The sequence below is a fragment of the Takifugu flavidus genome, chromosome 14 (assembly GCF_003711565.1).
Source record: "Takifugu flavidus isolate HTHZ2018 chromosome 14, ASM371156v2, whole genome shotgun sequence".
NCBI lineage: Eukaryota > Metazoa > Chordata > Actinopteri > Tetraodontiformes > Tetraodontidae > Takifugu > Takifugu flavidus.
In genome coordinates this window covers 6,592,565-6,867,708 of record NC_079533.1, presented here as the reverse complement: position 1 = coordinate 6,867,708, position 275,144 = coordinate 6,592,565, and the positions used below count along the sequence as shown (strand labels likewise).

General features: G+C 47.9%; 21 protein-coding genes and 4 long non-coding RNA genes across 53 annotated transcripts in view; 10 read left to right on the top strand and 15 right to left on the bottom strand.

Annotated features, from left to right (window-relative positions):
• The window catches only part of mtus2a (microtubule associated tumor suppressor candidate 2a), a 28,295-nt gene extending 1,841 nt beyond the window's left edge, over positions 1-26,454 (top strand). The window contains exons 2-17 of one of the 3 annotated variants that reach the window (XM_057054858.1): positions 5,053-5,100; positions 5,269-7,483; positions 8,022-8,283; positions 10,702-10,953; positions 17,216-17,362; positions 19,380-19,478; positions 20,817-21,010; positions 21,096-21,221; positions 21,973-22,039; positions 22,173-22,387; positions 22,484-22,589; positions 22,684-22,757; positions 22,825-22,923; positions 23,027-23,146; positions 23,256-23,356; positions 23,448-26,454. In XM_057054858.1, coding sequence (XP_056910838.1) covers positions 5,471-7,483; positions 8,022-8,283; positions 10,702-10,953; positions 17,216-17,362; positions 19,380-19,478; positions 20,817-21,010; positions 21,096-21,221; positions 21,973-22,039; positions 22,173-22,387; positions 22,484-22,589; positions 22,684-22,757; positions 22,825-22,923; positions 23,027-23,146; positions 23,256-23,356; positions 23,448-23,865 — 4,293 coding nt within the window. In that variant the 5' untranslated portion in view covers positions 5,053-5,100; positions 5,269-5,470 and the 3' untranslated portion in view covers positions 23,866-26,454. The remainder of the gene's footprint in view (positions 1-5,052; positions 5,101-5,268; positions 7,484-8,021; positions 8,284-10,701; positions 10,954-17,215; positions 17,363-19,379; positions 19,479-20,816; positions 21,011-21,095; positions 21,222-21,972; positions 22,040-22,172; positions 22,388-22,483; positions 22,590-22,683; positions 22,758-22,824; positions 22,924-23,026; positions 23,147-23,255; positions 23,357-23,447) is intronic. The other 2 variants (XM_057054859.1, XM_057054857.1) reach the window with 2 other exon arrangements.
• A 95-nt stretch (positions 26,455-26,549) lies between these two features.
• Positions 26,550-29,169, bottom strand: stoml3b (stomatin (EPB72)-like 3b). Its single transcript, XM_057054887.1, has 7 exons — positions 29,019-29,169; positions 27,936-28,039; positions 27,777-27,849; positions 27,613-27,695; positions 27,329-27,532; positions 27,108-27,242; positions 26,550-27,012 (listed from the first exon to the last, which is right to left on the bottom strand). The coding sequence occupies exons 1-7, from the start codon at positions 29,068-29,070 to the stop codon at positions 26,824-26,826; spliced, it is 840 nt and encodes a 279-aa protein (XP_056910867.1). The 5' UTR covers positions 29,071-29,169; the 3' UTR covers positions 26,550-26,823.
• A 38-nt stretch (positions 29,170-29,207) lies between these two features.
• vps36 (vacuolar protein sorting 36 homolog) lies at positions 29,208-40,713 on the top strand. Of its 2 annotated transcripts, none has more exons than XM_057054886.1 (14): positions 29,208-29,328; positions 37,615-37,683; positions 37,760-37,830; positions 37,942-38,056; positions 38,148-38,237; positions 38,634-38,720; positions 38,813-38,845; positions 38,944-39,021; positions 39,161-39,295; positions 39,419-39,484; positions 39,568-39,632; positions 39,957-40,041; positions 40,136-40,212; positions 40,295-40,713. In XM_057054886.1, exons 1-14 carry the CDS (start codon positions 29,251-29,253, stop codon positions 40,374-40,376), a joined length of 1,131 nt encoding a protein of 376 aa, XP_056910866.1. In that variant the 5' UTR covers positions 29,208-29,250; the 3' UTR covers positions 40,377-40,713. The 2 variants fall into 2 exon arrangements, with proteins under 2 accessions (XP_056910866.1, XP_056910865.1); XM_057054885.1 differs by lacking the exon at positions 29,208-29,328 and adding an exon at positions 37,232-37,405.
• On the bottom strand, positions 29,612-37,063 carry proser1 (proline and serine rich 1). Of its 3 annotated transcripts, XM_057054870.1 has the most exons (13): positions 36,432-37,063; positions 36,283-36,348; positions 35,920-35,988; positions 35,713-35,807; positions 35,362-35,455; positions 35,181-35,291; positions 34,795-34,896; positions 34,436-34,514; positions 34,173-34,265; positions 31,813-32,832; positions 31,494-31,734; positions 30,700-30,844; positions 29,612-30,606 (listed from the first exon to the last, which is right to left on the bottom strand). In XM_057054870.1, the coding sequence occupies exons 1-13, from the start codon at positions 36,474-36,476 to the stop codon at positions 30,487-30,489; spliced, it is 2,280 nt and encodes a 759-aa protein (XP_056910850.1). In that variant the 5' UTR covers positions 36,477-37,063; the 3' UTR covers positions 29,612-30,486. The 3 variants fall into 3 exon arrangements, with proteins under 3 accessions (XP_056910850.1, XP_056910849.1, XP_056910851.1); XM_057054869.1 differs by having other exon boundaries at positions 31,494-32,832; XM_057054871.1 differs by lacking the exon at positions 34,173-34,265 and having other exon boundaries at positions 31,494-32,832.
• A 143-nt stretch (positions 40,714-40,856) lies between the features above and the next one.
• LOC130537814 (thrombospondin type-1 domain-containing protein 1) lies at positions 40,857-45,664 on the top strand. 7 transcript variants are annotated; one of them, XM_057054867.1, is made up of 8 exons: positions 40,857-41,509; positions 41,893-42,002; positions 42,160-42,481; positions 42,574-43,219; positions 43,332-43,493; positions 43,583-43,997; positions 44,072-44,576; positions 44,655-45,664. In XM_057054867.1, the coding sequence occupies exons 3-8, from the start codon at positions 42,212-42,214 to the stop codon at positions 45,243-45,245; spliced, it is 2,589 nt and encodes an 862-aa protein (XP_056910847.1). In that variant the 5' UTR covers positions 40,857-41,509; positions 41,893-42,002; positions 42,160-42,211; the 3' UTR covers positions 45,246-45,664. The 7 variants fall into 7 exon arrangements, with proteins under 7 accessions (XP_056910847.1, XP_056910845.1, XP_056910841.1 ...); XM_057054865.1 differs by having other exon boundaries at positions 42,096-42,481; XM_057054861.1 differs by having other exon boundaries at positions 42,087-42,481.
• Positions 45,665-46,265: 601 nt separating this feature from the next.
• Positions 46,266-50,735, top strand: tpte (transmembrane phosphatase with tensin homology). Of its 5 annotated transcripts, XM_057054882.1 has the most exons (20): positions 46,266-46,520; positions 46,642-46,679; positions 46,765-46,855; positions 46,923-47,003; positions 47,085-47,132; positions 47,207-47,368; positions 47,859-47,978; positions 48,074-48,173; positions 48,252-48,315; positions 48,403-48,467; positions 48,650-48,710; positions 48,783-48,864; positions 48,948-49,036; positions 49,107-49,168; positions 49,236-49,316; positions 49,384-49,489; positions 49,558-49,655; positions 49,737-49,832; positions 49,898-49,968; positions 50,046-50,735. In XM_057054882.1, exons 3-20 carry the CDS (start codon positions 46,809-46,811, stop codon positions 50,146-50,148), a joined length of 1,536 nt encoding a protein of 511 aa, XP_056910862.1. In that variant the 5' UTR covers positions 46,266-46,520; positions 46,642-46,679; positions 46,765-46,808; the 3' UTR covers positions 50,149-50,735. The 5 variants fall into 5 exon arrangements, with proteins under 5 accessions (XP_056910862.1, XP_056910860.1, XP_056910863.1 ...); XM_057054880.1 differs by lacking the exon at positions 46,642-46,679; XM_057054883.1 differs by having other exon boundaries at positions 46,642-46,855.
• smpd1 (sphingomyelin phosphodiesterase 1) lies at positions 50,377-54,600 on the bottom strand. Its single transcript, XM_057054879.1, has 8 exons — positions 54,021-54,600; positions 53,186-53,506; positions 52,803-53,083; positions 52,515-52,688; positions 52,216-52,387; positions 51,994-52,070; positions 51,668-51,813; positions 50,377-51,587 (listed from the first exon to the last, which is right to left on the bottom strand). Exons 1-8 carry the CDS (start codon positions 54,210-54,212, stop codon positions 51,172-51,174), a joined length of 1,779 nt encoding a protein of 592 aa, XP_056910859.1. The 5' UTR covers positions 54,213-54,600; the 3' UTR covers positions 50,377-51,171.
• A 460-nt stretch (positions 54,601-55,060) lies between these two features.
• ilk (integrin-linked kinase) lies at positions 55,061-60,469 on the bottom strand. 2 transcript variants are annotated; one of them, XM_057054214.1, is made up of 13 exons: positions 60,312-60,469; positions 59,753-59,877; positions 57,977-58,142; positions 57,785-57,880; positions 57,574-57,670; positions 57,384-57,467; positions 57,202-57,287; positions 57,000-57,109; positions 56,630-56,757; positions 56,124-56,245; positions 55,940-56,039; positions 55,671-55,801; positions 55,061-55,529 (listed from the first exon to the last, which is right to left on the bottom strand). In XM_057054214.1, the coding sequence occupies exons 2-13, from the start codon at positions 59,839-59,841 to the stop codon at positions 55,380-55,382; spliced, it is 1,359 nt and encodes a 452-aa protein (XP_056910194.1). In that variant the 5' UTR covers positions 59,842-59,877; positions 60,312-60,469; the 3' UTR covers positions 55,061-55,379. The 2 variants fall into 2 exon arrangements, with proteins under 2 accessions (XP_056910194.1, XP_056910195.1); XM_057054215.1 differs by having other exon boundaries at positions 59,753-59,854; positions 60,312-60,445.
• A 777-nt stretch (positions 60,470-61,246) lies between these two features.
• On the bottom strand, positions 61,247-63,023 carry timm10b (translocase of inner mitochondrial membrane 10 homolog B (yeast)). The gene is given in 4 exon segments (XM_057054222.1): positions 61,247-62,067; positions 62,070-62,265; positions 62,502-62,597; positions 62,674-63,023. Coding segments are annotated over 4 exon segments (693 nt in total). The 5' UTR covers positions 62,701-63,023; the 3' UTR covers positions 61,247-61,693.
• A 109-nt stretch (positions 63,024-63,132) lies between these two features.
• LOC130537409 (uncharacterized) lies at positions 63,133-66,920 on the bottom strand. The gene is made up of 6 exons (XM_057054220.1): positions 66,761-66,920; positions 66,199-66,306; positions 66,097-66,124; positions 65,866-65,987; positions 65,494-65,552; positions 63,133-65,125 (listed from the first exon to the last, which is right to left on the bottom strand). The coding sequence occupies exons 1-6, from the start codon at positions 66,765-66,767 to the stop codon at positions 64,715-64,717; spliced, it is 735 nt and encodes a 244-aa protein (XP_056910200.1). The 5' UTR covers positions 66,768-66,920; the 3' UTR covers positions 63,133-64,714.
• Positions 66,921-67,317: 397 nt separating this feature from the next.
• si:ch1073-15f19.2 (mucin-2) lies at positions 67,318-71,192 on the bottom strand. Of its 4 annotated transcripts, none has more exons than XM_057054217.1 (7): positions 70,976-71,189; positions 70,434-70,772; positions 68,970-69,068; positions 68,778-68,915; positions 68,457-68,741; positions 67,869-67,971; positions 67,318-67,655 (listed from the first exon to the last, which is right to left on the bottom strand). In XM_057054217.1, exons 1-7 carry the CDS (start codon positions 71,034-71,036, stop codon positions 67,559-67,561), a joined length of 1,122 nt encoding a protein of 373 aa, XP_056910197.1. In that variant the 5' UTR covers positions 71,037-71,189; the 3' UTR covers positions 67,318-67,558. The 4 variants fall into 4 exon arrangements, with proteins under 4 accessions (XP_056910197.1, XP_056910198.1, XP_056910196.1 ...); XM_057054218.1 differs by having other exon boundaries at positions 68,457-68,723; positions 70,976-71,188; XM_057054216.1 differs by having other exon boundaries at positions 68,457-68,915.
• A 19,462-nt stretch (positions 71,193-90,654) lies between these two features.
• On the bottom strand, positions 90,655-118,039 carry mtnr1bb (melatonin receptor 1Bb). The gene is made up of 5 exons (XM_057054735.1): positions 117,566-118,039; positions 116,859-117,442; positions 96,373-96,491; positions 95,927-96,271; positions 90,655-95,084 (listed from the first exon to the last, which is right to left on the bottom strand). Exons 2-5 carry the CDS (start codon positions 117,139-117,141, stop codon positions 94,638-94,640), a joined length of 1,194 nt encoding a protein of 397 aa, XP_056910715.1. The 5' UTR covers positions 117,142-117,442; positions 117,566-118,039; the 3' UTR covers positions 90,655-94,637.
• Positions 118,040-122,273: 4,234 nt separating this feature from the next.
• Positions 122,274-124,503, bottom strand: LOC130537859 (uncharacterized). The gene is made up of 4 exons (XR_008953713.1): positions 124,169-124,503; positions 122,800-123,154; positions 122,562-122,697; positions 122,274-122,444 (listed from the first exon to the last, which is right to left on the bottom strand). It is a non-coding gene; the product is annotated as an uncharacterized LOC130537859 (long non-coding RNA).
• A 75-nt stretch (positions 124,504-124,578) lies between these two features.
• Positions 124,579-174,210, bottom strand: LOC130537492 (protocadherin Fat 3). Of its 4 annotated transcripts, XM_057054357.1 has the most exons (52): positions 174,068-174,210; positions 170,424-173,401; positions 170,192-170,326; positions 169,893-170,094; positions 165,625-165,743; positions 164,312-164,510; positions 157,856-157,917; positions 156,620-156,934; positions 155,474-155,684; positions 154,521-154,592; positions 152,890-153,026; positions 152,192-152,467; positions 151,800-152,010; positions 151,474-151,688; positions 151,231-151,389; positions 151,011-151,132; positions 150,538-150,720; positions 150,332-150,446; positions 149,975-150,256; positions 149,354-149,704; positions 149,119-149,292; positions 148,495-149,025; positions 147,641-148,005; positions 147,403-147,556; positions 146,799-146,906; positions 146,526-146,709; positions 146,079-146,299; positions 145,470-145,922; positions 145,228-145,362; positions 144,750-145,143; positions 144,338-144,534; positions 143,075-143,228; positions 142,763-142,996; positions 142,469-142,647; positions 141,721-141,934; positions 141,440-141,654; positions 141,223-141,360; positions 140,902-141,045; positions 140,617-140,814; positions 140,208-140,485; positions 139,534-140,099; positions 139,330-139,461; positions 139,098-139,255; positions 138,494-139,019; positions 138,100-138,253; positions 136,826-136,979; positions 135,872-136,288; positions 135,465-135,720; positions 131,410-131,508; positions 130,675-130,734; positions 130,437-130,475; positions 124,579-126,247 (listed from the first exon to the last, which is right to left on the bottom strand). In XM_057054357.1, exons 2-52 carry the CDS (start codon positions 173,382-173,384, stop codon positions 125,487-125,489), a joined length of 14,319 nt encoding a protein of 4,772 aa, XP_056910337.1. In that variant the 5' UTR covers positions 173,385-173,401; positions 174,068-174,210; the 3' UTR covers positions 124,579-125,486. The 4 variants fall into 4 exon arrangements, with proteins under 4 accessions (XP_056910337.1, XP_056910339.1, XP_056910338.1 ...); XM_057054359.1 differs by lacking the exons at positions 124,579-126,247; positions 130,437-130,475; positions 130,675-130,734; positions 131,410-131,508 and adding exons at positions 134,589-135,153; positions 135,271-135,364; XM_057054358.1 differs by lacking the exons at positions 124,579-126,247; positions 130,437-130,475; positions 130,675-130,734; positions 131,410-131,508 and adding exons at positions 134,589-135,153; positions 135,284-135,364.
• LOC130537497 (uncharacterized) lies at positions 133,164-135,272 on the top strand. Its single transcript, XR_008953641.1, has 2 exons — positions 133,164-133,494; positions 135,023-135,272. It is a non-coding gene; the product is annotated as an uncharacterized LOC130537497 (long non-coding RNA).
• Positions 174,211-174,705: 495 nt separating the features above from the next.
• Positions 174,706-179,315, top strand: chordc1b (cysteine and histidine-rich domain (CHORD) containing 1b). Its single transcript, XM_057054362.1, has 11 exons — positions 174,706-174,842; positions 176,236-176,285; positions 176,373-176,429; positions 176,588-176,748; positions 177,037-177,137; positions 177,266-177,324; positions 177,954-178,024; positions 178,178-178,283; positions 178,390-178,509; positions 178,586-178,648; positions 178,748-179,315. The coding sequence occupies exons 1-11, from the start codon at positions 174,779-174,781 to the stop codon at positions 178,916-178,918; spliced, it is 1,023 nt and encodes a 340-aa protein (XP_056910342.1). The 5' UTR covers positions 174,706-174,778; the 3' UTR covers positions 178,919-179,315.
• Positions 179,316-179,622: 307 nt separating this feature from the next.
• LOC130537496 (uncharacterized) lies at positions 179,623-180,764 on the top strand. 2 transcript variants are annotated; one of them, XR_008953640.1, is made up of 3 exons: positions 179,623-180,000; positions 180,092-180,286; positions 180,438-180,764. It is a non-coding gene; the product is annotated as an uncharacterized LOC130537496 (long non-coding RNA). The 2 variants fall into 2 exon arrangements; XR_008953639.1 differs by having other exon boundaries at positions 179,629-180,000; positions 180,128-180,286.
• LOC130537493 (tyrosinase-like) lies at positions 179,989-182,588 on the bottom strand. Its single transcript, XM_057054361.1, has 5 exons — positions 181,697-182,588; positions 181,377-181,593; positions 181,156-181,303; positions 180,781-180,962; positions 179,989-180,689 (listed from the first exon to the last, which is right to left on the bottom strand). The coding sequence occupies exons 1-5, from the start codon at positions 182,516-182,518 to the stop codon at positions 180,448-180,450; spliced, it is 1,611 nt and encodes a 536-aa protein (XP_056910341.1). The 5' UTR covers positions 182,519-182,588; the 3' UTR covers positions 179,989-180,447.
• Positions 181,980-183,663, top strand: LOC130537498 (uncharacterized). Its single transcript, XR_008953642.1, has 2 exons — positions 181,980-182,107; positions 183,110-183,663. It is a non-coding gene; the product is annotated as an uncharacterized LOC130537498 (long non-coding RNA).
• A 1,579-nt stretch (positions 183,664-185,242) lies between these two features.
• On the top strand, positions 185,243-197,765 carry grm5a (glutamate receptor, metabotropic 5a). The gene is made up of 18 exons (XM_057054004.1): positions 185,243-185,424; positions 185,606-185,902; positions 185,977-186,110; positions 186,383-186,644; positions 186,724-186,838; positions 188,398-188,647; positions 190,943-191,178; positions 191,268-191,389; positions 191,467-191,591; positions 191,664-191,832; positions 192,166-192,292; positions 192,866-192,983; positions 193,096-193,282; positions 193,605-193,763; positions 193,829-193,954; positions 194,047-194,229; positions 194,313-194,482; positions 195,268-197,765. The coding sequence occupies exons 2-18, from the start codon at positions 185,684-185,686 to the stop codon at positions 196,145-196,147; spliced, it is 3,582 nt and encodes a 1,193-aa protein (XP_056909984.1). The 5' UTR covers positions 185,243-185,424; positions 185,606-185,683; the 3' UTR covers positions 196,148-197,765.
• A 484-nt stretch (positions 197,766-198,249) lies between these two features.
• rab38b (RAB38b, member of RAS oncogene family) lies at positions 198,250-201,346 on the top strand. The gene is made up of 3 exons (XM_057054006.1): positions 198,250-198,600; positions 199,393-199,670; positions 200,299-201,346. The coding sequence occupies exons 1-3, from the start codon at positions 198,372-198,374 to the stop codon at positions 200,446-200,448; spliced, it is 657 nt and encodes a 218-aa protein (XP_056909986.1). The 5' UTR covers positions 198,250-198,371; the 3' UTR covers positions 200,449-201,346.
• Positions 201,347-202,998: 1,652 nt separating this feature from the next.
• On the bottom strand, positions 202,999-207,265 carry bach1b (BTB and CNC homology 1, basic leucine zipper transcription factor 1 b). Its single transcript, XM_057054005.1, has 5 exons — positions 206,876-207,265; positions 206,520-206,780; positions 205,079-206,302; positions 204,549-204,755; positions 202,999-204,449 (listed from the first exon to the last, which is right to left on the bottom strand). The coding sequence occupies exons 2-5, from the start codon at positions 206,757-206,759 to the stop codon at positions 204,120-204,122; spliced, it is 2,001 nt and encodes a 666-aa protein (XP_056909985.1). The 5' UTR covers positions 206,760-206,780; positions 206,876-207,265; the 3' UTR covers positions 202,999-204,119.
• Positions 207,266-207,517: 252 nt separating this feature from the next.
• On the bottom strand, positions 207,518-213,590 carry map3k7cl (map3k7 C-terminal like). Of its 4 annotated transcripts, none has more exons than XM_057054010.1 (5): positions 213,441-213,590; positions 212,995-213,103; positions 211,086-211,144; positions 210,223-210,338; positions 207,518-208,427 (listed from the first exon to the last, which is right to left on the bottom strand). In XM_057054010.1, the coding sequence occupies exons 2-5, from the start codon at positions 213,068-213,070 to the stop codon at positions 208,247-208,249; spliced, it is 432 nt and encodes a 143-aa protein (XP_056909990.1). In that variant the 5' UTR covers positions 213,071-213,103; positions 213,441-213,590; the 3' UTR covers positions 207,518-208,246. The 4 variants fall into 4 exon arrangements, with proteins under 4 accessions (XP_056909990.1, XP_056909987.1, XP_056909988.1 ...); XM_057054007.1 differs by having other exon boundaries at positions 211,086-211,148; positions 212,996-213,103; XM_057054008.1 differs by having other exon boundaries at positions 211,086-211,148; positions 212,996-213,228; positions 213,441-213,581.
• A 2,257-nt stretch (positions 213,591-215,847) lies between these two features.
• grik1a (glutamate receptor, ionotropic, kainate 1a) lies at positions 215,848-232,030 on the bottom strand. 3 transcript variants are annotated; one of them, XR_008953688.1, is made up of 18 exons: positions 231,635-232,030; positions 228,845-229,012; positions 228,503-228,760; positions 227,930-228,111; positions 227,510-227,563; positions 227,228-227,398; positions 226,984-227,127; positions 225,508-225,615; positions 222,986-223,096; positions 222,702-222,905; positions 222,069-222,292; positions 221,852-221,970; positions 221,054-221,271; positions 220,169-220,394; positions 218,821-219,071; positions 217,925-218,093; positions 217,663-217,773; positions 216,772-217,578 (listed from the first exon to the last, which is right to left on the bottom strand). XR_008953688.1 is itself a non-coding variant. In XM_057054797.1 (17 exons), the coding sequence occupies exons 1-16, from the start codon at positions 231,714-231,716 to the stop codon at positions 217,968-217,970; spliced, it is 2,646 nt and encodes an 881-aa protein (XP_056910777.1). In that variant the 5' UTR covers positions 231,717-232,030; the 3' UTR covers positions 215,848-216,308; positions 217,925-217,967. The 3 variants fall into 3 exon arrangements, 2 of the variants coding, with proteins under 2 accessions (XP_056910777.1, XP_056910776.1); XM_057054797.1 differs by lacking the exons at positions 216,772-217,578; positions 217,663-217,773 and adding an exon at positions 215,848-216,308; XM_057054796.1 differs by lacking the exons at positions 216,772-217,578; positions 217,663-217,773; positions 217,925-218,093 and adding an exon at positions 215,848-216,308 and having other exon boundaries at positions 231,635-232,029.
• Positions 232,031-233,160: 1,130 nt separating this feature from the next.
• Positions 233,161-268,282, bottom strand: tiam1a (TIAM Rac1 associated GEF 1a). Its single transcript, XM_057054091.1, is given in 32 exon segments — positions 233,161-235,090; positions 235,219-235,248; positions 235,251-235,390; positions 235,471-235,558; positions 235,714-235,810; positions 235,956-236,014; positions 236,652-236,760; positions 236,840-236,958; positions 237,051-237,230; positions 237,378-237,486; positions 237,577-237,702; positions 237,788-237,856; positions 237,963-238,187; positions 242,902-243,035; positions 243,604-243,816; positions 245,209-245,295; positions 245,563-245,644; positions 246,211-246,315; positions 247,047-247,217; positions 249,285-249,359; positions 249,459-249,605; positions 251,468-251,653; positions 252,266-252,490; positions 253,180-253,352; positions 253,919-254,135; positions 254,228-254,500; positions 255,275-255,561; positions 255,960-256,637; positions 257,396-257,493; positions 257,609-257,713; positions 266,827-266,920; positions 268,062-268,282. Coding segments are annotated over 28 exon segments (4,923 nt in total). The 5' UTR covers positions 256,606-256,637; positions 257,396-257,493; positions 257,609-257,713; positions 266,827-266,920; positions 268,062-268,282; the 3' UTR covers positions 233,161-234,539.
• Between the last annotated feature and the right edge of the window lie 6,862 nt (positions 268,283-275,144).

Sequence of the window (275,144 nt, the reverse complement as noted above, 5' to 3'; positions counted from 1 at the left end):
CTTAAAAAGTCGCACAAACCTTCGTGGCCTTTTTCATTTCTCATGGCCGACCTCCGAGCTGGACGTCTACTCCACTCGACTCCTCGTCGCACACATCGCCGCCGTCAGCGTCCTCTGCTCCCCGCTAACCTCTTGCTGATTCCTCCCTCCTCTACACGCCCCCCGAGGTGGAGCACGTGCACGCTCAGACGTGCAGGCACAGCCAGACCTCTCCAGCCCTGCTCATCCCGGCCATGTTTCCACCATGTTTCCGTCATCTCGTTTCTGTCTGCTTTACGTCGGAGGGGGAACGTTTACGTCTGCAGCAGCTTTGAATTTCAATTCTTCGCCTCCTCTTTGTCCCCCCCCACCACCACCACCACGTCCCCCAGCCACGCAAGAGTTAACGTTTTTCCCTGCGACAGGCGCGAGGGTGGTGGGTGGGCGGAGGGGCTCTGCTAATAACAATGCAGTGCCGGCAGCCAGCAGTGTGGACAGACGCAGCTTTTCCTCTGCCTTCACGCCGCCCTCCGTCTGCCTCTGTGTGTTTTATCTGCGAGACGCGGAGAATTACCAAAACACATGTCTGGCCTCCTTTTTTTGACGTGTCTCCCACTGATGCTCTTTTTTTCCTAATTATATTAATCTCCCTACCAGTTCCTCACCATTTGTTCATCCCCTTTTTTAATTTCCCACACATTTGTCTCCCATTTCTCTGCGTCAGCCACCCTCACCCCCCCTTTTTCATTTCTGAAGCTGCACGCCGCTGCAGGACCAGGCCGAGGAGAAGGAGCCTGTTAGATTTTCCTGAACTCCATCAGCAGCAAAGCAAAGGATGGTGCGGATCTTGTACACGCTTTTCCTTTTGAACGGTGCAAACATCCAACTCATTTCTTCATTTCACTTCAGCAGATACGTAATCCTCTTACTGGTTTTTGAGGTTTCCCATCTCCTTGGCTGCAGGTAGCAAACGCGGGGCGATTCTTATTAGGGCAGGAATCAGCTTTTATTGTAGATGATCTTATTTTGTCATTTGAGCTATGACCCAAGATCTTTGAGGAATCCTGTTACAGTTCCCCTTCCAATCCAGAATGAGTCCCTCTGGGCTCCCAAAAGAAAGAACTACGGAGGAGAGGGAGACAGAGAAGGGGGGATTGCTTGGCAGATGAAAATGGGATTGATCACATCTCCCCACTCTCATTAACTCCGTATTATCAAGGTAGAAGGAGGGAGGGACAGACGGGGGGTGTAAGTGAAAGGCACAGAAGAGGGGACTGGTGGAGACGACGCCGTATTGAGCATTTCTAGAGGCTATGCATCTGTCAGGGAAGCTTTGTTGCTATGAAGCAGATAAGTTGTGCCGATAGCCGTGAAGCGTGGAACAAAAGGACGTCAACTGTGCAGCACTCGCGCAGTTTAGTCAAATGATGGCGTGGAAATCGCGCCTATTGTGTCTGCTGAAAGAATGGAGCTTTTAGCTGATTCCGTTGCTATTCCTGTCTGTTTTGTTGCTGACAGAGATGGGAGGAGAAGGGCCGGATGAGCGATGCTCAGCTCTGCTCCGAACACCCTTTCACACTAAGCTGCAGCCTGCTGGGTGTTTGTCTCAGAGTGGAAGTGTGAGGGGACGCATATCATTTCAGAGGATGCTGTATCCAACACCTACTTCTTCCTGACTGCAGTTCTGTGGAGGGGAAACGTTCACGCCTTCACACTTCCAGAATTCCTCAACCAACCAGGACAACCCAGCCCTGGGAACGTGCACGAGGATGATGCCATTAGAGCTTAATTACATAGCTGCATTAGAGGACTCGTCTTCTGCTCTGTAGCATTGTAAATCCTGCCCCAAATCTAATTACGTCATGTTCTCCCGTTCTGGAATCATAAATTACAGTTGTGCACATGTCAGCACTCCGTCCATCTGCCCCCCCTCTGTCTCTCTCGCCTCTGTTTCGGTTAGAATTCGTATCTCTGCAGTGGCAAAGAAGAAGGTGCACGTGGAATGTGTGTGTGTGTGTGTGTGTGTGTGTGTGTGTGTGTGTGCGTGCGTGCGTGCGTGCGTGCGTGCGTGCGTGCGTGCGTGTGCGTGTGTGTTGTTGGGGGGGGGGGGGGGGTCCTCCTGGGACTCAAGAGCTATAAAACCTGTCTGCTATCTGGTGGGGGGAGGAGAGGAATAAAGCAAAGTGCCAGAGACAAATGGCTTCTGTAACAGCCACATAGGCCGCCGGAACGACAACAAAGACGGAGAGAAAGTGTGCGTGCACGTCGATAATGCGCGTCTGGGCAGCCTGTGTTGTAATGTGTAGGCGCCGTGTTTGCGTTGTGTTAAGGAGACATGATTTGTCTCCAGTTAGTTAAGCCACAGAAGGAAATTTTGGGAAAAAAAACCTTCATTTTCAAAGAGTCACAATAAGGTTTTCAGGTTTTTGCTCTCCTACGTGAGGCAACGTCGTCTCACCCGCTTTTTTTACCCCCATTCTTAGGTCCCTTAGAATTTATGTCGAATTTTACAGACATTTACAGAGTTTAATCAGACGATGCAGTAAAATCGTCTCTCTTTGGGTCTCCTCGCATCATCTTTTGTTCTCCTCCGTTGCCCAACTATTAACTTTCCTGCGGTTCCTCAGAGAGAAGCAGAGACTCTCTATTCAACCCCCAGGCTAATTATTATGAGATTTTCTATCTTCAGACCTTTGTGGAATGAAAATAGACCGTGTTGCCAGGTTCATTAACGAGAGCAATTAGCGCTCATCTGTTTATAATAAAGCATTTTCTATCTCTATCTCTCTTCGTTCTGCTTCTTTAAGCACAGCAACTATTCAAAGAAGCTGTAAAACTCAGACATTAAAGGTTCAGTTTACATAAACCTGTCCATTTTGTTAGACAACCACAGTTGCATCCTGATCTCAGATCTCCCACCTGCTGTCTGTCTGCGTCTTTCACCCACACAATGAAACAAACCCAAAAGGAAGCAGTGGAATAAGACAGTCGTGTCTCACATCCCATCATCCCGCCCTCACATCCCATCATCCCGCCCTGACCTCACCACGTAGACGTACCACGTATTTGATTACAGAGATATTGTGGGTATTTCGTACATCGGCTGCATTACAGAGTCAATATTGTGGAAACAATTCAGTTTTTTTCTTGCTACCAAGAATCTGAGTGACATTTGTCACAACCTTGCAGCATAATAACCGTTTATTACGTGAAAACAAATGCAAAATCCAAAGTCTTGGGGTGACACCGCGTGAAACCGAATTACATACTATGTAATAGAATATTAATTATCCCTCACTAATGATCCGTGAAGGATACTTAAAAACATCATTACCTCAGCTATCGTTTATCGTGGGGTGTATTAATCCTGCTTATTTATATTTGCATAGAATATCAATATATTGGCAGGGGTGAACTAATTGAATTTTCAGGGCATGCCCCCCCCCCCCCCCCCTTCCTTTTCCATGGCATTGCCATGACAACTGTAGCTGTACCTTTATTCTTGGGTTAGAGGGCCTATTCTCCTCCTTTGTCTCAACCTGTGGGGCCTCCCTGGGAGGCAGCTTAAACCACAAAACAACCATAATTTGATCCAGAATTCCTCTAAATGCATCATGTGACTTCTCCTTTCTGAATTCCCTTAAAACATTAAAACACACAGATCAGCGTATTTTACTCGTCGCGTTTATCAGGTCTCGGCATTGGCACGAAAAAAACTTGGTCCACTATCTGCAGGTGATCAAAGGTTTGTTTTCCACTGGCAGCTGTATAATTCATGTCCCAATCAAAGGAAACATCATATCAGCCTCTTGCTAACATTAGCCGCGTTTCATCCACGCAGTCATGTGATCTTGTTTACCTCCAGCATCTAAGAATATCTCCAGTAGTGGGGGGAATCCGTCAAAATTCCTCAAACGCGGGCGTTCGGGAACATCGGTGGATAGAGCTGCTTTGTAATGCCTTTCATCCTCACTATGGGTTTTTCTTCTTATTCAGCGTCAGACTGGTGTTCTTGTCCTTTGTCTGGTTGTGTTTGGGGGTTCCAGCAGAGCGCGAGGTGTGTGCGGTGATGTGGTCTTATTGTGGTTCAGCCGTCGTGAGTTTAGCGTTGGGCTTCTCAAGCCTGCTGTCTTCAGCTCTGCTGCATCGGTGCCAAAATCAATGTGCCACTCTCCATTTCTCTGTCTCACCTCCCCATCCCTTCGCTCTCCTTCCCTGCCCCCATCAATCCTGCAGACGCACGTCTCTAATTGTAGCGTTAATTAAGGGTAAATATTTGCGGCGTTTGCATGTGAGACACAGCCGGATATTTATCAGATTATCTACCACAATAACTGACATGAAGGTTGCGTAGATTACAGATATGTGCTTGTTCGACATGTTAGTTTTCTGAAAAATCCATGTGCCCGTACGTCTTTCAAGCCCTTCGATGTTCTCGGAACATTTGGTCGGACTTGCCAAAGGCAGCGAGAACTGGCATCCGAACAGATTCACTCTGTTTGCTGATGGAGAAGAGCACCTGCCTCCTCACCATGCACATGCAGTAACGGGGCGTGAGAAGCTCTATTGGAGCTCATGGAACCTGCCGAGGTTTTCAGTGCTGTGCTTTAAAAATACATATTTGATTGGAAGACTAGCATGAACATCTGTACGGAACATGTACCCGACTAGATTATTAATAAAGGGAAATTATTCTAGGTTGAATCTGGTTTAACTGCTTCTGGGCGTGTGTGAGCAAGTCCCACCATTGCTTTAATCAGCCATATGGCCCGGTTCTAGCGGGCCTGTTGAGAGAGCAGTGTTAACCCTCCTGTAGTGTTGAGAGCAGCACTATGGATTTAGCTCCCTCGGTTGGTGTGTTTACACAGCCTGTTACAACATCCATCAATCTTTTCTCAGCCGTTAATGCAACAAAAACACGCATATTGAAAAAAGTGCACACAGAGATGGTGGAGTAACAGAGAAATTGTCTTTTCGCTGTGTGACTCTTGGAGGGTGGAAAAAGGTGTCATTGTCATCTAGTTCTCACCTATTCATCTTTCTCTTTCCTCCCTTTTTGTCACTCATCCCCAGAGCGATTCCTCCAGGCAGCTGTCCTCCGATTTCTCTGGATCCCTTCGAGTAAACACAATTTGACATTTGCAGCTGTTCCTAATTTATGACTGTGTTTACACTCAGTAAAATGGTTTGAGCCATTAAGTTAAAGTTGTGTCGTCGTCGGTTGTTGTGTGGTGGTAAAAAGGGCAGAAGACTGCAGTTACATTTCTCTATGTCCTTCTTGTCTTCTAGGAAAGTCTGCTTGGACAGGTGCCGAGCTGTAGAGAAAAATGTGCCATGAGATAACCTTCCATCGCTCAAACAAATAAGCAGAAGATTGTCGGCGCGCAGAACTTTAGGAGGCCAGACAGAGGAAAAAAAGATACTTGGAAGTCCTTACATGGCCTCAGTACCCTGAAGGGGTTGTCTAGTGCATCAGAGGAATCAGGCCAACATGAGTATCTCAAGTGGTTTCCAGGAATTAAAGATTAGTGTTGAGAAAAGGGGAGAAAAGGTTGTAAACAAAACCCAGATTTGTTTTCCCCAGTCCGGGGATGATAATGCCAATCGACTGTCCTCCATTTCCAACCGAACGGGAAAAGCATTAGTCGAGGACACGGGGTACAACACAAGCTCCATCCCTCCTTTGGTCTCCCAGAGTGAATCCTCTGATAAGTTGTTGTTCTGGGGCTCTGAGCAGCAATGCATGGAGCCTGATGTCAGAGAGTTCAACCTTTTGGAGAGTCAGGAGATACATACATTTCTGAGGAGCGGGAGTCAGGATGGAGAGAATGAGGACGACGATGAAGGTGGGAGTCTAAGGGATGGAAAAGATGAGGGACCCATGTCCATATCCTCTAGCTCAACTGCCAGCTCTGTTTCTGTCGGCGTGAGGAGGAATGACAACGACAGCAACAGCGTGGAGGGCAGAATGGAGAGTAGCAGAGGGGTGCAGAAGAGGGCAGCTTATCGTAGTGCAGAAGATCTGGATACAGAGAGAACGGACACGAGGTCGGGCCGAGAAGGAGAGAGGGAGAAACGGAAGGGGGGATTAAAGGAGTCCAAATCAGAAACAAATGTGTTTGTCTCCAGTCTGTCAGCTGTTTCCCTCAGTGGGAGCCTGGCCAGTGCTCTGGATAATACCGGAGGGACACAGTCAGTCTACCCTGTGTCCAAGATCAAACCTTACGCTCCTACAGGCAGCTATACCTCAGCCCAGACCAGTAGACAGTCTGCCACTGTAGAAGCCACCCAGGGCTCCCCACAACCACTCCCACAGGAGAAACAACCTCAGATCCTTGCTCACACTCAGAGACCAGAGGGAAGTCAAGAAAGAAACAGACCATCTTTTGAAGCAGGACTGGGTCAAAGAAGGAAGACTGGATTTGAGGAGCGCCCTATACCACCAAGGCGGCAACAGCTCGTCAGACCACTCTGTCAGACAGAGATGGGAAGAGCACGGAGCTTGGAAGAGGCCAGTCCTCATCAAGTTGAGACAAGGCAACCCCCTCCCTTCAAATCTGCAGAGTCACACATGAATGGGTCTAACAAAAAAATTATGAAATCATCCTTACGGGAGCCTTCAGATTTGTCTGCCCTCTACCACTTCTCCGGAGTCTCAAAAGCCAGCCAGAAAGAAGTGCCAGCAGCTGAAAAACCACTGGGTCCAGGCCCAAGGTGTAACTCAAGTCCATCTGATCCCTCAGCAGGAGAGAAGAGACCACAAACCCAGTTCACCTACAGAAGGAATTGCTCCAGTCCCAACAGGACAGGCATTGACTCCAGGTGCTCTACTCCTCCGCACTCTCCTCTCAGGACACCCCAGGGTTCGCCACGCCGGCAGCCAACCATGTACCTCGTATCCAGGAATGTCTCTGGAGTGGGTAGACATGTGCCATCAGGTTACAGTCCTGCTGTACCCACATCAGCCCAGGGTAATGGCAACAGTAGCATTAGACCACCACTCAAAACCTGTATAAGCACAAGTGGAATCCCCAAAGCGCCTCCAACTAACCAGCAGAGCTTCACCCACACATCCAGCCCCAAAGAGAGCTCCCCATCCCCTAAACTCAAACCTAAAGGAGTTCGACCTAAAATCATCACTTGTGTCAGAAAGAATCCTCAGTTTACACCCCAGGCTTCCGATGGACCCTATCAGGTATCCTCTCTGCCAACCCGGCTCTCCGCACACGGTCACCAAACAGGAATGTGTCCTAAAGAAAACCCTAAAGAGCCACCCAAGCCTAGCTCCGAAACGAGAGGAACTCCAGTACTCAGTGCCTCCAACCTACTGTATGATAGGTACCGCCACGAGATGCAGGCCAATATTTTACCACCTGGAATCCTGAACAGGACCATCAGACCATCTGGCCACACACACACCGTTCCTCCTGCACACACACACAGCCACACAGCTCCTCCAAAACTGGGCAGCAAGGCAGACACCTTCTATGGAGCACCATCAGAGGTGAGTGTACATATGCATATATTTATATGATTATCTTTTATGATTACCTCAGCAAACAAGTCACTGTTTTTAAACCACTTAGCTGTAAGAAACTTACTTATCACAAAAAAAACAAAGCTCTGATTCGAAAGCTGTGGGGGAAAAAATTGACTTTGTCCCCCATCAGCCACTGAAGATTCTTGAAAAGGGGTTTGAGGACAAGCATTCGCCAAATTTTCCATACTGCTAAAATTAGGTCAATTGTAGTGGTGCCTATTAGAACCAGCATAAGAGAATCTTATTTGTTTCCACGTCACAGCCTCGTATCAATATTCACAATTCAATCATCTGTAATCGATCAGAGCTGTATATTTTGTTCTCTCTCTGCAACATCAGCAGAAAACCCCAGTAGATGGTGATGGATGTTTGATTTCAGGAAAGACTGTGGAGTTTGGAGAAGTTCAGCTTTTCACGCGAAAGAACAGAATAAATATCGTTGTGCACCTGCATGGATTTGTGCCGTAAGCTAACATTCATTAACCACCGTCTCGATTCCTAGGTGGGAAGATCATCCAGTTTCAAAGAGCGCACCAGTGAGGAACCACTGCAGACCCGAGGGGCCGCTCAGGGTGGGGGGAGTGGCAGTCTCCTGCGCTCCGGAAGAGGTCTGCGTCTCGGCCTCGGAGCTGTCACCAGGACAACGTTGGGGTCAGCCAATAAGGGCAGAGGGCCCAGTCAAGGTCTCAAGTCGACAGCGGTCTTTAGCCAGCCGGCCCAACCTGTCAGGCAGGCAACCTGTCAGAAAAACGAAGAGAACACAGGTAAAAGAAAAAGTTCATCATGTCGTCGTCGCCCAGCGCGACTTTTATTAGCATGATGGCGTCATTTCTAGCTGCAGTGTGTGGCTGAATTTGTGCATTTTGCATGTGTAATAGAAAAGAGATGTCTGTGCCCTTGTAGCACCGTCGCAGTGAGATGGAACTGCTCTACCCCGACACACACACACACACACACACACACACACACACACACACACACACACACACTTGGCATGAGATAAAGGCAGCTCATTAAAATGTGGTCTTTGAGATTAATTTTGGCTGATTTTCACTATTCTGATGGGATGCTCGGTGCTCCAGAAGGCTGCTGTCTACAAAACAACATCAATAAATAAAGAAATAAAACCCAACTCTGTCTTTCTCTGCACGCTCCGTGAATTCCTAATTCCGATGATTCAGACCCCATCACAGACAGCTGAGGTTGGGCTTGTGTTGCAGCTCAGATGGAACATTGAAGTATGAAATCCCCCCCCATCAACGCTGCTGGAAGGCTTTGCCGTTTGTCACTTCCATGAATATTTGATCTGTCCTCTCTCTCCCTGGGTGTGATAACCCAGGCCAAAAGAAAGTAAATCAAAAACGCGAGACATGCACATGTGCGCAGTCACATATACAAACTCCCATATTCACACCCCCTCACCGTGTTATGATGGCCAGGCCTCCTTATCATAATCCCTATTAATACATATGTATGCCGTCCCTGTGCCGCTCGGCCCTCTGGGAGCTACGGCCTTTTGAAGTGCTAAGCAATTAACTCTTAAGTGACGGCAGTCTCTTCGTGGTTGTATAGCGCCACACACAAATAAACACCAGTTAGGCTACATGCAGCACTGGTCAGGATTAAGTCTGTTCTGGCGTAATCAGCGCAAATAAAGGATTTCTGCTGTTTTTATTTCAGTCGGAAACACAGTACGAGCCATACATAGCGCTAGCATGACTTATTTTCGAATAATATTAACTTGTCTATCTCCGTTGTGCATATTAAATTAATCCAGCTGTATAGCTATTATTTGAGTTTAAATGTACTCACACACTAATTATGGCTGTGTAGATTTTACACTATCTGTTGTTATGGTAATGAGGAAGATCCACTTAAAGGAGACGACATTGGCATTAAGGCTCCCCTCACAATTAGCGAAGCGTCACTGGTGAACATTTACTCAATGCTCAGACAAGGGACAAAGCCAGGTTGTCTGAATCCACCACATGCTGTGAAATCACTGGGGGGATGGGGGGGGGTTAACATCAAAGACAACATTTCGATCTTATTTTGGTCACTTTCGTTGGGGAGGACAGGTGACCTGTAATCCCACCTCTCGCCCGGTGACTGCCGAGGATGCAGCACAAGTGCCCGTTCAGTCCACTTATCTCCTCCATCGTTCAGAGCACATAAATAGAGGAGAGCGGGCAGGATGGAAATGAGGGCATTTATCTATAATGACCATGACCTTTTGGCTCCAGAGGGGGGACGCTTCAGTGTAATGAACAGGCCACGCGGCATGAGGTGGGCATTGAGAATAGATGATAAGTGATGAGAGGGAATTGCAGGGCTGATGGTGCTTGGAGGGAAGTGGGAGAGGCAATACTCACTTTTGTTTCTCTCTGCCTGAGCTTGTTTTTCTCCTCTGGTAGCTTTGTCTCCAATGGAGGAGACAGCGGTGACAGAAGGGAAAGGCAAAATTAGGCTTCCCGCCTTATCTCTGCAGCCAGCAGGGTATTATTCTCCTCCGCTGCCCAGGGTCCAAACCTTGTGCTGGAAGCAGGAGCAGCAAAGATGGGTCTTCTCTGCAGGGTCTGGGGACTTTCCCATCATTTACTGCACAGATGTGTGTGTGCAGGCTGGGTTCTTCGTGCCTGAACATTTCTGTTTTGCTGTTGGAACCCTCATATCAGGAGGGGGGAGGCTTTGTTCCCCTTGCTAACAGTTGCCTCCAAACAGAACTTTGATTACCACTCTATCCTATCTGGACTCCTTCTCCCCTTCTCAATGAAAAACAGTCCTTTTATTTTGTCATTTTAACCCTTCTAGACTTTGTATTTTGTTCATAATTACAAACATCAGGTCGTGTATTATCCTGGAACACAGTGTTCCGGCATTAGACAAATTGGCAGCCTCGTTTCCAGTCAGCAAACCCGAGTCAAAAGGAGCATCTAGTCATGGTGGTTACATTTCTGGGCCGGACTGCAGTCAAACATGACACATTACACACCAAAAGCTTAAATGATGCAGGAGTTAGAGGGGAAATAACAAAGATCATGAAGCGTGTGGCATTCGGGTGGCGTGTGAGTAAGTTAATGAGTTAACAACAGATGATCTAGGATGTGTCCTGCTGTGGATTCACTGTCAGCTAAAGAAGCTCCAGGTGTACCCACAGTAATGAATAAATCCTCCTCTCACAGATGAGGTCTTCACCCACCATGCTGCTCCGGCTCCAGGGGCAGCAGCACCCACCCAGCCCCAGGTGGCACCTTCCCGGTCTCTGCTTCCCAAAGCTGCCAGCCAGTCGGGCCTGCGTCCTCCGGGCTTCACAAGTCGTGTTGCAGCAGGTCGCCTCGCGGCCTTCGGCTTCGTCCGGAGCTCCAGCGTGTCCTCCGTCACCTCGGCACACTCCGCCGACAGCACCCACAGCGACCCCTGCAGGACGGCCCACCGTGAGTTTCTTAATCTCAACTCTTCCTTTTTTTCGGAAGTGTACTTCAATTTGTTCATCCCAGTGGTGCAATTATCACCAGCACCGGTTTATTAGAAAACCTCTTTCATGAATTCATAATCAACCCCCCCCCTCCCACATTCATTATGGTGCATTCATTGTCTTTTCCTGAGCTCCACCCAGGTTCTTCCCGCTCCAGGTCAACACCAACAACAGGAAATGTGCATAAGGAATGTTTCCAACTCACGAACAATGTGGGTAGTGAAAGGATTCCCAGTGAGTTATGATTCAGGCTCAATTATTCTTTACATCAGTGAACGCGAACATTTAGGAAACATTTAAAAATTACCGATCGGTGTGATGCTAACCTGCACCTCCGGGATGTTCCCAGTCACGGGAAGCTGGAGGTTCACATCAAGTGGCGGATTCACCTTCAGCCGGTTGGGCTGGTTGGTTAGTTAGCTGCATGTGTCTGATGTGACCTACATAAGCAACGCTCGCTCTGCCTCTCCCAGTTACAGCTGACGTAGGCACCTCTGCTTTGGTGCACATCAGACCCCCTGTTATGTCATCGCTCATTCCCTCTTCTCCCCCTTTTACATCCATTTTTCCCATCCCTCCTTTCATTGGTTAAAAAGACGCTATGTAGGGCATCAGGCACCTTTCGGCTGCGGTAGTTTAGGAAAGAAAGCAGAGCGGTTGTTTTCCTGTAAGCTACAGCAGCTGAAAGGTGCTATAATGTTAGAGTTGATGTTAATGGTGTTATCATTTCGGGATTCTTGATTTCACCACTGAAAATGAAGCAGATGATATTTTTTTAATTTCGCTGAGGCCTGAGCGCTCTGCTCTAAATGGTGACTTGAATCTTATGCTAACACACAATCAGTCACATTCCAGCTGAGAATTCTCCTCAGCTAATCCGTTTATTTCCATTCCCAGTGAAAATGACTTCTGTTACACACATCCACAATAGCGTAGCGCTGCAGGACGCCGCCGCCACGAACGTTTTTAAGCCTCTCGGCTACGGTGGCGTTATGATGTCACTTACGTCAGAAAACTCGTGCACGAAATCAAACGGTGAGGAACATCATCAGAAAGTAAAATGCACGTATTTGAAAAGCAGAAGGCTTCCACGGAGAGTTGAAAGGGAATCAGCAATGGCAGACCCAGCGTGTGTGTGTGTGGTGTGTGTGTGTGTGTGTGTGTGTGTGTGTGTGTGTGTGTGTGTGTGTTTACTTCCTTTCTGTTTTGGACTTCTTGTGACCTTTAAGCCATGCTCAAACTGAACTCAACAACAGGAGGTCTTGTCTTCCCTCTCTCTCCCTCCCTCTCTCTTTCTCTCTCTCTCCCACCTCTCTCTCACCCCCTCTCACTCCCTCTCTCCCCCCTCTCCCCCCTCTCCCTCTCTCCCCCTCACTCCCTCCCTCTCCCCCCTCTCCCTCTCTCCCTCCCTCCCTCTCTCTCCCTCCCTCTCTCTTTCTCTCTCTCTCTCTCTCCCTCTCTCCCTCCCTCTCCCCCTCTCTCTCTCCCTCCCTCTCTCTTCTCTCTCTCCCTCCCTCTCTCCCTCTCTCCCCCTCACTCCCTCCCTCTCCCTCTCTCTCCCCCTCTCTCTCCCCCTCTCTCTCCCTCTCTCTCCCCTCTCCCCTCTCTCTCTCTCTCCCTCTCTCCCCCTCTCTCCCTCCCTCTCTCTCTCTCTTCCCCATCCCTCCATCTTCCCCATGTTTCTGACGTTCTTATCTGCCAAACTGACAGACAGAAACTGATTCTTCCTCCTTTCAGAACGTTTATTATTGGGACTTGACCAAAATGGGAAACGTTTTCTGTCTTTAATCTTTAATCTTGACACGAAGGACTTGACTCGTCTACCTTTCGTTGCTCAGCGAGGAACGCCGCCTCCATTAGAGCGCAGGGTGATGCAGACGGGGAATCATTAAGGAATAGAGCAGTGGGAGGAGAGGATTGGTGGGATCCAGTACAGTGGGTTAGAGGTGTGTCCCTGGAGTGTAAACGCCCCCTCTGTCCTACAGCTTGTCAACCAGCTGTGATCAATATGCAGCAATCTGCATGTATATTATGTGGAGGGCGAAGATTGAAGAGGAGGGATTATGGACGGGGGCCCCGGGGGAGCGCGGGGTGATCTGTAAATATCCACACTTGTATTTAGCATCACAGAGGGTCGGGACGGTCAATTTGGAAAAAACTGATGTTGGGATTTTAGAGCCGTGGAATCAATAAAGTGGTTTGTGAAATACTTAATCGGGCAGTTTGTGGCGTCAACAGATGCTGGATGGAGGCTCTACAACGTCTCCGCTTCCTTTCCAACCTTCCTCAAGTACAATTTCAATTGTACGGGCAACCAAGTACCCTCCAACCTACCCCCCTGGTGCAGGTGCTCCACCCACGGCACAGTCGGGAACTCGGGACAGCTACGTATCCCACGATGCATTTCACCTCAGCCAGCAGCAAACGCAGCAATTGCTGGAAGTGCGTACTTCAAAGTGTGCACTGTAGGCTGACAAGTGTGTGTCTGTGGACTGAGATACGGCACCAGTCCTGACATCCAGACGGATGTTTCGGGGACGGTGAATGTGATGGGAGACAGTTTTAAAGAGCGTTTCGAGGAATTTATGCGAAAGTGGCACCTGACAGCATCCAGCACGAAGCATTTGTGAAGCTGCCTTTATTCATCAGGACTCGCCACAACTGACCACAACCTGTCAGAAAGAGTGAGCAGGAATTTAGAACCTGGCCTGGAGTCTAAAGACCTCCAACATCTGCATTAAGACCGTTAAACTTCTGACTCTGCAAAAATACGTCAAGGGTTAAAAGTCCAGTCTCTCAGCTGGATTTAGAAAATCTCTGCATTTATCTGCAGTCTGTTGTCACAGTGTGGTCAGGTTCCACCTGAGGGAGCCACTCGAGTGGAGAACAGGCTCCCACACTGGCTTCTGGACCTCCGAGGACTAAATGGTTGAGGACCAGCACAGATTTCCGTCGTGCTGTTCTGCTCAGAACCTTCCAGACCGCTCAGGTTAGCAGGGACAGGCCTGTTTCCTGTCGTCAGGCTAATGCAGCAACAGACATTGGAGCAAACCCCAAGAGAACGACAATGTTTGGTGATCTTTCTTTCTGTTTTTTGGTCATTCTGAACGTCCTCTGTGAGCTGTGCTGCATTGGCAGGAAACGCAGGGAGGGAAGGAAACGAAGTGTGGCTGCACTGAGGGACCAGTGTGGGGAGGAGAGGGCCGTGGCTCCCACCGGCTCTGTGACTCATGCTAGCTCGCTGCGAGCAGATGGTTTCTATGGTGCATTCACAAGTGCGCACGCGCACAGACACACACAGATACACACACTCGAGCAGCAAATTAGATGGGGCAATTAGATACGGCTTCCGTTCTGTGGCTGAGGAGAGATTAAAAATATACGGCTGGGACTCACCGAGGCAGCAGCATGACGACGGGCTCGGCTACATGAGTGACCGATAAAGTCTAAACGTGCTTCTTGTCTAACATTTATGAGCTTAACTGCTTTATTAAGATCGAAACGCACATCAGCATCTAAAAAAGCTCAGATAAAGGTGTCGGGGACAGCATTAAAAAAGGGTTTTTCCTCACATATATAAATGTAAACATGTTCCATCTGCATGCTCCAGAACCAGGGACAACAGCCAGGGTTTATCCACAGCATATGTCACCCAGTCACACGGCCATTTGACCTCTGATCAGCGGCAGTGGGACGTCACTCAGGCTAAGAGGAGAAGATTCCCCCTGTCGTGTTGTTTGAGCGGAGCTGCACCTGTGATGGGATGTCTGGATCCTGACAGAGGTCAGAAGGCCTCTGCGTGCTGCTGTCAGCCTCTGACTTATCATCCGCGTCGCTCATTCCGCAGCCCCGGTCTTTGAGGGGCCATTATTTTGCACCTTATGTATGCAGCATTAACCTTGACTTTACACACACACACACGCAGACACTGATTTGTGTCGTCAGACCCTTTGGGTGTGAGGAAAGATAATTTATGCGCTCCAACTTCCACAAGGAAAATAATTCTAATTCACTTATTCCTTCATTTGCTGGGAGGAAACTGGTGTCAGCTGAAACCGTAACGTCTCTGGAGAGCGTTGCTGCTAGCTAGCGGAGGCGCACAGTATTCCCAGGACTCACCACCGACCAGCCTGTATACAAGGATGACTGGATACGAATGCAAATGTGTATCGGGTGAGAAAGCAAACTCTGACAAATTCAAAGTTTAAATGCTGCCTGAGACTTTGTCACTGACAGGTGACGAGAGACAGACATAATCCATCTTCAGACAGCTGACAAGACCAATGATACAGGCGCTTAGCCATTCAGACGGCAAGCGTGATTACACAGGCGGTCTTCTGCGGAACGACGCTGACTGAACCTGACGTCCGTCCGTGAGGACTTCCTGTCCAACTGAAAGGGCCTATTACAAGTTCAGTTTGATAAGGTTTACATTTCAACCACATTTGTCACCTAAAAATCCCAACTTAAAGTCTTCCACCTTCATATTTATTAGGATCACTTTTGCTAATCCCTTAGCAGCTACAACATTCAAAGACCAGCTACCTATTTAGGGCATCATTAGGGCTCCGTCCTGATACTTTCTGCCCTTTTCTGATGACCTCTGACCTGCTTCGAGCTTCTTCCTGCGGCTGTTTTTAAACGTTGAGTTCAGAACGTGGCGTATTTCCAAGCCGCTGCGTGTTTGGCCGAGCATTAGCTGGCGAGCTGGGACCGCCCGCCTCGCTCAAGCCCCCGGGGGCAGCAGGAGCGTTTCCTTCAGGTGCTGACAGGCACCGAACGGTTGCTACGGTGGTGCGAGCGACTTGCCATATGCAGACTGTGGAGAAACTGCCCAGCGCTGCTAACACTCCACTTTAAAAATCAGCTCTTTTTTTTTGCAAGCTTCTCCAATAAAATAGGTTCCTGCTGAGGCAGAAAAACCTGCTGTGTCTGGTTCTGAGCTGCTTCTTCTGCACGGTCCCATTTTAATATCGCTGCTATTTTTCCTCCATCATCTGCACGGCCTGAGTCCACGGCAGCCCTGTAATTGAATTCCCAATCTGTTTGCTTCATCGCGGCTCCACGCAGCCAGTCGTCCTGTCTTCCTCCTCTCCAACTGCCGCTCTGTTATCCATCACCGCTGACACTCGGTCAATTAGCGTTGCATTTCAGACCGATGTTGCCGGTAATGAGATTCATCCCTTTCCTCTTTGTCTCATGAGCTGCTGCATCCCTCATTTTTATCATTCCCATCATTCCTCTCTCTACCCAGAGTTGCCATTCACCCCCTCTCTGCGCTGTGCATGCTGGGATTTATTCCTAATTGACCCTTTGCCGCTGAAAACCCCTCTCTGCACTCAAACCCGAGTTGATTCGTGTCAACCTGTACAAGTCAAGCACCATTCCCATGATTTGGGGTTACAAAAGATGATTTAAAAGATAAATAAAAGTGAAAACGCCATCATTTAACCTGTAAACATCGAGTGATTAAGTGTGATTAGCACCTATTTTCCATTCATCGAAATTACCGTCAGACAGCATGTTGACAGCAACAATCTCAGATCATATCAGGATCATGTCAGGATGCAGAGCTCAGGCCCTTGGCTTGGTAACGAGGAGGAAACTCTATTAACAGCCTTGCTAATCAGCTCTGAGATCCATCTGGGATGAGTGAAGCCATGAATCACCAGTATAATAATGGGAAGCTATGAAGGTAAAGAGCTCGTGTTAGGCTCCACCGAATGCACGTCCTCTTGTCTATACTTCTGTGTGTGTGTGTGTGTGTGGTGTGTGTGTGTGTGTGTGTGTGTGTGTGTGCGCGTGCGTGCCAAGGCTCCTCTGAGTCCACACCCCCCCCTTTTTTTATTAACACAAGAAAATTAAGATAAACAAAACGTCTCTTTATCTCGTCACCTTTTCGGGTCTCTGAGGCAAAGACGCCCTGAGGAGCGACGCGTGGCTCAATCATCCGTCTAAGATTGTTTACAAACTTGTCCAAACGAGCAGCCGCAGACGAGCAGCCGCCGGGTCATTATTGATCGGGGTCGCTGCGATGAGCAGGATGTCCGCAGTACTTGAGACTGCGTAAACAGTTGTCGGGTATTGATTTAGCCAGGCTGAAGGACGGTTTGGTTCTGCTGGAGCACGAGGATGCGGACGCAGGAGGACCTGGAGCACGTGTACATTTCAGTCCATCAGATCAGACTGAGCCATAAGCACGATTCCACGCTGTGTTCCAGGTCTGAGCGGGAGCGAAGAGGCCCCACATCACAGAGTGACCACTGGACCACTGACGGACCACCAGAGAGGTCACAGCCTCCAGCCGCCCTCCACTCCAGCGCTGCCCCGGCGTTTCCTGCCTCCCCAGTCCAGAAACTCCCCCGGAGGTCAGTAAGAGTGCACGACATACAAACACAGGTAGGGCAGGATGCACACGTGCAGTCAGCGCTCCACAGCTGAGGATGATGAATCATTCATTCAGAAATGGACCACAAAAGACCCGATGAACGTCGGTGACACCAACTGGAGCACCCGACTGAACCCAGTCTTGGGTTGGGGGTTGTTGAACGGCATTGTGGGAAGTGGGTGTGGCTAGAACGCTGAAACCACGCAGTGCTGCTTTAACTCCTTTGGTGGCAGCGTTTTCTCACCATCACCATCAAACGTGAACGAAGAGCTTTTGAGTTATCGAAGTGGAAGTATGACAAATCCCAAAGCGGCGGTGGGCGTGCTTGCTGCTCCGCTCGGAGAACCGACTCCCGGCTGAGAACGCCTGTGAGGATGAGACGCCAGGAAAGTGTGTTGCGATGGATCTTCACACCAGTGTTTTCACACGTGGAAATTAACACCAGGAGCCTTCCAGCGTCACACAGCACTCGCTCACACTTACTGTACATCCTTGAACTGGCGAGTTATGGAGCAGAAGCACAGCCATCGACTCGCAGTAATTGTGAACCCAGTTTCAGAAATCAAAAGGAAACATTATTAATATTTTCTTCAGCTGAACCTGAACAGAGTGGCGCTGTGAGGAAAGGTTGATTGTAAATCTCGTATAAAACACAGAGGAAAGGAGTGGATTCCAACTTATATCAGTACATCATTTTTTATCTGGGTCATGTATTTCCTGTTGTGATTGTCCACCTGAACACACACACCATCCCCACTCCCCAGAGACCATCAGGAAGCTCGCAGAAGAAGGACCAGACTCTATACATGGTGCTATACATAATGCACGGATAAAGAAAGCTCCAGTTTACTGTCACTGGGGCATGAGTACTAGTAGCGGAAGCTTTGGCTCACTAGATTTAGGTCATGTGTTTTTCTTAAGTGTCAGCTGCAACTAACTTAGAACTGAGTAAACTATCATACAGACAATAGAAGATCTTTGTTTGGAAAGGCGCCCCGGTCACAGTTGCCCCATTCTTGCTTTTTCCAAGTGTTTGTTTTACATTTACCCAGAGAGTGTCCTTCAGGATGACCCTCAGAAGTCTCCTCTTATCCCTCAGACAGGTCATAAAAGGTTTGAGAGCACTATCTGATCCAGGAAGAGTTCTATGAGTCCATATTGAGCCAGTTTATAATGTCTCAGGCTGGAGTCTGTCCCTCAGGAGGGGTTCCCTCTCTGAAACCTCACACCATAAAAAATCACTATTATCTGAGTGACATCAGCACACTGGAGGCAGAATCTGTCCGTGAGAGTGTTAGGGTTAGGGTTAGGGTTAGTAGTCTGTGAGAGATGATTATTGTGCGTCCAAGTATGAAACCACCTCAGTTGACAAGCCGTCCTCCTCCGCATCGCCGTGATGCGACCTGCAACCTGCAACCTTGTCCCCATTGTGAGGGAGATCACGTTCAGGAGCTGCAGACTGGTCGATCCTGCTTATTTTGGTTCCATCGGTTTGGTGGAAGCCAAACAAAGACAGACACACTGTTTCTGCAGGCCTGAAGCGTCTCTCCAAGGTCATTTGGGGGGTTTGTTCAGGAGGCTTTTCTGCCATTACAGGTCAATTCATTTCTTCTCAAGTCCTCGCTGCTCATCTCATCAGTGCTGCTTCTCCGAGTCCACGTTCAGCACGATTATCATCCTGAGAGCCCTGACTGATGTATCTGGTTTTCAGTTCCAAACTTTACTCCCACACACTTCACCAAACTTGGCTCCTAAACGTTGTCTCCTCTGACTGCAAAGCATCTCAGAGAGCAACGTGGTTGTGCTCGTCTCCTGTGGGATACAGTTATGCTGCACAGCAGGGGGGGAGAATAGGCCCAGATGAAAGCAGGAGACTTAAAAAAGTTAAAAGAGGGAGAAATCAGCAATGGAACGGGGGGGGATGACAGAGCAGTTGAATAGCAGAGAATAGCTGCTACGAAGGCTGTGTGTTAGCTTGTGCTTTTGATGATCAACAGTCGGCAGGAAGGAGCTTCAGCGGAGTTCAGAGATCACACGTTCCCTCCCATCCTCCCCAAAAAGGCTGGCGGTGGTTCCACCCAAGCCTCAGTCGCCAGGTGAGTCCACAGAACACCAGCACTTCACACAAATATTGCTGAGTCAGGGTCATTACAGACAAAATGTATTTTCCTGTTAGATTTCAGGGGCCTCCTAATATTTCTCTGTACTCCAGACGTCAATTCTGTTTCCTTTCTCTTATTGCATAGTTGGCTAGACGGGGTGTGTGTGTGTGTGTGTGCACTCACTCTCTGGCCTCCCGGTCTTTATCCCACTACCGTCTGGTTTCTCATCCCTGCTCTCATCATTATTCCGTCTTCATCAGCCTCTGCCGTTATCATCTGCATGCTGCCGTCGCTGTCCGCCTCATCAACCCATTTGGTATTCATTCGCCTCTGCTTAACCTCTCAGGTGTGACCCACAGAGGCGTGTGTGCCTGCAGGAGCGAGACGTAATTAACACAGGGCTTCTCTTCAAACAACAGGGAATCCTGCGATGCCTTTAAGGCAAAGACGATGGAGACGATGCCTGGATTATTAGGAATCTCCATATTTTTGCTAATTCGAGCAATTTCACCATTCACCAGTTTTGTTTGAACACACACAGGCACACACACACACACACAGGCATACACACACACAGGCACACACACACACAGGCACACACACACACAGGCACACACACACACACACACACACAGGCACACACACACAGGCATTCATTCTGAGCCTTTAGCTACCCTTTTATTACTTCCTCCTCTGTGCTAAATTCTTCCATTTGTCTGCGGCTCACAGCACAGCCGTCCTCTCTCCATTTTTCCTCCATCCAACATTCAGCTCATTTCCTGGGACCCTGCACCCCATCCTCACGTCGTCATGGAGACAGCTTCTCATGCTTGAACACGCCTGAATAGGGCAGGTGATGAGGAGCTGCAGCGGCTGTAGATCTTCAGGTTGAGGAGACGGGGCAGATTTAAAGCCCTACCTCAGGCTCCGCCGCCGTGTTTGCCTTTAAACCACATCAGTCAATAACCGGACCCAACGTCAGTCCCAAACACCCGCTGCAGCTCCATCGGGTCTCCATGTTCTGATGGCGTTCATCATGAATTGAGATTATCCATCATCGGGAGCAGACTGGGAAATACCCCAAGGCTTTGGCCAAGGAAAAGATTCAATTAACCTACGATCATTTATCTTGTGAACACAGTCATTAGCAACAGGTCAGGTCAAATCTCATCTGATTTAATTCTCGTGGCTTTTCTTATACAGTAGACAGATCAATGTGGCCCCAGTGGATTTAGGAATCAGTACGTGACAGATTTATGACATACAGGAACTAGTTCTGTCTTTAACATGTTCATTTCCAATGAATTTCCGCTATTTGTCTGGTTTCTACAGTTCAGACTGTGCAGCGGCCTGCAGCTCCAGTGCGAGGGTCGGCTCCTCTGGGGTCCCCCCGCCGCGTGGCCCCCTTTAAGGTGCAGCAGGAGCAGCCGGAGAGCCGGCAGAGGGAGCAAAATAAAGAGGATCAGCAGAAAGAAAGGGAGAGGCAAGCGGAGGAGGAGCGGGAAAAGGAGGCGCACCGGGAAGAGGTGGGCTGCTGGAGGAACCTGGAGTCTTCAACCTTTTCCAGTTTTGATGTTGACGGCGGTGTTTTTACGGTCCTGTTCCGTTTAGATCCGGAGGCTGCAGGGTCGCTGTGAGCAGCAAGAGAGGCAGCTGAGAAGGCTGAGAGAAGAACTGAGGAAGACATCTTTGGGTTTCCAAGCCTTCATTATCACTACTCAGCATTACTGCCTCAAGGTACCCGGCCTGAATATCATAATTAGGTTACACCAACCTGATGCAGGACAACCCCCCACCCCCACCCCTCACCCCCGAAGCATAAGTGTTAAAGCTGCCCCAGATGAGCTTTTTCTGCAAGGTCAGGGACATACAGTATTTAAGACCAGCTCGGTGAATGAGCGGCGCGATGCGCAGCTATATGAGAGGTCTTCCAGAGATCAGTGGGACACTCGACACCGGTCTCCAGTTTCCTCGGCCTGTGTGATGGAGCGGTTCAGCCTGAAAGGTGTCACCGCTGTAATTCTGCTGTCAGGCTGTCTGGCTTCTTTGTGGTCAATGTCTGGGTGCTGCTGTCCTCGAGTCCAAGTGTGGGTGGTTCCACGCAGGGTTGAGCTCCCTCTACTGGAAGTAATGAGAAATGACAACTGTATGCAGGATCACCGATCAGCACCCAGGTTTGCAGACTAGTGAACGCTGACTGGGTCATTATAACAGCACAGCGCCTTTTCCCCCAAAGCTACAACTGTAAGCTAACTCAGCATCAGGACCTTGACCCTGGGCCATTTCAGTCTTTTACTGTAACAATGAGAGCTTTTACTGTCAAGATTTAGTCAAGAAATAAACACCATATGATTTAAGAGTCCCCAGGTTTGTTTGTGGCCATGCTAGCTTGTAGCTTCAACATACGAACGACCATCGATTACAAAAGTTGCTCATTGATCAAGGGCAGAGCTGCTGAAACTAAATGCTAAAATTTATGATTTTGCAGAATAAAACTACAGAAGAAAATGAAAGGAGGTTGTCATCAGAGATGCAAGAGATCAGAGAGGAAATGGGTGAGTGCGACTCTTCCAAAGGTTAAATCAACCTAGAACAAACATTCTTAGCACTGAAATACGTGCATATTCAATTAAAGCCTTCTGATAAAACTCGTCATCACATGTATGTGCACCCTTGTCTCATACTCAGAGTTCAACTCAGCGCGTTGGGACAGACTCGTCCAGGAAAAGGCGGCGCTGGAGGCGGCGTTCGACCACGAGCTCCAGGAGCTGCAGCTGCAGCAGGAGGCGGAGCTTGCAGCTGTGGAGGAGGGGCTCAGGAAGTGTCACCTGGCGGAGACAGAACACCTGAAAGTGGAGCATCGTTCAGAGATGGAGGAACTGAGAACTCATCAGCAGGAGCAGGTCGGAGAAAGGCATCATGGGAGTCACTTGTTTTTAGGATTTGGTGTGAAATCTGACCAGAAACGACAACATTTTCTGTGGTTGTGGACGTGCTAGGTGGAGGAGATGACGGTCCACCACCGGGCAGCCGTTCAGGAACTCAGAGACATGCATAACATCACCATGGCGACGCTGCATGAGGAGCACGCTCGAACCATGAGAGGTCTGATTTCAGATCAGAGTATTATAATGCAACGCTGCCACTAGTGTCGTTATTATGATCATTATTCTTCATGAGGTTGTTGTCCTGTGTTTAGATTTGAGGAAAGCTCACGAACAACAGAAGCTGCTTCTGGAGGAGGATTTTGACAAACTGAGACTCTCTCTGCAGGTATGAATCCGCCAAAGATCCAGTTTTGTCTCTTTGCACCCTTATTGATCTCATCTTGTGTTGACAGGATCAGGTTGATACCCTCACATTTCAGAACCACAGTCTGAGGGATAAAGCCAAACGCTTTGAGGATGCTTTGAGGAGGAGCACAGACGAGCAGATAATTGTGAGTTTCCCTCCAAAACAGCCGCTCCCAGAGGTGGATTTACTGTAGCGAGCGTGCCTCAACCCCAGTCCTTTGCTCCGTTGTCTGTGTGTGACTGTGACAGGAAGCTTTGGCTCCGTACCAGCACATCGAGAAAGACCTGAAGAGCTTGAAGGAGGTCGTGGAGATGAAGAACCAACAGATACACCAGCAAGAGAAGAAGATCTCTGATCTGGAGAAAGTGGTAGGCTCAAACAAGCTGTCCCCACACACACACACACACACACACACACACACAAAGTGAATAAAACAGTGAATAAAATTTTGCGCTGTGGTTGTGTTTTACTTTTGAGCAGGCCCAAAAGAACGTGTTCCTGGAGGAGCGAGTCCAGGTTCTGCAGCAGCAGAACGAAGATCTGTTGGCCCGGATCCAGATTAACCTCTCCATCTCCAGGTACGAAGCACGGCCGACGTGTGTCTTTAGCAACAGTCTGAAGGTCCGATGTCTGAAAGGAACCGTGAACTTGCCCCCCCCCCCCCTGCAGGCAGCTGTCGGAGGAGAACGCTAATCTCCACGAGTCTGTGGAGAAGGAGAGCACCGAGAAGAAGAGGCTGAGCCGCAACAACGAGGAGCTTCTGTGGCGTCTCCAGACCAGCCCGCTCATGTCCCCGGCGTCTTCCCCGCTCCACCGCCCTTTCTCCACCTCCCCCGTCCCCTCGTCCCCTCTGTTCTCGTCCTCACCCGTGGCCGGCTGCGACTCGCCCACTCATTGCCACGGCTGCCCGCAGCAGGCTCAATACTTCTCCCCCACCCACAGACCAACTGCCAATCAAAACCTTTCCCCGGGACCAGCCGCTCAGAGGGCCACAACCAATCAGAATTACTCCCCTGGCCCGGCCACGCCCACTCACAGAGCTAATCGCTGCAATCCTGCGTCCTGTCTGGGCTCTTTGCAGAGATAAACTCTTAAGTTACGTCACCGCCTGCTTTCTTTCTTAACCCGCATGCGCACCGAACACACGAGCGTGTCAGGTGTCCATCACGCCATCGTCACGCACAACACACACAAAGAGCCCAGCTCTGTGCCCTCGCACCACGTTTGCATGTAAACTGAGAACAACTGTACATACTGTACCATAGTCACGACAAAAGATGGTGAAACCCTCACACACGTCCCACCAGAGCACAATAATCTACCGCGCGGCCATGCCCGTTAGAAAATAAGCTATGTTCTCCGTCCCAACACGTCGTCGTTTCAAACCGTCGGCAAAAGCGCCTTATTCTCCATCTGGCCGCTCCCCAGCTGAAGAGCAAGTAACGTGTTGTTTCCCACAGCAATTTGCCTAAAATTCCAATGTAAATCACAAGCAAATCTTATTTTCTTTTAGTTTTTTCCAGCTGTGGAATAAGTCCTGTCATTTGTGGGTCCCTCTCCCAGCCGTTTCAGGGGACTTCAAATTCCAAAGCCTGCAAGGTCTTCCTAGCATGAGCTAATTACTCTCCGCTTTTTACAAGATCCCTCAGGTCAGCTTGCAAGAACCACGTCTGCAGCTTTCTGAATTACCTCAGCGGGAACGTGCTGTCCATCTTCTGAAGCTCCCCCAACAAAAGAACCCGATATGCTAGAAGGGAGCTCAAACTTACCCCCCTACAGGAAGCTTTGTAACGTTTATTCCTTTTACTTATTTCTTACGCGTGTTTTGCTACTAAGCATGTACTGTGAAGGTCTTCCGGTCTTAATGTTAAGCTTATTATTGCTATTATGTGTGTATTTATCAAGCAAGAGTTTAATGAGTGTTTGTAACTTTCAGAGTATCACCTATGGGACACAAGTGGAATATGTGATGAGTAGTGGCGATCATCACACACACGCAGCGTTCAGGGAAGTGCGTTGTCATTTAACACGAGTCAATAAGCTACGTAGGTTTAAAACAAAACCCAATCACACAGGTTAACCCTCTGTTTACCTCTCTGTGAAGCGTCACAAAGGTTGGAATCATCCTGTCCAAAACCTGCTCGGACCTCATCCTGTCCTTCAGCCACTGAGCTCAACCTTGTGCAGAAGCTACACTGTGTTTCTCAGAGCGCAACAATACACAGTTCAGGGACTTGTTTTCTAAATTGACCGCGGTCAAAGTTCTTTCAGCTTTGATCTTTGTACAAATCGTCTTCAGACTGCAGACGTATCCTGGGTTTATTTTCCTTTTTACAGAGACCAGACCCCAACCTTTGGTGTCTACGGTGAAGGGAAATAGCTTAAAGCCTAAAATTGTGATGTAAGCGCCTCTTCTGTGGTAACATGGTGTCCTTTTTTACCCCAGGGTGGTGCCAATATCACAGTGCTTGACCTCAACTATCCTGTTGGATGTGTAATGAGTAAATAACGGAGGCGAGGATCAGGGTGTGTTAACGGGGCTTATGGGCTAATATTGACACTAATATATGTCGTATTCTTAGTTGAGTAGGTGTATTTAAATTCTGTGCCACTCCCCTGCTCACCTTTTTTATCAACACGTTTATTACCTTTTTACCAGCATATATGGGAGGACATTTCTGGCCAACCACTTTTTTCAGTCGATGCTACACTGAGACGACGTACCAGCACTTTTAAAATGTGGAGAAGAAGCCCAATTCATTCACGGACCATATCTTATTTTTGTCTTTGTATGATGCATATACAGGGTTCAACGCTCTCAAAAGAATGTCAAAAGCTTCGGATTTAAGAAACTAATTCTCGTTTTACCGAAGATTTTTTTAGAATGTCACCGCACAACAGTTACTTGTCAGTTGTAGCCAGTGGGGCGCTGTTTTCTAGGCTCTCGGCCCACTGGGTGATTCTTCAGGGTCATTCCAAAGCTGCAAAAACGACAAGGATGCAATGTACAACGCTGTTTACAAATTTCAGACACTTAAATTAATATTCCACCTCCGACTGGACAGTTATTTGACAGTGAACTGCTTCTGCAACGGCCCTTCGATGTGTCCTGTGGACATTTGCGTTTTCTGCTGAATGTTATTTAAAGGAAAACCTTTTATATGTGTGTTTTTTGTCTAACGTGGGACCTCGTTGTCCACTATGTAGCAGCCATTTAATATGTAGCACTTTGTTTCAGCCTCCCCTCGAGACGCGTGGGTAGTTTAACTCATTAGGAATTAAAAACGGCCATATTGATGTGTAAATGCTGTTAAAAATGTTTCCACTGCATGTCGACTCTTAGCACTACTCTTTGTACCCCCCCCCCCCCCCCCCCCATCCCGACCCCCATCGGTTTGCTTGACGGAGAGTTCTGCTGCCGATTGTACATTTGAATGTGAAGACATTTATAACATAAGTAGGATCTTAGTGCATCAGTAAAGAGACACGTGGTTGTTTTTGGTGGTGGGTGTTTCTTCTTCATCGACCTCTCTGCATCTGTGACCGTGGGACGTAGCGCTTAGGAGGCCGGAGGCCGAGGAATGAGGTAGTCGAACCTGTAATGTATACGCGCTACCTGGATGCTTTTGTTTCTACTTTTAATGACGCTATATTAAAAAAATATTCAAGACATTCATCTGGTGTCTGTCTGTTAATTTGCCAGTTCTGGGATAAAATACAACAATATCGTACAATACAAAACTAGATGCTTGACAAAAACAGAAACTTACATCCTTTCGAAAGCTTTATAAATGTTAAGAGATTGAAAAATACATGATATACACTTAATTTTACTTTTATGTATCACAATAGGCAGATATCGGAGTTGTTTAGAAGACCTTCAGTTCTGCAGATTTGGACAGAAAATATGCAGCATTTGGTCCCAGTTACATTCTTAATAAGGATACACGAACCGTCAGAGCAGTCCTGAGACATCCTGGAGGCTCTAGAGAAGGACGATATGGTAACACTGCCCAAAGAGAGGGGGTCAGACGGAGAAGAGGGGTCACTTCCGCATGAAGTGAGAAATGACGTCCATGGGCAGCGGGAAGATGATGGTGGAGTTCTTCTCTGCTGCGATGGTGTTGAGAGTCTGCAGGTAGCGCAGCTGCAGGGCCGACGGGGACTCCGCGATCACCAGGGACGCCTCCTTCAGGGCGCGGGACGCGTTCATCTCGCCCTCGGCTGCGATCACCTGCAAACAGACACGGGGGGCGGACGCGGCTGGTGGGTTACCAGGGGGAACGGCTGCTTCCTGCACGTGCGTGCCTGAGCGGCGTGCGCGCTGACCTTAGCTCTGGCCTCTCGGGAGGCCTCCGCCTCAGCGGCCATGGCTCTCTGGAGCTGATGAGGCAGCTTCACGTCTTTGATCTCCACACGCTCCACCTTGATGCCCCAGTTGTCGGTGGCCTCATCCAGGTTGGTCTGGAAAAGGAAATCAGAGGAAGCGAGTCCATCACGATGAGATCGCCAGCAATCGATGAGATCGCAAGATTCCCCGAAGGGCGTACCTGCATGCTGTGGGCGATGCCCTCGCGGTCCGACAGGAGCTCGGCCAGGTTCTTTGTCCCGAGGACGTTCCTGAGGGTGGTCTGAGCCAGCAGGCGGGTGGAGAAGTCAGCATTGGTCACGTTGGCCACAGAGGCGATGGGGTCACTGACGCGGAAGTACACCACGCCGTCTACGCTGACCGTAACCGAGTCTTTGGTCAGGATCTGGGGGGGCGACAGACCGTGAGCGCACATCAACGGTGACACGTGGCTGCCACAGGATGCCTCTGATGACAGGGTGCTACCTCTTGTGGTGGGATGTCGAAGGAAACTGTTCGCAGATCTACTTTCACGAAGGAATCGGTGCACGGCAGAATGAAGAAGATGCCTGTTACGAACGGGGGAAACAGATGATTTCCAGTCGCTTTGCTTTGCACGGCCGGTAAAGGTTAAAGGTCGACATGTCTACCTGGCCCTTTGGCCTTCCTGTCTGTGATGCGGCCCAGCCTGAAGATGACAGCGCGCTCGTACTCCTGCACGATCTGCAAGAACAGAAGCACAGAACACACTCGCGTCACACGGGCGCGACTGGCGGGGGCTCAGGGACGGTGTGGTGTTGCTCACTCACCTTGAAGCAGAACCAAATCGTGATGGGAAAGAGGACGATGACAAAGATGCTCGACAATATGACCAAGATCCAGCCAATGCACCCCAGAGACCCCGTCCGCTCGGCTGGATGGACGAAAAAACGGAACGATGAGACAAAAGGCTGAATGTGGCGTGAAAGGAAAAATAAGACTTGACGAGGAATTGATGTCAAACTGCTGGCACAATGCTAATTAATATCGCCTTATCGGTCATAACAGAAAGCGATTCGTCTTCATTTGTATTTCACCTTTTGTATTGCTTAGTCAATAAAAAGTCCGTGTAAACACACCTTCACAAGCAGAGCAAACAAGACATGTGTAACGTGATCTTTTGTGCATTGCTGAGGCATTAAAAAGCCGTAAATAAGGGAGGGACCAGTAATGATGTTCAATAATAGCAGCTTTCATCTAGACGGGACGTAAGCATTTCCAGCCTGCTGCAGCTGTGGTCTGCGGGTCCCCTTGTTCAGTTCACATGACTTCTTGTTCAGAGGTCAGACAACAGGAAATAACAGGACAGGAAATTTTCAATGCAAGTTTGCTTGTTGCACCTCACAATTGTTGCCTCAGCTACGTTAAATTTGGCCTTGAGTCGTTCTTAATGTGATCACAAAGGATTGATCACTGTCACACCCCCCCCCCCCCCCTCAAAAAAAGACAACTAAAAACAGAGAAAAGTAAAATGTTGTGTACACTGTCAACCCTGTCAGGCAGGTCGGTTACAGAGTAAACCCGATCAAGTCAAATGACCAAATATGGTCCCGAGCCCAAAGATCAGTTTTCCCCATTTAAAGACATAAACAGCACAGAAATAAAGGAAAACAGGTAGAAGTCAGTCCTGTGCTTTTAAGACTCCTTATCTTAGCGACACGTGATTTCTTTCTCCATGACAACAGGGTTCTGCTTTGCCCAAAGGCTCCACACTGCTCATGTGAGCAGACAGAAACACTCCCTGTTTCACAACAACATTCACCCCGGAGCTCACACAGGCGTTAACCCTGCTTCCTGTGGATAACAGGAGCTAAAAACACGGAGTAAACTGTGGTAGGAAGGTCGTGTCTCACATATGAGGTTGACGTCGGTCTGCCCTCTTCTCTTCTGTTGCTCCATTTCCATATGCTGCTCTGACACCACAGAGGAAGTCGTGTTTCCAATTACTCATGCGAAGGCAGCTGCAGCGGCTTTAAAAGGCGGCGTTGGGAGTGTGGGTGGGGCTCAGAGCCCGAGTTGATCATCAACAAAGTATAGGTGCTTGATGATGAAACACAACTAAAGATATAATAAAGGAAGCAAACAATGACCACCTATGTAGGTCATATACTGTATATAACAGACAATTATGTCTACGACGTGAAGGCAAAACGTACAGCAAAGGTAAATCAGCGTAATCTACCTTTATCTTATATATTTTGCTTGGTAAATAGTTTTCTAGTTTCATAATTTCATTTGAGGTGAAAAGTACAGAACTATTTCACTTCCTACTGGAAAAATGAACAAACTAAAAGCCGCCCTGCTGGTCTGACCTATTTTACTTCTTCAGAACTTGGCTTGAGCGGTTAAAAGTGAAAGACGTGACATTGTTCAGCGTTTCCTGCTAAAATAATGTTGGAGGTTCACCTCACCATTCACCCAAGACTGAGTTTAAAATATGATAGTATTCTGTTTGCTTCAACAACATAATTCCAAATTCCATTTTATTGATGACATTTCCTGATAACTGGCACAGAAAAGCAGCTGCAGTAACAGAAACCAGTAGTTTACTGGGGGAAAAGTACAAATACAAATAGGAAAGAAAAACCGATGAAACCAAACAGAACGCAGTTTAGCAGGTTTTCAGTGTATTAAAAAACAGGCATTCTCCATCTCACATCCACATTTGAAAACATCGTTTGGTCAAATACTGTATGCACAGTAACAGTGAGGTGAAATCGGTTGAAATCACCGCGGTAACCGCACAAGGGTAAACGGCTGACTCTTTGCTGGTTAGCTGAACATCGCACGCGAAGCGTCTCTGCCCGATGCATGTTTTTATTCATGATACAGCCAAGACAGGACAGGATTCAACTTTCTCAAGTGTGTTTGAGAATCCGTCTGTTTACAGCCAATAAAACCCATCAAACATTGCTGAGCTGAAGCCCGTTGATCACAATAATAAGCATGTCCTCAGACATGGAAAAGTGGACATGAAATACTATACAAGGATACTTTCAGGTCTCTTCTTCCTATTTTATTCTATATCACTCTAGAATTCATTTTTCACTAATTAAGCTCGTTTAAAAAGCCCAGGTCAAGCTAACATTAAAACTAGTCACAGTCTACTTGTAAACCCAACTATTCTGAGATGTGATAGTTAAACCTGCTCACTTTAAAGACCTTGAAACACACAACCCCCATTTTTACGGTCTTGATGTGATTGTTAGTGGTGATTCTGGCTGTAACACAAGTACGACAGTAATAGTAACACTATCGTCGCTGCTCCTATCGGCTGTTGACACAGGTTGAGTGTTAAAGGTCAGCAGGGGAGAGTGTATCTCACTGCCACCCAGGATGCAGGCCTGGCTGAAGGGGGAAGGGGTTTCCTGGGCCTGGAGGGTAGTTGGTGAAGCTGTTGGGCTGAGGGGGGAAGCTTTCCAGAGCAGAGGGGGGATGAGCCTGGAAACAAGGAGACAAGGAAGAGTTTTCATGAAGGATCAGATCAGGGAGTTCAGACTCTTAAAGTTCGGACTCTTTAGCCTGTGTGCCTACCTGAAGAAGAGCTGACTGCATGGTCGGGTTGTGGAGGCCACTCAGGGCCGCGGGGGAGGCAGAGGGAGTGAAACCTGGCACCCCAGGGAAGGACAGCAAACCAGGGAAGGCACCACTTCCTGGACCCTGAAGTCCGCCACCGAGCCTGAAGCATGCAGAGCGATTATTGCCAGATGCTGGTAATTTATTAAATAAATGATAACGCACATCCTGATGATACAGTGTAAATGGATGGGAAGTGTATTGCTATTAAGGAGAAAATATTGTTGGCACAAACATCTCACAAGGGCGTAAGTAGGCGTGCACGTGGACTCTGTACTTCAGATGTGATGATTCACGGAATGATAACGACAAGCGTCAGGTGGAAACCGGACGCTTGAGCTCCGTCTTTCCAAAGAACTATCATACCTCACAAAATAGGTCTAAGTATTCACTTAAATGAATAAATAATGGCTGATAAAAACAAACAAACAACAAGGTGATGCACTTAATGCCTTAAAAGCTGCCAATAGTTTAACATGAGGAGAGCTGAGGTGTACAGAGAGCTTTAGCTCGTGGCTAAAAACAGCAGCATGTGGCATTTGTGGGTATTTGGGCAAGAGTGAAAAAGAGAGTTTTAGCCAAAAGAAATAATTCAAAACTGGAGCTTAAAGTGTCATTAAGAACCAAGGTGATTTGCTTGTGTTACTTATTTTGTTTTAAAATGTTAAAATGTGCGGCAAATAGTGGTTGTTGGAGGAATGCTCTTGCTATTCTGTGCACCACCACATCTCTGAAGATTCAAAATGCCCTACCCAGGCTGGAAGTTGGAGCTGAAAGCAGAAGCAAAGCCTGGCAAAACTGGAGATGAGGCCGGGACGCCGGCCACGGCTGCCGCGGCGGCGGCGACGGCCTGCAGCGGTGCCACTGACGCCACTGAAGCTGGAGCGGCACCTGGCAGTCCAATGAAAGATGACAACACCGGACTCCCGGCACCGTGACCTCCTGTCACTCCCAATCCTGGGAAGGCGGCGGGGCTAGGGACAGGCGGGAGGCCTGGGAATATAGATGGGGCAGAGGTGAGGGCCAGCCCAAAAGGTGAGGCTGCGCTGGGGGCAGCGTTGGGAGCCAGACCTTGGTATATGGAGGTGGACGGCGGGTTGGCGATGTTGCTGGTGGTGGGCATCACGGGCATGGATGCGGGGATAGAGGACGGAGGTAAAGAAGAAGACAGAGCTGGTAATGGGGCCAGGCCAGGATAATGAGAGGGCACAGGACTAGATGACAGAGCTTGGAGTCCAGCTATAGCAACTGGGTTTGGAACTTGAGGGGAAGCTGAGGGGTGTGTGAGACCGAAAGAACGCGCCAGGGCAGCCTGAGCAGCCTGAGCAGAACCTGGCACCACCAGGGAACTGACGGACGGCGTGCTCGAGCGAGACGTTCCCTTGAAAGCTGAGGGCACGGGGCTGTTGCTGCCACTATTACTCCCCCCTGTGTGCCTGTTCAGCACTCCAGCTGCAGCCATGGCCGCCTGGACCTGTGAGGGGTGAACTGGGGAGGGCTTGGGACTGACACCCGAACAGCTGGGAATAACTAAATTGGATGATCCGGGGGGGACAGATGGTAGTCCAGAGGGGGTATAACTTCTGATTACTGAAGCAGAGGGGTTACCTGCTTGTTGGTGCATTCCAGGGTGGCTGTGTCCTGACTGGTGGTCTGCACACAATCCCTTCTGTTGAGTGGAGTTTGTCTGAGATAATGGGTCTGGGCCACTCCGGGAGGAAGCTGGGGTGCCTGGCCGGGACACACCGTGAAAGGGGGAAGATGAGAAACTAATGGGACCAGGAGTTCCACAGGGGGTACCCGAAGGGGTGTGGTTTTTGATGACAGAAGAGGGCGTAGGGGTGACGTGGCCACTTGGGGTCAGTCGCCCTGCCTTGATCACAGACGGAGATGGGGCTGGGGAGGGAGAAGGGGCGTTGGGGTTGTGAGAGGGGACCATGCCTGGGAAAACTGGAGTAATGGGGGTTGTGGGCTGGGCCGGAGAGGCCTGGGGTGGGGCGGGGGTGGCAGGAGTAGATCCATGAGGAATAGGCAGAGGTCCGCTGTTAACTCCTGGTGTGGTGTTCTGAGGATTTCCTGGTTTGGCATAACCTGGCGGCAGAACATCAGCAGGGTGGGTGAAAATGGTCATTGGAAAATAAAATCTACCAGATCTGAAGCAGCTCTGCTGATGATTTATTCCTGATTAGTAGTGTTATTGCTTAAAACAATCCAAAACATGTAGGTTAAACCAAACCGACTACTGGTAAAGACGCATTTAATTCACATCTGAAGAGAAGAGCCAAAGCAAGGCGAGAGAGCCAGACGATGTCCCTGCATGCAAGGTCCAGACCTCCTGAACTGGTCTGTGTGGTCTTACCACTGATGAAGGTTTCAATAACTTATGTGGCTTCACTGTCGCCGGCGAGGCTTTAATAACAGATGCTTCACATCCCAAAACTGCATCAGGCATTCGTTATTTGAGTCAAACTCGTGACGTGCGCATGTACACTCACGCAAAGTGATATCGCCAAACAGCTCTAAAATGAATATAGATTTGAGACGTGAAAATTGGCGACAAAAAAAATCCCCCAAAACGTATCAGTCCCTCCAATAATTTGGAATCGCAACAATTTAGGAACGTCAGTCATCCATAAGTTGGGATTTGCCAGTTTCCTTTGATTTCCAGCCATCACTTCTTTACAATAACAGTTTAGCCACCTGCTCAGGGTGCCGACGGGAATGGTGCACGTTTACCCTCTGGTTCACCTTAACGTTACAAAGGCCACACAAAATCCAAAGATTGTTGTGCACATTTTTATTTCAATTAAGCCAATAAGGAATATAATGTTTGAAACTCCTGATTCCAAAAGCTCTTTGGCAGCTTTATCTTTCTTCTCCACTGATTAGTGAGTGGAAAAAAACTATTGTAGAAGGACTGATAAGTTATCTGAAGTGACGTCGTGTATTAAATGCAGGCGTGTGGCACAATTCCAGAAAATAAATAAAAAGTAAAAAATGAATCATCACTCGTAATGGATTCCCAGCCCATCGCTCAATGACTGACCAGAGAACATGAATACAACACCAGCATGTTGCACTGCTGGACAGAAGAAGGGATTTAAGGGATTTTTCCTTTTAGGCGACCTCATCTGCAAGTGGGAAACGAGTATGTACGAATAGGAATATCAAATCCAGGGCAGGTGTGATCGTTTTATAATACCGAATCTAATCCAATCTGAGATGATCCCTCAACACACGTCTTTGGAGTGTGGGTGTGTTCTCTGGTCACTCCGTGTACTCCAGAAAAAGCAGACACATTGTTGTTAACCTAAAAAAGCATTAAGCTTGAGAAGAACGAGTAAGCAGCATGCCAGGACGTTAGGCGGCAAGCTTCAACGGCATGACTAGTTACTGTCATCCACACGCAAACGCTCGGTCTGGAATCATACCTGCAACTTTGTGGGTAGAGTTGTAGGAGGGAGGGGGCCCACAGGCTGTTATAACCCCTCCCACAGAAACAAGGCCTGCGTTGTTGTATGCACCTGAGCAGCAGTTGCAAACATTAACAACGTCCACCCCACATTCACCAATGCAGATCCTAAGAATGGCTCTCAGCTCTCAGTAACGTTCAACCATCACGGGCGATAATGCCCCGTAAGAAAATACAAAGAGTGAGGGAAAAGTGCATGTAGGTGCGTGTGTTCTTTCTTACTTGGTGCAATGGTGGCATGGGGACGACAGGGTGGTATAGGGTAAGGCACAGGCCGATGAGGATTGTAAGTTGAAGGAAACTAGAGAATAGACAGAGAACATTCAGAAAACACTGGTTGACCCCCATCTTGTTCACTACATGTTTCAGATGTTCTGCCTGTATCCACCACTGCACACTGGTTCTGTCACCACTACTACAGGTTGCACAACAAAGCTTGGTGCTATAAGTTGAGGCTCTTATCTTGCACATTGGGTAATAAATCACACAAGTCTTCAGTCATGTGTTTGCAGCTCACAGTCATGTGACTTCTTTAAGACATCATGGAAAAACTGTGTCACCTCAGTTTTATTAGAGCTTACGGGTTTGAAGGGTCCAATGATCCGAGATGCAATTCCTTTCCCCTCCAAGCTGTTGGACGGGTCGTCTTTCTTGTCACCGTCTCTTTTCACAGGAGGAATTCCCTATTATTGTAAAACAAAAGGAAAAATCTGGGATTTTGTCAATGAGCTCAGAAAACATAGTATGAAAAACTAGCCCCTTTTGTGCCTTCTGATTTTTAGCTCAGATATAAAGAAAACTATCAGATCCTTCGATAGTTCAATGTGCATCTTTTATACGTTTAGATGTCAAAACTTTCCACCTCCTTAACTTGTCTTCATATTAAAAAACAGACACTGTAAATTGGAATGAAGATTAAACCACAGTAATCTATGAGGAGGAGGAAAGAAAAGCTGAGCACACTTACAGGGAAGGTGCCAGTGACCAGGCTGGGTCTCCCTTTAGGATATGGATTTCCAGGTATGATACCACAGGAAGAAATCATAGCGACTGGTGCTCTGCAGCCATCCTTACACACCTAATGACATACAAGCTGTAATATTTTGGAACTGCTGCTCATCAGACTAAGTGTATCACTGTGACTTTACCTGTTCTAGTATCCTGCGAGCACGTTTTTTCTCAGACAAATGAATGCGAAATAGATCCTCGATGGGTCGATAGTTTTGAGCATCTGAAATGTTCCTACATACAAACACAAATACCACACGTCATCTGAAATTATAGAATAAAATTACAACACAGCAAACCTCCACAGATCCCTCAATTAGCAATACGTAATATTTACATGGTCAGATATTGGAAATTTCTTTAAAGGTTTCAGCCAAAATGCAACATTGTCTGTAATTAATAAATAACGATGCCAAGGAAGTGGCTGATGGGTAGAACAAACAAATCATGTATTTCTTTTCACATCTAGTCCATAAATAAAATCTACTCACATTGCTAATAGTTCAAGGACAATCAGTCTGTCCTTTGAGAAGGTGAAACAGTTCAGGATATTTGCAACCTTGGTTGTAGGAATGGCGACCATTTTCTGAGGGCAATAAGAACAGCTTATTGTGAAACCAGACTCCAAATAAGAAAAAACAGAACTGAATTCTAATGCGGTTGTAAATTATCAAGACAATCTGCGTCTGCAAACTCACGTGCTGCAAAGCTTTGACGGCTTTGATTTGTGGTTCTGCCCATGAGAAGTACTTCAAAATTTCTGTCACCTGTAGATATAAGACAGTCCCAACTCACTGGTGCAGCACTGGATGTTAATGTCAGAGTTTTAATTAGGACACCCCGAGTTCAATTTGATTGATTTGAAGGTTTTAATAAGCAATGGAAAGATTGGCCAATGCTTTATTCTTCTTCTATAAACAGTCTTAAAGGGGACAAAGTCCATTAACAAACAGATAAATATCGCAGTTAGCCTCAGTGTTGTATCTTGCAATTAATAAAAGTATAAAATAGATTTAAAACGGCTGCTGAGTGTGAATAAACCTGTCTGCAGGTGCGTGTACCTGCTCGCTGGAGAAATATCCGTGCACACGGTCGATGGCTCGGATCCGCTGCTCAGTCAGGACGCACTACATCAGAAAATACAAATTCTCAAATGCTTGATCATCATGGAACAATTTTTATGTTACACAAACAAAAACAAGCTCCTTACCTTCCGTATTTCGTCCAGAACAATATCAAACGATTTCTTATCCATGTTTGCACCCGGATTATTTTGCTGTCTGTTTGTCACCAAATTTACTGTACAATGCAACTGTCTGAACTATATTTTACTTAATCTAGATATAATTCATCGGATAAAAACACTTGAGGGGGTAATAATCAATGTTGCCGATTTCAATTCATAAGGGCAAAAGCACTAAGGGATTGTTTAAAATACTAATTGTACAAAGTGTCGTGTTATTTTCCAAATTAGAATTCATGTTTTTTTCAGTCGAAGAATAACATCAAACTTTCCGCTCGTTAACAATGACTTTTACAAAAGAAAAGCAGCCTCTGCAGTGGAAAACCTGTCTGCACCAGATTCGGCTGCAGCTAACAACAAGCTAGTCAGTCACAGCTACTCTATCTCCAAGCAGAGTCCAAGAAAAATACACAAAATATCGCAAAATAATTTCCCAACCGTTATTTCACGACTTGTTTAGATCCGATATTGACAACAACTCCTGTAGTTTGTGGGAAAATATAAAAACTCAAACAAAAGTAGTACATTTACGCACAGTGAACGCTAGCAGTCTCGCTAGCCTCCACTGACAGTGCTGGTAACGTCAACACAGGCATGCAGCCTGTTGGAAAATATACGATGCAGTAAATTATTTTTAAAAATACTAATTTGTTTTAAATTATGCGCGCATTTACTTAAAATGTATTTATCTATTTATGTATTTTATCTTTTGAATTCAATGTTTTAATATAGTAATTAATTTTTCGGTTTTCTGGGTCAGGCGGATTTTGGACACCATACAGGAAGTAAACATACATCGATCGCAGCAGCAGAATATAAAATAAGTTGCGATTGCATGTTTTAAGATGGATCGTTTTTCGTGGTCAAATGGGCTCTTAGAAATAAATGAAACATTGGTGATCCAGCAGCGAGGTGTCAGGTTGTATGACGGTGACGATAAGGTATAATTTTGTTGACGTATTGGTAAACTTGTCAACTGAAATAACACCTTCGAATAAAGCTGATGTTAAAACTGTGTAAATGACGCTGTGCTGTTTTCTATCCGTGCTGTGTGGACGCTTGAATATCTCTAGATTGGAATGTGTGTTGCAGACACGACAGATTGATGCAAACCAACAACTACGTTATGTTTTTCCTGTCATTGTCCCAGGCCAAGTTGGATGTAGGAGTTGCATTGTTGAGCACCCATCGGTTGATTTGGAGGGACAGTAAAAATCATGTAAGAGCCGTAGACCACACAAAATTGTCTTATTTTGTCTTTTAATTGATTGTCACGTTGACCTTTCTAATTGTAGGATTGCTGCATAGCCATGCCCCTGTTTCAAATTATCTTTTTTGAAGAGCAGGCTGCAGGAATAGGAAAGAGGTGAGTGTCTTTAGAATGGAAAAACAGAAGGGAGTTGTTGGGAGCAGGTTTTTGTGTTGTTTGAATATGATTTTCTGTTTCTCATCATCCTTTCATTGCGGCCTCCTGTAGTGCAAAAATCGTTATTCACCTTCACCCAGTGCCTGCAAACAAGGAGCCTGGTCCCTACCAACACAGCAAGTACTCCTTCATTAGGTTGTCCTTCAAAGAACATGGGCAGATTGAGGTAGTACCATGTACACAACCAGCAACACTTTATAATAAACCATTTTATAACCCGGTTTGGAGAGTCCCAGTTTTCATTTGTTTCCTTGCAGTTTTTCAGGAGGCTGACTGAGGAAATGACTCAAAAGAGATGGGAGAATACACCAGTCTCCCAACCCATCCCAACAGGAACTGGCTCTCAGGTCAGAAACTCATCTGATAACCTAATCTGAATCTCTATTTAAATGAAAGACAGATGCCAATCTGCTATTTATTATTAAACCTTTACTAGTCAACATCCCTAAGCATGGGCACTGTTTCATATTTAAGTTAAAAACCTTGGACTCTAAATGAAAATGTTGTTGTATGCTCAGTGCTCAGTAGTCATTATTCTGAGGGCACTTTAAGCTCTTTTATATGTTGTTCTGTCACCGCCTGAGCAGCTGTTATTGGTGCATATGACCACTGGATGGCAGTATTGTCGCTTAATGTTGCTGCCGACTTCAGACCGTTTGTGTGCAATTTAGTGTCTTCATATCTTTATTTAACTGTCCGTGTTTAAGTCTTCTTGTGTGTTTCTTTTCATCTTGTTCATATAGGCAGGAAGAATCCGAGCAGTGGGGATTGTTGGCATTGAGAGGAAGATAGAGGAAAGGAGGAAAGAAACTGACAAAAACATATCTGAGGTAGTGTTAAAAAACAGCAAATTGGTTTTTATTCATTAATTTAATTCCACAACAAAATTCTTGGCATCTTATTTTCTTTTGGGTTCTATCAGGCATTTGAGGACCTCAGTAAGCTGATGGTTAAGGTAAAGAATTGTTTCTTGCACTCATTTTACCCTGCTCATAGCTCAATTGTGATTATTCGGTATGTGATGCATTTAACGAGCTGCGTGTGTCCTGTTAGGCTAAAGAGATGGTGGAGCTGTCCAGATCTATAGCCAACAAGATTAAAGACAAGCAGGGGGATATAACAGAAGATGAGGTAAGTCACAAACAGGAATATTTGAGAGCACCGGGGTCCATGTTTAACAATACGATGCACTTGTATTGTATAGTCTAATCATACCTTGCTGCTGCCGCCTGCTGGTTTTCAGTCATTAAATTTATGTTTTTCTCTCCAGACAATCCGGTTTAAGTCCTACCTATTGAGCATGGGTATTGCTAACCCTGTTACCAGGGAAACACATGGATCAGGTACACATTACCATTTACAGCTGGCTAAGCAGCTGGGAACCATGCTACAGGCCCCTCTTGAGGTAAGATTATGTGCCATATGTGTCCAGCATCTACGATCCTACCCTGAATTCAACCTTCCTCGTGGTGACGTTTAAGTGTCTTGCTGACTCGGTTTCCCTTCCTGCCTCTCCCTTCTCTCTCAGGAGCGGGGGGGTATGATGGCGCTCACTGAGGTTTACTGTCTCGTCAACCGTGCCAGAGGGATGGAGGTGACGCTTGCATTCACGCTCGCTCCCGTTCGCGCTAATCTGACCTCTGAGCTTTCCTGTATTTTTGCCCTCCCCTTTCGCAGCTTCTGTCTCCAGAAGATTTGGTCAATGCGTGCAAGATGTTCGAGTCACTGAAGCTGCCGTTAAGGTTTGTGTCGTTAATATTTGTGATCAGAGCCAGGCTGCGTGTTTGTTAAAGACATATAGGGCAGGCTTTGTGCCTGCTTCAGAGTCCAGGCTTTTCCTGTCTGACTTCCTGTTGTTGGAAGTAGCGTCCAGCCCACTGAATGTCATTTCCTGTCACTTCCTGGGGTTTGAAAAGAAACAGCGTTCTATTTCCTTACTGCCCCGGTCCTCGTCTCCCCTCATTGATCACTAATGCTTATGCTAACGCACAACTCTGTAAGCCATACGTTCTGATTTAATTCAGCTCTCCGACTCTCACTCTTTCATGCACTGGTCCACTCTGTAGGCTGCGTGTGTTCGACAGTGGTGTGATGGTTGTCCAGCTGCAGTCTCACAGTGAAGAAGAAATGATAGCCTCAGCTCTGGACAGTGTAAGCTTTACCATCATCTAAAACCCGTGTGCATCACAAGATCTACAAATGAATTCCATTTTTCTGTGTCTGTGTCTTCGTGGTGCCTGTGCAGGTGTCAGATAAAGGCTCACTGACAGCAGAGGAGTTTGCGAAGCTCTTGGGTCTCTCTGTGCTTCTGTCTAAAGAGCGGTAAGATGACACAACGGGGCTCCTTCTCTGTCAGCTCTAACATACAGACAACCAACTTCTCTTCTTCTTTCCTCATCTGCAGGCTGCTGCTGGCTGAGAAGATGGGTCATCTGTGTAGAGACGACTCTGTGGAGGGTTTGAGATTTTACCCAAACCTCTTCTGACTGAGCTCCGGTTGCGCTGGAGAAAATCACTTTAAATGTTTGTTCTAAAGGAACTTAAACTGGACGTATATGTCCCAGGTGAAAGACTGGACCCATTACACCTTTGTCATGCTTTGTACTGCGCGCTCTGCTGCTGTAGTATAGATCACCCATCCTGTTTGTTTTGTCAGTATGTAAGTTATGCAACGCTATAGATATTACATGAGACCCTGTACAGATGTTTAAGGTAAAAGAAAAGATGTGCTGGAGACACCAGAACCTGAAATACCAAATACTCATGCACCGAATTATCTCATTTTTACATTTTGTAAAATAAAAGATTCTGGGGGGAAAGAAAGAGATTTTTTAATACAATATCACATTGCACACATATGCATTTTTAAGACCATCTATAAAAATGTACAGCTGCAGTCTGTAGATACTTTTTTTTTTTTTTAAGTTGGTCTGATTTAATTTACAATAGAGAGATTGACTGGTTGTTGGGATGGTGGATCAAGGATTCTTCAGCATTCAGAAAGGCTGAGTTTAGTTTATATTTCTAACTTGTCACTCCTGGCTGCGCAGCTACCCAAATGGCATCATTTTTGAATTTATTTACTAGAGGTATTAAGTAGGAAGATGAGCTGAGTTATGAGGCAACCCCCCACCCACCCCCCACCTCCCCACCTCCCATCCAAGTCATTCAAATTGTCGCCTTACTTTTCGCCTTTTTATCTAGAGGAAGTGGTTTAGGATGTAAAAGTCCTTAAGCTTGGTGACGCAATCCTGCAAAGTGAAACCTAAACTAGTGTCGTGCGTAAAAGTGGACTATTACCCGGAGATGAGTGATGGGATATTTAAATTAATAAATATTTAAATAAATTAGGCACTTGAGGGCTTGCTGTATTTAAATTCTTTTCCGCAACGTCACATTCCGTCTTCCTCGCAGAGTGTTTGAGTTGGTCTGGGGAAACGCGCGCACAGCCAGCGGAGTATCCTCATGCGCTCTGCGTAATTACGCGCACCCTCGCAGAGAGCAGCACGGGGCTGCCACGCGTGTGTACCTGGCACCGTTTATCAGTTCGACAAATGGAGGATCGTTAATTTAGCCTTTGTGTTGGACATTGAGTCACGCGGCGTTGACGAGACAAGACGTGAGTACAGTTTTTATTGTTAAGTGCAACAAAAAGCTCCCCCATCCTCTCTCCCTCCCTGTCTCTCTCTTTCACACACACACACACATACACACATTTTTGCAAGCAACCAGACAACAAAGATCTGGCTGCGCTCCGCTATTTGTGATCCCTCTATCCCCATTGTGAAGATGGAAGGAAGAGGAAGCAGCCAGTGTAAATCCAGAAAACCCAGTGCCGCAGCTTCATGCTCTACCTTCCTGTTTTTCATATCTCTGCTCAGCGCAACACTTCTCTTTCATGACTCCTTTTGTCTGCTGGAACCTCCTAACGGCCCGCTGGAGTTCTTGTGGATTGCTTCGCTGCTGCAGGTTCAGTTTTGGGATTTTTCTCTGACTCTTCAGAGGCCACAGCTGGTGAAAAAAGGACGGACATGAGGCGTGGGCAGAGAAGGTCATGGTAATGCCACAGTCTCTCTCACTTCTGCCCTTTCTCCCGGCATTCCTGGGATACGGTGAGTGTTTCCCAATTTACTCCACGTCATAAGAATCTTTCTGGTTTCTTTAAAAGTTGCATGTAAAATATTTATTTCCTGTAGCTTTTGCAGGGCTCAGTATATGGCCCTCCTTCCACGATGCCCTCAGCAACGTCAGTGTATTTGTGGAATACAGCACAGACTCCCACGGCGGCGTCACCAGCAGCGCAACTCTCTCTTTGGTCAACATGGAAACTAACAACACCGTCCTGACCAGGACTCTTGCCAACAACCAGCGCTCCGGCAGGGTGGAGTTCAACTGCTCCTGCTTCCTGTACGCAGGAACTTTCCGGTTCCTACTGAGACAGACCCGCATCACCCCAGTTTTACGCGCAAGTGGCACGAGGGACAAGCGCACAGTCAGCACCTCCTGGCGGTGGAGCTCTGAACTGCAGGTGCACTGGCCTACCTTCCACATCGCTGTGGAGAGGGCTCGAAATCACCCTGGGTCTTTTCAGGTAAGAAAAACAGCATCTCAGGCTGGACAGACCGAGATTATCGGCTGCAAAGTTCACTTAAATGTTCAAATCTGCATCTGTCCCCTTTCCAGGTTTGGATATTCACTAATGAACACTTTCAGGCATGTTTGGACATTGTGGACTCCCCTCTGTTCTTAGAGGTTAGCTTCTTGGAGCACAACCAGATAGGCATCGACAAGGTCCGGGCCCAGACGAAGCACCCCATCAGACCCCTTCGATCCCAGAGCCTTGAGCTGCCCTGCGCCTTTCCCTTCACAGAGAAAGATTTCATTCGAGTGGCTCTGCGGTCTCCACACACGGAGCAGGATGTGAAAAGCTTTGGAGCATTCTATCTGTCTCGTATTTTCTCCTACAAGCTCCTGGTGGACAACAGCAACTCTTACAGGAGTGGTTGCGAGGGGACCATGACTGTGAAACTGATAGCCCCACCATGTGCCCACATCAGTGGCAAAGTGTTGCTGTACATGGACCCAAGTTCTGGGCAGGGGGTCTCCTCTGGGGTAGGAGCGGGTAGAACAGCCCCACTGGGGTCTGGGCTAGAGGAGCCCGCATCCACCCCACTGGCCTTTAACTGGTTGACCCAGGGAGAGAATGAAACAGAATTCAACTGTTCTGTGTTTTACCCTGGAAGGAACAAATACTGCTTCCACTTTGTGTTTAATTTCAGCCGCTCCCTGAGTCCTGCACAAACCTGTCTGGTGGTTCACAGGAGCACAGGTGAGGCCGAAGGCTCGAGCAAGTTCACAGAGACTGACACAAGTCTGCATTTCTCCTGCTTCCATCGTCAGCCAATACACTGGTAAACCGGCGCTTTGTTGTTTTTTTGCAGAACTGTGGGGTCCATGGCAGCCGTGGAGTTTGTGCAGCGTGAGCTGTGGGGAGGGCGTGAGGGAGCGAGTGCGTGGGTGCCTGCTGCCCTCAGGTGTTGGAGGGGTGCAGTGTACCGGCACAGTGAAGGAACAGTCCAGGTGCTCACTCGAGGACTGTGCGGGTTAGATCCTACCTTTGTCTTTTCTTCTTTCACTCCTTCCCCTCCTTCATATTTAACCTTCAGTGCATCCGTTCTGTTGCGCCCCCCAGTGAGCCTTGCTCCATCTCCCTCCCGAGCCCCTGCTGGGATCACACCCCTCGGCGTTAATATGGTGGTGGTGCTTGGCATCTCTCTCTGCCTGGCGGTGATTCTGTCTACCGTTGTGGTGACCCTGTGGAGGAGGTTTTGCCAGACTCCTCAGTGCAGCTCTGTCCACAGAGGCTCCGTGCACTCCCCCGGAGGGCGCAAGCTCTCTGACGAAGCCTCCATCTGTGGCAACAGTCTCCAACGACCCAGCGTGTCAGACGGCCACGGCACTCTCAGGGATACTGGTGCGAGCATAGCCCAGGAGCCCACTCCCATCCTGGACACTCTGCCTGTGTCACAGAACCTGGTGACACCGGCCTCTCTGGAGCCAGAAAGACTGTCTCCCACAGGTCAGAAGATCTTGCCAACGGTATTTGGGTAAGTTTGAATGCTGAAACCTTCTCTAAATATTGGCTTAAAAGCTGACAAATGCAAATATTATGACTCCCCAGGTATAGACTGGCTCAGCAGCAGCTGAAGGAAATGAAGAAGAGGGGCTTAAAGGAGGCCACGCAGATGTACCACGTCTCTTCAAGCCCTGTAAACGACACCTTGTTAGAAATATCGGCTTCCCCAACAGCCTCTCCTGTCCCAACGCCCACTGGGCTTGTCCACACAGCCCAGCCCCAGGAAGTCAACCCCAATCCTTTCCGGATCACGGCCCTATTTCCTGAGCCCCCAGGTCAGACTTCTTGGGTCAAGCATGATGGACTAAATCCCAAAACAGAGTTGCCTTCGGGTCCTGGCCGAAGTTGGGACAGCACAAGCCGGCACAACCGCACCGCTGACTGGGTGGAGATGGTGGAGAGGAGCGGGTTAACGGGTCCCAGAGGAGGGGATCCAGAGACAAGAAGCTCCTATTACAGGAATCCATATTTCCGTCGCACCTCAAGTTTTAATGACCCCAAACCGCAGCTTCTCTCCTCTGGGAAGTTCCGAGAAAGAAGCATGACCCAGGTCAGCCAGACCGTGTGATTTATGTTTATGCTGAGGGCATGCTTATATGGATCTGTGAAGTAACTATTTACTTTACAGGTTGGATCTCGAACCCTCCCAGATGGAAGTTGTTGGAGCAAAGAGAGATGGGAGAGGCAGCGGTGTCGCCCCTGTGCCATTCCAGAGGACGGAGTATCAGAGTGGACTAAATTCCGACCTTACAAAGACGACCAGGTCAAGTCTTGGACCGGGACACCTTCTCACAGCAGACTCAAGGACACAGGAACCAACACCACCTATCTAAAACACACCCTGTCAGACCTCAGCAAGGAGAAGCAACGGAGCAGTGAGGCTGGAATTGGACAGGGAATCTCGGGAATCGGAGGTCCGTCCACAGCACCTGCCGGCCTGAGCGCGGACGCGGCAGAACGGGCTGAGCAGAACTGGAACCGCCGCGGCCCGTCACCCATCCACAGGAACATCCTGGCTCGCAAGTTAAAGGCAGCTCAGTCCAGCTCTGGGAACAAGGGGCGACAGCGCAGCTCCACCTTCAGCGTCTCTACGGCAGAAGAGAGGAAGAGCCGCTGCCGCTCCCTGCCGATGTCCGGAGACGGCTCCCACTACAGGCTGAGCGAGGCAGAGCAGCGCATGCTAGACTTGGATCTGTCCTCGGCCTTTGACGGAGAGTAGAACCTACAGGTCAGTAGACCAGCACCAGGAAGGATTTGCATCCCCAACCTGCTGGCACACGCGAGGGCGTTGGTTTACATACCGACAGTGGGCACATGTCCTCACAAATGCAGTAATTCTTTAAGTCCAAGAAAGCACTTCTGAAGACACATTGCACAAACGTGCACTCCATCATCCTTAAAGAATACTTTTTATTTAAACATTTTTTACAATTTCTTCATGGTTCTTTTTACGTTTAATTTAAAAAATGATACTATAATAAATCATTTTCGTTTTTTTTTTTACAAGAATGTAGATTTTCACCACTTTATGTAAATTATAATTGTAAAAAAATGCAATCAACCTTTTAACCTGTGGAATATTATGTTCATTTTTAATAGTGCAATAAAAAACAACCTGGTTTTCATGAATACCTCAAACATTGCATGTATTTCTTTGCAGTTTAGTCCAGTTTAGGGGGTGTTACCCTCAGATTGGGCTGGTTCTGCATGGTCGATATAAATTGTGGTAATTAGTTCTAGTTATGTAGTCCACTTGTTCCCGTATGAGCAGCTTATTTAACTGTTTTATCCTGCAATAACCAAGCCTTTTCGTGTCATGATTTTGGGTTCAGTTCCAGTTACAAAGCTTTTAAAAGTGGAGTTTAGTGTTCTGGGTTTCTCTGGAGTCCACAGACAAGTTTATGTGGACCAGCAACCTGTCCTGTAATCACAATTTTAGACATCTATTTTTGATTTGGATTAACTAAAACAACCCCCATAATCATGGAATTAATCTCTAGTTCATCATCCAAAATGGTCACGGTCATATAGCGCCACCTAGCGGTCAGTGTTATAAAATCTCTGTTTAAATGTTTATAAAGTGACTAAATTTTCCTTTACCGTTATTTATGGTGACAATTGTCGTAAAAAAAAGTAAAAATAAGAGTTTCACTACCGTTATTTTTGGACGCTAATGTTGCATTTTTGACAAAAATGCGGGTTGAGTTAATCAAACCCAGATGAGCGAGAACGTGAGAAGATTCGACCCCAAAGTTTCAGGTCGCTGTAAGAGCGTCTGTCGTGGAGGAAGGATGAGTTAAAAAGGAAAGAAGAGAAAAAATCCAGGAAGTGAGAAATACTACGTCTGCAAAAAAGGAAAAAGAAAAAAAGAAAAGAAAGACTGCAAAGGAAAAGTGGACGGAGCGAGAGTTTAACCTTTGAACCGCCTCCCTTTGTGCTCACACGCAGTCACAAGACGCACTCCGGTGTCGCTTCACGGATGAAAGTCGTAACGGTAAGCATGTTCGCTGTGTCTTTATTTGGGGATTGACCCGAGGAGAAAAGCGGACGGTTCCTATCTGTTAAAGTACTCGTTGGTCGTCGGTGGGATTTTCTTTCCTCCTTTTGTTCTGAAGGAACTTCTACACGTTTGCAGTGTAGAGACGGTAGAAAGGTGAATTTATGCAGGACGCTGCTTGTTTCTCCTCCGTCGGTTCGCTTTGTGGAGCGATGGTGTTCATTTTGCTCTCGAAACGCAGAAATTCCCAGTTCAGAGCGAAGTCAGGAGGACCGCAAACGCATCATGTCCTCAGTGTATTTCGATCCAGGCTCGGATTCGGGTGTGAACGGGTGAGGAACGGAAAAGGATGAGGAGTGGAGGTGAACTGTTGCCGCATGAATTCTCTGTGCCTTCTAGGAACGTTGCTAAGATGGAGGATGCTGAAGTAACGATTGATGACGGGAAGGATGACAGCGTGGTCCCGGACACCCTGTACCAGTAAGTTCACAGCAGGGGGCCGCAGACAGAACCCACATCCGCCCCCCCAAGCATCACCGCACTCCTTTCCTCTATTTGCAGCAACGTCCGGAAGAAGGTGAAGCCGGTTGTTACGTCCTTTGGGTTTCGGTGAGTGTGTCCGTGGGAACTTTGGTGCCGTCCCCTGAGCACCGGTCCGATTCCTTTGCACCCTTTTCCCACAGTGTTTTTGGCGTGGTGCTGATCCTGGTGGACTTTGTGCTGGTGGTGGTGGACATCTCCCTCTACGACCGGAGCAGAGAGGTCGGGGACGCCCTGGAGGCCGTCTCCCTCCTCATCTCCTTGTTCTTCCTCGCTGATGTTCTCCTGCGGGTCTTTGTGGAGGGGTGAGTGATGGAGGGGGGGGCGCTCATGCAGCTGTGGCGCCATGGAGACCATTCAGACTGCTGCAGCCCTGGACCTCGGGCTTGTGCTAGTCCGGCGCAATAATAACCGCCTTCAGTCAAGTTTTGTGTCACGTAAAGTTAATAATTAGCAGACGCCCCGTCAGCGTGGCTGTGAGGCGTGATGGTCCTGTGATGAGTGGCCTCCTGCAGTTAAACACAGCTCACGCCCGTCTTCATTTACAGCTGCCTGAGAAATGACTAATGGGAAACGTTCAGAAGGTCCCGTATCAGCAGAATAAACACATGATTAGCCGTTGCTCAGGAAGCTATGAAGCGGAAGCCGGACAGGAAGTGTGGCAAATGTGTGCTGAACTGGAAGCACCAACTAAATCGCTGGTTTAGTGGATTTGCTGAATGTTAAGAAGTCCGTGCAGACGCCGCTGCATGGCGCCTGAGCCGGGATCTGATCCACGTCCGTCTGCGTCTTCAGGTTCCAGGTTTACTTCAGCTCCAGGCTGAACATCGTGGACGCCTGTGTTGTCGCAGTCACGCTAGTGGTCACCATGATTTACACCTTCAGCGACCTGTCGGGAGCCAGTCTCATACCCAGGTGCCTGTTAAACAAGATAATGTTAATTTATTGATTTACAGCACATTGCTTCCATTAATCAGTTCCATTAATCTTTTTTTTTCCCCTTTAACCAGGGCAGTCTCATTTCTTCGCTTCCTGAGGATAATAATCCTGGTGAGGGTTTTCAGGCTGGCATCTCAGAAGAAAGAGCTGGAGAAGGTCACCAGGAGGATGGTAAGGTCACCATGCCCCGTCGGACCCGGAGGATTGTTGAATGCAAAGGAAAGATGTTCTTTGTGTTGTGATCCTCAGGTGTCTGAGAACAAACGGCGCTATCAGAAGGATGGGTTTGACCTTGACCTCACCTATGTCACAGGTAGCTGCCCACTGCTCTGGCCGCTGCTCTGGCCTCTACTATCACTAAAAATACCGGAACTTTAAGCACACACATTTTCTTCTGTAGATCGAGTCATCGCCATGTCTTTCCCATCCTCTGGGAAACAGTCATTCTACAGGAATCCTATCAGGGTTGGTTTTCAGTCCTATTTATGCTCCTTTTATGTCCAAACACAAACACAAGTGTCAGCAGTTTCCTCATACCTCCATCATGACGACTTTTATTGCGGTTGTTAAACACCGCCGCCACTAGAGGGCGCTTCTGACTCAACAAAACTCTAACCCTAACATACTGATAAAGTTTTATTGGACAGGAGGTGGCGAGGTTCCTGGACACTAAACACGAAGGACACTATAAAGTTTACAATCTGTGCAGTAAGTTTTTCTATATTTATAAAGCAATTAAGTCAAATTTTACACCCACTCATAAAAACCTCGTGTTTCTAGGTGAGAAAGGCTACGACCCCCAGTTCTTCCACTACAGGGTTGAACGGGTGTTCGTCGATGACCATAACGTCCCCTCCTTGGAGTGAGCGCCACCCTCTGCTCAGGTGTCTATATTGCATGGGTGTCATACAGAACCTGTAATCTGAAATCTGCTCTCTTTATCAGGGACATGCTGAAATACACGGCGAGCGTGAGGGAGTGGATGTCGGCCGATCCCAAAAACATCATCGCTATACACTGCAAAGGGGGGAAAGGTGCAGAGAATTTCCATTTATTCTATTATTATTTGGCGAGTGCTGTAACGTGCTGTGTCCTCCTCATCAGGACGCACAGGCACCATGATCTGCACCTGGCTGATCGACAGTGACCAGTTTGAGAGTGCTCAGGTACTGGACGCCAGGGTTTCACGTTATTTCAAGCAATAATCTGCAATGATTTCTACTCGTCCCTCAGGACAGCCTGGAGTACTTTGGCGAGAGGAGGACGGACAAGAGCCGCAGCTCCAAGTTTCAGGGAGTGGAGACTCCGTCTCAGGTGAGCGCAGACTGAAAACATCAGAATTTGAGGCCATCACACAGGTGCTAACGTGCGTGAACCCCAGAGTCGCTATGTGGGGTACTACGAGATTATGAAGAACTCCTTCAACAGACAGCTGCCTCCACCGAAAAGACTCGGGATCAAAAGCATCCGGATCCACTCCATAGCAGGTGAATGTCAGTAAACCGGATGAATCCGACTTTATTCTTGGGTTCACCATTTTCCGCTGCTCTCTCAGGTGTGGGCAAAGGCAATGGCAGCGACCTGAAGGTGAAAATCATATTGAAGAAGCAGCTGATATTCCAGGGGGTGTGTGCCAAACAGGAGAACTGCACGGTGAGCCCCTCCCACGTGGCAGCTCGCCCGCTCGCTCCTCTGTGGAGTTGCTGTTTGACTCATTTCCTGCTGGTGTAACAGGTCTTCCCCGATGTGGGCAACAACGCAGCCGTCATCAGCCTGCAGAACGGGCCTGTGGTCGAAGGGGACGTGAAGGTCATGTTTGAATCCAGTGCTGTGAGTGTTTCACCCGAAGCAGCCAGATCTCTAGCGCCTTCGTGTTCTGACACGTCTGTTTCCAGGGTCTGCCGAAGGGCTACGAAGATGTTCCCTTCTACTTCTGGTTCAACACCTCCTTCGTTGAGAATAATAAGTGGGTGTTGGTTCTTTTCAGTGTTTTTTTTATTTTATTTCAAAATTCACATCTAAAGTTATGCCGACTGTATACAGGCTGTTTCTGTCTCGAGAAGAGCTGGACAACCCTCACAAGCCGAAGACCTGGGACCTCTACAAAGAGGACTTTGGCGTCACGCTGTTCTTCTCAGAGCCATAAATGAAGTCTTCCAGGATCGAATGTCCCGTTGCTTTTGTTTGCTTGTACAAACATTTACAGAAAGGAGTTCTTTTAATTGTGTCAATGTCAATGAAGTGAAACATGTAGATGATGTGGAACATGTAAATAATTACCATTATATGGCCTCCAGTGAGTTAAAGTCAAATATGATAATTAGGCTGAACATTCTGAAAATCCCCTTTTTTAGAGAACACAGGACCACAGAGCTGGTCTTGAAGTGGATCTAAGCTTTAATGACACGAGCCAGTTATCTTCCAAATGTGCAAGGAGGCAGATAACCAGATTTTATTCAAAACGTGAACATTCTTTGGTGATGTGTGCTAAAATCAGCAGAGTGGAAAGAGCAATCTCCTGAATCTTCCACACGTCACACTTGAGGTACATCAAACTTGATCTTTGCACGGCAAATAAGTGACGCGCTGACACGTGTAAACCCTCATTGGCAAATACTGTCGATAGGAAGAGGTGGTCAAAAAAAAGTGAACACTACTACAGACCAACCTGAGGAGTGATGCCAAGATCATTACTGACCAATAAAAGGCTTTAAAAGAGTCCAGCCATGAGGAGCATACTTAAAAATCTATTAGACCAGTTTATGCTAGGTGTCAAACCTGATAGAGAGGTGAACCTCTGGGGATTCTCGTAACAGTGAAACCTTCATCACAGCAGTGGGAGTTGACCTGATGAAGCAATATGGACCATAATACTGAGGAAAAACACTGATGAAAGAGAACCTGCGGTAGAAGAGCCGTATAACCGTGTTGGCTGTAAAAATGTTCCTGTTTTCACCCCGACAGGAAGCCCCATAACATAGAAGAACCACCACAGCACCACACAGTTTGAGCACTGCAAAGGGTGCGAAAAGAGCGAGAAATTCACTTCACAACCATTTCTACTGAGCTGCAGCTAACATAAGGCATAACTGAGGACCACAGGGTCCCTCTAATGGCTTCCTGACATTTTGGTCATGCTGCTTTCTGCTAGCCTGAACTTCAATGTAGGTCAACAAACGATCTTCCTGGTGGACCGTATCAATTTCTTTACAAAGCCGTGGTGGCCTGTGCATTTACCCAGATCCTCCTGCAGGCCGCTGCGCAGCAGGCAGATCTCTGTCGTTTTACAGGCGTCCTTGCACGGCTCTGACACGTGCCCCTTGTGTTTAAAGTACCAGAACTTCTGAAAGAAGCGGTCGTCTTTGACGAAGGTCTGTATCAGCGTGTCCAAGTCCGCGGGAAACAGGCTGGGCAGCGCGTAGGCCTCTCTGGCTCGGTATAACAGCTCCCACTTGGGGTCTTGGACAGGTTTGCCACTTCCTGGACTGTGGTTTGCCTCTGTGAGGTTGAGGATGTAGGTCTCGTGGTCCAGAACGAGTCGAGAGCTGCCTTTGTAATTCCCATCCACATAATAGACCCGGTAACCTTCAAGAGACAACGGTGGGATGTTTAAAAAGCCGTCTGCGGATTTGGAACGGCGGAGAGGTCCGTTTGTTTTAACTCACCGGGGTTAAGATCGACATAAGTGGTGATACTGGGAGCAATAAACGCCACTCCGAAAGGACGGGTCTTGTCCGCCTCGTCGAAAAACATTTCAAACTCATCCATGTGAGTGTGGCCAAAAAACTGCCCCGTAACTGTGCTTTCGTATCTGGAAGAGAGCGTCAGCATGTTAGGGGGGAAGATCTGTTTGCTCAGAAGTGGAGCTTGAGCAACTACAGCTCAAAGTTCATGGAAGAATTGGCAGATTCCAGCTAAAATCCACACGAGAGACAGGCAGAGATCAATAGATCAAAAGATCTAAAATATCTCAAATCAATGGTGCAGCTACCTGTTGATAATGTGATAGTAGTTCCAGCTCCAGCTGCTGAGACACAGACCAGGTGGGATGTGACCAATGATGTGCACCTTAACAAGGAGGGAAGGATTATTACACCCGTTAACCTTTAAAGACATTTTGGGACAAAGGCAACGCAGCTAAAGGACATTTAGCCTCTTTAAAGTACATGGAGCAATAAGAAAGTCAAGTGATCTTGTTTACTGCTCGGCGAACCTTCTCTCCCTTGAGCTCACTCTCCTGGAGAACATGGACGAGCCACTGCAGCTGGTCCGCGGGATCGGTGGAATTCACCAGCAGCCAGAAGTTTTCTGGAGCGCAGAAATTCATGTTGAGGGACACCACCCTCAGCCCAGGCTGGATCTCCATCGTGTAGAAGCCTCCGTGCCTGCAATAGAGAATCAAGAAGAGATGCAGCACCAACCCTCCACAATAAACCCGGGACTCCTTGGTTGCTGTTGATGTTTAGTTATCACATCAGATGTTCAGGTGTTTATATCAAACGATAAAATCACCTCAGAGTCGTCACAGCCTGCTCTGATAACCATGGCGACCATTCTTCTGCCATGGTGTTGTAAAGCCAGCTGCTGGACCTGTTGCCGTGGATGAAGGGTGGTGGGAAGCTATTCACCGGCGTGCTCTCGTGGTTCCCTACGGCGGGGTAAACTTTGACCTTTGGCCCCAGGTGTCTGCACAGAGACGGGAAAAGAGGGTCAACGTTGGCGACAAACTCCAAAAAAAGCAGCGACAAGACGCACAGACGGGGCCGATATGAGGCTTAAAGAGAGGGTCGCTCTAATTACTTGTGGATGAGCCTGGAAATAACTGTCAGCTCAGACAGCTGCTGTGTCCTGGTCTGAGACCAAATATTATGGGCTGGTATGTCACCGGTCCAGTACACCCAGTCCCAGGCTCCAGCAGCAGCAACGTTTTCCAGGAGGTTTTCAACTGTCCGCAGAGGCAGGTCACACTTGCCATAGGTTCCCCAGTATCCAGCCTCCCGCCGCCTCCAGCTGGGAAAGCCGGAATCCTTGCGGCAGCACAAAGGCTCCTTACAGTCTGCGGTCGTGCCGGCAGTGTATTCCTGAAGGTCAATAAGGTCAAACGTGTACAACAAGGTTCGTTATGGCGATTATTTGGTTTGAAATAACCAAAAAGCGAACTGGTTGGGTTCGTTTCTGGTTACCTGGTCCCAGTGGATGTCCGTCAGGAACAGGATCCTGCTCTGCGGAGACCCAGGTTTCGGCGGAGAGGGCGGAGTAACGGGAGGCTTGGGGATGCCCGGAAGCGTGACGTTCCAGGGAGCATAAATGTCATATTTACCGCAGGAGGGGCCCACCAGCAGGGCGCACGCTTCCCGGGGCAAAAGCAAGGACCGCTGCAGCGCTCGGATGAAGTCTTCCCGGAACAGCTCGGTGATGGATCGGCACACCCTCTCCTCGGCCAGATGGAGGCGGATGCACACCTCGCCAGCGGTACGGGCCACATGCTCTTCGTTCGTGTCACTCTGGGAAAAGAGTGACCACAAGATTAGAGAAGGAACGCCGGGACAGGGCCTTTTTCTGAGAGCAGACAACTTCCTGAAAAGACAAGTTCCGACTTTTTGGAACGCAAAATTGAAATATTTGCATACTGGCTTGTTTTTCTTCTTTGAGACTGGAATGAGAGCTAAGATTTTCCCATTCACATTTAGGGCACCTCAGCAGCGCCTGAAAGTGTTCGGGCACCTTCCCCTACTATCAGGACCCCCCCCACACACACACACACACACACACACACACATACACACACACACACACACACACACACACACACCACACACACACACACACACACACACACACACACACACACACACACACACACACACACCAACCACAGCAGATTTCCGAAGTTTTTTTGTAATCGTCTGCTTTGCTTGGGTTTACTTTTCTAAACAGTTAGTGAGACAACGTTTACGTTAAGTTTTAATAAGTAACCAAGAGAAATCCGGTTAATCTCAACAGAAAAGTGAACGGTACCAGCAGTGCGATGTCGAGGATGACAAAGAGAGCTTTGCAGGTGGGACAGGTGAGATTTCTCCAGTTGAATTTGAGTCCAGTGTGTCCAAGATGCTCAAAGAACGTCAGCCTGTTCTGTTCTGGATCTGGAGCCGGGGAACAGGAACCGAACACCACAGAGAATGAAACCAGAACCGCCAGAGGAAGCCTCATTGTTCCGACGTTTCCGACTATTATCTGCAGTCAAGGGTCCCCGACGAGCCGCCAGGAAGTAGCACTCAGAGGCGTAACTTAACACTTTAACACTAACTCGATTTTAAAATAAAGCACTCGCAAAAAGAAGAAGAGAACCGAGCAGCTTCGTTGCTGAGAAATTAGCAAGCTATCTCTGCTTTTAGCTTTTTTTTAAAGCGCCGATCGCAAAGGTCGTTGTTGTCTTGTCGGTGCTGAGGTGAGTCACCGGACAGCCACGCTTCCCCGTCCCGGAACGCTTCTGAAACCAGAGCCGAGGTGACGCCGTCCTGGTCGGGCCACAGCAGCGGCAGCGCACCGCCGCGTATTTATGATGCTCCGCTGCTGCCGCAGGCGCGTGACGCTCTTCTCTTCAAAAGCGCCGGGTCAGCTGACTCGTCACGTGCCCAAGTGGTAACGCCCCCCGAAGAGACAAATAAACAATCACAAAAAAGCGACGTAGAAGAACGACACATTAAAAGAAGAGTGTCCGTTTGCACTATTTCTTACTATTTATGTATATATTGTATATATTATTTTATTTATCTTATTCTAGTGTTGTCTTCTTTATGTTGAATGTCGCAGCGTCACACCAAGACAAATTCCTAGCTTGTGGAATACTGTGTATTACATGAACAATGGCAATTCTGATTCTGGGTTTACCTCAGAGCAGTTGCACTTCCTGCATCTATCTATCTATCTATCTATCTATCTATCTATCTATCTATCTATCTATCTATCTATCTATCTATCTATCTATCTAGCTATCTATCTATCTATCTATCTATAAAAAAGCTTCAAGCATCAACTCCACAATAGAGGCAAACATCTATCATAAATATTAAACATTTATTTGCATATGTCATCAATTCATGTGTAGAAAAGGAACCTTCTCATATTTATTTGAATGTGCTTAAACTTGTGACTGCATTTGCTTCAATGTGTTTTTGCCAACATTTTCCATATATTTCCTTAATGATTAAAGAGCTGAAGAACGAGAAAAGCAATATAATACTTTTGAATAATGCAGTAGACGTGGTCTCTGATGTTATTTACAGTGCGATAGCAGATATGTGGTGGAAGCAGCCATAATGAGTGGTCTAAACATTTTCAAAGAAAGCTGTAACAGAGGCGTACAGGATGCTGGATTCACTTGTCTTGCATCTTCTCCAGGATGGGCACAATCATGTCAAACTTGGGTCTTTTGGCTGGGTCTTCGTTCATGCAGAGCCTCATCATCTTGCAGATATGAGGTGAGATTCCAGGTGGAATTGTAGGCCTAAGACCTTCCAGAGCCACCTAAGCAACCAAACAGACTTTAAGATGCCTTATTGATCTGAAATCTACAGACCTTTGGCTATTTGTTTTAGGCCTGTGCAGACATGTACGCTGATGTTGATGCAAAGCATTAGCCCGGGTTCATAAACAGCAGCAACTCACTTTCATGCCTATCTCCATGTGTGATAGGTCAGCAAAGGGAACCTCCCGAGTGACCAACTCCCATAGCAAGACAGCAAAGCTCCACATGTCAGCAGATCTCCTGTTAATGTCTTCAGGCTTTTTCTGCAAGCCTGGAAAAAAGGTGAGCAAAACAGAAACATACTCGCAGTAAGGAATCTAGAATAAAAGCCTGTTTACCACCAAACCGGATTTAAAATAAACACAAATTCTGCTGCTGAATGACTCATATAGGAGGCGGAATACAGTACCTTCAGGGGCCATCCATGCTGGAGAGTACATCCGACCGGGACACTGGAAGGAGAACTTAGCATCTGCCATGCTTATTCTGGCTGTCAGGTCCTCATCGATCTACGTACAGGTCATCATTATTATCGATTGTCATAGTCTCTCGCTCAGCTGTTTAAACGCCAGCAGTCAGAAGAAAGATCTCACCATGATGTGTTTACTGTTGAGGTAGAGGCGCGGAACCATTGGTTCTAAGGTGTGGAGGAACGCCATGCCGCTGGCGATGTCCAGTGCAAACTTCACCGCTTGACTTTGGTCGACGACGAGTGCTAACGATATAAATTTCACTTGACATAAATATGGACAGAGGAGTCTCGATCCACATTACTTCTCTGGAATTATTTGGCCCTTTATCTATCTTCTCTTGTGATGGAAACATTTAGAAAAAAAACCCCATTTGTCACAATCTTAAGCATTGATTTTCAGTGTGTCAAATCCAAAAGGTGTGCCGTTAAAATGCCCAGAATTCCAATGCATTAACTTCAAGTCCGGTCATACAGCGCCCCCTACTGGTAGAATACAATATAGGTCATAATTACTCGTCCATAACGAAACGTTCTGGTTCTACTTTTAAAGAGAGGCACAGGGCAAAACTAAAATGTGAGTATAGTGTGAGGACTGGGTTACTATTACATGAACATGAGTCTACTCACTAGTGCCCTGGTGGAGTATGTTGAAGAGCGATCCGTATGGCATATAGTGAGTAATGATGATAGGGTGGGGCGATGGAGGTGACTGACAGGCTCCAAGAACAGGCAGAATGTTTGGATGAGAAAAAATCCTGTGAAGACAGAGCAAAAATTCCCAGAACATGTGTGAAAGTCCTCATTGGCAGATGAGGGTTGGAGTGTTGCGACATTTCACAGAATTTCCCCTGAGGTGCTTGTGGGCTGCATTTCCTGGTAAAAAGAGAACTCAAACCTGATGCCTTGTGTTCTCAGAGCATCGACGGAGTCTGTCAGCAAGTTTGAAACTATGTACATCCTCAGGAATGTGCCTGGATATGACGTTTGTGAGACATACCTGAGTTTTGGATGCTCCTCGTTGAAGTCCCTGCTCTTCCGAGTTGTCCAGTCTCTCACCTGCAGCACCTTCACTATGATCTCATCTCCTTGCCACCGACCCTGCCACAACTGATCACACGCACATGCACACACACACACATACGCAGAGTTGCAGATTCAACGTGATCCCAATGACCTTGCAGCAGCGGACTCCCACTGACCTCTCCTGACTGGTTCTCATTGATCTTGGCCAGTAGGGAAAGCTGTTTATAATCGATACCAGCCTGCTTATTGAGGGTTCCGTTTCCTGAAAGAGTCGTAAAAATAACCTCCTGTTGGTAATTACAACAACACAAACAAAAGTATTAAATATCATAAATGTTGTCTTTTCCACGTTACTCACGAGGTCGCGTTCTCATGGTGCCCTTCCAGAACGTTTCCTTATAGGGGACTTTGGTCAGACTTTGGCCCAGTTTCTCTGCCTTTTCTATCAAGGATAAGCAAATATGTCCCCATAAATTCCACATGTGGATTCAAGTTGCACAGCAAAAAAATATGCTGTGTTGTTTAGAAGTCCATGAGTGTTTCTCCACCTTGAAGTAGCTGTCTTAAGTGGGGCTTGGCCTTGTCCAGAGGCGTCTGTCCATATCTGTTACATATACACACCTGGGCTCCACTGGCCACCAAGTCCTTTAAAAGAGACACACCAGATGTCAAATACAGAGAAATGCAGTGGCAGCTTCTCCCCAGTAGAGGGAGGTTTAAACCAACAGAAAAGGGGTCTGTGGGTGTATTTTCCTGTACCTCAGCTACTTCATCTTGGCCCCAGAAACAGGCGTAATGGAGAGGCGTGTTTCCATGCTCGTTGGCTGTGTTAGGGTCCGCTTTACACTGAATCAGCTGCCATGGGGGGGGGGGGGGGGGGGTCACAAATGGATGAAGAGAAATGTTAATGCCATGTAAGAGCAGACGGGGGCTGCACACCTGTTTGTTTACCTTAGCGAGGATGTCTCGGTGGCCGTGACTGGCGGCGAGATGCAGCGGGGTGTCATCGCCACGGTTCATGACGTTAATACGCGCGCCGCGCATGATGAGCATGTCCACAACGCCGCTCCTACCCTCCCTGCACGCCCAGTGGAGGGGGCTGAATCCATGGTCGTCACTGAGACAACGTTGAACAAAAACAACGAATCACTGCTGTGGGACAGTTGCGTCGTTCTCGTTCGTGGCGAAGGCACATTTGTCGATGCTGATGAGGAACGCCTCTGCCAACACAACTCCTTTATGCACTGTTTTCATTGAACTGCGGCGCTGTGCAGGTTCTCCAACCGTAGCGGTCTTTATTTAGACCCAAACACATGCTCCCTCGTGCTGCGTGTGGTCCAAACCCCATCTGACAACTGGCCCAGGGATAAAAGGCCTGCGCTCACGGGACTGCCTGATAACACATGCAAAGGTGTGAAGAGGCTAAAGCAGCACCGTCAACAAGGAGCCAAAATGCCACCTATGTGCAACTGCCCCTCCGCCCCAGTGTCTGCAGGCTAAGCCTAAAACTGTGTTTCACAGCGAACCCCAGGGGGGTTAGTGCGACCTACAGGAAATAGCGACCGCATTCTCTTTCAGTTCTGAACCCGCTCAGTGGACGGGCAGTTCACGGCCTGAACAACACTCTGAGCTATAAAAAGCAACCAGGGGAGGAAAAACTACTCAGGAATGACAGGGTGGAAAAATGCAGAGTTGAATTCCCAGCTCCCTCTTCTCCGCGTCGTCCTCTCATCATTCAAACATGTGCAATAGCTCACGGAGGGGAGAGGAAATCATCACATCTATCCACAAATTCTCCCGCCGACACCAGGGATTCTCACAGGACTGGGAAACGCAGCGTGTTCCCACACAGACGGGACAATACCCCCGCCGCCTGCAGCATAATGCCTGCTCCTTCGGATGTTTACGCTGGGCTGCAGCTACAGTCGCCGCCAGAGCAGCTCTGTCAGCAGCCCAGCCAGAGCCTGGCCCTGTATGGAGTTGAGCGGAGGAAATGGCCTTGGCTGCTGCGTGGTTGGCCGGCAGCTCTGCAGCCCTCAACGTCAACAAGCTGCACATATATGGCCTGGCCCAAGAATGAGATAACCACGGTCTTTAGCGATGGGATCCTCAGGCTACTGTCCAGCAAGGAGATTACGTAAACCGGCAGGGCTGGCTCTGACCATACAGTTAAAAAAGCCTTTAATTTTAGCTCGTTGCTATGATCGATTAGAATCTAACAAAACCTACCTTTATTTTTAAATATTACCTTTATTTTTAAATGAAAAACCTGTTGCCACAACCACACGATTGAATATTCAATTTTGATTGTAATTACATGGTAATAATCCGTGTTTTTCCACCCCAGACGACTGTTTAGAAGTGCGGCCGCGTGAGTCACTAAAGTCAAACTTTACGAACTTTACACCCGCTGCTTTTTATAGACACAGTTTTGGAAGGATGACATCATTAGAAGAACATTTCAAGGGGGGGAAAAAGGGGGGAAAAGCAGACTGGAATGACCTAAACTGGGTGATGCTCAGCAGCAGAGAAAAGACAGAATGGAAACTATTTATGTGGAGCCACAGACGCACATAGCAGCAGAAAGTCACCACAACCAACATGTGTGTTTAGTTATCTGTAAATGTAACTCCGGTGTTTACGTGCTCACCACATGTGGACAGAAAGACCCCCCCCCCCACGGTCACTCGGGGCTTTACATGAGTGGCTGCGGCTTTATATGCTCACCCCAAGTTGAGGTCGTTCTCTGTGTTGTCCAGCCACAGACGGACGGCCACAGAGTTCCCCTCTCGACACTGTGTGAAGATGTCATCCATGGCTACCTGCAGACTGGGAGATAAGGAGCATGAAGCCTGCAAGAGAGCATATCACAGGATGATGGAAATGTCCTTCAACTTTGAATAAATTAATCAAAGAGGTCAATTTTGTCATCCAGCTATAGTTCAAGCACTGTGAGAAAAACTATAAAGTTAATAGGTGAGTATCAATGGTGTCTTTCACAATAAAAGCACCGTGTTAAGGTTTTATTTGGTGTCATGACATTATTGTTTCCATCATTTGACCAAAAACGCATCAACAGCTGATTAGAACCCAGTAGAGTCCAGTAACAACCAGCAAAATAGTTCCTCACACCTTCACCTCCTGCGGTATGATCGGGCGGGCCGGCCGGCCTATTGAATCACTTCAAAGCTATTGTTTAAAAGTCCGGTGGTTAAGTTCACATCCTCGATCTAAAAGAAAAACTTCTGCGCGAAAACGATAGTAAAACTATAAAGCGACTCCTTACCGGTTCAGAACGATGGATTCTTTGTCCGATTCTTCCTTTTTTTCCACCCTCGGAAGGTTGCCTTCTCCTCAGATTTAAGAGCGGGGAAGAGTCCACGCCCCGCGCCTCGGAGCTGATGTGGGCTACTGCTGAGGAGCTCCGGCGGCCCCGCTCCCGTCCCGGGGCTCCGCGGAACAGCGACCCCTGCCGGAGGCCGCGCGGCGATGCAACGACCAGCCACAGCACGGCAGGAACCGAAGAGCTTTTGTGGGAGAAAGTGTTCCAATGGCAGATTTAAAGACATTTCATGTATTATTTATTACAAGTGGGACTCAATTCACGTTTTGCTCTTCCTGGTATAGATATATTTGCACTTAAACGACAGGAAGCAGATGACAATTAACACTCAATAACTGTGCTGTTAAAAAAAGGAAAAAAGGTCATTGTGCTGTAAATAAGCTCACAGTATTGATTTTTTTTTTTGGGGGGGGGGGGGGTGTCCCAAAAATAACAGCTTTTATATGCATTTCTGTTGAAGAGATATTACATTTAATAAATGCAAATTCATATATGAACTAAGGGTTGCAATTGTGTCAGGTCTTTTTTATCCTTACATCCTAAAAATTAAGAGATTAGAGATTAAAAACCATTATATTTAAGACAGAAATCACCAATAATATCTATCTAGGAGGTGAGACAGTAGACTACAAAACTTCATCAAATTTTTATAAATTAAAAACAATATATTATTAACTATTAACTAGTTTCTGTTTCCCTGCCTGATAATGTAATTATGCTATATGAAGGATTTATCATTACTGAGTGTATTTATGGTGCCATCTGCCTACTTTTCTCCCCTTATTAATTGGAGTGTGGTCACAACTCCTTTTTCCTCCTTTCATTAAACATAAATTTTAAACAGTAAAACTGTCTCATCCACACACACGCAGGTAAAACTGCTTTACATCTTTTAATACAAATACATTATGAACTTTTCATGTATGCAATAGTTCAATTACAGCCAACCTTTTAAATTGCCTACTGAAGAGTGATGATCTCATACATTTTTACAACATTTCACATTTGGGAAACTTTAGTCGGAGGATCAGAGGATCCTACCCAGCAACGCGATGTACGCTTAAAGAGTTCAGATGTATGTGGCCCTTACATACATCAGGGTCCGACCTGGGGACAGACCCTGATGTCTGTGGCCCTTACATACATCAGGGTCCGACCTGGGGACAGACCCTGATGTATGTGGCCCTTACATACATCAGGGTCCGACCTGGGGACAGACCCTGACGTCTGTGAGGGCCACATACATCAGGGTCCGACCTGGGGACAGACCCTGATGTATGTGAGGGCCACATACATCAGGGTCCGACCTGGGGACAGACCCCGCATCACTGCTGGCCTGAAGAGAGCGGATTCTCTGCGGACTTAGACACAGTCAGTGCATCTGCTGACGAGGATCTTTTCGGAGTTGCCATGACAACAGACGGAGAGCTCTCTAATGTAATCTGGGCATTAGCTATGGGCGGTTGAGGCAAGCTGGCTGCATATGAGGGTCCTTTTCCAGGGTTATTAAGCCATCCTTCTTCAGTCGCAGGTGTGAGTGGAGCAGCAGCTGGTAATTTCCCCTCTGAGGCCGTTGCTGACTGAGACCCAAGACGGTTATTCTCAGTGTCGAAGGCTGGCGGCTTGGCCAGCGAGCCCCGAGCATCATCAGTAACAGAGGCAGTTAACAGAGGGGGTTCCTCGAGAGGGGAGGGCGAGGGGCCGTAGCTCTGGGCCACGGAGAGGCCTGAGCAGAAGATGGAGCTAAAGCCTCTGCTGCCTTGGCATTTTCCGCAGCTTTGCTCTCCATCTCTTCCATCCGGCGCTGCACCATCCGAGGCATCAGCTGCACGTAGGTGCCCATCAGGCGGTGATTGGAGCGGATCAGCTTCCCCGCACAGTTGTCTACACAACGCTCCTGGGGCAAACGGCAGTGAGGAAATTATTAAAGCAGTATGCAAAACTTGCCTTTGAGCTAGAGTAGGATAGGTTTAAATTAGAAACAGAAACATTCATGTGAAACCAACAGAAAAAACCTGCATAGTGTCATCATTGCCCCCCTATTATTAGTAGTAAAGAAAAGACACCCGGACTGTATTAACTGCAGGGAATAATGAGTAACAGATGAACATACAGCTATGACGGTGTTTTTACCTCGTCCATTGTGAGATTTCTGTAGTTAAAGTTGCTGCTGCATCGCTGGAAGCAAATTTCGGTCATGCGGTTGTAAACCAGAAGGAAATCCCGCAGCTGTGATAGGCACGATAGTGCAACATCATTATCAGACCAAGTTGCTGCCAATATTCCAATAAATATTCGAACTTACATTTCTCAGTTGTTGGTCAGGGTCCATCGTGATTCCGTCAAGGAGTCCACTGCTCGTTAGCTAGTGTGCTATCCCTCCGCTAGCTAATTAATGAGTAAAGGTGGCTTTCTAATGCTAAACCTGATTGATTTGAATCCAAGTACAATTGCCCGTTATTCCATTTACCGGTAAGCATGAACGCATGACTATTCGTGCCTAAAAATGACTAAAAGCAGCCAACTGACAAAGTTACATGACATTCATACGGGCGCCGCCATGTTTACGCCAAAGCTCGTTTTGTACAGGAAGATGTCTCACTCTGTGGTTTTAAAAAGGGCCCATTTCCGGTTTGTGGGCCACACGTTCACATCTTGTTCTCATGTTAATTTTATTCACTACTAATCGACCGCTTATTTCAAATGATAATGGTATTATTGGAATACATATACTGATGAAAATGTGGTAATGAAGCAGGCAAGCAAACATCTATATTTTTATTCTCTGCATAAAATAACAAGGAAATGACTTTTACTTAAAAAATAGAAAATATCATCATTTCTGTTAGAGGAAAAACAAAATTTCAACTGGCAGCTGAAATTCACAAAAATAAAAAATCACAAAAATATCAATGTGTTCGTGTTGCCCGAGGGATATTTTTTCCTACATGAAAGTGATTTTATTTCTTTATTTTTTTAACCTGCAATAAAATTTGTGTTTATTGGTTGGTGTGTTGTTTTTGATGGCCGTTGTTTTAATGGGGTTGAAGAACTTTTGACTATCAATAAAATCCTCAGTAGTGCAAATAACAATCAATGTTGGATGTGTCGTACATTATGGGATGTCAAAGTAACTAAACCTTCAATCCACCTTGAGATGAGTCTCTAGCAGCACAATATTTTAAACTAATTGAATTCTTTACATTCTGATTATCAAGCCTAATGAACACCACCAAAAGACAGGCATTAAGTTTAAAGCCTCTTTTGTGTAGACGCTGAAGGATTTGTCAGTTTCTTGCTTCTTTAAAGATACACATGCACCAAACTGGAAGTCAGTAAAGTATTCCCAATGATATTTTCAATAAAATGCCGTTTGAAGACATCAAAGGTCAAGGAGGGTGATAGATCTTTTCATTTATAGCCCCAGTCATCCGTACAGTGCCCCGCCCTTTGGATATCTCGGTGTCTTTGCTATTACTGTAAATCTGCAAAGACTCTCCAAAATGCCCGGGGCAAAAAAACCCTCTAATCCTCAGATGAGGGAAAAATAGGCCACAGTTAACGACTGAAAGAGTGTCAGCAAAGATAGTGGGCAGCTGGGCTTCTGGCAGCTTTCTCCACTTCAGTGCTCCGTCCCTTCAGCAGAAAGCCGAGCAGTAAATCATCGTTCCCCGGCAGAGTGATCAGGGCTGGAAAGTCCCGTTTCAGCAGCTGCGAACACCTTCACAAATGCAGATTAGGGAGCTAATGACCATTATCATAACTTTGATGAGGCAAATCCTCTGTGGGTGATTCTAACATAACAATAAGCTAATAAGGAGGGTGGGGGGGGCGGCTTCGTATCTTTCACCTCTGTACTTTCCATTAATTAGATTTTTATGTTAATTCTGCTCTGAATGCAAACACGTCTGACAAGTCGACTCATGCGCGGCTGATCAAGCGTTTCGTTGAGAGCACGTCGTCTCTGGGGGTTGTCACCTGCAGCGTGGAAAACAACATGTTTTTGATCGTCTCTGCGAGACGTGTGAACATTTGTCATGTACCGTCTCGATCTGGTGCACTTTCCTTGACTTTCCGGACACATTCTGAATTTTCCACGTGGCTGTGGACCGGTAAATGTCACACAGACTTTTGCTTTTGGGCCATTGCACAGAAAAAAAATACACCTTACCCCCCTTTTCTATCTTCTTCAGCTGCCCAAATGTGAAGAGTTCAAAGGGCTCTTTCTTCGTGTCAGAGAGGAAATCTCACAAAGGTTCAAAGTTGTTTTTTTTTCTTCAAATTATAAGAGCTGAGATGTCGAGTGTACCTCTAGAAAGCTGTGAGATTGAAGTCGGCCCGTCTTTTTAGACTCCATTAAAAGCATCTGAGTCCCCGTGACAACGCTCTGCCTCTGCAGCCTCTGTGCAGATGTCCCCATTGCTACAATCCCATCTATTTTTCCTCTCCTCACCGTCACGATCTCTGTTCGTCCGTTTGGAGCCCTCCGCCTCCGTCTTCACGCTCTGTCCTCTCCCCATGTCCTCCGTCTCCTTTGCTATCTGCTGCGCGTTGAGGTAGATGCTACTGTGTGAGAGCAGGGGGCTCGCGTCTCCCGGTGGAAGCTGGGCTTCCACGTCCACGTCCACCTCTAAGAACGAGTTCAGGGGCGTGAGGTGGTTGTTGCATCCCTGGGCCTGTTTGGGGCGACGCTTCTTCTTGGGTTTCTTTGCCTTGCTCAGATCCAGTGACGCATAGTTCACGTCAGGCTCCAAAGCCTGCAAACAATATGCAGCGAAGACAGAGATGGCGTGAGAGATTTGTGCCTTTGCAGGTCTGTTTTGGTACAGCCTGGGTATTTTTAGAACTTCCTGAGCTTATTATGCACATTGGTTGACTGCTTCTTTGACCACAGTGTAGACACCTTTCCGCTTTGAAAGCAATATTGTGTTGGCTTAAACAGCAAGTTAATTTTTACACACAAACGGCCTCGAGGGTCTCAAGATGACGCTTCCCTTTTTGCATGTGCATGTGTGCATTCAGCACGTGATTCAGTGGTTTGAACCTCAACAAGATGCAGCGGATGAAATGTTTTTAATATCAGTTGCCACAGTTGATGCAGGGAAACGTGGCTAAAAGCACTTACCCTGGCCTGGCTTCTGTTGTGCTGTAGTGACATCATCTCATAGCAAATTTCTGCAGATCCTGAACAAGTATAAAGTTTCATTATTATTATTATTGACATTATTATTATTGGTTGATACTGAGGAACTTGGGACAGCCTTGAAAGTCCTTGAATCTCTCTGACTTTTCATGGAATTTGCACTCAAAGCCAGTGAGTTGAAACAATAATGCCGTAATTAGTACAAAACGAAGGCTTTAATTGCAGCGAGACACCCGCACGACTCCCTCAAGAGAAATCGAGATGCAGTGACAGCGAGAGAGAGAGCGAGAGAGCGAGAGACTGCATTTATTCCCCCATTATTGCTTCTGAAAGGGTGACAGAACCCAGGCTCACCTCTCCTGTCTCTGCTCAGGTTGCCGTAGATTGGATTTTCTTGTTCCTCACTGCTGTGGGAATTTTCCTGCTGCTCATCATGATTGGGGTTATGGAAATAACGCCCCTTATCCTGTGACATGCTTCAGAGAGAGAGAGAGAGGAGCGATGTCTACAGCGCCGTCATTTAGAAACTATTAGAACTTAGAGAAAGATTCAAGCCAGATAAGAAAGGAGAAATTAAAAGCGTACTTTTCTCGGTCGTTGAGGCAGCATTTGTCTGCGTGGATAAAAGACAGAGATTTACAGAAACGGTTGAGAGTTCTAAGAACGTCCATCTCTTTAGGGCCGTACCTTGGAAAAAACAGGGTCTTTGCTGGAGGCAAAAAATGATATTCAGGATCATGGAGAGAAACAGGGCCAACAAGATCAGCGCCAGGCAAATCAGCAGAGTTTCACACTCTGAAAGACAAAGACGAGCTGACCGTCAGGACCTCTGACCCCCGAGGGTCACATCAGCGCGTATGGAATGGCGAGCTTCTCCTCATCTCCCGATGACCATCGCCCTCTCCCAGGGGAGAGGAGCCCTCACGTTTGTGATAAATCGCAATGATCACACATAATCTTGAGATTGGGCAGCTGTCACGTTTAACCGGGGGCAGGAGGAGGGTGTTTTAGCAATAAAGAGGGAAAATATGGGCATCGTTTACCAGGAAATATATAATGTGATTAATAAACACCCACAGGAGTGGCTTCATTTTTTTAAAAAGTCAACTAAATGCCCCACTGGCTGCCTTTATTGTTCATTATGTCGTTGCGTTGTTCCCTTTTGTTTCTTGACCCCATACGCTTCGCTGACTTCTCTCCTTTTTCTCTAATTTGCCCCAGAAGCAAGAGTCAGTAAGTGTCGGCCTACCTTTCATAATCCAGCTGTTGCTGAGCAAACTGGCCCCGTGTGGCTGATGTACGGCGGATCACGGCGGTGAACTGGTTTCCAGTTTTGCACTGGGTTCAGTTTTCCTCGCTTGAACGCAGCACTTTGAAAACTGCTCGTCAGTTACAAACAGGAAACCGTAACCTCGTTCTGACGCACGCCTCATAATGAGGTAGAATACCGTACAGCAGAAGGCATGCTGGCAGATTCCCTTTTAATCACGTCTCCTAACACATTTAGAGGAAATGAACTTGGCTTAAAAGTCCATTTTTTTTGTATCTCCTTTTTGTTCTGAGCTTGTAAACGAAACCATGTCATGAAATCCATAAATAGATTTGGGTTACTGCTCTGGTAAATAATCAGGATGTGCCCTGTTTCCCTGTTGCTTGTTCATATGCAGCCATCTTTCTTCATGGTGAAGCTGTTTTATTATGTTCCAAACGACGTCTGAAGGAAAACATGATGGCTTTAGTTGATATGAATGAAACTTTTATTTCTCTCCATAGTTTAAAAGGAAATTAGGCAGTTGAGACTTCAAAGAGAGAGATCATCCTTTAAAGATGGATAGGTTTATTGAAAATGTGGGTGGTTTCATTCTCTCACATGTGACTTTGCACGGATGGAAGAAAGAAAAAACAAACCTTTATTTCCAAATGTACACACATTGGGTTGAAACACCTGAAAAAGTTCATTTCATTTACAGTGGACAAAGGAGGCACCGCATCTCAGGACCATCATGTCCTCACAAGTACTGTACAATGGTTACAGCTTTGACAGATTTTAGCACTGTAACGGCTGTGCTGAGGACTCCTTGTATATGGCAGAAGTATACTTTACAGGAGGAGGAGGAGGCTTGAACGGAGGGGGGCGATCCATCCTATAGAGGGAGGGGGGAGGGAGAGAGAGAGGGAGAGAGAGCAGAGGTATTGATTGGAAGGTTGCAGAGACGGAAGAAAACAGGTGGCTATTATAGGTCATGTTCATCAGTCGAAATCAACGATTTTTGCCTCCTGTCGGGGTCACCCTGTGCATAACCCTGAGTAAGTGTAATCAGCTGTAGAGGATGTTTAAATAGACAGATTGTCTTTACCTATGCTTTATTATCCACTTCCTGCAGAGAACGCCCGCCACGGCCAGAATCACCAGCGGCAAAACGATCATTAAAGCCAGCCTGCGATGATTCTGAGAGCCACCTGGATGTAAAGATATTCAGAGAAGTGTGACAATGTCTCATTTCAGAGGAACGTAATCCCCGACGCTTCTGTGCTGTATCCACCGGCTGGAGCAGGTGGAACCCCCGCAGACGATCACTGATCAGAAATGAACAGAAGTTTGAAAGAGCCTCTCCGCTGGTTGATCTCCACTTGCAGGAGTGGAACTTTTAATAAGATTGCCATGCTGAAGAGGCGTCATGGCCAGAGGCCGAGTAAACTGCAGAGTGTTGAGCCCCCACGTGTGATAAATATGCAGGTGGCGTCAGGCTAATGCTCTATTTGCTCCTTTTAAAGGAAGGGGGGGTCTTGTCTGTTGAGGCTCTGCTTTTCTGCAGCCTTTAAACTGTTTGTTTACCTTCTAGAGCTGCAGTTGCATCACCTCATTAGCCACAATGTGGATCCCACCGCTGGAGCAGAGCTACAGCGCCTCGGAACTGACCAAATACAACCAGATAGAAAGTTACCTTCATTATTGTTGGGTATTCTGTCTCCAGTGCTCAGGGCCGTGGTTGCATGCGTGTTGCCAGGGCGATCTGTAGTCGCTCCCAGGGTGTTGGACTCCTCCAGGCTCGTTGAAGGGTTCGCCTCTGGGTGCACGGTCCACAGCGAGGTGTCATCCCTTGTCCCCCTGGTGGAAAAGGATGCAGAACCTCGGTGGCTTGTGGATGCATCGCTGACAGGTGAATGTGTCTTCATTTCCTGATGATTAGAGGAGCTGGAGGGAGCAGGACCTGTGGTGGGAGCAGGACCTGTGGTGGGGGCTGGACCTGTGGCGGGGGCTGGACCTGTGGCGGGAGCAGGACCTGTGGCGGGGGCTGTCGTGACGCTGCTTTGTGTGTCGTTGGTGTGAGATGTTGCACTTTCACTCGCTGTGACGAAGCCACGGCTGGTATTTGGACCATCTGTTGCATCAGTAGACACATCTGTCTGTGTTGTTGTTGGATGCTGACTGGTCCGTGTTGTTGTTGGATGCTGACTGGTCTGTGTTGTTGTTGGATGCTGACTGGTCAGCGTTGTTGCACGGACGCTGTCCGTAGCCTCAGTAAAGCTCGTCTCCGTGCCAACAACATCTGAAGCTGCGAAACAGAGGCATAAAAAATAAACCCCAGCAGATATCCCAGGAAGCAGAAACATTGCAGCATTGCAAATTGTCCACAACAAAACAGACTTTTGTTGAATTAATTCTTTCCCAGGAACAGCAACTTCTCTGCTATTCAGCTTTCCAATCCAAGTTCCGGGTAATGTGCAGTACTCCCTTCTGTCCAAGAGACGGCGCTCTTTCCCCGTTCCAGTTTCCCCTCCACCACAGCGCCTCGTCTGCCCGTCTTTCAGAATGGAGTGTGGCTTGCATTCTTTCTTTTGTTACTTATTCAAATCGTCACAAGTGAGCATGAGGAATTAGACAGCCGTGGGGGGATTATTTTTCTGCGCCGAAGCACTGCCCACTCACACCTCTGTGCCAGGCTCTGTCACCGGCGGGGGCAGATGACATGCACTGTGCTTGTTTTACATTGTAAAATTAAAAAAAGATACTGTGAAAGGCTGTTTTAGTTCAGCACAGTTTGGTGTAATTCCACGCTGCACTTGATTTGCAGCGAATCAGCGAGAGCTGCGCTGCTCTGCTGTGCACTTCATCGTTTATCACAGCGACCGGCGCCTGTTCGCAGCTGCCTGGGAGCTTTCAAGAAAAACAACAAGCTTTGATTGCATTCTTTCTGCTAATTGAAATGAAAATTGAGTGAGATAAACAATAACAGCAAAAGTCAAGCTCTCTGGCCCAGTTTATGAAGTCCTTCGGTCTCTTGGGCCCAGTCAAACCACCCCGAGGAGACGCTGAAATTGAGCGTGATCGAAAGAAACAGCGAAGAAGACGCAGACTTCTGCTTCCTGTGCTGTCGCTCAGTCACCCCGGCTCTCCGTTCCTGAGCCAGATCAAGACTGCAGCATTCTCTCATCTCCAAAAGACATTTTCTTGCCCCTTATGATGCCGCCCGTCTGCTTCTACCTGCCCCGCGCATTAACAGCGGCCTGCAGCTGAATGGCGACGTTTGCCTCCAGCCTGCGGCGCGACGGGGCCGCCCCACATCACACTTCATCTCAACGTCAACATCTACTGGCGAGATAATGTGAGGTTAATTCAGAGCGGCAGCACCGGAGGTTCCAACACCCGGGCTGGGCGCAACACAACCCGACAACACCTCCTGTGATTGTTACCTGCCTCTGATGTTTAGGAGGCACTGTGGTGAGGGAGGTAGGCAAAGAGGAGGGCAATAACAGCCAAGCTTATAGAGGAGATGCGGTTCCTCTGAAGTAAATAACTAATAACACTGGCGGAGCAGCGGCGCCCTGATGCAATCAGCAGCAACGTGGATCATAAGCAACATTTAGATAGAAGGTTACTGCAGAGCATCTGAACGTTAGTAGGAGTTTGGTCTTCTTACCTGTGACCTTAAGCTCTATTTCTCGTCTGATAGTGCCCAGAGGAAAGGTGCTGAGGCTGCAAATATAGACGTCACTGTCCCACTCTGTCACCCTGGGAAGGTGCAGGCGGGTGGCCATGGTTGTGTTGTCCACCTCCAGGGTGACATTTGGCACCATCAGCTTTGTTCCGAACAGTAGGCTGTAGAGCGCCAGCTTTTTGTTCTCACTTCTGCTCTTGCTCCATTCAATCATGCTAACGTGAATGGAAGAGCTAACTTCTAGGGTGCAGGGTAAGGCAACGTCTCGGCCCGCCAGAGCCTCCACCTTCTCAGAGCGGAACATCTCAGCGTCCTGTCGCCCTGTCAAGCACATCAGATAACGTTGGGAGCGAGACAGACGCACAGACAAGATCACTTACATCTTAAAGTGGATATTGCACGCTGGCCACTGGGACGCAGGCAGATAAACTCGCAACTTTGACACGTTGGAAACCAAAAGCCTTTCCAGACGAGGTGTTTGATGTGAGGTGACGCGAGGATCAGCACGCAGGAGCTGAAATTACCTTCTTCAATGCAGTTGAGGAGAATGAAGGTAAAAAGTGTCGCCAAGGCCCCGTGAGCCATAGCTGTTCTCCCAATACTTGTTATAATCAATCAAAAGAAATCCATGGAGGCAGGCAACAGAACCCAGGAGGGTAGACACACGCGCCGCTCAAGAGAGGAGCCTGCGACAGACAGAACAGGATGACCTAACTTCACAGGAAACCACACTGAGCTAGTTATTTGTGTTTCAGAGCTTTGTGGCGAACAGATCTGCAGCAGATGCAGAAGCTTCGCTCAGTGTTTGGTCGCGACGGTTTCATGCTGCAGAAACGAGGCGACGTCTCCAGGAAGGCGCCGCGCACGGACGCACGCCGCAGCAAGCAAGACCAAACAATTAAAGATTCAAGTTGACTTGATTTTTCTCCTCATTTGCCAGAAGCTCTGGATGCTAACGCTGCTTTTATCCGATTTTCTTTTCTTAAATGTAAATGAAGTATTTCAGAAAAAAGAGAAAATAACGATACTACCAACTGTACGCCACCTTGTTCAGAGGTTTAAGTAGGAGAGCTTTGACACCTCAAGGCTTAGCAAAATAGAACAGATCCTAAAAGCAAACTGGGATCACGTGGGATCTTTGCTCACGTCTCAGGAAAAACAGGCAGCTGATAAAGGTCAAAGGTGAGGACCCCAGATTAACCTGCACTATCACCGCTGATCACAAAGGAAACTGATGTTTGCATCACGACGGAGTCTCGACCAAACAGCCTCAGTTGCTCTTTATCCTTTCATCTGTTACTGTGTGGATGGTTGATCACGTCACACCCCCACGCTACACGTATGACCTCCACAACCTGAATTAAGAGTTCACTGGAAAGACGGCTCTCCGATGTGGATATTTCTTGTTACTATTCTGTCAGTTTTATACAGGAGCACGGCTGCAGTTTAATAAGGGCATCATCGTTACGGTCTTTGGGGGAAGTCGTGGAAGGATTTCTGAGAGCAAAATATACGGCTCATTATTTCAACCTCACTGTGTTCCAGGAAGAAATGTTAGAGGAGCTGATATCATTCACAATTAAATAATAAGGAACAGTAATGATGCTGCTGTTACCAGTGCAATGAAAGGGAAAGAAAAAGGCGCGACCTACTCGTGCACTCCCCACCCCACGAATTATTGGGTCGTAACCAACTCTGAGGGGGTCTCTCGGGGTTCTTTATACCAGTGCAGCCCGCAGAAAATTGCCTCCTCGTGCCAGAAAACTGATTGCCAGCTCAGCACGTGGCGGTTCCATGTGTGTGAGTCTTCCTGGTGCACTGAATAAACAGAACCAGTGTAAGCTGGGACCACCGACCGTGCCTTCCACTTCACACCCCGGCTTCAAAAGATGGTCTTTTGTAGAGGTGAACCCTAATTTTGATGTCAGAGCTGCTCTTATTTGATCCCATTGCCTTTTGGTTGTCGTCACCCCTCTGTAAACTGTAGAACAAATACTAAAAAGTTTCTTCTAACCAGGTTCAATCACCACAAATGGCCTCTGGAGCCTCAGCAGAGATCAATTATCAGAGTTTCTAAGAGAAATTAGCCAAAAGTTCAACGTTTCCCGTGAGCAGGCTTTTGAATGCAGATGATTGTGACACATTTATGGGTAAATCCAGGCCAACATCACATAATAAAACCAGCTCTCAGAACATTGCACTTGCTTTGCTTGGTGTTTGATATTTATTCTGTCTCTTGCTTCATTTGCTATCTGTTTAAACTCGCAGCCCTTCGCTCAGCTCGTGTCAGCGGTTACTTTGTGACGTCCCCAACGATACGGACGAGAACGCACTGAGCTCTGTTGCTCCGCAGCCGACTGCCCTGAGCATGCGTCCCCCTCGGGCCTGCTCGTTAGCAGGGTTAAAGATCACATCCTGCGCCAGGTGAACGGTTTACAAGGGCAGGTCCTAATCAGGCGGTCATTTTTTAAACCCTAGTAGATCCACTGGTTGTGTGGCCCTCCTCAGAGCTCCAGATGGTGTTCCTGTGCAGAGGTGAAGCTCCGAGCACGTCGGCTGTGGTGCAGAACAGATATTAATGCTAATTCCTTAACAATGTGCTGCACCATTTGTGCCCACCCACACACTCCCGGCTGTGTGACAAGTAGCTCTTTTTATTTTGCTTTTCTTTGCTACATTGTTGCACCGAGCCGCACCTTAAAACGCATCTTATTTAACTGGGACACTGCTGAGTCCACAGCAGATTATTCTGGTTACAGAGAACCTCCTTTGCATCTGTACGAGATTTGGAGTAGCATCATTAGCAACACATGCTGGTGCTGCAGCTGGCCAGAGTATTTTGGGGCTGTTATCAGCGGATTGCTGCAAGACGAGTGACTCTCACACACTCATTAACGTGATCAGGAGTGCGGTTTTCACTGGAGAGGCACCTGAATCCGAGCAGACAGCAGACGAGGTCCGTTTTAGTCGGTAAAAGGCCTCCTGCTCCAAATTGAGTTCACTCTGTAATGTCATTACCTGATCTGTGATGCACTCCCTGCCACAGATGTGCACCGCTGGCGCTCCAGCTCTGCCAGTTAAGGTTTCGCTCCCTCTGACGAGTCGGAGGCGTCGCCGGCCCGACTGTCCCATCACGCTGTCTTATTAAGGCTCGCAGGGATTCCCTTCAGACCAGTGTCGGCTCTGACTGAAGGACACAAGGATCACATTTGCTGAGTGCAGGTCAAAGGCCATGGAGATTTCATCCATTCATGTGAATGTGACGTCTCAAGATCTGGAGGTCAGCAGACATCATGAAGATGCCTTAAGTAAACATTCCTATTTTAACTTAAACGTCAGCTTGAATTTAAGGTTGAAATCTCAGTGCCTTTAGCATTTCCCCAGAAAGCTTGTGACTGGACTTTGGGATGAGCTGATTAGACTCCGAAGGTCAAAGGTCACTGCAGAGGGACGTACCTCGAGGTCATAGACGTGTTCTGGAGGTGCGGCTCTTTCGCCTTATTTTGACTTGTTTGCCTGTTGTTGTCTGCATCCTGTCGGGGATGTTCATTGACGTTCCTCCCCCGCCTCTTCGATGACATGGAAGAGATCTCGTGCACGGCCAAGTGTTGCAAACTGGAGAGGCGTCGTTGCTAACAAAAGCAACACGCTCTGCTCCATAAAGCATCGCTAGCAGGCTGCTGGGGGCAGAGCAGTGGAACGCTGCCGCTATCCTTTGGCCCGACAGCACTTCCGGTTCAGGAATGCTACGATGCTACGATGCTACGATGCTACGCCTGTACGGCCTGCTGATGTGATGAATATCAGAAAAATAAAACCGACGCCGTTCATTAAACAGTACGACATGGTGGCTGCTGGTGTAACCCATAACAAGATTGCAGAGCAGTTGTGGAAGCTCAAATAATCAAATTCTTAAACGAATCCCCCTGAAATTGCTTGTGTTCCGCCCCACTGGCAGGCTGACAGGTTTAGTCCTGAATGAAATGCTCAGATAGGTGGAAAAATAAAAAATGTGTGGAAAAAAGGAGAAGCACAACATCTAGACATCTGGAATAAGACTCCAACTAGCTGATCTGGAATAGAACAAAAGTACGAGTGGAGCGCCAGTCCACACCTCTAGAACTCATATTCCAGCCTTGCTTTTAACTCGCCTGCCTTTAAATCACCGCTGCCAGACAGAAAGTCATGGAAATTAGCCCAACATCTGCTCCGGGAATTAGAAGAGAACGACGGAAAATCACAGACTCAACACCTCATTCTCCCTTTCAGGATGATTATTTTGAAGGAAAATAAAGTTTGAATGAAAGAATAAGGATGAAAACTTTCAGTACCTAAAAGGTCTGAGCAACTTTCTCAAAGCACAAAATTATGGAGATTGTCGGGAGTGGGTGAGCGAGACGGGGAGAGACAAACAGAGAGGGGCATTGTGGGGGATAAAAATGAGTTAAATAGCTTGTCAGTGGCGTACACAATGGGCTGCAGAATTATTGGTTTAGGATGGCGAACAATATGCGGGGGTGCGAGCCCGGGGGACGGCAACAACAGAGGCGCAACAAGCTAGTCATTACTCGTCACCTCATCAGCCTTTTAAAAAGCAACAGTAATGCAGAGGACAGCAGATGAATTAATCACCGCCACCGAGAGCACGAGCCTCTCACACTGGTTCACCTGCTTGATGAAGACGCATAATTCACACTAATAAACGTGGCGATGTGGTCTGCTGGCGAGGCCGTCATGGGAGCGGCGCCCTTTTTACGGCCACGACCGTCCGGGACTCTTTTAAAAGCCCAAAACTCCAGTCTGATAATCCCGAATGGTCCAACAGGAAAAACAAAGGACGGCTAATTTGTTGGCAGTGATGGATCGTTTCAGTGTTTTTTTGCTCTTGGGATTGGCACGCCGCCATTTTCCATTTCCTCCATCCTCTGAAACAAAAAAGTCACCTCCAGTTTCTTTTATGCAAAGAGCACTAAATTTCACTCTTCATTTACTCCTTCCTCCTGGTGAGACATGCTTCACTTTGTGCTGTCACATTTGTTTACCCGGATCTCTCTGACGGGACAAATAAAGGGAAAAATGAGCAGAGCTGGTCGGCTGGCAGCGCTCGGGTTTATTGAATTATGCTGCAGTACAGAAGAACTTTGCTCCATTTTCAGGCATCTCGTGAGGACGCGGCTCCTTTGGGGATGGCGGGCTACGACAGAAGACGACCTCGGGCCCCCAGCTCATGTTCAACTACTCGCTTGATGGGGTTCAGCGCCCTCTCTGCCGTCTCTGCCATCACAGTGATCCATCAAGTGGGGTCGGAGGTGCTCTCAGCACAGGAGCTATTGCTTCTTTTACCTGAGCAATCTTCTGGACCCATGGAAGACCTGTTAAAGTGTCTCTGGATCAGCCGTATACCCCCCCCCCACCCATTATTGATACTCTGCTGCATCAAACCATCATTCTACTGGTATTTTGGACTGGTCCCATATTTGGGAAAAGAACAACACAGTTACTTGGTAGGATCAAAAAATGAAAATTTACTGAAATGCAGTTTAGCTTCGCTTATTTGCTGTAAGACAGATACTCTAATTTCCAAAATTCATCTCTTTCTTTAATCAAGGGAGCATAAAATTATCTTAAGTTTAATAACCTGGACGTAAAAAAAAACATGTCTGGAGAAATAAATAAAATCTCTATTTGGGCTTTTTCAAATGAGGGAGGAAAAGTGAGCTAGCTTATTAAATATGCACCAAATTAGGAGAAGACAGCAGGCTAATGTTCCAGAGACTTCCATCCGGACCACTAACAGACCCTGCTTGCCTATGAGAGAACTGGGTCGACGCTTCTTTCCTTTCTGGGTCTTTTCTTTTTTTGACTCCCCGACTTCTGAGGCTTCCCTCTGTCTCCACCTCCGCTCGCTGTCCATGAAAACCGGCGCTTTGCATCCTGGAGCAGGTGGACTGTACCATTTTACATAAATAGAGAGGGGGAGGCGTTGAGGCATTGTTTCCAAGGCAAATATACTTCCTGTTAGCACCAATGCATTGTAAATAAAATCTATTTGTGATTGTACGTTACTGAGTGTCACATCATCAGTAGTATCAGTTTATTAGGGGCCTCTTCGGGCCCCTGTCAATCTCCTTGTTCCTTACTTTTCTGTGCCCCTGGCTGTATGTAATGTGCTGGCATACCAAACAGTAAAAGGTAAATGTGTCTAAGCTGAAGTTGTTCTGCCTGTAAAAAAGAGGTTTTTCACGTATTTGTAGTTATTTTGTCACTATTCTGCTGTTTAAAAGCCATTTTGCCCTGAAATGTGTGTGTTTGGGTCACTATCACCTCACAGCAAGAAGGCCGGGGGTTCAAAAGCAATGAGATGGATGCATTGTGCACCATTCTTGCACTCTGATTTAATCCGAGATTATTTAAAAAAAACACCCATGAGATCGTATTTTGCCATCGGCAGATGAAATACTCTGCACAAAACTGTTATTTGTGACTTTTATTGGTTTTCTGTCTGTAGCCGCAACCATCAGATCCATTTGACCAAAGCAGCCATTTTTTATGGGAGCAGTTCACCAGTAAAAGACTGGAGGAGGGGATTTTAGGGAGATTAGTCCTAATAATTAAAGTTGCATGGTGTCAGCAGCATAGCTTCAATGTGAGAAGGACAAGTCCTTGAGATCAAGGTTGAAATCATATCTGAGGAACTGCAGACGAAGCACGATCAGGGGCCAGGACTGACCGAGCACACAGATGCCAAACTGGGCAGCGCTGTTTTGGGATGGCACAAGGTGCTGCCGCGCGTACCAAAGAGTCACATTGAGGCATGACTCATTAACCTTGTGGCTAATTTCATTTTCCCTGCTTCAGCCATCTCCCGCTATTCCTCTATTCTGATTATTTCCACTTCACCTCTTTCTGATTGATTGAACCGTGCAAAGCTACACCTCGGGTTATTTTCTGTGAGCAGATTTCGAAGCAGCTATTAAAAATGTCCCCATACCAGTGCTGGAAATGATTAGACGAAGGAAAAGCTAAATCTATCTGGGCCCTTTGGACACTAGTTGAGTGGCTGTAAAAAAAAAACATAATTCTGATGATTAAAAACATTGTTGGCTTGCCTACGACTTATTTCCTCTTTAAACTTTTCTTCCCCTGATGCTGCCCAGTTTTCCTCCTGTCCGTAGCTGTGAATTGTTTTCTGCCACCATCTGTCAATGCGAGCAACAAACACTCTTTTTTCCGAGCCTCTGTCAATGTTCCAGCTCCTTATTTGTAAAGTTGGGCCTGAAATTCAAACTGGACCTGACGAGATGCAAAAAGTTGAAATGCTAAACTAAGTTGAAATGCTAAACTAAGTTGAAATGCTAAACTAAGTTGAAATGCCAGCTGCCGCTGAAAGAGTTTTAGCACGACAAACCAAACAGCGTCACGATGCAACCTCTCCCCCAGTGTGTCACTAGCTGACATTTAGCATCGCGTTTGTTTTAGCGCCTCGGTGGCACATGGGATTTCTTCTTGTTCAGGCACTTATGATGCAAATCAAACCGCTGCAAAACTGGAGCAGCAGCGGGGGGGGGGGGTCAAGGGCCCCTGGGGCCCTGCAGGTCATCCTAAACTAACATAAACACAGCGAAACAGCTCCATGGTTATGGATCTACAGGCAGACTCAAAATCTCAGCCTGCTCCTGGCTCATAGGAAAGTCTAAATCAAATGTGAGCATTAATCACCCCCCCCCCCCCCCCCCCCCCGCTGAGCTGATCGGCGTGTTTGTGCTGCAGTTTCCAACATCTGGATCTCTGTTGCTGGAGTGTCCGTAGCGTCACCTTTCCTGCCATGTTGCTTTCCATGCAAGAGGTCATTAAAGGCAATAAAGTCTCCTGCTGGGCGTCATGTCGCCCCCTGGATGTGCTCCTTCAAGCCTTCAGACTCAGACAGCAACATTTCCCTCCCCCTCCCATCAACGTGGAAAAAACAAAGAGCTCAACTGAAGGTCACTGCTGCCGACCACAAGAGGAAATATTATTGGAATCCGCTGCACTGATAATGAGTCCATGTCTGATAATAGCCGGGAAGCTTGTAACTGTGGAGAGCATCGCCCGCACGGTCAATACTCATCCGCATCCCCTCAATCAGCCTCATTCACCACTTCACCAATGGACGTCATGAGGATTACGTAACCTCGCGGGGGGGCATTAAGCAGAAGTGACTTCTCTGACTTGTCAAAGCAGCTTGAGACACTGATGTCAAGGGCAATCACGCATTAGCCGTCTCGGAATCACGGAGCACGATCTGGGTCTGGACTGCTCCGCCAGCGTCAGCGCCGCGCGCGCTGCTCTGGCTGCTGCAAACTGCCAATTAATTAGCTTGTAAAGCACCGCGGCAACAGCAGTTCCAGTAAGTGCGCGCTGGGAAATAGCGCGGTCATGGTATGCGCATCCTGAAGCCCAGCAGATTTACTGGCTTCTTCGTTTGAACTGCGGGCGCCGCGCCAACGCAGCATGCGGTCCGAGGAGCGCGCACGCAGACATTAAAAAGAATGAATGCATGGGGAATGTGCACTGAGAGGGTGATTTAGCGTCGACAATGTCCTCGCATGTCCCTCCTCTCTTGTCTTGATGAAAAACGCATGAATTACCATTTCAAGAAATCCGTCCTGTTGTTTTTCATTATTTCAAAAAAATCCCGCTGATATTCTGCTGACAGTTTAACGTGAACGCCTCAGCAGATGTGCAATTTCCTGAAAGCGTCGCCACGAGGCTGTCGGCTGACAGACGAGTCCCTGAAAGGCCCAAACGCTGGAAAACAGCAACAATGGCACCGTGGCCAACACATATGTGACCGTGCGGCCACAGCAAGGACGGCTTTACATTAGCATCGTCCTCAGCGTCCGGAATGGTCAGTTGTGTTTTGATTGCGTTGCCCCGGGAAGCATCGGGGGACAAGAGTTATAGTGACAGGGGCGTGCTGCTGTGCTGCCATCCCAAGTGCACTCATCCATGCTGCTCCGCCAGGGTATGATCTGGCTGTCCACCCCGATGAAGCAGTGAGCTAACAGCCTCCTAATGAGCTGGAGCTGAGATGATTGCTGATCCGCTTCTCCGCGTTCACTTTGGTCCTCCGAGTTCTCCTGCCAGCCTTGCTGTTTGTGAATGCGCGCGCACGCCACGGTTACCTCTGCTCAGTAAACGAAACACAACGGATACTCCTGTTTTGGATGTATGTGTGCCCACAAACGCACACTCTGACACTGCGGGAGGATGTGGGTCCATAAATCACGTCCGATTTAGTGACTTGAATGCATTTGCCATGTTTGTGTGTTGGTTTAAAGTGACTTGAAAATGGGCAGTTTTGTAGCTGCTGTCTGCCTGAATATAAATATTCAGCTTGATGTTTGTGGTGTAGCTGCTTAATTTCACTTGTGACTCATTCAGACACCCATTCTGTTGTCAGAGCACTACATTTACCCCTCGTTTCGCCTCCTACACGCTCAACATCTGCACACATGTGCATGAGATCCACGCATGTGTCACTCTCTGCACCGGATTTTAGAGTTCCAATCTGCCCAACAGTTTCTCCTGCCTCAAAGTAAAACACGACACAGAAAGGCTTTTTCACTCAGCAAGAAAGACAAGAAAGAGGAGGGAAGCCGGCAGAAAGCTGAACTGCACACACGACTGCACGCGCCTCCTCGTTAGAAACGAGATGATAACCAGGTTGGAGGTTCTTCTGCTCCACGTCGCCCAGAAAGCCACAGGACTTTATTGGAGGCTGATATTCAGCATCACAGTAATCCTGCATTCGATCAGAGGCTGAGCCGCCCTGCAGGCTCGACCACTTGTTTATGGAGACGGCGGCTCGCTTTATCCTGAACCGCAGAGGGGTTTTGCACCGGCACTGGGTTGGCCGCCTAAGGTCCTGGCTCGGAGTTAACGGGCCAGACATGTGGGGAGATGCTTGGGTGCTGGGAATCTGTCCTCTCGCCTTTGTTTTACATTCAGACTCCCCCGTAAATGGAAAAAAAAATTATGTTATGTCTTTTTAAATGCTTATGTAAGCGCGATTATGTCACCGGGTTCGGCTCTGGCATTTCTCAGCCTCGCAGCAGACGCCCGGCTTGTTCTGCTGCAGGCGTGCGCAGGGGTGGACTGGTGACGGACCCATCCTTGCTTTCCCCGCCCAAGGTCGGCCTGCTCGCAGAGGTCAAGGCCGCCGCTCACTTCAGCCCTCCGAACAATGACGCTCCGCCGCTGCGCTCATACTTTTGTCTCTCGGCTGCGTCGAGGGCACCATTGTTGAACCAGAAATCCACAAAGGGCGAAAGTTTTTTTTTGTTTCCGCAGACCGAAGCTGTTTTTATAGCTGGATGGAATCAATTTGCTCTCGTAAGTGGGTTTCTGCTAAAGGAACCTGAACAATCGCTGTTTGTCCTGAAGGGCAATAAGCGAAGGCTCCAGCGATTTAAGAAAAAAGAGAAACTCAATTTAAATTTTCACAGGGGATATTAGAAGACAAATAGGAGTCTTATTACTAGTTTACATATTTTACAGCAGCCTGCTTATGAATTCTGCATTATTGAAGCGGCAAGCTCACAGGGAGTCACACCTAAATGGGTATTCTTCATTTCTGTGGCGTGGAGCCATTTCCATAAACGAGAGGTTCAGGTTAGATTTCAGCTTGACTCTTTAAACCCCACATCAATAACTGAATGCCTATAACATCACTGCAATGCGCCTTGAATAATCCAGTTTGTGGGAATGATGCTACTTTTCATGGCGGGTTCTGGAATTGTGCGCTCTCTCTCACATGCATGCGGTGGTGCACGACAGAAGCCGTGACAGTAGAATGATGTTTTCCTTCCCGCGTTGGGGAGGAATGGTGGTCATATATACATGTCGGACCCTCTCTCACACCGGGGGGGGGGAGCAGCGTGAAGAGCTCCTCCATCGCGCCCTGTGCACACATCATCTTCTCACCTCTGGAAGACAGAGAGTCCACCTGGATTAAATCTGTGTGCTCATGGGCAGGAGGTGCGAACGCTGCGTCTCCAACCTGCTTTCAGCCTTCAGGCATAAAGCAGTTTTGGAAAATAGCTGTAAATATGCAAGTAAATAATGCATGTTATGATCAAAACCCCAATCCCCCCCCAACAACAACAGGACCCCAGCTACTGAAAGAATATTTCAAAGATAAATAGAGCAATTACGCTGACGTGCGTCTTGTATCAGAAAAAAACAAACGAGCTGAAATCTGCGAGATCCAAACTGTTATTTTAGATGTGGCCATGGTTGAGATGCAGAGAAAGTGTTTCTCCGGCTTCCATCAGAGCTGGAGTCGGTTGCCTACGTGCTCGGCAGCTGGAAACTCATCCAAACTATCAAACGTTTCACTTTTGGCCAGAATAAAACATCCCGGGAATGAGTAAAGGGTCCTGGCAACGCCGGAGCTGCGTGAGTGGCTGCACCACACATGCACGTTAACATAAGACCATGTGACGGATGCACGTTATGTGCCTGTTGATCACACCTAGCCCAGCACGCGCTTGGTTACATCTGGATCAGAACATTCAGTACAAGGACACGCAGACAGGTGCAATTTTCCATCATTTGATGTCCGTCGCGGTCTCATCAGAACATTTTCTGGCTGTGACGTCTCTGCGAATTGTTGAGGATTGATCTCAGGCCTCAGGGTGAAAATGATATGTGCGATGTTTGCTGGATGTGGTGAATCGGCCCGACCCAAAGAACATCTGGTGCTTACGGAACTTGACTGAACCAAACCATCTAAATAGGCCACTCGAGAACAACTTGGCCGCGCCCACGCAGACAGACGTGCACACTCTGAACGCCTCTCAGGTCTCCTTATTGGGAAAAGCAACACTCCTCTGTCCGTCTTGCGGACCCTTTGTTCGGCCACAGATGGAGCGCACCGCTCATGGGTTCTGCACAGAAAGGGACGATTACACAGCCGCGTGCTGGCTCATAGCACAACTCTATCTATATTACATTTATGATTTGGTAATCTTGGTACAGTCTTCTGTACAAAACTGAACTTCATTTAGTTTTTAAACCTGTCCCGTCTTATTATTGTTTATATAACATTGAAATGTATTAACATACAGATTTAAGGGAAGGAGCGCAGGGGAGATTTATGTATCTGTGAGGACCTGCAGCTTGGTTTTATTAAGAGTGGGACGAGCAAAGACTCCAGGCAGACTGCTGCTGCAGAATCCTGCTTTTTTATTCATTCTCAAGCTTAACAGGTGATTTATTAATGCACTAGTTTACACACACACACGCACACACACACACACACACACACACACACACTGTTGTCCACCATTACAGCAGATCGCCCACTCAACCTTCACACACGCTGCCCTCCCAACACAAATCCATTGAACTTTTCTCCCATGTTATCGTTAACATAATCCGCCAACACACACTCATGATAAGGGAAAAAAAACACATGAAATCAATAATCGGTTGCTATGTTTTTACCTGTGGTTTTGTTTGATCTTCCATCACTTTAAAGGTTTATTTTTCTCTCCTTCCCATATGTTTTTTTCTGATTGCGCCCTCCCCCACGGTAGAAATGCCACCCTCTGCTGCTCGTGTCTATTTGACACGCTTCTGCCAAACCCCACACTCGATCCGCTCCTTATGGACCCCCTGCTGTCAATTGCTGTGGGTATTTTTCTTTCGTAGGGGGGGTTACATCCTTCTCTGGCATGAGTGAATATATTAGCATATTCACACCTAGAGCAGTTTTTCTGTTTCGCCGAACATCTGGCGGAGAGCTCTTCCAGTTCGGGGCCCTGGAACATTCGGCGTTCTCAATTTGTCCCCTTTTCGTTTGGCGGCCATCTGATGTCGGCATCATTTTCAAATGTCAAAGCGAATTTCCCCTTTTCAAAAGCTGTAATGGACAATAATAAATACAAAATAATTCAGACCGGCCCGGTGGAGCCCAGAAAAGGTTTAAATCACTCATCAGATGTTTTCAGTCCGCAGCCAGAAGTGTGTTCAGCAGCTGTGTCAAAATTACACGTTACTAGGAAACACACAAACATCGCACATACACACACATGAAGAAGACACCTAAAGTGGCATCATTATCCAGGAAATGGTCAACCTAGCGTGCGCGGTTTTGGTTTGTTTGCACGTCGGTTTGAACCAGTGATAAGACATTGATTTGAACTGTCTATTTCAGGGGTGGCAAACCAGTCCGAGCCTAAGAGCCACATTTTTTACTGTGTTACCGCAAAGAGCCACATCACACACATGGACACACATGAACATCACCTCATCCCTTCCTCACACACACACACACACACACACACACAGACCTCTGCTTAGCCAGATTTATTGTAAATGTCACACACCAACATGATAATGACAGAATTTGACTTCTACAGACCACGGGCCAGTCATTTTCAACAATGAACATTGTGTGCACTGCCTCACACACACAAACTCTCAATTCAACTAAGTCCACAAACAAAAATATAATAATTAAAAAAAAAAAAAAATTCTCTTACTATGCATGTTGCTTAGTGGGACTTCTGGCATTCCTTGCTTTGAACAATCCTCTCCAAATCTGGCTTGTATTCAGTTCTTTCACACGGGTGTCAGTCAGAACAGATCGATGCTTTGGTCTCACGTGTTTCAGGGTAGAAAACACAGACTCGAGACGTGTGTTGACCCAAATATTGACAGGATCTTAAGCGCAGCCCGTCTGACATTGAGGTATTTTGGGCTATTTTTCCATTGGCACACTTTTCCAGAACCCAGTGGCCCCTTCCGTTAAAGCAGGTTTCAGTTGGTCCTCCTCACAAAGATCGATCATCAGCTGCAGCCTCACCTGTGACCGGCGGGGCATTAAAACAGTGCGGCTCCACATTAAAAGGGGCAACGAGGAATGCGATCTGTGGCCTTTTCAGTTGTGGATCACGGAACCGGGTCACGAAGCTTTCGTGCAGGTTTTCCTGCCATTTTGAAAGCGAACTTGACACTAATTGTTTCCTCAAAAGATCTCGTCCCTACTGAGAAACTTTGCGGTATTTTCATCTAACGCGCATGCGCCTTTGGCGAAAGTACCGTATTGAACTCAAGCGAAGCGAACACGCACATTAAAAAAACACAAACCCCAACTTCGATATGAACGTTAGAGCCGCATGAAAGCAGGCAAAGAGCCGCATGCGGCTCGGGAGCCGCGGGTTGGACAGGCCTGGTCTATTTGTTCTGTTGTGTTATTTTCAGAGGTAAAACAATTCAATTCAACTTGATTTATAAAATGTTTGTTCCAATCCGGATCGTCTCCGGGAGCTCGACAGAAGCCCAGAGTCTGAACAGTGACTTTGCCTGGTTCCAGAAACAGCCTGTAACAAATGTGCATATCAGTCAGCTCAGCCGGCGTGATGACAGCTTAACACTCGACGTTCACAAGCTGTAATGAAAGACGAAAATGCATTCCAAAGAATTCTGAGGTCATCTGAAAGGCGAGAAAAAGTGCGAGAAGACCCAAAGTCAGCCGATGCTTTTTCTTGTCAAAAGTTTTGGAGTGGCTGATTTTGATGTTCCCAGAAGTGAAAACCATTCTGGCCAGTTATGACCTCATCCTTTCATAATTTTGAAGAACACATATGACAGCAAAAACACCAGGGGAGACTGACAGCGGGGCTTTTGTGGTGCACGCCTCCCGTAGAGCCGCTGTCAGCAGGAATGATGAGATAATAAAACAATAACATTCCACGGAGGCAGAATTCCACTTCATACTGGGGAGATGAAGCATAAAGATTATTTGGTGAAGGCATGGCATTGTGTCTGGCAAACACGGAGATACCGGGGGTACGCGTGTCCACACACATCCGATTAATTAAACTGCTTTATTGGTTAGCCTTTTGTTCCATAGATGAGGCCGGTGTTTGGGAACGTGCGCTCACGAGAACCCAAAAACAGCATCAATCTGCTCCCAGTCACAAAGAGGATGCAATGTAATCCTGTGGGGAAGAGAAATATGGGATGTGACTGGATAAGCCTGTTCAGAACAGCCCCATACAATAAATCATCATTGTTTATGGAATGGATGTGGGTATAAAGAAAGCCGGCACAGGACGGCGGCACTTCCAGACTCATATCTATAGAGATTTCAGAAAACCTCCAGCAAGAGAGGAAACATCCATCAAAAAAAGAGCTTTTCTGACATTTTCATCCACATTTATTTTTATGTGGCTCTCTACCTTTATAATAAGGGGGCATTCATTTTATATACCGTTGCCAGGAGCTACCCAGGTGCATTACCTGCATTATGGGGATCTCCAAGTTAAACTGCTTTCCTCTCTTGCTGACCAGGGAGGCACTCACAACATCACGCTTTCACGCTCTGATATCGCATTATAAGACTGGATTATTAGGAATTAGGAAGTAAACAAGTAATATTCACTGTCATACCGAGCCGGAACATCCTCATACGGGAACTAGCTCCATGGTGAAATCCTTTTTTTAGGAGCCAGTCAACACATAATATCTGCTCATAAATGGTGAGACAGTGTCACGGATCAACAACTTGCAATCGATTGGGCGGCCGGGCAGGATGGCGTCTTAGCATGCACGACACATGTCGACATGGGTATTAGAGCGTACACACGGGCCCGGATCTCTTCTGATGACATCCCAGAAAGGCAAACGTCACCCTCGCTATATAAAAGCCCCACCTCTGAGGACAGTTTTCAGGTGGCGGCAGAGAGCAACGGATGGAGGATCGAGCATGACCAGGGAGACGAAGGGAGAAACTAATGTGCTCGTACATTCGGTTCCTCCGCCTCTTTTCCAGACTCAATGTCTGTCCTTCAGGTGCCGCCTACCCCGACGCAAAGGTTAAAGCAATACTGGCAGTCATGAAACGACATTTCTGGGATTAACTGAGATTACACAGATTGTTTTGACTCTCATTTATTCTGGTTAGGGGTGGAAACATGACCTGCAGTACTGTCGTCTACGGCTCCGACGCAACGCTGGAACACTTTAATCCATCACGTTTCTCAGTAAATAATGGAGCTGATTGTCTATGCAGGACATGGCGGAGAGCTTCCAGCTCGTGTCCCCACACCGGCTGATTGCAGCACGGTTAATAATGCAGCGACTCACACGTCCTCGTGCACACCTGAACGTGGACCTTTTGCCTGACGTAGACCAAGAACAACAAACCCCTCATGAGGTGGCAGAACGCCAACGGAGAGCCGCCTCTCAACGTCAACCTACGGAAGAGATCCGATAAACGCACTAAAGCGGGTAAACCGCTGTCCAGCCGGCGGGCGATCCTCACGTGCACAGATGTTTCCATGCGGCTGGATACTTCTCGCCCAGCCTGCACCACTGCATGTCTCTGGAGCTTCCTTCCTCTTTCCAACCCGCATACACCCACATTTACATTTTATCTGAGGAGCTGTAATGAAGAGATTTTCGATTAGTGTTTGATGTTGTCTTTAATCCTCTCAGTCGGGCAACTAAGACAACCTTCTGGACTGACTGAGCTGAGCAGATTTGGATCAAGAGACCTGGGACCGGCTGCCAATCAGCACAGTCGAGTGTTAAGCACGCCGATGCCGAATCAAATACAGTCAGGAGATCCTATTAACCAAGCCCCATTTATCTGCAAAGCGCCACGAAACCAGGGTTCGCTCCTCTCAGACTCGCCCGACGTTTGCGCGAAATCTGCGAGCGCTGCGGGAGCTCGAGACACGTTTGAAATTGAAATGCATTGTGACTCTCCTAGTTCATCTGTGGCGCAACGGGAGGAGAGAGAGAGGGAAGTCCATTATCTCCTTCAAACGTGGCTTCAAATGCAGGCAGATGTCAGGATTGTGCCTCAGATCTGCGAACAGCCCCACTCTGCAGGAGGAATGAAGCAGCAACGGCACCATAATGGGACTTTGTCGGAGGATCGACCTGAGATGTAGCTCAAAAAGTTTGATAAATTCACATTGCTGTGGCCTTTATTTGGCTGGATAAATTCCCCTATTTGTTAGCTGCAGATGCAAAAAAAGAAGATGGACATGTTCTGTTGAATTAGGATAAACAATATGTGATCACATAGGACAGGACAAGAGCTTTATTGATGCACCCGTCAGAGGTGGAACGCTTTACTTGTTTTCATCCCCTTTCTGAAATCAAGCTGCCTCACTGGCGGAGCAGCGAGTATCCGAGGCCCTTCACGTACCACTGTCGTGGTTCTTTGAAGAAATAAAGCACCTTTGTTCTCAGTCTGAAAAGGCCACAGAGGACGAAAGGGCACCAGCTAAAGTAAAACCCGCCAACCAATTATGGGCTCCCTGCCCGTTCCTGTGCAAGATGAAGTTAATCATCGGCGAAACGCTACTCGTTGAGCTACTTGGTTAAATTCCAGTGCACATTTCATTGTAACCACCTCGAAGAAAAATGAATTAATTTGCATTTCACGGAATTGCAAATGCATTAGAAGTCACCAACCAATTTCTGTGGCAAACTAAATGGCTGCAAGTGCGTACCTAAGCTGTTGTGATATGTTCTGGCTGCCAGAGGCGTGGGGCGGGTGAATAATTGAAAAAGGACATCCAGTGAAATGACACGCAGTTAAAGACAAAAACTTGGTGGAAGACTTCTATCAAAGGCTTGTTTCCAGCTTTCTGCCAACCCAACGAGCACAAGAGACACAATTTCTTTTGAGGCTTTTATCTCCAAGGAAATTGTGAATCAAGAAAGAATAAATTTATTTCGGTGGACAAAAAAAAAAAAAAAATCAGCTGCGAGTACTACAAGTTGACCCAGCGGGGACTGTGAATGCTTTCAATTGGCTTTTCAAATAATTTGTTAAGTGACATAAGTGCGCTTTTATCCCATTGGCGGCGATGTGATTTTTTTTTTTTTTAAAGTGTCAACCAGTTCATTCCACTGAGCCATTTTATTAAAGTGCTGTTCAAGTCATTTGTAATTCATATAAAGAGTAAAGGCACGGACGTGTCCCCGGTGCTAAGGGACATGTGTTTGGATGTTATTTCCATTAATACGTCATGTTATAGCTTCAACAAAACTGTTTCTGTCCACTGATTATGTGTGAAACCACACATATTCATATCTGCTGCTGACCCAGGAGGTTACGCTGATGAGCATTTGGAGCGTTTATTGACAGATCCACATCGCGACGAGTGCCCTCCTCTCTATAATTTGAATATTTTAACAGCCCTGTAATTTCAGCTGCCAAACAGCCGACTCAGGGGGGTCGGGCCGCAAGAGTGAAGCAGCAAGAAAACCAGCCCAGAACTTGAGGATTTGCCTTTTTTCGTTGGCCTGTTCTCTTGGCTGGGCTCCGAAGTGCCTGTTCCCGGTGTCACTGATGCCTCCTTCAGTCCTCAGCAAAGAGCAGGCAGCCAGCACATCTGCACCTGAGCTGCTGCAGGTACAGTAACGGAGTTCCTGAAGAGACGCAGACGTAGCTGCTCTCAGACGACAGGATTCTAGGAGGCACAGCAGCCAGTCAATCATCTTCGCCCCATTGTCGACTGCCTGTAAAGCAAGTCCAGATAAATAGTCCTGTGTAATAGCATGTTTACGATGATTACTGTCATCTTGTGGCGCCCCAGAGACACGTCGCAGTCCAAAACCAGGAAATCGATGCTGTCTTCAACCGCTGGTTTGTCGCTCACTGCTGGGTGTCAACGTGAGCATTAATACTGGGGCCAGAACAGTGCAGAAACATATGGGGGGGGGTTACACATCATGGTCTGTGAAGGGGGGGGGGGGGGTTACACATCATGAGAAATCTTCTGCACACATAATGAGAGAAAGCTGTGGGAGATTAAGCAGCCTTTCATTTTTTAAACAGGGCATTTGCGCCAACACCTGCTGGATTGTGCGCATTCATATAACATATTAGGTTTAAATGTGCACCAAGTATTATTTTATACGAACACTAACAAAAGGATTCCTTTTTAATCTAATTCCTCTCGTTGCGTTCTGCATTTCTGGATTTGAAATTTGCCCTTTTAGCAATTTTCAGAGAAATTCATTCAGCCTTTGAGCACTAAAGAGGCTAACATTGCTTCGGTAAATGGTGCCTTAATGTCAGCATTTAATAGATGTGATATTATTTCGGGTAAAATGAGCGTCGGGATGAATGTGATGTACGGATTACCATTGTGATCCCGGCATTAGAGGCAATATTAAATGCCACTCAGAATTGCTGGAGGCAAACACAATCACTCCATCATTAAGTCTTCACAAGAAACTTTTCTGTGGTTGCTAGGCAACGGGGATATCAAGCACAAATATGAATGTCAACTCTTTCTGATCTTCGAACTTCAAACTTGTAACATTCACTTCCCCAGTAATTACGCACTGGTATTTATGGAGCTTATGAATGGTTAATAAAAAATCCCCAAATCGATTCGCTTTCCTAATCACCTGGATATTAGCCGACCTCGCCCGTGACATCACGGCGCCGCCGTCGGAGAGGAAGCGTTTTAATGAAAAGGACATCAATTTGAAGTACCAGCTTACATCTGGTGAGCATCAATGTCCCTGCGCCACAGAGCGACCCCAAATGATCAAATATCATGTCGGCTACTTTTTCATTTTCTCCCAGAGCCTCATTCCAAATCTCGATTCGCTTGTGGGGTTTTATCGTGCGATGACTCAGGTTCACCATCTGGATATCAGCCCCGGCAATTATTCATCATGACCAGGCCGTGTCTGTGCTTCCTCCTTTCCTGCATCCTCCATCCTTAATCACAATCCTCACCTCTGGTTCCAGCCACTTAAACCTGACCCAACATCATGTCTTCCACGTGCACTCGTGTACTGATGGAAGAAGAATGCAACATGAGGAGCCACAAAGCTCTTTGGAATTCAACTGCCACGTCGGCACCTGTGAAAAAGAGAGGTCGACAACGAGGCATTTCTGTTTAGATGACTGAAATTAATCAGCGAGTTTAATTGGAACTTTAGAAATGTGTTATTCAGGAGCAAAAAATTTAAGTGTGAAAAGTATTTCTTTTCTGGAGGAAAGTGCCTCATTTGCAGGAAGCCTCAATCTGGGGTAAAAGGATTGATGTGTTTTAGGGACGTTGAGCTTTTAGGAAGCCTTTTAACCACTTAATACCACATAAAACTTTCAATAAATGGCTGGAAAGAGGTTTTGTGTTAATGTTGGGCTTCTTTTGCATTAACGAGCAAATCATAAAGCTTGATGTATCATTTTTATTTCCCATAACATCATGTGTCTCTGCAGATCTGTACACACAAAACACACCTTTTTCGCCCTCCTCTTAATCTTTACACACTTGGATTTGACTCAGAGTCGCATCCGTTACATTCCACAGATTTCCCTTTGGCTCATGTCCGGACCGTCTTTTCCAGCCTTGCTGCCTGCACGTTAGCGGAGTCTTTGTAATGATCATCGGTCTAAAAGAACAGAGACGAGCATGCACACAGCTTCAGAACAGAAGACATTTTACAGGAACAAGACACAACAAATTGGCTGAAAACAAAAAAAATCTCACAGACACTGAATTCCAAACAGAAAAGATCTTTTTTGTTTTTTAACGGCCTGAATGTTTTTTACAAGAGTAGAAAATGAACAGAAAAAACAGCATTTTAAACGTGCCCCTGTGGGCAACGAGCTCTGCCTCAGTTAGGAGGCTGCCAGGTGTAAATCTGTCAGGTCAGAAGGGTTTGTGCTTCGCAAGAATGGAACCACAGTTTCAGGTGCTTCCACAGCGACCACAGCAGTGAGAATTCTCATGTTCTGACGCTGCCAGATGCCTTCATTCCCAGGGTTTTCTGCTTCTCATCACTGTCAGCACCTCGTGTGTAGTAACATCAGCGTTGCATCACCCTTTTTCATTTCCCTCATTCAGCTGAGAGCTGATGCTGTTACATAACTCATTAAGGTCCACAAATGACCTGGGATCTGCTTAGCGAGCGCGTCCAAGTGAAAACGCATCACCCGTGCCGTAAAAGGTAGGCGAAGCAGGACACTAATGCAGTGTTTCACTTAGGGCAATCAAGTGCATGAGCTGGTTTTGCTCTCATGTGTTATTACTCTCCTAATTTGCTTGCTTCATAAAGACTGGAATAATATGGACCTATCTTTCTGGATCTACACGCGGCTTCTGCAAACTGAAAATGCTTAATTGAGCCAAATTAACCAGACACCGATTAATGCGGCGACACTAAAATGGTTGAAAGAAAAATGTCTGCTTCATTCAAGGCTATTTTGTTTGTAGCTATAATGCGGTTTAAGACTCACAAATAAAAAGCGAAGGGTTCCGACAGGGCAGGACGTCGGTGCCCTGACCTCCCTCCATGACCTACGCTATTCCTGACGTCTTTCTTATGAAGGCAGTTTTATTTACACCGTTCTCGTGCCCCGTGTGGTCACTAGCTATTCATACTATGTGGTAAAAGTGAACTGGAGGACCTCAGGTGTTGCCCTTCGTTGGGTTTGATAGCTCCTTGACATTAGCCTGCGAGGTGCCTTATTATGTGTGCACGGAGAGAAGCCTAAATTAAGCGTGCAAACAGAGAGCACAGGGAAGGGAAATGAAGATTGTTATATCACATCACTGCAGGACACATAGAAAGAAAGGAGGGAAGAAAAATATTTGTTCTGTTTCGACAAACGAGCGTCCCGCCTGAGGCCTGCATGTGAATGTTTACGCACTGCTGCGGTGAAAATGTTCGGAAAACAAACATCGCGGACGCAACCTGAACAAGGTTCGTTATTTTCTCCCCCAGTATGGCACTCACCACGGAGGACACGGCTGTAATCAGTGTAAGGCAGCACTTTTGAAACCACAAACAGGATGTTAAAGGACCGAAGGTGTTTCAAAAGATTTCCCATAACAAGAACTGTACAAAATGTATGTAAACCGAACCGCCCCCAGTTACGCACGTCTTTGGTTTAAATTGAAGTCTTTGCCTCCCTTTAAGTGCACACTCGAGCGTCAGCGTTCACAGTACAAAATCTGTTTTGGTTTTTTCGGAGGGGTGTGTTGTTATTTTATCGTCTCTGAAGCTGTCCCTTTCCTTCGCACTATGGGTGGAGCCGGCGGCGTGAACGCAGGTGTTTGCATCATATTGACAAAGCGATGAAGAACACAAGAGAAGGGGAACCGATCCAGCAAATGTTTCAGCCCAGATGCTAATGTGAAGCCATTCTAGACGCACTTTACAACCGCAGCGTTTGAGAAACGGGCGTATTCACCTCGAGAGATTCACAAAAACAGCCGAAGCACAATTTCAACATTATACCACAGTTAAAAATGACCGATATTCATTTACAAAATATGCATTTGAAAGGTCTTCACCATCCCTTATTTGGCAGCCAAGAAGCTGCAAATATTTTGGACAACAACGAAATGCTCAGTAGGCACCCTGAGATGAAGATACAGATATGAGCTGTACGTTTATCCCCAAAAACACGATTCACTTAAAATCACAACAGACGTTACCGCTGACAGAATGAACACGGCCAGTCGACGGTACGGTTTGTAAAAGTTCAGCTAATGTGCTCTTTTTGTTGGCATAAACACAGTGAAGTCCTGGAAGTGCGACCCTGTCCGATGCTAGTTCAGCTAGAATTAGAACCATTAAGAAAAATAAAAATGAAATTTGAGATGAACTAAGAATATCAAGAACAGTAATCATATCAGAACATGTAGCAGGTAGATTTTCAAAAATTCTGATGATTTAGTCCATGAAATAAGTATTATTTAAATTTAGATTTATATATTTGTTTTCAAGTACATGTTATTTATGTGTGCAAGTTTTGAAGAAAACCCCAAAATGGTGGTGTGGGTGTTGCGGTTGACCCTTGTTGGTTTTTTAGTAAATAGATTAACAACACACCCATACACAAAAAAGTGTAGATAATAAAGAGATTCCAGCACCAGTAGAGTGGAAGTGTGGAAGTAGTGGAGGTGAACTACAGCAGCAGCAGACGTCGTCTACCTGCAACACGCCGCGCAGCCTTCCTTTACTGGTTTGTTACCAGGTTACCAGGTTACCAGGACAGCCGGCGTTTACGTCTCTGAACAAAAGAACCGTAATAAACACATTTAAATTAAATTGTGGGGAAATTGGGACAATGAGCCAAAGAACAGATGATCACATTTTGGTGATGTTCTGGATTCCGGAAGGACTTTGACCTTTGATCTTCCCAACATCAAAGCCAAGAGGCCGTGATCAGAAAGCGACCTACTGCACGATGTAGTCTTGTATCACTACTGCCTACAGAGTATACTGAATAACTACCCCACAGTTGAACCACCCCAGTAAAAGAAGAACTCGGAGGTCTCTCCCAGTGCCTGCTTGGCAAAGGCCTGTGGTCTCCGAGTGCTTTTTTCTAGTTTAACATGTGGACACAGTTTACTGTTGAATTAAGCTTAAACCGACAGATTCCTGAATTCTCTTAAGAGACTCAACATTACTAAGATGGTGTTAGTTGCTCTTCGCAGTGCAGCAGGGTCGGAGGAGGCTCGTTTAAATCACGAGCGCGGACTCGGCGTCCACGCCGGGCCGATGCTCACGCTCGGACAGAGCGACATTATCGCCCCCTTGTGCTGATTGGGCTTTCAGTTGAGGCGAGCTGAAATATTTGAGGCTTATAAAGTTACTAAGAAAAGGTGTACGTTTACGCCATCTCGGTCAGCGCGACTCTACAGCAGCAAACATTAAAGGATTTCACTTTTTTCGTGAAATAATGATGCAACATTCATTCATTTTTTTGAGAAAATAATAACAAAACCACATTATTTGGTTCAGTTCTCCAGACATATGAGTCCATATGTAAAAGAGTCTAATTCTAGGCTGTATTTTCACTTATTCGAGTGTGTAAATGACTAATCAGAACCAGTCCAGTACTCAAATTTAGGATGGTTATCGTGTCTTTTTATAACCGTCAAGTGATGCTGCACTTGAGGTTCTGGATCTGGACATAGTTTCTAGGTTAATTAGCCATTTACAAAACAGTCAGTAAATATATAGTCAGCGAATGCCAATATTCCCTCTTAAATGCTAACTGAAAAATCAACAGCGTCTTCTTCTTCTTTAGGCAAATGATGTTTAGTAAGGACACATACACCCAGGAATAAATAGAATAATTTAGAATAACAATAAATAATTCATTTGTTCTGTTGAAATGTTTATCTGCATAATCGTTTAGCTGGCGCACGGATCCGCGTTTTGCTCTTTGTTTGTGCGCTCTCGCACCGAGTCGTTGTTGTTGAGCGGCGGCGGTGGCGACTGCTTGCTCCTCAGGCTCCTGCCCTCAGTGGCGGCGCGCGAGGTCTCCGTCACAAAGAGGCGGGTCACCCACACCGAGGTGACGATGCGCTTGTACTCGTTCCTGAAATTCCTGTTGAGCAGGCCATAGATGATGGCGTTCAGACAGCTGTTGAAGTAGGCCATGAAGTAGCTGACGACGAAGAGCCACTCGGGAATACGGGGAGCTACGTGGGACGGATCTATGGCCACCGCCAAGCCGATCAGGTTTAGCGGAGCCCAACAGATGGCGAAGAGCACGAAGACCACAAACATGGTTAAGAAGTTCCGCATGTCGCTCGGTCTGATGCGGGGGCTCTCTTCTGTCTTCACTTTACGTCGGACCTGAAGCGAAAGTGGAAAAGGTCAGGAGGTCAGTGGTTCTGTCTGGAATACCACAATAACCGGAATACACCAAACATGGGCAAGTGTGTCACATTACTCCCATTAATCAATACAGATGATCAATCAGTGATGTGATGTGACCTGAAAGCACCAATCAGATGTTGGGAGGCAAATAGCTAAAGCTTGTTTGGCTGCTAAAAGCTACGACACGCTAAGACGTGATTTCCAGAACATTCTCCTGGGCTTATGAACCAGTCATAGTGGTACTGAGAATTTACATTAACTGGTTAAAGTGGAGCAGAGGTCAGATGGACTGATTACAGTCAGAAAAGAGAGGCCAGTTTGAAGGTGACAAAGGGGCAAATGGACTGGTTATAGTGGGTCTGTAAAGCTAACTGGACTGGTTATAGTGGGTCTGTAAAGCTAACTGGACTGGTTATAGTGGGTCTATAAAGCGAACTGGACTGGTTATAGTGGGTCTGTAAAGCTAACTGGACTGGTTATAGTGGGTCTGTAAAGCTAACTGGACTGGTTATATTGGGTCGGTAAAGCTAACTGGACTGGTTATAGCGGGACAACCGGGCTAATTGGACTTTAGTTACATTTACCTTCTTTGTGGCATGCGGGCTTGTCATGTTTTGATCATGTATTCTGTCTGTATATTGTGACATTTAAAGAAAGCAGGGGCTCAATACTTAAAGGCCAACTGATCAAAAGTTTTGCTGTTTGACTCCAAGGATGTTCGGGAGCTTTACGACTTGATATTGACTTGGCTGTTATTCCGCTGTCCTGCTGCTTGGCTGTAAAGACATTAATAATGTACCCAGAGCTGAAAGACTGACCTGAATCACAAGTACCCAGATGCGCAGGTAACAGAAGGTAACCACGGCGATGGGAACCAGGAAGTGAACCACCACCACCGCTACGGTGTAGGAGCTGCTGACATTCTGGGCAAAGGTGCAGGAGTACACCCGGGGGTCGTAGCGCAGGGAACCGACAAAGAAGTTTGGGATAATGGCCACGACCGTGAGGACCCAGATTAAGGCGACGAAGAGCAGAGTGTTGCGGTAGTTGTACAGCCGGCTGTAGGAGAAGGAGTGGCAGATGTAGCAGTATCTGTTCACCGCGATCCCCGTGATGTTGAAAATGGAACCGATGACACTGAGGCCCATGAGGAAGCCGCTGACCTGAAAATTGAAAAAAAAAAAAGAAAGACATAAAGCGAAGAGAGTCAGAGCGTTGCAGGTGTCAGGTTAACTGCCCAAACCCTCGCCGATGGGACTCTCACCATGCACTGCGTGTTTCCCAGTGCCCATCCATCATGGAAGAGGGCATAGAGGACCAGCGGGTAGGGATAGAAGGCTACCACCAGGTCGGCGAATGCCAGACTCACCACAAACACGTTACCTAAAAAAGAGGAGCGAGAGCATCCATCAAATATATATCTGCCTCCTTTATTTACAGACGCCTCTCTTCTATCTTGCCACGGCGTAATTATCTTGCTCTTTCAACGACGGGGTTCAGCCATTGTCCGCCTTTGTTTGCTCGGACAATCAGGATGAGCACATTCAACCCTAATGGGCCGTTCCCAGCGAGGACCGTGTTATGATTGCTCCGCTCGCATTCATATTCCGGTTCACATCCTGGCCGGGGTGGTGGTGATGTCGCAGTGCCAGATAATCACGTCCTCTTCTCTGCTCCGCTGAAAAATCCCCAAACCTGCTCTGCTGTCGCACGTTGTTTAATTCAATGATTCTCTTATCGCAGAATAACCTGATGTGAGTTTAAATCAGTTGTTTCCCACAAAGCCACCCCAGGGATGGTGCTGGGGATCCTTTTTTTTCCCCACCTGGAGCTACACCGAGAGGAACGAATCAAAGAAGACAGATGCTTTAAACACGAGCACTGTCACAAATTTGTAAGAACTTGTTAGCGCGAGAGCGAAGAGAATAGAGTGGAGTTAACGTGCAGCCGAAAAAGAGCATAAATTCACCGGACTGTGTGGCGGCGTGACATAAACCAAATAAGCCCAGTGATTGTAATAATAGAGCATTAAATTAGTTTTGCCAGGCAATAAAACTACCACTGTTTATTAAAGTCCTGCCCGTTTCCCCGTGAGCCGCTTTCGGACTTAATCAGCGTCATTTCTTTTGTCCTTGGCGTTGGCTCTGTTCTGTACCGGGGGAGGGGGGGCGTTCTTGGAGTGAATCTTCTGACCATAGAGGAGCTGACAGTAATGTGTTTACATTGCACTTTGTCCCGTAATTATTGTCCTAAAGGTGCAAACATCAGTCGCAGCGGGCCTCCAAAGGCGGGTCGCCTGGGCGAGGAGATGGATTGGATACACCAGAGGTGTTTCGCTCCTGCCCCAAGGGCGATTACCTCGCGCCAAGCAGAGTGTAATCAGCAACGACAGAGTGCTGCCATGTGAGGGAGCAGAGGGACAGCTTTGGTGTTTCTCTCACACCCGGGCTTGTTTGTTTTCCCACCTTTTTTTGGAACGCCGCAGTGGATGAGTCCTGATCCAGGCTGGGATCTCTGGTCCGCTCCGGCCGACGCTCTTTGAGGCCTTCAAACCTCCAACCTTGTCTGATGTGCACCATCGAAGCTGCAGCCACCGTCTCCTCCCCAGTTTTGAGTCTTGGTGTCAGTGTTGCTAATTTTAATAATGATTCTAATGTCGACGCGGGCTTTAAACCAAAGGAACACTGACATTATAAACGGGCCTTTGGCCATTTTTAGACGCTATTATATGTCGGATGAGCTTTGACTAATAAACTCTATTATCGTATCTAGGTCTCATTTCATGAACAAATGTGTGCAGAGGTGATTTGAAGAGGCGTCTGAACGCCCTTCAAACAAAAGCAGCCGCTGCCAGAAGACCGTGTTCGTCAGGAGTGACCTGAAGCATTGTGGGGATTTGAAAGCCGGTGTAACGTGGAGAGGAGCAAGGTGTCCCGTGCGTGTGCGTCACGCTCCCTCTCTGCACCCCGTCTGTTGCTTAATCCGTCTGACCGAGCCGTGTCTGAGGTGCACCTGAGCTGTATTTACAGCAGCGTCTCCGACACGTTCCATTCTGGCGCTAAGCTACGTGAACGCGCCGCTTCGCCGTGTAGCTGCCACCCCAGAACTGTCAGCGTGCACGGCCATGCAAGAGAGACAACAACTCAGCGGCACCGGCGGCACATACAGGAGGTGTGGAAACGAGTCTGGACTCAGGCGCCGGCTCTCCAGGGTCCCGACATAGTGCGACTGTAAATTGGAATGTCTCAAGAGTCAGAAACAATGTTTGAGATTATTATTATTCATGTAAGTTAGAGGACATGAAAATGAAAACAAGCTCCAAAACTCACCCTTGCGGACGTGTGTGAGACTGTCTTTGGCAAAGGATTTTATGGATCTATATTGGATATTCTTTTTAAAACACATCTGTGTTTGTGAAGGGAGTTTCTTTATTTGTTCAACATTGTGGGACACGAGGGTGTGAGAGGTGTTATGAAGCCATCAGCAAAGCAGATGTTGGCAATTAGCTGCATAAAATGACAAAAGAAAAGCCGCTGTTTTAAATGCACGAGGCCACGTGTGGAAGGGCTCTGGCACACACCCAAAGGTCCTGCGTGTGCACGTGCGCGCTCTGAATCTTTGTTTGCGCAGGCTTGTAATGACAGCGCAAGTTAGCATCAGAAGTGTTTGTGGACATCGCACCTTGTTCCTGAAGCATCTGTTCACCACAGCCATGAATTACACTAATGATCACATTTCATAATTAGGACTTTATACTGAAGCCTGAGTTTAAATACTCTAATCTTTCCTTCAGGCTTTAGAGAAATAAAAAACGACATCTACGACATGTCGTACAACTTAATTACCCCGAAGTGATGGGGGGGGGTGTAATTTGGACTAGCAAATGTTCAAAGGCTGATTCATTTTCATGCACAACTTAAAACAAAGTACAGATACATCAAATGTGCACTTTTATTGTCATGAACGCGGTTCTGCTCAAACTCGGAGGCATGTGAGCTAACTATGCTAACTCACTGTACATCCTTTCATAAATAAGCCAGGTTATTGAATTTATAATGTAACATTTGTGTCCGGATCCATAAAGTGTCTGACTCTAATAACACTCAAACACACATCCTGTTGCGTGACCTTGAGTTTTAGATATCCTCCTCTATATAATAATATTTGGTTTTCAGATGTTGTTCCTGTGGGAGGAATCGCGAGGTTGCCTTGTTTGCATTTAAATATCTGTTTTGAGAGGCGGGGGGGGGGGGTTCAGGGCATGAAAAAGGCTGCACTTCCATGTGGAAAAGCTGCATTATTGTGTGGAAAGGCCGTACACGATATGACAATTAGCAGTCGACAAAAACGCTGCGGCTATTGATTTTAAGCTAAAAGGGCAAAATAAGAACACGTCTGGTTCAATCTAGAGAGGGAAATGAATTTAGCTGTCAACAGGACATAGAAAATTAGCAGGATGGTGAATAATTAAAGGGGGTTGACGGCGCTGGAATGTCAGAAGCAGGCGAAGAGAGCGGAGGACACGGCCATAATGGAACAATGGGAGTCATTTCTTTCTGTTCTGTTTGGAGGCGAGGTGAAGAAAGTTGTCATCATCACTAAACATCAGCACACCAGTGGCTTCACGGCCCGCTGACCAAAAAACAGAGGCGAAACTGGACCTCCTCATTCTCTCCTCCACCTCTTAACTACTCTTTCCTTTCCTTTTGTATAACAAATCTTGAAATACATGGCTGTATATATTCCTTCGCTTCCATGGTTAAATGTCGCTCGAGACGGAGAGAATTTTTAAGACGATGAGAAGAAAATTACATTAAAAATACATTATATATCTGTCTTTGTGAAAAGTTATGCCAGTAGGAGACATAGCGCCAGAGCAAATGCACTTTTAGAGTGAATAACCTCAGGCATCTTCTGTAAAAGTTAAACCTGAAACTCTCATAACCTTCCACTTTCTGTCAGACCAGTGAAGTCTGCAAATCAGCCACAACAGTTTTTCAGGTCGGAGGCTTGACTTATGGACGCGTTGCATCAGGGCAGCCGAGGCCAGTTGGCTACCTCCCGCAACAGAACATACGGAATATTTAAGTTTTTCTTTATTTATCCCCGTACATCAGCTCAGCGATGAACTGGTGCAACACCAGTCATGTGAGGGAAGCCTCGAGCTTCATAGAACGTCACATTTTGAGTGTCAGAAAGAATAGAAATGTATATAATCCACGCAGCTGGCTGTGGGCGTTTAGCCTGTGTTACACCATAGAAGCTCATCTTAAAGCTCATCTTAGCTAAAATTAGCCAATGTGAAATTGCTTAAGTGTTGTCAATGCGAACCCTTTTCTGAGTTCACCATCAATCCAGCAGAGTTGAGAAAATCTGATTCAAGGAGAAGCTGTCTTTTAAAAATATATATTTATAATACAGATTTTATATATCGATCGTCTTCCTGGCTTTTGGAACACGTTGTACTGAGTTCTCTTTCACTGATATCAAGGTTGAGACATCTGTGAAATAGAAATGTGAGATCGTTCTGAACTAGACAGACTGTAGGATTAGCACATCAGTAATGTAGCCAGTGGGGGGGGTATTGTGAGGAGATAATGGGATTCCTGAGGTTGAGACAGTAAATACAAGCCTGATTGATATTGCCGATGATCAAACGGCACAGGAAACTTTCTTCGTGCTAGAATTAGCGACGGCACGTCTGAGTTGCTGGATTATTCAGAGCGGTGTGACTTTTTATTTGACTACCTGATTGAGACAGTCTGGAGCATCATCGGAAAAGCAAAAGGAAATGTTTTGAATAATTTGCCTTAGTGGAAATAAACAGATGGGAAAGAGGATTAGCCAAAGTATGGAAGTCCCGGGGGTGCGCCACAGGAGACGGAGTCAGTGGGAGAAGAGAATTAAAAAAAACTTTTGATGGAACAGTAAGAACAGCTCCAAACACTAATTAATCCTTTAAAACCTCCTTTCTGCTTCTAAAATGAGTTCATGATTATGATTTGCTTCATTAATAAACACCAATGTTGCCTGAAAAAGGCTCAGCTGGAGGTTTCTGCCTTTAGGGATCCACTTGGGTCATGCTACAAGACTGTCATGGCGGTGGAGCGATAAATGAGGCCAGAATGGTCAGAATGGTCCGTTTCACTCTTTCTATAGGTGTGATTCTGGGTCATCGAGGTCACCTGGACCTCCACGAGGTTTCTGACAGGACCTTGTGAAAGATCTCTGGTAACGAGTCCTAATGCAGCTGTAATTTCTGCCTCCTCCCTGGGGTGCGTCTGCCGTGTTCACCCTCTGCCTTCAGTGATGCTGGTGCAGCTAACGCCGGCCCACTTAGCGTCACCGTTGGTGAGCTACACGTGCCGACCAGCGAGTAGTTTGCTTCTATAGTTGCAGTGACTTTTACAACGTCGCTGTTTTATATGCAAATTGATTCCAGGATGGAAGCCGTTTGACGCCCTGTCGCGCTTTCCCAATTATACTTGCAAGAATTTAAGGTTACCACAACACACCTGCCACCACCCCCCAACGGCACCTCGTGTTGCGCAACCTATGCTAATTAACTAAGAATCAATTAAGGAAGAGCTTTAGGATATGCTTCAACCTTGACTTGAGGGGAACGTGCAAGCTAACTCCTAAATCATGTTTACTCGGGCACTCAATGGAATTAATGACCACAATAAACAGCTCATCAGTCATTTCAACAGAAACCGTCGGCTCTAATAAGCACGGCCTTGTTTGGTGACGGTGTTTCATCTCGGACAGCGTTTGTGACCTTGATGACGAGACCAGAGGTCAGAGAACCTGACCTGGAGCTGTTTCCTGAGCTTTTGCCACAGGTTTCAGCGGGTCCGACACTTCTCCACAGTAATTATAACTAATTATAGCTTCATACCTGCTTTTAAATTCACCTGAACACTTCCTTCGTGTCCATGTCAGCGGGGACTAACTGCTCATGCAAGCAGAAAACGATGCCTGGAAATCTTCGCTGCCGCACTGAAAACGACTGACATTTTCCCGCTGGACTGATTTCCCAGCATCCTCTCTGACATATGGAGCCGGGATCCAGGGATGTGCTTTTGTACGCTACGGGCCTGTGTCCGTGCGCCTGGGCATGGAAGTGCTCCGAGCAGGAAGCGCTGTGTGGAAGAGGAGCGAGCGCCTGGCGTGTTAGTAAAGTAGGAAGAACGGGCGAATTAGGAGGTGCGTCACGGCCGACTTCAATCAGGGCCAATTAAATCGGCTCCTGTCTCTCCGCCTTAAGAATGACAACCGAAGGATAAGCAGACAGATGGGACCAGGAAAAAATGAATGCGGGACAATAACAGGCATCAATTTGTCCCGAGTTCACTCGGCAGAACTGTAGCCAGTCAAAGAACTGATGACGAGGGGTGAAACATACAGGAATATTTATCATAACATGTAACCAGGCGGTTCAACACAACAAACTATTTTTAAAAAGGGGTTCACGGCCACACGCTGGCATGAGGAGGAAATCGTGTGGCCCTATTAGCATCTCCTCAAAGCCCGGCGTCATGAAAGCCAGGCACTGGTTTGAGGGCTGCTCCTCCTGTTTTTTTGCCCAAATCACAACACTTCTCTTCTTAAAAGCACATGAGATTAACTGGGCCACCATCTGAGGGCTCCATGTTCAGAAGCCCAGCGAGGGGAGCGTTTGGCCAGGGCATAATAAGCTCTGCCTGAGGGTCAGCTCGGCCTCCAGCGGCAGCGGGATGCCGACCAGCACCGGTGGAGTCACAATACGCTGTTGTGATGTGCTGAAGAAGAAAGCTTGTGAGAAATGACGACGGGGGGTTAACAGCCAGTTGGTTTATGGTGTGTGGGCATAAGTGAGCACCACGGCCACACTGCACGATGCTGGTGGCTTTAAACAGCACCAGCAACCTCTAATGGGAAGATATTGCTCCTTGGTAAACTTTATTGGGGCACCTCATATCCGAATTACAACGTTTGGCTTCACAGCTATAAAAAGTGTGGCGTCTTTTCTTGATTCCTCTCATGATCCCACTATGAAAGCACAGTCTGGGAGAAACTGGCATGATTAAAGACAAACAAGTGACAGAAAGTGGCAGAGTAGACCCGATTTAGAAACCTGAAATGAAGAGAAAACAAACGCCGGGCTGGATTTGCCCTGGGGAAATCACTTGCTAGAGTTTGGAAAAGGTGAAGACGGTAAGTCTGAAGCATTACAGCAATGATGCTAACAAAACAATTAGCCAGAATAGGAATAAAAAATGATAAGCACGAGCTGCCGAGCCTGATTTATTTTTACTTTTGTGCTTTTCTGCGGTGAAGAACTGCAGGCAAAAGCGCAGCGCTGCTCTGAAAACAGACTCTGATTCTCAAGGTCCGACAGTGGCGGGGAGGAAAACGCGCGGTATTGATCAGCGCGCTCGCTGCAGAAAACACCAAACTTTCAAGGGCTGCTGGAAAGTTCAAGTCCCCTGTGAGTGAGAGACTCAGGCGGGTCTGACACGGCCCCGGTTTGTCTGACTGCTGCGTTGCCGTGCTGCTGTGGCGGTGCCAGGGATGTCAGGTGATAACATCAAAGATCGGAAGATTAAAGAAGCTTTGATGGGAAAAGAGTGGATGGTGCCAGGATGAAGTCACCGAGGGGGGGAGGGCCCTTAAAATGTGACAGTAGATTCAATCCTACTTTCATTTCAAACTTTACGGACTCGAGAACTTGTAAAATTCATGCTTTGACGCACATACGTGAAATCTATTGGATTTTGGGACTGTCCCAAGTCCACAGGCAAGGATGCACATTGGAATGCAGCTAATTCCACAAAAAAGGTTTGTCAGGCCCTCCCATGCTAGTTAGCATGGTCCTAGCTCACGGAATATTTCTGATGAAAGACTTCTGATTAGTGAATGCTATTGAGAATATGGGAATACGTCTCGGTCTCTTCCTGAAATACCAGAACGAAGCAGCTATTTTGGTTTTTAACAAACCTCCACATTCCAGTGCACAATCACATCTGGGCTGAAGCTAAAAGGAAGAAGACGCGTCCACTGTTTTTCTCAAAGCATCGATCATAAATGTGCACTGAAATATCAGGTCAGCTGAAAATAAGTCTTCCATTGATTCAGTATTATTACGGCTTATCTCCTCAGCTAAAGGTCAAAGGTCAGGTTTGAGGCGGGGATGTAAACAAGGGATTGTTGCTACTTATTATTCGGCATTGTTGCGCAATCCCGCATGTTAAACGTGCAACATTGTGACTGTTGCTCCTAAAACATTAAAGAATCAGAATACAATCTCTTATGTGTGAACATGTCATCTACGTTGCCCACATGATCCCGTTGGCGCGTGACATTATATACAGTCTCGTCAGTGTTGCCATAACAACCAGACGCACTGCGATGGAACAGAAATGACCAGTCACTTAAAGAGGCGTGAGGCGAGGAGGGAAAATGGAATCCATGTGCAGGGAAAAGCACCCCCAACCTTTCTGCGGCGTATCTGAGGGGGGGGGGGGGGGGGGGGGGGGCGGTAAGTTGGCGTTTACCTCCTAATGGTGCGGAAACAAAGAAGCGAGTCCTGTTGATCGACGGCTCCTCTTCAGATTCAGAAGGTAATTTCAAAGCTCCTGTCCTGTTGTTACATGTGTCTGCACTCCCCCCCCCCCCCAGTGCTGGTGTAAGCAGGTCCATTCCGGTGAAAAATGATCAAACCGTGCTGAAAGTAACAGCAGAAAAGTGATTGGCTGTAGGTCCGGTTGGCAGAGGCGTGCAGCCGCAGAGCGAATACTGCCAGTCAGCGCTGCCCGTTGCTCCCCGGCAGCTCACTTCATCAACTTGGCTTAAGGTGATGATGGTTCCGCTGCAGGTTTGGCAGCCGCTCCGCAGTCACGCTCGCTGATGCTCTGGCTCCGGAACCACAGGCTGCAACCCACATTTTCCCCCTGCCCGTCCAGCCAGCAGAGCAGCTCATCAGCAGCCTCGACTAAGTTCTGTTCTGTGAGGAGGGAGCAGGAATAATTCTGCTGCGATTGTAAAAAAATAAATAAAAAAACGGTATGCAAATGCGGAACTTCTACGGAACTTTCCGTGCTGGCAGTAATCTCCTTCAGCTATTTTTGTTTCTCCACCATCTCCCGGGGGAAATATTTGCCTATAATTGCTTTATCGGTCACCAGCTCCAACTCCAGCCCAGAGCTGGGTCCATTTGTGAGTTTTTACCAAATCAGAAAGCTTTTATTTTTCTTTTTACAAAGAAGCAGAGGGAATTGATTTCATTTTTTCTCTCTCTCATACTCAGTAGTGGAAATGAAAAATTGCCACCACTTAATCAGGTTCTGCCTGTTGGAGGCGTTGGTTCCATGGACGTTGGGGACGATGGAGGCTTCACGTCTTCCTTTATACACCCCATAATGACAGCTCGGATTCACCATCACGCTCACGTCTTCTGCCTTCTGTCACAAGGAAAAACCTCCTTCAAGCACCAGATTCCTCAAAGGTTTGTGTTATTTCGCTGTTCCGGTCCAACAGATGTAAATCTGTCGTTTCTGATGGCGACTTGGTGTCGTGGCTCCTCCCAGCTCTCCACCATGTGACCCACAAAGCCTCACATGGCGCCTGTCCTGAAACGCCTCTGTGTTGTCTTGTTGTGGATTAAAAATAAATAAATAAAACCCCGAACATGTGAGCTGTAACCCAGTTTCCGCACTGGAGGGTGTTTGGTGACGGGGGGATGAGGGGGGGGGTAGTTTGTTTGTTCTTTTTTCCAGCTGAAGGCTGAATTTGTTCCAATCCAACAACGCTGCGTCGAACTTTGATTGGACCAACTGATGGCTGAAGAGAGCGGGTCAGCGCCAGCATGTCTGGCCTTTTAAAAACAGCTCTTTTTTATGCTCCCTGCTGTCTAGGGGGATATTTACTAAATCGATGCTGTCATTATTCACCGCCATCGTCCTCTTGAGGATATAAAAACCAACAATATTGTCTTGTTTATTGACGGGCGCGTAACTGCGCCGAGTTTGGAGGAGTTCAGCTGGCTCTTGACGCTTTGGCGGGATTAGCATCTGCCTGTTTGCTAAATCACTGAGACTGGGGGGGGCATATATTCTCTCCAACCGCTTATCCTTTCGCCAGAGTGTTCACGCGTCTCGTCGCCAAGCGTTCGTCGAGGAGGGACAAACGCCTGGCGCCGGCGCTCCAGCCGCTGCTGCTCACCTTCTTTTGTTGTGAACTCGGACGGGTGCGATTCCCATTCAAAATGCACTTTGTGGACGTGCCGCCTCGGGCAAACCCAGCTCCCCCCCCCCCCACACACACACACATGGCCAGGAGACACCACAGCAACCAGCCCCCATTTTCCCCTCAATTCCTTCGCATTAAAAGTGCTGTTCTGCTCTGGCAGCGCAAGCAGCCGAGCCTGTGAGGATTTCATGCATCCGTGTGCGATTCAGGAACATTACATATATATTCTGTGTGTGTGTGTGTGTGTGCAGGATACATACTTTCAGTCTATCAGAACATTGAATAAATGTGCTTTTAAAAAATATCACAGCAACCTTGATCTAGTGTTGCTGTGATTTTCTACAGAGTGCAGGAGGCCGACATCAAATCCGGTCTGTCCTAAGAGATTGACCTTTGAAGTCTACGCTGAACTGTAAAGCAAAGCAGATGATTAAATCGGAAAGCTGTCTCAACCCATCATTATTACAGCCAACGTCGGGAAAACACAAGTCAGAATTTAAAATGCACAAAGGCCGAGATAACAACAGACTTTTTTGATTAAAAACACCAACATTCCCATCATGGAATGGTTTTTTACTGGGATACAGAATTACATCCAGTCTCTTTGAAAAAGCCTTTGATTTTTTTAGGCAGAGAAAATGAGGCATTTTTAAAGGACGTCTTGGTGCGTGCCGGGTCGAAATGTGGCTGAAAAGGCGCTGGGATTGAAAGCCACATCACAGGAAATAAACACACTCTTAAGATGTGGGACCCCCCAGCTCTGAAAAAGCCCCACACAAGCCCATTTCACACTGATTAAATACAGATTTGTGGGATTTTTCCAGTAGCTTCGGCGCCTTTTGCTAAATCAATAACTTGTTTTATAAACAGCAGAGCCACAGTTTAAGATACGTTTTTCAAGAATTTATTTTTTTTAATTGGAAAAATCGCCCATTTCCATCTCCAATCTGCAGCTCGTGAGTTTGACAAATCAGGCGTGAGGCGAAATCAATGAGATCTGATGAAGCTTTCTCTGAGGATGTGTTTTAAACGAGCCCACAGGGCCCTGCAGCCCTTCGTTAGAGATGCGTTCAGATTTGGAGTCATCACAACAGTTGTGCCGTAATAACACAGCTTCAGGGCTTCCTAAAAATAGAAAACTGATGAATCACAACATTTGAATGTTTAAGTGGCGCCAGGCTGTGAAATATTCCAGTGATGCTCTGTTCTGGTGCAGCTGGCCGGAAAATCTAACTTTGATTTCTGTAAATGAACCTTTCCTTTGAATGGGGCTTCAGGTTCACAAGAATGAAGTTTGAACCAATCTGGAGTTCCTTTGACTTTAAAAGGGATCCCGAAATGTTCTCCAGCGGTTATAGAAACCTGGAGAGCTCAGCCAAGAATGAAATGTCCTCCGATCCCATTTCAGCTCCCGCGTCTCTGGCAGCACGGCGTTAGCACGTAGCGCTCCTTCTGCTACATGCTCACATTAGTATCCGACCAGGCTGCTTCCTCTTCAACGCACAATTTCCCGCAGCTCGTGGTCCTGGCTGAAATTGCCTCTACTCTTCTCCATCTCAGTAAGAAATACTCAACTCAGAGGACACTTAGTCCAGAGGTTTTAACTCCTGCAGCTACAAGTGGGGGTTCTTCAAGTGGAGTCGTAGCTGTGGTTTTAAAAAGCTTCTGGGACAGTTTGATGGTCTTTGACTGCAGAGGGATTTAGTTAGACGTCCCCTTTGACCCCCCTTCCCTCACCGTGGACCACCTCTAATATCTCAGCCTCTCTCGCCCCCCCCCACTCTTCCTTCTCTTGCAGCAAATCCCCGCCCTCCTTCCACCTCTTCACCCACGGCTGCTTCAGGGTCCCGTTGCGTAACGCGCTGGGAATCATCACAAAGCTCGGATGGCGGATGCGCGGCGACAGCAGCCGTAACGGGGATAATCAGGGACGTATGAATGGAGATGTGACTGAATGGCCATCGCTTGCTTTGCAGATAAAATGGGTCGACGCGCCATTGTTCTGTCAGTCGCCGAAGCGCTCGTGCCCATCAGCATGCCCCCCCCCACCCCTCCCCGTCCCAGCGCTAAAGTACTGGTAACGGGCTGACTGTGATGACACATGACAGTTGTTCTTACATTGTCTCTGCCGTGCCTCTTCCCTTTATAAAACAACATCACTCTCCTCCTCACGGTGGGATTTCAGTCCTTTCCCTCTTTTATCCGAATGCCGGCGTTTTCCATTTCATACTCCTCGTCCTTGTCGTTTTCCCCTGTTTTAGAGCCTCTTCCAAAGTGCTCCTTTCCTTCACAGTCTCCTCCGCTCTGACCTCGCTGGCCCGATTGGTGCAGGTTCTTTTATGCAGCCGTGGCTGTTCGGCAGGGGTCAGAGAGGTCATGTTTGGGGCCCAAACGCTGCAGGACGGTGCGGCGGTAGACTCTCGGAGAACATCGCCAGCACCCACATCAAAATTACACTTCTGCCTAAATATCCAGCAAGTAACACAAAAAAAGCCAAGCCAGATGATGAAAGAATTATATTCCAAAGCCTCGACGCATGCAGAAAATCCCCCCAAAGCCCCGCAGACACTCTTCTCCCATGCATTATAAATCAGTGGCAGCTCTGCTCCCCTATGGATTCTACGTGAAACATGATGTAACTAAAAGGAGTCGCTAATATTTGTCACGATGGGACATATAATAGAATGTCGAATGCAAATTTAACGCATAATTTCAATCACGTCAGTATCGATTAAATGAACTTATTCAAATCCAAAGCAGAATCCCAGCCCCTGCGTCTAATCGCTCCCGTTTATTTTATTTTTTATTTTCATTTCCCGGCTCCAGCTTAACAATTTCTGTTCCTGCTTTGTCATCTTTTCCTCCTGCCTCCTCCTTTCTGTCTCCCCATTACGCACACTGGATGAAACAAGGTTCCAAATGTGTTGCCAGGCAGACGCTGCAAGTGCGGCATCCCTTTTTTTTTTCTTGTGTTTGTTTCTGGGCTGGGAGGGAAAATCGCAATATCTGATCCAGCTGACAACCTCAGCCGGCGAAAAAAAACGCAGTTTTGAGTTTAATGAATTAAAATCAAAACCCTTTGAAAGCCTTGAGTGGAGTCTTACATTATGGAGAGGGGAAAGGAGCCCAGAAGAAAATAAAAAGCAGAAGTGTGTTAAGCAGTTTTCTTTAAGGAGCTGTGTGAGAAAGAAAATGGCAAGTGTTAGACGTGTTAGTAGATAAAGCCTCATCTTTGTGAAAGCAGTCACAAAGTGCCAGATAAATACACAAAAAACCAAAAACCCAAGAAACAACTTTCGGCGGCGTCTCACACCTCATTTTAATGTGATGTGTTTTGGCAGCACATTTGCCTGAGACACGGTCTCAGCAGCAGAAACGGTTGCTGAAGGTGAAGAAAAGCATAAAGTTCTCATCCCTAAAAGGTTTCTTCTTCTATAAGATATCAGCTGAACTACAGCTGATATGTAGAAATGCTGCATCAAGCTGAGCCCTCGCTGGACATGATTAAAAGTAATTACCGTATTTTCACAACCATAAGGCGCGCCGTATTATAGGGCGCACCTTCAATTAACAGCCTATTTTAGAAATATTTTCATACACAGGGCGCACCGTGTTATAAGGCGCATAGCATAGAAACTGCGTAGTGCCTGTGGTTTCATGACGCGTTCACTAGATCGAGCTGCGCTAAAAGGAATGTCAATAAAACAGCCAGATAAGTCAGTCAAACTTTATTAATAGAATACAAACCGTCGTTCTCACAACTCTATTCACTCCCAAAACGAATAAACAGCTGTTTTATTATTTTTCCCGAGTGACGTAGTGTTTTCGCGTAACACAGTTCGTTTAATAACAGCGAGTTATAACAGGCAGTGCAACATTTTTATCACAAGTGGATAGTGGAGTTTAATAAATCTTCGATTTAGTGCAACATTTTTATCACGTAGTGGAAACACGTAAAATAATTAATCTGATACTGTTGCGGTAAATCAAACGTTAGTGCAAACACAATATACGGTAACTCGAACTCTCGAAGTAGTGCAAAGCGATAGCAATATAACAACGTTGTTCAAACGGTAATGTCCATATTCACAGTATGACCAGCCTTGTTAAGTTGTAAACACACAAAAGAAACACGTAAAGCTCACTTTATCAGTTCATTCCTCATCCAGGAATCCCTCGAATTCTTCTTCTTCGGTGTCTGAATTGAACAGTTGTGCGAATACGGCGTCCAACATGGCCGCTCCGTCTCGTCAAAGTCGTCATCAGGGTCGGTGTCGCTGGTGTTGTCTGGCATTTCAGTGACAATCCCTGCCTTCCCGAAAGCTCGGACCACGGTCGATGCCCAGGCATTTACGATCCACTGGCAGATAGTGACGTATGACGCTCGGCGCCGTCTCCCCGTCTTGGTGAACGTGTGTTCGCCGTTCGTCATCCACTGGTCCCACGCAGTTCGCAGTCTAGTTTTGAATGCCCCGTTGACACCAATATCTAGCGGCTGGAGTTCCTTTGTTAATCCACTTCTTGCTTTGTTTCCTCGGAAGCTCCGTTGAGTCTTCTTTACCTGGCGCAGGTCGTCTTGTTGCTTCCTCCACTTCCGCACATTCGTTCACGTTAAATTCTCTTGCCGCTGCTATATTTCCGTGTTCAACTGCGTGACTGATTGCCTTCAGTTTGAACTCTGCGTCAAAAGCGCGTCTCTGCAAGGAGCCATTTTGGGGTCTTTACAGACAGAAATGGTTTGGGACTGAATTTACTGCTGTTACCTCGGCCACGCCTACTGACTACGGTAGCCGCGATTAACCAATATTACCGTAATCCATACAAAAGGCGCTCCGGGTTAAAAGGCGCACCGTAGATTTTTTAGAAAATTCTAGGCTTTTAGGTGCGCCTTATAGTCGTGAAAATACGGTACATCGTAAAATGTTTCATCGATTATTACTGAGAATGGAGAGAAAATTTCACTGACACAGTGAAGCAAGTAACCGCTGACAGAGAGAGTTAAAATGACCCCCTGCTGGTTCACGGAGGCCCTGGAATGATGGCGTTTCATGGGCTGAGGCTTAATTCTGCAATTAATTCCCACCCCTAATCTGTGTTGTCACGGCAATGCGACGGCGTGCGAATTGGAGGCTCTGCCAACAGCCGAGTGCCCTGTCAACATATCCGAGAGGGAGGAACACAAATCCTCCATATTTATTCTGCCAGAGTCTCTCTGGATTAGAGTCTCAACGGGCCTCCGACGGGGTAAAGATGTGGAATAACGACCCAAAAATGGTCCAATACGGACCAAAACGCAGCTAAATCAATTATCTAAGCATCTGATCAGGGAGGTACAAGCTAACTTGTAATCCACTGATTGTTTAATCAGGTTAAGATAACCATAACCTAAAATGTGAAGGGCAAACTCACATCACTGTGGTGTTTCTCCCAGCAAATGCAGAGGAAAGGAGAAAAAAGGAGCCAAGGGTCACATGTTGCATTGTTGCGAAGGCCCGATAATAGGTGTTAATACAGTCTGCTGTGTGTGTTTGTGTGTGTGCGTGTGTGTGTGTGTACACGCATTAAACGGTTTGCATAATAAGTGCCCTGAATGTGTGTGTCTCACTTGTCTCTTCTGGTCACACATTTGTGAAACGCTGTGTATAATGTATCGACTTTCACCCGGGGAGCTAACGCTTAGCATAGCCGCCACGCACCTCCAGTAAATCTATACCAATTTGTGAGTCAGCAAACTTAACCAGGAAAAATTTACTTTCTGTGCTATCAGGAGCAGTTGTCACAAACCAATTACAGTTCTTAACAAGTATAATTGTACCGGATCAAGCATGGGCACTCCTGCTCTCTCCCTCTCTCTCTCTCACTCTCTCATTTATGAATATTTCATTCCACTTTTTCATGTTTTATCAATGTGAGAACAGCCAACTAACACTGAGAGTGCGCAGTGGTAGTATTTGTGGTGGCAGTGGGGTTTTAGAGAGGGCCACAGGAAGAAAGTGGAAGGTCCACGAGAGACAGGCCTTGAAATTTTCAGCACCATGGAGAGAGGCAGACAGAGAAGTTCAATGCATCTTTCATTGCGCCAAACAGGACGGGACGGCTGGAAGCTGTACGAGAAACCCGGAGAAGTTGGCACTTATAACAGACCAGAGAATAAACACAGCGCGCCACTGCAGTCCAAAACAAACTTTAACTGGCATCCACAGCACCTAAAGGAATTATAGAAAGTGCTTCAAATTCTGCCACGAGGCTCATTTTGAAAAAAGGCTGCTCGAGATTTAAAAAAGTCATTATTTTCAATGCAAACATTGTGTTCTCTCGGCAGCGATGCGGCCAAATGGGGGGCTCGTTGCCACATTTTTTTGCGAGCGAAGATTTTATCCGTAAAAGCGCTCTCGACTCTGAAATAATGGGCCTCTAAATTTGACCCATTTTTATTGCGAGAAACCTGACAGAAACGGTATCAACCTGTTCCTCGGGCGAAACACGGGAGGCAACAGCAAACGTTGATTATTGAGCAGCGACACACGTTCACAGCGCCTTCTAACAACATCTGGGAAGACGAGGGAGCGGACTGATAAACCCCCCCGGAGCGTTGCACATCCACCTTCAGCCTGGTGATGCTTTAAAACAACGTCGTGTTTTGGTGGAAGCTGGTAACCGAGGAGAAAAGATGGCATTGTCTCGCTGTCACGCTTGACAGACTGCTGGAGGATATTGCACTTCTGGGGTTCGTATGCAGCAGCTGTACTGTGGCGATACAGTCAGGACAATTAGCAGAGGTGACGGCGTGGCGCCGTGCTGGTTGGGCGTCTTTACTTTCGGTTGTCAAAGAAGTTCGGTGGTTGCCGGCTGGCGACTGATATGCAGAAGAGAGGCGATCATTAGTCAAAAAGTGCTTTGGCACCGCCCGCGCTAGGTGGACTTGACGGGGTTGACTCGGGGAAAACGATGTTTAAAGGCATGCGTTACGGATTTAATTCATTTTCTCTGTTTTTAGAACAAGATCAAAGTTTGTGCTTTGCTAGGATCAAATTTCCAGAGAAACTCAGGCGCCAAACTCCCACTGCAGCGGCGCCACGCGGGACTTTCATCTGATATAGCCACGCCCACTCCAAATGTTGGTTATGGTGTGTCGAGGGTGTGTAATCACCTTAGAAGTCGCCACAAAACCGAAACCTAAATTCTAAACTAAGTGGAAGTTCAGGATAAAAGGATACGGTTTGAGTCCGTAACAGACGAGACATTTTCATGTGGACTTTGAAATAAATGACTGAAGGCAGCCTTATTTGTCTTTATAGGAACTGGGACTCATGTGTGCTACATGTCTGACAGTGTCGAACAGAAAAGAGGGCGGAGGGAACACAGTCAAACGGCAAATGCTGCCGATGAAGAAAAATGGCTGCTGACAGTAACTCAGCATTCACGTATAACAGCGTAGCTGGAAGCAACGCGTTTGGAATGTGGGTTTTTTTTAGAACTGTTTGGGAGACTGATCTTCAGAAATTTTGCTGACAATCAGAGTCGACCTTGAAGACTCTTCAAGCATTCTTGACAAAACAGGCAAGGCGGAAACACTTTCATTCATTAGCTGCTAAGATTTGGAACAGTACTTTGAAGGTGAGTGATGACGTTCAAGCTCGGATAAGAACCCTGACTGATGGAGGCCGCTCCGGCTGGAGGGTTTCAGGACCATGAAGAGACACTGATGGAGAGACTTACTGTAAAAAGTTAGAAAGTATGTTCATATACTTTAAACTGTATCGTCTCCGCTATTTGAGGAAGTCTTTTTTGGGAAGCAGAGACGTGACAGTACTCATATAAATAAAGCAAATGTCTCCCTAATTATTCCACGAACACCTTCAAAGGCAAAATTCAGGAGAAAGGAAATAAAAAAACACCTTCCACAAATGTGCTTATACGAGGCACAAACACGGGAACAGCCACTCTACTGTAGTCTCTTGAATTTCCTATTAAGCAAGTGCACATTAGGCAGTCAAAGCAGTCAAGCCTTGTTTTTCATTCACATTCAACAAACAAACGGCTGTAATTGTGCACGTACGCGCGCGTGCGTGTCACTGGCGCCAGCTTGCTGAACATCAATAGCACATATCAAGAGAAAGGGAGAAAAGGGGGGGCTTTAAATTAAACATTTCGACCGCTGGGGGGGTGAAAGGAAAGAGAAAGGAGAAGTTGAAACGGCAAAAAGGTAATGTGCAATCTCCCTGCAACCCGAGCGCTCCGTGGTTGGACGACCACCGTGCGTCAGACCTCTCATTACTGTGAATCACCCAGATCTGGCTGCCAGTTCGGCGTCGGCATAATAAAGAGTGCTAATGTTTAGTGACGTTTAGAACAATAACGGCGTGAGTTTGCATCCAGTTATCATCCAGCAGCCCACCGAAAACGCCATTGGCCACGCCCTGCATTCAGATGCAGCTGGGCTTCTGGCACACGACACCTGTAGCCTGTGAACGCTAACGCTGCCGCTAGGCTGTTCACCAGGCAGGTGTTTTCCCTCCGAACCGAGTGGGCTGCTGCACTCCACATCGGCCCTCCTTCAGGTTCACGACCGGTTGTGGGTTCAGTGCAGCTTGTGAACTGCTGAGTGGGCTGTTTGCGTTGCGAAAGATCAGCTCCGAGCCAGAAGTGCAAACGTGTGAGTGGGAAACAACACAAATATATAACACTTTGTGTAAAGGTAGGCACGGGGAAACCTAGAAATAGCTGAGGGAAGGACAACTCATGACGCCCAGGAATGCCTCATTTAGGAGTTCAGTGTGTTCCATTAGCCTTATTTCAGGTTTGTGGTCGCATTAATGTATAAATCTCTAATCCTCGGTGTTGAAATCCCATTTGAAATTTGTCCTTGAATGCACCATTTTCTGCTGAGGCTCCTTGGTGCTGTCATGCTCCTGATCCAGGAGAAAGATCTTCAGATCATTTCCTGGCACACATGGATCTTATTCAATATGATGCTTAGCAGAATTTTGGTGTGTATTTATGAGTTTGAGAGCGAAATGGGACCAAAAAGATAAGCGTTGCTATCAGTGGCTCGAACGACTCTTTAGGGTTGTGTATAAAAGGCTCTGCAAAGCATTGTGGGAGTGGAAATAGAGGCTAAATCTGCTCTGGGGTTATTGTTTGTGGAAAGCACAACACCTGCTTCTGTCTTTTAAAGGACTCAATATATTTGGCTGGTTTTGTACAGAAGGTTGTAATGTTGAAACATACTTGACATATCGCTGCTGACATGGATTTTCCCATTACCTTTATTCAACTCCTCAACAATAATCCTGTCCGGCGTGACTCAATAAGTTGAACCCTGCCCACATCTTATCGAACACGGACAGAATAAACTGCCGAAGGTGAGATCGGCTCACAAAAGATGGGATGATTTAAAGCGATAACTGCTCCTGCTCATGTCCTTCTCGGAGAACAGTACGCAAAAATGAAAAATAATGAGATGTCAAAGCTCAAAAAAAGGGTCACGGCTTCCATATGCGGTCGGACGAAAACACACTCAAAACATTTATTTGAATCTATGCGCTGAGGACCGGGAGCAAGAAGGATAGTTCAAGTGTCCTGGGTGGGAACTGGCGGCCGAACATGCAAATAAATGCATTTGCAGGCTCCGCCGTTTGATATTGAAGAGCAGAAGAGAAGAATTGTGTGGCTTCTTTTGCTTTAGCTTTGATAAAATGCACCAAAGAAGAGCCTGGCTCATGGAATACATGAGCTCTTATTTGAGGAGGGACAGGAGATTAACCAACAGGTCATTAGCCAGCATGTGTCACCTCAAGAGAAGTCTTTTGTACCTGTACGGGCGAACGAGTGCATCCCTGCTCTATGATTCAGCGTTATGCGTCTCTGTAGCCTCCTGGGTAATTTCACAGATTCATGTCAGAATGGCTTCGTCGACATCAGCGCTGTCACCTTTTCAAATAGGGACTCACCTGCGCAGCGCTTATCACTGGCAGGTGCAAATCAGGCTGTTTGAACGTTACCAGCTCAAGGGTGAGGAGGCGGAGCAACGCCGACTCCTGGCGCAGAAGTTCTAATGTTGCGGGGAATCAATCATGCTGTCACTGCAGTCTGTAAAGTTCTGAGGACATAACAGGCCAGACAAGGTGCCATTCTCCTCCCTGAATATGGGGGAGATGGATCCGTGAGAGCGCTATCGGTCTGTCCACCAGAAGCTGTTCGAGGAGCTTCCTGTTGTGGAGCCTTTCAGCTCTTTCCAGACAGACCCACTGAGAAAAGCATGAAGCATAAATGGCTTTGACGGTGGGTTCATTGGTCCCCCTGGGGTTTTGAGGGCACCCAAACTAAAGGTTCACCTGGAGGTCTATGGGTCAAAGCATGAAAAGCCACAGAACCGGAGCAGAACGTAGGCAGAGCTGACTGAATGCACAGCGCTCATTATGTAAATGAACACTCTTCTGCTCCATTCATCAGTCTAATTAATGGGTTTCCTCTCTAAATTACTGGGTGAAATGGGGGGTGTGGTGTGTTAAATCTTACCCGCATTCCTCAGCTTGCGGTTCCTGAACACCGAGATGATGACGAGCAGATTGCCCAGCACGTCCACCACGGTGGTGAAGATCAACACGCTGGCGAGGATGCCGATGACCCATGCGGGGCGGGCGCTGCCCTCCGCGGCCACTGCGCGCTCTAGTTGCCCCAGCCGTAGCTCCGTCCGGTTCTTTATTAGAGTGAATGTGTCCGGCATCACTCGCCCCAACAGCCCGATCACGCGTCCCGACTGTGCTTTACGTCCCGCAGGTTCCGCCGCGTCCGGAATCATTCATGGAGCGCACCTGGGCGCCTCATGAGTTGCACAAGAGCGCACCTGGAGTCTGCCGAGAGTTACTTACGTGGCGTAACTTGAAGCTCTGAAGTCACATGGGCTCTTGTATTTTTCTATGGAAAACAAACAACCATCGTCGTGCCACCCGAGGCTGATCGGACACGTGGCCCCGCCACACCTCCTTTTGGAAAAATGTCGATTATTTGCCCCCTTGAAATGACCAGAATTGGTACTCATATTTCAGGTCTCCATCCTCTTGAAGTGTCTCTGGCTCGCTGGTTGGCATCTCTCCCTCCGTCTTCATGCACGCGCGATAGGTAAAAAAAAAAAAGGAGAAGAAGGCTAGTCCCTTCTAAAATATCAACCTCATTTTAATGCGTAATTCTCAATGAAAAAGAAGGGAGACATAGTCAGCACTGACCATTCCTTCGCCGGGAGCTGAACTACACGTCGATCCGTGCAAAGCCCGACGGTTCTGTGGTAAACAGGCGAGAGAAGCCCTCCGTCAGGCAGGCGCACAGCGGGATGGAGAGAATTCCTCACCGCGGGGAAGAACAGACACACGCGGCTCCACGTCCATGCTTGTTACCTCTAATGGCTTTCTGTCTTTGACTTCCCCCCGCCGCCTACCTCCGCCGTCCCGAGGTGTGCGTGCAAAGATTCCCTTCTGCTTCTCCCCCGGTCATTCCCAGCGTGACTTCCCACAAATCTGCCTTTGATATCAACACAATTCCCGGGGTTGCTGTAAGTGCGCGCACAGCGGTGGGTCTGCACGGGAAGTCCAATCAGCACACACTGACAGTGAGAGAGAGAGAGTGCGTGTGTGCGTGCGTGCGTGTCGGGGGGCTCACAGATGAGAAGAAGCCCGGTATTTAATAAAGTGCAACGTTCGACTGCTGCTCTGAAAAATAACATCTGCGCATCGTTTTTGCTTCTGTAAAGAAAAAAAAATCATTCTTTTTTAATATAAACTGGAGGCTTATGGGATGATGGACAGGAACTGGCACCACGGCAACCTCTTAGGCAAGTCTATCACAAACAAAAGGATTCGGATGGAACATTTCGTGCACGTGTTGAGCAGGACATGGATCCTGGAGTTCATCAATCTTTAGATAAACAACAGAACCAGTTCAGGAAGATAAGAACATCCTGGTGAATGGTGAGGAAACCTCCATGTGCTGGAGATTGACTTTTATTTTATTTTACTTTCTGAGGGATTACTGATTTAACCGTATTTCAGAGGTGTTCTGTCCACTTTCATGGTCACTGGCAGACGGATGCTGTAGATCCGCTGATACCTGCGTTGGCGTCGGATGACCTCACCTGGTCTAAAACACGTGCTGGAGTGTCAGATAATGGCCGGCAGCTTGGTCACGTCCTCGTCCCAGTCAGGCTGACCTCTTTAAAAGTAAAGGCAGCAAAATTTACACCATCAAATGACAGAAGCAAAAGGAGGCTCCTGTTTGAAGGTCAGAGGTGAAGGATTTGGTGGCATCTAGTGGTGGAAAAGCACATTTTAAGAATTGGATTCATCAATAAACACTTTTCCCCATTAAAAATCATTACTGGTTAAAGTAAACCATGCACAGTGCAGCTAATCATCCTTATTTAAAGCAGAATGGAGAATGGAAATAGCAGGAAATATTAATTGCTTCACACAGTCAACATAAACTTCACCTCAATTCTGTACGTTTGACTCCTCGTCTGCTCGGAGTGCACGAGGGCGCCCGATCCCCGCCACTCCTCTTAATCTCGGTTCAACAGATGACAAGATCGCGGGCGGACTCTTCAAACAATCCAGAGGTCTGAGATGTCATTAATACCGTGGTGACACATTCAGGTCAACGCCGTCTACTTGTTTAGCTCGCCACCGCCGAACGTATGGCTGGCGAGCACGAGGACAGATTAGACTGTCGACCTGAAGAGATGGGCTGAGAGGCGAGCTCATTGGAGACACACACACACACACACACACACACACACACACACACACACACACTCCAGCCGGTTTTAAGCACCTTTGGCCATCAAACACATTGAAGAAAAAGAAAATACACATCATAAAGTATTGAAATACTTTCACTGATAGTCCCATAACCCTATAGCATATGTTAGCATTTTGCTAACCCCCTGTGAGTGACTAAAGAGACTTGTCTTCACATTGTCCAGGTTGGTTCATTATTATTCACTTTTATTGTTCACCAAACGGCAGAATATCAGAACCTTCAACCAAGTTCAGCACTTTGATTGTTGTGATTTTGTGTTCAATGATTCAGTTTTTCAACTGTTCAAGTTTAAATGTTCATTGATCAGAATGTTGTTAAGCGTAGAAGCAATCATTTGTGCTTCGCTGCTCTCTGGTTGCTGCTTTTGGTTTATAACCCTCGTGGATTCGCACTTTACGATTGCTCTTACAGGAGTTACTACAGAAGTGCCTCACGTTTATACTTCTGCAAGAACCTTATCAGAAAAAGTCATAAAAGCTGCAGCAACTTCAGCAAACCCAGATGATTATTCTGCTGGCGAGCCCGCCGATAGATGATCAAAGCCTGGTGTAAAACACACAACCTTTTCAACGAAAACAGATCTCAGCAAACCTGAGGAAAACAGCACACAGGTCCTGAAGCAGAAACCAGCCGGAACGCCGAGGCCCAAGATCTGAGCGTGCTGTTGCCCCCCTGGAGGCCGTCCACTCCACAAATCAGCGTCTCAGGCATCCAGCAAAGATTTACAGGAAGTAAAACAAACACACCTTTGATGCGAAGGCGTAGATTAGCCCCTCCCTTATGTGGTGTGCAGAAAAATGGCCCATAATTGGAGGCACATGGTGCCAGCTGAGTTAAAGAGATTTACGCACATTCATCCCAAAGATGAATCTAATAAAGGACATGATGTGCGCAGTGGAGCAGTTGACTGTCACACGCAGCTGTTCTCCTGACATATGCCGCAGGATTGTCAGAGTAATAATCTGAAAGAGGAATCGGGGGAGAGAGAGGCACAACACTGCTTCCTTTAGTCTGAGGCGTCTCTCTGAAACGAATTCCTCCTGTCACACACGGGCATGACCCCCGTTGCCTTCCAGTTTCTGCCCACCATTACCTGGTTTCAGCTAATTGGCAGTTGATTATCCCCACGAGATTAAAGCATCGGCGCAGAGAGAGAGTGTGTGGGCGTGTGTTTGTTTCCATATACGCTGCTTATTGAGCAACAAAATATGCAAATTTTACTAGCAAAGTGAGGACCTGTTTGGGGAAGCGAGGACATTTCCTCACAACTTCAAAGGACGGCGGTTGGAAAGGTTGAGTTTAGAATTGGGTTCAGGTTCAGGTTAGCTTAGCTTAAAGAGCAGGAGTGTGTGTCCACACACAGGAAGTGTGTGTGTGGGGGCGGCCTGGTGTCATCAGGAGGCAGATGTTGCCCACACAGATTAGGCCGGGCCGGCGGTTGTAATCCCGGTGTGGCCGAGAGCAGCGCAGCTTTGTAATCATCACCAGAGACCTGGCGGGGGCTTCCTCCTTCTCCCACTCTGCTCGCCTTCCGTGTCTCACAGGCCGTGTCCGTCATTCTGCTCCTCCATTGTAACGCCCTTTCATTCCTGTAGCTTTTCACTCTCTTTTTGCTTCCCTGCTGTGTCCACCTCAATCCGGAGGAATGTCACTATGGAAAAAGGTAAGTGGGGGCCGACTGTGCTGCAAAGGCCAGATGGTCCAATGAAAAGCCAGAGCTGGAGGGACTGGAGAGGCCTCATCAGTTGGCTCTGACACATGATGAATAAACAGCCGCTGTGTTTACTGCCCTGACGCTCTCTCCCATCACACATCCATTTGCCTTTGGTTTGACCTCGTCCGTCACTGACAACCGGCATGTCTGGAATTAATACGCCCAAGATGAATGGTGGTCATCAAACGAGCGTGCACGAAAGAGGGTGCAAGCCGACGTAGCAGGTTGCGTAATCCCCGCCGGAATAATTTAATAAACAGCAACTCTGGGAGAACAGCCCGCCTGTGCTCTTTGCTCCCGCTCTGACCAGACGGCAGAATTATTTTTACCTTTGGAGCGTTGTTTGCATCCTAGTTTATTCAGCGCGCAGCTGAAGGCGGAGGTAACGGTTACGTAAGGGCGGCCGCCAAAGGCAGAGCGGCCGGAGGGGACTGTTCCCGCTCTCCTCTGGGATAAAGGACCCCAAATGAAAACAGGTGCTCCAGCAGAGACACTGGAAAGATTAAAACACACACACACACACAGGCATGTTCAGCGCATTGTGCTAAATTAGAAAAACGTATTTCATTGGAGTTCAGGGGTTTGCCGACACGAGGCTGATTATTTCCAGAATGTTTCTAAATGCAGTTTTCAAACGTCTCAAGAAGTGACGAGTTTAATCAGGTCTTCCGTGAATATTATGTAAAAATGTCTGCTATTTTTCTGGGCTGAGGCAGGAAGCCATCTCTCTCTCTCTGCTCGTCCCTGTACCAGTTTGTGTCTTCTGTGGTTCAGTTCCTACAGGGAGACGAACCAGAACTGGAACGAGCGAGGCAACATTTGACTATGAACTCTTTCCATCTCCTGCACTGACACAAACTGGCATTCGCTAAAAAATATATGAGGTGTTTCCCTCAAAATTCGCGTTAAAAAAATGTTGCCGGTACAAAACTGCCGTTGTGGATGTTCATCCACAAATCCTCATAAATCACGTGAACTTTGACCTCAGCCCGCAAACATGCGCACGTCTCCAGTAACTGCTCTTCCTGTCAAACTCCACATGTGCAATTTGGCCCCAAAAAGTTCCGTGTGACAGGAAAATGAAAGTCAGACAATCAGGGGAATGCCTGGTTGCCAAGGGAACGGTTTCTGGCAGACGTCTGCCCGTCGGTGTTTAAACAAGGAGGGTCGAATGATAACAAGGACAAAGTTTGTGTGGCTGTGAGGGGAAGGAGGGAACACACACACACACACACAGTACATTTCCTTGTTAGTTCCGAGTGAAGTGCGGCGGGAGGAGAAGCCCACCGGCTGCATCACCTACTTCGACCTTTTCTCACCGGTCCAGGTTTAATGACGGGTCAACCTTTGAGGATGTAGATAAATCCATTAAGAAATATCACCTCACTCACTGGTGGCACACTTTGTGACGTCCTTTAATTAAAGCTGCTTAAATATGGATGGCATTCAGAGGTGTGTGTTCTATTAATCAAGCACACACACACACACGGATGTTGCAGATTGGGGTTTTTTTTCATTTTCACCCCTGGACAGTTGAGAAGATGGATTTCTGTTTTCACAGATGTAACAGCGATCGGTGACTGCAGAGGATACACATATTAATCAGGATAGAATCAAGCACAAATCCAAAGCCGGAATGTGACAGCGGTGCTGGGATCTGCTCCAGTCTGTGCACATCCTGAGCCAATCTTACTCACATCCTCATCATCAATGATGCATTCACCAGCAGTCCAAAGCTAAACTGTATTAGCCCAGTTTAAGCATGTAAAGTTTCAGTCTCTCGGGATATCGATGACTTTAAGCTCGGCTTAAATGAATCTGTCAGATTTCAGTCTGGAAGCAAAGAAAAAGAGGCGTTACGAGACTAACTTGATGGGATTAAATATTTTATAGGGGTTATTTATCTTATGTTTCGCACATTGAGAGGACGCTCACCTGCTAGACTTGGGGAATGATGATTTAACTCTGTTTTATTGGCGCAGGCAGTGTCAGATTCAGGTAATTTCCTAAGTTTCAGCACTCCTGACCTGAAATAAATTAAAGTGCACCAGAGGGGTACCTGGGAGCATGATTTAGCTGTAATGGGTGGCAGTCAGATACCAAAACAGCAAAGCCATCCGAGGAGCAGAGAGGATTTTTTCACCTCGCTATATTCCTGGTGGGTTTTTCCTCTATAGTCCACAGCAGGAAGTCGTACGGTGCCCTTGGCAGGTGTGGATGTTTTTCTCCCCTCCCCTGTCAGGTCTCTTTCTCTGCTTGGCAGGACATGTTGGGATCCACTTCAGCAACCCTTAAAGAGCAGATCAGAGCTCGGATGAGTGGCGAGACGAAGACGGCGACAGGATGTCTTTGAGGGAAAAGGATCTCCACCAGGTTTTTGTTATTGTTGTTATCATGTGCAGGCTCTTTCAGGATGGGAGTTCTGGCACCTTTAGGTCAGATCATTTGGCAGTGTTTGCTGCCCCTTTCTGCTCCAAAATTACCTGCGTTAGCTTTAGCACCACTTCCTTCTTTAACGGTTTTACCTAATTGCTTTAGCTGCTACGAGAGTCTGCCGATACTAATTCACTTATGTGAGTGGAGGAGGGGCGAGAAGTTTCAAACTCATCGAGTTTCGGAGACAAACAAACCTGCAGCCAAATCCAATACAACTTAAAGAAGTTGTGTACTGCTTTAAACATACTTCTCCCTACGCTAATTCCATGTGGTCTCGTTTGCTCAGAATTTTGAAAATTGCTGTGTTAAAAAAAAAAGAAAAAATGGGAGGCACGTTCCCAGTAGTAGTGAAGGATTATAATCAGATCAAACAGAGAGCAGGAGGGCAGAGATAAGAGGGAGTTCTGAGGACATGCCGGGAGTTGTGTTAGCTTACAATAACGTGAATATTGAAGGTGTTTCTTTTTTCTTTGAGCGTCAACAGGGAAGCTTTTAATGCATAAACATGGCAGGTCGAACAGTACTGCAGCCCACGCATGCAGAGCAGAATGGATTAGTAGTCCATCACCTTGCAACCACCCGCCGACAAATAGTGCCAGCAAAACCGAGATCAGCGGAATGTTTCTTTCAACATCATACGCCAAAGATGGCAGGAGGAAAGAGTTCAAATGACGGAGCGCTCACTTGGCATGCGAGTGCTCGTGGGATCTTTGGCCGTGAGATTTAATGGGATCATCTCAGGATTCCATTTTTACTTTAGGAGTGGAGTCTATTAGGTGTCAGACGGCGAAATCGAAAGGCCTCAGCTTTCCTGGTTAGCACCAATACTGTCAACTGAAGTCTCAGCATTTCGGAGTCTGGAACCAACCTGTCATGGACTGTTTGGAGAAGCGAAGCCACTCCTTAGATACACTAGATCACCTGTGTGGAAAAGAAAGGTGTTAATATTGACTTTGAATGTAGCATTGTGGTTGATGACCTTGATCTTGGAGTTTTTTTTGGCTGATCCGGAGGGACTTTTCATGCACAAATAACTGCAGGGTTTACAGGAATGTTGCACACAAAAAAAGGGAAAAAGAGTGAGCAACATTCCACAGGGCAAAACTGCTCTGCTGATGTTAAATGTCAGAGAAGGTCTCGACTGGTTGGCAGACAGTCAAAATTCACAGTGGAAATATCTCAACGTTTGATCTTTATACCTCCAACGCCACTTTTGTTGAAAGCAGCAGATTTGTTCAGCACTTTTTCCCTGTTAATGTCCTTCAATAAAGCATGAAGTTGTCCTCTGTGCAACTGTACATTTATTTCCAATTTCAACACAGAAATGTTTCTCACATTTACAAGGGAACATCTGAAAGAGAGGTCAGGGAGAACCATGGGTCAGGCTTGGTCAAACAGTCCTTAAAAACCCCTGCGCTCTGTTCGTCTTTCAGCGTTGTTTAATATTCGACGCGTTTGTGCGGCCCTGTGATCAGGGAAGATTTACGCTGCCTTATAACCAAGCAGCCGTGTGTACATGTCTTGGGTGAATGATTCTGGAGCTCGCTGCTGACTTTCCACACAATTCTCCAAGCCTTTCAGCAAATAAATTCATATCAGACATTAACACCAGGTGAAAGCAAGGATTAATTCTGTCTCAAGAGCTTTAAAAAAAAGCTTTGGAATATATACAGAATGCTAAGTGCACACCAGGATCTGAGAGGGAGGCAGTTCAACGAGACCCGGCGGTAATTAGCATGATTAAGACAAATAAAACAATATGTAGCAATATTTGCTCATTTTCTGTGATCGTTAAAGTACTATTAAATTCCTATTTAAGTCACATAAAACTCTCCTGGTGTCGGTTAGTGGTAATTTCAATCGCTTCGCTAGCATCTGTGTGTGGAGACCAGCACCCTCCAGTGAACGTGGCTCCTTATATTTTGATGTTAAAACGGGCTCCAGTAATTCTTTAAATAACAAATGTAGCAGCAAAGATTTGCAGCCAGTATCAACCAGCTCCGGAGACGCATGTGTCACTTTTCTCTCCTGTTCTTCCTGCAGATGGTAGAATGATTGGCAGTAGATTAGTGTTTGCTTACCCTAGGATTACACTCTATAATAACGATACAGTCCACTCGTTTTCACCTGGTGAACCCACGTTTGGGTGAATAAATCTCTACAGGAATCTTCAGTCTTTTCTCTGCTCAGTTAAATCCGTCCCAGTCTGTCGGGGGTTCCGATCTTGTGGAAGTTCTGTCTATTCTCGTGGCTCTCCTGGCCCTGAGCGACACCAGGTTCAGTAGCCTCTCCAGTTCATCCCCAGAACCTGCTGCGCTGCCGGAGCCGAGTCCTCCACGGTTCTCCTGCGATCCCCGCCACTCCCCCGTCTGTAAGTCCCACGCCCGCAGAGGCGGCTGGAGTTGGGCTGGATGCAGATTAATGCCTGGAGGACCTGGTGGGTATCCTTCGTAGGCCGCCCTGGTTGGGGGGAGAGTGTCGTAAAGGCCCTCCGGTGCTTGAATTTGCTGTGGACTGTTGTCAGACTCCTGGTACTCCTCATAAATAGGAGAGGAGACGTCTTCACAGCTGTCGTGGTCACGCAGCTTCTGCCGGTCTGGGAGTTCCTGGCAGAGCCCCACGTCTCTGCTCCTGGCACATGTGCTCTTCCCTTCCCCACCGTGCCGTCTCTTTTGTTCCCAGTCCAGGACGCACATCCTCTCCCATTTTCCCGACTGGTTCCTCTCCCACTGGAAGGTCCTCCTTTCGGCCTCTTGTCCATCTTCCTGGCATCGGTCTCCGCTGTAGCCAAATATTCTGTAGTCCAGCTGAAGGGAGCGCGTGCTGCCTCCTCGTCTGATGTTCTGCTGGATGTCACTGAAGTCGTAATGAGATCCCACTTCTGAAGCAGACAGACGGGATGGTGACAGCCAGCTCGACGTCTGGCTGGAGGGCTCCCGGCGGTACCCTGAAACAAAACAAATGTATGATTTACACTTGAAAAATACTGAATCCCCACATCAATTACATATCAAAGGCTTAAGTTATCAACTAGTAATAAATGTGCTGTTTTTGCACCCTGAACACTTGTTTCATTGATGCTAAACCTGGTTCTGAATGGTAATCGGCCAGTTATTACATGCGTAGGATTTATAAAAAAGTTTTAAAAGCACTAAGTGAAGCTAGCAAAATAATGAGCATAGTGTGGTGGGATTTAAATTTTTAAAAAAGCTTTTTTTGGTATCACAAAGTAATTTTAGTCAAGGGCTGAACCCCTGAAATTTATGAAATGACTGGGTCCTTTAATGACATGATGGAATTACCCATTAATCATTTAGAAGGGGGAATCCTGCCATAAAGTAGAGCAAGGAGATGAACTGCGTAATGAAGGCATCTGCATTCAGAGCCTAAAGCTTTATTCCCTGGAAAGGCGGCTGCCAAGTCATGTCGTCCTCCCTTTCGGCATGCGTTAACTTTACAAACAAGCCGTTCTCTGTCGCACAGCGTGAGCGGGGAATGAGATTATCTGCCTAATGGGATCAGCCAGCAAAGAGTATCACGTCAATAAATCACCTCTCTGCTGAAACAGCATCCTTCCAATCTTCTCTGGAAGAGGTAACCCCGACCAACACGGTTGCCGGCCACAGCGGCTCGGCTCAATCCCTCCACGTTCTCACTCATACAGAAAATGAGGTTCTGGGATTGATCGCCTACTAAAAGATTTGAACCAAAAATGAGGCGCCGTACTGGGTTGTTGTGTTTGCTCGTGTTGTGCTCCTCCACATTCCTGCTTCTGCTTATTATCTACTCCCTCGATCCCTTTATCTTCACACAAATGGGCTGCGTGTCAGTCGTGCTCGTGATGCCACGGGAGGCCTCCGCCGAACGGCTGCTCCTCGGTGTGCCTGTCATTCTGGGCTTTAACGCCGTGTTTTGCAGGGAGCGCGTGTTTACGCTGTGTCGACGGCTGCGATTCCCATTTACCATTCTCGAGATGTTCAAAATAACACCGTCGGCAACAGTCGACAACTTCCTGCCTGTGAGTTCCCGCTGTTAGAGTGACTGATGCAGAACTCCTGCTTATGCACAACTCCCGATCAGCTGCAGCATGCAGAATCCATAATTTATGGCTGGCTTAATGAGCTGAGGGTGAAGAAAAAGCATCATATTGAGGAAGCGAGAGGAGCCACGGGGGTCATCCTCTGCGTGACACAAAGTAACTTTCATTAGCTGTTGCGATTAAATGCACGGGACGTGTGGACGGTCTAAAAGACCGCGATAACAAACCCTCCTCCCCGTACGCAGTGCAGAAAAATCATTTCTACATGTTTTTTTCTTCCAGATGAAAGGTTTAAAGCGTTAAAAAATAAACCAACGCGCTTAAAAACTGCAGCAAATGTTCATTTTGGCGCCTCGCTGCCAGTGAAGGACGAAACAAAACAATATCTCATGAGAAGAGAAGCCTTTGATGATGAAATGCTCCTCCCGTTGAAACAATTCTGACGGTGAATTATGGCGCGGTGAAGAATGAGCCTGAAGATGACACGCAGGGGCGGGGCGGCCCTGTGGAGCGCCTCATCGCAGCACGCCTCTCTGCACGTTTCCCTGCCACGTCTCTGAGGCCATTTGGGTGCATTTCTTGGCCATCCGGACCATCAAAATGTCTGAAAAAAACCCCCTTCCAAGCTCATTTAACCCACGATAACCATCCCCAAGCTCCGGATGACCTTTTTAAACCGGGGTCAAAGCACCAGAAAGAGCTACGTTTTGCTCTCTGTCATTATCCAACACACTCTCATGTTGTATGGGTGGAAGCCTCAGACAGCCTAAATAAAATCCAGTTCATCTAAATGCTGTTATTTAATGAGATTATACGTACACGTTGTATATCTTTTGATCTACACAAACACACTCAATCCAAAGGCTTGCTTAGAACATGATTTTTTACACTGGCTAATTCCCTCTGTGTGAAATCGTGCGTCAGCCTGGCGGAGGGAGGCTGGAAAATAGTCTTGCTGTGGGTAAAATGCTTTGAGGCCGACGTAAATTAAATGCAACTGAGAACAAACGGACTGCATAACTATGACTAATTAATACTGGTCTTTATGAGACACAAGCTAGTGACAGTAATGAGCAGCAGCAGAGACCCTACAGGTCAGGTGCCAGCGGAGCATGACTGCGCGTGACTGCTGCATGTTTGTGTGGGAGAAACTGGAGCCTGTTTGAAGCTGCTTTGTCTGCTTTTCTATGGAGATGTGAGGTTCGGCTCAAAGGGCCCATTAACTCCTCTGAGACCTTCTCCAAGGCTGCGGAGAGAGATTTGCTTAGAGTGAGACGCACCGTACACAGTTTGACTGAGCTAAGTGTCAGCATAATTCAAATGATCCCGCACCGCGCTTGCATATGCGGCGTGCGCCGGGTACGATTCATTTACCTCCACTGTTGAATCACATTGCATCAGGCTTTGATCCTCACCGAGCCTCCGCTCTTTGTAAAAGACCTAACAAATCAGTAACAGACTCTTAAGTCTGGCGACCACTCAGGCAGGAAATAAGATCTAGAGCTCTTCTGATGCTTCTGTGGATGGATGGATGGATGGATGGATGGATGGATGGATGATGGGTGGATGGATGATGGTAGGTGGATGGATGATGGGTAGATGGATGGATGGATGGATGGATGGATGGATGGGTGGATGATGGATGGATGGGTGGATGGATGGATGGATGGGTAGGTGGATGGATGATGGGTAGGTGGATGGATGATGGATGGATGGATGGATGATGGATGGATGGATGGGGATGGATGGATGGATGGATGGATGGATGGATGGATGGATGGATGGATGATGGATGGATGGAGGGGTGGATGGATGGATGGATGATGGAGGATGGATGGATGGATGGAATGGATGGATGGATGGATGGATGATGGGTGGATGGATGGATGATGGGTGATGGATGGATGGATGATGGAAGGATGGATGGATGGAGGGGTGGATGGATGGATGGATGGATGGATGATGGAAGGATGGATGATGGAAGGATGGATGGGTGGATGGATGGATGGATGGAATGGATGATGGAAGGATGGATTATGGAAGGATGGTGGATGGATGGATGGATGGATGGATGGATGGATGGATGGATGGATGGATGGATGGGTGGATGGATGGATGGATGGATGATGGATGGATGATGGAAGGATGGATGATGGATGGATGGATGATGGATGGATGGATGGATGGATGATGGAAGGATGGATGGATGGATGGATGATGGATGGATGGATGATGGATGATGGATGGATGATGGATGGATGGATGGATGGATGGATGGATGGATGATGGATGATGGATGGAGTCATCCTGATGCGGCGCTCTGACGTCATTGATCGTTAATTCATAAAATGTGATGTTAACTGCGGTTTGGAGTGAATTATTGTGTATTTATTGTGTATTTTTGCAGTGTTGTGCAGTTGTGATGTCCTTCCTGGGGAGTCTGGCCACCTCCTGCTTCACATCTATCAGCATTATCATTTTACAGGTGCTCATTTCTGATTTATTTTAAAGAAAAAAGGAACTATAGTTTAAAAATGGGATATTTTCTCCACTGTGACACACTTCTTTTGTCCTGCTGAGCTTCACTCATCAATACTGATGCTGAGGCCAACTTCTAGAAGACTTCCTATCTTCTCCCGTTAGCTGTGTCAAATGAATACAGAGTGTATCATCTGGGTGTCGGAACATTTGAAAGGATATTGTGAGAAATGAGTTCAATATGGGCTTTGTTGAATAAGCAGAAAGGAATCTATCATAATTGTTCAGCACATTGACCATAATGAGAGTGAATAGACACTGGCCCCTCGGCGACGGAGAGGGAAACAACTCCTGCGTAAACACAGGTGAGAGCGGATAATATACATCAGGCTAGGCCTCTCGTGGACCAAACAATAGAATTTATTAGGTAAAGTTAGAAAAAAATAGCATGGCCAGAAACAAAGAATTGATTTTGAAAACCGAAATGCTGCACAAGGAGTTGATGGAAGCGCTCGGAGAAAATAAGCGCGCGCCGAAGTTGAGGTTTTCTGCTTGGGAAATAAAGCCGAGGGGATGGAAAGTTAATAAGATGTTTCCGGTCTCCCTGAAACTCACTCACCAGGGCTGTTCCGCCGCTGCTCCTTGTCCATGTTCGACACTAAAGAGGGCGAGAGAGACAGAATCAGAACGTAAACCAAAGGGAACAATGAAACACAGATCCAGACTGAGAACTGTGGTAAATGAGTGCCGGACTCATGGAAAGGGGACTGGCGCCGCCGGGGCCCAGTCCCACGCCGCTGCCGCACCGAGGAGGCGGCGCTGAGGTGATGGGAGCGTGAGCAGGAAGCCTCTCATACCTTCGCTTTCAATATCGTCCACGGCATCGTTGACCAGACGTATGACCGTCACGATGGAGGCTGGGAACAAAGGAGAGGAGGGGGCAACAGGAGTTAAGGTGCGAGAGGCTTTAGCTGCTGGACACGTGCACATGTTCAATCCCCCAATTAACCCTTCCTGTTTGTGCACGTGTCGTCCTTTAAAGCAGGCATGAACACTTCCTCCCGCTGCATCTCCAGTAATTGGAGGGGGGGGGGGGCAACAGCCTGGTTCTGCCTCTTCTTTGAAAAACCTCCACACGTGCACTCGTTTGTGCGGTTAACTTCCAACCTCTTAGCAAATGAAAGATCCATGGTATCGAGTTATCCGAGGAAAAAGGGCCACAGTCGGAATTCAGGGAAGGGGTTAATGGCATTGATTTTTCTGGGGGAAAAATTGCTGAGAAGATGTACAAACAAGTCTCACCCCCCCACTGAAGATGGCTGCATTAATGCCCCTTTCATGACACCTCCCCTTTTGTTCTATTTGCTGCCTTTTATCCAGTTTTTCAACATATTAATGGTCTGAAGTGAAAGTGCAGAGCGGACTGGTGCTTTGTTATGTGCAGCACACTCTTTATTTGTGGTGAAACCCTGGATTTTTTGCTTTTCCTTTGAATAATTCTTAAAGGTCTTTGGTTGTAAGTTACTTTAGAGGGAAATAAGACTCGGGGAAAAGCCTTAAAGATCCAGAATTGAGGTGCCAGGACCGCTCACCGTTGTCATCAAACGACTCGGAGGTGTAGGAGTGGAGGGAGTGCTCCTCAGAGGTGGAGTCTGAGAGGCGGCCCAGCTCATCCATCATCTCTGGCACACCTAACGCACAAGCAGAAGAGCAGATGCATCTTCACAAACAAGGTCATTTCAGGAGAGGCCGACCAGATCGCGCCACTCCGCCTGTGGGAAGGCGAGCTGGAGCGTTCCTTCCACATCAACGTGCCTTCGCTTTAAAAGCCGGTGAGGCTGCTGCGCAGTAAAAAAGCTCTGGAGAAATGCAGGGAGGCACGTCTGAACTCACAAATGAAAGCACTAATTGCATACACTAACGGCAACATTAAAGGTTTTTCTAATCATAAGTGAAATGGAAGTACTGTGCAGGTAATGGCTGGTTCAATTCAACCTTCAGTTCAGCTTCAGTGACATCACGTCTGCTACAGTTTAAGCAGAACAGGCCATAGTTGGGGGGGGGGGGGGGGGGGGTTCTGATGACGCCTTAGGCTTTATCCAACAGCTAAAAAAATAGTCTTTAATATTTCACTGTTTAATGCAGATTCGAATTTTCAAGGCTAAGCGCACAGCAACATCCGTCTGGGTACAGATGCCATTGATTACTGCACTACAATCTTCTTTTATACTCTTTTCATCTTCTCTGTGCCTCGGCTACTCTTTCAGAACTCTGCATGAGGTTCCTGATGAAAAGATGGTTTTGTTGCTGATAAAAAGCTGCTAAATGAGATAGACTGACCCGGGGTGTTTAGCAGAGGGGGCCAAGATGCTTTAGAAAATGGTTCGCTTCAGCTGCCTGGGAGTCACTGTTTTACTGTGGTTTTATGGATAATGTCAGCCGAGGGGATGTGCAAAGCTGCAAAATTTGAAGCTGTCACTGTGGAATATGTCGCTCGATCTGACCGCTGGGACAGAATCCAACAACCTGCCCATGTCACACATAAAAAGACAGAACAGAAAATGGATGAATGGCATCAAGAGGGCCTGAGTCCAAGAGACACATTCAGCTGATGAGATCATTCAAGCCATGGAAATCACCTCCAACCAGCACGTTTTATTCAAGGAGCCCAACAGAAGTTGGTCCTTCCAGAGCCAGAGCTCTAAAGGAGACCACTGTGTATGAAGGCCTTAAGAAGCATTTCTTTGAAGGGTTAAAACAGGCTGAAATTGGGGCTCATTCATTTTGTCTGTCTAGAACAGATCCTTACTGGCTCGGCTTCAAGGTAATCTGAGGATTATTCATGCTCTATTCCACAAAATCAAGTGAGTCGGCACCCAATTTGGCTCTGGAACTCATTTTCCAACATCTTCACACGGGAGGGTTATTAAAAGGGAAAATAAGTACAGTGACCATGGGTGCTTTAATGTATGCTGGAGCATTCCGCGGGTTTAATGGCGCCGCCATCGCTGAACCACCTGCTACCTTTCCTCCTCTCCCCACTTCCCTTATTGCAGGGTTCAGAGAGAAAGCCACATAAAGTATTTACACCTGCAGATAATTCTGCTCGCGGCTCGTGGAAAGAACTCTCGCTGTCCCTCAAGGCCGCCTAAATATTTTGTAGAACATCATTTTCGGCGAAGCCCCAGAACGCCGGCTGCAGCTGCAGGTCTGCTCATTTAATGGCATCTGTGCGAGTCATGGCGAGCGGGCCGGCAGGGAGGGAGGGAGGGAGCGCGTGGCGGGTGCGAAGCTCGCCGACGTCTGAGGACAGCAGGCGTGTTGGGAAGAAAACGGCGTACAGCCACAAACCTCACGTCTGTGACAACAGCGGGTGGGCCGGGGGGGGGGGGGGTCCGGGTCTTAACCTGCACCTTCATGGGCAGCATTTCACATGAACCAATCACCAAGATGGTCCGTGTTGGGCTGGAACGTGGCAGCGAGAAGGCGCCACCTGGAATGCATAACTGCTCCAAGCTAAAGCGTCCCCGGCGTGATTAAAAAGATGTCATCTGCAAAAGTGAACATGCTTCACGCTGATATATGGATTCATTTAGGAACCAATCCAAACGTCGGGAAAAGACACCGTTGGACCCGTAATGTCAAAATAGAGACAGTCTGCGGATTTTAACCTACAGGTTTTTAAACGCTCTTTTTGTACTGTATTTTTTTGACACGTTTGATGCGGCCACTTCTCAGAAACGGTGGACAGGACGCCGTGCTGAGCTTGTTCCAAACGCACATCCTGCAGAGCAACGCAGGGATTGAGACAGCAATAATCTCTGGTCTCTTTTGTAGCTTTTTGTGATTGACATGACAATAGGGATTTTCCTCAGTGTACTTTGGACTGATTTCAGTCTCGCTTCTCCTCTAACTGTGGGCACGTCTTTGTGTTTGCGTCCCACATCTTTTGGGATTCTGTTGTCTGGTTTAAAACGAACGCCGGGCAGCCGTCCATCTTTTAACCCAAAATATATTCCGTCCGCCAGGGCCAGAATATCCTGAAATCAACTTGAGCTTGCCAAGCCCGGGCTAGGTGGTCGTGCTTCAATGAGTACTGAACAAGTGAAATGCTCCTGTGGGATTATGGGCAGTAAGGCGGCACCATCAATCAAACTAAATAAGAGAGGCAGCCCTGCCGGCACTAATTCAGCATGCAGCTGGAGGCAGACTCCACTACGCCACGCGTTGTTTTTGGAAAACCTTCCATTTCAGACCCTCGTTCACCACTGTGCCAGTGATTCACCGCCATGCGGCTGCTGGCGTCCGTGCCCGCGGCTGCCCCGTCGGCCTGTCCAGCACTAATCCAAGCACGGGCGCTTGGCCGAAGCACATTCCAGACCTAAATCCTGCCTTTAACCAGTCGCCTCGTGGCCATGACGACACATTCTTTACACTTTCACTGTGGCCAAATCTGCTTTGCCTGTAGATTTCTGACAAATTGGGCCGTTATTTCCAGTCTGAATACAATTAAATCAGTTCATTAAACAACTGTAATTGCCAAAGAGTAATATTATTAAATCTCAACCGTTTACTGGAAACAGGGTGGTGCGACGTTCTGCGTCAATATTTATAGAAATTTTTACACCTAAGTGAAGAAAAACAAAAGAACTGCAACACTAATGCGTATTTGCTATTTAATTTCTGACAACAGATTCTCGTCTACTCCAATTAAAGTCGTAAAAGAACTAATAAATAACATTGGCTGTCATTAAGGCAGCTCTGCGAAACAGCCTTGAGAAAACAATCTTTGCCTTTATTTATTGATGAGCAGCAGGTAATTAACGATAAGGTCTCTCAAATACACACATATATGTGCCATTCTACTCAAATATTTATAACACCAGCGTCCAAAGATAACAATAGAGTCCTTCATCGAGCAATCGGAAAAGGATAATTGGTGTGATTAATTAGCGGACAGTGATGTCACGGACCCAGCCTGTCGCCGCGGTTTTGTTTTCTACTGTTGTGTGCGTGTCTGTGCGTCTGTTCAACATGACAGTTAAAATAAATAATTCAATCCAAATAAATGAACCCATTCCCGCAGGAGGAAATCAATAATTAACAGGCAGGAAGTTCCCGCCCAGGGGCTGTATTATTTAAACAACAGGTCGGACAGAAGCGTAACGTGCGCCGTCTCCCTCTGCACCATTGTTCTGTTTGCAGGCAGCAAACTGTGGGTCCGTGCAGCCGTTGACACCATCTCAGCGATAAACAACAGAGCGGAGTTGGACCGTCTGGAAGGAAGCGCCCAAACTTTGCAGTGGAAAAGGAACAAGAAGGAGCTGCTGATGAAGCTGCACATTTACAGTGGCGAAACAAAAAAGAAACGCATGTTACAGCATTTCCTGCTTCCGGGAAGGCTCTAGTTAAGCTCAAATAAAATGATGAGCAAAATAAAATTGATACTACACCATTCTTGCTTACTCTGGGCCATATTCTTTGATGTGTGATCAAACGGCAGACAGAAAAGTGAAATAAGCCGGCTGAGTCGAGATGATGCTGGGACTGTAACACAATGAGTTCACGGCCTGCTGTACTTGGTCTTTTTGATCAAAACGTGCCCGCACGCGTGCACGTGTGCACGTGTGCGCGCGAGCGCTCTTACCCTGTGGACCGCCGCGTCTCTGTGTCCTCTCCAGCTCAAAAGCTCGCGCCCCCCACTCCTCCTCCCGCTCTCCTCTCACCCGCTCCAGCATGTCTTCCCTGCTTTCCTCGCCCTCCCAAGATACTTTGTGGATCGGGCTGTGCTCGGAGCGGAGGGCCGACGCCGAAGGGGGATTGGGCGCCACGCTGCACACCGCGATCCCCCTCCGGTTGGCCGCACCTCGGATGCTGGACACGTCGGACAGGAAGCTGCTGAACTGCAGAGAAGGAACAGAAGTCCAAAATAGAGGAGGGGAGCTATGGTGATGCGAATATTTGCTCATTCTTGTGGGTTTTATACCTCGATCTAGTTATTTTCAAGGGTTTTTAGCCACAGCTATAACATATAAACCACAGGAGTTTCCACACCTGACTGCCCTCACTGGAAGTGGGCCTGTCACCGTCTCGGCTCCTCATGCCCAGGCTGGTCGCACCTCCTGGTAGGGGAGAGTGGGTTGTCGGCCGCACCAGGACCTGCGGAGGGCCTCCGCCACTGCCTGCCACCTCGCCATACGTGCTCACGGTCCCCGGTGAACTGGACATGCGGACGGCCTTAAACTCGATCCCTTCGGCGCCCGTGCCGGTCTTGCGCAACATGTAGGCCGTCTCCGTGGAGATAGCAGACACGTTCATGACGGGGGCAGAACCCAGGCCCGGGTCCGAGTCCTTCCTGAATTTGATTTTCTTCCTGAAGACCATGACGAGTATGAGGAGGAGAATGAAGACGAAGGTGAGAACTCCGATGCCGATGAGCTCTCCTGGTCCGATGTAACCCAAAGGTTCTGCCTGAGATGCACAGAGGGGACCACGTTAAAAAGGAGGACCTGGATGTCGACAAGCACATGTGTACATCTCACCAAGATACTCGAATTCAGCTTGGCAGCAGTCAACAACCACAAGTGTTCACCTCTAAACGGAGCTTCTATTGATCGTGTACAGGATCTAATGGGCTTTTGTCAAATAGGACGCTACTCTTTCGGAGGGAAACAGGAAAAAAAAAAGAAAAGAAAAGAAGAAGCGGATCAGCTCAGCTCTCAAAGCATTTACTGAGCTTGTGGTGTCGATATAAAGAAATATAGCGCACGATGAAAGTCAAGAGCGTGACAACTTCAAATGGAGACTGTGATTTATCCATTACCACACTTTATTCGTTTAGTACAGAGACAAGCTCACCAAGCCGGTGAATAAATCTTCCCGTGAGGCCAGTGAACACTTAACATTCCAAATAGCTTCACAGAGTTTGCCAAAAACCCATTAGGAGTAAACACCCTGGATTATACCTGAGTATATTCTGCAAGATTTACAACATAAAATCAGGTTTGCCTGCGTGTCATCTCCGGGGTCGGGCGCCTGATCCCTGCAGAACGGACCCTCGGAACCCTCGGAACAGTTGCAGAAGAAAGAGCCGAAGGTGTTGACGCACTGGCCCCCGTTTCCACACTCGGACCGCTCGCACTCGTTCACGTCCTGGTCACATCTGCGGGGGAGAAGACGAGATGGATCGGGATTCGTCGGCGGGTTGGAGTTGGTTGGTATCAAAGCAGAAGAAGAGAACAAAAGATTAAAGCAGGGCAGCGAAGCGAAAAGGAAAGCTGATGAATATTTTAGTGATAATCTTTTTCATTTGGCCTTTATGCTGCTAAATTAAAGGATTATCTTTCAATTATGTATCTCTGTTTTAAGATCTAGATGCAGTAACACAGCTGAGCTCCTAAACTCTCTGTAGGTTAAGATGATTCAAAGGAACATTAAAAATGGGATTTTACTCCTCATTTGTTTGAGCGTGCCATTTGAAACTTGGTACCCCGCTGAAGAGATTATTTTTATTCCTTATACGGTTTTACACCATAAAAGCCTGATGGAGAATAAATAAATCACATCTTTCTCAGTATAATTGAGGCTTCAATTAACCGTTCAATATGTCTGGCGGTGTCATTATGCATGTTGAGCTGATTAACAATGCTCGGCTACGTTGCTCTCTGATACTTACTCATTAGTATTCCACAAAACAAGGCCTTTTGTTTTATTAATGAGATAGATATGAATTATTTCCAAAGCTGCGATCTGGTCTATAGAGTCGCAATTATTTACATTTTAACTTTCATTTTTTTCTTCTCTGATTCAAATGCCAGAGAGGCACTAACTAAAATAATGAAATGTAAAAAATGGTTTTTCCATCGCTGTCAAAGTCATGGAGGAGCAGACGCCGTATTCTACACTGAGGGAAAACTGCTCTCTGGTGGCTCGGCCGAACAGCTGCAGGAGCAGAGAGGGTATTTCAAAGGCGATTACAGCACTGCAATTAAGAGGGAAGCTGGAGGATGATTATAGGCTATTCATCCAAAATTGCGCTGAATTAAATTAGGAGCATTAATTTGTCTCATACAATAACAAGTGAAGCAAGGTAGAAGGTGCTGCGGCGCTAATACGGGCTAATCACAGTCTCTGTGGAGAGAAAAACACGGGTTCATTCAGGTTTGAAACTGTTGGATCAGAGAAATGCTTTTGTTTTATCATCGCTTGCGTAGGGATTGTAAAATCATTCATCAGTGGTTTGTGTGTTGGTGTGTGGGTTGTTGCGAGCTGCGTTCTCTTACATAAGTCCCCTGAGTCCTTGAGGACAGCTACAGAGGAATGCACTGCCTACAGGCTTGCAGTCCCCGCCGTTCTGACAGGGATTTGGCATGCAGGGTGATAGCTCAACTTCACAGCGCCCTCCAGTGAAACCAGCGGTGCAACTGCATGCAAAGCCTGTTAAATATGATAAATATGACGTTTACATCACAACAGCAGCAACCATCATAATCAATAATAACCTTAATATCCACTTTATAGCATCTGATGTTGTTTTTAAGCAACTGAAGGAAGTTCCAGCCAATAAGACATTGACAAATAAAACAGAATGGATTTTTCATCATTATGTGTTGTATTTACAGCAGCAACAGGGTGACTGCCCCCCCCCCACACACACTCTTTCCACTTTGAACTCACCTCCAGAGGGCAGGCTGCTGCACACGGCTCCGTTGAGGCAGGGCTGGCCGACACAGGGGTCTGGGTACAGCACACAGCCTAGCTTGACGTCGCTCAGCCCGGCTATCTCAGCATAGCGGCTCCTCTTGTTCTGAAGCGGCAGCTCGTTGCCGTTTAGCATCAGTGAGCCCAGACAGCCCTGAAACCCCCCCTGGGCTTTTGGCTGGGATCTCAATCCACGGTCTCCGAGCGCCGGACCCCCCTGGGTTCTCCCTGGCCCCGGTTTCTCACCTTGCACACTGGGAGGCCTCACTTGCGCCCCAAAGAAAAAGGACGAGTCTGGCGCCAGGGGCCAGAGGCGCACGGGGGCTCGGGCTGCTCGTCGGCGCTCCACGTAACTGTCATCCAGCGACAGGAGGGTGTAGTTACTGGTGAGCTCCAGGGCCACGGCGTGCCAGAGCCCATCATTTATCGGTCTGTCAGAGATACCCATAATGCCAAGGGTGTTGTCACAGTCCAGCTGAAACCAGAGTCGACCCCCTTCGATCTGAGGACGGAAAAGGAGCAGGAGTGAGTGTTAACGCAGTAATGCAGTCATGCTGTTTCTAACTGGCAGCGGGCGCACCTTGAGCATGGTACAAGGATTCACGCGGGTGTACATGATGACCCCTCGTCTCTGAAGCGTCCTGATTCTCAGGCTCAGTTTCATCTCTCCGCTTTGACTGCTGTCACTTACTCTGTATTTGATGTAACTGTTTCCAGAGAAACTCAGAGATGTTTGCCCTGCAACATTTAAACGTCAGTGTAATGTGGCTGTTTGGCCACTGAGAAGCATGAAGAGGAGGAAAGCATCATACCTGCGCACTGGTCGAGCCTCTCAGGCAGACACTGGCAGACAGATGGAGCTGTAGGACCAGAGCGGACACACTGCATGTCTGCTGGACAGGACTGACCCTCGCACAGCTCCACAGGAGTGGGACATGCCCCCCCTGCATGGAAATGTTTTGTAATTATATAGAAATTCATTACAAATAATTAAGTGGTGTTAACTGTGTTCTCACCAGGGCAGGTGCAGGCCTCTGTAGTGCCGAACACCGGTGATACCAAGCTGACCCTCTCGGTGCTGTAGGTGAGGAGTGAGCCCTCCTCCATCACCACTTTCTGTTCACACACCAAGTTGTCTCCACACTCAAGCTCCCCAGAGCAAGTGCTGCCCACCGCCTCTGCCCCGGCTAAGACCCCTCGGATCAGGCCGCGCTCTGCTGCTTCCTCCAGCTTCACAGTCAGCTCCCGTTGGGAGTAGAAGCCGCCCATGCGAGCGCTGCCCGCCGTCTCCGGCCGCTCCATGGCCAACAGCATCTCTGCACCAGATGTCCCGCTGACTGGTTTTAAACTGATGATGTGGAGAGGATCCTGCTGTCCTGGGGACCACTTCCAGCCAGCCAGTCCTCTCAAGATAAGCTTGAGCTGTCTCAGGTATCGACCCAGCAAGTCCTCCGGGGAGAGTGAGCTGAAGCGCAAGGTCAGAGCGCTGCGCAGGAGCACATCCGTCACCTGTTCAACCTGGACAGACACATCTGCTATCACGGCGAAACGGCCATCGCTCACCGTGGCGTTCATCTGGTACCTGCAGGCCGAGAAGGGCTGTGTTTTCATACAGGAAGTTTGGAAAGTTTGTTAAACTTTGTGAACCACCGTTACTGGCGTGCGGGTGTTTGGAGGGTGCACCGTGTACCTGCCCGGCTCCAGACCTGGGAGAGCCACAACAGTGCCGTCCTGTCTGTTTATCTTAAACATGCTTTTTGGCTGGAGCTTCTGAGTGAACGACAACACATCATTGGGGTCACGGTCGGTGGCGTAAATCCGGCCTATGGGTCCTCCTGGGAAAGTGTCTGTCGCCATGACGATGAAGATTTCCAGCGGGGAAACGATGGGTTTGTACTGACTGTTCCCGATGACCCTCAGAAAGACCCAGGAAGACGCGGCGAGTCTCGGCTTACCCGAATCACTGGCCTGAGAGGCAAATTACAGAAAAGTAACCCAATTAAATAAAATATTTTTTAATATTTAAAACTGATTAGTCTGTAGACGGAGGTTGCATTTTTCATATACGTAAATCACAAAGCATTTGAGGCACAGCTCACCTGGATTTCAAGGGTGAACTCTCTGGGGGATTCAGGGTCAAACACACGGTTAGACCTCAGAGTCCCAGCCTGGTCCAGGGAAAAGAAATTCTCCCCATTTCCCGATACAATGCGGAACTCAAACGGAGGCCCGTTTCTTGGGGAGTCTTTATCAGTGACCGACAGCTTCAGCATGGTGCTTCCTGCGGGTTGGTTCAGCTGGAAACACGGAGACCGGAGGGCAGGTGGTGAGAACTGAGGCTCAGCGCACAAAAGGTACAAATACAGTCGTGCGGAGGCTGGCACCTGTATGATGGCCGTGGAGTTGGGCGGGGTGAAGGCCGGCGGGTTGTCGTTAACGTCCGAGAGATCAATATTTAAGGTGACGGTGGAGGACATCGCCGGAGAGCCGCTGTCAAACGCTTGCACTGAGAGAGAGTACCTGGACACCTAAGGGAAAGTGATGAAAGTGCTTTAGCATCACTAATCCGCCAAAGACGTCTTCTGAATAATGCCGGGGTAGTGTGCCGACCTTGAGCCGGCGCTATTTCCTGTCTCTGAGCTCATGAACCAGAAAATGACTATTGATTGTTTTATGAGATATTGTAGCAAAATATGCCTCCTTACTAGTTCCCTGTCGAGCCGCTTATTGACTTTGAGTATTCCCGTCACAGGGTCGATCCAGAAGTGGTTGTTCCTGTCACCTTTCAGGATTGAGTAGGTGATTCGCCCGTTCACCTGGCTGTCCAGGTCCTCCGCCGACACCTACAGGAGGAACAGAGGAACAGAGCATGGTGAAAGGTGGCAGCCCAAATAGGACGGCAGGGGAAGAGTATACTGTTACCCTGGTAACCATCTGTCCAACCGACGCATCCTCGCTAACCAAGACATTGTAGATATCCTGACTGAATGTCGGAGCGTTGTCGTTGACGTCCATGAGCTCGATGGTTACCACAGTTGCACTACTGAGGGGAGGGTTCCCGCCGTCCCAGGCTTCTAAGGTGAGGTAGTAATCCTTACACACCTCGAAGTCCAAATCATCAGCCACAAAAATGGCCCCTGAAACACACGCGGCTCAGTATTTAAAGGGCTGATGCACACGAGACTCGTCTTTCATCAGCTCACCCAGCTGTGTGTCTATGGTGAATTTCCCCAGCTCGTTCCCAGACCGGATGCGGTACGTGATCTCCGCATTGAGACCGATGTCGACACTCGTCGCCAAGACTCGGAGCACCTCCGTTCCCACGGCTACATCCTCCGGGACGGTGACGCCGTAGTCCCTCCTTTGAAAGACTGGCGCGTTGTCGTTCACATCCAGCACCAAAATGGTCAAATTGACCTAAAGGGAGTGGAGAGAGAGGCTGAGAGGATCCCTGCAGATCTACAGATAACAGGCATCAGAGGATAAAGTACATGAGGATAAAATAAACAAAATTCAATGGCATAAATCGGCCCAACAGGACCTCCATTTGAAGTTTGCCTTCATGGCTTGTGCTAACACTCATTTTCTTCTTAATTTCACGCTGTCTCTCTAACTATAACCTTCCTAAAACAATCCTGAGTTTCATCAATTCTCCAATCTGCCACCCTCTTCATGTCTAATCTCTTTGGCAAATATGATATTATTTTATTCATGGTCTTCTGTTATCCATCTTTATATGCAATGTGCATGAAATCGCAGCTAATCTCCATTTTAATATTCTTATTACATTAATTCTGGCTGCGATATTGGTTGAATTGATTCCTCACATAGTTGAGTTGGATTCTTTTTTCATCCTTTATCTTTTAAGAATATGTTTTGTGCCACTACAGTTATGGATAGTGGTCATACTGGGGAACCATACTGGCTGAACCTGTTACCAGAGCCACCAACCTGAGAAGACAGCGCCCCCCGTTGACCAGCCTGGTCAGTGGCCTGGACACGCAGACGATACGAGTCCTGGCTTTCTCTGTCCAGGGACTTTTCCAGAATCACCATCCCAGATACCGGATCAATGGAGAAGAACTCATCGACTGAATCCACCAGAGTGTAGACGAGTGTCCTGTTAATACCTGCAGGCAAAACCACATTTACCAGCTGATTCAGACTGGAAAAGAGCACGGTGGTGTCCGTCTCTGCCCTCATTATCATTCTGAGGTAATGGCACAGAACAACAGGCCGGCTTACCTTCATCTGGGTCGCTGGCTTGCAGCCGGGTGAGTAACGCTTTAGGGGCGGCGTTCTCGTACACGCTGGCTAAGTAATGAGGAGAGGAGAAAGCGGGGGCATTGTCATTCACGTCCAACACTTTTAGTGAAATGTCACAGCGGCAGAACAGCCCGCCTCCATCTGTTGCCTGGGCGATGAGCTTGTAGCTGGGGGTCGTCTCCCGGTCCATGACCGTGGCCGAGCGCAGCTCACCTGGGGGGCAGGAGGAGGTTTGGAAATATGAAATGTACAACTGATGTGTACAACAACAACAACAACAACCATGTTTACCAGTGTTTGCATCCATGTAGAAATCTTCCACCCCGATTCCAAACAGCGAATACTGGATCTCGGCGCTGGAGCCTGAGTCAGCATCTGTTGCAGCGACTGTCAGGATGCCTTTGTTAATGGGCATGTCCTCGGGAAAAGAGGCACTGTACACCGCCTGGCACAACACACACACACACACACACACAACACACACACACACACACGCAGTAAAATAAAGTCATCTGAAAAAACCATCTGTCCAATACATCCAAAAACACATAAAAGTGTTGCATCCATTATCCCTGCTGATAAAGCACAAGCACAAGAGAGTTAAGTGGCTGCCGCTGCTGAGTGCCTGGAGAAATTAGCTCACTATTTCATCCAACACAAACAAGCACGACAGAGAAAAAACACCGTAGTCTGTCCAAAATACAGCACGTCACATCCACCCCTGCTGCACTTCTTTTAATGATAATATCTTTGTAATCGTGCCTAATATGGAGGACGCACTGGTCTGAGAAAATGGCCCTGCGGTTCTTAATAGCATTTGGATTTGAAATGTGAAAGGGGCAAGGGCTAATATTGCTACTATAATAACACACTCTTGTTACTACACTAGTACTACTTACTAGGGCTACTAGTAATCTTTCATAATTACAGACACATGCTACTAATTTGATTTAATCTATCTTCCATTTGTGCGACCTGAAATCCAGACATCCCGTCTGAGAATAGAGGGAATAGAATTTGTAGTTAGTTGAAATTCACTGATGAAACTGGAGTTTTCTTTAAACTTGTAAGAGTTTGATAGTAGGATATAAGTTTCTCCATCTAATGAGATATGCAAGAACTGCAGACTAGTATAAAATGGAAAAATGCCAACACCACTAGTCAATTTATCCCCTTTTTCCTTCTTTTTCCCCTCTTTATAATATATTAATTCTATTAAGTATTCATGTGAAAGGATGGGTCTCAGCACCAGAGGGGCAGTCAAGTTAATTCTTAACTAGGTTTGTGTTTGTCAGATTTATTTCAATTCAATTGTTTATGTACAGTTTGTGTGTAACGTGTAGACATGCATCATTCAGTTGTGGTGATATTTACACTTTTTATGCACTTTTCGATCATATTATTGTGTAAGTGGATATATTTAGTTAATAAGGTGTTTAGAGAAAGTTCCATCAAATACCTGACAGTGACTCTTACTTAAAAAGAAAGGTTGATATTGACTTTATTGAAGTAAACGTCAGTATCAGTGACGCAGCGCTTTCTTAGATCCCTGACCTGGTTGCAGATGGGACTGTTGTCATTGGCATCCATGATGGTGACTTCCACCACAGTATGGGCAACATACAGGCCGTCACTGGCGGTGATGTTCAGCAAATACCAGTCCTGCTGCTCGCGGTCCAGCAGACCGCTCACGTAAACCTTCCACTCGCCCTGCACGGGGGCCAGGCCGAACACACCTCGTGGATTCCCCCCTGCAGCAGAAAATGAAAGGGAAACTGTGAGAAATAAAGCTTGTTTTGGTTTCTGGTGGAAAAGTTTACTGCTGTTGCTGACATTTGAGTTCAAACTAATTTAGACTTTGACCTTTAATAGGAGCGGCCCCCTCGGACCTGAATGTGATTTCAATGCAACACAGCCTCATCTCATCACAGAAAGAGCAGCTTCTGCCATCAATCTGAGCTCTCACCCGAGATGTAAAAGCTGACGAGGCGGTTCTGATCGGTTCCGTCTCGATCTCTGGTTTTCAGGACGGCCACCACTTCGCCGAGAGAATCGCTTTCCTTGACGGCACCGCGGTACAGCTCCCTCTCAAACCGAGGGGGGTTGTCATTAACGTCCGACACGGCGATGGTCACCGCCGTGGTGGAGGACAGGGACCGGACCTCCCCGAGATCGGACGCCACCACCTCGAAGCTGTAGCTGGAGCATTCCTCGTGGTCCATCTGGCTCACTGTGGTGATCCAGCCGGTTTTACTGTCGATGGCGAAGACCGAGCTCGTGGTGATGGGACCATTCGAGGAGGGGGCGCTCTTTGTCAAGTCCAAGTTGTAGGTGAGCAGCGGTCCGAGACTGTAGGTCACCTGCAGAGTCAAAAAAGACAGAATAAATCAACCATCTGCAACTGACAAACCCAGAGAGAGAAACAAATGAGCAGTACAACACACCTGCCCGTTAGATCCCCAGTCGGGGTCAAGAGCACGCACTTGGACCACCCTTGTGCCTACTGGCATCCCCTCCATCACTGTGGATACGTACGTGTTAGTCTCAAACATTGGCTTGTTGTCATTTACATCCAGAATCTGCAGAAAAAACAAATAACACTGTTTATTTTATCAAACTCCCAGGCTGGAATAAAAGAGCAGAGAAGACTTAGATGCAGGTGCAGATATAACGGTCCACAACCGACCTTAACTTCCAGGTCTACAGTGGTGACAGCCTCGATCAGGTCTCGCCGCGTCGTCGCAGCGACCTTAAAACGAAAGATGCTGACCTCCTCGTAATCCAGCGGCTTGGTCAGGCGGATCAGACCCGACTCTCTCTCCACCAGGAAGGTCCCTCCCTGGTTGCTGTCCACCGTTTCCCCTCCGACCGCGGTGAAGAACCCGGTCTGGCCGGGGCCCATGTACACGGACCCCAGGGCCGTCCCGACCGCTGTGTCCTCGGGGATGGTGAAGGAGTACTGAGGCTGGCTGAAGGAGGGGACGAACGCGTCAGGCGGGACCACGTGGATGAAAGCGGACACCAGGGAATGTTTGGCTGGGGAGCCACAGTCGGTGGCTTTGACAAAGAAGGAGAGCACGGTCCCTTGGAGGTGGTCCACGTTGCTTTTGGTCATCATCCAGCCGCTGTCTGGCTCCACCTGAGCACCAACAGAACAAATAACAGCATCTCTTATCAACCTATTTTACAGCAATTTGAATAAATGTTGAGAAGATGAAGCTCGGAGCCATTTGCATATTGGCCGCATGAAAATTTCGACTCTAAATGAAGGAGATGAAGGTCAGAATCTACTGACCTCCAGCACATCAACCAGAGAGAGCCGTGCCTCGCTGTAGAGCGAGTAGGTGATCCTCCCATTCGACCCTGCGTCTGGGTCGCTGGCCTGTATCTGTGTGACCAGAGAGCCTTTGGCAACATTAGCTTTGATGCTCATGCGATACTCCACAGCTCTGAAGCGAGGGGCGTTGTCGTTCTCATCAGCAAGAATCACACGCACGCTGCAAAATGAAGCACGGCCTGGAAGAAAAGGCTCATCAAGTTTGACCTTTAACTCCAAACTAATTATTATGACAATTCCATTATGCCTGAAAGATGTAATGTATTTTTTAATGAATATACTTAAATGCCCATTTCGGGAACATGGAATATTTACAGCGACCAATCATGCATCGTGAAAGCTGAATTTTTGAGAGTTAGTAGCTGATTTAAGGTTCATCAACCTGGTGAGTGTCAGAAATAATACCTCCGCCATCCAGAGCCATGACAGTCAGCACCATGTCCTTGTAAAGAGGATTTTCTCTGTCTAATTTCTCAAGCGTGGATATGACTCCTTCTGCATCTACAGCAAACTTGGTCTTTCCCAGGTCGTTGATGAAGGAGTAGGTGATCTGGCCAAACAGCCCGGAGTCTTCATCTGTTGCACGGACCTGCAAAGAACCCGCAAATTGGATATTTTAAGGGTTGTACGAATGCAACACATCCTGATGTGGGCAATTCTGTGAAAAGACAAACTTACTTGAATGACCTTTGAACCTGGAGGGGCATTTTCCTGGACTTCCGCCAGGTAGAAGCGCTGGCTGAACACCGGGCTGTATAGGTTGGCTCCCAGCACCCGTATAACCACCTAAAGATCATCATAATCACTTCAATTACACATCTGTCCATCATCGTCCTCGTGTGTGCACCCAATAAATACTGGCGGCTTGTTCTGGGGGGTAATGGCCACATTCCTATGCAAATATCCATTACTGCCAGTGACAGTGACAGTATTCACATCGTGCAAGAAGAGGATTTAAAAGCAAAAGAAGATGGGAGCATGTTAGTGCCACCACATAGAATGTGGATTATTGTAGATGTGGGGGACCAGAGTCCCCCTAGTAATTACCACTAAGAGACAGATGTGAACATTTCTTTCCAGCTGGCAGCTCATCCTCGTAGCAAACCCAATATGACATAAATACACATTAACTATAAACTGCAGCGAGCAAAAAGTGCCTGGCAGCTGAAGCAAGGGCCTGCTAAAAAAGATGCCCGGATTCTTGCGTGTGAACACCACAAATGCTCTAAAAGTCCAAATCAACCAACAGACCACGAGTCCAAATGCTGCGAGGTTGGCTCACCTGAGCGGTGTTCGTGAAGACTCCATCTGACACAGACACGTTGAGTTGGTATGAGAGCTTCATGCCTTGTCGCCTCTTGTTAGACAGTCTCAACACCCCCGTGTGCGGCTCCATCAGAAAAGTCATTCTCTCGTTTCCGGAGACTATACTGTACCTGCCGGCGCATCAACAGAAACGTGCTACAATGTTAATTATACTTTTTCAAAGCGGTTTTATCCTCATATTTACTTCACCTCACCTCAGCCTTTGCGCGTCACAAATGTCTGCATCTGAGGCCTGAACACAGGTCACGAAGTGATCTCTGGGGGCCAGCTCACTGACGAACGCCTCGTACAGCGTCTGGCTGAAGATGGGGGGGTTGTCGTTTGTGTCCGTGACGGTCACCGTCACGCTGACGTCGCTGCTGAGGGCGGGGTCGCCGCTGTCTGTCGCTCTGACGATGAAGTTGTGGCGCTGCACGAGCTCGTAGTCCAGTCGGCGCGCCATGAATATCAGACCGCTGCTGCTGTCCATGTGGAAGTAGTCGGTGCTGTTGTAGATGTCAGACAGGATCTGGTAGCTCACTAGGGCGTTCTTCTCCGAATCCTGATCCTGAGCAATCACCTGCACGGAGAGCAAACTCTTTATTTTCCACTGAATATAAATAAAAACGCTGAGAAAATCCCTTAACTACACAGACAATGAAGACATCCAATCAGTTAATGGAGCCTGAGCTTGAATTACTGATCACGGAAAGGATTTTGCTGCATTATAATAGGCTAAAAGCCAAAAAAATTAATTTGCTGGGCATTTCACAACCCTTGTTTGTTGTAGTTAATAATTTATATACCCAAGTTCTTCTTGTAGCTACATGAAATGCATTGTAATTCTTGATAATGTCCCAAACAAATGCATAGCTCAGTGTAACAACAGAGCTGGAATGGGATTCACTGAAGGTCAGGGCTTCCACTGGGAAATTTCTAAAAAAAATATCACTTCATCCTCTCATAAATAAGTTATTTTGCATCTAATATTTGCCCACAGCGATAGTCGCGGGTGTAAACAGTGATTCGGTGAAGGTAAACAGCGGAATGACTCAACAAACATTCCCACCTTTAACACAGTTGTTCCGATCATGGAGTTCTCGGGCAGCACGGAGGAGTATGAGGTGTTCTGGAACAGCGGGGGGTTATCATTCACATCCAGCACGACGACGTCCACATCGACCTCGGACTTCGCCCCGGTCAGCGTGTCCGTAGCCTTCACTGTTAATCGGTAGTACTGTGTGGTCTCATAATCTAATGGGTAAATCACGCTGATTGTTCCGGTGTCAAAGCCAATGTCAAACTGGAAGGAAGGGTCCCCATCAATAATGGTGAATATGACGCTCTGGCCTTCTGGACTGCTGGCATTTATTCCCAGAATAGAGGTAGAGACAACCACATCCTCTCGAACAGTGACGCCATAGAAAGGCTTGTCAAACACCGGCATGGCTTTATTTACTACCGTAACAGGAAGCTCCACCTCCCGGGACAAAGGCGGGAAGCCTCCGTCAGTGGCCACGAGGACTAGTTTGTACTCAGCATTTGATAAATCAGCCTCAAAGGCCTTCTTTAAGGTCAGTTCCCCTGTGACAGGGTTCACCTGCAAGGATATAGTAATACAGTATACACTATAATACTTCCAAATACAACGTAAATGAAAGGATTTTAAAAGCCAAATCGGAGTGAACCTCACCTGAAAGTTCCTATGCTGCTGCTTCAGGCTGTAGGACACTTCTCCATTAACACCAGCGTCTCGGTCAACAGCCGAGACCTTGAAAATCGCTGATTCCGGCTCGGCGTCCACCTGCACTGCTGCATAGTAGGGCAGGTTCACAAATTCTGGAGCGTTGTCGTTCACGTCCTCCACCTGCAGGAAGCAGCACTGTCATGAGACCACAGAGGCATCACAGAGCGCGTGTCACACCCACCTGGACTTGCACCGTGACCCTGGCCACCTTCAGTATTTCCTCCTCTCTGCTGACCTCCACCACCAACTCGTAACTGTCTCTCTCCTCCCGGTCAAACGGCACGCCGGTGGTGAGCACAACGCCACACGTCGGCCGGATCACGAATCGCTCCCCAGCATTGAGCAGCGTGTACCTGAGAGGCTCGTTGAGGCGGTGGCCAACAGTGCTGACAACGCTCACTAAAGTGACGTTAGAAATGTTCTCTGGGATGGATGCCGAGTACTCCGGAGACGTGAAGATGAGGCCGCTGGCTATAGAATTCCGGACAAGCACCCTGACTGACGCCATGCTGGAGAAGCGTCCGTCCCAAACCTTGAAACGGACAAAAACTCCATTGATCCTCCTTGGCAGGAAAGGTTTAAGGCATTCATTTGACAGCTGACTCACAGTAGTGTCGGGGATTTAACACGTGGGGAAAAAACTGCATGCATTGCACTTTTTTTTATCCACAGCAAAATAAAAATAACCTTGGGGGGGATCAGAAACCTGGAGACCCTCCATCACATACAACAGTCCTGTGTGCGGAGTGTGGATGCCATGTGTTCTGTTCCCATCACTGGCCAGCAAACCAGTGTTTCCTACCTTTACAGTGAACTGGTAAAGCTCCTTATTGAGGTTCGGATTGATGACGGTCACGGTCCCACTGGAGCGGTCCACAGAGAAGTTCTCTACACTGCTTTCCACCACAGAGTAAACCAGCTGGGGTGTGCTGGACTTGTCAGCGTTCGGGGTGAGATCTAAAGTCGTGTCAGGGTCGGAGGCTTCGACCCGGAGGACCTCGACTCCCATGTAGGTGGGCAGGAGAAGCACCGTCTCGTAAGTATCCTGAGATAACTTCGGGGGTGAATCGTTGATGTTGATCACCTAACACAGGGCAGGCACATAAAACCCATCAGAGTCATAAATAATCCATAACATGTCAGAAGCGGCGGAGCTCACTTTTATAACCACGTCTGCAGGGCTGTCAGCGCTCCTCGGAGGCTGACCGCTGTCCCGAACAAAAACCTGGAATAGGAACTCGGAGAAAATCTCATAGTCCAGACTTGCGATGGTTCTGAAAGAAAGAGACATTTGGAGAAGAAGAAATGCAGCGTTTCCTCTGAAGATGGAGATTTACACACAGCAGCAGCATCTTTAACACCTACCGTATCGATCCGGTCCCGGAATCGATGCTGAAAAACATGCGAGCCGTCTCGTCCAGGATGTGAAACACTAACAGGGCGTTGTGATTGCGGTCCAGGTCGGTGGCCTGGATGACCAGAGGGTTACCGTCGTCTCCCAGGACAACGCTGTTGACAGGTGCCGCTTCGCTAATCGTGCCCACGTACCTGGTGGTGGAGAACGGAGGAAACTGCTGTATATCGTCCCATCAAAGCAACAGAAAGATGACAACAGAAGCTACATTGTTTCTAATCTTAAATCCCTTCATGCTTGGTGGGGGGGGCGATAATCACCGACACCCGAATGGGGATTAAGGCAAAGCTGCGGCCGGGCTTCCCGTTCGCCACTGGAAAATTACATCTTTGGCCAGAATTGGCAGCTATGACATTCCAGGGTTCAGTGTTTGCCCCACACAGGGAAGGAGATGAGATGGAGACGGTAATCTTATGTCTGACACCTAAGCTGTTGGAAGACAGGCGAGTTGTCGTTGACGTCGCCCACTTGGACGGTGACAGTGGTGCTGGCCTCCATCCTGGTCATGCTCAGTGCACGCACCACCAGAAAGTAGGACGGGGTTTGCTGCAAAGAAAAAGAATCAAAAATCACCCTTTTCCTGAACTTTAAATCTGGAATTCATTGACATTCCAGACGACACTGGCGAGTTTTGCACATCGAACCTCAAAGTCGAGTCGTTTGCGTGTGTTAATGACGCCGGTGTGATGGTTGATGTAGAAAGAGAGGTCCTCGTTGCCCCGGGAGATATCGTAAAAGAGCGCTGAACGGCTGAGGGCGGTGACTGTGGCCACGTGGGTTCCAACGGTGCCGTTTTCCATTATCTGGAAATACATTTGCAGATGTTTGCCTTTCTAATCTAGCTGCACTTTATGTGTCTCTATTCGACGGGCCAACACTCACAGTACCTCAGCCTGATACTCCTTCTGAGAGAACTTAGGGCTGGAATAGTCAGAGAGCATCAAGGAAACGCGAGCAGACGCCGTGGCCATTAAAGGGGGGAATCCGCTGTCTGTGACGCGCACGGTGAGGGTGTAAAAGCCCACAGAGGTGAGATCCAGCGCCCGGGCGATGAAAATGAGGCCAGTGGCAGCGTCGATGCCAAAAACGCCACCCGTGTTTCCTGCAGGGGGACGAAAAATAACAGGCATCGATGTGAGCAAAGACAAAATGTACCTGGATTGTTGTGAATCCAGTGTGAAGCAATCGTGCGCTTTAAAAAACCAGATCACACCTGCTTCTATCGTATAGGTGAGTTGACCATTAATCCCGTTGTCTTTATCAAGGGCCGTTACTTGGAGCACGGAGGTGCCGGAGGGAGAGGACTCATAGGCTGTGGCATCGTACACGGTGCTCGTGAAGTAGGGAATGTTATCGTTGGAGTCCTCCACCGCCACCAGTATCCGCGCCAGGTCGCGGTTAAATGGAAACTCCTGATCCTTGACCTGGAGTGAAATGAGCAATGGCTATAAATTAAACTGTAGGAAGTGATGAATGAAAGAAATCAGCTGAAATTAAGTGAGGCCAGAGGGAGGATAACTTGGGAGTGAGAGCGCGTACCCAGAGGCACACGTGCACGCTCACACACACACACACACACACAGCATCTTTAGCGTCCCTTCTCACCATAATGGTGAGGATGTGCTGCGTTCTGGCCTCGTAGTCCAGCCTGTCCGTGGTGTAGACGATCCCCGTGCCGGGATTCACCCTGAACAGTCTCATGCTGGCGGGGTCCACGCTGCCGTAGATGGAGTAGCTCAAACGTGCACGTTCGTCCAGGTCCGACGCTCGAACCCGCGCCAGCTCCACGTCAACCGGCACATCCTCTGAAACGCTGACGTCGTAGGCTGGCTGTGAGAAGACTGGAGGGTTGTCGTTGCTGTCCTGCACTCGTATGAATACCTGGGGGGGGGGGGGGGAGCCCGGAAAGATCAAAGCTCCCATGTTTAGTACAGAACACAAGGCTTCTGCAGGCTGTTTTTACAAAATATCCCTCACAATCACTTGGAGGTTATCTACGAGGGTTGTTGGCATTTTGTGCATCTAAACCAAAAAACCTCCACATTCGATTTGCCTGGAATCATCTTAAGCCTCTCATATCGATGATTTCTCTCACAAGATTTAACAGGCCAGACAAGGCGGCGGGAACAAAGACACAGTGACAAAAGGCACATTTCATCGTCAGCAAGAGATAATTATAGCAAGAAGGGAGAGCAGGCGTAGAGAGGAAGCATGCCGAGCATGTACAGCTCTCCTAGGAGGAAGAAACTATCATTTAATTTGATGTGAGGAGGGGAGGTGTGAGCGAGCTGGTGCGTGCGTACCTGTGTGGTTGCAAAGTTAGTCCCATCCGTCACCTGCACGGTCATGTTGTACACAGACTGCACCTCCGCATCCAGGGGCTTGGCCACAATTAGGGTGCCCACCCCCACTTGAAGGTCGAACTGCATGTCGAAGCTCCCTGGCAAGCACGCAAATACACGCATGCACGGAGAGTCATGATCCAGCTCAGGGTGATCAGTATTCACTTTGTGCGCTAAAAGTCAGGTGCTCTAAGTTATTACTGTGTAATTGCTTTGGCCAGGTGCCCGCACGGAGAGCCGGAGGGTCCGCGGGAAAAAAATGAACCGAAACTCATTGCTACATTACGCCAGAACCACTTGGCAGCTTGAGAGCTGTTAGCTGCCACAAAAAACATCTGTCTTATCACACCAAAACACAACCCATCTCAGAGATCGCATATCTGCAACCAGGTCTTTTCCACAGGCGGCGAGCGTGCAGTTTGGAGTCTTAATGTTTGATTAGAGCGAGCGGGAGGATTGACACAGGTTAGGTATTCAGGGCCATCCTTCCTCTCATTCCAGCTTCTCTCCTGAGATTTACGGGAGCTCGAACTCTCCTCAACATATGAATACTGATGGGGCAGTATTTCTCTTTTTTGCAGGACCACTGATGCGTGCTGGCGCAAACCATAGGGATTCACTTTTTGTTTCCTTTTCACAGAGGAGATGTAGGCAAGTATCATCCTACAGTCTCGCAGTGCCAAGAGAAAACACATTTATACATCTGCTAACAAAAGCAAACGTGTCCCTCTTTCTATATAATAGATGTGCCTGAAAACCTGCATCGATGATTTCAATGGCCTTAGTGAAGCAAAGTTCTGTTTAAAACACTGTATACATACTCATCTCTCTTACATTAGAAGTGCTGACTTCAAGCGTCGGTATTCTAAAAACTCTAAAGCAAAGTCTGCTAAAAAGTGTAGTTCTTTGAAAGTGATGTAAGCTCATGTCCTACTTTAGCACTAACTGCTATGCTAGAGCTAGCCTCGCTTCCTTCAACGTGCTGACACAAAAACAAACAAGACCCGACGTGGAATGCAGATCTGTCTGAGATGCTAGCAAAACTGGCCATTCTAAAGCTTTCGAAATGAGAGGTTAGTTGACTTCATTAGCAATTACTCGGTTAGCTGCTGAGCTGGTCTGTACGTGTAAGCGATCACATTAACAGACCGGCTGATGGTGCGAGCCGAGGCGGCCGCAGGTTCGCTTGACCTTCGCCGAGCTGAGGCAATTAATCCATGATTCTCATTACCACCACCAAAGAGCGTCTCATTAATCCGATGTGACACAAGACATCGGGTTGACTTAGGAGAGGAACTTTGATCTGGAGCCGCTTTCACTTTGAAATATCAGCGTTGTTGAGCTCGACTATCAAGAGTTTCTACTGCAGGGACAGAAACATTCTGTCAAATCATTCTGGCAGGAATAACACAGGTTAAAGAAAATACAAATGTGCATAAATGTGACAGATGTTCAGAAAAACCTATCCTGAGCAGACATTTTAGAATAAGTTTCTGTTTGGAGTCATCAATCTTTTCTTGAGATCAATGAGCGCTCCCTCGGGTTCCTCAATTACTTCTGCTGGCATTAGAGGACGAGCGCTGTGACCACACCTGTGTCGAGAGAGCAGTTCCTTCCACACGCATTCTGGGGGATGTAGAACATTTCTCTGGCCAGTCGTCCACCTTGAGGGGAGAGGATGGCAGTAAGTTACCTGCTAACCAGGTCTACCAATGTGGGTTACAGTTTAAAAGAGAGGACTGTTATAAAACAAGTCATTTAATCATCACACCCCGGCTGTAATCTGACTTGTTGACAAAGCATTTAATAAACTCTGAAGTAGCAGATAATAAGTAATACATATTACAGTTAACGCGAGGAGGAAGATTCAATTCTGGTCCAGAGTAGAAGTTCCACCTTTTTATTCCAGCGTGCCGACAGTTATATTAGATCCGTAAAAGTCAAAATTTATCTGCAGGCAATTTAATCACGTCCACTCATACGTGATAAAAATGAGGCTCTGGAGTAAAACAGTGCCACTGGACTGTGCAGCATCAATAAAAAGATTAAAACTTGAAAATACGAGCAGAAACTGAGCTTATCGACAACAGCAGGAGAAGGTGTGCTCCACATTCACAGCGCGGCCCGACACCTGACAGCAGCACAAACATCATTAGACTTTTGTATCAAAGCCGCGTGTCCGTGAGGGAGGTGCTGTGTTGTTTATTGAGAGATTTTTAGGTCCAGATAAACAGCTCTCAACCTTTATCGCCATCCCAAACGTAGATTTGGGTGAAAACGTGACGTTCATGGGTGAAGATAAAGAACGATGCAGGAGTCTTAAAAATAAGAAATAGTGGAGGCGCAGGAAAGGCGACAAAACTCCCTTCGTAGCGCAGCTTTTGTCAAAGTAATGATGGAATTCCCACGGCATTAACGAGGGATCCCGAATGGAACTGATGAGATGTGGATATTTTAGCTTCTCTCTGCTGTGGTCTCTAGAATAAACAGCACATTTTCATGCATCATTGTGCGTACAGGTGGTTCAGTGCACAACTGCTCTCACCGATTATATTGAACCAGACGGGCGTGGTCGACTGGGTGACGGCGACCACTCCCACCGGCTGAGCCACGGCAGCCGTCTCGGGAACAGAGAAGTTGTAGGACCTCTGGGTAAAGAGCAGCGGCAGGGGAGAAGGGACGGGTTTTCGAATCCACTCTACATGGAGTTTGACAGTCGTCCACAATGGGGGATCACCGCCGTCCTCAGCTTTAATCTAAGGGGGGGGGGGGGGGAGCAATATTGAGAAATCACTCAGCGTCTGCTGACGCGCTCAAAAGACAGCAGATCAATCCCTTTAAGAGTTTAAGCAAAATGACAAACTACAAAAGGGAATAACAAGATTTGCCGTGGCTGCACTGACCTTCAGTCTGGCTGTTTTTGATATGTATTCAGGGCAAGAAAGCTCTAAGAACATATTAGAATTCTGGCCTCTTTGCTGCGCACAGATTTGCAAAGCATACATATCTGCTATCTATGGGCCCATCTGCTCTACAGCGGCACACGTTTCCTCAGATGTGAACGACCTCCTGGCCATAAATAAGAGTTTTGTCATCCTCAAAACTGATCTCACCCGTCACAGTCTAAGGGAACGCTTGTCCCAGTTTTATTTCCAATGAATACATTTGCACAGGTTGCAATAATTATGGAAAATAAATGTGAGAAAACGACACATTTGTGCATACGTGTGTTCATGCGACACAGTGACACATTAGGTTTCATTTGTTTGGGAGTTTGTTGTGGGGGTTAGAATTAGGGCCTGAATTATGTCTTTGAAAGTCCTCACAAAGTTAGACACACAAACCCGCGTTTGTAGCAGCGTTATGTGTGCGACTCTACCCCGACAGTAAATTAGGGTGCACCGAGCGCATCAAGACGTGGGCAGGCTCATTTGGCTTGTGTTAAGAAATACTGTGGAAATGTTTACTCATTATTAAAAAGTATACGACTTGGCAAGGATACAAAATCAAAGACAACGCAGGAGAATTTTAGTATTCTAATTGCTGCAAACCAGCGCCAGCCTGCAGGTCCAACGCGTCCTGGCAGCGGCTCCTACACAGCTGTTTGCTGTGCTTCCTTAAGTCCGGGGTCTCATTAACTGTAGGGATACAGATCATATTGTTGTTTTACTCAGCTCAAAGCGTAACTCACAGTGAGGATGTCGGAACTTCCTGCCGTCACCATCTTCTTTGATGACACCATAGCGGTCCTTGGGTCGATGATGAACTTCTCGTCTCCGTTGCCCTCGATGATGCTGTAGGTTATGTTGCCGTTGGCTCCCAGATCGCGGTCGTAGGCGAACACACGGTAGACGGGTTCGCCGCGTTTGTTGCGGTCTCGTTCGGTCAGGCTGATACGGTAGGTGACCTCGGGGAAGGTGGGGGGGTTGTCGTTCTCGTCCTCCACGTGAACTATCACCCACACGGTGGACTGGCGCGTGGTCACTGGACCGTCTATGACTGTGACCTGAGGACACAAAGATTGTAAAACCACAGCGAGCCATCACTCTGTCTCCAACGCACGGTTGACCAGGCGGGTGTTATCACGAATGTGGACTCCGACATATGGCTGCTGTGTCACGTGGGACTGAAATGTATTAGTATTATCGATCTCCTGGAGGCAGAGGCAGAGGTCTGATCGCTGATCAATCGGATCAGATAAAGCTGAACACCATGGCCGGCAGCTGGAATGCTCAGCGGACTATCAATTATAGCATGGATGATGGGAGGAGCAGCGGGTGCACACGTGGACCCACATTTAAATGGGATGGTGCAACCAGACTCTCTTTCCTCCTTTAAACGAGTGGGTGTGAGACGATACTCCAGCAGACAAAAGCTTTTTTCCACAGTTTTGCTGCTGTCATCACACCCTATTGTCTGGCTGTTCAAGAAAGCAGCACGAAAAGTTAATGAGCCTGGAAACACGGACATTAAACTGCCGAGGTGCGGGTCAGCCGCAGGTTATTTCTTCTCATTTTGTCAAAGGACAAAGTGGTTGTGGACTTGGCGGCATTTAATAAGTTGTAAGAAAAGTCTGTGGAAGGTGAAGGTGGCTCGTGTCTCTAAAGTCAAGAATCTCTGATTATCAGGTTCATCTGCATGCAGAGCAGGAGGGATGGTAATCACGGAGCTATCTCGTCGCCCAGTGTCTCTGCTTATCAAAGGCTGGGCAGACAACTCCTCTGCTCCCTCTTCCCATCCTGAGAAAAGAAGATAACCAGTGATGAATGATTATATTTCAACAATCTTTAACGCGGGGCCCGAAACTATAACCATTCATCACAGTTTATGGAGCCTTTAAGGATGTGTCAGGGCTGCTCCCTGTTAATCGCGGGATGTTCCAGGATAAAAAAAAAGCCTTTTAATGGTTTGCGAGGTTTTTCTGTACCTCCAGAAAGTGTTCTGCCTGTTGTTCTCTGTCCAGTTTTCTTGTTGTTGTTGTTATCAGACCTGCAAGAAGCACAACAATCTTCAGATTATAAAGAGTTAGGACTTTATGTGGGTAGAACTTTTCATCAAAAAGGAGTTCTTCAGGTTTTCGTCCTAATTAGGCAGACTGTGACTCCATGAGTGTCCACAACATCAGTTCATCCTTGTGGAGCCCCCAGAAGAGAGGCGGGGGTACACCCTGGATAAGCCCTGGACACTCACATACATGCATGTCTGTGGACTGTGGGAGGAAGTCGGAGAACCCAGAGGGAACCCACGTGTACCAAGGCAGAATATGCAGCCTCTGCCCCCGGGGATTCGAACCTGGAGTCTTGAATTCATACAGAGAACTTTAAAAATTCAAAATACTCGACAGCAATTTGCAAGAGCTTGTGCGGAAAAGTTGGAGGAGAGGGTGCGACTTTCAGATACACAACAGAGGATCGAACTGCGTTCCAGCTTTCATTATCGCCTCTGTGAATGAAAGACAAAATATCCACAAAAGCCAGAGATGAAATGAAGCTGTTGTTCTACACATCCGTACGTTCAGCGCTGCTGCCGAGTGTTGCGAGCCCGAGCCTGCATTGCTGAGTGAGCGTTTGAAGTTTCTGCAGGAAAAGTGGATCCGTCTGAAGGGGAGATATAACAGACCTGCTAGTGGGGCAAAGCCAAGAAATACAACACAAAGAGCGAAGCTCTGGGAGCTAGAAATGGAGGACTTTGAAGTTGATGACACCGAGCCCTCCTCTCTGCTGAAGTGGGAGGTGAAGAACAATATGAAAATAGTCAGAATCTAAAGCCACAAGGTCGATCTCAAAAGGGCGACTGTTATTTATTTCTAGCATGGGAGTATAGCGTGTGGCGAATATGGCACGAGTCTTAGGTGTATTCCGATGACTGTCACCCTAAATGTTCCCGTCTATGAATCTCCCACAGCGAGACACTTTTGCAGCCGCTCTCCGACATGATATCCTTAAATTAAATATTAATCCCCTGATGAAGATCTGAGGAGTTGAAGGGAGAAATGAACCATTTCAAGAAAAAAAGACTAATTTTCCTTCGTATCAGGCAGATATTCTAGGTCCAACCTGTTGCTGTCATGAATACTCAATAAAATATTTCTCAGCGAAAAGGCTGTGATTAATTCAGAAATGATTAATGAAAAAGCACGAAAGCGCACGAGCCTTACATGACCCTAGGATGGCTTCAAGCTATTTTCCCCTCTTCTGACTATTAGATCTGCTGAGCATGAAACCCAGGATTCATCTCCATGTATGAGAGAATATAGAACAGTTCTATATATAATAATAATGTATGAACAGAGAGGTGGGTGTGGATGTGCCTTCTGCAAATATTGCCATTGAGGAGGCAAAGAGAATCCACCAGAGCGCAGCTCTGCAGTAAATTAATCCCATCTCGCCTGGTGTGGACATGAGTAGAGGAGAGATCCAGACACTGTTGTGACTCTGGCTCCACGAGCACTTTCAATTCCCGATGATGAATATCTTGTCAAGATCGCTGCTCAGAACAATTTGACGCTGAGGAGGGCTGAACTCAAACGGAATGGTGGAACCCAAAAGTGCACGAGCTGATTGTGAGGAATACTTTTAATGTTGGCTGTCTGAAGACCGAAGAATAAATTACCTGCTGCCTTGTAAGCACTCAGCAATTCTTTACTTTAGGATGATTTATGCAACATTTAATGTCTGAGAGTGGAAGTTACAATAAAGGAATGTGCTCAGTTGTTTTAAAGGTGTAACTCACCATCAGAGAATTAAAAAAATAAGCACATCGGAGGTGCCAAGAAATTTAAAAAATGGTCTCGCACTCTTCTGCCTCCACCAAGAAACAAAATGACTGTCACGTCGACTTTTAATTAAAGGATTTTAATTTAAGGCTTTTACAGGGAACGGGTGATAGGGTTAGGATCATTTCTTAAATCAGGAGAAAGAAATGGGTATGAAAACCGCTGTGCCGCCTTACACCTCTGTGGACTAAAACAGTTATTTGCTAACCTTGGAGACTCATTCCTTCAATCGATCTTAAAAATGGCGTTTTATCTCTGCGGGTTAAAGTGCCGCAGCTCCTCCGAACCTGTCCCGTGTAACAGCAGAGCTTTGACGTCGCCTTCCAACCACACCGCCGCGCTGACCTTCTGAACAAAACACTTAAGCGTAATTATGAGCCAAGCAAGCATGACTTCACTGAAAGCCAATGAGCTGTAGGGTGTGAAAGTTAAACCCTCTTCGCTCTTCACTTTACGTGGTCATCAATCTTCTATATGCTCCGCAGCGCCGCAGCCGCACGTGGAAAATGATGTGGAAAACATGGACACCTCGTACCAACAGTTATCCCTGGGGGTCAAAGATGTCGGGTCAGTTGGGAGGTTGGGAGTCTGAGAGGGTTCATAAGTACCGGCCAAACAGGGTGTTTCTAAAAGACGTGTCCGAAAGGTTTGCTCAGATCAAGTAATGCATCAAAGAGAGCCGTTTCCTCATTAATTTCAATGAAATGACTTGATTGACACAGAGCTGCCCAGTTATTCCACACATGCACGGGGGGAAGAGTCGAGAGGCGTCGTGGGCAATCGAGACACTTGGAAGTGTTTTCTGGACTCTGCACACAGACTCACAACTATAACAGATTTTTCATTAACTACACTATCAAATGTTTATGATTTGCACAGCCTTGTCCCAAATTTTTATATAAATAATACACTAAGCAAACGCATGTTTAGACAAAAGGAGAGAGACGTGCACAAATATTAGCATGCACAAGAAGAAATGCTCTCCGCGTGCATGTCTGAGTCGAATGGTTACAGTAAATTCTTGAACGGAGCTTTGTGTTTTTTTCAGGGTAATGAAGCATTGCATTGAAGTGGGATTATTTTTGGATGCTTAACCAAAGTGCAGTCAACATTCCCTGGATTGACTAATGGCGCGCGGGCTTGCTCGCACGTTCCAGTGCTCGTGAATATTAGAGTGTCACCTTGAGCTTGCCACGCAGGCTAACTTCAATTAAGCAAATTAGGAGTGAATTTAGAGTAGCGGTTCCATGGCAAAAGCGAGGAGGAGAACAGAAAGCATTGGGTTTGTTGAAGGTTTGGTAATTATTTATCTGCTGAGGTAGGCCCTCCACGGGTTGGTCAAGCCTGGGTGTGTGTCCCACAGATAGCTGCTCCTCCTCACCACAGCCAATGGCTCATCTTCTCCACGGTGTTGTTCAGATCTTTGATGGCTTGTGAGCGTGTCCCCTGATGCCACCCTCCGAGGGGAAGCCTCTGATGGAGGTCCACTCACATCTGCCAGTCTCTGGCTAAATTCATTCATGAAACTGAATCCACGTGAGACGCCATGTGAGTCTCAACACCCTCCAACCCCAGCGCTGTCGTTGGGCTTCTGCTACGTCTATGGAACATATGACTGCTTCCATTGTGCAGCCATTCCATTGTGAATGGTGCAGCCTGCGATGATGCCCATGTCCAGATTTGGCCAGGCAGTGGTTTTGGTATCGGGTGTTACACAAAATTGGAGATCCTGAAAGTAGCTCTTGATCAAGTCTGGGATGTGGGTTGACAGGCTAAAGTAGTTGAAGGCCATCTACAAGATTTTGAGAGGGACTAAACCAAAGGCATTGGCAAGGTCTAAGAAACCCACATGTGGTCTCTCTGTTCCTTCATGGCAGTCTGTATCTGGAGCCAGATGATGCTCCAGACATCCTGAGAAACTCTGGACCTTGGCCTTCTGCACTGATGCATCAATAAAGTTGTTCCCTGAGACACTGGAGAAGATCGCTCCTTGACAATGATCTCATCTGATGAAAGTGGCTGATGGATGAGGTCCTTCTCTTTAGGGATAAGGATGTGTCCTGCTCTCCATGCTTTTGGTATTGCTCCCTTCTGCAGTGCCACCTTCATGAATTGATGGCACGTCTTTAGGGATGGTGACTGCCTCGTGCTTCTGCTTCTCCTCATCAAAGTAGGTCTTCCTCAGGTGCTCTGCCAGGATGTTTATTGACTTTTTGGGGCTATTTTCCCTTTTCTCTACTCTTTTCCTGGTCAAATATGTAGATAGAAGTGGTTCCTTGTCTGGCCCTTCCTCTGAGATGCTCTGCTCTTCTCAACTTTGTATGCTTTGAAGCTTGGAGATCAGCCATCTATATCTTTCCATGCCTGTAGCCTTCTTCCACTTCTTTCTCCGTAGCCTTCATTCTTCCACCAACCTGTCAACACTCTTGAGGACTTCAGGTCACTTAACAGTCTTCAACAGGACCCTTCGGGTTTTCTAGGAGGATGACCAGGTCTGCATCAATGGTCTCCTGCTCATTCTTCTTGCTGTATTTGGGCCACAGGATGTGGGGCTTCCTGCCTTCGATTTTCCTCTCTGTTGCAGGTTGCAGCTGGCTGGGCGCTGAGCTGGGGAATGCTGGAGGCTCTCAGCTCTCTTTCAGCCCTGATGGACTATAAGACAGTTCTGCCAGTCTGGGCGGTCCTTCCACTGTAGGTGCTAGATTTTGTGATGATTGTTAGCTCCATTCCCGGGTCTGTCAACATAAGATGCTGGTGGTTTATTCTTCCTTGAGGTATTTTATCAATGATGGGTGGATCCCGAAATGCTAATTACTGCTGGGTCACTAATCCACAACTCCAATCAAAAAAGAATTAATTTAGCAAGTGACTGTTGTGGATCTCAACAGGGTTTTTAATAAAAGTGCATTCTGTGTCAACACTCAGCTGCTGTGTAGTCACCCTTTCCCCCCAGGAGGCAGGCTTCCGTCACACATCTGCAGTCCTGCGAGCTGTCAAAGCACATTTTACACACTCATGCAAAGTTGTGCTTCAATACATTTAGGGAATTGTTGCAGTTCCTCAAACTCATCAAACTGACGTTTCCAGAGTAAACTTAAAAAATGCATTAGCCTGAGTCAAGCTGAACCCAGATTTAAGGGGGGGGAAACCTCTCAAAACTTCAAGCAGATACTAATAGGTTAACCGCTTGCATAACTGACGGCTGCCTCGTGAGGAACTGAGCCAGACAGGTTTTCATCTTTCTGATGAATCCGAGTGGCACATAAACATCGTTGCCTGGGTAAACAGTGTCAAGCGATTGATGAATGGATCTCTCAATCAGCCGTTTTCCAACCAGCCTGATAGACTGACAGTGTCAGTATCAGTGTGAAATAAAGCAGGAACGTCAGGAAGCATCAGAAATACTGTCAAGCAAAAAGAATCTATTGCACAGTTAAATGATAGGTACATATAAGGGATAGTTACATATAAAGGATAGGTACATATAAAGGATAGGTACATATAAAGGATAGGTACGTATAAATTATAGTTACATATAAAGGATAGTTACATCTTCCAGTGTAAGCAAAGTATTGATCAGTGGGAATTCTGTTTGTTTGGAATTATTGAATGAAAGATGGCAAAATAACGTGAGGGATTGCAAAGGCAGACGTCTGGGCTCAGATGGTGGAAATTCACCCACATGCACACACACACACACACGCTCAGACACACACACACACGTGCTGTTTTTATACAGCTGTTGAGTGTGTTTCATGGTTCACACTGAGGCATCAGCACATGTGAATGCACACAAAGCAGCTTCATCTCTGTCCTTCACTAAAACAGCTCTAACCAGTCAATAAATTGATTAAATTGCTGCACAGATTCTCCCTCTGTCCATCACAGACACACACAGAAATATATAATCACAAGTATTAAGAGCTCGCATGCACTGGATTAAAGATATCTCACTCTTAAACGCTTGAAGTGAGGGTGAGGAGAAGTTAATAATGTTAATGGGTGCGTGAAGACTGGTCTGTCCCTTACTGGGATCAATATTAGCCTTTTCACCCTGCTTCAGCTCAAATAGGTTCTCTCACTGTCAATATTACGCATCCATGATCGTGAAAAGTAAAAGCATTTTCATACAGGCCCGGTGAAAGAGAAATGGAGTCGTACGGGACAGGCTGCAGCAGCAACGTAGAGGTCACAGCTTTTGATCAGCTGCTTGATTCAGACTCGTTTGGAGCTAAATGTGCCTGTAGTCTTCACTAAAACACTCGTTACACTTAATTATTTGGGACATAATTTTAGTTCTCAAAAACCATTTAAAAACAAGTTTCAAACTTTCCCCTGGAAAAGCCTCAAAACTTTAGGCCAGGGTTGTTCTCTGGATGCAGATGGAACCTCGAGAAAATCTTGATATTTCAGGCACAATTGCATCGATATGCTGGTATTTTCACAAAACACTTTAAGAAAGTCACCTTTACCCGTGTTTTATTTTGAAGAAACAAGTTCCAAAATCCAAACTTATAAGCTATTTTCCTCATTTGTGTTGCAAAAACCCTTCTTCCACCAGCAGACGGATGAAACGCTGCTAAAGGTGTGTTGGACTGCAACTCTCACCTGTTCTTGGGTTGATAGAGAAGAAATTCTGCGGGTTGCCAGCAGTGATGCGATAACTCAGGCGGCTGGGAGTGGAGGTGAGATCAGGGTCCTGCGCTTGGATACGGATGACTGACACATCCTTTGGCGAGTTCTCCATGACAACTGGGTGGTAGATGGGGTCCGAGGTGAGAGGAGCGTTATCGTTGACATCCTCCACCTAAGAGAGGCAGAGAGAAGATAAAGAAGAGGGGAGAACACAGGAGGAAGGGAACATGCCAAAAATAGCACTTGACATTTCTGTTATATAAATTTGAAATAAAAGCTCACATACATCTCAATTTATTAAAAAACATCTAATGTTTAAACGATAGTTCCTTCATTTCTTCTGATTTGTAGCCAAGTAATATGTTATTAATAAATCATTCTAAATGCTGGACAGCTGAGAGGGAAATCAATTTGCAGATTTCAGTCACTTTAAAATGAAAACCTTGTGGAATGGAACTTGGGGGGGGGGGGGGGGGGGGGGCGTGATGTCAGACTTGAAATGCACGAGCGAGTAATTTCCATACAGCATCGATCCGGAAAATTTATGCCAAACACCAGGTGCAACATGTTGGCCGGAGGACGGGGGGAAGGAGCACCTGGGCCTGATTTCTCAGCCTACTTTTGTCCATGATGAAGAGGTAAAAGAGCCCGTCACACATTGACAGCTGAACGTCCCGGAGCAAGAAAAAACAAGTTTATTTATTTATGTTATGCATTTATGTATTAGTGTCAAATGAGAGGGAAAACCAGGCGAAGAATTCCCTCCGCTGGGGACCTTTTGCTCATAATCCACGACAGCACCGTCAGCCTCAGCAGCACAATTATTGTGCTGTTTCATACACAGAAAGTGTAGAACATTAGAACATAAAAGACAGTTTGTCTGAGCTCTCAGTGAGTCATGCCAGAAGTTGCTTCATTATTGTCGCAAAATATTTTAAATAATGCATCATTTGGAGGAATTGTGGTACAGTTTTATTTCAGGCTACATAGAAATATCTAGTTTTGAGTCACATAGTTAATTTTAAAGTTTTTTGCCAGTAATCAAATTATAAACATGTAAAAACACCATAAAACATCAGAAAAGTGTCGCGCTCTAAGCACACTTATATGGATAAACCTTTAAAATAGAGCATATTAAACTGTATATAAAAGTAGAAACACAATTTACAGGGGAGACTTTAACATTTTTGCTGGGGACAGCATTTCTTTACCACACAAGCGTATGTTTAGCCTAGTGTGTGTGTGTGTGTGTGTGTGTGTGTGTGTGTGTGCTGGAGTGCAGGTACCTGAATGAAGACTTCAACTGAAGCAGACAGTGGCGTGACCCCTCTGTCTGTAGCGTAGACGGTGAGCCAATATGCGTCTTTGCTCTCACAGTCCAAAATACCAGCAGTGTAAATCACCCCTGTTGACGAAGGGAAAGAGCGTAACGTGGCCATTAAATAGCATTATGGGTGGGTGTGTGTGTGTGTGTGATGGGACCAGTTTCAGGGTCATCATCCATGATACAACCCTAAAATATAGGAGCGCCTTTGAATATTGAGTTCTGGGAGGCAAAGACGGACATTAGCAGTAAACGTTGCGTCTCTGCGTCAGTGACATTCACGGGCACGAGCGGCGCCGCTATAGTCACCTTCAACGTTTCAGCTTCTTCGCGGCTAATCACAGCTGACCAAACTGCTCTGGCTGCAAATCGCTCAGTGCCAAAACGTACCCTGACCTGCCCCGCTCAGGCAGACACACATCGACTGGTGTGTTTTGTGGCCTTGAGGAAGATGAGGAGCTGACAGCTCTGGTGACCTCTTGGAGATGAAGAAAACACAATAGATGACAGAGTCTCTCCATTTCTTTCTTTCACTTTTTCAGAAATATAAATATAAATTTGTCGCACGTGCTTCGTTGACGGCACGACACCAAACACCGCCAGAAGCACTAACGCACAATGTTGTGAGATCACAACTGTCACTTTCATTTATCCAAACTAGAGAAAAAACATGTTAATACACACTTCAAAAAGCACTTATTTAAACTCAATGTCACATACACTTGAAGTATTTTGCCTTCAATAAGAGTAACTTGGCACTGAAAATGAACATTAATACAATGTAAAACAATTATATATGGTATATTGATACATTTCTTGTTAAATAAAGACATTATTTAGTCATCCCCACAGCAGATCGTAGGCATAATATGAGGCTTTCTTCCCCCATTGTCATTAAAAACTACAACTACACAAAGCCGGAGACACACACAGTTACATTTGTAGGTGTTGAACATCAAACGTCCTGCAGCAGTGACGTAGTTTCATTGATGTTTTTTCCCCTGAATGGTACCAGGAAATATATTTTTGATCATTTGCAATGATACAGTATTTTATGTCTAATGTTCAGATTTAAAAAAACAAAAACAATCAAGTATTCTCTCATCTGTCTAAATGTAAAAAGATCTAACAAAGTAAAAATGCTCTGTAAACTTTGGCGCTGCGCTGCAGACAGCTGCTGCTGGGTCTACACTCGTGCATCCTCCACGTGCACATGACGGCCATACGTGCATACAAATCAGCTCCAATAAGCCCTTTTATGTGCTGGACTCCCACCCTGCGAAGGTGCGACCTCATCAGGAATGTGTGTTTGTCAGATTACGACAAAGCAGGATGCACACGATGCATTGTGAGAGTGTTTGCTGAAACGCATCGTCGACCTCCTGTCCTTGACCGTGTCCTTTTCAAACCTCATCTCATCTCTGCGAGATAGCTCGGCAGAGAGCAGAGAGGAGCACGGAGCGGGCTGTTTCAAAAGCTCTTTGAACTTTAAGACCGACAGGCACTCCTCAGTAAACTCTACCTAAATCAGACCTGACAGCATCCATTCTCACCACAAATAACACACTTCAAAGATTGAAAACACAACTGAAAGGTCAGAGGATCCTGTCTAATCTCGGAGTTAACAGTATGATTAGGTTTATATCATCTGTCAAGTCACTTCAATTTCTCCACTCCTGATAAAAGAATCATGTGGTTATCTAAATAAACCCCATCCTGTCCCATAAATGACTAGTTCCTGATGAAATGTCTCTGCAGCGGATAAGAAAGACACACAACCACCTACATAAAAGCTGTTGAACATGCATGTTCTTGTAAATTAAAAACAGCTCTATCAGGAGCGCAGGCTCCCAACAGCTGCCCAATAGGAAACTGCAGGGTTTGCTTTCTGCCTAACCCACGGCAAGCATACAGATTTTTCTTTAAAATACAGCAGAGCTAGAAATCTAAGCTGGAGAAGATCACACACCATCTGCACGCGCTTTGCTCCCAACACTGGCTGCTTTACCTCGGGAGCAGCTAGTTCATGCGAGCCGAGTTCATGACAGCCAGCAGGGCTGACGTGCGCTGGGCCAGGCCAGCAAGAGCATCTCGTATAAAAAAAACATACATTTCTTAAACTTTATCCCTCCTCTCTGTCCTTTTCAGTCCCTTTGACAGTCTGTCACAGTCGGTGTTCACATGCTTAGATTTGGGAGTGCGTGCTGCAGATTGACAAGCAGTCACAGCAAAGCTACTCAACATGGCAGCTAAACACACGGGAGGGGGGGCAGGAGGGACAGAGTGGCACTATTCTGTCCACGCTTGACTTGCACTAACCTACAAGAAACTGAACCACTTGATGAGGGGGAATATTTGCCATGTGGTGATCATCTCACAGCTTCATAGGAAAAAGGAGGAACATCACAAAAAAATCCCATCATAAGTGGCTTGAGAGGAAGAGAGCTGTATTTCCTTCTGACTCTTTTTGAAAGATTCCAGACTCCCCTGCACCCTCTCCCTTCCACCCTTCACTTCACTTATATTCCTTTCTGCTCTAACAAGCACTCTGATTTCCCCTGGAAAATCGGCACTCGGCACAAGTCTCCTCAGCGGCTCTGAGGCTCCTCGCTGAGGTTTTAGCACAGCCTGTTGTGGAGATCTGTGTTAGGATGAGTAGGCAGTGTACACTTGTGTGCACGAGCCTGGGTCAAACATCAGGTACAGTGGTACAGAGAGAAGAGGCATTCTCTTCATTTGACCATCTGTTTCTCTCTCGGTTTCAGTCAATACTAATTAGCCTAGTTAAAGGTCAATACAGGCATCCAGTGCGAGTCATTTACAGTAGGGACCAGTGCGAAGGGAAAAGCAACAGTATTGTGAAGTGTATTCCCTATAATTACATGCCAAAATAAATTACTGGCTAAATTACTTCATTTCCAGAGGCCAACAAAGCATAATAGCAAATAGTTTATATACTTAGGACTTCAAATCCAAACTGAAATGAGCAAATGCTTTATATCTATTAAAATGTATTAAAACATAAAATAGGACGGTGATCATGAACACGTGAAGGCTCCAGTATCTAGACTGCTAAATTTGTCTACCTTTCCTGGAAAGAATAAACCAAGGGGGAAGGCTAGCTGGAGGCTTTGCCCCTTAATCAGACCCTTAATCAGAGTGGCTGCTCCACACAGCGAGTGCCGTTAAATTACAATGATGCCGCGTTTCCTCTGGAATTACAGAGCTGAAGTCTAGGATCTGCCATCTTGCACTGCTGACATCATGTGCAGGCAGACATTCATAGGTGTGGGACAGCTAACATCCTGGTACCTCTTCCCAAACTGTTGAATCCCTTCATGGATGCTGCCTATTTCTTATTCAGGGAGGTGTCTGTAATCGATTTCAGTGGGCCCAGGACGTCCTGCTTTCTCCTTTCCTGCCTTCCAGGACTGACACCACTGGCAGAGACTTGGGTGGGTCCATTAGAAGCGCCTCTTGGGTTGTTTACCTCTGCTTCTCTGGCATTAACTCCTCGCCTTGTTTTGCTTTTCAGAGCTTCCACCTCACGTTCTCCTTTTCTGACCAGATCTTTCCTCTCGCTTGACCAGAGCTGTGATGCCCTTCCAGGCAATGTTCTGTCACTTTTTACTGCTTTAGTCATCTATTGTTTTAATTGATCTCTGTAAAACAAATAACTGGGTTTTACTCATAAAACAGACAAACTGTGTTACACTGTAGGAGGTGTAAATCAGTGAAGTCCCTGATGTTTACTAAGGCTCGTTCATACAGTTCTGTCCATCGTATTTCCACTTTTTGCAGGGTCGACTGCGGATCAACATGGTTTCCACCGTGACTTGACAGTTGCAGACATCAACAGGCGTTTTTTTAGGTCAGACCTCCTTAAATAAGTCACAGTGATTTCCCGACTCCTAGAAAGGGGCTGCAGCCTTGATCAATGTTATGCATGCAACGGGGGGATTCGGCCGCGCTGAGCGGCCTGAGGCCCGGAGAGTGTTCCTGTCATGCTGTCCTCATTATGATAATGAATGTACGGCTCCCACATGAGAGCCTGACTGGACCTGAGCGTCTCCTCTCATCCTTAAAACTTAAAAACAATGCAACATTTCTAATTACAGTTTTTTTTTTTAAAAAGGCTAGAAACTTTGAAGAAAAAAAAAAGAGCGGTGACACGGCGGCTGAAATTGCAGAGAGGGAGAGATGTATTATCCTAATTAAATGTTATCGCACCTGTGTCTTCATCAATGGTGAAGGTTCCGAGCCCGTTCCCGCCCTTGATTGAGTATCTCAGCGCACCATCTCGCCCTTTGTCGTCATCTTTAGCGCTGACTGTCAGGACACTTGTGCCCGCGCGAGAATTCTCCTTCACAGATCCTCTCATGGCAAAGTCGGGGAAATAGGGCGCGTACAAATTCTCGTTAACATCCACCACCTGAAAAAAGTTCCATAATGACTATATTCAGTGTAGGCTGATATTAAGTATGTTGGTTGCTGTTGACTTTGGCTACCGTGATCACTTTAGTACGCACCTCCACCTCCACAAATGTTTGACTGATGAAACTGGGCACTCCTCTGTCCTCAGCAATTACTGTCAGGTTGAAAAACTGTTGTTTCTCAAAGTCCAGTTCCTTCCTGAGCCTCAAGACTCCACTTACAGCATCGATCTGTTCAAAGCATTAGAAGCCTATTCATCACAAACTGCCAGAAAAGCGAACATCAGCATATGCAACAGTTTATGCAGACAACTCTGACTTCACCTACCTCAAAGGTACTATTGAAGTCATTCATCAAGGCATATCGAACCTGTCCACTAGGGCCGATGTCTGGGTCTTGAGCCTGAACCCAGGTAATAACAGCCCCTGGAGGTAGATCCTCTGGCACCCGGGCACCATAGCTGTTGGGTATGAAAGCTGGCGCACAGTCATTGACATCGTCTATGATTATACTGAGGGTGGTGACAGATGACCTTCGAGTGCCTCGTTCCGCTTTGTCCCTGACTTCGATCTTCAGCGTGAACATCGGTGTGGTCTCTCTGTCCAAGTGGCTGGCTACAAAAACACTTCCCGTTTCACTGTCAATGCCGAACTGCGGGACGTTGGTTTGCATCCTGTAGGAGAGCTGCCCGTTTTGACCCATGTCCCTGTCAAAGGCGCTGATGGAAATAACTTCCAGACCGATAGCAGCGTTTTCCAAAACGAGAGCAGAGAAGCTGTCCTGATAAAACTGGGGGTCGTTGTCATTTGTGTCTTCAATGATCACAGTCAGGAGTCTCCAACTGGACATCTGGGGAATGCCCTGGTCATAGATGGTGATATTTAGGAAGTAACGATCCAATCGTTCCCGGTCTAGTTGCTGGAATACAGTGATCAACCCATTCTCCATGTTGATATTGAAGGAGTTTCCTTTGTTACCGTCAGATATAGAAAAGAGGACACGACCGTTAAAGCCTGCGTCTCCATCTCTTGCCCTCACCTCAAACACACTCCCGCCAACAGGAAGATCTTCTCTGACTAATATGCTAGTGGGTAAGGCCTCAAACTGCGGAGCTTGTTTATTGATAGAGAAAATGTCTGTAAAGATCTCATCTGGTCTTGCTCTAGCCATGGCAGATGCTTTTGAGAGCATTTTTTCAGCCAACATCTGAGCCACCCTTGTTTCCTTGCAGTTGAACCCCATGGGTGGCATCCTCCCCCTCACCACAGACACGTTCACGTATGTCGGTTCGGAGAACAACTCTCCGTCTGTTGCAGCAATTTTCAGATTGAACAGCCCATTTTTCAAACTCGCTTCCTCTAGAGATCTTTTCAATGACAATGTCCCCGTCTCAGGATTCAAGTCAAAATAGTCCAGCTCATTCCCAGACACAACCTTGTACCTCACCATACCCAGCTCATCTATATCCACCGCCGACAAGGTGACAATTGTCTGGGTGACGGGAAAGTCACGGCTTATCATTCCCTTGCAAGAGACCATCTCCAGAAGAGGTGGATTGTCATTAACATTTATGAGGCGGATGGTGACATTAACCTCACTCTCCCTTCTGTAGGGAGCTCCCCAGTCTGAAGCACGAACTGCAAAAGAATAGATATCATCGGAAGATTCAAAGTCCAGATCTTGAGTGATCCTTATCTCCCCGGTGTTCTGGTCTATGGAGAATGGGAGAGACATTTCACCAGCTATTGTGTGAGTTACAAACCCGTTTTCTCCTTTATCACTGTCGGTGGCAGACGCCACAAGGACAACTGTGCCTAGAGGTAAGCTCTCATTGATCGAAATATCATAGAAGGGCTTGTTGAAAGCCGGTGAGTTGTCGTTAGCATCCTCTATGGTGATCTGGATCGTTGCCCGCTGCTGACTAATAATATCCACCACCTCCATTTCCATGAAATCCTGAGACATCCTCGTCAGGTGACGGTTGGTCATAATAACTCCTGTCAGAGGGTTTATATCAAAGCACTTTTGATCTGAGAGGCTGTAATTGACACTCGGAGGGGGTGGAGAGATTTTCACCACCTCTACAATAGTGCCCGGGGGAGCAATTTCACTCAACTTAAATACATAAACATCTTTTTCAAATTTCGCCAACACTGGGACTGGCTTTGTAACCAACAGCTGAACTACTTGGGTGTTGGAAAACCTAGGGGGTATACCCCTGTCCTTAGCTTGTAACGTTAGGTTGCATCCATACGGAAAGCTGTCCCAGTCGACCAGATCAGAAGTTTTGACGCTGTACTCATTTCCAAGAGGGGAGCGATCCACCACAAACTGTTCAAATGGATCACCTTCAATGATCGACACCCACTCGATGTCCCCGGATACTCCTTCGTCTCGGTCCTCTACGGTCACTATGGCGTAGACTGCGTCCTTGCTCGACACTGAAGGGACCACGGCCACGGCACTGAGAACGGGGGGAAACTGATTCACTCGCTGCACGGTTAAGAGCAGCTTAGCGGTGCTGCTAATGCCGTTGTTTCCATAGAGTTTCATGCCTCTGTCAACCACCTGCACCTCCAACTCAAAGCGGTCCTGTTTGTCCATCCTGGGTCTACCTGTCAGAGTGATGACCCCGCTGGTGGGATGCACGGCAAAGAGATTAACTCTGCTCTTAAAGAAATAGTAGAATTCCCCATTAGAGCCCATGTCAGCGTCTGTGGCCGTCACCCGTCCAACGCTGGCACCGAGGGGGGCACTCTCAGGAACAACAAATGAATAAGAGGTTGGGGAGAAGAGTGGACGGAGATCATTGGTATCCAAAACTCTGATATAAACAGTGGCCAAGGCCTCTAGACCTCTCTGAGCGGAGGCTTTTATTGTCAATGTGTAACTGTCTTGTACTTCCCGATTCAATATGGCACCGCTGGCTCCGTTTGTGCGTAAACGGAGGAAACAGAAATCCCCCATTACAAACCCTTCAGCCATGAAGAGTCCCTCACTATCTCCAGTTTGAATGGAATATTTTATTTCTAAAGTTCGGGGAGGGGCAAGGTTGATGCCCATTTTGACATCGCATCTGGCGTAAGTCCTTGGAGCGGCGTTCTCCAAGATGGACACATTGTAGTCGGGCTGGGTGAAGAGCAAAAGGCCTTGTCCCGCCCGAGGTTCTGTCAGGAACTGGGCATGTGTTGGGAGCAAACAGTGGAGGACGTAGATGGAAAAAAAATGAAAATGACAAGTGGGGATGGGCAGAGGAATCATATTTCCCCAACGATTAGGCATCACCATTCCACCATCGAGTCATCCTATATCGGTAAAGAGCAACAGAAAAAGAGACCGAGTTAAAAACATTCATTCTTTGCTGAAACATTTGACAGAGGGTTACAAAACAACAGCCAGAAATTTAAAAGCTCATTTCAGGGGTACGGCTTGGTCCTTCCAGGGATCTGACGGCATATTGGGTGTTGCACTCACGGAATTGTGAGCTCAAAAGTCTCAAACAGGCGACTGTATATCGTTAAACGAACCAGATGAAAGCTCACACAACTCCATAAAACACATCTCAGCACCAATTAAACTAACATTAAACTATGCATCTAAAATATTCACTGTGGAGATGATAAGGAGTGCCTAAAAGGAAACAATGCTTTTCTTTTCCTGAGACAGCTGCTACTGGAAACATACTGGGACCAAAAAAACTACTGAACGCATTATTATCCAAACTTCAAAACTGTAAGGTTATTAAAAATTCTAATTAGGGTCACAAATGACTAGGGAAATAAATATGAATGCTCAAAGTTATAGGATACATAATACAATAGTTTTGTTTTTTTAAAATCATAACTGAACTTCAAACATAGAACAGAATAGTGGCGAGGCGAGATTTACTACACGCTGCTACATGAAGGACTACGGAGATTAATATCTGTACCCAGTAATACGCAGTCAGAATGTAACGACTCGACACTGACCAGAGGGGGTGGTTCGGGAGATATTAGGGTCCATTTATTTTCTCCCCAGTCGGACTCCCCATGCAAGGCCATGCAAAGCTGACGAAAATGTTAATTATGTCTATAGTGTGCAGCTTAATTAAGTTCACTCACACATCGCAGCGTGCCATACCTTCAGACGTACCAGCTGTAGTCAATAAAAGCAAATCATCTCCCATCCTCTGTCCCACAACAGTAGAAAAAAAGAGAGGAAAAAATGGTGGCGCTAAATTAGTCGCATATAAGTCGATGATGAAGCGCGAAATGGAAAATTAATGTGCACCGCTGCCAAAAGCCGCTGCTGTTGTCTTGTAGGCTGCAGCCGTCCTAAAACTAAATAGCGATTGCCCCACTTTCATGCATCCTAATACAGGGACCCCAATGTTGCGGGCTGTTGGCTGCAGTTTAGTTGGCGTAATCTAACGTTACAGCAATTAAGTTTCCCTTTTAAGGCTGCATTAATAGTGAAGAACGAGTCGCAAAAGGCAAGTTTGGAAGCGGTCGGCATCAGTTGTGCGGGACCGCTGGTGCGCTCGCTCGCAGGGACGCAGGAGGCGGAGGCAACGGCCGAACTTTGCCGAGTGGAGCCGAAAATACCCGGAAGTGACTCCAAGGTAATACAGCGGGCAGCGGACACATGCGAGCCTGTTAGTGTCTCGTTTTCAGTAAAGTTGAACTATTTTACCCGCCGCAATGTCTGTTTTGTGTTACAACAAGGGGTGTGGGCAGCGTTTCGATCCAGAAAATAACCCAGACGGTAAGTAGGACCCAGATAAAGTAGATTCTTGCTCTGTGTGGCAGCAGTCTGTCGGTAAGCTAACCTCAGATCATCTGGAAATTTCGACAGCGCAGGCCCGCTGTGCCCCGCAACTCCCGCAACTCTTGTCTGTATCTAGTGGTGTCGTTCCAGTCACCGCTTATTGTGCGGACACCGCTGATTTGGATCCACCGACATGCGGGCAACCTTTGGCTTCTCTCAATTTTAGCCCTTTTTTTTAGCTCGTGTGGCGTTCAGGGTCGAGGCTAACACAGACTAGTCGGAACCACCGTGGTCCCGGACATCATGGCTCGCTAGAACTTCAGAACCCACATTCTGTTTTTATTTAATCACTCCAACCGAGCCTCATCCCATTTGTAGCCCATTAACACGAAGGGTTTAAGAAAAAGAAGGATTTTTCCGAACTTAAACTATGGTGAGCTACAAATAACCTGAATTTGCTTGATAGATTCATTCATGGCGAGTAAAAATTAGAATGAATGAAGCCAAAAGATCCGCAGTGTAGCAGCAAATAAATAAGTGATAATTGGAAACAAGGGTTTTAAGAAACCTCTCAAGCGACCCTAAACGCACCATTCTCTATTATAGGGAGCAGCATTGTAATTGGCATCTTAAGGAAGCTTCATTCCTTTGCTTTCACCCCTGCAGGGACCAAATCTGCTGAATTAGTGTTGAAACCCCTCTAATATCGGAGCTCTGTACCCCACCACTGTAAATTTATTGTGCAGCAGTCAGGTTCTTGCTGAGGTACAGACTTTCCAGTTTTGATTTAAAGGGATTTTCTGTTGGTTCCCTTGGGTTTCTCCTCGTTTATGACGATGATCTACTAGCTACGTTTGTGCTTCCCGGCTCTCAGGACTAACAGGACTTTCCTTCAAGTCATTTCAGGTGTTACCAAGAGGTAAATGTAGGAGTGACGTTTAATTTCCATTTTAATGAGACGGATGGCGGCAGGGTGCATTATCATTGCTGTCTGCGGACCTTGGACTTGTTGTCCTTTATTAAAACGGTGCCTTTCAGACTGCACATTAAATGAAGCTTCACAGCATCACCTAACCAGTTGTTTCACTCATTTTGGAATTAATCATTTAAGAACATTTTTAATTAAAAAAAAATAGGGTAATGATGTTTCCAGGTTAGTATTAATGCTCATGTGAATCATTTGATTTACACTTTGTTCCTCGGCATACTGTGATATTAGCCTGTTGATACCTTATTTTCATGTATTGTTTCATCAGACCAAAAAAATCCTGATGTAAATCAGATCTTTAAACAACTATTGGTTAAATACTCTCGGGTTCCTCAACGACGCCTCGTCTCGATCTCTAATACTGACCTCTCTTTTTTGCCATGTGTTTCCTCCTGATGACAGATGTCTGCGTCTATCACCCTGGAGTTCCGGTATTTCACGACGCATTGAAGGTAGAAGCAAAGCCTTTAGCGAACGATGGAACGATGGCTTACTGACCGTCGTGTTATGGGGTCTAATTAAACGGATCCTTTTTCCAGGGGTGGTCCTGCTGCAAACGAAGAACCACTGACTTCTCAGATTTCCTCAGCATTGTTGTGAGTGACCACTTTTGTTCAGCGCTCTGATATGAAGCCTCAGCTGTCACGTCTGTATCACCTCGTCTGTCTATGTGCACTGACTTTCACCCCTGTGGGGGTGACATCAGAGTGATCAGTCACACTGCAGTTCCAACCACGTGTCTTGCTCCCCTCAGGGCTGCACAAAAGGTCCTCACAACCAGGAGAAGCCCCCTGAGCCGGTGAAGCCAGAGGTGAAGTCCTCAGGAGAAAAGAAAGACGTCAATGACCAAAAACCCAAGTTTAATGAATATATTATATCTGCACCAAAGCCCCAGGAAGCCATACGAAGACCGAGGTATAGCTGTGGCGATGCCGCTACGTTTCCCCTGTTTATTAATATTGTCATGAGTAACGGGTCAGTACCACACATCAGTCAGGCACTGATGAGTATGTCAAAGATTCTCCCCGTGCTTTACCCTTAAATACTCCCCTCAGAGTTCAGAAGGAAGGAGGCTGCTGCGTAATGGAGCATTTTTAAACTGCTTTATTGATTTTTGCTGTGGAAGGTGAAGCCATTTTCTGCTCCTGCTTTAAGCGGCAGCTTTGGTCTGTTGTTGTACAAGCTGTCGTGTTTGTGTTCCAGCCCGGACGAGGCCACGGTGAGACTGAAGCAGAAAGTCTCGGACTCGCTCAAGCAGGCGCTGGCCAAGCTGAAGCTGACTGAAAACGCAGAAGAGACAAAAGGCGAGACCACAAACCCGCCCTGGCCACTTGGGTCACGCTGGCGGTGGAGTTGATGCACATCTAGGGGGGGTTTGTCCTCCCTGATCAGTCACTCCTTTAACAATCGCTTCTTCCTCTTTGATTTCTAGACGACGATTGTGATGAAGTCAAGATAGGAACAGCTTGTAAAAATGGAGGGTGCACGAAAGTAAGTGAAACTTCCTCCAGTCTCCGACTTTTAAGATCTTTGCTGTATCTTGGTGCAAATTCCTGCTGTAAATTGAAATGAACAATTATGAAACTAGACAACCAAACTAATGGCAAGAGACTGCGGAGCTCAGAGTGACCCTGACGTCTCAGCAAAATGGACACAATTTTCCATCCTCGTCTGCCTTTGATTTGATTAAAATGTAAGGAAATAAAACTCTGGCTCATGTTAATCTGGGGTGTCAGCAGAAAGCCACGATTCAGAAAATAAATATTAGAAGAGTTACTTTGACTTCAGTTTTGAGCTAAGACTTTAATCATTTCATAATTGTGTTTGATCTGATTTGATTGAACGCCATTACGATATTTTATCAAGGGCTGCCAACTTGTAGTTGATTAATAAGGCGAGTTATTCATAAAATCCAAAGTGTCAGGCTTTTTTAACGTACAATTTAGTCCCAGAATTCTTCTGTTATGAGAATAAGAAACAGTTTAATGAGAGAGCTCTGACATAGTTCCACTCTACTATTGAATCTTTGAAGATCAAGAGTGTTTCTCTTCTTTATTTTGGTTAAAATTCCGTCGTATTTTCATTTCAAACAGTCAGTTCATACTTTATTTTGTCTTTAGAGTTTTGATGGACCTTCGAGCAATTCGGACGTGTGTTCTTACCACCCTGGCGTCCCCATCTTCCATGAAGGGTTAGTATACGGTATAATATATGGTCCATGTTATTGAAGAGAGCTTTACCACATCTGTGCTTTATTTCATCGGCCACAGACGCTCTTGGTTTTTTCTCCACAAGCCACAAATACTGAAACTCCAATGGGTGTGTGTTGTTCTTGCATCTCCAGGATGAAATACTGGAGCTGCTGTAAGAGGAAAACCTCTGATTTTAACACCTTCCTGTCTCAAGAGGGCTGCACCAAGGGAACTCATATGTGGAGGAAAAAGGACACGGTGCGCGTGAGAGCCTCCGCTGTGGCGCCATCTCGTGGCTGTCTAGCGCACGTCCACGTCAAAACTGTCGTTGCTTTGTTTTTTAAATTGTAAAATGTCTTTGTAGGGTAAGAAAGTGGCACCGTGTCGATTCGACTGGCACCAGACTGGCTCTCAGGTGATTATCTCCATCTACGCCAAAAACGCCATCCCAGAGCTGAGCTACGTGGACGCCAACAGCACCACGGTGAGAGAGGCGACGGCAGACGGGTTCGAAACCCCCTTTTTATCCGTTTTTACTGTTTTGCTTTTTTGTCCTTCAGCTCAACGTTCACGTGGTGTTTGAGGGAGAGAAGGAGTTTGAGCAGCAGATCAGCTTGTGGGGCGTAAGTGTCAAAGCGGATCGTTGATGAATTCGTTGGGCGTTGGCGGTGACTTCGGCACGGCCCCGTTCCGTTGTTTCAGCTCCTCTTCATCGCTTGCAGGTCATCGACGTGAGTAAGAGTCTGGTCAACATGATGGCCGCCAAGATCGAAGTAGCCATGAAGAAGTCCGAAGCCATGTCGTGGGCTCGCCTGGACCTTCCTGCCCCCACCCCTGCAGCCAAAGAGCAGGAGCCCGAAGAAGAGGCCGAAGACGAGGACAGCGAAGACTGATGTCCAACTTTGAAAAGACATGAAACCATTTTTCGTATTCCACGTGTTCCATTCCTCGCTCTCAGACGAGTCTGCAAGCGTCAGGACATTTCTGACCTCTGCAACATTATCAGTCACTTCATTTGACCTCCTTTATTGTGCCTATTTCTCTGTTTATTCTCCCTGTTTTTGATCAATCAAAAGCTGAATTTTTAATTGCACTGAAATCCCCAGGAAATTCTGCTGCACGGTTAGACGGCGTGCACGTGTGTCGGACCCATAAAACCCCTCATGTGAATAATTCTCAGCAGGCTGGGTTCTCTTTCCCTGCTTAACTCGTTTAATTGTTTAATGCCGTATTATTGCAGTCAAAATGCTAATTGCCCCAGGATATTAAAGATTTGATTTTAACCCTGAATATTTGGCAGATTCTTTGGGTGGGGGGACCACAGGGCAACCTGGCCACGGGAGTCACGCCTCGTCTGGGTCTGTCTGCTTCCAAAAAATCTGTATTTATTCCGTCCAAACATTTGGCTTTAATGAGGATCTACTGGAATATGTGAGGATTTAAAGTAGTGTAGTGAAATGGCTGAACATTCATAGTGTTAGAAGATATCACATTTAAAGAATGAAATAAACTTTGAACCGTGTGTCTGGTGGTTTAAGGTCTGGCTACGCAACTCTTGGAGACGTCGCATCGTGGTGAAGGAGGAAAAAGGTGGAAAATGAATTTATGCAGCTGTAACCTTTCCAGTCAGACCTTTCACCCCCTCTAGAGTCAGGGCGGGTTTCTAAATGTCACCAAGACCAGGTTTGCTCCACAGGGTCACCTCAGGGGAGGGTTTTAGCAGCACTTTGTGCTCTGCAGGATGGGGGGGGGGGGTACGGCTCAGTTTTGGATGATCTTATCTCGTGGTGCAACAGCTCATGTTTCCAGCTGGAGGTGTGTATTGAGTTCCACCTCAATCCTCCCGTCACTGCTTCAGAGCTTTAGAGGTGGTGAGCCAGAAAGATCTGGACGCCATTTTAGAAGATAAATGATACTCTGATACCAATACAGGCTATAATCTGTAAAAAGCCGATCAGAACGCTTTTTAGGAAAGGTAAAGGACTTTATTGTCAGCAGATCACCTCTGAAAACCTTTAATTTATCTTTTGTTGAGTCAATTCTGTGAACATCTCCCACTTTGACAGCTCGGAACATCTTTTCTTCGCCCTCTTCCACCACAGAATCCTCTCAGCGGGTCTTTGTGAGAACCTCATTTGCTCTCAGTGATAATCGCTTTGGCTACGCGACACACCACAACCCCCCAGCGGCCGAATTTGAGTGGGATCTTCAGCCGAGGGGGCAAATGGAAAAGCCACTGGAACACTTCCGTGACAGGAGCTGTAAATATTTTCATATCTGACAACTTAGAGGTTAATGTATGTGTTAAAATGTCACTGCAACATTTCCCACTTGCTTTTTTAATTTTTTATTGCCATTATTAAAGATCGCAGTGTCACTATAGTGCAACTTTTATGTTGTGTTTTATGGCAGCACGGGATCTTCAAAAGGCCGTTTGATAGTTCCCTTTGTCCTCATCTCTGTCCCAGAGAAGGGGAAGCCTTTCAGGGAGGAGGCCTTTCCACCTCCCCACAGGCAGCCGGGGGAGGCGTCTCTTCGCCATGAGGAGGGCAGCGGCCGTGGCTGCTGACGCCACCCCCCCGCAGACCCCTGTGAGCAGCAGCCATGGCCACAAATCCTGCAGCTCCTCCAGATAAGGATGCATGGATTCCACCAGCCTCTGATCTGAAAATGGAAAAAAAAGAATGAAAAGTTTGGTCATCTGTCCCTGTGACGACAAATAAAAGGAGCATAACTGAATGAGGACTGGACTCACTGGCATCGAGCAGATTTGAATATTCATATCCGAGGTCCTTGCTGGAGATGAAGTAGTCTCTGTTCCTGTGGAGCGGCAGGAAGGGCACCATGTGGTATCCACCGTTGTGTCCGATTGGAGCGTCAGAGTCCGGATACTGGGATGGAGGAGGTCTGTGCCTCCTGAGCCACTGCTCATAAATACTTTCACAGATATGCTGCTGTCAGGTGGAGTTTTTAGGTGTTTCCCCCCTTAAAAAAGGTTAGTGTGGTTCAAGTGCGTATTGGCTAGCTAATAACCGTCCCCCGCGAGGAGTAAACGAAGGTTTATGGGTAAATGAGGTGGAAAATTGTATTAAATGCAGTTTAAATGTGAATTATGGCCTTCTTCTCTCACCTGTCAACAAAAGTATGGTGGAGAAGGAAGATGGGGTCATTTGCTGAAGCCTGCACAGAAGACATCGTTCCGTTCAGGAAGACGTGGATGGCAGCATGCATTCCCAACCGGGAACTGTTTCCTAGGCCAGTCTTTGGATCCCCGAACCCTATAGATTTATATAAGCATCAAAAGGGGAAACGCCCAAGAAAAGACAGGCTGCAGGGCGGAGCTTATCTGACCTTCCACGGTGTTCCTGAAGCTCATGTTGGAGCTGCGGTCCATGGCCCCGGTGTCATACTGGGTTAAGCTGAGCGTGAACGCCACGTCCGCCGAGGTCGGCAGCCTCTCCACCAGGTTCCGGTTGTGGTTCCCAGGGTTCCGACGCAGCGGGCCTTCCTGTCTGGCATCGCATAACACGCCTCTGTTGTTGTAATCTTCTGGTGTGGAGCACAAAGTCTGGTGGAGAAACAGGAGAGCATCTAATGGTACTGCAAAAAAACGGACGGACAGATATTTTCATTTATTTTAGGCACATTTATTTCGAGAGGAGAACTTTTACCTTCCAAGATGAGAAGACCGACCCTGGGCTGAGAAAACTGGGATCCTGGGGGCTCTGCGCCCCCATCAGCTCATCCGTGCACACGTCACAGCCCTGCGCGTCCCTCCAGTCCCAGTACGGGATGGAGAAGGTCGGGTCTCCGGTCAGCTTCCTGATCTCGCGCTCCCAGTGCAGCAGGTACGCGCGGTGCCACGGGAGAAAAGCTGGCGCCCAGTGACCAAAGTCCACGTTGGTCCACACATTCCCAGGCCCACCCAGCAGCGCGTTCCGGGACACGTAATAGTGCATCCACACGAAGACATCGTACACGGAAACCTCTGCAAACATGGGGTTGGAGCCGTTCTCCATCTCCTCGTAGGTCCCAGTGGCTACAACGTAGTCGCTGCTGACTGACTGCTTGGCCAGGTTCAGGTAAGAAACCAGTCTTATCCTCTCGGATCGGGACAAATGCAAAATGTTCCGTCTCAGAGACTCTCTCCTCTCGCTACACTTCGCCCCAAAGTAGCCGTACTTACAGTCTGCGCAGCTGAAACCCATGAAGTTGCCGACGCACTGGCAAGTGCGGTTATAGAAAACCGAGGGCCATTTCTCGCGGTCGTCCAGCCCAATAAAGGGGTACTGGGGCCCGTCAGGCTGGTGCGTGAACTCCACGTCCTGGCAGAAGCCCCGGCCTGAGCTGGCCCCGCAGGGAGAGCCGTCCCCGTCCCACGGCGGGCAGCACTCTTTAGTGCGCAAAGCTGCCGCGGTGGCGCACAGACGTGGGAACTGTTGATGGCTCGGCGCGACCCGTAGGAGCAGAGTCGCGAGAGTTAGGAGCCACATTGGAGCAAACAGGAGACACCAAGACACCAAGAAATCCGAACTCTGAGCAGAATCCTGCGGCCCATTGGACTCTCACATGAGATTAGAGTCTTCTGAGTGTTTCCTCGGGCATGCACCCCCCCCCCCCCCCCTTCTCTGTGGAGGCAATCACATGTCGGTTTACCCCTGGATCATGGGGGTAGGATGTGCGTCAGGGGCTTAACTTAACCTTCCCTTTTCCCTCTCTCTGAAACACACAGGCCCCTCCTGTGCGTTCCCCATTCATTCCTGTGAGCAGCTGTTTAATGCGAAGCCACACTAAACGTGAATTCTGATCAAAGTGATGGATATCCTGCTCCACATCCCAGCTCCAGCGGGTTTTTATGAATTTGACAGAAATATATGTTCAACAAGTCTTGCCCATTAATTCGATCCTTCAAAAAAATGCCACTGGGGTACTGGGGTCGCATCTTTCCCATGGCTGTGTGCTGGAAAACATCGGAAGGGCAACATCTTCACGGCACTAATTCCCTTCAGCTTAATTTTTATTCAGTATCTGTGATTCAGCCTATATGCTCTCATTAATTAGGCCCGCTGGTGTTGTGTCTGCAGGTCAGCTTCTGTACAATGGGGGTCATCGGGGGTCAAAGGGAGATGCGGCCAGTCCAGTCCTCCTAAAGCCCACAACCATCTCCTTGGTGTCCAGGGGAGGGTCATGTGCTGCGTACCAGGCTGCCGGCTGCTCCAGCTCTCTCCTAAATGCTGCCTTGTGGTGTTGAGAAGTCACCTGAGAACATTTCTGGATCAACGCCCACCAGCAACCGTTCCAGGAAGGGACCTTCATGTGGTCAAATGATGGCCCTGTCACATGACAGCATCGTCAGAGAAACAAAGAGTTCTCTATCGTTCACGAGGGGGTGTGTACAACTGCAAAATACACAAAGACACAAAGACGATTTTGATTGCTGTTTTTTTCAAAATCATAAGAAAGTATATTCTCAGTGAAATTAAAGCAGCCGTATCGGAGTTTTGGTCAAACTTTTGGGAGAACACTCAGCAGTGAGGGTCCAAAACCTTGAAAATCCACTTGAATTGTCTGCAGCAGAACCTGACAGCGATGTCGTTACTATTAAACTGACAGTAGTGATCAATAGTGTTGATCATCACTGATACAGGAACACCTCAGTGCGACCGTAAAGCTCTACATGTCTTTATTGATTTGTTCGATTTATTTTCATGCAAATACAGTCTAGCAGAAGGTTTACAGCATCAAGCCAGACAAAACAAAACACACACACACACACACACACACACACACACACACACACACACAGCCAGGTCTGATCCACAGTTAGAAACCGTAACAATAAAAAGCTGCTTCTCCCTCAGTTTTGCTTCCATCTGAAGACCTGATGCTTCTGGATGTCTCATGAGTTAAACCCATATCTGACAAATAAAAAGGACTAAGACCATTAAGAGCTTTAAAACCCATGGAAGTAATCTTAAAACTGATCCTGAAGGCTCAGGCACACTGTTGTTGCGTTCAAAGACCACACCGAGGTTCTCAACATTCTCAGATGGTTCAGTGCCAATGCCTCCAGTTTAGAATGAGGTTTTTCTCTCAGTGCTTCAGGGCTGAGAACCTCTGTTTTGTCCTGTTGAGTTGTGAAAAAACATGCCTGCCATCCACGACCTTAACGTCTAAAATCCACTTGGGAAGGTGCATATCATCTGCATAACTGTGGAAGTTTATGCCGTGCCATAGAAACATTTTAACTGATTAAACACTAGTTTCTCTAAAATCTTATTTAAAAATATCAGATTGGATGTAATAATTAGTGTCCAAAGTATCCAACCTCATCTAAAGAGACAGAAACCTGTCAATGGGACACAGAGTCAAGATCTAAGTCCAACTTCTGGGATGTATTGCTATCTAATAATGTCAACTTTGTTGCCAAAATCCCTCACACAAAGAAACAGGGATGATAAGACAGTCAATGGTCAGGAATAGTATCTCAGAGTCGTTACGGAGTTATCGTTAATTTGAACAGCAGAACTTTTTCTCTTCAGCTGTTTGATGGCTTCATCTCTCCCAGGAGGGTTTGATTTTCATTAGCTCAAATGGACCATATCAGTGTGTGTGTGTGCGCGCGCGCGCGGAGGCGGTAGCAAACTCGCGAAACACAACTTAAATGGGACCGTTGGCCACCAGGGGGCGCAGTTTCACCACCCATCATCAGCGTCTCTTGAATAACTCGTTCCTCCTCTTCCTCGGTGTCTTCCCTGTCTCCGTTTGAATTATTTCATTCCTTTGTCTCCAGGCTGTGAGCCACTACAAAACAACCCCAATTAACCCACAGACCTGCCAAAGTTCACCGGAAAAAGCATTCTCTTTAACGTCTCATACCAACAAAGAAGCTAGTGAGAATTAATCTTGTTTAGGACCCCAGTGAAGCTTTGTGAAAGATGGACAATCATCAGTCACATTCCCTCATCCATCCCTCCATATTTACCTAAAAACCCACAAAAGCATGGAAATAAATATGGATTGCATATAAAAGAAAACCACACATTAATTCATGTATTTCAAAACAAAGAAAATCCGTTAGGCTGCTTGGTTAATTATTCACTTTGACTGCTAGTTTGTTGTGTCTCGTTTGGCCTCTGTTGATCCTTGCTGCGCCTTCCTCTGTTTCAGAGGTAGGAGGAGGAGGAGGAGGAGGAGAGTGTGTGCGTCAGTAAGTCAAACATGCTCCAGTAACGGTCTATATTATCTGCTGCTATTTGCAGTTTGCTGTAACCAGGCACCAGACAGAGGCTGAGCAGAGAGTCGGGAGCCTCTTTTTTTCCCTTTTTTGTGCAGCTCTTCTGTGATGGAAATGCTCTCAGAGAGGAACGGCAACGGCAAGACTGCTGCAAGAAATGAGGTAGGAGAGCTGGAGATCTGGCGTAAAAGAGTGTGGCATGCAAAATAATGAATGGCTCCATAATTGCACATAGATCCCCGGGTCTGGTGTAGCTTCTGACACTTCACTGCATGTTTTAGTGTCTAAGTTGGATTAGTCTTTAATTGAGTCATTTGTTTGAGAGATCTTTGTCTTTCTTTAGGAATCAAATCCTTTCCTCTCTCACCACCAAGACTGTCAGCAAATATTCATCTGAGCCTGAGTTTTAAGGAGCCTGAGCATGGCAGGAGGTGAGCGGAGGGACACGCTGATGGGAAATGTGTTAGCCACGCTCTTGGTAACCAGCGTGATCCTGGGAGCTGACCCTGGCTGGCTCGGTCTCAGAGGACGGGCGGGGGTCAGCGCCCAGAACAACGAGAGAAGGGTGCTGGCCCACATCCCTGGTGACATCATCATAGGAGCCCTGTTCTCTGTTCACCACCAGCCACCTGCAGACAAGGTAGCCGCGTCCACAACACGCGTCAACAGTTGCTGTGGTCGTGCGCCAGTAATCCCGACTCACCTTTTAACCAGGTCCATGAGAGGAAATGTGGCGCCGTGCGTGAGCAGTATGGGATCCAGCGAGTGGAGGCCATGATGCACACGCTGGACCGGATCAACGCAGACCCCATGATCCTCCCCAATATCAGCTTGGGCTGCGAGATCAGGTGGAAACTGAGACCTCCTTTTGTATTGACAGTATATGGTTAGTGTTTGGGTTGGGGTTCGGGGCTCAGGGTTCGTCCTGAAGCACCGTTGAAACCTACACACAATAGTGTCGATACAAAGCAATAACTGGCTTCATTCTGGAAGAGATTTACTGAACGTTCCCTACTTAAGCAACACAAGCACAAGTATTTGGGTTCTATGCTCGATGTCCCCTGAAGGTGCAGGAGAAGCTCCAGCTGGAGAAGCTGAAGCAAACGTGTTTTTAATGCAGGGACTCGTGCTGGCACTCGGCGGTGGCGCTGGAGCAGAGCATCGAGTTCATCCGGGACACGCTGGTGTCCAACGAGGAGGAGGAGAGCCAGGGAAGGTGCACGGCGGAGGGGGGGAGCATGTTGATGCAGGCGAAGAAGCCCATCGTGGGCCTGATTGGACCCGGGTCCAGCTCTGTGGCCATCCAGGTGCAAAACCTCCTCCAGCTGTTCAACATCCCACAGATTGCTTACTCGGCCACAAGCGTGGACCTCAGTGACAAGGTAGGATCTGTGGTAGATCCTGGGGAGATCCAGTAGTAACAACAGGTCGTCCAACCCCTCTTTATTTCCCTGCCAACAGAGCCTGTATAAATACTTCATGAGGGTGGTGCCATCAGATATGCAACAGGCCAGAGCCATGGTGGACATCGTCAAGAGGTACAACTGGAGCTACGTGTCTGCCATACACACAGAGGGTGAGACTGGGTCTTACTGGATTATTCTGGATTTCTCTGGATAATATAAATTAAAATCACTTGATAAAGTGACGCTTATGCCCCACCGTTGCCCCCTGGTGGCGGGCTGTAGTATACAGCCATTAATGTTGATTTGATTGATAAGATTGTGGGGAGAGATGATTGACAGCTGAGCTCTGAGGGTAGTAGGGAGCCTGGTTACAGGACATAGAAGAGACTTTAACTCTGTGTCTTTGAGTCCATTATTTTGACTGCAGCCGCTGTGACCGGTGCCGATGGAGCAGCATTCATGTCCAAGGACGAGCGGATGTTTGTTTCATATCTGGTAACGTTCAGGTGTTGAGCAGCAGAGCGAGCCGTGAAGCCACTAAACTGTAACTCTCATTGTGTTTGTTGCCAGCATATGTGTGTCATGACAGAAAAAGTGATATGCAATTGGTAGATTATTGGGTCCACTCTCTGTAATCATGTGGCAAATCTGGCCGAGTTTTTCAGCAAACATCTGCCAGGAGCTTTAAAGTCCCCCCGGTGCTTGACGGACTTCAACTTTTAGCCGCTGCTCACACTCACAATGCACCATTCGCTGAATTTAGCGTTACCTTTTATTAGTAAAGCCTCCTGTTGGTATTTCCAAATTGACATTTAAGTCCCAAAAGATTATGTATTTGTTTTCTTCTATCTCTGAATACTCTCCAAATATTCATCAATATTTCAGTTGAGTTCCACCTTTTTTTTAACCTGTTCCTGGCTCAGAGTCTTACCCAGGGTAACTAAATCCCTCATGATTATGATAAGAGCTAAATCCCGACCGGATTGTTTATTCCATAAAAAAGGGCAAGCAAAGGGAGGATTAAAAGAAAAGCATTCTTTTGCATGAGGAACATTCCTTTTTAGGGGATAAACCATGTCAAAGAAATATATATTATTATAGCCTATCTAGAGTTAAGCAGTAAGAGATTAGCAATCAACAATAAAGCAAAAATGGAATAGTATCAATAATCCACTTCCCACCCTTTTCTAGCATTAGCTTAGTTTAATTGTTCATATTAGCATCCATCCAGTCAAGAAGCATTAACAAATGACAAGCCAAAACGTACTTATTACAGTGTGGTTATTACACTGTAACAACACTGTAGTTATCCCAGCGGTTTTGGTTTTGGTAATGAAAACTTTTTTATTACATTTCACCCATACCTGCAGGCAGCAACTTGATGGAGATGATGATGGTGTTAAAATATCTCTTTACTGGGGTAAAGAGTCCCTTTAAATGCGTATACATACAGTATGTATGGCTGTTACATCCGAAGGAGGCGCGGCACAGGCTGGTGTAAACCTCACACGGCGATGAAAAGATGGCTTTAAGCAGCCTTTGCCTGGAGTACAGAAAGTAGGTGACCTCGTTTCCGGCAAAACTGGGGGAATCTAACGCCATAATGGGGACAAAAATCAACGGATTCTCTAGAGCGCCGACAGCGTCCCACCCGTATAATTATTCCACCTATGTTTATTTAGCATGACAGGAAATAAAGACATTTTATTTCTGTTTTTTCTCTCCGCAGGTAATTATGGCGAGAGCGGTATGGAGGCATTCAAAGACATGGCGGCAAAGGAGGGGATCTGCATCGCCCACTCCGACAAGATATACAGCAACGCTGGCGAACGCAGCTTCGATAAGCTGCTGCAGAAGCTGCGAGGCCACCTGCCCAAAGCCAGGGTGGTGGCCTGCTTCTGCGAGGGCATGACGGTGCGGGGAATTCTCATGGCCATGAGGCGGCAGAGGCTGGTGGGCGAGTTTGTGCTCATTGGGAGGTGAGCGCTGGGCCCAGGGCTGTGATGGAGATTGGTGTTTTGTGTGTGCCTGTGATGCGTTTTCATCTTTAACTCAGACTCTCTTAAGCTGTCCAGCTCCATCAAACAGGACATCCTCATCCTCATCCTCATCATCATCCTTATTGTCATCTGTAAGACATACATCAACCTGTTGGTGGTCTAAGAAACTGGAGGTATTTATAAATTACATTTTCTTATATTGGATGTGTGTGTGTGTGTGTGAGAGAGAGAGAATGAAAAGGAATCCATTACAATACGATTAAATATGCAAGAGCTTAATTTGTATGTAAAACAAGTAGAACGCCCTTTGGAGCTCTTCCTTCTTCCGATGCGTTCCCTTTAATTAAAGCGCTTTTGTCCACTAAACCGGGTTAGTAACAATCAGATGAGCCGATGCGACGCCAGGACAGATATGGTGAGACTCCATAAAAATGGGCAGTTTATATAAATGCAGCCGGAAGGAGAGCTTGTGGGGAAGCGGGGGTTGGTTGTGCGCGTATCAGAATGTGGCTTTATTTTAAGGCTCGACTCGTTGGCTCCATCTCATCCCTGCTGAGCTATAAATTCCTTTTCTCATTAGGCGTCACTTATGTAGGCTGTCGCTCAAATGTGACAGCAGGAAGCATAAATTAACCTTGAACTACATAGAGTAAAGCTTCCACCTTTGCGGTGTTGTTGTCTGCTGTGGTTGCTCGTTGGCCCAGGAACTGGTCAGATTGGGGGTAGTAGACAGTGAGAGGTTTTTTTAGAGGGAGGAAAGTGAAAGATAATCTTCTCATTGGACTTTTTATTGGACTTTTTGCAGCCCAGCAGCTCCCAGCTTTGTTCCTACAGACGCCATCAACGCGGGGCAGGAGCCACCTCATATATTCAGCCAGTGTTTTACGGATCAATAGTTCACACAATAAATCCCTTTTCTTAATGCGGCTGTTTTTTTCATTACTTGTTGGCAAACTTAATTTATCGATTGAATAATTTGTTTTGCTGAATTCAGGTTTTTGGGGTCATAAAGAAATTGAACTAGATGTTCTTGCTGCTTTGTATGGTTGAGGCCGTTTTTAGTCGTTTTCCTTACGTTCCGTGCTGCTCTTTCTTTTCTAACAGCACAAACAGAGGCGACTGGAGGAAGCTGTTCCTCAGCACAGAGGCGTGAAGGGAAAACGTCGACCTCCCGGCTGTCTCGCTCTTATTCGCTTGTCTTGTTCTGTTTAATTTTAGAAATGGACTTCGTTCCAGCCTCAGGTTTATTCCACTACAATGTGCTAAAGTATCTACTCAGAGATGACCATGTGGCGCAAAGAGCACGCACGTGCGTGCTCACGTGCGCGAGGCTCTCGTGCGCGCGCGCACACAGGCGTGTTCTCATCTTCACCGTCGTGGGTGGTGGAGAAACGCGGTGGATGCAGAATGTTGACCTTTCAGGTCAGCGTGTGGGTTTCTGAGCGCTCGTTCAGGAGTGATTCAAACTACCCAGAGTCAGAAGCCTCCGTGCTTTTCATATCCATTTCTCTCTTTTTACACCAGTGTGCAGTTTCTTCTCTAAGGATGTGTTATGAAATAATCTCCTAGCTCACCCAGAGAGCCAGGAATCGTGAAAAAAACACATCCAAACACCCACACAAGCGTTGCGTAACGCCAGCTCTATTAGCAAAGTTTTCAAAGACGCTGTCTTGCGCCTCCTTTTTTTTGGGGCGGTTTGAAACAGGAGCGTTTGTGCGTGATGGTGTTTTCATGTGTGCACACGTGTGGAGGTGTTGTGATTCTCCTGCCTGTAGCGTAGACGAGCATCCAGAGGGAACAGCAATAATAGACGGAGTAAAGACCTTTTAACACAGCTAACTGATCAAGAAATAGCTTGTTGAACTGATGCCAGGCGTTTTTTTGAATAAATGTGAGATCAAAAATGTCTGCAACTCCTTCTGTCTGTTTCCTGTTTGATGCTCATGAGCCTCGGGTCTCTCCCTCTACCCCAATGGAGCTGTTTTCATAGAACCTTTACAAACTCCTCCCGGATATCCGAGACAACTTAATGCTCTTAATTTCAAGAGCATCTCAAGGGATGGAACCGATAACGAGCCTGCAGAGATCCAATCAGTGCTTAAACACCAACCGGGCTAATAATGTTACCATGGAAGCAACACTGTACATACATCCTCCAAAGCAGAATGTATGAGCTGGACCATGTCCGTCTGCCTCGGGAAGCCTTTCCCAGGCCCATGAAGCATAAATACAGGGAACCATCATATTAAAGCTCTGCATTCCCCCCCCTCACAGCGACGGCTGGGCGGACAGGTACGACGTGACCGACGGCTACCAGAAGGAGGCGGCCGGCGGGATCACGATAAAGTTAAAGTCGGCCTACGTGACCTGGTTCGATCACTACTACCTGAAGCTGACGCCCGATTCCAACGTGAGGAACCCTTGGTTCCCTGAATTCTGGCAGCATCGCTTCCAGTGCAGACTGAGGGGTCACCCGCAGGAGAACAGCGTGTACAACCGCACCTGCACCTGTTAGTGCCGCCGGGGGGGGGGGGGGAACTGGCCTTCACAACAGGTGACGCTGAGGCGCCGTGATTAAACAGATGAATATTCTTCACAGGGAGGGAGTCTCTGCGCCATCAGTACGCACAGGACACCAAGATGGGCTTCGTCATCAATGCCATTTACTCCATGGCTTATGGGCTGCATGCCATGCAGGAGACCCTCTGTCCAGGGTATAAGGTGAGACCTTAACGGGGGGGGGGGGGGGGTTGCCTGGCGGCTTTCACTGGACGTAGTGTTTTTTTGCGTGACGGCAGGGTTTGTGTGAGGCGATGCGTCCCATCGACGGACGCAAACTGTTGGATTTCCTCATGAAAACAAACTTCACCGGCGTATCCGGAGAGACCATTTGCTTCGACCAGAATGGAGATTCGCCTGGCAGGTGAGAGGGATGCGACCTGGCGAAGGAAGGGGAAGATGCTTGAGCCGTGAACACCCGCCCTTTCACCCACAGGTACGAAATCATGAACTTCAAGCACACCGGCGAGGACGAGTACGCCTACATCCACGTGGGAAGCTGGGATCAGGGTGGCCTACAAATGAATGACCAGGAAATCTGGAGTAACAGCAGCGACGTCATCCAGTCTGTCTGCTCGGAGCCCTGCCAAAAGGGACAGATCAAAGTATGCACGACCTGAACACACACACTAGATACACCTTCAACAAGCTCATACCAAAGGAACAAATGACCTTAACTTGCTCCTTATTACAGAAACAGTAAACTTCTGACAAGAACGTCCGGAGCTGCAAATGAATTCATGTTACCTAGAACATATGGTGCTTGAATAGTCAATCATTTCCTCATCATGTTTTCAGTGTTAGCCTTCATTTAATCCCTTTGATCCCCTTGTGAAGAAATGTTAATTTCCCAGCCCGGCAGGTCTGTTGGAGTTTAACTGTAGCTACAGAACGGCGCTGGAGCACTGAGACCTGTGTCTGTGCGTGTGTGTCTCCAGGTGATCCGTAAAGGAGAGGTGAGCTGCTGCTGGACCTGCACGCCCTGCAAGGAGAACGAGTTTGTGTTCGATGAGTACACTTGCAGAGCCTGTCTGCTGGGTTCTTGGCCCACGCATGAACTCACTGGTGAGCACACTTCAATTTACGTGGAACGAGAAGATTTGTAATCAGGAATTTGGGTCACACGCTCGTGGTGCAAACGAAATCCCCTTAAGTCTTATGTACTACTGGCAGAACCTCTGACACACGCCCCTGTTAGCACACACAGCTGCTCATGTCCTGCACATGCACCCAGAGACTGTCACGCCCGTAGACCGAAGGATTGGACTTGGCTAATGTCGTCATTAACATTAGCATGATCATTAACATGATCTGATCCACCAGACCCTTCTACTACCTCTTCACAGATAGATTCTCTAGGTATACCATACACTTACCATACGTCTACCATACATTTTATATTTAGAAAACAAACATATTCATGCTGCTATTGTGCACGTTTACATAAACCACGTGTGCATGTAGAACATGTGTATTTGTAGTATTATATGGAAATATGTCCCTTTCTGCATCTGTGACATGATAATGTATAGTAATACCCCTACTGCGAACGTACCCTGTTGTCATTTCATTTGTGCATCTCAACAAGTGGCGACAGTATTCCGGACACTCCGTTGGGCTTTTGTCTGTGTCCCTCAGGGTGTGAACCCATCCCTGTGCAGTACGTGCGTTGGGGCGATCCAGAGCCCATCGCCGCAGTGGTCTTCGCCTGCCTGGGTCTCCTAGCAACACTCTTTGTCACCTCCGTCTTTATTAAGTAATAATACTCCCGATTTATGTTAATAAAGCAGAAAAATGAGATGGGATTTGTGGTTGGAAACACACCAAGGTTTATTGATCTGTCGCCTTTTATATGAACATTTGATCAGGTTTTGGGACACCCCCGTGGTCAAGTCCTCCAGCCGCGAGCTCTGCTACATCATCCTGGCTGGAATCTGCCTGGGATACCTGTGCACCTTCAGCCTCATTGCCAAGCCCCACATCGTGTACTGCTACCTCCAGCGGCTGGGAATCGGCCTGTCTCCAGCCATGAGCTACTCCGCTCTGGTAACAAAGGTACTTTTGGCCTCCACGAGAGAGAACATAAACTAGGAGCCCGAGTTTGACCTCCTTTGAAAGGTTGTAGATGTGTTTTCTTCTTTACTATTCCAGGCTCTGTTGCACGTATTTCATGTCTCAGTGTGCAGTAAATAGAACGGCGTGTGAGGACAATGATGGGGTGTAGAGAAGCAGCCATGCTGCAGTGCGCTGTGGGCTGAGCCTGATGTCGATTCCGAGGTCTAAAACTCGGATTATTGTTATGAATCAGCGCGAGTGGTTTTATCCCCTGTCGATGGCAGCAAATCCCGCACAAACCTTTGATCTATTTTTGATCCAGACCAACCGTATAGCGCGGATCTTGGCAGGCAGCAAGAAGAAGATCTGCACCAAGAAGCCGCGTTTCATGTCCGCCTGCGCACAATTGGTCATCGCCTTCCTACTCATAACGCTGCAGCTGGGGATCATTGTGGCGCTTCTCATCATAGAGCCGCCGCAGGTTTGCGCCCTTTCATTGCAGCTCAGGTTGATTTCAGGGCGGCATTACAGGCAGTTTCCTTCCAGGTGATCTACGACTACCCGAGTATCCGGGAGGTCCACTTGATCTGCAATCTAACCACTCTGGGGGTGGTGGCGCCTCTGGGCTACAATGGCCTGCTAATCCTCAGCTGCACCTTTTATGCCTTCAAGGTTCTTGTTTTGTTTTCTTTACACTTCAGACCCCTTCATACCACGACCCCTTGCCCTACCGTTGCTTCTCCATTCTTCCTGTTTCCTCGCAGACTCGGAATGTTCCAGCGAATTTCAACGAGGCCAAATATATCGCCTTCACCATGTACACCACCTGCATCATCTGGCTGGCCTTTGTGCCTATTTACTTTGGCTCCAACTACAAGATCATCACCATGTGCTTTAGCGTCAGCCTCAGCGCCACGGTGGCCCTCTGCTGCATGTTTGTTCCAAAGGTAGGAAGCGCGTGCACGGCGACGCAAACTTTCCTCGTTTATAGTTTCCTCAGAGCCGCGTTGTAACGATGCTTCTCACCCAGGTGTACATCATGCTCGCCAAGCCCGAGAAAAACGTACGCAGCGCTTTCACGACGTCCACGGTGGTGCGCATGCACGTGGGCGATGCCAAGAAAGCAGCCAAGGCCGGTAAATCCTCGAGCAGCATGGCCAACTTGTTCCGACGTGGCGGTTCTGCCCAAGACAACATCAGGTATCTAAAAGCAGAATTCGCTTCACAGAGACGTAATTTCAGGTTACAGCATCCGTTATAATATCGTCTTGGACCCCCAAATGTGCGTCAGTGACAAGGATAAAAACTCACTTTTATTAGGAAGAAAAAGTGAACAGGACCTCAAACTGTCAGTACAAGTCAACTAGACAACAAATTCTACGAGAACATCATTTTTTTTACATTTAACAATTAACCTAACCTTTATTTTCTCTTGTGCAGTTCTCATAGTTCTTCTTACAAATGATTAAAGGTGTCAGCTAAGGCGTTTACTGGTCATAAACAAAGATAAAGTTATTCGACATTGCACCTTAGATTTAGATGAAAATCTCTTGGTGGCTTTCTGGCTCCGTCCCTGTCGTCAGCCTGTGAATCCATGACAACAGGCAGGAGAAGAAAGCCTGCTCCCTGAGCTGGAGACGGCTACCTCATTTGGGTTAAGTACTCCCACAGGAGATCCCACTGTCTTGAAGGATTCTTCTTTCGAGGGAACATAAAAGGCAGGGGATGGAGACATGAAATTACATAGAAAGCAAAAGAGCGGGGGATGAGAGGAGCAGTGACAGGAAGTAGAACACGGAGGTAGATGGCGGGGGGGTTGATCACGGCTGTTTTACAGACACTTCCAGATAAAAGCAAAAAAGTCTGCTTTCATCTCATCAAGAGAAATCTCTGTTCTCACACCTCATTGCTGACCGAGTAGAAGAATTGAGGCTTTGTCAGATCAGTTCCAGGAGGTTGCGTGACCTTGCCGTGTACTTTTGCAGTTCCAATGGAAAATCGGTGACGTGGTCGCAGAGTGAGCGCGGCTACAGGCCAAACCTGTGGAAGAGGATGTCGTTCCACATCAAGAAAAAGGAGGCCGTGGAGGCCAACCAGACAGCCATCATCAAGCCGTTCTCCAAGGGCGGCGACACACCTGTGGACGCCAGTGTCAGAGAGCAGTACGAGGAGCCGATGGCGGCGCAGCCCTTCATCTGCTCCGCCTCTCGGTCGCCGCTTTCCACCATCAGCCAGAATGCAGCGAAGAGTCGGGGCTCCCAGGGAGAGATGGGCGGAGAGGAGCAGGCACCCCCCAGCTATGTGCCTCCACCCCCCGGTAGAAGAGGTGACCAGGATGCTCTTACGGGTGACGATGGTGACGTGAGCATGGTGGGTGTGGGTGACATCGGCATCGGGGTGATCGGGGGTCAACCTCAGGGCACCACGATCATGGACCAGATCAGCAGTGTGGTGAACCGCTTCACCGCCAACATCAGCGAACTCAACACCATGATGCTGCCAGGAGGCGCGGCGAGCCCCGCCTCCGCCTCTCCGACGGACCCTGCCGGCTGCCCCCCTCACCCTCCGCCCCAGGGCAGACAGGCCCCCTCCACGGTCACCACGTACGCCGAGGTGGCGGCCGTCACCAACTTCTGTGACAATCGAGCAGCCGGTAAAATTTACGAGCACGTGGCTGGGACCTGCGTGAGCGGCAGGCGGCCGAAGGATCTGGAGGAGCTGTTTGCGTTGACGCCGCCCTCGCCGTTTCGAGACTCGTCCCTGAGCTCCGAGTGCAGCTCGCCCGCCTCCATGTCCCCGTCCTCCGAGGCCGAGTACGACCAGCTGCTGCTGAAGCACTTCAGCCAGAGCTCATCTTCACTTTAAACCTTTTTTCAGAGGACCTTTTTCTGCCGGGACCAAACTCTTGGATGCCTTTCTACACATGAATATTGGGAATGTTTATGCAGGAATATTGGGAATGTTTATGGAGGAATTCATATTGGGATTAACCGAAGTGTCTCCGTGAAGTGGACAGTTATGGGAGAAGCACCTCCTCCATATCCACTGACCACAAGTGGAGAGAATGAGGACACATGTTGGTTTCTTCTTGTTTTAGAAAACAGCTTTTTCCTCTTCTTTTCTATGCGTTATCTTTTATTATCAGAAGCATATTTCCTGCTAATGGAGAGATTTTTGTTTTAATTTACACAAAAAGAGAGACAGCTCCCGGACGACTGGGGCGTCTTTATCCTGGATGAGAAGCTTCCAGACCTTCCTGCTGGATGTGCACTGCCGTGTGGCTCTTAGTTTGCATGATGCTGACGTTTGTTTGCTGAATTATATTTATTTGTAACGAAGCCATTTTTGATACGGTTTAAGAGATGCTGATTTGATTTGTTGTAGGAGCAGAATGAAAAGGAAGATTTGCAGAATTAAGCTGATATATATTGTGTAACAGCTTGTTTAAAGCCTACATATTGTACGTGCCAACGTCGCTGCATTTAGTTATATAGTCTTACTTTAAACGGGCCTCATTTGAGCCTTTTTAGATACTAATCTTATTATTCTGTAAGATTTTTTGATATAACGATGACTGATGTCTTAATTGTGTTCTTAAGGTTTAAAATATTCCATGATTTTTTTTTAAAGAAAACACTTTTAAAACACATTGTTTATGTCTTTAAAGCTATAATTTAATGTTAATGTGAATATATCTGGGGAGAACAGGAAAACTACTCCTATAAGTAAAAATTCAAACGTTCATTACCAGGTTTATATCTTTAATTCTAATCAGAGTTTATGACAAGAAAAAGGGAAAATTCGGACGGTGACGCAAACCTGAGGATTTGAGCAGCTTTGTTGAGGTATTTTGCCCAAATGAGGCATGAAATGTGCAGCTTTCTGACAATCATTAGGTCGGTTTAATCCCGCAGGTTAAACTGATTAACACCAGTGAGAACAAATGACTGTGGCTGAAACGGCCCATTATTCTTATTTTAGAATGAAATCCTGATCTGTAAATACTAGGAAGCGACAGCTGTTGCCCTGTTCTCCCCATAAATGATGAGGTTGCTATGGGAGACAGCGTTACGTGGTTGTACAGCCAGGAATGGCCTCATGTTAAGGTGCATTTTTAACTCCTATTTCTGTGTTGAATTCATAGACAGTTGCCATATTTTGCATGCAGGTATTTTCTAATTGAATGTTTCAGGTGTGGTTCCACCTCGGCGTCTTCTTCTTCTTCTCTGAGGGGAAACAATGAAAACATAATGAAACGACGGCGTCATCCTTCACACATGCATTCTGAGTACCGTTTCCTTCTGATGCTAAAAACTGGATCATGTGCCGTGTTATTTTTACAGACTTCATGACTTGATGTTACTTATGAACCTTTTCTAAATAAGAATAGAATTGTGTCAAATCACAGTGTGATAATTAATCTGCCTAATGGAAAATAGGGTTTCTGGGGCACCCTCCATTAAATAAAGTGATACAATCTTTTTGTCTCTGTTGTTGTATTCTGGAATTTTAGATAGTAGGAATGTCAGAAGGAACTTAGTAAATAATGAATTACAGAATGCAAATGTGTTAAAAGAAAGCAAGAAGAAGAAGCTTTAAAACCAGGCTGGATGAGAGTTGTTGCTACGAGCTAAACAGAGTAATGGTGTGATATTAAGTAGACAAGAAGTCTTCTGATGGATTAGAATGCATTTATAAATAAAGCGAAATGCGTTTTATTCTGAAAGAGCTGCATCAAAAATGGTGATGTGCCAGAATATCAGGTAAAACGTGTCTAAATGTTGCTGCAGGAGTTAAAACACCATTTCACCTTTATTGCTACTTTCCCCCCATTTATCCCAAACTGTGCAGGAACAATGCGCGTTTCAATCCTTCGGGACGTCTCATCCCGACATGCGCGCCGAACTTGCGCGGCCGCGGACCGCACGTGACGGTGAACGTTCACGTTCAGCCCCTGAACGCACCACATACTTCCCTGCACGGAGGGCGTTTCCAGCTCTGGTAGGAGACTCTCGGGGCCCGAGGGGACAGACAGAGGTTCTCCAACAGCGGGTCAGAACCGCCAGAAGTTGCGGGTCCCACAGGGAGCATGACCAACCTCACGTCGCACCCCAACGGCATGCAGGGCCTCCGGAAGGAGCACCTGTACAAGGTGCTGGTGATCGGGGACCTGGGAGTCGGGAAAACCTCCATCATCAGGCGCTACGTGCACCAGACTTACTCCAACAACTACCGGGCCACCATCGGAGTGGACTTCGCCTTGAAGGTGCTGAACTGGGATTCTGAGACGGTCCGGCTCCAACTCTGGGACATCGCAGGTACGACAGATGCGGGATCCAACTAATGTTTCTGCCCCCGTGATTTTATTTTAGAAACGCTAAAACAACAACAACCCCTAATTAAATCGGTTTAAACAAATACGGCGAAGTTTGGTGAGATAAGACCGTAATTCAGAGTCAGCATGAAAGTTGAAAATGACTCAACGTTTATTGATGGAAGAAGCACTGTCACTGTGACAAACAGCTATTCTTTATCTCTGGCCCACACGCGCGCGCTCACGCGCGCAGAGGAAAGACCAGGGTGCGTTCATTAGTCACTTATTTAAGGTATGGTCCTCCCTCATGTGACGGCGCTCATGTGATGCCTATTTGAATGCCAGCCTGATTTTTCTGTTATTGAGTCACAAGGTGGAAGCAACCCACCGAGTCATTTCTGCTTTATTTATTCCTCCATCTACCTGGTTACATGGACCTCCCGGGGGAGTGATGTTCTACATGTAACAGCGTGTGTATTTGTCCTGCATGACGGTGTGTCCCGCCGTGTCTGGGTCTGCATGTGAGGTTGCCTGGTGGAGCATGACAATCGTTCGTAGATGAAAGGAGGAACTTATCAATCTCTTTCCTGTCAGACGTTCCATTTCCTCTTCTCTGGTCTCCTTCCACATAATCCCAGAATCTTTATCTGCAGTGTGACCGAGTCAACAGGAATGTGCAGTTTCAGGCTTGGCTAACAGCATTTAGCTCGTCATTTCATGCAAACAATGGGAATCTCATGAACGAAGAACCGTGTGTGTGTGTGTGTGTGTGTGTGTGTGTGTCCGGTCACCGCAGGTCAGGAGCGTTTCGGAAACATGACGCGGGTCTACTACCGCGAAGCCATGGGGGCCTTCATAGTGTTTGACGTGACGCGGCACACGACCTTCGAGGCCGTTGCCAAGTGGAAGGAGGACCTGGACTCCAAGCTGATGCTGGCGGACGGGCAGAACATCGCCACGGTGCTGCTGGCCAACAAGTGCGACCAGGGGAGGGAGCTGGCCAACAACGCCATCAAAATGGACCAGTTCTGCAAGGACCACGGCTTCGTGGGCTGGTTTGAGACCTCCGCTAAGGTAAGACTAGAGGTTGGAGATGGAAATCATTTTGCTGTTTTGGCATCAATATTATGATCAGATGAGAAAAACGTTAGTTTATGGTGACGCTTGATGGATTATTATTATTATTCTGTAGCTTCCTCCATGCAGGCCTCTTTCCCTCCAGTCTCCGTTGCATTAAACTGGCACCGAAGTGTCATTTCCCAAAAAGTTCAAACTGTTTTAGTGAGAATGAATGAGTCTCATGAGCACTGAGTGCCTGACGCAGACACTCACTGGAGGTCATCGCCCACTCGGGCCACGGCAGCCGCTGCCAAACTAAAATAAATCCCACCGCCGAAGCCACTGGAAGTTCATGTCCGTGTGGAAAAGTTGGTGTGTGAGATAATTTCATAAAGCGGAGTCACGCTGCTTGTGGCTGCTGTGCGAGTCGAATGCATATTTAAAGCGTTAGAAACACTCACACACCCTCTGCTGACACCCACGTGTGACCGGAGCACCAGCGGCCGCCTCTTGTGGCATCGAGACTCGACATTCTGGGGGTGAAAGGTCACCAGGCCGAGGTGCCGGGGCGGCCCAGGCGTGGGCGGGTCACGGGTGGGTGTGTCCTCCTTCACCGCTCCTCATTGAAATCTCTCACCTTTAGGACAACCTCAACATCAGTGACGCCGCCAATTTCCTCGTCAAGCACATGATGGCCGCGGAGAACGACATCCTGAAAAGCGTGATCCCCGACACCGTGTCGCCGCAGCTGGACGCGCGCAGGGAGGCGAGCTGCTCCGCCTGCTTTAAGTAGCCCAGGGGACGGACGCCAAAGAGCAGGAAGCCGGCTCCACTTCGCCTTCTGGGATCAGACTGTGCAGAAGGCCCGAGCGGGGGAGGGGCGCCCTGCACGAACTGAAGCGAGACCGCAAAGTTCCCGGCGGGGAATCGTGCACACGCACGGCTCTCGTGCACGTGTGGACGTGACTGTACTCCAACACACAGGCTCTCCTACCATCGGGCGGCCATTACCAAAGAAAGTATTGACCACTAGGTGGATCTAAGCTGCGTCTCTTCTGTCGTCGTATCTTCGTTGCACATGCGTTGCCTTTTTTTAAAAATGCGTTAAACGTTTTTCTTAATTTATTTACAGCGGGCTTTACGAGCAACAGTATTATGTAAACGTTATTGAATAATGCCGTTTCGCTAGCAGCACCTCAGCTCCATCCTCGTTAGTGAGGAAGCGGATGACCTTTGATGGTGTGTCAGCTGTAGTTTTAATAAATTATCTGGATCTTCTTCTTCCCTCCTGCGAGTGAGAGCGATGGAGGCAGGTGTTCTTTTCCCCTTTCTTCATTTTTCCCCACTTTGAAGGGAAATGTGATGTTGGTCACGACGCGAGCCAAACTGGACGGAGTTCATTGGCCTGTGGAAACCCACGGTATCCATGGTAACTGCATCAAGTCTTATTTTTTTTAAGTCCTTGCAAATGTCTCATACTCGCCGAATTGCTTCCAACCCCTCTGTTGTTATTTTTACCTCGCCTGCTGTCTCAGGCTGCCAGATCTTCCACTCTTATCCTGTAAATTACAGCGGATCCCTCCCTCGGTCTCTGATTTACATTGAGCGGATGTAAACCATAAACGGTCGTTCTTGTTTTGCTGTAAAATTGTGTAAAAGAAAGTTGTGTAAAATGAATCGCGCTCTGGTGACGCTCGGCTGTTTGTGTCGTCGTGAGGCTCCGGTGGCTTTTCAACATCGGAGGGACTCCTGATGAAATTGTCTGACCTGGAAATGACAATGCGCACACACACACACACACACACACACACACACACACAGCAAAGTGAGATAGCATTTTCCATTTTACTCTTCACAGACGAATGTTCCACTTTACAACCTCATGATCACTGTAATTATTGTAAGCATGTGCGTGCACGTCTCCACGGCTCCCAGGTTCTCATTAGGCAGCCACATGACTGGATTATTTCCTGCCTGAAGGATTAGATTTCTGCTCACGTGAAGACGTTGACAACAATTCAAACCACGCCACGTCTGACCACCTCCGGGTGGACTTCACAAACTCTTCTCAAGGCCTCGTAGACTTCCTGTCTCACTGCTCGCTGCTCCCCCGACTGTGTGATTGAAGTCATGCAGGTTGCCATGAGAGCATGCCTGGCTGAGCTTTGCTCACACGCCTGCTCCCAACAGCGTCTCCGGCCTCTGTGGGTCAGGGTTAGGGTTCCAGTACGGAGGACGAGGTTTCTGCATTCTAAAACAGATCTTAAAGCTAAAATTTAATTGATTTTTTTAAAATCCATGTTGGCACATGACTTGTTATTCATTACCAGCACTGTGAGCAGAGCATATTGTGTTAGCTGTAGTTTTCAGACTCTGCCAGGGAACCACCCACAGAAAACACCCACAGATTCTCTAAGACACGAAAAGAGAATAAAAGAAAAAGAGAGGGGGCAGGTGTAAAAAAGAAGGATGCTTAAATCAGCAGCTGCAATGTCAGACAGACAGCTCACTGCAGATTCTGGAGCTCCAATGGACCAGAATTGATCACCTCTGAAAGCATTTGTAGAAAGAACTGTTATTCCTATCTATCTATCTATCTATCTATCTATCTATCTATCTATCTATCTATCTATCTATCTATCTATCTATCTATCTATCTATATCTATCTATCTATCTATCTATCTATCTATCTATCTATCTATCTATCTATCTATCTATCTATCTATCTATCTATCTATCTATCTATCTATCTATCTATCGCCATGCTGCCACCTGCTGTCCATTTGGCAATACTGCAACCTTTAGACTTGAACGTTCTGACTGAAACCACGTGCTCATTTATTTATTTACTTATTTTAAAAATCTTATCTTTAAGCTTATATAATCTAGCAGAGGCGGTGAATGAAAATGTTCATTCAAAGGGTTCATTTCGAGAAGATTAATCCGACCACACTTTAATTAGACAGTGATTATTGATTGCTCTGGTTATGTGGTTTAAGGTAGACTTTGCTGGTTAGTGGTGTGTCAAAGGCTGGATTTGAACCCTGATGACAGCGTGTGACCTCCACATGCTTTCTCCAAGCATCACTGACCTCCCTAATTAGCCCTGGGACTTCGGCCACTTTAGGTTCCCAGAATCCCTAACGCCAGAACCAATTAGGATAAACCGATCCCTCTTTAATCATCTCTTTTTTATGTCGGCACATAGAAGGGGCAACTAAATGTTGGATTTACTAAAATTATAGAGTTTTAAAAATACTGTGACTGCTTCATGAGGGAGACTGGCAGACTTTCATTATCCTTACTGAGAATTGAGAATATGAATACACATTTATCACTTAGTTGCGTTTGAAAATAGAAATTCATTTAGATCGGCAGATGAAAAAACAGCTTTCACAATGAAATAAAAGCACATAAATGAAGTCATATGCAGTAAACTGTACCTTGTGCAGGGGCAGCAAAAGCCACTAGGGGGCAGTAAAGACACAGAAAACGTGGGACTGACTGGAAATGTCTGAACGACATGAAACCGAAAACACAAATAAATCTAAATACAAGCTAAATAGTGATGATTATGATTTACAGAAACATCTCTACATAAATATGTCCTCAATAAACCCCACAAGCCGTCAAGCTGCAAATGCCTCCTATTAGCCACATAGATTAAAAAGGAGAAAAGTTGGTAAAAGCAAGAAAATGCCAGAAAACATTAAGTTAGACAGATAAAAGAAAAACATCTTACAGGATATTAGAGGCAACATTCAGTATAAACATAAAAACTCTGTCGTCTCTTAATGACATTGCTGGTTCGATCTCTTGACCTTTAAGAGTAATTCAGATGGCTGCGACAAGCACAACACAGGGCACGACGTTCACATCTAATAAAGATATAAAACCATCCATAATACAGGATTTGGAAGCATAAAAGGACCGTTATCACGTGCACTTTGTTCATTTACTCATGAGCACCTCGAATACATTCAGGCACATTTATGAGTTCTGTTATTGCGGGTCGAGAGTGCTGAGTCACTGTGGTCAGGTGACCAGAAACGGCGTTGCAGGCCGGCCACAGAGTAAACAACAGACATACGCTGGCTGGTTTTTACTCCTGAGAAACCACTGGTACCAAACTGGCCCCAAAAAGATTGAAATATGTACGGAATATGTGCTGCACAATGGTGCCAGTGTTATTGTGAGTTCACCACACGGTGACTCACATCTGCATGATCCTGCTCCGGAAGTGTGAGGGTTGGCTGCAGGCCACAAAAGACATCTGGAAAAGGTCACGATACCTGCTTTAACTTGGAATGTCTTCCCAACACAATTCAAAGACAGAATTGTAAAAAAAAAAGAAAAAAGAAAAAAGGATGCATATAGCTTTGTGATTGGTTGTCGGTGGTGAGTTCATGGCTTTATCTGTCTGTACACAGTCTCTACATGCTATAGCATGTGCTGGCTGCAGGTTAAAGCATATGTTGACAGTCTCCTTGAAGCCTATCCGGGCTGGATGTGGCATTTTCCTCTGAGGACGGCTGGTGGAGCTCTGCGGAGCAGCTCGAGTGTGAGGCCTGCGCCCCCGGCCCGTGCTGCGAGAGGAGTGTGTCTATGTGGGGGAAGATGGAGGAGAGCGGGCACTCTGGGGACGTGTATCTGGCCAACACCTGGAGCTGCTGCGGCTGCAGGCCGGCCTCCCTGCACACCTCCTGGCACAGGGTGGAGACGTTGTCACATGTTTTCATCTTCAGCTGGCCCAGATGGCTTTTCTCCACAATCAGCTTCTCCCTCTTGGCTTTCTGTGGGCACACACACACACACACACAATTCACAACAATCCATTTACCCCTTCGTGCAAACAAGGGGCTGAAAATAGAATTGAGAAGTCCTCTTTGTACCAGTTTATTGATTTCACACTGAAGGTTGTATATGCAGTCCAGTTTCCTCTTCCGGCAGCGTTGGGCGGCCAGGCGGTTTTTGCTGCGCCGTCTCATGTCGTGCACAAACTCCAGCTGCTCCCGCGTGAAGTCCTGCTGCTTCAGAAGCTGCTGGAAGTCGTTCCTGCTCAGGTCCACAACCCAGTCGACGGAGAAGGGCAGCTGGACCTGGGGACACCGGAACAGGCAGTGTTGGTTCAGTGAAAGCTGAAGACACCCGGTGAACTCGGACCGCCTGGCACACATTTACCAGGATGCTAAATATTAACCCGGAGAACCACGAGTCCAGTTTGGGAGGAGAGGGGAGACCGTGGCTGCTGCCGGTGCGGGGCTGGAAATGTGCAATCAGCAGTTTATAGGGAGGAACCAAACCTGCGGAGCTTTCTAGCGTGAATGACAGTGTGAGTTCTGCCGTGTACTGAGTCAGCCCACTTCTCTGGGACATGAGCTAATTATCCACTCGCACGATAACACACCAGACTTCTGCCCACCTCTTTGGCCCTCTCTCTCGTGTAGGACTCGCTGTCCCTCTCTGTTTCCGTGCCCGAATCTCCATCCTCTCCCGAGTTAAGGGAGGACAAACCCGACTGGGAGGCGCCCTCCCACTCGGACAGCTCCGCTCCGCTCCAAGGGCACCTGTTCTGTTCCCTGAAAAATGAGCAGCTGCTCGGTTTGGGCTGGAGGTGGAGGTCCAGACACTCGGGAGGTTTGTTAGTGGTCCCCGTATTTGAGGAGTTTCTTGCATCCGGGTCCAGGGAGGTCAGATCAGACCCGAGCCTCTGGGCCAGGTGTTCGGCCACCTCCCTCTCCACAACGCTCAAGGCTCCTCCCTCCACGCCGGCTGCCTGTCCTCCTGCCCCCTTCCCAGTCTTTTGACGGACAGCTGTTGGTGCCGGTACACAAGGGCTTCTTATCAGTTTCTCACCTTTGGGGTGTCTGGCAAACCTCCCCTCCCCCGGTGACCCAGGGTCCTCACCAAAGGTCGTTAGGGGGCAGCGCTTCAGTATTAACCCCAATGACCCTTCAGCCAGCACAAAGCTGGACCCCAGGAAGGCCGACTCAGCATCGCACCTCTCCGTTACGTGAGGGTCTCTTCCCATCTCGACGGAGCCTCCCTCTGTCTCATTTGTTTCCTTTTTGATTATTTCAGGGCCTCTTTCATGATCTTCCGCTCTGTCTGCTAAGGTGGAAGCGTTTGGGGTGGATTCTCTACGCTTTTCCTCCTCTTTATTCCGGAGGTTATCCTCGGTGGCGGGTGCTGCAAGACTCTGACGCCTACTGCAGATTTCCCTCTCACACGCCAGCTGCCGCCGGTACTTCGGACACTGCCTGTAATGTTGAGTAGCGCCGCTCCGACTCTCCATTTTACTGTTTGCTGACTCGCCGCAGCACCGAGACGTTTCCTGCTGAGTTGATGAGTCAGCAACTGCTTTGAGTTCCCCGTCACCACGGGTGGCATCTCCCGGGCCGGTGCCAGCTTCCTCTATCGATAACCGCCTCTTGCGTTTCTTTTGGCAGCAGGTTTTTCTCAGAAAGGCGGCGGGGCCATCGCCGCCGGACAATTTGGGGGCCAGGAAATCAAAACACGCGTCCTCCAGGTCTCGGAAACCGAGGACGGAGGCCGATTTGCGGATATCTGCGACATTGTCTGTGCTGAAAAGGAGCTTGGAGGTGTAGGCGAACTTCAGCAGGGGCTCAAAGCCGGCCGCCGTCACCTGGGAGAAGAAAACACGACAGTTTGGTCCCAAAATCCAGAGTGGGAATTATGGTCTGCCTGTAGCTTGGAACTATTTTTAGTTGACAGGAAATGAGTGTAAACGGCTTGTTGACAGATGGTGGCAGACGATTATTCTCTTCATTTTCTACTCTGTCCTGGCACCTTTGGGCCGTGAACCCGCGTCGTTCGGCTGGTCTGGAGGACACGTGTCTCACCTCTGGGGGCGCAGCGATGACGGCCCCCTGCTGTGTCAGCGAGGAGATCCTGTGTGCGAAGTACTCGCTGCAGGCGGCGAGCACGGACCGGTGCGCTCGGAAACCGTGGCCCTCCACCAGCACGGTGACATCACACAGAGCGTCTCGCAGGCGCTGCTCGTCCAGGCGCCGCAGCACATGGCAGGAATGCAGCGTGGACTCGTATGTAAACACAGACAACTTGGGGGCAGACATGGCCATCAGGGACACCTATATGAGGGCCTACACACACACACACACACACACACACACACGCTCATCCCTGAGCCTTGCGTTGAGCTGCGTGGACGTTAAAATAAACAGAGAAACATGCCTACCTTACAAAGCTGACTTTAAATATCCTGAAGTGTTAAAGACGGCCCCAGCTGTTCGCCACACATGCTTATTTCAAAATAGACCGCAGCCAGGCTTTGTTTCCCAGAAAGCTTTATCTCCACTCGGCTTCAAACTAAAATCTGAGCTTGACTCAGTCATATGGCCTGTGTGTGCGGACGTGAGAGGGAGGGAGCGATAGAGAGGGAGTGTGAGGGAGTGTGTGTGTGTGTGTGCGTGCAAGTGTGTCGCAACAACTCTGGGTGTTAACAGAGCAAACGCTGAGTCACATGAGCACGCTGATACCGAGTGAGCAAGCAGTTTTCCCAACACGAGTCCCGCCCTGGGATGCTTCTGATAAACTCCCTAATTCCCAGAAGGTCTCCCTTTTTTCAGGAAGTCTTTCGGAGAAGCCGCAGCCTCCTTTGAGACATCGCCGCTCACTGACACCCGACCAACTGGTAGCTTTGTGAGTGACGTCGTGCTCCCATCGATGTTGTGAAGGAAGAGGCCTCGGTCGGTTAAACTGACCAATCAGAAGACGGGTTCATAATTTCAGAAGGAGCTAAAAAAAGTTCCCTTTTGCCTGAAGGCAGCGCAGCAGCGTCAGCAAACCAGCAGAGAAATAAAAACAAGGAAGCCTCACGCAGCGTTATATTAATACACCTCTTTATTAATAGACAATGACAAACATTAACAGCTTGTGTTGCTCTAAACTCCCCTTTTTACAGACATGCTACATCAGGAAAAAAACACGGTGATACGGTTTCATATCACAGCGGTTCCTGGCAAATGGATAAACACTCTTCTTCTTTTACTGTTCCTCACAAATCACCCCTGACTTCTGCCTCAGTTCCAGACAATCATTTCATTTCCCTTTTATTTTGTATTTCACAACAGGAACTTGTAAGTGCAGGAGGTTGTTGGGGGGGGAGGTGGGTGTTGTGTGTGGGAGGGTTGAAAACATTTGGACCGTATCACGCCACCAACCGCTCCCTCCGACCTCAGGTTAAAAAGCCTCCGCAGGACCCGAGACGCTGGACACCAGGTCAGCTGGACGTCAGGTAATGTTAACCGTAAGGTATCGCAAAAGCAGCCGGGGGCGTGCGGCGAGGACGCACGATGACAAAACAACCCCCACTGAAGTGGCCGTGCGTCATCGAACCACTATCACATCCTCACACCGATGATGACAGCACGTCTGTAGGTTCAAACAAATGACTCAGTCCAAAATAAACTGTGCTTTTTCTGCGCAATTAGCTGATTCACGGACTGTTGCTGTGCAGGAGCGCTAGCCGAGCCTCATTTCTGCGCGGTTTCATTGCCTGATGTCGAGCTGGACGTTCCGAGGTCTCAGGATGGGCGGAGGTCAGAGGTCACGAGGAGTCCCGCCTGGTCCCGTTGGTCAAGCAGAGGCTTTTCAGTTGCTGGGCGCGCTCACCGTGGACAGTCACCAAGGTGTGGTTCTCCTCCGTCAGGCGGCGAAACTCCTCCTCCAGGCGGGCGATCTCGATGGCGACTTTCTCATCTTCCACCAGCTCCGCCAGCAACTTCCGCCTAAGCGGAAATGGAATCAACAGATTCTTTTGAGGATCGACCTTCGATGGACACCTGAATGTGCGGTCCTGGGTTCTTATGTTTCACTCTCTGTTAGCATTGAGAAGCTCCTGAGCAACGTGCTAACGTGCTGGAAGCACATTCGTCTTTGTTTAGAGAAGAAAATTGATTTTCATGTTTCTCAAGAAAACGAGAAATATTAATAGATAAGTGACCTAAAAGCCAATTCTTATTCTCAGAGGCTAAAGTGGGACATTTAATCACAAAACCGTGAACAGTAAAAACAAATAAAAGTAAATACATGTTTAAATACAAACACTGTCCCTCTCCCACTCTGCCCAGTCCATTTATCCCCACTCTCCCACTCTGCCCAGTCCATTTATCCCCACTCTCCCACTCTGCCCAGTCCATTTATCCCCACTCTGCCCAGTCCATTATCCCCACTCTCCCACTCTGCCCAGTCCATTTATCCCCACTCTGCCCAGTCCATTATCCCCACTCTGCCCAGTCCATTTATCCCACTATAATCTGTCTATTTAGCTTCTTCCTCCCACTGTAACTGCATTCCTCCCCATTTCCATTCCATTTACTCTCTTTCCCTGAATATTTCTCCCCTCTCACCATTTAATGAGTGAAATTAACCTTTGAGGTTTTAGTTTTGGCCGGACAGTTTTGGGTTTGTAGCCCTAGTTTAAACAACCTCTCACCCCTCATTACAAGTTTAAGCTTAAGTAAAAACCACCATCATTCCCCAGTTAATAAACAATGAATTCTGATGAGAAATTCCTAGCATGTAGCATTTTAGCTCTCAGCGGTCACAGTGCGACGGCACACTTGTGGCCACTTTAGCAACATTGAAGTAAAGTATTGATAACCAGGACTTGTGGAGAGTTTTAACTCTTCCAAACGGAGTAAAGTTTATTCATAGAAAGGGAACACGCTTACATGAATTACAGCAACACTAATAAACTCATTCTATTGAGTCTATTTGAGGTTAGTTAGTGCGCTGAAGACAAGCTAACCGGAAAGACAGGCAGAACAACCTGACACTGACTGACAGAGATTGTCCTGTCTCTGATGAGATCAGCCTTTGTTCGATTGGGGAAGGATGCAGCCTAAATATGCCCTGTATTACACACCACAACCACTCAGAATATCACGGCAGGGATCTTTCATTATGACTGTCAATCACAAGGGTAAGTAAAATCAGGGCCACTTCTCTTAGATATAATTAGATATGACGCACGATATGCACTTCAATTTTCAGATCTAACTCTCTCTCACACACAGATACACATCTTTATGGGAACTTTCATAGACATTCTTTACTCGGCTTCCTAACCCTAACCCCGATTTAAACCCTGACCTCGAACTTAAAACCAGGTAGTCCCATGTTGCGAAACTTCCCTCAGTTTAAAGGAAGAATGAATATCTAGGCCTACACACGCACACACACGCCTACACACACGGGAAGCTTTACACGCGCGCCATCTGGTGGACGTTTGAAAGCAAAGCACCTTTTTAGGTGAAGATAATGTGAGGAATATTCTGATCTTTAACTTCATTTGACTTGGGCAAAGCTCAAACCTCACACCTCGGTGTTTTTACCTGACAGGACGGTTAAGAAGTTTCACCTTTTCCAATATTTTTGAAGGCAACATCGCTGTTATGTGCAAGATGGCAGCTGATGATGCTGATGTTTTACCTGAACATCCACCAAAGCACAGGAGCATCTCCACTTGTCATTACACCTGCAGCCCCTCGTCTTTTGTTTCCATTATTCACAGGAACTCACTTGCGATCCTCGAGCGCGCTGATCTCATGCTTGACCTGGTGGAACTCCCTCGCCATCCTGCAGTGCTCCTTGTACACCTGAACACTTTCTTCCAGCGACACGCAGGGGGGCACTGGCTGCAGCAGAGAAGAGCAGAGACCATAACAGTGACTCTAAATGCGCTGTTATTGAAAAATAAAATAACAAGACCCATTCGGCTGCATCTGCCAGCCGCATTTCCCCCCCAGTCTGCTGCAGCGCTGATGCGCCAGACTGCCCAGCTTGATGTTAGCAAGTTTAACGTGTCTCCTCGTTAATGTACTGGTCATAATGGTTTTATTTTACAGCGTGAATGAGGAAAACACTTGAGCTGCAATAAGAATAACATCAATACTGCCCTGTCAAATCACACCAAAGATGTTAAAGAAAACTTTTTCTACACTATTACTTTAAGCCCGTGGACACTTTATATCAAAGGGTACTGCACCTGATGTGACCCTGAATGGTTGAAGGGTAACTCAACCCGGCACTGAGCTGTAAACAGTCAAAACATTGATTTATAGGGGGGATTAACTTACTCAAGCGCCTACATATGCGCAAGGATTTTCACCATTGCGCACCCTTCACACAGTGTCTAATATCCAATCCAGCCTCGTCTCTGTTCTGCAATAACCTTTATTTATCTAATAACACCCCCAACATATATGAGACAACTTCTGGGTCGATTTCCTGTTGGGAGCTGTAAATAACGTAGGTGGAGAAAAACCCCAGAGCGTTGATGGCGCCGTAGCACATGTTGAAGCGGGTGTACGTGAAGCAGCCGGCTGGGTTTGAAATGCAACGCTACTCCTCAACCACAGCCGTTACAGTTGAGCTCTGTTTACCTGCAATCTTTGTTCAAGGTCAGGGAAGGTCGGGCCGAGGTCCCCCACATCGTTTACATCTACAGAAGCAGAAACAGGTTCAGTTACTGTGTCGACATCCTAAACAGGAAGTGTTTCACGCTACATTTTGCGTGATTTGTGACTGCTGTATTTTGTGTTTTCATTTCTTTATTATTCTGGGGTAAGAAAGCCGTTATTGTTCCTTTGTTTTCATTGATAAAACAGAATAAGTGCTCACAGTAGCAGTCTAGTGTGCACCTGCACATGTTGTAATAGTAACCTGTGGAATTTGATACATTAAAATGAAAGTTGCTTCCTAGAATATGAGACACCTACATTCTGAATAGGGTAAAACATAAATCTATGAGCTGCAGCCTTAAATAACAGGAAAATATGAATACATGCTTGGAAGTGTTTCGCATAAGTGCTGCTTCCTATATGTCCCGGTGGCGTGGCGTGCACCACAGGCAGCTCCGTTAATATACTCCGCTGACTGGCAGAATAAAACACCATAATGGTTTCTGACCTGACACTGAACACAACGTGGCAGCTCAGCGCCATATGACGCACAGCAGCACGGAGCCACCAGACAGAAAAATAACTGTGTAACTCTAGAGAGGGACCAAAGTGAGCAGACAGACAAACAGGGCGGGTCTGAGCAGACGTACGGGCACAGACAGGCAGCCAGACGGGCTGAAACAAACAGGTTGTCTCAACCAGTGTCCGTCTCGCCAGTCATGTCCCCCTGGAGTTGTGGAACACGTGGAGAATCCTGGGATGATGCAACCTTCTAAATGCGGGAGTGTTAGTGGGCCTGCCTGCAGCCATGGGGCCAATTATGATGAGGAATAAATACAGTTTGACACGGTGCGGCTTTTAACTATGTCTGGCGTGAAGTCATGAAGGGATTAGAGGATGATCCTCAGATGGGGCAACAGTCTCGGGCTCCCTGAAACAGCAGTTCAAAGAGACGATAACGCGATCGTGTGTAATATTTCTGAGGGAGCAGCACAGTGGGGGCTGCTCAGCGGGGCCACATCTGGGCCTCACATCCACGCCACCAAATGTGCTAAAACGGAGAGAATGCAATAAGCATCCAGCACAACAGGGGAATGTCCTGATGGGTGCCTCTGCTCAGCATGTGGGCGCGGAGGGTCGCCTCACGAAGAGGAAGACAAGGGGGATCGTGCACGACTGGAGAACTGGAAGTGTTAACTGCTTTAAATATAGGCCAGAGTTCTAAAAGCTGAGCGGTGAATCAGGCTGTGCAACACTGTTAGCATTAGAGAAGAAACCTGACCCTACCATTGCATAGCCGCAGCTGTCCCAATGCCTGCATGACCCCCCTACACACACACACACACACACACACACACACACACACACACACTCAAACACTGTGATCGACAGCACTTAATAGCGGCCATAGGTGTGCTCTGCTTTTGAGGAGGGGTACGTGAAAGACGGGGTTGCATGTGGTTTGGCTAAAGATGAGAGATGAATGCTGGTCACATGAAACGTGCACGCGGTGCTGTGTGCATTTTGCAGCTGAGCGTGTGCGTGTGTGCGTTTTATACGGTCTTACAGAAATAGAGGGAGCACCTGTCACAGCTATAGTGCAGAAGAATGAACACAGTTAAAGTGATAGGGTGTGTGTGTGTGTGTGTGTGTGTGTGTGTGTGTGTGTGTGTGTGTGGGTGAAGAATGTCACGCATGTGTAACCACACATACTGGAAATGCAGTGAGAGTAGAACTGTGAGCTTCGTCAGAGGTTAAACGAACGTTTGAGCGGCTCAAAATAAGTTGTTGTGGTCATTTGGAGATACTGGAACACCAGTGTGCACGAGCACACACATGCACGCGCGCGTGAGTGTGTGTGTGTGGGGGGGGGGTGACTGTGTGCATTCACCTGATGCTTGGTCAAGGCTGAAGGCGATTCGAACTTCAGATTTATCAGGAGACACTCGCCGGGTTGAGGTGATCATTTATCCCTTCAGGAGGCCACGAGCACCAACGAGCTGTTGGAGTTCAGGAGTCGTCAGAGTTGACTGATGATGTAACCGACGGCCACATAATCATTAGAGCCTCAGAAATGTGCTTAAAACTCCCTGCAGGCTTCAGTGGGAATGGAGGTCAGCAGGCTCTGATAAAGCATGGCATTAAACCACATTCAGTTGGCATGGCAACAGAACACAGATAATAGACTTTTCAGATTAAAAAAACGAGCGTTTCCAGGTGCACGGAGCTGCGTGTGGCTGCTTGGACTCATGCACGTCTACACGTCTTCGTTGGGTTTGGGGAGGAAACAAAAGATCAGCACAATAAAACGGTAAAAAGGTGGAGAGGCAGAGTTACCTGGAACAGCAGCAGCTGGATGGAATTTCGTTCCAATAAAATTTAGTTGTATGTCCAGTTGACCGTTCCCAGTTGGATCACTGCTGAGAAAAGTGAAGCCCCCCCTCTCTGCCCCCCTCTCTCTCTCTCTCTCCTCTCTCTCCCCCTCTCTCCCCCCTCTCTTCTGTCTCTCTCTCCCCCCCTCTCTCTCTCTCTGTCTCTCCCCCTCTCTCCCCCCCTCTCTTCTGTCTCTCTCTGCCCCCCTCTCTCTCTCTCTCCCCCTCTCTCTCTCTCTGTCCCCCTCTCCCTCTCTGTCTCCCCCCCTCTCTTCTGTCTCTCTCTGCCCCCCCCTCTCTCTCTCCCCCTCTCTCTCTCTCTCTCTGCCCCTCTCCCTCTCTGTCCTCTCCCCTCTCTCTCTCTCTGCCCCCCTCTCTCTCTCTCTCTCTGTCTCTCTCTGCCCCCCTCTCTCTCTCCCCTCTCTGTCCTCTCTCTCTCTCTCCCCCTCTCCCTCTCTGTCTCTCCCCCCCTCTCTCTCTCTGCCCCCCTCTCTCTCTCTCTCCTCTCTCTCTCTCTCTCTCTCTGCCCCTCTCCTCTCTGTCTCTCTCCCCCCTCTCCCTCTCTCTCTGTCTCTCCCCCTCTCTCTCTCTCTGCCCCCCTCTCTCTCTCTCTCTGTCCCTCTCTCTCTCTGCCCCTCTCCTCTCTGTCTCTCTCTCCCCCTCTCTTCTCTCTCTCTCTCCCCCCCTCTCTCTCTCTCTCTCTGGACGGTGTCTCTCCAGGCTGCAGCCCTGAGGCGAGGAGCAACACGTCAGGGCAATGGCGACCGTCCCCCACGGTGGCCGGGGCCCAATTAAATGTCTCGGATGACATGACTCCACGCCACAAAAATGCCCATAGCTGTAACCAGTTGAGTGACGCTGTCAGGAAGCTCGGAGGCTCCGGCGTTGCGATGAGGCAGGTGGTCGGGAGCCTGAGGCAGCGCCAGAGGAGCCCCGGGAGGAGAGGAGCCAGAACCCCAACGCCATTTCAGGGGCGGGAACAAGCGGCGGCGTGTCCGTCACACGCTGCGTCCTTATGGAGAGGGTTAGTGCACGGAGGGTTAGTGCACGGAGGGTTAGTGCACGGAGGGTTAGTGCACAGAGGGTTAGTGCACGAAGGGTTAGTGCACGGAGGGTTAGTGCACGGAGTCATGGAAGCAACTGTCAGGGTCCGTGCATCCGCCCACCCATCAGGGGGCACAAACTTTATCCACCACTTCTCCCCCACTTCTACCCCAGTCTTCCCCCAGTTCTCCAACAGTCCTCCAACAGTCCTCCCCCAGTTCTCCCCCACTTCTCCACCAGTCCTCCCCCAGTTCTCCCCCACTTCTCCCCCAGTCCTCCCCCACTTCTCCCCCAGTCCTCCCCCACTTCTCCACCCCCTCGTTTGTCTTCATTGACAGGGTGTTGACACAGTCCTGCTGCATCAGCCCCAGAGAGCTGGTGTCTTCCTGATGGATGGGACGCATTCACACGTCTGCCACTCGTCACACTTTGGATCGTCCCCACTCGTAGGTGCAGCTGAGAGTCCCGCGTAATGATTCATGACGCAGTCATGGCGGCTTTGAATGACTCGGGATAAGACACAGAGAGACTGGAAGTAAGTTCTGGAAGTTGTCTCATTTGTCTGGATTTTTCTTTTGATGCTGTTGTTCTTAAGGTTTTAAAAACAAAGCAGAAGCAAAGGTCTGCCCCCCCCCCCCCCCCCCCCCCCCACACACACACACACACACACATTCTCTGGTTCTTCATCTGCGTCCGATACTCAATATGGATCATAATCCCTGACCTTCGCACGGACGATACAAAGAGACAGATGCCCTGATCCGTTTATCTCTCACCACTTCTTTAACCGCCAAGGTCGTCGCTCCCACGTGGCGGGATTAGAGCAAACAAATCCGTGCGTGGAAACATCAACACAGGAACGCTGTCCCTGAGGAACATCGTCCAGGTGAGGGTGTCAGAGCAGAATGCCAGTCATTGTCTTCATTCAAGATGGTTTACAAAACGGGATATCTGTATCTATATCTACACACACACACACACACACACAACACACACACACACACACACACACACACACATACATATATATGCAGACTTTAGCTTTGATTAAGAAAGATGGGGTTAGGAGATTAGAGCCAGCTAAACGCTAATACATTGGTTGGGGCCCAATCCCGGAATTAATCTGAATACCAAAAAGGAGAAAACTCATTACATGAAGAGATTAAGCAGAGCTTGGTCCAATTCTGCAAGGCTGCATGTGAACGAGTGACAGACGTCCACCACCGACCTGTCAGACTGCACACAGGCAGCAGAGGTGTGCTCCTGCAGCTTTCAGATGGGTTTTCATTCCGCGGGGTACTGAAATAATCCAGCCAAGGCTTACAAGCTGCTTTCTTTTTGTTTGTTTGTGTTTGTTTATTCTGAAAAGCAACGACATCATCATACATCAACAAAGTTGCTGCTTTTACAAAGTGTGCGGCTGCAGATCGATCAACCACAGCCAGCATTTACCGCTTCTCCATGCTAGATTTTTAGCTTCTGTCGCTTCCGAGCTAATTTAAGCTTTTCTTTAAAAACTATATCTAGAGTGTAACCTGTGATGGGAGGCGTGAAGGGAAAGGTGATCGATGATGCAATATTGTCCACAGAGGAGACGGATTAATCCAGTCTGACCAAAGGCTCATGTGCTTGAGTCCCGCCTCCCCTCCAGCCTGTTCGGCGTGCATCTGGGCTGGCAGAGGACACACGCCGGCTTTGCCCGACAGTACGGCCGCGATCTCTTCCGGATGCCTTGGTAACAGCGCAGGGAGATGCCCAGGTCTTCCATCATGGCACTAAATGACACCCGCTGCAAAAGAGGCAACAATAACACTTTCACCGCCACAATAAAACTGATTTGCAGCTGCGACTCGACCACTGAGGTTCATCACCGGCAGCGTCCCTTCGCCAGACTACGCTGGGTGTCACGCTTCCGATACTCACGCATATCTGGAGTATTCAAAGCGAAACCAGCATCCCCTGAGTTATCCGGGTCTCCCGAATAATCATTTGAATCACGGAATAATTCCTCGCACTGATACTCATTTATTTCCCATCCCGCTTGTCGGGAAATCGAGGCTCAGTAGAATTTGTGCAGCGGATTATCATTCCCAGCACAGGCTCCCCCCGTTTCCATCTGATGGTCTCTGTTCTCGGATGAATAAAACTCCCTGCAGGGGTTCCTGTGAATTCCTGCAGCCATCGGCATCAGAGGGGACGAGCTCCAGATGGATTCAGGCCTGTGGAAGCTCTCCGTGCACGGTGACACCTTGATTTAAGGTAACAGTCATTTATTTACAGTTTTGTTTATTAGTAGCTTGCTTTAACTTTACCTAGAGACCTCAGCAACGTCCTTAAATAATCCTGCTCCTCAGGAATGCAGGAGATGAGAGAACAAAACTAAACCAAAAAATGAAAGGGGGCTGGCAGAGGCGCCCTACACGCATTGACTTCTACGTGTTCAACGATGTGGCGTATTTCTTCCTAGCGACAGCAGCAGAGGTTGTTTTCAGACCTGACAAGCTGCTGTTTGTAGCTGCTCCTGTGATTGAGGCCCTTTTTCTAAGTCCTCTTTGTTCCTTCCCTCACAAAGAAGAAACGCTTTGATGATCATCACAAGTAACGTTTTTCCAGAGCCCTTTTGTTCTTCTTATTAATGCTGAAGCAACATCAGTCAATGTTTACTGTGCTGAATAGCAGCTAAAATCAATACGCTGGTAATCGGCCACATTTCTGATGTTAATCTATTCCTCCAGCTCTGATTCAAGCGTGAAAACTGGAGGTATTCTGTGTCTGACGCGCGACCGGTGGGAACGTGTGTGTCAGTGCACATCTCAACCACGGACACTTTCCCATGTTTGCCAAACAGGCTAGCGGGCATCTTAACGAGGAGGACAACATTTAAATGATTCCTCTTATCTTTTAATTTCCCAAACGGCTCTCAGCGTCAGCTTCCATGCGCTCGTTTGCTTCCTGCGGCTCACAGAAGCTCGGCTGGCCGTCTTGCCTTGCGTGGATCCGAAGGACAGAGCCGAGCGTTTGCAAACATTCAGCAAACTATCCAGAATTTTAATCATTTTCTGCTGAATGAAAAGCGCAGACAGGTTTATACAGAACCCTGCAACTTCATAAAAGCTTCCCTGATAAATGCTCCGGCTAATTACCGTCTGTATATTCAAACTTGGAGTGCTTTTAGTTTATCCTGCAATAAAAGTATGCAAATCTGAGGGGGTGCAGTCACTTAGGAAGCCATTACAAGCTCAGTCAAGCCTGTGCTGTATTAAAATGAAAGAAAAAAACATGTTACCCATGTTCACTCTTTATCTGTAGAGAACTTTACAGAAAAAAACAGAATAAGTGGACGTTCATGAGGGAAGCAGAGGACAGGGGGCTGTGGGGCTGTGTGACGTGCACATGGCTACAAACCTATTCGCTAGGGTTTGTACGTGTTGTAAATGTGATGCCGGGGTTATTCTGTGTCGTCCCCCAACAGCCTCCCGCTCTCCAGATCAGTGGATAAGGAAGTGGCAGAGGACGAGGTGGAGCCGCGCCGCTGGAACTGACGGGACTGCACTCCGTAAAAGAAACAAAAGGCCTGACGGGTCATGCACAAAAGAACAGAGTGGAAACACAAAAGAGATCAGGCATGCAAAAAACAGGAAATAAACCTGACAGAGAAAAGAAAAGCAGCAAGATGTGGGTGGAAGTGCATAAATCTGAGGTTAGTTTCTGTGTCTAAAGAAGCTACAGAACTCCTCAACGCGGCAGTCAGCAGGGAAACCGTCATGATGATTTCGGCACTTGTGAGGTACAGCGCTAGCGTAATTACACGCTTACATGTGCTTATTCCTCTCATGAAGCAGTGGAAAACGTGATGCAGCGGTGCATCGCACGGTTGGCCGTGCGCACTTGTGCTGCAGCAGCAAGATGAACTGAGACTTTACAACCTTCTCATTTATCAGCTCGGGAATAAGCTGAGAGCTCAAACCGCATGTTCCATTACTTCCTGTGCCTTTGTGCCTTTAAATGATGTTCTTTGTTTCTCTCAAGTACGTCTCAAATCCATGTGATTCCACAGCAAATAAGCATCTAACAACTATATAATTAGTTTGGAGTATAAACTTCCAAAGTCAAACCCGACACAGCGGGTAGGAAGGAAATTAGCATAAACACTTAAACTACAGTGAGCTTAATCTTCCCCTGACATTAAAAACACTTTAAAACAAAACTGCTTTAATTAGGTCATTTCTTCTAAAGTTTTGCTGCCCTTACACTTCGGACCAGCGTGACCAAGATGACAGCACAGCCATGAACTCGCTCACCTCCTCGATGTCAGCGTTCCTGCGGGCCTTGTAGATGAACTCTCCGATAGCCACAAACACGGACAGGACCAGGCCGGCGGCCAGGACGATGAAAATGCCACCAATGTTTTCCACGCCCAGAGCGTTGGCTTCCTTGTTGTCCTCCTCCGGACAGCCGTTGCCCCTCCACCACTTCTCTTTCATCATGTGGAGCTTCCCTTCTTCCTGAAGCTGCAGGATGGCGATGGTCACTTTGTCCCTGTACGGCGAACCTGGCGGTGGGAGAAAAACACAAAACAGTCCCAGTTAGGAGTTCTGGTCTTTCAACTTTAGGTATTCCGGTTCTGGGAATCATCATGTGAAGTCTCAGCTGAAACCTGAAGTGAGAAATTCAAGCTGTTTGGGAAGTTTGCACTTCCGAGGAGCTACTGGGTGGCAGTAAAGAGCATTCCCGCAGGTGGGATTATCGTGGCGATGGCCCCAAATTTATCAAGAACATACGGTGCAAAAGAAAACCCCAATATAATTGAATATGCTACAGATGCACAGCTGTGTGTCCCAAAAGGAATCACGTCTCACTGAGTTTTTTGGTATTATTTTAGGATTTGTGTCGTTTTATTTGCACTAGCATTAGCAAGAGCGATGGAGGTAATAGCGCATGGCTAATCTCAGGACATCTCTCCTCAACTCTGCCCAGATAGCGCTGCGTCGAACTACAGGTGCTCATTATTAGAACATCCATTTTCAAACGCTCCATCCTTAAAGCAGTTATGAGCAAGTGGCCAAGCGACACATCCACTCCCTGCAAATCCATCATGAACCCCCTGTGGATCCCCCCGCCCCCCAGCAAAACCCTCTGCCCCTGCTTCCTCTGCATGTGCAATTAAACTGATCACTCTCTAACTTATTGTAGGAGTTAACGATGCTTCAAGGTGAGTCCACTTTAACCACAATGTGATGCAGTTAGCATTAGCTGCAGCAGCTCAGGCTAAACTGAGGCTTTCCTTTATTAAAAGCACATTTCTACCGGTAAATAAACCGTTTCAGGATATCTGATTGGGCTTCGTCCACTTAACAAAGAGCCGGAGCTGCAGACGAGCGAAGCTAGGAGAACAGATGCTGAGCCCGGCATGAACAAATGAAACAAGACGGCTCACCCACTGCTGGATTTGTATCGAAAACATTTATTCAGCGGTGCAGTAAATGGTTTGATGTAAGAGCCCTGCAGTGTGGATTTCCTAATGCACTCTTCTCACTACCAATAAATACCAATAAAATGAAACTCCTCCAAAGTAAACTGTAAGTGGGTTTTGTTTGGAAATGGTGTAGAATTAATGTCCCAGATGCGATCTTGTGTCAGTTTTCCTACCAATCGGCGTTCCCACTCCGTAACCTTTGGAGTCGATGAGCCCGCCGATCTGCGTGAGGTTGCAGTTCCGCTGGCTGATGTACTCGATGCTAGTGGACTCCATCAGCATGGCGTAGTCTGTGGTCAGGACCCTGGTGATGCCCTCCTGGTTGTTTTTAACCAGCGCCGTGTTCTTCCTGCTGCTCATAAAGGCCCACATCTTCTCATAAGTGGAGATCTTTGATTTCTGATGAGTTGACAAGCACACGAGGGTTATGTATGCCTCTGAGTGTGTACGTGTATTTCACCACATTAAAGACACTCGGCAGCATAGTGTGGGAGATTCCATCTCTGAGAGCGGGTCTCCTTGCTTAGTCAGAGAAAATGGGACAGCTGTGGTCTTAATCTCCTCCAACTGATTCAATTTGTTCGAGCCATCAACACAGCCCGCCTCGTCCCATCCAAGCAGCTGTAATCACTCACTGCAATCTGGGAGGATAAAGCCCTGCACGGATCGGCCTGCTGAGCCACCAGGACGGAGGCAGAGCGAGCAGCAGTGGGTCGAGGACGTCAGCGCCGTGAGGACACGTCACACACTGGGACAAATCACAAGAGCCACCACAGCTCCTTCTGCTGTACAGCATAAATATGGGATGTGCGGCAAATGTAAAACGGAGGGCTAGAGGCAGGAAGGCACCCTGGACCGGGTCATCTAAAGGGTTAAACCCACAGAACATTCCTTCATCCTTGAGCCAGCATTGACCCTCCCCCGAACCTTTCTAACCTCGTTACTGTTACATGATTGTGGCCCCCTGCAGGGCCTGCAGCTTCTGTACCACAGCAGACCAGCCCCCCCTCAGAGGAAAACGGAGTGAAAGGCTCATTTGTAGGAAACATCAGTCGAACCTTGAAGAAGGTCATGGTGGAGCCGTCCCTCACGGCCCCGTATTCAATCCTGGTCTGCTTCGCCAGGTCATCGGCGGAATCAATGGGCGCATCCATCCTCTCAACGGTCAGAAACGCGGCCAGGTTAGCCGTGTAGGAGGAGATGATGATCAAGGTGAAGAACCACCAGATACCCCCCACTATACGCGTGGACAGAGCCTTGGGCATCAGTTCTGAGCCTGGGGCCCCGGCGGCAGGTGGGAGAAGAGGGTTAAAAACAGGAGCAAAGCAGAATTAGGACGGTTCCAGAAGATGAATGTGGCAAATAGGTTATATTGTTGTCCAGATACGCAGCAGAGCTCCAGCTGAATTTTAATCTCAGTACATAAAAACATCATTTCCTCCCATCTGTTTGTAGATCAGTGTGAAAAGAGGAAACATTACGGTTCAAAACAAACACACACACACACACACACACACCCATTAGATAGACAAAACGAGAGACACGAGGAGAGCTAGACAAAGAAAAATAGATTAGAATCTAACCAAATGGGCAAAAAAGATCAAAGAAAGCAGGCTGCGACCGCGGTTGCTAAGCGCGAGGTTTCCCTTTGCTTTTGTGCTCACTCACAATCTCAACGTTTGGTTCTGTGCTACACTTGCAGTTCCATCCACCTGCTGACAAGGCAGGTTGGACTTTCTGGCAAAACATGGCCGGCGGAGGCAAATAATGACTAAAGAATATTACCCAGCCGCCCCTGTCGTCAACAGAAACCCTCTTTAATGTAACTACTGTCACTTTAAATGTGGATCCGTTACCCTGTCGCATGAGAGCCCCGATGCCGAACCAGAAACTGTTGAGCAGGGTGAAATTGTTTTGTATGAGAGTGGAGGAGGGGCTGCACGGGTGTGGGTTGTACCACTCATACGGGGTGAACCTGCAGCACAAAAAAAGGAAACATTTCAGAAATTAGCTTTGAAACCTGCGCAGACATGTACGCCAGGATGGAAAGGAGTAAATAAAAGGGTGGTTAACCTGGCGATCACAAAGAGCACGCAGCTGACCCCCGTGCAGGCCAGCAACACGTACATCCAGATGTCAGGAGACAGCGGATTCAGGAAGGAGAAGACGCCCGGATTAGTGCCGTTGGGTTTGCGGTAAAGGATGCTGATCCCCAGAGTCATGAAGGGTTTGGAGAAGTCTATGACTTTCTCTCTGACATAAGTGATGGTCAGGGGAGCCACGGCGAGGTCGGCAACCTGGAAAAGCGAGATAATGTGGACGGAACAGAAGGAAATGTCCTCCAGGTGCCAAGTGAAAATTAGCCTATAATTTGTGGTAACAGTTGCTGAAAATTGTCGACCGCTCCAAATCTGCAAAGAGCAGCGATTAGGTTTTACCTCCTGCGGACAGCCTCGCCACTCGCCATCTCAATCAAAAGAATTACTCCATTTAGGAGCAGAAATGCTATTAAGAAGAAATGAATACAACCAGAACTGTGTCGGGTACGTGGTTGGTAATAGAACTAGGAGGCAGGTTTGAGTTGGAGATGAGAGTCGTCTTCACATTATTAAACCAGAATGATTCAAGCTTTTCGTTTCCCTCGAGGGGAACATGCTATAACACTGTCCACCAGCGAGCATTAGTGTCTGCCTGGAATTCACTCACGTGGTCAATTAGCTCCCGGACCATTCCGTTCCACTCTCCTTTGTCATTCTGCGCTCCGTACTTCCCATCAGCCACCAGCCGGACTTCGTACGTGAAGCCCAAGATGTTGGAGAGCTCCTTGAGGAGATCCAGGCAGTAGCCCTCGAAACGGTCGTTCCCCACCAGCTCCTTGTCCGACTTTTTGTACATCACGTACGGATTTTCCTGCTCAGCAAGACAAGAATATTCAGGGTAAATTTCAAACGGAGCGTTGATCTGGGGACGTGTGCGATGTTCCTGCTCACCAGTATCGTGGTGACAATAAGAGTCCTGTTAGCCAGAGAGTCGGTCACGTTGTTGTTCTTGTCTCGGCTGTCCGTCAGGTTCATTCCCTTGTATGAGTTCCACACAGCAATCTGGGAAAGTCCAAAAAGGGCTATAAGCATTTCTTTTGTTGCCTATTTCACCCGCGGGGGAAAGAAATGGGGATTTCATTTTGAAAAGAGCCATAAAAAAGCTCATTTGTATCAGTAATACAGATTATTGATGCTGATTGCCCTGAAAGGGGAAAAAGGACCCGATTTGGCCTTTAAATCTGAACAGAAAAGTTTCTTTATGATTCATTGGACAGAAAAATATGAAACGGATTAAGTTATAAGACCTGACACTCTTGGCTGGTGTTCTGGCCTCAGCACCACTACACCACGTTAGCCCCCCTTTGCTCGGGTGATCCTGGGCAAATTGCCGGGGGGGGGACAAGGTTTCATGTACAGTGAAGATGAAAATGACGGAGTAGTTTTGGGGGGATCCAAATGGGATTTCTGCTGAGTGGACTGACCTGATACTCATATTTTGTAGTAGTCAGAATAAATAAAGAAGCAGCAGATTTGAAGGCTGCGGTTGTTCTGACTGGCGCCATCCCAGAATCAACCAGAGCAGACGGAGACTCGTGTCGGACCTGCCTTTAGAATCTGCACTCTCATCTTATCTGATTTATGCGTAAAGTTATTATATGGCGGCTGATTCATCATTCAAATGAGAAATTTATCCACTTGTTATGATAAGAATCTGATGGGGAGGACCAGGGAATGAGCGGGGGCCGGGTTCAGGCTGGGACACCCCCCCCCCCCACTGACCAGGCGGTATAATCCAGACAGTTATCAGATTAGAAGCGGCGCCTGGCAGCTGGATCCTGACCCCCGGGCTGGTTAAGAGCAGAGCAAAGACCCCCCCGAGCTAAAGCCCATTAAATGATCAAGCTCCACTGTTAATAAGAGACATACGGAGGCTAATGGGAACAATTCTCCCCCCTTTTTTTGCACTATTCTGTGACATTTTCCTAAAAGCTGCTGCTTAAGAGGCTGATGAGTGGAGCCTCGTTTGTGCTCCTCTTTAAGTGCTCGAGGTCGATTCTGCCTCTTTCCGAGAGGATCACAAACGATGACTTGTTTTCTCCTGGTTGCTTTCTGACCCAGAGCCTGGCAGAAACCACTCTACCTCTCCAACGTTTGCATGTTTTAGCTGCACCACAAGACGCGTAAAGAGGACTTTTAATAACCGTTCTGTCTTCAGCCTCGAAGATAAATGGCCTGAAAGTCAGTGGGAGGGTCCTGGTCTGTGCGCTACAAAGGCATCTAATGGTCATTTGAATTTCAAATATCACACGCAAGGCGGCGCTGAAGTCTGGCTGAAGGAAATAAATCTGATGTTCAGATGTAAAGTTAGACGTGCACAGCAGCTAAACGGCCCAAATCAGACGGACCTTTCAGAACTTTCCATGCCCAGGGGGACACTTCCAACAACAGTTCTGCTCCTACAGCTCATCTCCATCCAGAATCGGATGGGAGAAGCCAAAAACTGAAGCATTGGGTCGGAAAAACAAGTTATTTTCAGTTAATGCGCCAACTTTGGTCTCGTCACCCTTTATTTCGACACCGCAGCGCCCGAGAACCAACGCCACGGCGGCCGGCTGATAATTTATTTTTCATGACCATAAAGTCGAGCGTTTTATGTGATGTTCCAGCGATGTCGTGATGTCTCCGCTGGGGGAGGCTTCTGGAAACTGCTGAAGTGAGCAAACACGACCGAGTAAATCCCCGCTGCTGCTTCACCACCTGACAACTGACACTCCTGATGTGTTTGAGGGAACAAATTCACTACGGCGTCACAACGCGTAACATAAGACAGGAATATAATCTGTTGGCAGAAAGAACCGTTTGAAAAGGCAGGTTTCATGAAGGTAGGGCTAAAGATCCGCTGCGTGGGCTCCTCACCCATCCTTACTTCAGCCTCACTCTAGAATAATAACCGCAACTTCTGCTTTAACCCTTGAAAGGTGTCAGACTGGGGCACTGACTGGGGCACAAGGGGCAAAAAGAGCCGTCAGGCACCCGACATTGGTGCGGATAAAGGAGAAACAAGGTTGACGAGGCAGGGGTGAGAAGAGGCGTGTGGAATACAGAGTGTGGGGGAGGGGGGATCAAACACTGCTGGCACAAACCTTGATCCACCTTTTGGTGAGACGACTCCCGCCTTCCTTCACACCCTTACAAAGATGTGGAGGAAGAAGCAGCGGAGAGAGAGATTGTTAACGGACAAAATTATCGATGTCTAATGTGGACGAGCGGGTTGGTGGATTAGTGAAAACAAACTGCCTGTAAATACTGTGGCTCTCTCACGCTCGGGGACGCACTCGTGCACCCAAACCACCACACTCACACACTCACACACTCACAGACACATGCGCACACTTGATGGAGTGAATTTGAGGCGGCGTGGAGGCAGCTTGAGAGTGGTGTAATTGGCTGTTCCAGTTCTCTGCGCTCACCCTGGCAGCGCCGTCTTCTTTCAGGCTGATGATGTCCAAATCAAAGTCCCTCCTCAGGCCATCCGTCTTATTAAGAACAATGTGCCCAGTCAGTCCATCCCACTGGGCCTGTTGGGGGAGTAATGGGAGAGAAGTGAGGGGGCCAAACCCAAATGTTGTGTTGCGTTTTGGTTCTGTCTCAGAATTAAGGACTTTGGCAGCGTTCTCAGGTAAAAACTCGACTCTCAATGTTCTGTTTTCAGACACCAGGTTCCTCTTTTTCCCTGCAAATGGCTAAAATTGTAGTGTTCTGAAATGGGAGGCACCAGCACATGAACACAGCAAGCAACCGGGCAAAAAATGCTGGTGTTGCTGTTGCACCCTGGAAGTAGCAAGTCTGTCCGTTGCAACACATAGAACACACTGCCAACTAGTGGCCTGGCATGGAAACTGCAGCATGTTCATGTTTCCCCCTTAAATTTAAAATGGGAAAATGATGCAGTGGGCCTTACACCAACATGATCACACCGGAATACACTTATCTTTATTTGATATATTGATATATTGATTGACGCATTGTCAGTAATATTTGTGCACACGAGGAACTATTTTTGAAATTTGTTTTTCCTTCTTTTAAAAACCAAGTAACACAGGGCTATACATACTTTAAATATTTGGATGATAACCTTTATAATTCCTACGAGCATTAACTATAATTTATGTATCGCTGCCCGCCAGACTCCTGCTTAGAGAAAGCGAGTCTTCATCCTGAATAAGAAGGATTTGTAAAAACGATAAAAATGACATAAAATGGTTATTATGCAGTCAAATATAGCAGCGTACAAAAAAAAGAGAAAGTTGTTTTTTCCTGTTCCTGTCTGTCTCCCAACTCTGGGCTGCTAATTTCAGGGTGACACGAGGTGGGGGCTAAGTTGCCAAGGCTTGAACATGAAGCGAAGATCCTTGAAATCATTGGTGTGTTTTGTCTGTAATAGCATGATGCTTCTTTTTGGGTGCTATAATAAGAAGGCGTGGGCAGACAAGAGCCCAGGGATTGATTCCAGCCATGAAAATGAAAGGTGTCTTCACACTATGTGAGAAAGAGATGCATAATTTTTAATTAAATGTTGCGCGCCTGCAATCAGTAAAAAGCTTCTTATCCAGAGATGAACAGCAGAAGAGGACGGTGCTTCAAAGATGGGCAGCAGTGGTGAAAACAAAGCTTTGTGGAGAGAGACAGACAGACACGGCGCTGCTCCAAGTAGGAGTGGGGGCCTGAATGATAATGTTGCCTGTTCATGACAGGCACGCTCGTCTGCCAGAATCAAGACTAAACAGATCAAAACAGGCACATCCAACCCCCCGATTCTGTCTGTAGGCAGATATTCAGGCTGTTTATAGGACACCTCCGGTTAGGAAACCAGTATAAGTAACTTAGCAGCGGCTCTGTGGCGGTGGTGGTGATGTAACGGGTTCTCAGCTATGACCAAACGTTACCTCTTTGAACAGGTTCATGAAGCGTGGCCCGAAGCGCCAGGGCTTGTGGCGGTGACACTGCAGAGAGCTGACAGTCATCTGAGTGGCTCGCTGGGAGGCGACGGCCACCATGAACACGGCGTCGTACATCAAGGCCGCGTCCGTCTGCAGGGTGAGACGAAGACGGCACACACGTCTATACACAGATCTATACGCAGGGAGAAGGGTGGAGCAAAGCTGGTGGGCACGATGCGGCGGTATTTACAGTCATGATCCCGTCCATCAGACCGCTCTCCTGTTTGGGTCCTTGCAGCCGTTCCATCGCCCACTTGTCCATCGTGGAGGCCACCCAGGGGTTGTCCACGTTGAGAAGTCTGAAACCCGTCATGTTGACCCCGCTGTAGCGGTACGGCTCCAAGTCCAAGGCAAACAAGTCCTGCGGAGAGAGTGGAGCCATATTTCTTTTTACAACGCCACGTTCACGATGGAGTCTAAAGGCCGACAAATAACAGCCAATTTGCAGATTTTCCTTTTATCATTTCCTCACCAGAGTTGTAAAGAAGAAATGGTAGTACTCTGTCATCATCCCCATGGATGAGAGCTGTGAAATGAAAAGAGGAAGAAAGAGCAATATGAGAAAATGTCCGCCCATAGGGCTTATGTTAAATGTGATTAGTTCTGCAGCGCCACGTCATCAGCGCCTCGGCCAGATTTGCATCAAATTATGTTCACAAAATAAATCTAAATGTTACTTCAGCAATATTGAACTCTGGGCCCTCTATGGTTAAAGTTGAATCAAAGCTGCGATTGATTTATTTTTCGGTTTTTGCTTGTTGCAGTTTAAATCTTCAGCCGTGCATCGTTCACCTGTTGGTGTCGGCGTGAAGTGCAAAATACTTCCGAAAATCATGGAATGTGGCCCACAAAGGTCGCGAAGATGTTGATGTGAGAAGAGTTGTGGGCGTACCTGCTTCAGGAGCTCGGCTGCCATCCAGTAGGAGCAGTCGAAGAGAATGAAAAATTCTTTGTCTCTCTTCAGCTCCTTCAGGAGCGGTCGTGCGTCTTGGTTTCCCGGCGTCAGCTGGCGGATCTTGATTTTCAGATTGAACTTTGCCGGCGCCTTGATCAACTCCTGCATTCGCATCAGGCCTAAAAAAGAAACAGCAAATCCATCTCACACGGCCTGTTCTGGTGATCCATGGGGCGATCAGGGTGATCCAGGATGCCTTTCCTATCCGCACACACTACACCGACCACACATTTGGGGATTTCTGCCTTTTCCAGCTGACATTTCCAGCCAAAATAATAAGTAATAATAATAAAAAAAAGGAGGACCGTGACATTTCGGCAGCCCTATTTTATATCATCTGAGTCACCGGGAGGGCTCAGGTGAGTCATCCGTGCTGATGTTTGGCTTGAATCCGAGTGCAGGAGGCTGGTATTCCTGCCCGTCACACATCCTGATGAGCGAGCAGCGACTTTTGGGGCATTTGACAAATAATAATCGTGAAAGATGAATGTTTAAAAGTGCGAACCCCACCTGTGCTGTCCTCATAAACCACCGTCAGCTTCTTCCATTTGAAGAAGGTCACGACGTCCAGGATGGCCCTGGCAATGGCGGTGTATTCAGGATACAGGTTGATGAAGAAGGTGTCTTTGTTGTCCACCGACGGGTGTTTCCAGCGGGTCTGGATGTGAGGGACCTCCAGGGCGTTGCAGATGGACTGGACGGCGCTGACCGAGGAACTGTGAGAGGGCCCGAACACGGCGACGACCCCGAGGGCCAGCTGGTCGCACACTGGCGGCAGAACAATAAAGTTGTATTTGAATGCATGTTTGTCTGAATCGGCCCAGGAGCGCGTGCTCGATGAGTTCGTCCCACCTCTTCTAGAGGCCTCGAAGCCATCGAACAGGTTAATCCTCTGAATGTCGTAGGTGAGGGTCGTGTTGGGGATCAGGGTCTTGTTGCGGTTTATGTTGTTGACAGCAAACTTGAAGGCCAGCTCGTCCATGCTCACTAACTCGCTCTCCCGGGTCTCAAAGATCCCACCTGCACACAGAGACGAAGGACAAACACACTGGTGAATCTTTAAGACCACCTTAAAGAGGGGTGGTGTAGATGAAAGGGGTGAATAAAGAAGATATGATGGATCCTGTTTATTTTGCCTCTAATGTCTGATGACATATGGGCCAGCCCTGACTTAGAGCGAATAATCCTGAGTCACAACGTTGCGTTGCTGCCCTTGATCGGTTACAATTGGCTGATCATCCATAATGTCCGTGGAGAGGAATATTTTGGGATTTTTACTGATAAACAGTGTCGCAGCTGCTCCCAGAACATCGTCCATCCTCCCCAGGAACACGTCTGGACTCGAAGACAGATTTAAAGGTGTGAAAGGTGCGACCCAAAGCAACCAGTAAGAGCTTTTTAACACGCCACTGAGAGATTGTGGGGGTTTTTTTCGACAAGAAGATGCAGCTCGGGTTTTTAAAATGTCAACTCCAGATGATGACGACCTTTCGTTTCACTGCTGGGTGTTTTTATCTCAATTTGTGGTTGTGGAGTTTTTTTTCCTCAACGAGGCTGGCTAATGTGATGCCTGTTTTTGCCCCATTTTGGAACTGCAGCAGTAAACGGCAGATTAGACGGCACTTACAGATCTAACGATTAGACCGTGAGGTTCACGTTGTCCGCAGGCAGCAATAATGCGTCTGCGAGGGCGGAGAAAAGCGGGATCTCAGGTGTCACCCAGCAACCACAGGAAACAGCACGTTCAGTGATGGATCCATACAACTGGGTGACCAGAAAGAGTCCTTTTCTAGGGAAAGCCTGAAAGAACCGGCAGATCGTGATATCACGTGGACTTTTTACTGAACAACAAACTCAAAGCGTGAGCAGAATTCCACGCTGACCATAACTCAGGGCCCCAAATCAGCCGTGTTGGACACAGACAGCAGGTCTGATGCAAAGGCTCCATAGAAAGAAGTCCCCAGCCTGGCATCAATCACACCAATCTGTGTGTGACAGGAGAAGCCTCACGCTCGTTACATACCAATGACAGAGCGACACACAACGTTATGACCGCAGCCTCCGCCGTGCAGCAAAACGTCTGTTTCCTGCCATCGCGGTGACTGATCGCATTATGAGGCAGCTAATTGCACCATTTATCTGCGTATGTAATATATCTGCAGGCACAGTGAGGCCAGCTCGCCGAACCTCTGGCCATTTGGCTCGGGACAGCCTCGTTTGTATTCCTAATGGCCTATTTATTGGCGAGCAAGGAACTAATCAATAATATTAAGAAGGCAACTTTTCTTAAAACGTAAACACCGGTGAAATTAATGACGCCTTCCAAAGCAACAGGTCACAGTCACCGACGGAGAATTCTACAGGCTTGAGTCTTTCGTGAGGCATCTGAGCCTTCGAACCCGAGGAAGAGGAACCTTCAATCTTCATGAGTCCTGCAATTCAAGGTGTGACCCAGACAAGAAGCCCCCCCCAAGTGCAACTGTGGGCCAGACCAAAGCGCCCCGTCCATAACAAACAGGAAATCCAGCACCTGATCCAGCTGCTTTCATAGACGCTCCATTTCATCTCAGAGATCCTCTGGCTCCTCTCTTCTTTATTACCACCTTCATCGTCCCATTTGAAGCCCGGCGCCACACAAACGTCCAAGTAGAGGCCTTCTGGTCCCCAGGATGATGCACGGGCAGATTAAGAGTTGAGCTTTCATATTAATCTGCTGCGGAGGGACTCAGGCCTACCTGCGCCCCCTCAGATTACAGATTAGTGAAAAGCAGTTCAGACCAATGCAGATCTGTAATTCTTGGGGAAATTAATGACAAAGATTGACGAGGATTTTTTTTTCCTTTGCATTAATGTACCAAATATTCCAAAAAGCAGGATGTGGAGCTGAAATCGGAACATCTCCCCACATCATCTACTGCATGTAAAATGAAGAAAATCCACAGAAACATGATTTATCGCATAATTAGAATTCATTCCAGTGGGGGGGGGGGGGGGGGGGGGCACGTGGCAGTGACCCCAATTCTCAATTTATGCAATCAATTAGAGACGCACTTTTACAGCCGGAATGTTGCTGTGATTCAAAGTGTCACATCGAAGCTCAGATAACAAATACAGCCCACAGCAGCAGGACCAGGTGGGATCCTCTCAGCCCTCTTATCTCCTCTACAGCAGGACTGATGGCACATAGGACGAGATAAGATAAGATAAGATAAGATAAGATAAGATAAGATAAGATAAGATAAGATAAGATAAGATAAGATAAGATAAGATAAGATGGAAAATGATGCTGTTACAAAAGTTCACAACAGCATATTTTCAACATGCTGTGAAATGATATTTGGTTTTTGCATTCATGCCACGGCCACAAGAGGAGTCTAATCATCATATCAATTATATATTGTCCCTGTTTCAGTGTTCTAACATTTGCATAATATCCACCACGGACGCAATTGCGCGCCCACGGTATCAATTAAGTCATTCATTTGGTCTTAAAATGGGACTTAAATCTTCCAGATGACAAAAAACCCCACTTTGGATTTACTCTTAGCACGGATACCAAATTGCTCTCTCAATAATGCTTCTCCTGTCTAAGCAAATGCTCCAAACACGCAGGTTCCGTGCGTGAACAGCTGTTGCGCTCACCGATTCGGAGGACCTGCGCTGAGCTCAGACGAAGCTGCGTCGCCAGGAGGAGAAAGAAGAGCAGAGTGGTCCTTTTCCCCATGGTGCTCCAGGCCAGCTCACCGCGGATGCCATGCCAGGAGGACGCCGCCTCTGTGGACGCGCTGGAGCACCTGACGAGCCATGGTGACGCGCAGCCCAAGTTTCATCCCCAGTCAAATTCCACCCCCCCACCCCTCACCTCACAGCCACAGGAGGAACACGGGACGAACGATAGTCACAGGAAGAGAACTTTTCCAACGAAAATCAGGTTCCGGTTAGGAAAAGGTGGAGAACAGGGAAGAGGGGATAAACGCGTCCACTTTTCTGCAGAATCTACCTGTGAGAGGAGAGAGAGGGGGAGGGGAGAGAGAGAGAGAGAGGGGAGAGAGAGGAGGAGAGAGGGGAGAGGAGAGAGAGGGGAGAGGGGAGAGAGAGAGGGGAGAGGAGAGAGAGGAGAGAGGGGGGAGAGAGGGGAGAGAGGAGAGAGAGAGGGGGAGAGAGAGGGGAGGAGAGAGAGAGGAGAGAGAGACAGAGAGAGGGGAGAGAGAGGAGGAGAGAGGGGAGAGGGGAGAGAGAGGAGGAGAGAGGGAGAGAGGGGAGGAGAGAGAGGGGAGAGAGGGGAGAGAGAGGGGAGAGGAGAGAGGGAGAGGGGAGAGAGAGAGAGAGAGAGAGGGGAGAGAGAGAGCGCGCGCTCTGATGAAAGTCAAGTTTATGGGAGTGGCATGTTTTCCGGTCCGAATTTTCAGAATAAAAGTCCGTTATATAACGCGAGACTTTTCTGCAACCAAGCATTTCCTGCCGTTAAATCTGAACTTGTTCTCCTCGATTCTCCTCAGATTCTGTTAAACTACATGACGCTACGAGTTCCTACTACTCCAGGTTTATAGGCGTTTATTTGCGTCCCTCCCCATTCAAACTCGGCTCGACAACATTTCACATTGAAGTCATAATTCTGTTCATCCCTGGCGAGTTTGGCTCGATTCGATTTGGATTAAGAAGCAGAAGGACTGGCAGCAGTTCCTCTCCCGATGAGCGGAGAATAATCTTCAGGTTACAGGACAGATGCCAGATTATCTCCGACTGCACTCGGCCAAGATTTTTATCTGACTGGGTCACTGCGCGTCTCCCCAATCGCTTCCGCTGGACTTTAAAGTGTTAGAAAGGCTGCAGGACGCGAAGATGCTTTAATTAAATCATTGAAATAAAATGGACAAAAACACCAAACACAGACTACTATACAAATGACGCAGGCAACGTGGGACCGGGGGGTGGGAGAGATAAAGAAAGAACCGTCAATCACATGCAAACGGCTCCCACAGCTGCACAAATATCATATTTCTAATATATGGTAATCTCATATCCTCACCTTTGGATTTCCCGTTTATCATTTAAAGGATTGCTGCATGTATAATTTACTCTTTACTGAAATGTGAAGGTCAGTTTGCTGTGCTCTGTTTTCAGAATCGGACGTTTCAGGAAAACAAATGAAGATTTTAACAGCAGAGTAAATTTAGAAAATTTATTGTAACATAAAAATGATAATACTCCACAGTTTTCTTTCCTAACACAGTTTTTTTTAAAGTACAAATAAGGGAGACAGAGAGGCTCTCACAGGATTTGCCTCCAAGGCCAGGGATTGTACCTCACAGTCTGGATGTCCTTACTGGGCGCCAGTGAACTAAACTGGAACAAACCATCATCACAACAAAAACCCAGTAATAAGAAGTGTGCCATTCTCCTCCACTCTGCCCTGACTCTCAGTCAGAGCCGCACGCAGGTTTTCTCCTCTCACAGTTGAAAATTAAGTGCATGTTCAGTACATCCATTAAGGTGCACGACTGTGTGGAGGGCTGCGGTGGTGGAAAAGCGGTGAAACATCGCCACCTAGTGGATATGAGAAGAAATGCAGGAGGGCGCAGCTGGAAATGCAGTTGGGATTAATCTTGCAAACTTGTTTGTGCCTTTAAAGATTGATGAAAAGACCAAAAAAAGAGACGTTTCAGAGGATGACAGGTGAACTGCATGGCATTACAGTGAATTCACTAAATGGCTCTGAATAATAACTCCTTTCTGTACAAACAAAATTCAAGTAAAACAGGATCAACGTGGGAGTCATGAGATGACAATAGGTGGTCTGAAAAGTGACTGAAGGTCTGATATATTCCATAAAAATAAGAATGAACATACAATTTAAATTCTGTGGCACCAAACACCAAAAAAGTGGTAAATACTGGGCAACTGGACTTGGTGTAAACAATAGAAATGACAGTAAAAATGTTATAATTTAATAAACAGTAATCATTTGTGCCCAAGCTCTAGTAAAATAGATATGATGGGACACGAGGAGTTAACGGCACTCTATTGTACTCTGGACTGTACACCGGCGTGCAGCTGATATTAAGTTACAACCATAAAAAGCACGATAAAGCTAGTCGGATCTGGCTGTCGTTAACACAGCACTCATTAAGCCAAAAAGCCCCTGAAGAGAAGTTCGGTAACACGCAGCCCTTGAGTGTGAAAATACAAACGCAGTCAAAAATATATAACAGCCACATTCCTGTGCTGAAAAATAGACATTTGTTGGGCGGTTTGTGGATGACGTGGCTTCAGTCCGATGAGAACAGCAGCTGCCTGCAGTCTGACGTGCCTGTGCTCGGGTGCCGTGTTTCCACGTATTCACACACGTTTGCTCACTGGTGCGTTCGTGCCGTGTTGTCAGATCGGTCATGCAAAACTTCCTGGTCAGTTTCTAATTTCCAGGTGACTAAAAGTGACGCCGCTGGGTCGTAGGATTGTCAGAGGAGGGCAGATGCAGGCGAGACGAGGGCGGGTTGGGGTCAAACCTATGCACAGCTCCAGTTCTACACGTTCACTCTCAGCCTTCTCAAAAGACGTCGCTGTTGCAGCTGTTAACGAAGTCGTCCCGTCGGACCCAGACGGCGTCGCGGTCCTTGTTCGTGACCTCCTCCACAGCACAGTGCTTCATGGCGGCGCGCTTTATCGTTGGGGTGGCGCAGCGGGACAGGGCGTCCCCACCGGCCGATGCCTGTCCGTTCACTTTGGCCTCTCCTCCCTGGATGTCCAGTCGCTCCATCCGCCCGTCCAGGTCGGCGGGTTCTGCCGACGCGGCTCGCACGGACTTGCAGTACTCGTCGTCGTCGCTCAGGATGTCGGTCTCCTTCACCGGCCCGATGTCCACGCCCTCGCCCTGATCCTCGTAGCGCCGCAGGTCGAACTGTTCCTCCACCCAGCGGTCCGTGTCCTCCCCCTGAGGCTTCTGGGACTGCAGCAGAGCGTGCTGGGACAGGGGCAGGTACAGCCGGCAGGGGTCCGCAACTCTGGCGCTGCTGTTGCCGTGGAAAATGATGTCGGTGTCGATGGTGACGCGGTTGCGCACCAGCTTCCTGCGGGCGAGTGTTCGCGATGGCGCTGATGCTAAAGAAAGGATGCAGACAGATGATGTCACGGACAAGGAACTCCACCAAAGCCAAGACATTAGAGCACAGCACAGCATTTTAGAGGCTCATCACGACATGACGACGGCCCCAGCCGGCCAGGGTCACCTGCTCTGTTCATGCCAGGCCGGGCTCCTTGAGCGCAGACAGACGTTTGCCCCCGAAAGGGACGTACTGCCGATTGGGCGGCAGGGACTCCGTCTTCAGCAGCTGCCGACGCTGCTTCTCCCTGAGAATGGATTGGACCGCTTTCAAGAAGTCCTTCTTAGTGTCGGGAGAACTGTGGGTGGGACAGAAGCAAAGGTGTCAGGACAGGGTTCCGGTGATGGCGGAGCGCCCAGCTGTCATCCAAACACGCACCTGCAGCACAGCTGGAAGGTTCTCTCCGGCCGCCCCTCCGACTCCGACCTGGTGTGAATGATCTCACACACCGCCATCCCCTCCGAGTCTGAGAGGAGAGAGCGCACACGCCATTGGGTGGTTTAGAAGGTTATCAGAAACTGGTAATCAGACTTTTCCTGTAACCTAAGGAGTCAGCTGTTACTGCGCATGTGACAGGAGCCTGAGGGTGACGCATTATTGCTTCTGCTCCCTTTAACCTACTTGCAAGAGTGTGTATTTGCAGGGAGTCTGTTGCGATCATGTGACGGAAACGGAAAGAATCCTTTTCATCGGCCACGGATGAGCGGTGTGACGCGCCCTGTGACAGAGAGCGCGAGAGGCTGTAATACACACACTCACCACTAGATGGCGGAGGAGAGCAGAGACTTCACAGCTGTTCATTTCATTATACTGTAGAATCGAGACGCAGAGGGTTTAAAAAGAAACAAATCCACAGCACTCACCATTTTTTTCTTGTGTTTGGAGGGGTCTTTGTACACAAATACAACTGCAGTTTTGAACACTGAAAAGACAAGTGAAAAGGGTGGTTATGGTTTCCCACTGAAAAGAAAACCTAAAGAACATTTTATTGGCTTGACAAAGGCCATCAAAAAATGCATTTATGTGCACGTTTTGAAGGAAAACTAAGTCACAGCAATGGCCCGCCGGCTGAAAACATCAACTTCGGCTCACTCCTTGTTGTTGTAGAAGCAAACGTCATTTATTTAGTGCCAAAAGTGTCTGAGGTGATTAATAACTCATGGCAGAGGGTGCTTCTGCATCACTGGAGCTATAACATGCAGCACTTTCACGCAAAAAGCCAAAGACTTTGGGTGCACTTTGCCCGAGCGGCCTTCTCTCTCGCTGATTCTACCTCACCTCCATCCCATGTTCCACACAAGGATGCGCGACTGTGATGTCGGAGATAAACGCTGAGAGAAGCCGCTGCTAAAAAAGTATCTGTGCATTGCTGCGCATCCGGCACGGCGACTAAGCGCTTTACAGATCATCCGTCCGTCTGAAATCCTGCTGATTTGATGGGATTTGGAGCGTTGCGTAATGTTTTTTACCGTAATGTAATGCCAATAGCTGAAAATCTCAGAGACTCCAGAATCCCTGTTCAGTGTTTTTTCTAAAGAGCTCTCCATAACACTCCTCACCAAAGGCTGCTAGATGCGGCTCCTTTTTGCTCTTGACCAGCGATGCAGGGGGGTTGATCCACGCCACGGTGCAGTGCAGCAGAAGATCCCCCATGGAGAGGTCGGCCACCTGCCCGAGACGACGGAACAGAGCCTGTTTACTGGCGAGCGTGGCGGCGTCACGCGGGCGAGAGTGCGCGTGCCTTTACCTCCTTTTTCACTGCGGTCTGCTCGTTGATGAGCTGGTCGAAGACGGCGCCGTACTCCTCGTGGAGCTTCTGCATCTCGTTGATGTGGCTGGCCACTTTGTTCATGGCCTTCGTGGCGACTAAAGGGGCAACAAAGAGGCGTCATCTCCAGTTTGTGACCGTTAGGATCCGTCTCTTTCACACGATAAAGGACTGAAGAGGCCGTGTTTACCATCCAGGTGGTAGTGCTCCTCGCTGTCAGGGTCAGTGAGGGAGTAGAGCTCCTTCAGCAGCAGAGGGTATTTCAGAACTCTCTGGATGGGTTTGATCAGGTACGACTCCAGGGTGGACGAGTGTTGCTGTCTGGGGTTCCTCTCGGCCAGGAAGGCCTTGAAATTGGAGTCGGTTTTCGCTGGAAGAGCAGAGACATTTCAGGGGTCAACGCGATGCCAGACTAGATACAGAGGATTGGAAAGCATCGAAGAATCGGATGAAACATTTATTTTATTCCCACGAGCCCCCATCAGAGGAGCCGGCAGGAGCTTCTCCCTGATTCTACCTTTTGCCAGGACCTTTGGGACTTTGGTGTGGCTGGCACAGAAGGCGCTGTAGAGCTTGAAGCGATCGGCGTAATAAAGGAACGAGCCCCCCAAAGAAAACAGCACTTTCTGTGGAACCAAAGTTATAATTTTAGGAGTTATAAACACTTTCAGTGCCTTTCGTGAAGGGACCAGTCACACAGCAGATAGACTGGGTACCTTAAACTGCTCCACTCTTTCCAGCCTGTCCAGATCAGGGACCAGCTTTATTCCATCCTCCAGCGTCCTGAGAAACTCCAACTGGAACTCCACCATCTCCCCCAGGTTGCCGAATAAAATGTCCAGCTGCGATATCAAAGCGCTGACATCAGCTCCTCTCCGATACAGTTGTGTAACAGCCTGGACTGAGAAGGAACGTGAAGAAACGTACCTCGTCCTGCGTGAGGAAGCTCTCCTTCTGCAGAGGCGTCAGGTAGCGTTCTATCAGACAGCTCAGGTCCTGAAAGCACAGACAAGGTCGACCGTCTGTCAGCGAGGGCTGAACCAGGGTGGGTGGAACAGGAGCAGAGCAGCTTATTTGTGCCGCTCAGCTTTCACACACTGACTTTGACGTAAGTCCGCTCCGTCTCCACCAGCTCGTTGATGACCTTGCGGAGTTTGTCGGCGTGGGAGAGCTGCCGCTGGGCGGCGGGGCCCGGCGTGGGCGGCAAGGCAGACACGGGGCTCGGAGAGAGGGAGGACGATGAAGACGAGGAGGAGGAGGACATAGGGCACTCCAGGGGGTTCATGTCATGGAGGCTGCGAGAGAACGTAGCGACCTGCTCCATGCTCTGCAAAAGAAGCAGACAGGGATCAGTTTCCAGACACGGAAGCACTGGAATCCTAACGTGCACGTCTGGGGATGTGGAGCGCTTCGGCTCAAGCTGCAGATGCAGAAAACCCAGGAAGTGAGGGGGCAGCATGTGATCATGTTCCACTCCATCCAGTATGACCGATGCAGTGATCTATGCTAAGCTAACGCAGGATTAAATCCACCTGATTTGGTTTCCCTGGACCCGTTTCAAGCAAAAGTGAGTAGTCGCATTTTAAAAAGGGGAACAAAGATGCAAAGTCACACACAAACAGTAACTGCAAAGGCTTCATCATTCTAAATGGGGATGATGAGGAGCAGCTATGCTGACGTAGCAAAACTCATGATGAGGATTGTTGGAGGAGAGAGCGTTCCTCTCCTCGTGGAACAGACCCGTCCTGCGGGAGGTGCGGGAGATTCTCAGCAACACCATGGGCCGGCCCTTTTCCTCAGAATCGCCACCAGTACAACCAGTTTCTGTCACTCCTCGTCTGCTGGGAGACGCTGAAGGAGTTCCTCAGCTGCAGTCTGGCAACACTTCCCTGCATCACTCGTTAGAGCTCAGATGGGGACTTGCCTTTCCTGATTTCATGGCTCTCCTCCAGTGGAGCTGCAGCGATGCCAACCACGATGTTCCACTCTGGTATTCAAACCAGCGTGCTGCACGCACACACACGCGCGCGCGCACACACACACTCAAAAGTCGCTCATATAGGTCATGTGAGAGCATTTATGCAAAAGTGGTCACATGATGATGCCAGTACAACATGAGGATGGTGGGTATCGAGACGCAACATCGATCCCTCCTCCCTTTCTTGATTACTGGACACACAACCATGATGGCAGGTAGATGATGGGAGCGAAGGATGAGGATGAGGGAGAGAAGGGACGGAGAAGCACGCCGTGTCCCCAGCACATAGCTGAACAGAGACGTGCACGGAGCCCCAGTGCGCCTCTTACTGCTCGGTGAAGCAGCCAGGTCGGCCTGTTGTTTACGAAATGGTAACATTCCACATCCTCCTAACGGCTCTGCCGGGGCCTGAACTTCTAACCTCGCTGGTAGCGTTGCCAGAAACATCAGAAACAGCACAGACACACGGGGCTCACCAGCTGCAGCACGCCCCGGGTGGATTCCGTGGAGCGTTTGGAGTTCCTGCTCCTCCTGAAGGCTGACATGCTCCAAGGTCAAACGGAATTCAATCAGAAATCAAGCGGCGCTCTCCAGTCCGGCATTCCCAGAGAAGGTCTTCAGGAGGGAAGGGCTCATTTCCTCGCATGGTTCAGGAGAGCCGGGCTTCACCAAATGTCTAAGAGTCTCTGATTTGGCGTCACGGCTCGACCGAAGGGACTGGGGCGCCACTTCATCGGTCTGAACACCAACGGCTCATCTCTGCTCTCCTCACCTCTGTCCAGGTGTTAGGGAGAAGCACAGCAGCAGAGAACGCGACACAGCATTGCAAGAGAAGAAGTGGGAGGAGAAAGAGGGAGGCAGAGAGGTGAGGAAGCAGTGGGTGGAGGCGCTCTCTCTCTCTCGCTCGCTCTCTCTCTCCGTCTCTGTCAAAGCAGGTACGGCTGGAGATTATCCGCAGCTACCAAAGTGGGAATTCACTTTCTGCCCACGTCTCTTTATTGTTTACCGCTTTATTTCCAAACCGCAGCCTTAAGTGACACCCACCAGAGAGCAGAGATTAGTGGAGAAAAGAAGGAAACCTGTTGATAATGGGGTGAAAACTCATATCTAATTAAAAAAGAATCTATTTTGCTCATCAGTAAATGAAAGACATGCAGCGCAGGGTTGGAGCTCCTCAGGTTACAGAAGAGCAGACAGACAGATGGAAGCAGGCGGCAAGGAGGCAAAAGGTTTAGGAAGCTTAGGAAGGAATGTCCAGAACACAAATGACTTTACCCAAAGACGAAGCGTCGCTCTTTAACAACTGAGGCTCAGGGCACAAAACACCTTTGAGGAAGAAAGACTGAAGCGCAGCATGAGGGAGGAGCAGGAAGGCGAGCAGAAACCTGCTCTCAGACCTGTGAGCTGAACTGGGCCCGAGAGAAGCCCGGCGACGCACAGATGATGTCCACCCGGTCACACAGAAGCACCTCGCTCACGTTCATGCACATCTCCGCGTGTAAAAACCTAAATATGAGTAATGACGGCAAGTCCGATAGCACGAGCGGGATCCAGTCCAGTCTGCGAACATTCTGCTGACAAAGACAGCAGGCTGGGACTTGTCAGGGAGGGAACGTCTCAAAGTTCAGTTACGCCTGATATTGACATAACACGCACATCAGAAAATCCCTACGAGGAATGATGGGATAGGCTCCATGGCATGGCACACAGGGGGCCTTTAATCGGTTAATCTCTGGGGAAAGACTGATTCGTATGATGGCACAAATTTATGCACAAGCATTACGTCAGCGTTCCCACTTTCACTTGGGAAAATCAGAGGTATGAAGGTTTGTCTTTAATTTATTGAAAGCATGCAGCATTAAAAGACTGAACAATATTAACCAATAATTGATTAGGAAAGCATTCCGATAAAAGGGTGATAAGACTTGACTGAGTGCTGTAAACTTAATTATGATTTTTAAAACGCTGCTTGTTCACGCTCGGCGCAGTGCGCCCTCTGGTGGACAGATTAGAAACAGCAACAACCAGCGCGGGGCAGTTAATAACTGAGGAGCACTAAAGATTCAAACACAATTACCTTTTCCCATTATATACCATAATTAGCATAGTGTATACATTAGACTGGCCAAGACCGCATCACCAGGAGTCAATCAAAACAACATTTTAATGAAAAGCACCACTCCGTTCCTTTCTGTCATTTCCCCATTCGAATGCCCCTCAGCCAAATTGAAAGTGGTTCCTCAATTATAACCAGCACTTGTCGGGGGCTACACCTTTGGGAACACCAGCAATCACCGTCATCTCTATTATCGCCACAATCACAAGCAATCACAGTTTTATTTTCTGGCTGGCTTATCGTCTTTGTCTAAAATAATGAATCCCTCTGTTTCCTCTGGCTAAGCACAGACTCATTTATATCCACTAAATGATGTCAAACACTGTGGAGAATGAAGTAATTAGAATGTGGGAATAATTAAAATCGTCCCACTTTGCTGCTTTTGCCTCACTCCTGCCAAAACGTGACTGCAGGCAGTGGGTGAAATGGGGTAAGATGCAGCCCTCGCCGCCTCCGAGACGTTTCCCAAAGATAAAGACTGAGGGGAATGAATCCATAACGGATTACAGCCAATATTGATTATTTTTTCTTGCCTTTCTTGCCGCCAAGCACTGAGGAGACGGTGGAAAGTTTGGGATTCCTTCGCTGATGAAGGACAATGTTCAAGAGCTCCAGGATGAGGTCGGCGCTCACAGCCGGCCGGAGAGTTAAAGAAGCAGAGCTGCTCCAGAGCCAGAACAAGCCTCATGCTGTTGATGGTAATGAGCAGCAGAGAGAGGGACTGAGGAGGGGGCAAAGAAATCGAGACAAATCGGAGGAACAGGAGATGGACACAATGGGAAAGGACTGGAAGTGAGAACGGACAGAAACCACGAGGACGAATGAATCGTGGAGGAGTTAAAATGACGGCAGATTCAGCTGTGAGGGATCTTCTGGTGAAGTTGTAAGTTAAAATATGTCGCATGTGTTGTAAATGGTGATAAAATGCTCCATTCAGCCTTGACTCAGTGTAACAACATACAGCCACGACCGCTGCGTGTTTCTATATTTGTGTTTGCAGCAGAGCCACAAATCCATCCTGCTGCACTTCTCCCCTCTTTCACTTGTCAGAACAGATTTGGGGGGTTTCTTCCTGCTCTACAGACACCAGGAGCTTAAAATAGCGCAGCAGGCCCTTTAAATTTTAATTGGAAATTGGGGTTCAAGCCATTTCATCAAGTTAAGAACCACTAAAAAGATTTCCACACATGAAATGTAGCGAGAGACGTGGGTCCGGTCCACCCGAGCGTATCTGTCCCTCCCTCTCATCTGCGTATGCTTTGCTCCCAACTAAAACTGGCACATTGGAGTCAAACAATCACAGCTATCCATCAGGATTTGGGTCTAGACCGCAGCCAGCGCTGACCTCATCTATTAGTTCAACTCCCAGACCCAAACTCAGTGACACATATCAACGCGTCTCTCCGTTTTTGTTCAAATCTGTGAGCACAAAACCAGATCCACTGGGTCTCAGACCTCGGTGGGGTAATGGAAGTGACACGCTGGGTGGGGGAGCGGGTGGGGGCGGGGGGGGGGGGGGGGGGGGGGGGGGGCGGGGGGCGTCCCAGCAATCATAGCGGCAACGCTGATCGGTCCAGACATGCTGTTAATTAGAAGATGATACAATTCACTGGTGCTTTCACTCACCTGCCTGCCTCCATCTCTCTATTACACATCTGCTCACTCTGCAGTGTGCACACACACACACACACACACCACACACACACACACACACACACACACGCAGGATTGCCTCTCAGCATGTCTGGATGACTGTTTGTGCATGTTAGCACAGTTCTATTACAGGTGCGTCCTCTGTCAGATAGTAAAAGCTGCAAATCATTGAGCGCAGCACCTGCTGGGGACGTTCGTCCAGGTGGACTTTGGTCCCTCCCACATCTCCTTTAGCTCTGATCCACAGGATCAAACAATCTTATCATATCTGTGGCCATGTTTGATGCAGCCTACCTTCTGAGCGGTTCCCACGGAGATTTTGCCTTCCTGGGGACCTGCGGGGCTCTGCAGGAGCAGCTGAGGTCCCTCCTCCAGGGTCTCATCGGGGCTCGTCAGCGTCAGTACCGACACCTCGTCCAGGATGTCCTCTGCGAAGACGTTGATGCAGTTTAGCACGGCTGGAATCTGCGTGTGAGCGACTGCTCTTTAAACTTGATACTACAGGATCTTCATTTGACCCTTGGAAATATTGTCTTTATTTTGTTACAACTGTAGAAAACAGGATGTCGTTTACACAAAAACATCGCTGCAGGTTTTTCATTCGCACCCATTTGCCCTGACATCACCGGTAACCTCTATCTGGCTTCCATTGTTTCCGTGCTCCATCCGAGCCCCTGCATATGGCGTTCCCGACTAAGTGACAGCTCCCGACTACTGAAGGGGCACCTATTAATATTCATTCCTCCCAGAGTCGCTGTTTAAACAACGCCAGGCTGTCAGGCTGCAGACTGCATGCGCCACTTTATCAGGAATACAAATGGCGCCCTTGCACAGATAAAAAGAACGGGTCAGAGCGGAGCCGGGTCTGTCTGGAGGTCGTGTAGCAGACAGCATCCATGCATAATTACTGGAGGTGATTGCTCCTTCAGCGCCTGCTTGTTTTATGTTCTTAACCAAGACTCCGCTTCAGTATTAGAACGGCGCTGCTGTGTTTACCTTGGTTCTGGGAGAAGATGTCCGTGGAGGGATCCTGCTCCCAGTCGCTGCGCCGCGGCGGGGCAGAGCAGAGCGACTGTGGGTGGAGCTCAGGCAGGGTGCTGATGCTCAGGGTCAGCGCCGGGTTCACAAACGCCGCCCTCATGTCCTCCATGCGGAGAGCAGAGGAGGGTTTGTCGTTCAGCAGCAGAATTTCATCTCCGACTTTCAAACCTGAAGGAAATACAAAGTTTCTGAATAAGCAGGTGTTGTAAACCTTCGCAGAGCTTCGGGATGAAGCAGAGAACCACTAATTAGCACCTAATAAGCAGAGCAGTTAGTAGGAGACTTTATCCAACAAGCATGATGGGTTATGACGGCTGTTGGGCAGATTTTGACAGCCTGTTCCTGATGTGGACTTTAAATAAAAAGCCGATTATGAGCAGCCTGTTTGCTGGCCCTGCTCTCCTCTGACTCCTGACTCATTACAGCGCCTCTGTCACCGGTAAAAGCGCCTATATCGGGTGATCCGGCGCTCATAATTCTACGTCTACTCCAACTGGGTTGCATTAGACACACATGGCACACATTTACCCCGGAGTTATGACCTAGATGTCTGGGTCGTGAAATGTCAGCTGTAGCAGAGTCTTTATCAGACAGAGGGAGATAACCCTCCCCCGGCCACATACTACGCAGGACTGTGTGCGCTGAAAGTGTGTTTGCGTGCGCACGTGTCTGCGGGGGGAATTACAGCGGGAGAAGAATGGATGGGAGGGGGAAGAGCCTTTGGGAGCGCTCGTCCATCGCTGGCCTGGTTTCTGCAGATGCCCTGCAGGAGTTTCGAAGCACAATCTTTTCTACTCATTCTAGTCACATTCTGTAAATCACACGCTCTCCCATTCAGCCTCACGATGTGTCCTGCCCCACATATTCCCGTCTGTGAGTCAGCGCGGCGGAGCGTAACGTCCCAAAAGGACAACACTGTGTTGTCTGGGTGCCACAAGTACCTTCTCTTTTCCATTTCCGTTCATACACACGAATGTAAAAAGAGCACAGACGTGTGCGCTGGCAGCTGGCAGCGTGCTAGGCTATTAGCTTTTAGAATGCTAATGCTGCACTGGGGGACACAATCTCACAGTTGAGTAACCTCGTTCTGACCCCGGGGCACAGTAGTGGCGCTTGTTATTTTCTATACATTAGCTTGGTATTTACAGGGAGGTGGTGAGCTTATCAGACCCATCGGTTTGCTCTGGCTTTGTAAAAGATAGAAGCATTTGAATGGAAGGTTATCTGCACACTCGCTTTGCAAACATGCTTCTTTGCTCTCACAAAACAGAACAAAGGTGTCACTACTATGCAGTGTTTAACTCCTTATCCCACGGCTCACATTTATATTCAAGATTTTCTTTTAGTTTTTGAGGGAAAGGAATTAAGTTTTCTATCCACTCGAGTCCCGAGGTCGTACTGCTGCGCTGAGTCAGCAGCTGATGCAGCGCAGTCATCCAAAGCTGCACTGATAAAACGTCATGTGGGATCAGGTGTTCCACCACTCAGGCATATGCACACGCTAACAGGACACAACCTTCTCACGAAAGAAACTGGAAATATATGTTTATTAGTCGGTACCTTTAGCCGAGGCCAGGCTGTCTGGTTTCACCTCAGTAATGTGGAGCTGCTGCGTCCCGTCCTCGTCTACAACCTCCACAGAGAAACCTGCAGATGGCCATAATAAAAGGGAAACGTTCAGCAATCAACCGGTTATGTCACATAGCTGATTTAATCAGTGCAGGGTAACGTGAACAGACAGGCTGTGGGAGTGGAAGACCTCATGCCCCTCCCTGTTCAAGAGCGCCAGAGTCTATGGTGGCGTCACACAACGGATGCACATAAGAAAGTTTCTTATCCAAGATGGATCATTAAAACGCTGACACTCTGGAACTTTACGGCAGAACGCAGTGACAGTGTAGAACTCAAGGTTACCGTAGCCGGCGCTGCAGGACTCGGCCTTGTCAAACCGGATCACTTTTGTGTCTTTGGTGCAAATCTCAATCTCTTTGTAGAGCTGCAAACACAAAGGAAATGATATGCAGTTGGCCAAAAAGTGCCGTACTTTTGAACAAAGCCAAGGTCATGTTATCCATTAAATAAGGGATGGACAGAGTCATGTTTTATTCAGGCTCCTTGACGGCGCCGTCACAGAAGAGGCTCAAAATCCAGGTCGCTCCTGAGAAGTCAGACGTGGTTTTTGACCTCGCGCTGGGGGGGAGCACAGACACAGCTGTGTGTACACGGCAGCAGAGGGGAACAGAAGGCTGCGGTCTTCAGAGAAATAATAGTGTATTATCGCCGGCTGAGGATGAAAGAGGGCGGAAACGAGCTGCTGATCAAAGGCCTCTGGAGGAAAAAGACAGTTCAGCAGCGACTTTGCTCTGAGAGGGTTCAGCGTAACACCAACAAAGCAAAGACAGTTCATCACAAGCTTTACGGTGCCTGAATAACGAGGGGCCAAGGTCACTTCCTGTGTTGTTTGTGTAACCAAGTAATATGGAAAAATTCAAATCGGATGCTGACTGGAATCAGGTGGTCATCAGATCCCCAGTGAGTTGTTACTCCTGTGTGTTTCCTCACCACATCAGAGACGTCCTCTTCAAGTTTAGGAACATAAACGAGCGTCTGTCCCTCCCTGCACACCTTCACGCGCAGGTAGTGGTTGGAGGGATCTAACTTATGGGTCTGAAGGAAACAAGACAGAAAACACAAACGATAGCCAACATCTTCAAAACTCTGAGACACAGAAGGAATAAAAGGAACGTGAACGGCTTCAATCGTGCCTCTAATCCTCTGGGATGGCTGCTGTGGGCTGCACACAGGGGCTGGACGACAGGCTTCGCTTCCCTGTCATACGCTTATGTCGTGCACACAAACACCCGCGCAGATGCTGATCGGAGCGTATAGGAATCATTAACTTACATTATCAGCGCATCTCCGACTGAGACCAATTAGGGAGACACGGGAATGTAGAGAGAGCTGATGGGACGGGGCTGTCTGGAGGACGTCGTCCGAGCGATCGTGTAAGGAAATGTTGCCGAGGCTGTCAGACTCTGGCACTCACGTCTGGGATTTATCCAGATATTAAGACTGACTCTCAAGAAGATGTCCTCTGATCACACACGCCTAATTGTTGTTTTCCTGCTATTCTGAAGTGAAGGGAGTTCTTAAGGTTCTTAAGGATGATTTTATCCCTCTGAAAGCAGCAGGGATGCACAAGATAGAGGCTTCTATGAGACTCATTCCTGTAGCAGAGTTTGGAACAACCCCGTTAAAAAGAATGATTGACTAGTAAAACTGCTGTTTTCCCGTTTGTTTGGTTTTAATCTGTGAAACACCTCTATCAGAGTCTTCTCACTCATCACTTTGACCTTAAACGAATGAAGCCTTTGCATTAACATCAGCAGTTTCCAAACCTTGCAGGTGGCACTCAGGACTTCCAGCACCGTCTCCCCGGGCTGTATGACCACCAGGACGGGCTGGTTATTGGGCAAACAAACCCAGGAGGGCGTCAGGTATTCAGGGACCCAAATGTCACTGTCTTGGTTCTGCTGAGGGAGACTCTTCACCGAGCCCTCCTTCTCCTTCTGGAAGCACAAACACAGCAAAGCGTGTGAGATTCTTGTTTCTTCGTTATCCTCCGTTCCAGCTCACACGAATACCAGCGAATTCGTCTGCCTTGATGAGAATCTCCTGATGCATTAGTCTCCCTGTGCTGGTATGCATGTCTGGATGTGTGTGGGGGTGGGGGTGGGGGTGGGGGTGGGGGGGGTGTGATGGGATCTGGGCTTGTCGACCACTGGCCTGACCTCCACCAAGCTGGCAGCTGTGACGGCCTCTCTGCCCAGATCAGGTTCCACAGACGTCATCTGCGCGACCCCACGCTGTCTGTCACCGATACCTTATCTAATCCTTTCAGGTAATGGCATCCAGGACCCCCCCCCCCCCCAGACTCCTCCACCCCTCACTAATCATTGCCTCTCCTTCTGCCGCCCCTTCGCTTCTATCTTCACATCACTCCCCATCTTACATTCACGCCATGACTTTTGACAATCTGGCCTGTTTCAGCGTGTAAAAGTGGAGTTTATTGAGTAGCAAACGCAGGCAGACGTCAAGCGTTAATGTATGCATCTGCTCCAACCCAACATATTTACACCAGATCTTTCATATAGATTTTTCTGAGACAACAGACCCGGGGCCGTAACTACTACCTTCCCCCAACTCCCCAACCCTGCTCAGCACCATCTGGCTCCCCTCCTGGCCCATCTAGGATGCTTCTACTGGGGGTTGGGGGCTCTGACAAGCACATTAAGCTCTCTTTGTCTCTCCCACTCCATTTTAATGTCATTAACGGGATTCCCCCAAAGAACTAGAAAAAAAAAAGAAAGACGTCAGATGTCAACATGTGGAAGAAATGCTGCAGACGTTCTGATGCGGCTTCACAGAGCTGGAACGCCACTGCAGAAGTTCTGATGCGGCGTTCCAGCTCTGTGATGAATGTGCTTCCTGTGCATTGCTCCACCGTGATCTTCATGCACTGCCAGCTCAATCTGGACGTGGGTGGAAGGAAATCAATCTCCCATGGTGCTGCTGAGGCCCGTGTTAGAGCTACAGTGCAGTTTTTTCTTATTCACTAAGTTCAGACAGAAGCTTGTATCTCCCATCACCCCCTCATCTCTTCCACCACTCCTCATAAAATATGGAGCTGGCAAGCTCGTCCATGCAGAACCCGTGGGTAATTGGACATTTTCCCTAACAGTTCACATAAATTCATTATCAAGCTCTGACTCACCGCACTACTGGAATCTTTAGATATCTGTAGACAATATTTGATTTCTTAGATATTTTTGCTCATTAATATCCCCTCTGATATTAATCCCCTTAACATTGGCAGAAATGCTCTATGAACCACCGAGGACTGAAGAAAAGGCCATCAAATATGAGTAATCTGAGCAGATCAAACCAAGATAAAGTGGTAGGATAAGAGGGGAGATGTACCTCCTGATAACCTATAAAAATGTGACAATGAGCCAGAATCACTGGGAGCAATGAAGAGATGAGACTCTGTCAGCACTGATCCGAAAATAATGCTTGACATTATGAATTCCTGCTATTTGGCTTCAGACCTAGAGCTGTTCATATTCATAAGTTTTTTTGGACAGAAGACTTTATTACAGGAAACTGCAGCCGATCGCCAACATTCCTCATATTCCATAATGTAGAGATTTAAAAAAGGATCACTGAATAAAGTAGGAGACTCCGGATAATCAACCGCCCCAAATGGAATGAGGCAACAGAGCACAAGAGGCGTCAGTGGGATGAAAAGAGGCATTGATGGCTCCGGGCTTTTCAAAAGCCCATAACCTATTATCAAAGCACAGAGCCTTATCAGATGCCCCAGTGGCTTTTCATGGGAGGGTATCAGAAAGGCAAGAAGTGACAGGAAGGCAGCCTGGAGCTACAGAAGAGCTGCTGCACTACTGTGAAACTCCAGCGAAGACAGTGCTCCACAGACCCTTCTTCGCTCTTACAGCACCACTCCCCACGTTTTGGCATCTTTCCTGTCTCGCCGCAGGCCGGCAGCGCTGAAAATGGAGGTCTACCTGCATCTCAGCAGCAGCAGCAGCTACAAACAGAGAGATTTGGGTTCTTACGGCTTTCTCACTGGCAGAGTCCTCAAACATGCGCGCCAGTGGCTTTTTCGCCGGTTCCATCCCGTCCACGAACACCTGCAACAGTAAAATCAGGTGAAACGGCAGCGCCACCGCGGCGACGGAGCAAAGGAGAGCGGCGTCTGCAGCGAGGCGCCATCGCAGTGGGAAGCTTGCCTGATTGATGGAAGGATGCCCCGTTGTCTTCCTCTTGGAGGTGGTGTCCAGACCCCACAGAGAGGAAAAACGGCTGCGGCGTTTGCTGAAGGTCCGCGGCACCGCCTGGTTCCGCTTCCTGAGGCTGCTCTCCGTGCGAGCGGACACCTAAATGAGTGATTATTTAGATTTTTTTTTAAAAAGAAAGGGATAAATGTGCGATAAAGAGGAGAAAACGCACATATGCAGTACAGTGACATCACCCATCCAGCACGTTTGCCCTCTATTCTCTTTCTGCGACCTACATCACATCTAGCCGAAGACACGTTTGGCATTTCTGGGTTAATTCTCTTTAAACCATTGAGCTTTAAGCTGCTCTGCCTCCATATATGACATCCAGATACCACATATACTCCGACGCACGCGTATGTGGCCGTGTGGTTATCTCTCCACCAGTCGCTGCTGATAAACGTCACACATCAGCCTCGATAGGTCAAATTGTCTCCAGCACTATATTTATGAAAGGAGCAGCCTCTGTTACAGAGACTGCGTCTATATCAGCTTCAGATGCCAACCATCAGCAATAACAGGGGTTTCTGCAGCAAGGTGCAATATAAAAGAAATTTGAATTGATTTACATGAATGAATAATGATGAACGCTGCGATATCATCATGAATCAGCCTTTTTTTATTCTGTTCTATTCTTGATTATTCATGACACAATATTTTCAGGAGTATAATTTATAACCCGGGAGAATACGAGGACGTTGCTGGCGAACACAGAAGGGATGGAGTTGGAGGAAAGATGGAGGTAAAAATGGAACCGAACAGCGGGGAAGAAAATAAGGCAAGGAGGAAGCTGGAGGGGGGAAAACACAAAAGATATGAGGGTGCGTGTGTGTGTGTGCGTGTGTGTGTGTGTGTTGAGGGGGTCAACAGAACAGAGGGTGTTAAGCCTGTTTGTGGGAAAGCGCCTCAGGGATGGCAGCTTAGTTACAGAGTTGGTATTGATCCAGCGATCACAAGAAAAATCCCATCGATCTCTGATGTTGTTTGAATGTGTGAGTCCACAAACGTGTGCGAATGTGTGTGTGCGCAGGTTGTTTCCATCTCTTTCCTTCTGCTCCGTTCTTTTGTTCTCTGCCATATCTGGCTCGGATCCACACATCACATTCCAGCCGTGGTGACGCGCCTTTCTTGGCGTTCTCGGAGCGCTCAAGGTGACACGTAAGACAACAACCGAGCTGCTGCCCCAGCAGCACCACGTGAGGACGACACACGCAGGCTAACAAATATTTAACCGCATTTCCAGGTTTTTTTCCTTTTTTTCTCCATATTGGGATTGATTTAATTAATTTCCCATTGTCTTAAAAGGCTACTCCCGGCCGACATTAGAATTTACTACCAAATGAACCGTGTCATTGATTTTAAACATAATTTCCCCTGTTGGGAGTGATGTCTGGGACCGGCACCTCTGGGAGTTGCACTAATCAGTTTAAACACAGTAAATGCACTTTATAACACGCACCCTGGGGTCCAAACCTACTGGAGGAAGCAGAACATCTAATAAAACCTCTGGACTAAGAGGTTCAAAATGAGACAAAGAAGCAATTGTTGCACCAATGTCCAAAATAGGAACTAATTATTCTGGCTCAGCTCACTTTGGGCTGCCGGAGTCATGCAATACTTCATTTTATGGGCTGTGGATTTTTGATTCACTCTGAGGCATTTGGACTGGAAACGAAATGTGACACCTTGTCAGGATTTGGCCCAATCTAAAGCATTTGAACTTGTCAGGAAACCCCAGATACAAGCTGTCGCCTGCTGCGTGTTATGCAACCCAAATCTTGCTTGTGAACAGTCAAGTACACCAACACTGGTGGGAAGCGCTTACGCAACTCTAACTCAGGGATACTTCACCTCATTTATGCTCTAATCCAGAGATTTGTGGGTGAGGAGAAGCAAAATCAAAATAGATTCAACATTCAGACAAATAGAGTGGATATAGGAGGGAGTGGGTGATTTATTACCAGTGCATGGAAGGAAGAGACGGAGAAGATGCCCAGGCGTCCCATGGCCAGCTTTGTGGGACGGGAAGCGAAGCCCAGCAGGCGTTTGGGATTGGGAGGTTCTCCGCCTTGAAGACTGGCCAGGTAGCATCGACAGCGGAACAAATCTATATGAAACCGCTCCAAGTTCTGCTCCCAAAGGAAGATCTAACAGAGGAGACCAGGAACATGGTGTCAAATATGCATCTATGATTACACAAGATGGCTGCTGATTAAACAAAAGGGATGAATTCTCGTCTTGATATGTAGGAGTCCGCCACTGTGGAAAATATTACTCAGTACAACCCCCGCAGTGAGCTGACCCGCTGTGCTCGATGGGTGGATCGGGGGGGGTGGAACACATGAAGTCACAGGAACAGGCAGCCAAACACACTTTAGGCCTGTTAGTGCTGGTTCCTGCCTAAAATATGTGTTTTCTCAGGAAAATCCAACAGTAAAACTACCAGCTATGTTTTCAGTGAAAGCCAGTCAGAGCTTTGAGATTCCAGCCGCCGCCGGTCTGAAAACTACTCTTGCACCTGGGAGGTTTTGTGGGAGGGGCCTCAGCTTCACCTGCACGGTCATCTGTGCACGGCATCATGTGCTGCTGCACTTTTAGCAGCCGTGACCAGAGAAAACGCTGCACAAGAAGATTGTGTCCAGATGATGATTTCTAGGTGTGAAAAGCTCAGTTCTGAGAGGTTGTTGATCTCATCGGGTTCATATGAGGATCACACACATTCGCAGCTGAATGGGAATGTTCTCCGGGCGGCTCCGTACCTGCTCCAGGATCGTCTTCCTCTTCTTGCCGTCGGTGACCGTGGACAGCTGCATGTCTCCCATCTTCTTCATCTTCTCGTCCATGTCTATCTTCTGCTCCAGCTTGCGGATTTCGGTCCGCAGCAGGCGCACGGTGTCGTCCCTGTGGTGCTGCCGGGCCAGAGCGGCGGCGCAGGCCGAGTGAATCGCCGTGATCCAGTTCTCCAGCTCCGTTTGACCCGAGGTCTGACAGGAACGGAGGAAATTGAATCACACATATTGTTTCAAATCCAAAAGATTAAATTAGGAAATGTCAAAAAGGGGAGTGATAGGATGGCAAATCAAATCTTGTCATCTTTATTTAATCACTTATTAACCTGTTCTTTGACTTAATGTCATGTGGACATCTGCCATGAATACAAATAGACACATTTGAATACGAAACAATGGTGGCTGTGGTGGATCACTGTCTCGCTGTGACAGTGTGGCCTTTCAACGCGTCAGACGTTCAACGACACTTGGACACATGGTTAAATCCCATGTTGGACAAAATGTCTCCTCTCCTCTCCTCTCCCTCTCCCTGTCCCTCTCCCTGTCCCTGTCCCTGTCCCTCTCCTCTCCCTCTCCCTCTCCCTCTCCTCCCTCTCCTCTCCCTCTCCCTCTCCTCTCTCTCCTCTCCTCTCTCCTCTCCTCTCCCTCTCCTCTCCTCTCCTCTCCTCTCCTCCCTCTCCTCTCCTCTCCCTCTCCCTCTCCCTCTCCCTCTCCCTCTCCTCTCCTCTCTCCCTCTCCCTCTCCCTCTCCTCTCCTCTCCTCTCCTCTCCTCTCCTCTCCTCTCCTCTCCTCTCTCCTCTCCCTCTCCCTCTCCCTCTCCCTCTCCTCTCCTCGACCCTAAGTTCTATTGTACTTCCTGTGTGTGCATCTGAAATCTCTCTCACCTGGAAGAGGAAAGCATCACCCACAGAGTTGCTGAGGCAGAAGACAAAGTCCTTCTTGGGGTGTTCGGGAACAGCCTGCACGATGCTGTTTTCAGCCCAGAGTGCATGTTTGGGAACACTGGTGTGGTCGATTCCAGAACGACAGTCGGACTCGTACAGGAAGAGCGTGCACCCTTTAAAAAGGTTGGAAAAAACAAATAGACATGATGAGAAGGTTCCTGTCTGCAAGCTGCAAGGACACATTCAAACCATCACTAACACAAACATAACGTGTCTGAGGAAATAGGAGCAGACTGTGTGTGTGTGTGTCTTAGGGGGGGTGATAAAAGGAGGGGGGCGTAAGCAGCCACAGATGCTGTATCTTCTGCGTTTCACGTTGACCAGATTGGATTAGACACAGATACAGGCATGAAATTAAATTGTGATGAGGCTGAGCAGAGTAAATATGAGGCCACACAGAAAGAGGAGAGTAGAGGTGACAACCAAGGACGTGGACGGTGTTAAGGCTGATGAGATTACTGTCTAAAGGAGCGCGAGGAGACGCTTCAGATGCTTCTCTGAATGCAGCAGTTAAGCCCTGGGACTTTGCTAATGCTAATGTTTTATTTAAAGCACTAAGTAGTTGTTATTTGTGGTGCTAATTATTTAGCTAATTGAATATGTGATACAGGATGTAATCCTGTGTGAATGATCCATGTTTTTTTAGACATTTACACATAGTTCTATTCAGGTGTGACACCTTTGAGAGAGACCCAGTAGTGTTTCCATTTGCGCCTCGTTGCCAGTTCCACCTTCTTGTTTTTCTTGTGAACTAAGAAGTTTTTCACCGCCAGGGCCCCTGCCTTCCTCACGGTGCCCTGGGCGCAGCCAATCACAGAGTCTGACGGGTAGGCGCTGCTGAGCGTGCCGCTGCTCCGCTCATCACTCTCCTCGGTGCAGTCTCGACCTCGCTGGGTCTGATGACAGAACGGCAGAAAATGGGCGTCGTTACAATCAGCCAGAGAACCTTTGTTCTTTTAAAAAACAGCACTTAGTCAAGGGAACCGACCCAGGCTTGATTGTCCAGCTCCTTTCGGAAGTTCTCGTACACGCCGCCCCGGCCTCCCTCACCACCTCTCCCCTCTCCGCCTCCCGCGCTGCTGCTGCCGCTGTCGCTGCCGTTGAAGATGCTGCTCTCGGTGGCCGAGTAGACAGAAAAGGAGGCTGACATGGCCTTACAGCGGCGAGACAGCAGCTCGCCGTCCCCGTCTATCTCCGCGGCCACGCCATCGATGCCGCTGTCGCCGTACTCGCTCCCCTCGCCCAAAACACCTGAAATGTCCTGTCAGCCAGAGAAACAACAGACATTTGTACGTGTGCAGGCGGCACCAGACGCTCTGATTCAAAGCCTCTCACTTTTGGTTCTGAGCCCGATTTCCCACTTCCTCCAAAGTTTTTCCTCTGTTTTTGTGCTCTTTCCTTTGTTGTGTTGTTGGCCTATTTATATCCAGACTCCCACAGTCTGGCTCAATGAATTTATAATGAGCACTTAGGGTTTTATGCTATCCAAGGGTGCTTGGGGGTTTGGGGAATTGGGGAAAGTTAAAAGAAAAGCCTTTTGCACTATTTTGGTACTTACTTCACTTTTTGTAACTTTTTCTCACAGTGACACATGAAAACTACCCTAAATACTGGTGTTTTTGTCCATTTAATGCCCTAATTAGCAACTCTGCGATGCTCTCTCCAACCCCGTGTGCACATGTCTCCAGGGGAGTGGTTATGTGGTTTGTCAATACAGCTTAAACGATGCTTTCACGCTTTACATTCTGAGAGGGGGACGGAGAAACCAGGCCAGTATTGGACACGTAATGCCCACAGCCAAGTTGGATGTGAGTCCTTGTAATCGCTTTTCCCATTACACAACTACAAATATGCACTTTGAAGGAAGCACAGTGACAAACTGGAGAGGCCTAGTGGGCAGCAAAGGTTAAGCCCTGCTTTAAAAGCCACGTGTGAAGACACTACAGGTGGTCACCAAGGCTCAGACAGGGGCCACACACTTCCAACGAAATAAATGTGGCGATCATTCTTGGTTTTTCATGAAGTGCCATCAAACCTGAGTAGTCTGTGCACGCCGTCCTTGGAAAGCAGGGCACGGTGCAGCAGTCATCCCGAGTCCCGCCAGGCCTTCGGACAGACAGTGGGAGCGTCTGCAGGGCAGCGTGAATGCGCCGTACACACCCCCATCCTCGTCACCAGGAGACATCAACCCTTCCTCGCCGTCTCCGTCTCCATCACAGTCTTCCTCCCTCTTGTTTTTAGCGTAGCGGCTCCTCTGCCCCCTCAGGCCAGGGCTCTGCTGGCTGCACAGATGGTCCAGGGAGGATGCCCTTTCAGCTGAGCCTGCAACATAAACAGGTTGTTGCAGCAGCGCCGCTCCATGCCTGTGTGTGTGTACGGGTGTGTATCTTTTTGTGACTCTGGCGTGCGTATGTCAGAGGCTTTCAGAACATTCCTTTGATGGGAGCATCTGTGTGGGAACACACACATCATTCTGAGCTGTGCCACCATCTGGAGCAGCAGGGAGTCCACCAGCTGTTTGACCTTCTCAGTGTAGATAGAAACTACCTGATGTATCAAATTCAACATTTAACACGATGTTAAGTCCATTCACAAATTTTTGTGTTTCCCTGGAGGGAAAACAGATCTTACGATGTCTTCCAGGTTAATGATTTGTTCTGGATGAGGTATCTGAGCGTTTGTATGTGCTAAAGACCTTCACACCTGCACACCTGCCTCACCTGCATTGCCTCGAGGATGTGTGAACTGCTCTTCCTCCTCCTCCTCTTCACCTCCATCTATGATCTCCTCGGTGCTGGTCAGATGCTCCTGACTCAGATCAGACAAAGAGAACTCCAAACTGTCTTCCCGCCACATGTCCGCAGACTTGGAGCGTTTCTTTTTGAAGCTCCCCGGCTCTCGCGTACCCTCGGACATTCGCTGGAGGTATCGTACCTCTCCGATGACGTCCTCCTCTCCCTCCCCCATGGAGTCCTCTGCTCCATCATGGGGGATGGTGTCTGCTTCAGAAGTTTCTGGGGTTGGTGTTGCCAAGGGGTCGTCATCGTTCTGATAGGAGTCAGGTCTCATTGTCATAGCGACGCGTTGTGTCCAGTGAGGATTAATGCTGAATCCTCCAAATGCATCTGTGGCGTTGAACGGTTCCAGGCTGCTCTCAGCTAAGGATTGTGGGATGCTGGGGGTGCTGGAGGAGCGGGTCGAGGCGTCAGAGTTTCTATGCTCCTGTTTGGCTGAAGAGGAGTGGCGGGGGCGGCGCGTGATTGGCTGCTTGTTGGAGACACGGAGCGAGCGGGACGAGTGCTTACGGGAGAGATGTCCGCTCACGTCGCCGTAAATGTCCCCATTTTGACTTTCCACATTTCCCATGACTGAACTCTAGACTGAAGAAGGGGAACTGTCTATAAGAGAACAAGAACGCTTCTTTAATCAACGTGTTCCACAACTTAGTCTCATCTTACACCGGTGTTGAACGTAAGTGAATGGATGTTATCCAAAACCATGAGAATCAGCCCGATTCAGAAGCCCCAGAATGATATTTCCCGGAATTATACATAAGATTAAACTGATATGAGGAGATCAGGTTTCACCAGTGAAGGTTTCTCCATTGACCTCAGTTTGTCTTGTTCCACAGTGTAAACACAGAACTAAGTTTCTTGTTCCAGCTTGTCCTATAATTTACAGAATTAACAGAGAGGAACGTCTCATGAGCCATGAGACGTTCCTCTGGATATGTTCCCAACACATCCACAGTCATTTAAAGAATCTGCCATTCATTTTATCTGCTGATCGTCATTATCTAACGATCCTGCTTTGCCTCAAAATGTGTTACGTAAGTAAGTGAGCTGCTGAGTCAACTTCTGTTGAATCCGTTGGCCCTGGATGAATCACACTCCTCTCAAAGCCACCATCAGGTTCTCCGTGTGGGCTCAAACTGATGAGATCCACACGCATCTCAGCCTCTAATGGCTTCAGCCATTTGCTGCCTCGTTTGAAAGAAATGCAAAACAGACTTTAATCTACGCTGACAATTTACATGAAAGTGAGCTTTAGCAAACGGTCCAGCTGGTTCATGTGAGGTTCAAACAAGCTTTTTCCTGCAGGAATTCCGGGTTCCCCCCCTCACAATGTGGCCATAACTCACAGTGATAGAAGTTACCTGTGCTGAAATGGACACATCACCAGCTCCTCCACATCAGTGCGGTGTCGTCTTTCACCAAGACTCCAAACATCCTCCAGCGGGAGTGTCAGTTTGCCCTGAGAGGAACAGGAAGACAGAGAAGCGTTTCAAGTGGCGCTCCCGAGACTTCAAAGTGACTCGACGTGTCAGAAGTGCACGGAGATTGGAAGGACACGATGCGTTTACAGCTACCGTGGATGATGTGTCGGGTTTGGCACGTAGCGCCAGGTGAAGTCAGGTTGAAAGAAACGCTGGGGGACACGGTGGAGGAGGGGGGGCAACCATTTTGAATACGAGCTGACAAAGACAAAGAAAGGTGGTCATTAGGCCTGGCGACAAGACAAAAGCAGCACACAAACAGGTAAAGGCACGTTTAAATAACCAAATATAAAGGTGGAGCTCATCAGAAACAAAAGAACTGAGGTAGAGCCTGTGTGTGTGTGTGCGTGTGTGTAGGTGGGTGTGTGTGTGTGGGTGTATGGGGGGGCAAACAACTGCAGGTTCTTTCAACTGCACGCTGGAACTCACTGCCAGCACAGAGCCGTGCAGGCTTGCACGGGCATGTGCAGATTTTGGGAAACACCTCTTGTGATGCTGCTAACAAAGAGATGTGACACACATGCGCATAAGCACGCGCGCGCACACACACACACACACACACACACACGTTGTTGGTAAAATGACACAAGATGAAAGCAGCCAGTGAAAATGATTTTCTACTTAACACCCCATTGAGCCTTTCATGCCAAACACGACCTAATTTTCCTGATGCCTCCAGCTGTTTGGTGTATTTACTGTTCTATACGACACTATATGGTGTGACGGGATTCAGGTACAAACTCATTTCATGAGTATTTTACAGCCGTTTCTATCTTGAGCCGTTCTTAATAAGTAACTGTGGAGAAGACGGGGGCCCATTTCTGGTGACGGGGCATGTTTTGCTCTCTCAAATTAAAAGTTGGCTTCAGCAGCTGCTTTTGTTGCTCATAATCGTGGTTAGATCCCCCATTTTGTCAACCATGCCCACGCTGGGCGAATGGCAGCAAGCTCAGTGAAAGGGATGCAGGGAACGCATGGAAAGCACAGTCGGGTCGGTTCGCAGCCTTTATAACGCCGCGCAACAGATTTCTCACCCATCGTGAAGACTGTGGGAAGCAGCTTCATAAGCTAAACTTGACCCGACTAAATCTCCTCTGCCTCTCACTTCATCCGTTCACTCTTCTTTCCCAGCAAAGACGGATCTTAACCGGCGCCATCAGTAAACAGATGCAAGTGATTCATGGACTGATGTGTCCAAAGTGGGTGTTTGAGTAGCTAAACTGACACAAAACTATGCACTTTTTCTTTTTTCTGTCTAACTTCAGGAAAGAGGGGGTAAAAAAAAAGAAAATCAGTCCGTATCAACTCAGGGGACATCAAACTGCTACTTCTCCTCTGGCTGTGTACAAGCTAAAATGCTCATCCTCATCATTTTCTTCCTCTCCCTGAGCCCTGCAGCAAAGCATGGAGGAGGGATAATGAGGAGAAAGGTGGGTGTGGAGGGCTCTCTGTTAAACCCACGAAGAGCAGAGAGGTGAGGCGAGGCTGCAGGAGGAAGGCACGCTGGGGGGGGGGGCATCGGTGCGAGCTGAAGCACGAGGAGAGGAAAATATATTTAGAGAACAGCGATATGAATAGAAGTTTGTTATGAGAAAGTGCATTAAGAGTGGGAGGAAGTGTGAGGGGAGAAACAGACAGACATGGGGGGGCTTTTGTTGCTGAAATTTAAGTGGATAAGTAGACATGCAGTCTGGCTGTCTCTCTTCAGGCTTAATTGAGGGAGCCGAGACAAAAGGGGAAACATAATTATTCCCTCTCTGTCTCCCATTCTCACACTATATTAACACACTGAGAGCATCTCGGCAGTCGGGGCATCACTACCATGGGATGGTGGGATGGAACACAATCGAACGCTACCTTCATTTTACTGTTAGCTTACAGGTTTTAGAAAGTCTGTGTTGATTGTTCTGAACCAAAACCTGTCAAAACATCCTGACCCGTCAAAGTCACATTGTTGCCACAGGAAGATGCTGGAAGCTGCTGGGCCGCCACGTCTATCCCCGAACACGCCATTACACCTACGAGCAGGTAGCGATGTGCCACCGGGCTACGGTAGCTCAAAGGCAGGAGCACTTCCTGTCGTGCACGCACCTGCATAATCCCCTGAGAAATATGAGCAGCTCACGAGCCCGAGTCTTTGGAAACATACCAAAGGCCTGTCAGAACAGCGCCGCGGCAGACACGCCCAAATTCCCCAGCCAATCTTTGCATCTCAGCACCTGTTTCACAGATTCCGACGGCCGTGGTGCTGGAGATCCACCCGGCTGTGACCTGCGTGTTTACGACTGCACACTCCCTCGCTGTGAATGAAGCCAATCTAAACTGGCTTTAGCTCTTCTTTTGAAGGTCTCCCATAGTCTAAACATGACGGAGCCTGACATCCCATCATAAAAAATCATGTTCGACTGAACCAAAGATTCTGCTCTCAGATTATTTTCATAAATAAATGTACTGGTTTCCTGTTGCCTCAGCATCATGCCGTCATTTTGAGGACATCATGGCGATGAGGTAACTCGACGCAGCCTCTCGGTGAGAGACGGCAGGTGGCTTCGCTAAGGTGTTCCCCTATGAACAATCAACATATTAAAGGCTACTAGCATCACAATTTTCCAAAAGATTCCAGAGTTAGAGTGTATTACAAGAGCAAATAATGAACAATCTTTCTGATCGCCCCTTGGAGAGACAGGAATGAGGCCACGAGCAGCCGATGGTCTCCCTGACCTCTCTCATGCTGCTAATAAACCACGAAACACACGTCACAGTCGCTGGACACACCCTTCTTTCATCTCTTTTCTCGCACCTTTCACATTCCTTAATGGTCACCTTACCCTTTCACCCGGGGCAAAGCAGGAGGTCGACATTCCAGGGGGTAAACGAAGGCTCTTTAGGATGGAAGCAAAAATAGACTAATACAGAAATCACGAGTGTCTCCATGATTTCAGGGGGATTCCACGTCCATCATTGGTGGCGAGGAGGCTTAATGGACAAAACAAATAAGACTGGATTTATTTCTGCCCGAGTGTGTATGTGCATGTGTGTGCACGGACTCCACATCTGTGGAACTGTATCTATTCATTGTGAAGATAACAGTCAGAGATGCTCTGGAAACATCCCATTGTGAAGACAGACGCACACACTCCGCTGCACCGCCACGGCTCCTCTGAGACGGGACAGTCTCAGACGTCGCTGCCAGAGTTCCCTGGAAGAGGGAGATTAGCTTCTTATTCATGCTTTCAGAATCTGACAAGACAAGTGCCACTCCCCACCCCCCTTTTCTCCCTCTTTAACACACACTCACACTCACACACCAGCATCCGAACACCGTGCCTGCACGGCCGCTGCTCAAATCAAACATTCACTTATTTTAACTGGTGAGAGCCGAATTAAAATTCCTTCCCGAAGAGCGTTTTCATTCCGCAGTCTCGGAGGAAAATGGCAAAACAAAGTCGGCCGGGAGGACGGAAGATGACAGCTAGTCGTCGTGTTTGTGGCCTAAACCGATGCAAAGATAAAGGATGCTGGAAGTGAGGGCCGATTCCTCCCACTGTACTCATCAAGTGTCACTAACGCCATTAAATACGCTCCTTCGTCTCTCTGGAGGCTTACACTCCACGCTCCTTAGCTCAGATTTCAGCCGACTGTCTCTGTGGCGCGGTGCAGCCGGGGATTACCATATTTTAAAGAAAATCCTCCATTGAGCACGATAGCTGAGAAAGTCAATGAGCTTTGATGCTCTGTAGCTGCTCCTGAGCAGGAATCTGAGCATCGGTGAGTCACAGGAAACCCCAGAGATTAGAACCAACCTCTCGGACCGCTGGAGTATAGTTAAATGTGAGGCTTTTACATGATTCTTTCCTCCGCTGCGTCTATTCTGAGTTGATAGAGAAGCTTATCTAAAGTTCATCATGTTGTAGGCCACTGTGCCTACACTGAGAGCTCAGGCATCCAGAGGGCCAGGTTGTGTTTTATCTAATATGTATGAATCATCTGCCTCCGTTTGTGCGTCTGTTCTACACCCCTAAATGAACGCTGTGCACACAGTCGACTGACGGTCATCACAACCACAATATTCAAGTCTTGATCTGCTTCATTGGCTTGGCAGAATCTGTGAGCGGGGGGGGGGGGGGGGGGGGGAGTGTTGTTAATTATCCAAGAGGAGCTGGAAGCGACGCTGACTGGGTTCCACATTCAGCTGGAAACCGAGGAACGCCTGAGGGGCAAGAGCGAGCCTGGGGGAGGAGTGGAAACGAGGCAGAGAAAGACGTTTGAAAGCGAGGAGCCCCGTGCAGACGTCGCAGCGTGGCTCTGTCGAACGGCACCTGTGATATGATGGCTTCATTTATTGCACACGCAATCAGTGTGTTGCTATATATGAATGAAAAGCAAAATCTGGTGGTAATTCTGTCTATCAAAAGAAGCAACCAAGGAGACGGCAAGCTGCTGTCGTGATGGGGTTTTACATTTCGTTTTGCTTCCTCCACTGATTGTCTCATTTGAACTATTCCAAGTTGGACTCGGATGGATTCTTTTCTGCTTGGCTGGGAGGAATAAAGTGGTATAAGAGAAAGGCCCTTAAAGAGCTGTTTCATGAAACAGGGGTTTTGGGCTTTTCTTTTGTTTTTCAATTCCATTTACCTAAAAATGATTTGGTTTCTTGCTATAATAGCAAATTAAGGATATTGGATGTTTGGGGAGAGAATTTATAACATCTCACACAACATCTCTTTAAGTGCTGAATCTTGCTGCTTGGTGCAATAAAGGGCAACAAATGTTGTCAGACAGACAAAAGCAAACATGGACAAGTGTCACTGGCCCAAATTGGCAGGTGACAGCTCCTGTTCTGTGTGCAGGATGAAGGGAAATAACAGGGCGGATGGGTGAGCGAGAGAGGGGAGAAGAGGGTTTTAGGCAAAGTCAGGCTGATTGAGGTGGGAGGTTGAGACGGGGGGTGGGGTGAGAGGGGCAAGAGGCTGTGGAAAAAAACACATAATGGTGTTGAAAGCAGGATGAGAGGCTGTTGGAGCAGCAGGAAGCTGATAGAATGGAGTGAAGGGTCACAGGTAGAAAGATGACTGATATGTGGGGAGGTGGAAGGAGATGTGAGGGGTGGAGGAGGGGCAGTAGTGTTGATGGTACCTGAAGGGCTAATAGAGAGGAATGTTGAGTCAGGTCAAAGTAGGGTGGGTGTAAATCCACAGAGATAATGAGATCATGGAGGTTTCTCCACGTGTGCCCAGCGCTGGTTTACAGGCAGCCACGTTGTTAGGAGTGTCCACCGTGAGAAGATGGAAGAAATTTGAAAAGCAAAAGGTCTGAAAGGATAAAGGGATAAAGGCAGTTGGAAGGGGATGTTATCTTAGTCCATCTCTGCACCTGAGTCAACAGCAGCTCTCCCAAACTGAAGCTTCCCCCGAAGAAAAGTTTGGACAAGCACCACCTCCCACTGTTGTCCCTGCCTTTAACCAACAGAGGAACCAGAACGGCATCAAAAATAGGCAGACAAGACAACTTTGGTGACAGAATCAAACGTGTAAGCTGGAAATGGCAACATCCTGTTGTTTGTGAGGGGGGAGCAGAGGGTGAACCATCGGGCATCGTTAAACTCAACTTCAAACAAGGACGTGCTAAACTGCCTGGGAAAAGCGAGGTAAGGACAGCACGCCCTGGAAGACGAGGATGTCGCCATCATGTCAGCATTGTGGCTCTCCCTTCGTTAGAGGAGGAGGATGTAGGTCAATGGGTCCATTTCCTGCAAGTTGAGCTCTGAAGACACGAGCTGGGGGTGACTGGTTGAGATCTGAGTGGCTCCACTGAATAGAGCCCCCCCCTCTCAATGCATTAGTGACCTGTATAGGCAGCATGAGTCAGTGGCCGCGTGAGGGGGGAGGACAAAGGCAACCTGAGCACACGCACAGACACACGCGCGAACGCACCAGAGGACAAAAAGGAAACTGCAGCACTGACCGCAGAGGTTCGGTCCTCAGAGGAACTCGATCCAAAGAGGCAGAAAAATCCAAGCGGCTCTAAAAGTGTGCCACCGTCAGTGCTTTTGTCGACCTCCTTTCCCGTGCACACTTATTCAGACGGACTCCCGTGCGTGTTTACACATGCACGCACTCACAAGTGCACATGCAGGCTTTTGAGAGCGCCTCATACAATCCTACTTGCATCCCTTCCAGGTCACCAAACGGGAACGTGAAGTGTGACTCCGGGATAAGCACCGTGTTGTTGGTCAGCGTTCTCTTTATGAAACTAAAGTACCGCCGGGGGGGAGGGGGGGGGGGAATAGGAGGCAGTGGCCACGGGACTCATTTCCTCTGCCTTAATTACAGTCACATGGATATAAACTTGGACACAAAGACAGGCTTCAAACGCAAACCAGCGGGTGTAAAGATAAGAAGGGAGAAGGGAAGAGGAAGGCCAGAGGATCTTTGGAGACACTCACGGTAACTCTCCTCCCAAGTCCCAACTCGCCGCCACACACACACACACACACACACACACACACACACACACACACACACCACACACACACACACACACAACACACACACACACACACACACACACACACGGGTTCCACTCCTTCTGGACGCTGAACCACAATTGATTCAGCTTCTTTTCCAAGCGTGTGTCTGAAGTGACACGTCAGCTGCACATCCGCCGGTCCTCCATCGCTCCATCGTAAACACCGTCACACGTTGCATTTGGCCTAATTATCCTTGAGGAACCTGTGATGTGAGCACCTGCACGTGCACGCATCCACAGACATTTACACATCACTGGATGGCAACATGTGCCAGTGCAGCCGCCTGGGATGGAAGAGTGATCAGAAATAATGGGAACACATGACAGGGGGAGCAATGTTGTTGCACCGAGAGGGGGGGTAAAGGATGATAGAGCAAGAGACAGTGAGAGCAGAACAAAGAATAGAGAGCAAAGAGAACGCTGGAACAAGCTCCAGCTTCATCAGCCGACGCAAAACAGACCAAAAGAAGAAAGGAGGGAATGAAAGAGGGCACATGCCAGCTCATGTCAGCTCAAACTCAGACGCCCCTCCCCCATCTGGACCCCCTCACAAATTAGAGGCACCCCCCCCCCCCCCCCCCCCCCGCTCTCCTGGCAGCAGCGTCTTCCCACCAGAGAGGAGACTGATACTGAGGCGGCTGCGCTCTCCGCCCCAACTCTGACGTCTGGTTGCAACATCGGGCGTCCTGTCCGACCAGCCAGGTGACATTATCAACGGAGACGCCTGCGTGAAGACGTTGGCGTCTTAATGGTCACACTGAGTCATCAGGCGCGTCCCAAACTGTTTCACATGATTCGGGGCTTAAAATCATCACGGCCTCCGTCCTCTTCGTTCTGTAGGACGACGAACGATGAAGAAAAAAGCCCAAGACTTAATCATCTCAATTTGACACGCTGTAATGTCAGATAAGGGGTGGAAAACCGGGGCGAACCACCCCCACCTCCCTATCTTAAGCTGTCGGTTTTGTTTTGGTTTTCCCGAAACGTGCTTGAGCGATATCTGTCTGCAGCTGGGAGGACTGGGAGAGCGGGACACACACGCGGGCGCACACATGGACGCCACGGGCACGAGGCCAAACATTTAAACAGCTTGATTGCACATGGGGAGAGGAGCGCCGTGGCCGCTTCAGCCGAGCGAACCGCCGAGGAAGCAGGAGGAAGCCTCTCCTGATGGCGGTTGGGAAATGAGAGGGAGGGATCGTCCCTTTCATCTTAATTGCATCATCTCTTTATCATGGCCGCCCGCATGTCCGTCCCAAACTGCATCTCATGTGTGGTATATGTAATCACGAAGAGAGGGCGTTTGCTTCACCACAAGGTCAGACGAGCGCCGTCCCTCCAGGTGGATGAAGACGTGGGAGCCTTCGGACTCGTAGCGCATCCACTTAAACATCCGTCACACGAGAACTGGAGAAACGCATCAGAATAGAACCGGGATTAATCGCAGGACTTGTAGGAGAGATTAGAGTGAAGCTGTAGGGTAACTACAGAGGTGTGTGTGTGTGCGTGTGTGTGTGTGTGTGTGTGTTGTGTGTGTGTGTGTGTGTGTGTGTGTGTGTGAGTGAGAGAGAGAGAGAGTGCCCTTGCTAGAATTGTGGTGCTTTTTTGTGCTCACAGTATATGCACATTAACCTATATCTGCCCTATAGGTGAGCTGACTGAGCATTAGTGTATCAATCTGGGTCAGCATGCACACACTCACACACACACACACACACACACACACACACACACACACACAGTTACTCACTCCATCACTTAACAGAGCCCAACCCCCCTTCAAGCCAACAATATATTAGCTTACAGTACACAGACGGAGCACATGGCTGTGTGGATTTACACACACCTATTTGTCCTGAACACACACACTTGTGCACATAAGCATGAACCAACGCAGGGCGACCATTCACTGGGGGAGATAATGGTTTCCCCCCACGACTGCAGCCTCAGGCTTTCACAAAAGTCTTTGTGTGTTTTAAAAGGTGTGTGCACACACTGCAGACACACACACACACACACACGCCGAGTTTTCCTTTTTTTTAATGTGCCACTGTGAATCCCTCACGGATGGCCTGCTCAGAACTCCCTGCCAATACTGGACCTCCCGATGGAACCGGAGCAGCGCAGACAGCGGCCACAGACGGCCAGGAAATCGAAGACAAAGAGAATATCTCTGAATATCTCGCTTTTAATCCAAACACTTTTATCCAAAACACCGTTAATTAGCCGAATTGCTTTTGAATAGAGTTTCAAAGGGTGCTAAATTGCTACCTTGCTAAGTTATTGCAGCTGCTTTTCCCTAAATCATGAGGTTGGTGGTTTGGATCCGCAGCTCCTCCTGCCCCACTGTCACCACGCTGAAGTGTCACCGGGGGGGTCACAGAACCCCAAATGACTTCCAGCGGCTCGGTCGGCGCCGGGCTGCAGCTTCTGGCAGAACAGGACCGTGAGCGTTTATCTGTCAATAAAGTTTCTCCAGACTTGTGAGGCTCCGTAATTGGGAATACGCTGTCCTGCTGGACAAAGACAGAATTCCATAACAGCGCGAGTAAAATATCTCCAATGTCACCCAACTATCGAGTTTATTGGATTTATCGCGGCCGCAGCGCCGTAAATTCCAGCGGCGTTCGTTTCCTCCCCTGAAGAACAAGTGTGGCGACTGGGCGCCCTTTGACCTCTGGTAATCCATCGGACGTCTGGATGCCTGGAGATGACCCGAGACCCCACTCCTCCACACACACACACACACACACACACACACACACACACAGGGTGACACTAACTTTGTTCTCGTGTCCTCTGCCTTTAACAGCCGCTCCTTCAACACTGAACACTTTGAGGAACACTTCCTGTAGCCCATCCTCTTTGTCTGGTCCTCTTTACGCACAACAAAGAACACACACACACACACACACACACACACACACACACACACACACACACACACACACACACACACAGTAGGTCTGTATGTATCACATCCAGATCAATTATTATTAGATTTCTACCTGCACGTGATTACGTGGGACCCCCCGTGCAGCTCTAACACACTGCTCCAGACACTATGGTTCTAAGTAGCTCCTCACATTTAGTCATTTAGTATTTGATACTTAACCTTGACTCAAGTCATTTAAACTTTCTGAGTGTCCAACTCGTGCTCCACATTTGCCCTTTGTGCCGCTCAAATTCAACCCAAGGAAATATCCCGTGGTTCAGCCCAGGAAGCCGGTTTTATTATCACAGCAGAAAGTAGGCAAAGTCCCAGAGTGATGATTAATGATTGATAAAGTTGCTACGTTAACACACCCAGCAGCAGCACATCTGCAGCCCCACACACACACACACACGCTCTCACACACACACGCTCTCACACACACATACACACACACACACACACAAGCTCTCTCACACACACACTCTCACACACACACACACACACACACGCTCTCACACACACACACACACACTCTCTCACACACACACGCTCTCTCACACACACACACACACACACGCTCTCTCACACACACACACACACACGCTCTCACACACACGCTCTCACACACACACACACACACACAAGCTCTCTCACACACACGCTCTCACACACACACACACACACCACACACACACACGCTCTCTCACACACACACACACACACACACACGCTCTCACACACAAGGCTTCCTGCAGTTGACTTCTATTTGTTTAAGTGTGTGTGAGTGTTTGTGGGTGGGTCCGTTAGGAGGACGGCGGCGGGAGGACGCTGCCCGACAGACGTCCCCCCGGTGCACAGGGTCGGGCTGTAGGAGCGCCTGCATCATGGGAACGTGCTGTGAGCTGAAGGCAGCACCTTCCAGGGCTGATGTGCTCGGAATAAAGTTCTACTCTCAAGTCTTTTTCAGACAAGTCCAGCACAATGAGGACATTTGTCTTCCCCCCCCACACACACACACACACACACACACACACACCCGTGTCCCTCCAACCATGCCTGAAAATAACAAATGCAGCCTTTTACCTTCAACTTTAACCTCCCAGAGTTTCCCGACTGTGGAAGAGTAAATTCCTTGTGGTGGTTGGAAGCACGTGTCCTATTCCAGGGGAATCCTCACATCAGCGAGGCATCTCTGCCCAACTCTGTCACACACACACACACACACACACACACCAGAGCCATTACTCACACATGCTGCCTCTCGTCTTGCCTAGACCAGACTGAAGGCTGAGGAGAGGGTGTGTGTGTGTCTGTGTGTGTGTGTGTGTGTGTGTGTGTGTGTGTGTGTGTGTGTGTGTGGTGCTGCTGGGAGTCTGAGCCCGCCCTCTTTTTCTGTGGTTCTCATCTTCCGTACTGCATACACTCCCCCTCCCCTCCCCTCCCCCCTCCCCTCCCCTCCCCCCTCGCCTTTCCCGCTCTCATCTCATCTCTGCTCTCTCTCTCCCTCTATCTGTCTCTCCCTCCCTCCCCCTCTATCTCCCACCTCTCTCTCTCGCTCCCTCCCTCCCTCCCTCTGTCCCACCTCTCTCTCTCTCCCACCTCTCTCTCTCCCACCTCTCTCTCTACCTCCCTCGCTCTCTCTCACCTCTACCTCTCTCTACCTCCCTCCCTCTCTCCGTCCCACCTTCCCCTCTCTCTACCCCCCCCCCCCCCTCCAGTTTCCACTCTTCCCAGTTGACTCCCAGCTGGTGTTGTGGGTCGGAGCCTCTCAGCATTCCCGTCCCAGTGCTGGTTGTTGTGACGGCTCACTCTGGACCAGTAATAGGAAAACATGCCACAATAAAAACAGACAGAATTTCTTGAATGAACGAGTGAATGGATGGATGGATGGATGGATGGATGGATGGATGGATGGATGGATGGATGGATGGATGGATGGATGGATGGATGGATGGATGGATGGATGGATGATTAAAAAGGACACAGTTCTAATTTCACTCTCTCAAGTCCTCGTACGTCCTCCTGACACTTTAGCTGATCTTCATCACAATGTTTGACCTCCCTGACCTTAACTCCTCCTTACTCAAGGTTATTTCTGGTGGCCACTAGAGGCCACAGCCACAGTGACCTCTCACCCCGAACAGTGACAGTTTTACATGTGAAACGTGCAGGACTGACTTCACCAGGTTCAGACACGGAGGTGAGCAGGAAGCTAACTTCATCCTTGGAAAACGTCCCTGAGAGCAGCTGATGCTCGTGTGAAGCTGCTTCACTCGGCTTTTATTTCTTTATTTTCATAACCTTTGTGACAGCTGGAAGTTGGAACGACCCTTTGTGTCGGTTTCTTCTATTTTTACAAATTGCCCATGTTCCGAAGATAAAGAACTGCTCCGATTCTTCCACTAAGATTAAAAAAGCATCGAGCCATTTGCCTCCAAATGAATCATCCGACACTGAACAAAAGAAACCAACGGAGGCATTTTTCCATCTTCTTGTGAGACGATAACGTGCTGCACTGAAACAGCGCTGCTCACTGTTGCATTAGAGCCTCTGAGGAAAAACACTGTTCCTCAGGATTGTCGTTGGCTCCAGGATGGGGGGCTTTTATGAGGGAGAACGGGGTGATTATATAAGAGGCTGATGTCTTCCTATTATCTGTGGCCCCGTTTGGAGGTATTTAACATTTATGGAAGTAAACATATTGGGACAAAGGGCAGGGCGATGTAATGGATCCGCTCAACAAAGGGGCCCGATTTCACACGGGAGACAGGCGCAAAGCTAACAAACGTCTACACACACCCACACACACACACACACACACACACACACACTCACACACACAGCAGTTATTTTACCCTCAAGCATGTGATGACATTTCCTCACATATCTCAGGCAATACCACCGCAGCGCGTCTCACCCATCACTACCCTTTTGTGTAAAGCACACGTGCACGCGCACATGCACGCGCACCACCTGTCTGACTGTCACCACCTTCTTCTGCTCTTATCCTTTTTTTTTTTGTCTGGCTCTGTTGAGGTTGCCTCCCGCTGTGAGTCAGATCAACAGGAAACAACCGATCCAACAACTCGAAGGGGGCGGCTGTAGTTCCCACACTCCCTCGGAAAGCCATCGGGCCGTAGAGCAGTCATGGAAGGAGTGAGGCGGGCTCGGTCTGTGGAGGGTAACTGGAGGCGGGCTCGGTCTGTGGAGGGTAACTGGAGGCGGGCTCGGTCTGTGGAGGGTAACTGGAGGCAGTTGGCTGCGAGTCGTGCTGGTGCACGCACAAACAGAAGCAGCAGGACCGAGTTCTTATGTAAGCAAAGAGGCGGGTCGGAGACACACAAGGACGGCTCGTACTGACCTGTCTTCACTCCGTCGCATGCCAACACGCCGCAGCGTTTGTTCAGCACGCATTTGGGCGCCAGGAGAGCAAGATGGGGGACATTTTCAAAGGCGGCGCACCTGACAGGTTTCCTGTTGATGAAACAGAATGTTTGGTGGCGTTAGCAGCGCGGCCGGATCTGCTGTCGCGCCACCTGCACACCTCATCCAGCCTTTCAGCACAAAAACTCTTTCAACCCAGATCAGACATCATCATTCTGTGTGTGTGTGTGTGGGGGGGGGGGGGGGGGGGGGGGGGGGCAGTCACATAAGCGCAGAGACGATGAGTTTCCATCTATCCAGCTAAATCTAAATGAACACACTGCATTGAAATATAGACAGAAATAAAAGATACACAACACATGCTGCCACTTGGTTCCCCCACATCAAAGACCCACCTGGTCAGATTTAATAAAAATCATTATCCCACGCCGCGCCAGCACGCTAATGAATAATGTATGCGCTGCTAGGTCACGATGCTAACTCTCTCCTGGCCAGCTACGGCTCTCACACCATCCAGGAAGTGATAGTTCCACAGTTTACGGTCACCACCGGTTAATCCTACACCCCTGGCTTCATTATGTTTCCTAGTAGAATGGGACCTCGCTCTATACGCAGATGCACAGTGGTATCACACATAAAGCAGGATGAATGCAAACACCCGCATGGAAACATGTCAGATGCAAAAAGAAATAGAGAAGGCGCCATTTGATGTGACTGGCAGAGCCTCAAACTGTAAAATAAGTGGGCATCAGGTGTTTCCTGGTGACTGACAGCGAGAGAGGCTGATCTGCGACAGAGGCGAAGCCATGATGGACGGTCGGGGATGGAAGTGACAGGCTGTTAAAAGATCGGAGCGCCGGGCTTTCTCCATAGGTTCTCAACAGTGATTTCCATTCACACAGCTGTCAGACGCAGGTTCGTGCTTGATTATCACCCGAGTGTCAAATCCTGCCAGGGATGTTTACGTTAGCTGGCTATCCTCGAGACAAGCTAGCCAATCTCAAGCCAGCGTTATCCTTTGTTGGTAAAGTTGTGCTCTGAGAGCAAGGTCGCGCAACGCACGTTTGGGGAAACATTAGCCCAAAACTAAAAAAGCCCATTAATATTCATGTGGCTATAACTCATTACCGCAGGTCGTTAGCAGTGCAGGTAATGAGAGGATCAAACGGGAACGTTGAACGCGCTCACGGTTTAATGCTTGCACAACAGCGAGGTGCACGACCTTCAGCCTAGATTGAAAGAAAGTGACTCAGCTCCATCATAAATGTGTCTGACTCCCAGAGACACAGCGACATTTCCTGGCACCTCACAGGAAAAACAGACAAATCTCGGATTCTCTGGAAAACGGCGTTGTTGTTCCTGCACGTTCAGACTCCCACACCCCGGCGCTAGTGCACGAGGAGGGACGGCAGCAGAGCTCAGGTGGCTGCACCCAACCCTGGCCACAAGCCTGACCCTGCGGGGCACCGGACGGCCCGTTTCATTACCGCCCCGGTCTGGTGCCGCTGCGTCTGTCCACGCAGGATTCCGACTCCCAAACACGCCTGGGCCTTGAGCCGCCTCCCTACGCCAAACGTTCACCACCAAGCCTCGGATGTGCCGTGAGGCAGGAAAACAATCTGAGGCCGCAGATCGGAGCTCCAGCAACGTTCCTCTTCCTTCTATAGAATGAAAACTATCAATTATGAAAGGACATTTGCACAGGCTACTTTCTGCTAATATTGGAGCAGCAAGACCCGGTTTTAATGCCCAGATTTCAGCTGTGTGTGGATTAATAATCATGCATTAACTTTGCATGTTCTATTTTTGTAATCTTAACCACAAGATCAAAGGGTTAACGCCCAGCATCAAAGCACTTGTGTAAGCTTCCAAAGGTTTGATTCAAAATGTGGGGAAAATGGTCATAATGTGAAGCCGTAAAGGTTCGTGGGTCCCCCAAAGTGAAACTCAGCCATTAAATTATGGTACAATTCAAAACAAGTTATTGGAAGGGAAAAATACGATGACCTGAGTTTTTAATTGTCAAAAGCAGTGACACGTTCCTATTGCTCTCTTTAGCATCTAATTAAGAATGAGCAGGATGTCAGCCAGAGCCGGGGAGGGAGAACAGGTTAAGAGGTGGAAGATGGGGAGAAGAGGAAGGATGGAAGATGGAGGATTAAAGCAGCAGTAGGTGTAGTGTTGCTCTGAGAGATGACAGGCTGCCAGCTGCTCCCGCAGGAGAGGAGGAATAATCCCAGCAAATGGAGGAGTGGAACAGTTACCACCCACATAGAGGGCCGATGAGAGAGAGACAGGGAGACTCAGAGAGAGAGACGGAGAGAGAGAGACAGAGTCAAAGAGAGAGAGACAGGGAGACTCAGAGAGAGAGAGAGAGAGAGAGACGGAGTCAAAGAGAGAGAGAGACAGGGAGACTCAGAGAGAGACGGAGAGGGAGAGGGAGAGGGAGACAGAGACAGAGAGAGACAGAGAGAGAGACAGGAGAGACAGAGAGAGAGACGGAGAGAGGGAGAGAGAGAGAGAGACAGAGAGAGAGACAGAGAGTCAGAGAGAGAGACAGAGAGACACAGGGAGACTCAGAGAGAGAGACAGAGTCAAAGAGAGAGAGACAGAGAGTCAGAGAGAGAGACAGAGAGTCGGAGAGAGAGAGACAGGGAGACTCAGAGAGAGAGACAGTCAAAGAGAGAGAGAGACAGAGAGACTCAGAGAGAGAGACAGGGAGACTCAGAGAGAGAGACAGGGAGACTCAGAGAGAGAGACAGGGAGACTCAGAGAGAGACGGAGAGAGGGAGAGAGAGACAGAGTCAAAGAGAGAGACAGAGAGTCAGAGAGAGAGACAGAGAGAGACAGGGAGACTCAGAGAGAGAGAGAGAGACAGAGAGAGACAGAGAGAGAGACAGGGAGACTCAGAGAGAGAGACAGAGTCAAAGAGAGAGAGAGACGGAGAGAGAGACGGAGAGAGAGACAGAGAGCGAGTCAGACTCAGGCATGCACAGATGAGTGAACATGCACGTTATGCAAAAAGTGCATGTGTAAGTGGATTTGCTATTTTATACATCTTTATCGTCACCAAAGGCTCAGGTTGCCACCGGGAACCTTTGTTGAGCCTTTCTGAGGTTTGGGACCCGGCGCTCCGTCATGACCTGCGGAACCGTAAGAGTCCGGAGCGCCGCTGCCAGTCTCGGGACAAACCTGGTCCAGTAAAAGGTTTGAGAACGGCTCCTGATCCCTGGAAGGACGGGAAAATACGGTCGGGACTAAATCCGACCTGATGGATCCTCTTCCGGACGTCACTGCGGGAAGCGTCGGTATTCCTCGTGTAAATCTGGCTCCCTGTCAGCTGTGCTGCCCAACAAAGGAAGGAGGAGACATCATTGATGTGATCATGCTAAACAGGCCGGAGTGACATCTCATCCCTGCACACACACATTCAGCAGGCAGACGACGTGCGCCCTGGCTCAGGAGCACTTCAGCAGGCTCAGAAAGGCAAAGGGACACTGGAAGCAAACCTTCGCTTTCATGGTAAATAAAAAATAAGGCCCAAAATAGCAACCTTTTGATCCTCTTCTCCCTCTGAACCGTCTCAAACCAAATATTTGTGGAAGAATACAGCCCCGATGAGTCCCTGAACGCATCACTTTGGACAACCTTCCTGTGATTCAATGAATAATCAAGCAAACATGCGGGGTGAAGAGTGTAATTTTGGGATTGCTCATCCAGAAGAGGGGAAATATGCGCATACTGACGCGGTGATTTGCTCCTTGGGGTCAGAGACCAGGCGCTCCGTTATCTGTCACGGACAGAAGAAAGAAGAGCAGAAGAAAATAAAGAGGGAGTCCAGACGGAGGGGGGGCCTGTTCCTGCGTGTGTGGCCGTTCCTGTCCTCCGTCCCAGGAACATCGCATCGCTACCCCCCCATTCCTCCGCCACTCTCCTCGCTGCAACAAAGGGCGTCTTCATTCTGCTGGGAACCACAGACCACTTCGCACATGAGGATCACATCTCGCACACATCAGAGACTTGGAGTGAAAACGTGCACGCTTAAGTGCACCGGAGCGGCTCTCATGCTAAGCTAACAGAGGTCACCCACAGACAACCAACACACGCTGCAGTTTAGCGCGGGCGAGGGCCGAGCGGCCCCGAGCGTCACCGCTCCGACCCCTGAGCAGCACGCCGAGCGTGCAGGCGGAGCCGCACCCTTTCTTACCACACGTAGGGAAACGGATCTCTTCTGAGAAAGTGGGACGCTTCCTCTTTCTGCCTAAAATCACGATGAGGTAACATTTAAATGGGCGGCGAGTTCCCCCAGTGATGGAACCTTGCTGCTAGCTTTAGCATTTGTGCTCAACAAAACTAAAACCAAAGTGGAACCAGACCGGCAGATTTGCACTTAAGTCCCCAACAAGCCGTTTGATTGCATATTAAAATAGGTGAAAATGCCAAACACACGTGACGTCCGTGCCGTTGACCAAGCAGGAAGAGGAGACGCAGAAGCACCTCTGGAATGTCGCACAAGGGCAGCGTCTGGCTGCCTCTCGGCTCCCAGATCGGCTTCCTACGGAATCGTCCTAGAAGGAGTAACGGGCACTATTTTAAGCAAGAGTGAGAGTTATGGCCGTGGCCAGTTAGCGGGTCACTGAGTTCAAAGGTCGTTCTCCCTGATTGCCGTTTAACCACGGATGAGAAGAGAGTAGGAGTGTGTTAAATAGGCCTTTGAGTGGTCGTGGATTTATCTCCATTCATTCTGCGCTCTGTCTGGAAGCTAATCTCCGGGAATAAAAG

Bases quoted from the DNA above. Each gene is read 5' to 3' on its own strand.
- LOC130537409 (XM_057054220.1), bottom strand. The intron at 65,988-66,096 runs GTACGCTTTTAA...CTCTCTCTGAAG, and splicing joins TGCCTCAACGACCGAGAAAA to CATGTCACAGGATAAGGGGC. The intron at 65,553-65,865 runs GTGAGCCTGGGT...ATACTTGTTCAG, and splicing joins CCTGAGCAGAGACAGGAGAG to GATCTGCAGAAATTTGCTAT.
- ilk (XM_057054214.1), bottom strand. From the start codon at position 59,841: ATGGATGACATCTTCACACAGTGTCGAGAGGGGAACTCTGTGGCCGTC. The intron at 57,881-57,976 runs GTAAACAAACAG...CCCCCATGGCAG, and splicing joins ACCGAGACATCCTCGCTAAG to CTGATTCAGTGTAAAGCGGA. The intron at 57,671-57,784 runs GTACAGGAAAAT...TCTCTTTTAAAG, and splicing joins GCCAAGATGAAGTAGCTGAG to GACTTGGTGGCCAGTGGAGC.
- bach1b (XM_057054005.1), bottom strand. From the start codon at position 206,759: ATGGCCATGTCTGCCCCCAAGTTGTCTGTGTTTACATACGAGTCCACG. The intron at 206,303-206,519 runs GTGAGACACGTG...TTCTTCTCCCAG, and splicing joins TCATCGCTGCGCCCCCAGAG to GTGACGGCGGCCGGCTTTGA. The intron at 204,450-204,548 runs GTACAAAGAGGA...GTGTGCCCACAG, and splicing joins AGTGTGAAATCAATAAACTG to AAAGCCAAGAGGGAGAAGCT.
- grik1a (XM_057054796.1), bottom strand. From the start codon at position 231,716: ATGGGGAAAAGGACCACTCTGCTCTTCTTTCTCCTCCTGGCGACGCAG. The intron at 227,399-227,509 runs GTGAGGAAATGA...CTCTCTCCGCAG, and splicing joins ATTTCTTCTTTACAACTCTG to GACTTGTTTGCCTTGGACTT. The intron at 223,097-225,507 runs GTGAGCGCAGAG...GGACTTTCCCAG, and splicing joins AAGAAGACGGCGCTGCCAGG to ATTGCTGTGTGGAACTCATA.
- si:ch1073-15f19.2 (XM_057054216.1), bottom strand. From the start codon at position 71,036: ATGGCTCACGGGGCCTTGGCGACACTTTTTACCTTCATTCTCCTCAAC. The intron at 68,916-68,969 runs GTCAGCATCCAA...CAACACAGACAG, and splicing joins TCCAACAACAACACAGACCA to ATGTGTCTACTGATGCAACA. The intron at 67,656-67,868 runs GTAAAGACAATC...CTCCCTCTATAG, and splicing joins AAGTGGATAATAAAGCATAG to GATGGATCGCCCCCCTCCGT.
- rab38b (XM_057054006.1), top strand. From the start codon at position 198,372: ATGACCAACCTCACGTCGCACCCCAACGGCATGCAGGGCCTCCGGAAG. The intron at 198,601-199,392 runs GTACGACAGATG...CGGTCACCGCAG, and splicing joins CCAACTCTGGGACATCGCAG to GTCAGGAGCGTTTCGGAAAC. The intron at 199,671-200,298 runs GTAAGACTAGAG...TCTCACCTTTAG, and splicing joins GGTTTGAGACCTCCGCTAAG to GACAACCTCAACATCAGTGA.
- grm5a (XM_057054004.1), top strand. From the start codon at position 185,684: ATGGCAGGAGGTGAGCGGAGGGACACGCTGATGGGAAATGTGTTAGCC. The intron at 185,903-185,976 runs GTAGCCGCGTCC...CCTTTTAACCAG, and splicing joins ACCAGCCACCTGCAGACAAG to GTCCATGAGAGGAAATGTGG. The intron at 191,179-191,267 runs GTTAGTGCCGCC...TATTCTTCACAG, and splicing joins GTACAACCGCACCTGCACCT to GGAGGGAGTCTCTGCGCCAT.
- map3k7cl (XM_057054007.1), bottom strand. From the start codon at position 213,070: ATGATCACCTCAACCCGGCGAGTGTCTCCTGATAAATCTGAAGTTCGA. The intron at 211,149-212,995 runs GGTGAATGCACA...GTTTCTGCTTCT, and splicing joins TCAGCCTTGACCAAGCATCA to GTAGATGTAAACGATGTGGG. The intron at 210,339-211,085 runs GTAAACAGAGCT...TCTCTGCTGCAG, and splicing joins ACCTTGAACAAAGATTGCAG to CCAGTGCCCCCCTGCGTGTC.
- LOC130537493 (XM_057054361.1), bottom strand. From the start codon at position 182,518: ATGTGGCTCCTAACTCTCGCGACTCTGCTCCTACGGGTCGCGCCGAGC. The intron at 180,963-181,155 runs GTGAGAGAAGAA...TATCTGTGAAAG, and splicing joins CACCATACTTTTGTTGACAG to TATTTATGAGCAGTGGCTCA. The intron at 180,690-180,780 runs GTGAGTCCAGTC...TTCCATTTTCAG, and splicing joins TTCAAATCTGCTCGATGCCA to ATCAGAGGCTGGTGGAATCC.
- proser1 (XM_057054869.1), bottom strand. From the start codon at position 36,476: ATGGATAAGAAATCGTTTGATATTGTTCTGGACGAAATACGGAAG. The intron at 34,515-34,794 runs GTAAGCTCTAAT...TCTATTCTCTAG, and splicing joins TCATTGGACCCTTCAAACCC to TTTCCTTCAACTTACAATCC. The intron at 32,833-34,172 runs GTATGATTCCAG...TTCTGCCGCCAG, and splicing joins CTCTACCCACAAAGTTGCAG to GTTATGCCAAACCAGGAAAT.
- mtnr1bb (XM_057054735.1), bottom strand. From the start codon at position 117,141: ATGATTCCGGACGCGGCGGAACCTGCGGGACGTAAAGCACAGTCGGGA. The intron at 96,272-96,372 runs GTGAGAGTCCCA...TTCAATTTTCAG, and splicing joins TGGGAAACACGCAGTGCATG to GTCAGCGGCTTCCTCATGGG. The intron at 95,085-95,926 runs GTCAGTCTTTCA...CTTTCGCTTCAG, and splicing joins TCTGGGTACTTGTGATTCAG to GTCCGACGTAAAGTGAAGAC.
- vps36 (XM_057054885.1), top strand. From the start codon at position 37,310: ATGGATCGTTTTTCGTGGTCAAATGGGCTCTTAGAAATAAATGAAACA. The intron at 38,721-38,812 runs GTAGTGTTAAAA...GGGTTCTATCAG, and splicing joins CTGACAAAAACATATCTGAG to GCATTTGAGGACCTCAGTAA. The intron at 40,213-40,294 runs GTAAGATGACAC...CCTCATCTGCAG, and splicing joins GTGCTTCTGTCTAAAGAGCG to GCTGCTGCTGGCTGAGAAGA.
- tpte (XM_057054880.1), top strand. From the start codon at position 46,809: ATGTCCTCAGTGTATTTCGATCCAGGCTCGGATTCGGGTGTGAACGG. The intron at 47,133-47,206 runs GTGAGTGTGTCC...CTTTTCCCACAG, and splicing joins GTTACGTCCTTTGGGTTTCG to TGTTTTTGGCGTGGTGCTGA. The intron at 47,979-48,073 runs GTGCCTGTTAAA...CCCTTTAACCAG, and splicing joins GGAGCCAGTCTCATACCCAG to GGCAGTCTCATTTCTTCGCT.
- stoml3b (XM_057054887.1), bottom strand. From the start codon at position 29,070: ATGGAAATGGAGCAACAGAAGAGAAGAGGGCAGACCGACGTCAACCTC. The intron at 27,696-27,776 runs GTAGACATGTCG...CGTTCGTAACAG, and splicing joins CAGGAAGGCCAAAGGGCCAG to GCATCTTCTTCATTCTGCCG. The intron at 27,243-27,328 runs GTACGCCCTTCG...TTCCTTTTCCAG, and splicing joins GCATCGCCCACAGCATGCAG to ACCAACCTGGATGAGGCCAC.
- chordc1b (XM_057054362.1), top strand. From the start codon at position 174,779: ATGTCTGTTTTGTGTTACAACAAGGGGTGTGGGCAGCGTTTCGATCCA. The intron at 176,286-176,372 runs GTAGAAGCAAAG...TCCTTTTTCCAG, and splicing joins TATTTCACGACGCATTGAAG to GGGTGGTCCTGCTGCAAACG. The intron at 176,749-177,036 runs GTATAGCTGTGG...TTTGTGTTCCAG, and splicing joins GAAGCCATACGAAGACCGAG to CCCGGACGAGGCCACGGTGA.
- LOC130537492 (XM_057054357.1), bottom strand. From the start codon at position 173,384: ATGGTGATGCCTAATCGTTGGGGAAATATGATTCCTCTGCCCATCCCC. The intron at 146,907-147,402 runs GTGAGCCAACCT...GATGATCTTTAG, and splicing joins TCTTCACGAACACCGCTCAG to GTGGTTATACGGGTGCTGGG. The intron at 145,144-145,227 runs GTGTGTTGTACT...TTGACTCTGCAG, and splicing joins ACTGGGGATCTAACGGGCAG to GTGACCTACAGTCTCGGACC.
- smpd1 (XM_057054879.1), bottom strand. From the start codon at position 54,212: ATGAGGCTTCCTCTGGCGGTTCTGGTTTCATTCTCTGTGGTGTTCGGT. The intron at 52,071-52,215 runs GTTCGCCGAGCA...CTCCTTGTTAAG, and splicing joins GTGAGCTCAAGGGAGAGAAG to GTGCACATCATTGGTCACAT. The intron at 51,814-51,993 runs GTAGCTGCACCA...GCTCTCTTCCAG, and splicing joins TACTATCACATTATCAACAG to ATACGAAAGCACAGTTACGG.
- LOC130537814 (XM_057054861.1), top strand. From the start codon at position 41,945: ATGGTAATGCCACAGTCTCTCTCACTTCTGCCCTTTCTCCCGGCATTC. The intron at 42,482-42,573 runs GTAAGAAAAACA...TCCCCTTTCCAG, and splicing joins ATCACCCTGGGTCTTTTCAG to GTTTGGATATTCACTAATGA. The intron at 44,577-44,654 runs GTCAGCCAGACC...TTTACTTTACAG, and splicing joins GAGAAAGAAGCATGACCCAG to GTTGGATCTCGAACCCTCCC.